The sequence below is a fragment of the Calonectris borealis genome, chromosome 19 (genome assembly GCF_964195595.1).
Source record: "Calonectris borealis chromosome 19, bCalBor7.hap1.2, whole genome shotgun sequence".
Lineage (NCBI taxonomy): Eukaryota > Metazoa > Chordata > Aves > Procellariiformes > Procellariidae > Calonectris > Calonectris borealis.
The window spans coordinates 2,308,848-2,560,000 of record NC_134330.1 but is presented as its reverse complement, the minus strand read 5'-3'; the positions used below and the strand labels follow the sequence as shown (position 1 = coordinate 2,560,000).

Genomic DNA, 251,153 nt, shown 5'->3' with positions numbered 1-251,153 from the left:
GCTCTGGAGAAAGCAGACCCTTTTAGCAAAAAAACTGTTTTTGCCCATAGAAAAACTTTTACCAGAAACATTTTGACTCCTCTTTCTGGTCTAACTTTGTTTAATACAACACAGAGCCACATTCCCCCCTTGTGCACACAGCCCCTTGCCGTTAGCTTGCACCTACGAGTACGTAGCTGTTGTAGTATGTAGCTGTGTTGTTTAAAGCCTCCCCAGATGGTGAAAATGCAAGGGAGTGTTTTGTTTGTTTGTTTGATTGCTTAAGAGCAAAACATTTTGAACCGTTTACAGCGCTCTCGTCACCGCTTCCCTCCCCATTCGGACCAGGAGAAGCGCCGAGCATGTCGATCTGTTGATGGCCAGGTGATGCTGCGGTGCTGGCGGGGAAGGATTTTCCATTCCAGCTGCTCCTGCCATCTGGGGAAATCAAAAGGAGGGGATTGGATCAGCTGGTCGAATTAAAAAATGTGAAACTTGTTTCAGATGAGTTGTCTAATAGATTCAGCGAAAGGTAGATCAGCCACTGTTTTTCCTTTGGAAAGGAAACATTTTTTAATCTGTTATACAATGGCAATGCCCCGCGGGGGCTGATAAGTCTTGTCATTTAATTATCCTTTAGGCTCCTCTGTGTTGGTTAAAAACTCTCTTCTTTGGTTCTTCAGCGCATTGTCCTTGCCTATCTAGTGTGGCAGGGCGATAAGTCCGAGGAAATAGAAATGTAGAGAGCAGGAAGGCTGCTCGGCGGTGGGTGGGTGGGTGGAAGGGGCTGCTTTCTGCCTCGGCTTCTCTGTCTGTGCAATGGGAGAGCAGGAGGCTTCACTCTCCCGTGGCTGGAAGAGTCTCCTGGGAGGAAGGGTGCTGCAGACGCTGGAGCAGGTCTGCATCACTGCTGGCCTCCAGATCGAGCGCTTTCGATATCTGCATCCGGATTCCTTGCCTTCTCTTAGAAGTAACGTGCAATGCCCTGTGCGAAGCACAGACTTGCACCAGGCTCTCCATGGAAAGCACGGACGCCCCAGGGAGGACAAGCTTTCATCTTTGCACAGAAAGACCCAAAAAATCTGACCAGGTCTTAAGCTTTATTTGTATTAGGAGGTTGCAAGTACCCCTAAAAGGTAGCTTTGGTGAAAACAGGTATTCAGCACCAAGAGAAATCAATTTTTATTAACTAATTTGAAGGAAAAGGGATTAATCTTGTTATTTAAATATTTTCTGAAGCAGCACCGAAGTTCCCCATTGTGGGTAGCGCTGTGTTTTCCTCATTCCCAGAGATAGGTTTGATTTCAAACATGTAATTTGTTCAGCAATTAGGGGTCTCCTCTGCTCTGCATACGGGCATGTCACTGCTATTAATGTCACCGGGAGAGGCAGAAGCCCGTGGGCAGGAGAACGGACCCCTTGATGTTTAATGTGGCCTAATCTCTGGCAGGGCTGGGGAAATGTAAATGGGAAGGCTGACGGAGTGAGCCTTGAAAAATGAGCTCGTGCCCTCAGGACCCGATCCGGAGCCGCTCTCAGCCCTTGGGACTCCCATGGGTGCAGGATTGGGCCTTTGCTCTCTTCAGTTAATGCCTGCGGAGGTTTACGGGAGCCCAGCATGCGCCCGGCCGGCAGTGAGACACCCGTGCAGCCCATTCACAAGCCCAGTGCTTTGGCCACCTGTCCAGCACCCTTGAGAAATCTCACCTTACTTCGACCCTTTCTGCTCATCGTCAGGAGCTGAATTAACAAGTGATAGCTACAGCAGAAGGAGGATGGCTCCCAGTGCCGCAGGGATGCTTTATTTAAGCCTCTGTTCTTAAATGCCCTGTGCAGAGATGGGCATCCCTTCTGCTGCTCGGGGCGAGGAGGGCAGCAGCAGCCTCTCCGGCAGGTTAATGGTGGTGGAGATGTCACCCCTGCGGTGGCAGTGCTGGCACAAGGATGAGCCGGGATGTGGGGATGTGCCAGCGGCCGGGCTGGGTGCTCTGGGTGGGACGGGGAGAGCCGGGGCAGGGAAGAGCCGGCACGGCCGTGACTCCTGCACACTCCTGCCTGTGCTGGGCTGGCTGCCAGCCTGCTCCCTGCCAGGGGCACCAAAGGGAGCAGGGCAGGGAGAGCGAGAAGAGGGCGGCTGCAGTCGGTGCCTTCCCTGTGTCGCTCCTCTGCTGCGTTTAGCACCCAGCAAAGTGCTTGTGCAGAAACCGGGGCTGCTCCTCATAGACCGTGGCCTGGTCCCTGCTGTGTGTTCGATGAGCAGGTTTGTAGGCTCCGGTCCCTCTCTCAGCGCCAAGCCCTGGAGCTGCGTCTCTTCGGCACCAGGGGAGGGGACAGGAGCGAGAACGCTGCTCCTGCTCAGACCCACCCGGCTGCGGGGAGGTAAAGGCCTTGGCCCCGCTACCTTTACAGCTACATCAGCACTTGGTGTTTTGATCAGACAAAGGCTGTTGCTAGATACGTGGCATCTGTTAACAGACTACTGCTGTCATTAGCTGCAACCAGGCATCTGCTGCTCCAACCCAACACCTAACAGATGCCAGTTTGGAAGGAGTGGGGGCAGGGAAACCCCGAAGCTCTAATATTTCACTTTTCTACCAACAGCCCTTCACAGTTGGCAGCGGGGCCGGTTGCATCTCGGCAACTGCGGCCTTCAGATGAAATCTGCCCCTCTTGCAAATGCCTCCCCACGTCCCTGCCCTGAGCACTCCCTCTTCGCTCCCCCCGGCTCCGTCTGCAGCACGAGCCGACTCCCCGCTCGCGTGGCTCCTTCGTATGGCCGCATGCAAACCCCCGAGGTGGTTTGGGCATGTGGTGCTCAGCGCTGGTGCTGGCACAGCTACCTGTACTCTGCAGCCGCGGAGCCAGCATCGCCCTGTGCCAGGCTGGGAGAAGCACGGCTCTGGCGAGTAAGAGCTGCCCCGGGGGCCGTGGCTGCCTATGGGCAGCATCCAGCCCCGCAGACACCCAGCTTTTAGGTGAGACATAAATCCGTATAATAATAATAATAATGATGATGTACAAGGAAGGGTACAGGGGCTTTGAATCTGCTCAACCTTCACTTTCAGGTTTTCCAAGCATGTTCTGGGATGGATGAGGAGAAAAGGGGGAAAGTGCTTGTCCTGTGGGGTTTTTCCCCTAATACCGTACAAATGGGAAGACGAGGACCCTGTGCTGCTGGGTAATGAGACAATATCAATGTGATGTGTTGTTAGTACCGTACCAAATAGGCTTTTAATTTTCTGGGGAGGTGTGGTGCGTCTCTGCAGTGCCAGCATCAATCATCGTCACGAGGTCCAGGTCCCGACTCTCCCGGGGGCCTTTCATTGTAAAGGATTCCCTCTCCCTCTGACTAGGGGCTGTTCTACCTCCGTGGCGATGCCTCTCACAGACTAATTGCTGATTTGTTCTTCTTACGATGATAGAGCTCATGTCACCGCAAAACAGAACATTAGGATAAAGTCTTTAAAGTGGCCGTGCAGCTGGGAAACTAATTTACAGTCCCTTCTGGTTAAAAGAAAAAAAAAAAATAGTGATATTGGTAGCAGGGACATTACTTGTGTCCATTAACAGCTGGAAATGAATACGGGTTTGGTCATAAGCTGCTCAATACCCAGTTAGCATGGCCGTTTCCTCGGATCTCTCTCCTCCTTTTCTCCCAAATCTTTGTAACCAACTTTTCTTTCGGTTTCCTTGGGGAATTGGCGGTGCTCAGGATGTTTCTTCTTGTGCCGGCAGGCAGGGGCTCTGCTCGCAGAGATGGGAAAAGCCTTTCCTGCCTTGTAATTCCTGATCCTGGGGTCCCTCCACCCCAGCCCGGCTTTCCTTCGCCCCTATCAGTCTCATTTACCAAGACGCATTTGCTCCGGCTCCTAAAGTGCAGGAGAGGGAAGTTGTCAGACTCGGAGGACTTTAAGGCGACCAGCTGTCGTTGGACATTAATGGGAATGGCCTCTTTCTTGCATGGGGACCAGTAGAAAATCTGGCCCTGGTGCCTTTGGAGCCAAGACCCATTTCCCAAAGTAATTTGGTACGTAAGAGCCAGTGCCACTGAAAAAGAGGGGGTTTGGGCTCCGTGGTCACACAGGGAGGGAGTTTGGGAAGTACTGAAGCACCCAAGGCAGGGTGGTGGGCAGGGTGACGTTGTACAGCATCACGTGTTTGTTCATGTCCTCTCAAAACCTGGGAACTCCCAGGTTATACTGATGTCACCTTGGCTGCTGCTCCCCCCTGAAATAAGGAACATTTGGGGGTGATTTCCAAGCGTGAGATTGCTCAGGAGGGTTAAACCCCTTTTCCTGCGAAGGGGCACGGGAGCGGCGCTGCGGTGGCTGCCAGCCCCGGCGTGGAGGGGAGCACCCAGCCTCCGGCACCCCGCACCCAGCTCTGCGTCCCCATCGCCTTCTCTGCTCTTTGCTGGCACAGGGGACAGAGCGATGCAGAGGGAGAAGGGAGAATAAGGGAGAAACGTTTGTTTGAGAAGCTACTTGGGGGGAAAAAAGTATCGTTAAAAAAAGAAGGCGGCAAAGCGGTGACTGCAGCCCCTTCCCCAGATGCAATCCCACTCCTGTAATTTCTGGGGGAATTGGTTCATCTTGGGTGCAGATATATTTGTGTCAAGGTGCAGCTGCACAGATAGCCTGACTCTATGCATAGTAAGAGGCTTTCAGAGAAAGAGGTTATGCCCAGAGCAAGGCCTTATCAGAGCAAGCTGCCTGCCATTTATCTGGTTCCCTATCAAATATGAAAACAGGCCTCAATCTGCTGCTTCTATTTTCCTTGTGAAGGCTATGGGTGGAATAATAATTTAGTCCAGTTTTTTTGTTTCCGACGCTAACCTTCTGCCAAACTCTGCTCTTCCCAACTTCCCCGGGCGCCTCGGCAGTGGCCACGCTCGGGCGCCCGCCGGGCTGGCTCCGGCGCGTTTGTGGGTGCCGGCGTGTGCGCGCAGCCGGCGTGCGAGATCAGCCGAGCCCAAACCTTCAGGGAAAGAGGTCTCTCTATTCGGGAGGGGTTTTACGTGTGTCGTGATGTGCAGGGCTCACGGAATATCTGTCATTTACCAGTTTAATATCATTGTAATTATTCATTATTTGTATTACAGTAGCCCCTAGAGGCCTCACCAGGTCCAGGGCTGGGTCCCCATGCGATGGCATGGGGATGGATGCAGCCCTCGCCCCACAGCCCTCCCGCACTGGCAGCAGGACGGGAACGTCCCGGGGGTGCAGGGGGACGCGTGCTGACCCCGGGCTGCACCCAGTCCCTCCGTGCACCCAGCCATTTGCAAAGCGGCCGCTTACTTCTGGCCAAAGCTGGGTATGTCCTTAGAGCCACCCTAAAGTGCGGGGTGTCACCCCTGGGCGCTGGAGCAGGAGGGACGGGGCTGTGTGGGACGTGCCTGGTGGCACCGGACCTGCAGGGCAGAGCCTGGGGCAGATTCCCCAGAGCCGTGGGGCTGTTCTGGGGCTCCCCGTCACCTCCGGCCGCACCGAGCCAGCACCCCGCCAGCGCGGCCATGCCCTGCACCCTCATCTTGCACACCCTCACCATAAGCTCCCGCCGCCCCAAGACGGCTTACGCTGCTTAATGCAAGCCCGGCTCGCCTGGCAGAGGACGAGAGGCTGAGCGGGGGGTGACCCTGGGGGCGTGAGGTGGGAGCAGCCCCCTGACCCTGGGGCTGCGGCAGCTCTGCTTAGCCCTGGGGGGACAGCAGTGGGAGAGGAAAGCCGTAGCGCGAAACCCCAGCCCCGCGTCGCTCTCCTCCCTCCCTCCCTCCGCCATCCGTCCTGCAGGGCCTCCCCGCTGCCGTAATAAGGCCTGAAAAGCCACTGCTTACATTTTTAATTCCATATCTGTGTCTAACTGCTGATGCTAAACTCCGATCCCACAGCTTCTGAGGGCAATGCGATCCACATGTTAATATTTTAAGCCAGCCACTAATATTTTTATGTGGGAAATTGAGATTTTCTACGGTTGCTGGATGAGCAGGCCATTTCTCCACACTGGAGTATGAAAACTGTAGCTGGAGAAAACATTATTTTACATATTTGTATTTCTCGGGGCTGCCGTCCTGCGCTGGGAGGGACGGCCGCTTTCCAGCTTGTCACCGCGCCAGCTCCGTCCCGCCGAGAGGCTCACCCGAAAGCCCCCCAATGCCTGCGCCGTTGGATGTGGGCAGGCGCCCGAGGCAGCCAAGCGATGGGGAAAATGTAATCGCGGCCCGAAAGTGGCGAGCAGGAGGCACCGGCCCTGCCGGGGTCCCCGCAGTGCCACGCCAGCGGCTGCCTCTCCCCCCGCCGGGCAGCGCGGCCCCTCTTGGCATGGCTGCAAGGTGGGACGGTGCCCGCGCGGCTGCGAAAGCCCCTCTGCCACGGCTGCTCCTGGCTGTCCTGCTGCCCCGGTGTCACTGGGACGGGATCAAAGCGGGCTTTTTATTTATTTATTCTCAGATAAAGTGGCTGTTTCTCCTCCGACCCTTCTTTCTCATGCAGCTGAATGCTTTGTATTTTTAAAAACCCAAGAGCAGAAACCTATTTATAAAACTCAAGCTCCTCTTTGACAGGTGGCAAACCCCGTCTAACCAGCTCGTTAGGAAGTCGAGGGAGGTGGGCAGTGCCCTGGTCACCCGACTGCCACCCGAGCCCGTCGCTGAAGTAGCAGACAGTCCATCTGGTGCAATGAGTTGATGTGAGAGGCAGTGTCTCTCCCTAACGGCTGCCTATAAATCACATTTATGGGCCGCAGTCATGGTCCGGGCAGCGCTGGCTGGACGGAGTGTTTGGCAGCACCGTGGCCGGGGTCACAGGCAGCTGTAAATCGTCACCCAAACGCGGGGAAGCCAAAGCTGCTCCGGAGTCAGCACCAGGATGCACGGCACGGACACGCACGGAGGTGTGCACGGACACGCACGGAGGTGTGCACGCTCATGCACGGAGGTGTGCACGCTCATGCACGGAGGTGTGCATGCTCACACACACGCTTGCCCCCTCACCATGGCCCTAAACCTCCGCTGACAAGCAGGCAGACAGTGGCAAAGCTTAAATGAAGTGCAGACAAGTGTCTGTGTCCCCAGCCTAATCACTCAATCTCCACGGCTGCTGACACACTGCATTATCAAAATCTGTGGAAGTGCACACTCGGGCTGGGCTTTGGAGCTTAGCGACGTCTTTGTCAGCTCAACGTTTAACCCAAAACCTTGCCTGTGTTTCCCTGCCGTGCTCTGTGCATCAGGAGTCAGGGGCTTTACAAGATGGGGCGGTGGTGCTGGCCTGGCACCGCAGAGCAAAAGCCTTTTTCCAACTCAGCGGTGGCTGGAGGTGGATCTGGGGGGTCTCTAAGTGGCCAAAACTGGGGACGTTCCCCCCCGGTCCCCCATGCCGTCCCACCATGGGGACTTGCAGGGCAGACCCCTCGGCCCTGGCACCCACCCCACGGCAGAGTGCAGCGGCAGCAAGGACGCTGTGTCCAGAGCTGCTCTTGCCAATAGCTACAAATCTGGGGAAAAATGCAAGTGGAAATAGGGGAAACTCCAAAGAGCTTTACCCAAAATACACTGAGATTTTTTTTTCTCAATTGCAAAATTTCAGCTTTAAAAGAAACAAAAGCTGCGGGTGTTCAGTAAGCTGGAACTTACAGTGCCGGAGGAGGCAGGAGACAGAGTTCAGTTCACTCCCTTCAGGCGGTTTCATCTCCTTACCGTCCACCTCCATTGACCTTTTCCTTGGGCATGAGATAGCATGACAAAATATTTTAGAATAAAAACTTGCGGAAATACTCTCCACTCCAGAAAGTGGCTTCTTTCTGCAGCTAAAAATTGAAAGCATTCTTGGAGTTTAAGCAGATTATAGATGAAGGTGGATAAATATTGAGACAGATGCATCTCAGTATCTTTCCAGTAGTTAAACGTACATTTCGTATGTATGGACTTTAACGAGTGCTCAGAGATTTTGACCCGCTGGTATAGATTACTGTGAGAGAACCTGCCAGGCCCACATCATTGTTTAAGACAAGTCCATGATGCAAATTGGCAGACAAAGCAGTGCGCAGTCAATACAGATTAGAATTAAGTCTCTCCTCTTGTCCACAACCAGGGGCCCTGCATTGATCGGATCGCAAACGCCAGAAACCTGGGCTTTGCCCAAAGTGGCGGGGAGGGAGCAGGAGCCTCTGCCCAGCTGGGGAGGTGCCATCGCTCGACTCCCCGTCCTGGTGCCTGGCCTCGGCATCTGCAGAAACCGGCCCCCAGCCAGGCAGGTACCGTTGATGCTGGTTTATCTAAAGAGGCACCTTAAGAAATCTGGGAAGGGGAGCACCGAGGGGGGCAAAGCTGTGGTTTAACACAGGTTGAAGATTAAACGCACATCTAAGCATGTCCTGCACTGGGGCCTCTTCCGCCTACATGGGAGCTGGCAGAAACACCCACCAATATTTTCCTCTCCTCTTCCACCATTTTCCAAGATGACCCCGCTCACCCTCTGCTTTGCCTTTGCCACCAGCGTTCACATCAGTGGGATTTTTGCCTTCACAGATGGGGGGAAGAGGGCTTGTTCGTGTAGACCCCCACCCGGGGGCATCCGCACATCGCTGTGGGCGCAGGAGGGGTTTGCCCTGCCCGCAGGCAGCTCCTGCCTGCCGGCGAGGGGGGACCGCACCTTCCCGAGGTACCAGCCCTGCCGTGAGTAATGGCCATTTCAGGGGTTCAATTAGCAGCTGGCCCACAGGGCAACATACACTCACAAAAAACTGCTTGAATGCTTAAGAATAATGAGTGCATTCATAAAAATCAAACTTTGTGCCTTCTAATTTGTCTCGGAGAATGAAAGGCTATTTTTGTTGGGTCGCTCGTTTCCTATGAGTACTTTGCCTGGCTATAATTTCAGCTACAGTTCAGCATCTACCTCTTATCGCATTGCCAGCTGAACAAACAGCAAATATATCCTGCATCGGGACACCCCGACTGCAGGCCTGGCTTTAGGTGCCACCGAAAATGAAACCAGTTGATGCTCGGTGTTTCTGGAAACACCAGCTAGGGATGTGACATCAGTCGTATTTGTTTTGCAGGGAGGCAAAGGGATTGGGCTTCATGATTTCTTGTTTTGCTTTTGTGGAGGATCTGTGGTGTCTTGTAATGCTGTGATAGCAGATTTCCTCGTGCTGCAGTGTTGCCCCAGAAATGCAAATATCTCTATCAGTCAGGATCCAGAGCAGCAAACCGCAGCCCTGGGTGAGCCCCGGCCCCCCTGCTCGCACTCTCGACCTCTGGTGAATTTTCTTCTCAAAATAATTTATTAGATAGAGGCTGCAAGAAATAATCTTTTTTTTTCCATTTGCGTTCTCATGCAAATGAGTTCCTACTAACTTTTATTTTCTTTATTTCCCAATTGTCATGCCAAACTCATCTCTCTGAACTGTATCTCCTCTCGACTTTTTTCTTCTCCCTGAGGAAATCCCCTTTATTACGGCCAAGGGCAAAGCTTGGGTGTGTTTCAGCAAAAGGCCACAAGCCTTTCTCACCCCAGCGGGGTTGGCAGAGAGGAGTGCTATCACCCCCTGCTTGCTGAGGGACGGGGGGCTGCAGAGGTTAAAAGACTTGCACTGATGTCTACAAGGGGGGGGATTACACAGGAGCCAGGTCAGGTCCAGCCTGAAAGCAACGTTAAGCTCCAGAGGTGGGCTCTGTGAAACATCTAGACTGAAAGCAGTGGAGATGCGGGGTTTTGGGGCGCCGGCACATCTGGGTTTAAGTTATAGACTCCGGTCCCGGGCACCCTGTATTGGGGCTTGGCCACTGGGCCATCCTTGTTCTTCACCGCTCAGCCTTGTCACTAATCCGGGACTCGATTTTCTCAGCCCAGATGCACAGCCGCGGCCGGCAGCGGTACCGGCCAGAGAGACCCATCCCTTGCACGGAGGTTTGCACGTGCAAAGGGTCTGAGTGGTGTTATAACACGCATGCATCACTGAAAGATTTGGGGATGAAAGTGGAAAATACTAAATTACTGTTCCTTTCCTATTTCATAAAAACAATCTGTATTGTGTCCTTTAGCTGTTTGCTTCCCCCCATGAGATATTGCCGTTGCTCGGGGCTGGGAGCTGGGGAAGCCCCTGGTTTCGCTGGGGGGTTGCTGCTGTGCTTGCCTCTGGCTGGGGCTGCTCCACGCAGCCCTGCGGCAGTCGGACTCTTCTGCATGCCAGGTTTTCCCCACGCACACCCTCTGGGAGAAAGCTACCTAGCCGGGGCAAAAAAAGGTGAAAAAAGATGACAACAGGCAATATTGTACATGTAGCGCTAAACCTTCGGCTGCCACTGAAGAGCCCGCGGGCAGCACGGTGGCCTTTGTTCGTGCTCCCTCGCCCCGCGGAGCCTGCCTGCCTCCCCTCTCCCAGGCAAGCCTTTGAATTTTTATGCCGGTGCCTTTCTTTGCATTGACCAGAGTTTATCACATATCTCTGGTTGGGATCCTGCCTAGCTTAGCATAAGACAAAAATGGGGGGGGGGAGGTTGGAAATCGGCTGAATAATAGGACGGATTTGTAGCAGCTGAGGATTTGCATTCAAATGTTCGCCAGCCTCCTCTGAGCTCGAGTTTTATCATGTCTTTACAGCCAACAGCTTGTTTATGAATAAAAAATGTGGCATGAAACCAGAGGAGTGAGTTGTCTTTGTTTTGTCAAGTGTGCGGAGACAAAATGCTCGCTTCTCACAAGTCTTCACTTCATACAAGTCTTCTGGGACGGGGGCAGCTGGCCGCGGGCTGCTACCTGCGCGTTGCCATGGCCAGCGGCACCTCCGTGCACCCTCCATATGCATGAGCCCGGAGCCGGGACCCGCCGGGCGCCTATGCAAAGCAGCCCCTGCTTTGACAGGCAGCCACTTTATTAACTCATTAAGCTCATCTTGTTCCTTTAAATGCAGTATAATTACAAATAAAGCTGTCACACTTTGTTTGCAGTTATATAATTTAGCTAAGTGCCGCTGCGACCTGGGCTTCAAGGAGGAAAAGGAGGTTACGAGCCGGGGCCACCGCGGTGCACAGGGTGGAGGGAAGAGCCAGGGAAGTTTGAGGCCGTCCTCGGCGCGGCTCTGCCGGCGGGGCTGGGTCTGGCAAACCAAAGGGCGAATCTGCAATGACCCCATCAGCTCCGGTGCGTCGGCACAAGGGGCCTCCCTCCTCCCTTCACCACGGCTCCTGGAAAGGGAGAGAAGGACGGGGAGAGCCCCCGGGTCTGCCGTGCGCCGGTCGGGCCGTGGCCGTGCAGCGTGCCTGTGGGTTCGTTCATTTGCAATTAGGAAAGCCCTGGCGCCATGTTCGGATAAAATGGGAAAGCCGTTCGTTTCTCTTCTCGCAGCGTTTTGCGGCCCTGGGCGGGAGGCGAAGGGCTGGCGAGCGGAGCGGGCTGGCGTGCCCCCACCTCTGCCTCCAGGAATACAGAGCAGGGCTGAAAGCATCATTGGTAGTCAGGGCACAGAGCCGGGAGGGACGCGGGCTGGAAGCCGGAGCGGGAGAGGGGAGGAGAAGCAAAGAAGGCGACGGCATTCAGAGAGCAGGGGGAAACGGAGGGATAGGGAAGAGACGGGGAGGAAAACTTGGAAGGAAAATGCTGCGAGCTCTCCGCTTCATCTGCCTTCAGGGGGGAGCACGTGAAAGGCGTCTGCCACGAACTGCCGACGGGCGGTGGGAAACGGTTGCTTGTAACGGGGACGGGGGCTTAATGCCGGGGAGGGGGTGACGCGCAGTGAGGAGCTGGAGTAGCTGGCAGGGCTGACGGAGGATATATCCCACTGGAAAGCATATTGGGTTGTTGAAGAAAAGACTTTTTTTTTCTCATTTCTCTCCTTTTTGGAGTGACAGGAAGAAAGGATAAATATTTATACAGGTGAGAATAAACTATGCAAGGAGGCTTTTTCAACACCTGATTCAGGTGCAATCGCCTTCCTTGTTGGAGAGGGAGAAGGTCTGGTTCAGTAATAGTCCTGGCACAGGCCTCTGCCGCTGGCTTGGCTTTTGTCCTCCGTCTCTGTTCACCCAAGTGCGCTTCGAAAGTGAGACAGTATTATATTGGGGGAGGGAAAAATAGGGGGATCAGGTTTGTGAGAGATTTCAGCCACAAACACTTAAGGAAAATTGATAGAAGATGCACGCATATGAAAGCATCCCTGACTTGTCTACGCAGAACGGACTTTCCCGGGCACTGGGGAAGGAGCAGAAAGCCGGTGTCTGCTCTGGAGGTGGCGGGGAGCCCTCCTGTGCTCTGCTCGGGCAGGGAAGGTCTGGCCCAGCACTGCGGTGTCCCTGGGAGCTTTGCTTTGCCTTCCCGAGAGCTTGCAGGCTAAGGCCCTGCATCAGCAAAAATTAAGGCTGGTATCTTCACAAGGGCTGAACAAATTAGCACCTGATTAAGGTCCCAAATGCTTTTGGGCCTGCTGGATAACCCCACTCTGATGACATTAAAAGGTGATGGATTGATGGTAGCTGATACGTTCCCAGCAGACCCCCTTTGGAGCTGGAGGGGGACCTACAGCCCCACGGCATCCACACAGGACCAAGCACCGCTGCAGCACTGCCCCTGCCCAGGGACACGCAGACCCCGACGGGGAGCGTGGCACAGCCCCGGCACGTCCCGCTCACCTCCTCATGGCACAGCAGCCCTTGCTGCCCTTCCTTACACGTGGTCGGGGCAAAACCTGACCTCATCCGAACGGGAGCAGCGGGGTCCTGCTCCGGCTTGCGCACACGCGTCCTGGGAGGACGAGGACCGGGCTTGTCACACGCAGTGCACTGTAATAAAGAACAGCTCGTTTAAAAGTCCTAGCAAGGGAAACAATGGGCTGCGATTCATTTTCCTGGTTTTGCAGAAACTCCTCTAAGGCCGTGTCCTAGATTTAGCACAGGTTCTGATAAGGCTGAAAGAGATAAGTCCCAGATTGTACTGCTGTGCCCAACAGACTGGTTACACCGTGCTTGATGACACTTCAGACCCGTTGTCATGACCCCATATAATCCAGCATCCTGGACCATCTGACACACATTTACACTTAACATTTTGTTAGAGACTCTATAAATGAGATCTCTTTGACCTTCAGTCCTTGGCTAATTGCTAGTTTCATGTACAAGACTAGCCTAATTTTACGTGATAATTACCTGAAAGTGGCAATACATATGGCATTGCATGTTTGAAATGTCAGAACTGGAAAAATACCAAGTGGCTGGAGTCTTAGGCAAATGGAGGGAGTGGAAGGGTCAGAACAATATACTTTACTGCTCAAATGATGAAGAGAGACTATATATCACTATAAACCCTAGTAAATAGTATACATCTGTAATAAATCCTGTGCATAATGTTTGTTGAAGGGGGTTGCATCTATGTGCAGCTGGATGCTAAGGCAGTCATAAAACAGAAAGAGATCTTGAATTTGCAAGCAGTTAAGTCATTCCTTCAACTTGTTTCTTTTCACCAAGGAATCCGCACTTGTGCGTTGTCAAGTAATTCTGAATTTCTCATTCCATGTTGGTACAAATTTCACGACCTCCCGCCGTGGGCAGTGCACGGGTAAGGGGTGAGGAGCAGCAGCGAGCCGGGGAGCCGTCAGGGGGGCGTTTGAATGAAGCTTTTAATGTTTGGGGGAGCCCCAAGGGGAAAAAAATACCCTCTTGCTGCATCTGAGTGGGTGCCGGGTGGGTTTGCCTGGCCGTGCAGTGCCTGGCGAGGAAGCGGGAGTGGGATGGGGTGGCGGGAAGCAGCAGGTGGGCAGCACCCCAAAAACATCCACCTGGAGCAGCGCTGGTGTCCCGGGTCCTCCCTAATTGCTGGTTTGCTTTGCTGGACGTATGATTATGCTGCTTGTTTGCTTACCAGGGTGTAACCACCAAACAATGTCGCCTCCTGTATTTGGATTTAATTAATTGGTTAATAAGATTATAATTAATGAAAATAAATTAAAATCACTTCAGTAATTAATTCACTGTAAACATTATTGACAACGCTTCCTAAATACTGTAAACTCAGATTTAAAGCCCTGGTTAGGAATACTGGGTCGTGGGATCACTGTAATTAGAGGTGGAACAGACCTATTGGATTATTGAGCATACATACCCTCATGGAGGGGCAGGTTGTGTGTCCATATATAAATATATCTGTATGTTGTTGGGGCTTTTAGCTTATCAGCTTTCTGATACTGCTTTAAATGTGTCAGTAATGCTCCTCTCCAACAGATGTTTTTATTAAACTCATGAAAAATACATTTTCAGGTTCTCCGACATCCCCTCTGATTGCGATTGTCTGAAATTTTACAGCCCATTTTTAGACACGCAATCCTGTTTTTTCCCTGAGGCTTTGTGTCGGCTTGTGTCGGTCTGTGTCCAGGCTGAGAACAGGGTTTTTAACATTCCCAAAAATGATGCTCAGCGAATGCAGAGTTTCAGCGCAGGGTGTAGTGGGAGGTTTCTCCCAGAAAGGGTGAAGCGGACTGCGGCTCCATCGGCGCTTGCCTCTCTGTGTCTGTCTGGAGGCTTGAAAAAAATACAACCATAAAACCCTGCTATCTCTTCAGCGGCGTTGTTCTGCGGCGGCCTTTGGGGACGAGAGGAGGTCTTTGAGCGATAACACTGCACCCGCGGCTCCATTGCTCCCGCGCCAGGCGTTGGACTCCCTCGGGGCTTTGGGTCCGGACTGGAGCAGCGGGATTTGGGCTGCAGCATCTTTCCCCATCCCTTTTCCATCCTTTACCCTGTCTGGTGGCAGTCTGCAATGTAAATAGTGAAAATGCTCATTGGAAAGAGGCCTCAAACAATATGTTTTAATTACAGTCCGCAAATTATAGGGTCGGTTTGCAATTAGCGGCAGAGCTAATTGTGTGCTCCCATCATATGCAATCAACGTTTGTAGGAGCTGGGAAAGGAAAGCACATGGACACGCTGCCGCACACCCCCTTCCGCCGGCTCCTCGTGCTTCCCGCTCTGCTAACAAACCACATTTTGTAGCCAAACAACAAAATTCAAGGCATTTGCAGTGCATCTTCTCCCTGCGATTCTCAACCCCAGCCCCTGTTTTCTCAGTGTAAAAAGCTAATCCTTTTAGAAACATGTAAATTGGGAAACAGACCCAGTGTCAGGAACCATGTCTCCTCCCAGGCGTTCATTAAGATTAAGCGCTTTTCTTCTCTGTCCTTCTACGCAAACTGGTAAGCAGTTGTTTTATCAGATAATAAAATGGTAAACAGCAGGGTAAACAGGTTGGTAATAATTTTAGTGCAAAAGCTTTAGGGGAACAAGAGGTATTTGAACTTCAGCCTCCTGTGACCGACTCGGCCATGTCTGGACACCCCCCAGGTTGCTCATCTCCACTAATTTGTAAGAGCAGATGGCTGAATCCAGTATTTCCACCGTTCTCTGGGATACGTGGGCTTGGGTGCGGGCACTGCAGCCCATTGGTGATCTCTGGGTGGCAAAGGTAGGGCCAAAAAGGACCTACTCTTTAGGAAAATGCCATTATCAGGTATACTGTCTTATTTTTGTTTGCTCGTTAATTAGCTCGCCCCGCGCACCAGCACTTCCCGGCACCGACGTCCCAGGGGATCTGTGGGGTGGGTTTGGGGCATGTGCTGGCTCCAACACCCTCGCCGGGCACTGGGGCTCGGCGGGTGCCGTGGTATGGAGTGTGTTTGCCCGTGCGGTGCTGCACGCTGGCACCGTTGGTGCTCCTGGTGTCTGGGCTGGCTTATTCGGAGCTAGCGCGGAGCTTCATCCCTGGCTGCAGGCTGCAATGTATCCATACCCAAAAATGCAGCTGACATGGGAGCAGCAGGATTTTGCCCTGTGTGGGAGCTTTGCCATGTTATTGTACGCCTTCCAGGTTTTGTTGGGTAAATACGTTTGGCAGAGAGCAGGGCTGAGCTCTGTGCAGAGCAGCCCCGGGCTCTTTGCAGACCCCCGGAATGCGGTGACCCGTATTCGCTGGATCAAACAGCTGTGCTCAGCAGAAGTCCTGGTATAAGGTACAGTGGCTTGAAGCTATCCTCACACCTGCCTGCCCCTAGGACTGTGCAAAGCAGGCATCCAGCTCAGTGGCTGTACAAACATTTGGGCTGAACTTTCCGTAACGGGGAGTTTTGCCAAGCCCAGGCATGCAGAAGCATCCCTTGGGAGCCCACTCGGGGCTCTCCGCAGCGAGGAGGTGGTTTTCCATGGGGACAGCACTGCCTTGGTTCTCCTGCAGGCCCACGGAGACGGGGCACGGCACCCACCAACGGCGGGTGCTGCACAGGACCAGACCCTTTTCCTTCAGCTGGCAAAGTCACTGCTTTGCCCCGTGCGCCCAGGCCCATGGCTCCATCTGGGCCAGCGTGGTGGGACCTGTTGTGCTTGAATCCCACAAGAAACGTGTGGGTACCCGATGGACACAGGCAGAAGGGCTGGTTTAACTTTTGTTCTAAAGGCCAGAGATCCCCTTTAACAGACCTGCTTGCAAGGAGATGCTGAGCTTCCGTGGAGCTCCAGATGTTGGTTTTTGCACGCTTTGGGCAGCAACAACTTGGTTTGGAGATGCATTTTCTCTTCTACCACACCTGTGGGTGCCAGGTACGGAACATGGTGGGTAGCACGTTGTTCCTCTTGCTGTGTTTTGGCCGCAGGAGATTGCACGGTGCTAGGGTTGCGGTGTGAAAGCTCAACGAGCCCCGCGTGCGGCACACGTCCAGCCAGCCAGCAAACAAGCACATGGCCCAGATGCTGCCTTATGTTAGCGTGCCTCTTCTTTTATACTTAAAGCATGCATCATATTTTGTGCTGACTTAATACAACATGGATAGTTGTACTTTCCAAGTAGCTGGCAACCCTTAATCAATGTTAATTGGCTCTAATTAGCATATGTTAATTAATGATATTTACTACAAATTAAAGGTATGAGTGCTCCCAGAGGGTTTCCTGTTCATCCAATTAGTGCCAATTAGTTGCAATTAACACGTGTAAATGAGATGCCATTGAACCCAAAACAAACAGCACATAGTCTGCTGTACTCGCTTGCAGTTGAACTTGAGCACGCGGTGGCAAGGGGAGGGGAGAGGGACTGCAGAGGGCTTTTAAATAACGGGAAGGTCTCTAACATCTATTTAAGCTGGCTCAGTATTTTGTCTCTCGCTCTGTGCAAGCAAGTTGAAGGAAAGTTGATCTGAATAAAAGCCCTTGGCAGAGTAAAGGGGACGTGTTTTCTTGTCTTGTTAGACTGCAAAAAGGACACAGCGCTGTTTTAAGAAAACTGCCATGTTCATATTTGCGCCTAGTCCTGGTTTTGCATTTGGCGGGGGGATACGCAGCCCCAAAATCGAGCTCCTTCTGCGCCTGTCAGGAGGGCGGAGGGGACCCAGCCTAATGCTCTGGTGCAGGCGAGGCACAAGAGGAGCCCACAGCTGTTTCGGAGGACACTGATCATCTCAACTAGTTCCCCAGTCTCCTCTTCTTGTTATTTTTTCCCAGCCAATCTGCAGCACCATCATCAAAAGGTGCGCTTTCGGTACTTTTCTGCTCGTTTTTTTGGCCTGGAGGTAAACGCGTCCACAAAAGTTTCTTGCCCTCGGCTTCGATTGCACATGCAGTCTGGCAGGCAGCAGAACAAATTGTCATAATTGTGTTTAATTAAAAAGCGTAAATGGATTATCTTCAGGTAAGGATGATTTATTTAACTAATCAGTCTGATCACAGAGAATGTATAGTCTGGAGATGGAAATCATTTGGGGAAATGGGTAATTCCTTTTCCCATCAGCCCCAGAGTCAGTCATGATTTTAGCACAAAATCCAGCCCCGAGAGAGGGGCTAAGCCAAGTGCACGACCCTTCATCCCAAGGGATGTTTTTGAACATCCTCTCGCCCCACGTCTCTTGCACTGGAGTTATTCTTTTCCTTTTACTTCCTGTTTTCAGATGAAAACAGCTGCTTAAGTCCCATTTTTGATGGTTTGTGCCATACACCGTGGGCTCAGTCCTGGGATCCACGGACACACAACTCCTTGCTCCGTAAATTCAGCAGGGTGGGGACGGAGCCGGCAGTGCCACTGCAACCGTTCCTGCGACCAGGGGGTACACGGTTCGGACGCTGAGCCCAGGGCCAGGCTCTATAAATGCCGAACGAGCATAATTAATTGACCATCTGCTTGAAAAGCCAAGTACTGGGTGGCACTGAAGTATGACTGCTGTGTCATGAGCCTCTGAAATATCTCTGGAAGTTGGATGCTTTGGATATTGATGTCTAGCTCAGATGTCCTGAGGCTTCCTTTGTGTTTATGTGAGTGCTCTTCCGTTTTGGAAGGTGGAGGTGCTTAATGGCATGATGCAAAATCTGCAGCTGGGGGGTTTGTCACCTCCAGGGGCTGGCAAGGAGAAAAACCCAAGGGAAGGTGCCAGCCAGCACCCGCGCATGGAGAAGGGTCTTTGCAGACCTCAGTCCTCACCTAACCACATAACAATTCCCTTGTTGTGGTTACGTGTTTGGGGAATTACTTGAAACCATTACAACATAAGCTGGGAAATAAGGCACCTGTGGTGTTTTCTGTTATTCCTAAGAAAATTTTCCTTGTGTTTAATAGGTGATGTTTAATAAAAATGAAAATGAGCTTATCCTGAGCAGGCATGCACGCCAAAAGCTGGCATTTAAATTAGAAATTATGATTTAATAACTTGTCAAGAAACTCACCAATGTAACAGTGTGATAATTATTGAAAGGAGGCTTCATAAATACTGGAATACCGTGATCTGTTGGGAGAACCGAGCTCATAAACACCCAGTGATCTCTGCGTGGGACTGGGCTGCAAACCTCTGGCCCTCTCCAGGAGAAGGCTCTCAGAGAAGTCCTGCCCAGAGGTCCTGAGGGCATCCCCGTCCCAGGGGTGATGTACCTGGAGTTTTGCTCACTTCGCTATAGGGTTGCACTGTTGCACAAACAGTAATGGCAGTTGTATCCAAGAGGTCCTCTGTGGGTGCGAAGGGCAGGCAGGGAACCGCGGGTACCTGGGCAGGGCTGGGCAGGGAGGGCTCCTGCTCCGGGCAGAGGGGCTCCGGGTCTCCAGGGCTGGGGGATGTGTGCACGGTGCAATTTGGCAAAGTGGTAGTGGGGAGCTGGGTACCTCGCCACGGGTTTAGCAGCAGCAGCGGCACAGCTCGAGAGCACGACAGCACGCTGCAGCAGGACAGGGCTGGGTTTGCAATCGCAAGCGGGCTGACGTAGCGGGGAGCTCGGCTGCGGGGAGTCGAAACGGAGCCGCCCAGTGCTGGAGGCAGAGCAGACGGCGCGTGTCGGGGCGCTGGGGCCGGGGAAGGATGTGACAGACGGGGCTGGAGAGCGCGAGCGAGCCCGCGTGGAGGGCAGCACGGCTTTGCCCGGGGGAGGTTGGCCATGGCCCAAGGATGCCGTTTGGTGTCCAGCTCTGCCGCTGCCGCGCTGAGCCGGCCCCGCCGGGCGGGCAAACACGGCTCCGCCGCTGAAACCTCCGAGGTGCTGCTCAGGGACAGACCACGCTGGCTGGGCAGAGTCTTCTGGTCAAATAATCTGACAACAGAGAATATTTATAGACTTGGGAGGTCAAGATTGCTCCTTTGCACCCCCTGAGCCTCCTCTTGACTGATTTGCTGGGAAAAATTATCTTTGGTGGGGCCTTACTGTTTGAATCATGTCCCATCTCTTAATTTAAACAAAACGTTCACATAAGGACTTCTTAATATATACTTTAAATTACAATCTTGACTTTCTGTTGGTTGATTATGGCATATGACTCTCAGTTGGAAGGCCATTATTTCTGCTATGATTTACAAAGCAGTTAAAATGAAATCTATGTAATAAATATTGAAGCATTGTAATAGATAATTCCATGTATTTAAATGCGACAGATCCCTTGGCACAATGTTTGGTTGGCAGGAGGGCATGAAAAACGCGGACAAAAGCAACTGGCAGGCTCAGGTTTTGGTTTCTGGCTCAGCCATGTGCCTCAGTGGGGACCGGCGTCCCGGCAGGAGCTGGGCGCTGGATGTCTCGGTGGAGAGTGGTGTCCCCATGGGAGCTGGGTGCTGGTTCCCACGGGCTGAGAGCAAGTTCGGCTCAAAGTTCTCCCATTAAATGGTAAGCCGTTCACATTATGTTGCTTATAGTATGGTGCCTCAGCATGAGCCGTGCCATAGTGAAAATGGGCCTTAAAAGACCACCAAAACATGAGCGTGAGAGCCCTGTGTTTCTGGCAGATTCCTGCCGTAAATTCAGGGAGTGGAAGCGGACACCCAATCCAGACTAACTGCAAGGAGGAGCAAGGAAAAGAAGGAAAGCAAAAGAAAACTATACAGGGAAGCCAGAGATTTACTGCAACATCCCCGCACCACTATCCTGCGCCATTCAGCAGAGCGCCGCTATCTCCAGGTAAATGAAAGCAGCCGAGGAGAGCACGTGGCAATAACTGGGGCTTCGGTGCCTTGCCCTGTGGCTCCGTACCTCCTGCTGCCCCTGCCCTGTGGGTGCCTGCCCGAGGCACGGGGCTTGCACGTCTCTCCCGCTGCAGATCCTCAGCCGGACGTGCAGACGCGTGCGGTGTTAGCAGCTGCATGAGGAAAAACAGTAATTGAGGTGGCAGCTTCAGCATCTGAGGGTTTGTTCCCTTTGTCGATGGTTTTTCAAGCTCACCTTGTAATTCTGCAGCGGCGCGGGGTTGGGCTGCGGTGTAACGTGGGGTGGCACCGTCGCAGGACGGGGTTTGTGGCTGCGGAGCTACAACAGGATTGAGGAGCTGTAGCAGCTGTCTCCGGCGCTGCCAGCACGTCGTGGCAGTAGCTGTGCAGATGGGTTGTCAGAGCTCTCTGCCAAGTCCGGCAGCCAGACCCTTTCCATCTTTAGTCCCCCGTGCCTCAGTTTCCTACTAGGAAATGGGGGGGATCACACCTCCGCCCTCTTCTTCTTCTCTGTTGGGTTGACTAACGCTGTAGTTGTGAAAACAATTATGCACCAACTTTGTGTTTCAAATGTAAGTGGTGTTACAGAAATCAGTGTAACTGCACAGAGCTTGTGACTAAGAACTGGGGCTGGTTTGGGGACCATCTCTTGTTGTACACATACAGAGCTCCTGTCCTGATGTGACCCCATCCCAGATGATGCCGCTGTAATGCAAATACTCTTACTAATAATAAATAAATGGCACTCCGGAATGGCCGGTGGCTTCCAAAATCTTATGAATCGGGGCTTTTCTGGCCAGGAGAGCTTTAGGAGAGAGTCTTCCTCCTTGCTGATTTAGCCGGTCGGGAAAGGATGCTTTGAAGAGCTGCCGTGGTTTGTGCTGATCCCTGGGCTGGCCGCCCGGCTCTCCTCTGCGTGGCAGCAGGACGTGCGCGCCTCGCCGCTCAGGGATGAACCAGCACCCTCAGCTCAGCCCGACCCTTCTTCCTCTAGCCTAAGTTCAGCTGCGAAGTCAAGTCAGTGAACAGCTACTCCTGTTCCCATTTGCACCCCCAGAAATCCAGATTAACTCTCTGCCTTCACCCCATAGCCCTGGGTTTATGGCACCCTGACCATGACGAGGTCCTGGTGCTGTGGCCGGCTCCCGACAGCGCTGCCTGCTCGCTGCTGAGTTTGGTGCAGGTACGTCTCCCTCGCGCTCTTGGCAAAGTGCTTTTTCCTCCATTCATCCAGCTGTGTTGCACATGCAGACAGCTGGAACCACCGTGAAGTTCTTGATACAGGAAGTTCAACAGGGAAGACACAACGGGACCTCATCCAGATCGACGCTGGGGAGAAGAAAGGTTCCCATTGACTTCAGTAGCTCTTGGGTCAGGACTTCAAAATAACCAAATGGCTCGTGAATTTTATTTTAAATCAAATTCCTACCATCGATTCTGATTCCAACGATGAAATTGCGTGCACAATTCACTTTGCACGCAGCGCGGGGCAGGCGGAGGGGACTCCGTTCGGCAGCTCTCGCCTGGCAGTGTCAGCTGCAAACTACTGTTGAGTGCAGCAGGCACACTCCAGTGATGCACAGAAGGTGGCTTGGAAGAAGGGATGCCCGGTTTGTAACCACTTCCATCTGAGGATCTCAAAACATTTTATAAAGGATTATGCTTTAAAATCTCAAAACCCATATGAAGCAGATCGTTTATTTCCATTCTGCAATGGGCTGATAGGGTCATGAGGAGGGATCATGACGTTCGTGGGATAATACAGGCAAATATTGGCTGAGCCAGGTACAAAATGCAGCAAGTCCCCTCTCAGGCTGCTCTCACTTGCCCAATCTCGGCAGCTCCGGGCTATCTGGTCAGCTCTTAAGGATTATAAACTTAAATGTTGCTGAAAAAACAAGTCTCGTAAAAGCTGAGAAACTTTATCTTTGCAAGGAAAACATTAAAAACTGGCTTATCTTGGTCAACTTGTAGAATTAAAACATTTTTATATTTATTTGGAAAGCACCAGAAACAAAAGAACTTTGGTTATTTCTCCTCGTTGAGGTGTGTCCCTGCTTCTCGGTGGTTCCCAATGCCTTGTTCATCCCACTCCTTTTTTTCTTACTGGGTGACTGGCCATCCTGGAGGAAACTCTTGGGGATGAGTAGAGAGAGGGAAGAAAAAATAACAAACTATGAAAGTGATGGGGAAAAATTGCTCTCCTGTTTCCTCTAAACCAAGAAAATGTCAAGGAAAAACTTTCATACAGATTTTTCCAGTATTTTTCAGTGAAAAATATGTTTCCTCAGAGAAATTTCAGGTCATTCTATGACTAAATAGTGACTCTGCTTATTATTCTGTCTGGTGCTCCAGGACTTTTTTTTTTTTTTTTAGTGAAAACAACTTGAGAGAGAGAGAAAATCTCTTTGACACTAAAATCAAATAGGTGTGTTTGAAAGTAATTGGACTGGCCTGGAAAAAAATGCTTAGTCGATAATTTTGAATTATAAAATGACCGTTGTGCCACACCAGGGTGACCGGGGAGGCTCAGTGGCGACCGCAGGTCGTGGCCATGCCGGCGCAGTGCAGGGGCCAGTGCGAGGTGCAGGCAGGGAGGAGCTGCTGCCCGCGCGGGCAGGCAGGCGTGGGGCAGGGACCCCCACGCCCGTCCCTCCCGCACCTCGCGACAGCGGCGCAAACCCCCTTCCTCGTCCTCCCCGTCACTTCCATCCACTTTGGCACTTAATTAGATGGGGAGACGGTGGAGCGCTGCCGGCACCTCGAGAGCGCAATTATCTGGGCAGCATCCTCGGGGGCCACAGCGCCGTGTGCCTGGACTGCAAACGACGACGGTTTCCACCGGCTGAGATCCCTGCCTAAACCTCGCTGGCGGAGCCGTTCCCTCGCTTAGCTGGGTCTGGCAAGATTAAAATTCATGACTTGTGGGGTTGTAGGGCCAGATTGGCCGGGAGTTTAGACCAAAAATCCATCTTTTTTTCTTTTTAGAAAAAAGCAAGGAAAAAAGCTTTTTGTTTCGTTTTTGCTTATTTTTGCTTTCTTCGTCCTTCCCTTTTTCCCTAAAGAGAAACGAGGTACCGCACCTTCGTTATTAAAAAGCGATGGTGTGGTCCGAAGCCGCACCGAGCCGTGGGGCAGCTCTGCCCGGCGGGTCCTGCCGGGATGGGCTTGTGGTCCTTCCCCACCCCGTGTCATCTCCTTCGGCGCAGGGAACGCCGGCAGTTTGTCCCCAGCTCTGGCCAGGCTGCCGTACCTCCCGCCTCCCCTCCCCATCAAACGTGGGGCACGGAGAAAGGTTAAATCCAGGTCAGCTCTCCCCGGTCACACATTTCTGAGAGCATCCCGTGGAAAGCCACAGGGATCCCCACGCCGGCGGTGCCCGCCGACTCCGGCAGCTTGGAGTCGAGGTGAGAACGGCGGTGGGCGCGGGGGCCGCTGCCCCGGGGACGGGTTCGCAGCCCCATGCGTCCTGCACCGCGTCCCCCTCCAAGCGAACAGAGCTTACAGCGATCTGGGGGCGAGAGATGGATGGTAAACAAATGCGCCTTTGAAGAGCGACAATGAAATAAATCACGGGGTTACGTCGTTGGCACGCTTGATAATGCCGTTATCATAAAGAAAGGACTTCAGGAATGCCTGTGATCGTGCCACGGTGGGGGCTGGGGTGGGGGGCTGCACACAGGACCGTCCCCTTCCGCAGGGCAGGGGGTGTCCTCTGCCCGCCTGGCTGGGGCAGAGCAGGATCAGACTCGCAGAGCACCGATGAGCCTCACCTTAACCGGGGTGCCCGTGGCTTAAAATGCAAACTGCTGGTGTTCCTGCTGGTGCAGCCGTCTGCCCCGTGCGCTGGGTGAGCAGAGTTTCATCAGGTGTCAGAGCCTAACGCTGATGTTTGTCTTTAGCCAGTGGCCAGCGGTGTGTGGCATCCGTTCAGCTCCACCAGACATGTCCTTGGCTCCAGTAACCCGGAGCGCCTGGTGCAGAGACACCCGTGTTCAGTTTTCCCTGGAATTCAACAGATTTGGGATCAGGGTTGCAGCCTCGTCTGGGGGTTTATCACGGGGCGGGAGGGATTTCCCCTCCTGGGTTTGCCTCTCTCCACCGAGCCGCGTGGTCCTTCACCAGCTGAGGGCCGTATGGGTCCGTGCCTCAAAGGTGCTTCAGCACCCCAGTCCTACCAGTTTCAGGCTCATATTTGCTGAAAACCGGTGGGGTTGTTGAATTTGCTCCTGTAAATTCCCTGACTAAAGCTGGCCCGATATCAGCTGGGTGTCAGCGTGTCTCTGAAAGTGGGTGCAACCCTTTGTTTTCACTAAATCTGCGTAAAATTGTGCTTTTACATGATGGGGCTCTGTGTAAATCCTGCTCCTGACTCAATACAAATCTGAAGTAATCCTCGTTTTAGCTGAATTACGTCTATCTGGACACTTCTTTTCCTGCTGGGCTCAACCAGGGCTGCGCAGGCTGCCCGTGCCCCTCCTGCCCTCCCCTGTGCTCCAGGTAAGGAATTCCCGACTTTCCATTGGACCTGGATGGGGACAGGAGGAGGGAGAAGGAAATGAGGAGGAGGCTCCTTCCTCTAATGAGAGCTTCAGCCCTCGTCGTGGTGCACCGGTTTCACTGTGGCTTCATGGGACTTCTCAGCCCCCGGGCATGAAGTTAAACAGGTGCTTAAAAGCTTGATCCTGAGCCGTACAAGTTGGACGTTTTTCTATTGACTTGACAAGGAGCAGGATCTGGCCTCAGGTCCCTGTGGGTTTAGGGCAAGAGGGCTCCATGCCTCGTGCCGTCCTGCCCATAACAAAGGAGAAGGCAGAGACAAGCAAAGGAAGGGGGGAAAAATATGGAAAAAAATGAGGAATGCTGAAATGAAGTTGTGCTTGTTCAGCTCCCTCAGATGCCGGGGTCTCCATCATCAATATCAAGCAATCCCTGACAATACCACTCTGCATTTTCCAAAAGAATAACTATCAGCCTGGTAAACAAACCTGGAAACGTACAAAATTCAGCAGAATGTCTCATCTATAGAGGCTTTATGATAAATGTAACAAGGCAACAGCTATGCAAAAAAAAATTAAAATGTAGAAAATTGACATTTGGAATTGAGCTGGGATGTGCGCTGGAAACGCCGTCGTCTTATCGACAAGGGGGGGGACCTGCAGCCCTTTCTTAAACCCCAATGATACAGGCTAATTTATATGCAGTTATTCACGTGTGCAGTAAATTCCAATTATGTTTACAGATGTCTGCTTAACATTTATGGAAAAGGAACCTCAGCATGTCTGAAATATCCTTATAAGGGATTGGACTGGGCTATCTTTTTTTCTTTTCTTTTTTTTTTTTACCAACACCAATTTAATTATATTTTGCAGATTTAAAAAAAAAAATCCAGCTGAGCTCTCTGATAGAAGGTTTAACATCTAATGCATATATTTTGGTTGACCATTTCATAGATGTTTTAACTATATTTTTTTGTTTTCATATAAAACTCAGGAGTTTAGTTGATTTTTTTAGACACAAAAAAAAAAGCAGCAACAAATAAGTGCAGTAAAAGATGCACAGGTTTTCAAATGGTTTCCTGTTGTAGATTATTTTCATTCTTTGTCTTGGAAATTCTTTATTTAAAAGAAACGTTTCATCGTTCCTGTGTTGCGTGTGCTGCACTGTCAGACCGGGGGTGCCACAGTCTTACCCGTCACATGGTGACATTTTGCCTTGCACCGTGTGACAAAGCCTCGCGTCCATCCTTGTTTTTCCCCGTAAAGGTGTTTCTCGCCCTTCTCCTCGCTGGACCTGCACGTTTCCTTCTCCTCCTGTTTGCATGTTTAGCTGCAGTTTTATATCATGTTGCATGTTGTCGCTGCTGATGACTCTAGTGTTAGTGGGGCTGAATAATTTGTCCCCGAGCCCCGGTGAGCAGGGGGTCCCTGCCCGGAGACCCCGAAGCCTGGACGGACCCAGCAGGCGGCTGGGCACACACCTGCAAAGATGGATTTTCTGACAGTAATAGTCATAAGAAAAATGTGTATTTTCAGGATGCATGGGGCAAGAAGCAGCAATTTTCACACTCTCCTACCCTGGGTCTGGGCTCTAAAGGCAGCTGCAGCCCCGGGAGGTGACGTCCCCGCAGGGGGACCTGCCTGGCCCAGCCTCGTGCCCTTCCCTGGCACAAGCTGGACCTCGGCGGGGGGATTTACCCCAAGGAAAAGGGTGGTTTCTGCTAATTCTCAAACTGCTGTTTTCAAACATTTTACCTCCTCTTTCTCTCTAAATTTGAAACACTCGTAGTTTATTACAGCACGTTGTGTGAGCAGCATCACAGTGAGCAGCGGCCTGGCTCCGCAGACGTGTCCGTCTGGGGACAGCGCGGGTCCGGCCAGGCACCAAGCACCGAGCACAGCCCCGGCACGACCCCAGGGTGACCGAGACAGGGATTTCCACACAAAACTGAAGGGTCAGGATGCTTTCTTGGTGCCTACCTCCACTCGCTTTTCCTCTGGAGAGTGAAGGCGATGCATGCTCGCCTCCCGGGGCTCTGCAGCGACGCAGGAGTTACCCCAGTCCCACCCCGGTGTCCTGCAGCGTGCCGGGACAGCATCAGGTCCCTGAACACGACTGTCCCCGTCCGTGTCTGGTGACTCGTTTTAAGTATTGCCACCCTGCCCGCTGGCACAGCTGCTCGTGGTGGTGGTGTGTACGCTGGAGGTATGCAGAAGCTTTTCCATCATAATTTTTAGAGCTAAACAAATCAGCATCTTACGTATGAAAGTACTTGAATTCAAATAGGGGAACAAAGACCGCGTCGGTGTTTGGAAATGGCATTTCCCCTCCTGCGTGAAGCACCAGCCCTGTAGAATATTAATCTGGGGTTTTAAAAGCTACAGTAGGAAATCATCTTTCCAGAGCACACACAGCCCTAAGCCACTCCTCAAACACTGGAGCAACCAGAGGACTCCGCTCTGCGTGTTTGCTTGTCCAGCCTGCGGACGGAGGTGGGGAGGGGACCCTTCTATGTGCTTCCTTGTGCAGGGGACATAATCTCCTGCAGGTATGCAGAAAAGATTTGTTTTGAATTAACACCTTATTGATTTTGTGTAAAGACATCCGAGGGAACAGCAGCGAGCAGAGATTATGCGCAGCGCACGGCAGGCGCCCGCAGAGCTCCGTCGGCGTGCAGCCCGGCTCTGCTCTCCCGCTGCATTTTACCTTGTGCACAGGCGCCACGGTGATGGAGCTGCGAATGCTGCGGGCTGACCCTGCGAAGTGAGAGGAAACACTTTCCTTCACGAGCTTTGGGGCAGCTTCTCTGGTTTTACAAGAGAAATGATAACAGCCTACGAACGTAAAATTTGGTGTGGGTTTAGGTTGGTTTGAGAGTATGCAGTTGATCCGGGACTCAGAGATCCATCCAGGGACTCCCTGCAAAGCTCAGGTCGGGGTGAGGACAAACGCCCAAGCTCCTTCGCAGAGGTTAAGCGACCTTTGGCTGGCAGCAGGCAGGCTGTCAGGCAGGACCAAGGGCAACACGTTTTAATATCGAGGGTGCTGGGTGGAAAGAAGCACTTGCCCTTGTAAGCAGCAGCCCAGCATGGCAAGCGTTAATGAGAAATGTCAGAGAGGGGAGAAGAGGAAGACTATGCTGTGGTTAGAGTAGCTTATTTGATCTGAGAGGATATGTGGAATAAATGTGCCAGATTTTAAAAATGAGTTTTGTTTATTAGCACGCCCTTAAGGAAATAAATCGTACATCATTAGGAGTGATGTCTTCTCACCAGCCATCTTCGTTAGTATTAACACATTTATCTAAAAGCCATGCGAATTTCTTTCAGACATTTATTCTGGAATCTTATAGGCTTTACAAATATTAACTAATTACAGCAGTGAAGACTTTATTTCAACAACTGAAAAAACACATTGGTAGGGAATTCTGCAGACTCAGAGTTTCCGAGTCTGAACATCTCAGGAAGTTTACATTTTCACACGCACACGACATCGCCCTGCTCCCGGCACGAGGCAGATCAGCACGGAACAGCTCCTTCAGATAATTGTTGTCAGTGAAAACAGCGTACTTTCACAGGCAGGAGAAACATACTTTGTAAAACTGTGCTCTAGGGTTTGGGGTTGCTCCCGAAGGAAGCATAGATAAATAAGGGACTCTCCGTTTGAAACAAGGTTTACTTGTTTGTAAGCAAAACAAGCTCCCGTGCCTTCGCGGCTGTGCTGGTTCGGGGTTGGATGCATCGTCCTCTGCTCTCCGGAGCCACCTTCACCTGTGGATATAGAGAGATGAGAAGAGCACACAGGCTGATATAAAGTTCTCAGTGCCCGGTAACTCCTGAGTGACAAACTCAGTAACAAGTTATGAAAGGCCCTCAGTAAGGAGAGGAGCGGGGTACTATCTCCCCAGCCGGCTGATTAGCTATTCTGGTTCTGTAGCACCGTGCGTGCGTGTGTGTTTCTGGGAGCAGCTGACGTGAGAAGCGGTAACGTGCAATGTTAACAGCCTGCTGCCAGGAGTTCAACAAACAGCCGCGCATTGAAAGAACCGAGCAGAAAAAGACCAGTTCAGACCGTGGCATAACACAGCCGGGGGTGAGCAGCCTTTCGCATGACAGTTTTGCCACTTTGGAATGATAATGCCGTCGTGGGGCTGCGTTTCCAGTGCAGGTGATGCCCTGTGGAGCAAGACGGCCCCTCCGGTGCTGCCCGACTCCGGAGCCTCGTCTAGCCCTGAGGAGATGGGGTCTGGAGGGGGCAGGGGGTCCCCAGCCACAGGGCAGCACAATAAGGAAGGGAGCTGAGTGGTGATGGAGTCTGAAGGGTGCAGTGCATCCGTGTGGGAGTTGGGAGATTTGGGTTGTGTCCATGTCTGGGTGACCCTCGAGAAGCTGCTCCCCACCCTGTGCCCTCCCACGCTGCCTCACCAACACAGCCGTTCTGGCGAGGATCTCCAGGCCCAGCTGGAATATGAGTGACAATGACATTGAGGAATGATTTTTTTAGAACTATATGGGTTTTTTAAAGTGAGCTTCTGAGCATGGAGAATTGGCCCTTGGTAATGCCGGTGTGCAGCTCTGCCCTGCACGAGGGTCTTGTCCTGGAGTGCAGCAGAGGACAGCAGAGCATCCTCAGGCAGGACCCTCATGGGGACTGAGCTCTACCCCTGGCTTCTCCTGGAAAAATTATTTGAAACTAGTGAAATTTCACATTCTAGAACAAAATGATCTGGGTTTTTTCATCTTGAAAATGGTATATGGATGCATTTCAGAGTAATGGCATTGTAGCTGTGTGTGCCATATCCTTGCTATAGCATTGAAATAAGCTGTATATGTGTACAGCCAAACTTAGAACATCACTTACTGCTGTAGAAAGAAAGGGAAGGTAACAGGGGTTTTAAACATGCATTTTTTATAAAATAATATGTTTGGCCACATCTCCTTACTGCAATGCTCCAGTTTCATGCCAGTGCAGTGGTGACCCTATAGAAACTGGATGCTCAATTAGTAGCTCAGGTGTCATGAGCAGCGCAGTGCTGTGCAGTGCTAACAAGCCCTGTCTGGCGCGTGCCAGTGACCTCTTTAATTGCCTCCACCAGTGCAGCGGCGTGCGAGCTCTGTGAGCCACGGGCTCCCACGCAGCGTCTGCCTTTTACCTGGCTCTTGCCCACCTGGCCTGGGCAGACAAAATGTGGTACTGAGCTGCAGACAAACGGCAGCCAGGAACTACATAAACCCAGCTGCCTCCATTTGTGGGCATATGATAAAGCGGGGAGAAAGAAGGGCATGCTGGCCAGAGCCTCCACGTCCTGTCAGAAGCCTTAAAATAGAAGCCTATATAAATAGGGTGTGACATAGGGTATTATATAGTAACGTGGTATCAAATTACAGAATCTATATATAGAAGAAGATTAATCAGAGGTCGGGACTAAGCAGACAGATATAAATACAGCCAGGAGCTCTGGATTCGTTTTCACAAGCGGCGAGGGAAGTTTGTGGTGCTGTGGTACCTGGTCCAGGTGATGCTGTTTTATCACCCCGAACCAAGATCTGCTCCTGCATCTGCAGCAGGTAGGCAGAGGGCAGTGCTGGTTCCCACCAGCATAGGCGTATTATCCACATATTTTATTGGGATAGTCCTATTTGTTTTGATTTCAATTATTTTTCTCAAACGCTCTGCATGACGGTGATGTCAGACGCCAAAAGCTGACATTCTGCTGATGACAAAAAACTTCTTACATTGGGAACCCTCTTCTCCAGCTGCTTGTAAAGGACAAACAATGCAGCAGCCCTTTTTCTGTACGCATATGGGAAGCCAGTGACAGTGTTCAGTAGAGGAAAATCTGTGCAGTTACTCCTTCCTAAGCAGGAAGATATGTTCTTGTTGGGTGGGAAGGCACTGTCCATCCTCAGAAAAGAGAAAAACAAAGAATTTGCCCAGAGTCACGCAGCAGGTCAGCGGCAGCAGCAGGGGGAAAGGTCTGGACACCCTCTTCCCTCTGACACTGCCGACAGACCCACTGCCTCCGCACAAAATCGCGTCTACACGTTAGATAGGTGGATGAGATTGACTCTCACTCCCAGGGAAGTTCAGTGACTGTGAAATTAGTAAATTACACAGGCCCACAGAACTTAGAAAAACAATATAATCCTGGGGGTACTGAAATAATTAATTTGCTAATCAACTACACCTTGCTTTTTTTAATTTGCAAATAGCACTCTGTTTTGTTTCCCCATTTCAGCCACCTGAAGAAGAGCAGTATTTTGGGCAGCAAAGCCGGAGGGGCCCGGGGGCTGCAGGGCACTGGGGTGAAGCTGCCCTCGCACCGCAGTAACTCCAGCCAGAGCTGGGCGCTGCTTTCTGGGGGGGCCCCGCTGTGCTCTGGATCCGGCCCCCGGATCCAGGCACCAACTTGCGAGGGAAGAGCCGGAGCTGCAGGGTTCCTGCAGATGTTTTGTAGCTGGTTTGTCTCCTGGTCTCGCTGCGCCGTTGTTTGCTTTAAATCATTTCAAATGCGGAGGTTGTCAGACAAGACAATTAACATGGGGAAGGGGGAAAGTATTACCATCCATTATTTGCCATAACATGAATTTAAGCCAGGAAGTCAAATGATAAAATATGTGGTGAAAAGTGTTGGTGGTGGGAGTGCCTAAATGAGTAATAGCCTTGGGCTTCTGAGCCTTGAACTTAACGTGCTAAGTAAATCCCCGAGGTCAAAAAGTATGAAAATTGTTGCAGCTTGGGGAGATATATTTTAACTTTGCAAAAGGTCCTTGCAAATCCGCTGCTGGGGTTCGGCGGAGAGGCAGATGCAGAGCAGCGTGCCGCGCCGGCGGCTGGCTGCAGCTGAGGGCGGCCGGGGGCTGCCGCTCCGGAACGAGCCGCGGGGCTTAGACCGACGCTCGGGGGCTGAGCTGCTTGTTTTTTCGGGGGGGGGGGAGGATATAAAATCAGGTGAGGAGTGCGCTGGAGCGGGGCGGTTTGGGGGCGGTGGGTGGGACGAGCCGGGAGCGCTTTGTGCCGGCGGGAGCGGCTCCGGCCGGTCCCCAGCGCCGCTGCTCCGCGGGGAGAAACGATCGAAACCGCCGCCGTGGCCCCCCGGGGCCGCACCGGGCCCCCCCGGCGAGCCGGGCCGGGGCCAGCGGGGCCGGGGGCGGGCGCGGGGTCCCCGCTCCGCCGCGCCTTCCCGCCGCGCTCCAACTCTTCCCCTTTAAAACTCTTTCTCCCTATCGAGCTGACCATGCGGCTAAATTTATGGAGAGAGATGTTTTAGCAGAAATCCCCCAGAGTCTCCCATCAGCCCTAAATCCCCAGCCTGCTCTCCCTGGGAGACCTCATGACACAGAGCATGCCAAAACAGCTTCGTTTTGCCTATGCATTAGCAATCTATTTTACCTTTTTGACATCTCTCACACATAAAACCGTAAGAGAGAAATAAAATATCTGTCTCTGGGCGAAAATAAAGCTTTGCCTCCCTCCTGATCTATAGGATATAAAATAAAGCCATGGCTTTGATAGTGGCTTTTCCTTATACTGGAGTTGCTTTTGCACACACGGAGACAATGAAGATGGATGAGCCGGGATCGGTGCATCCTCCTGGGGTTTGTTTCACCCTCTTTTTTTATAGTCTCCCCCCGCCCCCGCCACCTCTTTACTTTTCTTTCTTTTCTCTTTTATTCGTCTTTTATCTGCCCTTTCTCTCTTTAACAACGTGAAGAATCCCGTTCAGCTGTCACACACCCGGGCTCCCCCGCCGGGCTCCCCCGCCGGGCTCCCCCTGCCCTGCCCCGCTCGCCCCGGGCCCAGCCCGACCCCCGGCCCCCCGCTGCCCCGCCGGCACCCGCTCCCGGGCGGGCTCGGCTCCCCCCGGCCCCTTCCCGGGCGCTTTCCCGTCTCTGCCGGCAGCTCGCAGTCAAACGCAGGGACGCACACCTTGGATTTGTAATTATTTATTAACTATATTTCCCATAAACAATGCATGAGCCTTTGAGTGTAAGCGACAACATTTAGCGACGTGGAAGGAAACCCGGGAGGGCTAATCAAGGGGGAGGGGGGCAGAAAAATAAATAAGAAAAGGGGAAGGCGAGCGGAGCCGGGGGGGGACGGTGCGGGACCGCCCGGGCGTGTTTACCCTCAGCATCGACCCGAGTGTGGCAGAATAAACTGGGACCCTCTAATACATAATTTAAAGATCTTCTTTCAAGCTCCTTTAAAACAAACCTGGCGCGGGCGCGCAGCGATGGATCCCGTCCAGCAATGGGTTTATTGCGCGGGGATGTTCTACAGGCTTAATTACATCTTAACTTCAATATTTGGTTAGTGCATTAGCCGCATATATATTTAATCAGGCGGAGGCGCTCTTCCTGCGGGGGAAAGTTGCGGGGGGAAAGGTGTGACCCCCACCCTCTCCACGCACTGTCCCCCACGCAGCGCTGCCCGAGACGGCGTGGGCCGCTCCGACACGGGAGAGCCGCGGCATGTCGGAGCGGCCCACGCCGTCCAGGGCAGCGCTCCGCCGGGATGTGGGGGGGGCTCGTCGGGGATGCCCGTCGTCCGGCCACGGAGGGTCCGGGGATCGCGAGGGGGAAGCGGCTCCGCGACGGGTTTCTGGTGGCTTGAAGCCCGGCAGCATCAGCGATCCCGGGCGCGGTCGTTGTGAAAACGTTGAGAAGGAGGGAAAAATAAAATTAAACATAGGAAAAAAACACGGGGAAAGAGGGAAAGCTGAGTGAGGACGGACACGGTAGAGAAAGTGTCTGTGCCCGGGCGGGAGGGAAGTTTCTTCTTCGGCTTCGCTCGGGGGGATGGAGCGCACCGCACCGGCCGTGGTCCCCGGAGCTCTGCCAGCAGCCCCGGACTGCGCTGCGCGGCTCCCCGCGCCCGTCCGGGGTGAGCGGGCTCCGGTGTTTGTACAGCAGTAGTGCCCCGTAAAGGAGAGAGAAATCCCATTACCGAGCGCAGCGGTGTAGAAAGGCTGATGATAAACAGGGTGATGTTTAACTAAAAAGACGGGAACGACACCAATAAAATGCAAATTCAAACTCGCCTGAAAGGGAATTCTTTTTTTTCTTCTGCGTTAGATTTAAAATAAATTTGAGATTTTTAATTTTTTTTTTTACTCTTTTAATTTCCGTTTTTTCAGCACCGGGGCCGGGCGGGTTGCTCGGCTCTGAACCACCCCGGCCGGCTCTCCCCGGGGTACGGGTGGGTTCGGCCCCGCCGGGGCTGGGGGCCTGGGCGAATTGCAAAATACAGTGAAAAAACAAAAAACAACCCAACCTAGACGCATTGCTCTGGGAGGGGACAGCGGCGGGCCGGGTGCTCCCGTGCCGTCCATCCCCGCGGCCGGGGAGAATTTTTCCCTCCTCCTCTCAGGCTCCGCGGACTCCCCGGCCCGTGGGTGCCCCACGCCGGAACACGCCTGTCCCGCGGGGCAGAGGAGGCCCCGGGTTGGTGAGTTTTTGTTTTCGGAGCCTGCTGAAAACAGCACCGGCATTTTCACCTCTCAAACGCCTGCGCCGAGCCGGGGTCCCCGGAGGGGAGGGGGGGCGAGGCGGACCTAGGGCACCCCACGGTCCCACCGCCCGGAGGGAGCAGCCCCCCGCGGTCTGCGCTGCTGCCTCTCTGGAGCGGGGGTTCGGGGGATTTGCGTGTGCTGGGGCGGGAGGGCAGGGAGCCCCGCCGGTAAACCAGCGCTGCCCGCCCCACCGCAGCGCTGCGGCGGGTACCCCGCGCCGGCGGGCTCCGCTCCCCCCCCGCAGCCCGGGGATGGGGGTACACAGCGGTCTGTGCCCGCCTCGGCGTCCCCGGGCTCTGCGCCGAGCCGGCGGGGCGGGCGGGGGCAGGGGATAACCAGATGCTTTCGCTAACGCCTGGGAAAGAAGCAAAAAAAAAAATCGCTGTGAAAAACTGGTGCTTGATGGACATAAGATGCTCATCTCCTTCCCCTCATTCATCCCCACCAACACATGTCACTTGGGGGCCTGCAGTCAAAGGGAAGAGGTCCCCTGACGGCAGCCTACAGCTGTCGCCTTCCCGGGCGGCGGAGCGGGGCCGCCCGCGCCGCCCCGGCCCCTCCGCTCCGCATGAGAAGCGGCCCATATGCGGGGGGACCGGGCGGGCGGGGGTCGCCCAGGGCTCTATTGATCCCCGGCAAAGCAAACCAACAGCTGGGCAGGGACGCGGAGCGACCTGCGCGCCCCGGTGCGCGGCCCCGACGGGGCGGTGATGGCTCCGGCCCGGCGCGGGGGCACCGCGAGGGGGGGGGGGTGCAAATCGCGGACGCAGCCCCGGGGCTTTTAAACACCCGCAGGAGCACCGAAGCGATGCCTCGGCCCGGGGACAGCCACGAGGACGGCCCCGCTGGCTCTCCCAGCCCGGGCAGGCTGCGCACCGTCACCGGCCCCGTCCGCTCCCCCGGTCGGAGCGGCGGGCAGGGCGCGGAGCCGCCGTTTAGCGCCCCAGAGGGGGGTTTCCTGCCTCCGTTTTCCTTTCTATTTTCCTCTTTCTCCCTCCCCCGCTTCCCTCCCCTCCCCCCAAGGACGAGGAAAACAGACGTGAAAGAGAGCGCGGACTGCGGGGAAGGGCGCGGGGAGGCGGGGGATGCTCCGGGGCGGCCTTCCGCCAACCCCCGCGCCCGGGACAGCCGCGGAGGGTGCGCGCCCCGCCGCGCCCAGCCCCGGCTCGCAGCCGTGCGTGTAACCCTCGGGCACGCTCAGGCTATTTAATCCGCCGTTCCCCTCCTAATTCCCCGCCAGCAGATCAATCAGCCCGCGGGGAAGGTGAGAGCGGGGGCTGCTCCGGCCCGGGGCCCGGCCCGCGTCTGCCGGGCGGCGACGCCTCCCCGGAGCGGCAGCTCCCGCCGGGCAGCAAAGCGCGAAGGACAGAGAAATCACGTCCCTCCTAACCGCCCCGGCCACCGACCGAGGCCCTGGAAGGTAAAAGCAAATGCGTTTTTATTTGCCAAAAAAGAAAAAAAAAGTACATCAGCGGCGGCCGGTGCCGATCGGCCCCAGTCGGGCGCTGCGAGCGCCGGCAACGGAATCCCTGCCAAGTTACCGGGGCCTCCCCTCGGCCCGCGGCGGCCGGGCGGCAGCGGGACCCGCCGCCCCCTCCCCGCCGGCGCGGCCCCGCCCGGGCACGTCGGAGCGCACCGGGCCGCGATCCCAGCCTTTCCGCACCCTTCCTCCCGGGAAAGGCGAGCCGTCGCGGGTTTTTCCTCGGCGAGGCGCACCGCACCGCCCTGCGGGAGGCTCCGCGCCCCCCGCCCTCGGGGCCCGCCGTTTATGATGGGGGAAACCCACGCTAAACCGGGAACTCGTTTGACGCCGCTTCCCAACGAGCCGCTCCGCTGTTCGGCCGCGGAAACCGGCCGGTGGGTCCCTATAACGGATGCGTAACCCTATGGGGGTGCCAGACCCCATCCAGCGGCCCCGTTCCCCCCGCGCACCGACACACCTACCCGCTGCAGCGCGCTCCCGGGCCTCCGAGCAGGGCGCGCCTCGGCTGGGCCCGAGCGGCAGCGGGCCGCCCGCCCGCCCCTCCGCCGAGCGGCGCGGGCCGGGTGCGGGGGAGGCGGCCGCCGGCGCCCCGGCCGCTCTATAAAGGGGAGCGGACGCCCCGTCCGGCGGCGGCGCGACGGGTGCGCGCGGGGGGGGCGGTGGCGGCGACGGCGGCGATTGGCCGAGAGGAGCGGTGACGTCTGCGCGCGGTGCATAAGGCTGCGGCCGCGGGGCTGCCGGGAACATGCAGTGCGCCCTGCGCTGCCGGGACGGCGCGGGCCGCGCCGCTCTCCTGCCCTGCCCTGCCCTGCCCTCGGCTCCCGGCCTGGCCCGGCCCGGCCCGGCCCGCCGCCGCGGGAGGCGGAACAAAAGCCGGTTGCGCCGGGCGATGCCGCGCCGGCTCGGCGGGGACGCGGCCGGCCGCCGCGGGTAGCGCGCAGGGCGGTGCGCGGGGGTAGGTAGGAGCCGGGCGCGACGGTACCGCCGAGACGTCGAGGGAGAGAGAGAGAGGACGGAGCGAGGAGCTGTGGAGCGTCCCCCTTCCCCCCCCTCCCCGCGTAAGGACGGCGGCCCGCTCCGCGGCGCGTAGGGCCATGTCGCCGCGGCAGCAGGCAGAGCCCTTCTGACCGCTGTCGGGTCTCCATGTCTCGTTTTGCTATTTATTTTTATTTTTTTTTTATTCCTGCTTTGATTTCTCTTTGGGAAAAGCACTTTGACTCCTGACTGCTCTACCTCAGACCTGAGAAAAACTCATCACGCTCGCTTTTTGGCGTTGTTTTTTTTTTTAATTTTTTTTTTTTAATTTTTATGAGCGCCGATCTTTATAGTCGTTGTTGTTTTATTGTTACTACTATTATTATTATTATTATCGTTGCTGTCGTGGTTGGTAGCGGCCGGGATTCTGCGGTTGTGTCGAAGCGCTGGTCTCCTCGGGCAGTGGGTGGTTTCTCCTGTGTATCCCTCCTAGGACACTCGAACGAAGATTTTTCTTCCTCCCTTTCTTTTCCTCCTCCTTCACTTCTCCAAGGTTTTTAAAACAAACACAAAAAAAGCAAACCTACGCCGGTGTTGTCGTCTTTTAAATTTTTTTTTGTTGTTTTTATTTTTAATTTTTTTTTTTTTTGCTTGACATCTGGGAAACCAATACCCCCCACTCTCAGAAATAACCAAAGACAATGGTTCACTGTGCGGGCTGCAAAAGGCCAATCTTGGACCGGTTTTTGTTGAATGTACTGGACAGGGCTTGGCATGTGAAGTGTGTTCAGTGCTGTGAATGTAAATGCAATTTGACAGAGAAATGCTTTTCGCGAGAAGGCAAGCTTTACTGCAAAAACGACTTCTTTCGGTAAGTACCGGACCCCCCTGCCTGGAGCCGTAGCTCCTTTACATCCGTTTTTCATCTCCCTTTTTCCCTTGTGTTTTTTTGTTTTGTTTTGTTTTTTGTTTTCCCCCGTTGTTCAGTGTGACCCACAAACGCCTCTTCCCTCCCCGTGCACACGCAAACAGCCCCGAAAACGTTGTTATTCCTCCGGGTGATCCCCCGGGGCGGGCGAGAGTCAGGCCCGGGGAAGGGGCCCCCGGGCGCCCCGTCGGGGTCCGCAGGGCGAGTCCCGGCCGCTGTCCGCGGGCACCGGCCGAGCTCCAGTTCCCCAAAGTTGCCTCGAAACTATCGACCGGCGGAGCGGGAGCGGGGGCGGTGCGGGGGGGCGGGGGCCGTCCTGGGCCCGGTGCTGCGGAGCGGGGGCGACCCCGCTGCAGCGGCACTTGCTGGGCTTCCCGGCGGGGCTTTCCGCGGCCGTGAGCGCGGCGCTCCGCCGGCCGGAGCCCGGCGTTGTTCGCAGCACGCCCGGAGCCCGCTGCCGCTCCGGTGCGGGGCCGTGCGCGGGCCCAGCGCCGCCCGTCAAACCGGCCGAGGCCGCCCCGGGGGGCAATGACACCCCACCACCACCCTGGGCAGATTGATGAACAGGGGAGCGGGTACCGACACCGCTCGCCGCCGCTTCCCCCGCGCATCCTGGCGGGCGCCGGAATAAATCCCGGGCTCGGAGCCCGGCCGGGCCTCGCCGCCCCGGCCCGCACGCACTCCGGCAATAACGGCAAAGACCGGCGCGGGGCCGGGCTGGCCGCGGAGCCCTTCCCGCCCGCCGCACACAGGCACACCGCATCGCCCGGCGCGGCGGAGCGCTGCCCCCGCCCCGCCGCTCTGCTGCCGCTCCTCCCCGGGCAGAGGGGCCGGCGCTGCCCCGGGCCTGGCTGCCGAGAGCCCCGCGGTGCGGCTCCGGCCCGAGCAGAGCGCGGGAGGCACCGAGCCCCCGTGCGGGTCCGGCGCCGCCCGGCCCTCGGCTCCCCAGCGCCGTTACCGGCCGCTCCTCCGGCCAGTGTGCGGCCGCGACCGATTAATAACATATAAGAATTTCTGCTTAATGTTTATTAGAGTGTCGTTAATCAATGTGTCAGGGCGCAGAGGGGAAACCCTGGACAACGCAGCCCCGGTGTTTAATTAATCCCTCGGCACTTCGTCCTCTGCCCAGATCGGGTCTTTTTTTTTTTTTTTAAGATATAATTTCAGGCGTTTGCTCGTTAGGAAGAGGGTTTATTTTATTTCATTTCATTTTGCACGGCCAGGCGGGGCAGCTCGCCGGGGCGAGCGGAGGCCGCGGTGAAGGGCGCGGGGATGCGGTGGGTGCGCTCGCCCGTCGGGGCCGGGCTGGGGGCTGCTCTCGGCGGGGCCCCGCGGCTCGGGCGGGCGCTGCTGACCCCTGCCCGGCCTCTCTCCGCAGGTGTTTCGGGACCAAGTGCGCGGGCTGTGCCCAGGGCATCTCCCCCAGCGACCTGGTCCGCAGGGCGCGGAGCAAAGTGTTCCACTTGAACTGTTTTACGTGTATGATGTGTAACAAGCAACTCTCCACCGGCGAGGAGCTCTACATCATAGACGAAAACAAGTTTGTCTGCAAAGAAGATTACCTAAATAACAGCAATACTGCCAAAGAAAACAGCCTGCATTCAGGTGAGGGAGCGCGGCCGGGGATGCGCTCAAGCCCCGGTTTCTCCGCGGGGTAAGAGCCGGTTCTCTCCTTTCCCCTCTCCTTTCCCCTCTCCTTTCCCCTCTCCTTTCCCCTCTCCTTTCCCCTCTCCTTTCCCCTCTCCTTTCCCCTCTCCTTTCCCCTTTCCCTGCCCCTCTCCTCTCCCCCGGTCGTACCGCGGTCGGTATTTCCCTCCGGTCGCCCCCGGGCTGAACGTGACCCGGGTTGCTCTCGCCCAGCCACCACCGGCAGTGACCCCAGCCTGTCCCCCGACTCCCAAGACCCCTCCCAGGACGACGCCAAGGACTCGGAAAGCGCCAACGTGTCCGACAAGGAGACGGGCAGCAACGAAAACGACGACCAGAACCTGGGGGCCAAGCGGCGGGGACCCCGCACCACCATCAAAGCCAAACAGCTAGAGACTCTGAAAGCCGCCTTCGCGGCCACCCCCAAACCCACCCGGCACATCAGGGAGCAGCTGGCGCAGGAGACCGGCCTCAACATGCGGGTCATCCAGGTACCGCGGCCCCCCCGGGGCACCGGGCACGGCCCCGCCGCCGCCCCGCCCGCTCCGGCGGCGTGGAGGGACCGGCACCCGGCATCCCCCGCACGGCAGGGCCGGGGAAAGCCCCGCCGTCGTTTTAAATCGTTATTATCTCGGTGGCCCCCCCAAGCCCCGGCCGGTCGGCAGGGGCAGAGCTGCGGGTTGCTTTTAGAAAGTCCTAAAGAAGCTGTAAATTGTATCGAAATTAATAACCATAAATGTGAGGGGTTAATGGATAAATAAGAATGACAATGCGCTGGAATTATTAAAAGGTTTATAAACCCGCAGCGCTGGGGGTAATGGGGGGTTAAAGGACTATTAAAGACGAGGTTAGATTGGAGAGTCTCAGTGTGAGGGTAATTAGGAGTAATCTTGTCAGGGTAATAAGAATTAACGCAATCATTCTTGACCTGCAGCCGGCGAGCTGCGGGCGGCGGGGAGCGCCCGGCCGGCCGCGGGGCCGCCGTCACGCGTGGGTTCGACCCCGTTTGAAACGAGGAGGAGCGCGGCTCGGGGCCACCCGCCCTTCACACCCGAACAAAAGACACTGAGGGGGGCGAAGGGGGAGGGGGGGATCGTCCCTGGGGAGGCGCGGGGCGGCGGCGGGTCCCGGGCTCCCGTGAGCGGGACAGCCACGACCGCGGCTCCTGTGACCGGCGCCTCTCCCGCCGCCCGCCCAGGTCTGGTTCCAGAACCGGCGCTCCAAGGAGCGGCGCATGAAGCAGCTGAGCGCGCTGGGCGCCCGCCGGCACGCCTTCTTCCGCAGCCCACGCAGGATGCGGCCGCTGGTGGACCGGCTGGAGCCCGGGGAGCTCATCCCCAACGGGCCCTTCTCCTTCTACGGAGGTGGGTAACGCTCCCCCCCCGCCTCCCCTGCAGCCCCTCGCCTTCCTGCGCCCGCGGGCACCCCGTGGCGTGATGCCCGCACCCCCGCGGGGACACCCGGCAGCGCGGCCATGTCGCCGTGCCGCAGCCACCCGAGCCGGCGGGGCTGCAGTGGGGGTCCCCCCACTCCCCGCAGGTTTCCTCGCCCCTCGGAGCCCGGCGGGGGTGACCCCCCTGCACCCGGGGGCTGCTGTGGCCGCGCTGCCAGCGGGACCCGGGTGTTTTTGCAAACCTGGCCATTTCATTCCGGTGCCCCCGCTACTGGCCAGGGGCTCCGCTGGAAGGGGATCCCCAGGAACCGGCCTGAGCCCGGCCAAGCCGTTTGCACATTCCCCCTTGGGTTCAGCGAGCTCTGGGTGACATTTTGAGGCACCCAGATGCACCGCCGTTAAAGCGCGCTCTCGTGTCTTTCCCGCTCGGTTGCTTTGCCTGTGCGTTACCTTCCTTCTGTCTCTCCTTGTCCACCAGATTATCAGAGCGAGTATTACGGCCCTGGAAGCAATTACGATTTCTTCCCGCAAGGACCTCCTTCATCTCAAGCTCAGACACCCGTGGATCTCCCCTTCGTGCCCTCCTCGGGGCCGTCAGGCACTCCTCTGGGGGCCATGGATCACCCCCTGCCCGGACATCACCCCTCCAGTGAGGCTCAGCGCTTCACTGACATCATGTCGCACCCCCCCGGAGACTCGCCCAGCCCCGAACCCAACCTGCCCGGGTCCTTGCACTCCATGTCCGCAGAAGTTTTTGGCCCCAGTCCTCCATTTTCTTCGATATCCGTCAACGGTGGTGCTAACTATGGCAATCACTTGTCACATCCACCAGAAATGAATGAAGCAGCTGTGTGGTAGCTTTAAAACAAACTGGGTCTAAGTAAGTGATGATCATCTAGTCTGCTTATTGTTATGGTGTACAGAAATGAATAAATATAACATCTCTCCTGCCCTAAGACAATATTACCTTGGGAACGAACTGAATCCAAATCGCTCCAAGGCAAGCTTTGCTCTAGACCAGGACAATCTTCATGTTATGGTTGTATCAAACAAGCAAGGGGACTTTTTTGTACCATTGACAAAGAAACTGGTGAAGCTGTACAGTAAAGTGCTGCCATACCGTAGGATGGCGTAAGTTTGATTACCCTGTTGGATGTCATCCTAAGAGCCACAATCCTTAGAAACTTCTCATTTAAAAAATTAATAATTGAATGAAGGAAAGGTCAAAGAAAAGGGGGAAAAAAGCTTCAAGAACTCTAGCGTTCCCGGTTAAGGATGGTTCTGGCATTATGAATTTGTTTGTTAATTTTTGTCTCTCAGAAAGTTCAACAACAAGAAACTTTTTAGCTTCAGCCATTGCAGCCTGCTGACTATCAGGTGGGACAACTTTCTTTTTCCTTTGTTTTTGTTTTGTTTTCCAAAATAACAAATACTAAATGTTAAGCCCTCAGCACCAACTCTTCTACCTTCACAAAGCTACACGTACAAAACCTCCTCATCATAGCAAAGGTCACCACCCAGACCTCTAACGAAAATGACTTGAAAAAAACAAACAAACAAAAAGTATTCTACCTTCACAGAGAGAGAAAAGCTAAACAAAAAGACTCTATTGAACTAAAAACAGTCAACTGTTTACGTCTAATGTTAAATTCAGGAGTTCAATGTTTTACTAATAAATCCTGTTTTAGAACCTCTTGTTCAAAAGCAAAATATTTTGAGCAACCAACCAAAATAGTTCATTTTCTTTTCTGTAGATGTTATAACAGATTGCAGGGCTTGTGGTTCACTGTGCTAGTTTGTAAAAGGTGTTGTTTACAGAAGGCAAAGAAAAAAACCCACGAAACCCAGACAGTTGCCAAATAAAGTAAATATATAGCACAAATACTGTAAGGTGCTTTGCACCAGCAACCCGAGAAGGTGTTTAAAAAGTGTTACAAGGTTAAAGAAAAAAACAAACAAACATCTTTGCTAATTTTTAGTCCTGTTGAACATTCATGGAATTGTTAATATGACTTATATAGACCCACACAGGTTTTATTTTTGTGTCTTTAAAATAAAAGTCCAAAATATTTAAATTTTATGGTCAAATATGCAGTCAACAGCTGCTACTTTTTTCTTTATATATTAAATTTCTCATATGTCTTTTATTGTTCTAATAAACCTAAGCTTGTGTGACCTCCAGTGCATATTAGACCATTCACTGTATGAAAGAAAACATGTTGGATAAAATTTGTGCGTTTTTAATAAAATTAGAAAATCTGATGTTTAGATAACTTGTGTTTCATTTGATGTTTTAAGCAATTTTAAATGGATTCTCTTGAGTAAAATAGCCCTGAGAAAGAATGATCCACGCTACTGATAATCCTGTATAGCTCTTGCTGGGTAGAAGTCCAAACCCTGGTGTCGATGCAGATAGCAGTCAGTGGCAGCTCCAGCCTTTCTTTCCATCTGCAGCCTCAGTTGTTGAAGTGCAAATAATACGTTACGCTGTTCGTTAAATTTCAAAATGGGAAACCAATCAACTTGTTAAATATATTAACCTCTTCTTGGTCTATGCTAAGAGAAAGCATGCTTAAACCGCTTATTTTATGCAGAAACAAAAATGTATTGTAAATGTAGAAAACTTGCAAAGATACGGTTTTTAACTGATCCATTTTTAGTTAAATTAATTCTCCAAAGGTAATTTTTCTTTTTTCTCCTAATTGGATGGTTTTGAACACAGCATAACCTCAATGTCATGGAAGTAATTTTAATCCTTTTTTATAGCTGATACAAAGTCAATTGTTTAATACGTTTGGTGTATATGAAGTTCTCTGAGGGGCAGCGGGGGAGAATGTTTTGCTTTGCACTAGATACATACTAATTTTCTTGGAGAAAAATGAAACAAAACAAAAAATTCTGGAACCTTGTGAAATGACAGATTTAATGTTTTAATTATAAATGATTGCAGAATCCCAAATATTCAGTTCTTCAAAAGCAAAAAGCATACTGATTCCGAGAGGACTTTGACCTGTGTTAGAAGCAAAGAATTAGGTTCGGTTCTGAAAAGTCACTGGTTTAAATGTTTTCCACCTGCTGAGCTAATAGAATGGGATGAACTATAATTGCATATTTTCCTTCATCTCTCAACTAATCGTGTCTCTGGCTGGCTTTTTTATTTTACGTAGACACAGAATTTTATGCTAAAACACAGACTTCTACATTCCCAGCGATTCAATTATTTATTTCTTTGGACTGAGGGGAAAAAAAAAAATCAAAATGCTTTAAAGTTGTATGATTTGTAATTTTCAGTGGTGATTTTTTATTTTGTTCACAACCTAGTTCCTATGCCCAGCAGAGGGGCCACCTAGGTGAAGCAATAGTTCACTTTAAACACAAAATGTCTTACATAGTAATATGAAGATAAAAACTATCTGCAAGGGATCTGTTAGTGTTTCTAAAAAAATTCATGCTTTATTAAATACAGGGGAGACTTCTTAAACTCACGGACTCCGTGTCTAACTCATTTATTTGTCTTTTGTATTGTTGCTATGTTTTGTTGCTCTGTTTTGCATTTATATAAGCAAAGTAATGGGTGATCTATTTGTTAGAAACTTTTACTTATCTGGGCAAGTGCTGTTGATAAATACTGCTGTTTGCGCTTCTGGTCTACGCTGCTGTTTTATTGTTGAATCAATTATTTTAAATGAGAATTTCACCAAATAGGTTTATTTTGTAGAAAACATGTCTGCCAAGTGGTTTTTCTTTTTTTTTTTTTTCTTTCTTTTTTCCTTTTTCTTTCTTTTTTTTTCTTTTTCTTTCTTTTTTTTCTTTTTCTTTCTTTTTTTTCTTTTTCTTTTTTTTTTTTTGTGGTAACAAGGTACTTGTACAGTTTATTCTGTGTTAATTTAGGCAGCGATGTGATATGGTTCAGTTTAGGTCAGTGGCTTATAAAAGGGAGGGAGGAGAGCCTGTATTTTTTTCGAAGCTCCCATCCCTTCCGCAGGGGTTTTGCCCGTCTTCGGGGGGGAGCCCGGGAGCCGTTCCCATGCTTCAGGCTGAGCGTGTCCTTCAGTGCTTCCCGGGATCCGCTCTGGAGGCCCCAGTGCTTTGCAGATTTGAATTCTGTGCTCTTCAGAGCCAGCTCGGTGTTTCTGAAGATCCTAATCCAGCAACAATTGCACAGTCAAAACTCCTTTTGAAATCATTGTCAGGTTGGGTTCTTGTAAGTCCTTGTTTACAAGAGCATTTCCATTGACTTCAGTAGCATTACTGGGGTGAATAGAGGTCTGCAGGAGAAGGGCCTCGAAAATACGTGTCGCTGGGGTGGATTTTACATGTGTGTGTTAATTTTTTAACTGCAGGAACATGGACGTGACATGTATGCAACTAGACGTATGTGCAATGTAATTTCAAAAGCGTTTTTAGAAGTAATTACTCTCTTTTGATCTTTTCTTCCTTGACTGCTGCTGGTCTCGGTGACCTTCACCTTGTTGCTATGTCCCAGCAGAAGGTGCAGCCCGGTGACGTTAAACCCCGCGCGGGCCCACGTCTGCTCCCCCAATTTTGGATGGCATCCGTGGCGTTAGCCGGGGAGAGCGGGACGCGCCCTCCCGGCACGGCCGAGGGAGGCTGGGTGTTCAGATGTGCGAGACTGAAGAGCTGTGCGAAGCCCGTGCGTAAGAGCGTTCGCCGTTTGCTAGGGAACGGTGCAAGGCAAATACCGTAAGTATTATTCACATTGAGCTAATCTGTGTGGAGGAGATATTTTGAAGGCTAACCAAGTGTCTTTAAAATGCCGTGAGTTTCCAGCATCCCAACAACTCTGCTTCTGGCCCAAACTGATCGCGCACTGTGTCCCACCGCGCCGGCACTGTGTGGTGCTCCTCTCTGCCCTTCCCCTTCGTCCTCGGTCACTGCTGGTATCTCAGGGCTCTGCCTGGGGAACGGCAGGGGATCCGTGAAGATCTGTATCCCAGGAGTAAGAATGTACTTAAATTATAATTTGTAGACAAATGATGTATATTATTTTAATATGTGTATGTGTACCCAGATGCTGAGCGATGGGTACATGATACAAATCTATAAATAAATATAATTTAAAAATATCGGTGGTGACTTACGTACTTTCGCCATCCTAGGAAGTGGCAGATACGGCAGTGTCCTCTCAGGAATGATTCCTTTTGCCATAGTCTGGATTTTTTCCCTGAACAAGAGTGTTGTATTTAAGTTTTGCATGTTCTTACAATATCAAATATAAGCATTTGCAGTCTCCCTTTCTGTTACTACCCCTGGTAGATAAATTCACATATATTAAGATTAAACAATTGATACATATTCTTAAATGCTGCTGATGCTGTTGAGCTGGGAACAGGGAATTGTGATGCTGGAGCATGTTCTGGAAGGTCTTTTCTTTGTGTCTGCCATGGCACTGGGGCGCTCAGCGTTCCTCATGCCAACAAAATATCCATGAAGTTATAAATGAAATTATATATTTTGTTTATAAATCCTTCTGGGATATCTATCTTCTGTTTCTTTTTCAATAGTATTTGTGGTGCTTTTAGCTATAGAGCATGGGGTCATGCTTAGAAAGCAGTTTGTTGTTGTCTGGAGAGTTTTCTTCCATTCAATGCAGAACTGTAATGCAGAAATTGAAGAGTAAATGTGGCCTTACAGTTAGCTGACCTTCAAATTACTAAATCTCTGTGCTTGGGATTACTGGAATGGTAAGGGTACTCGTAGGGCGGCTGATTTTCCTGCAGCGTGTTCACCACTTGTGCGTGGAATCGCTGAATGTGATGCACGTAGCTGATTTTATTGTGCATGTCATGGTCGGGTTCTCGGCGAACCCCCTCGGCCCTCCACATAACGCTCCTGGGGACGAGGGGCACAACTGGTCTCTCTTAAGTCTTGTGTTACAGGCTGTCTTCAAATTCCGGAGCAGCTCTGCGTTGCTGACACGTGGTGCACTGTTTAGAGAGCATTTTTGGCCACTGAAAGAATTAGATTTTTTTTTCCTGATTGGTCTTAATACAAGCTTGCTTCCTGCAGAATCCGAACCTTTAAAGAGGCTGACGGTATCGCACGTGGTTTGGAATGAAATCCTTAGCTCTGCTAATCGAGGAAGCCCAAGTTTGCAGGCCAGGTCTAGTGTGATTTTGTTGAAAGGTCTCTACATGGCGTGAGGATCGTCATGCAGCACAGACCATGAACGTGAGCTGGAAAATACCCCCCGACTTCTATGGAGCTGGAGGGAGACGCGTGCCGAGGTGTTGCGGCGGATCGCTGGGAGTGATGCTTATGGCAAAGGCTGCCTCGCGTGACCGTGCTTCGCGTCTCGAGAATAGCGCTGGCGTTTCTGTGCGCAGGAGAGTGTGCGCGTGGGGTTTGCACGGGGAGATTTTTTTGTGGATGAAAAATAGATTTTTGCTCCGTCTAAAAAGGTTTTCTTCTAGTTTTTAAATTGTCTCTGGGTGGCCTTTAAAATTCTTATCTGCTGGAAGCATCTTTAGGCTGTGCATCTATTCAGACAGACGGTATTCATTGTATTTTTAGATGTAAGAACAATTAAGGGTTGATTAAATCTTTAAAACAATTGTGTTTTTTGAATGAGTGATGGGTTAGGAATATCAGAAATACTCAAGTAAATAAAAACACGGAAGAAAAATAGTAATAAATATTTATAAGGAGCGTGGGTTTTTATGTACATAATCTAAATTTCCTGTTATGTAATTTGTTTTAGTGGATAGGTTTTATGTGTGCTCTTTTCTGCTTCTCCCCATTTTTTTCTCTTCTTTTTTCTCTTTTTCACTGACAAATTGTGTTGCCGATTTAAAAAGAAAATCTTAAAATTAAATACTATGACTGAAATGAAAAAGGTTGGTTTGCAAAATTACATTTGCTAGCCAAAGTGTTGGAAAGATAAGCTCAGCTCCGGCTTGTAGCTATTTTTGGACAGCATGCAGTCCTCTGTATATGGGTCAAATTCCGCCGTTGATAATGCAATTCAATTAAATTCAGTAGACGCGACTGTGGCGTGTGCAATTCCCGTGGATCTCTCTGGGAATCCTGTCGCAGATGGGTGCCTGCAGCCCCCCTCGCTCCCACCACTCTGCTCACCGGGGTAGGGACCCAACGCTGGGTGCTGCTGAACGCAGAAGGGCACGCAGCCCAGCAGGGAATTGCTCGGTGGTGGAGTCTGAACGGCTTTACATTTCCAACACGTTTCTTTATTTATATATTTAAGGAAAGAAATGCTCTGAAAAATGGATTCGTGTTAATAACCTGCAATTATACAGACACACAAGGGTGATACGGTCTTTCACTGCCAAAGCTACCATCTAATCTGACAATTTCCTAAAAGACGACAAGCTCCACAAATACACGGGAGCGAACGAAGCTGAGTGTGAGAAATTAAAAGTGCTTTCTTACAGTACAGACTATTCAAAATTCACTTGTTTATCTGTTCTGTGTTTAGGGTGTTACTTCCATTTTAGCAAATAAGCATGTAAATAAAAAGTAAAATTAAGAGCAAAAATGCCAAAGAAATTATGTCAGTCAGTTTGATGGCTTCTGCTTATAGTTTATAAACAGGCAGAGGGTTTTACAGAACATACCGTGATGCATAAAAAGGCTTTCATGATCATCTTAAATTAAAACGTATTGATACAATTTTTGTACAGATATTCCCCCGCATGATTATGAGTCCAAACCACAGCAGCATGGTTTGAGGGCATGTGAACCAGAAATTAAAACCGAGCCTGAGAGTCTGATTTAATTACCCTGCTAAGTGAAAGGCAAAAGAGAGAGAATAAACAGCGAAGGAGGAGACACTGTTGGTGAAGTATTTTAACAAGCCATGACTTCCATGCACTGCCTTTTCTGTTTGATGTTGGTTTATATTGACTGAATCTCCTTATCAAAAATTTTGAATTAACAGCTCCTGCAGCTGTTTGAGGGCTGATCAGCGGAGCTGGGGTAACCTGAGCAAGTCCCAGCGCGTGGGGGTCCCCCCGCACACACCAGCGACGCAAACGTGGCTTTTCCTCCTTCACGTTTGTTTTGCACCGCTGTAAGTGACGGCTGCAGGACAGAAAAGAAACAGGCCTATAAGCTTTGGCAGAACCCCTCGAGTTTACGGTTGTAGATACGTGGATTTTAATGCGTTGCTGGATTGGGGATTTATACTGAACAACTGTCCCATTAGTCTCCGTGGGTGAAATCCTGATCTCACTGGTGTGAGCGGCAAAAATGCTGTTGACTTCAAGAAGCCCGGGTTTGACTCAAAAGGACTAATGCAACTCACTCTGTATTTTTGATGAGTTATATTGGGTATGTTTTATTTAACCATCACTAAGTGCCTCTCTCCCTTTATTAATAGGGCTATTTATTATTTGTTAGGTTAGGATAGGGAACACCCCTTTTTCACTCTGTAAGAGTGCAGAGGTTTGAAAATGCAATTATGCAGGGGGGTCTTGGCACTAGTTCTTTGGTTTGGTGCGTGAGGGGTTAGTTACTCCTCGGTAACTGTTCAGGTAAGCACCTGTTTCTGCTACTTAATTTTCTATAGATTTATTTCTCCAGGCTCCTCCCTTTGTTTATAATGGCATCTTTTACTCTGGAAACAAAATACCTACAAACTCGAAGGAGAAAAAACTAGAAACAAAGCCAGGGAAGACACACTGTGAACACCTCCTGTTTCATAAAACTATATCTTAGTAAAAAATATTATAGCAGTGCTTAATTTCACATTGCCGCAGCAATGGCAAACCCATATAACATATAATGCAGAGCATTATAGCTGTCAATCATACCATGATAAAATAAACACAAACTATAAAAAGTTGAAACAGGATTAAAAGACTCGACAGCATAAAATCCAAGGGGTTTGTCTGCAATGAAAATGTGCGTTTTTAGTAAACATTAGTTTTTATATAAATTGAACTGTGTATTGTCTTCGCAGTACCCGCTATCACGGTTTTATAGGGAGATCATAGGGTATCTGAGAAGGGGGTGAGATGTTTGGGTTTTTCCCGTCGCCCCCTCCCCTGGTGCCCCTCGGGACTCCAGGCCCCCTCTGCAGCTGGTGGGTAGCAGGGAACGGCCGAGGCTGCTGGAGGCAACGGTAATTAATGATATTCGTCTGCCCTCTCTAGGAGAACTGCCTGCACTGAACGCTGCTGCGGGGAAGCAGCACCGCTGCTGCTGCTGCCTGGCCCGCACCTTTCTGCATTCTAATTAGAAATCATGTCTGGGTTAATTTTTATAGCATTTAAAAACAGATAAGGAGTGGGGAAGAGTCTTGTGTTGGCGAGAAGACGACGAGCAAGCAGCCTGCGCAATTCGTCTCCGAGCTAGGGCGCGAGCTGGTACCCAGCTGAAGTTTGCAGCTTGCTGCTGGCACCTTCCCAGGCAAAATCTCAACGCCGGTTGTGGAAAGCCCAAATCCTGGAGTCCGGGCTGACCCCCTGAAGCTGTTCATTGTGGGGTATGAAGTTCAGACCTACACCTGCAACTCAGAGTTGAGATGCTGATTTGAATCATAGAATCACAGAATCATTTTGGTTGGAAAAGGCCTTTAAGATCATCAAGTCCAACCGTAAACTAACACTGCCAAATCAGTTCGATCAAGAATTAACAGATATGTTAATTGTAATGAAATGCTTTTTAGATGCTCTAGCAAAATCCGTGAGTCACTATGTACCTTTATAACTGCTATGCCTTAAAGCTAGGTGAGTCCACTTGGAACACAGGCATACAACAGAACGAAAACATCATCCAAGCTTCTGGGATCTGGGTCCCTTCTCCCTTGTAACAAAATATGTGCCAGCCTCTATCGCTGTACCCCAATTCCAGGTCTATCCTGGTGTTTTGGGGCCACCTCAGCCCAGAGAGCAGCCAGGAGACGCTGTCAGCGGGCAAACCCAAGAGAGCCGGTTCTTGTTAACGTTCTCAGCCGGTCACTTCTGCGTCGCTTTGCTGCTGTTTCTAGGCCAGAGTCCGGCAAAAGCAGCTCGGGAGCTTTGGTGCTGGTGGGGGCGCAGCGGGTTGGTGTAACTCGGGGAACCAAAGGACTCGCCTGGCTCCCGCTGCTCTAAGAGGGACCCTGGCTTCAACAGAGGCCACAAAATGTTTAACGTATGGGACAAGAAAAGCATTAACTCAGCTCTGCGCAGCTAGCGGTGCTAAAAAAAGTGCGATGTTGACTTAAAGAAATTCTTGTAATATTTGGCATTATAGAGCATTTTGCATTATAGAGCATTATACCCCCAACCGTTGTCCCGGTGCTGCTCAGCGCCAGAGCACGGGCAGACACCGCTCCTCACGGCCCCGATGCGTACAGCTGCACGCAATTATCATTATTCCCCCCTTAACGACGGAGGGCTGCATCCCTGCGGGTATTGCCATTTATCGCGACTATTCCCGGCTGCGCACCCCGCGCACCTCGGCCCGGACGCCCGCCAGGCAAAGGGCGGACCCTCGCGAAGCCCCGAGACCCGCCGGGCCGGCTCCTCCCGCCCCGCGGCGGCCGCTCTCCTCGGCTGCGGGCCCGGCCACCGGCACCGGGCCCGGCGGGACCCCGCGCTCCCAGCCGGCGGGCGGCAGGACCCGGCCCCGTCCGGCCGCTCCGCGGGGCCCCGTCCCGCGCCGCCGGCCCCGCCCCCGCCCGCCGGCCCCGCCCCCGCTGAGCTCCGCCCCTCCCTCCTTCTCTCCCGCCCTCCCGCGAGAAGATGGCGGCGCCCTTAGCGCAGCAGCTGGAGGAGCTGCTCAACCCCCGGCCCAGCTTACGCGACCCCGAGGACGACGCGGAGGAAGGTGAGGGAGGGCCGGGAGGAAGGTTCAATACCCGCGGCCGGCGGGGGCGGGCCGGGGCGGGCCGGACCGGGCGCCGCCGGACCGGCTGCACGTGGCGCCGCGGGGGGGCTCGGCAGGGCCCGGGCCCGGGGCCCCCTCAGCCCCACGAGGCGCCTCGGTCTCTCCCCAGGCTCTCCCCGCTGTGCCCCCAGCCCCGGGCGGCCCCTCAGTGCGCGGGGCTGGGCCCGCCGCCGCTCCGCGCCCGGACGGGTCAGCGCCGGGGCCGGGGTTCCCTCAGGGGCCGGGGCCTAACCTCCGCGATCGGGGTTCCCTCAGCGGCCGGGGCTGGAGTTACCTCAGCGCCGAGTTACCTCAGGGCTGCCCCGGTGCAGGCCCTGCCAGAGGCCGGGCTGCGCGGAACCAGGCTGGGGAGCGGATCCGGCTGGAAATCTCCAGGAAAAGAGCCATGAAAGCGCGGCGCCGGGGCAGGACTGCTTCCTCCTGCAGTGGTGACTCCCCTCGTCGGCACACCAAGCGCTCACAGCAGGCCGCAGCGCGCTGCACGTGTCTTGTTTGATGGCCGATAACCAACTTATCTTTTTAATGAAGCTCTTTTTGCCTTAGTGGTGATTTTTGAGACGTTCGTCCCTTTCCCCGTGACATGTAGGTGGCGGTGTCATCTCCTAAGTTTCCAGGCTGGTGCCTGCCATCTCCTTGACTTACCCTCTCCAGAGCAGGGTTTCCCCACCGGCCGGTAGACCAGCCAAGCCATGGGGCAGGGCTGGTCTCTAGGGCACGTCTGTCACACAGTGCCTGCTGCCACCTCTGGGGATAGCGAGTTAACCGTCACGCACCACTCATGGTAAACGTTGTGCTAGCTAGCCTCGTTCTTCTATACAAGTGTATGTGAGAGCAGTAGTATCTTGTGAGCAACATCTTAGTAACCATTGAGGAAATTAATGTAGTCAGCAGAGGCGTTTTTAGTTTCAGCCTTCGTACTTTAGCAGTGCCAAGACTGAGAATGCCAGAAGATCCGTGGAGTGCCAGAGGTCATTCTGCATCCGCCCCTCTTGCCCAGTCATTCCTTGGTGCCGAGCATCTTGCCATCCTCTTGTAGCTGGGGTGATTATATTTAGACCAGATCTTGTTGCTTTGATGATGAGCAGGAGATTTTTTTGCTTCCCCCCTGCCTCAAGTAAACACTATATGTGAGGCATTAACATCTCCAAACACACATTAAAAGAGCACTTAGCGATGTTCAGCCAGTTGGATCACTCAATTGGTTGAACAAAGCTAACCCTGTAATTTTGCACACAGGGTGTCTTGCACATGAATGAAAATAAGGAGGGGGTATGGTATGATGTGTTCTCTTTGCTGGACTGCTCCATTCCTGTGTCCTGGAGAAGATGGATATGAAAGAGGGTAATAACCACAGTGAAATTATTTTCTTCGTTTAGCCATTCTAAAATGTTTACGTATTTATGTGGCTCATACATATAGCTAGAGGCCAAAGAGCATCTGAATTGCAGTTTTCCTCATGTAATCTTTAAGCGTGAAGTGAGTGAAGGCATTCCAGCTCTGCTGAGTCCTCCACCCGGAGGACTACACTTCTCATGAGACCCTCATGAATCTGTGGAAGGGCTTGGATAGGCTTAGTTTGTCTAGCGCTTTGAGCAGGTTCTCTAAAATAAAGAAGAGGCAGGGAAGAAAGTGTGAATGTAGGCAATGTTCATTCAAAAAAAAAAAAAGGATTCAGCAGGATTTTTGGCATTTGTTAATAAACATTCATCTCTGTATTGCAGGTGAGCCCTGGGGTACCAAACCTGTATATGGAGAAGTCCAGAGTACTGAGAGGGGGGTTGGAATTGGTCAGTTCGTGTAACATCTCCCTTCCTTCTGCAGAGGAGGTGGGAGAACAGCTCTGGCCGCAGAGAAGTCACAGGCTGTTTTCTGAAAAATACCCTTGGAGCTGTCTTATCTCTTCTGCTAGATCTTAAGTGTTACTTTACTCAGTAGTTTCTAGGCAGGACTGGTGCTGATCTACACAAAACCCAGCTTTGAGACTTTTTCTCTGCCTTTGATTCCCCAGCAACCTTTCCCCCTTTGCAGAAAATTAATGTACTGGCATTCCTTCACCAGGCGGGGAAGAGCCTTGCTCCCTCTCAAAGCCTAAAAGCCAAACTCTTTGAGGCTGTGTTGCCATCAAGCTCACCTGGCGGTACATTCTTGTTTGTAGAGCACGAGGAGTTTTCCATGGAGGAGGATGGCTCCTTCCTGCAGCTAGGTCTTCTAGTCTGAAATTCAGTTCAGTTTAGACATCACTCCCCCCCTTTTTTTCCCACAGCTACAGTTGCTAAAGTGATTGACAAATTTGAGGATGAAACTGCAGATGACATTTTCCCTGTTGGTAATATACGGAAAAAAGCTTCAGCCGCTCTCTTGGAAGCTGATAAAAGGTACAGTGGAAAAGCTACATCTCGCAAAGCCTTGCAGGAAGAACTCTGGGGAGATGCTCTGTCTGAAGAAGGATCTGGTAAGAAACCTCATTTCTTTCCCCTTTTCACTAGACTACTCAAGATGTGATGTTAGCCTGTTAACTGAGCTAGTGCCATCTGAACTGAGATGACAAACTTTAGGTCCCTGTTACAGGGCAGTAAACAGGTACAATTAAGTTTGACATCTTCTTGAAATGCTTTCCTGAAATTCAGGCCATATTTTTTGGCCTGAGGGAAGGGGAAATCCCAAAGAGGTCGTCACTTCTACAGATTGAGGAAAGAGTGAGGCTAAGCGTAAGGTGATGGTCAGTGCACTGACAGACCATTGTGTGGAGGAAAAGAAACAGCTCCCATTTTATGCCAATATATCTCGGGGACTGCAATTGTGTACAGATTCTCGTTTAAAAAACGCATATAGCAAATTCTGACCACCTTGTTTGCTTATCATGTCATTGCTTCATGGGAAAGGTAAGCCACAGATCTACTAATCATTGCTGCAGAAAATGTGAGCTGAGATCTTTTTGTGGATATGGGGCTGTTTCTCCATTATTTATCCAAAACAAAGAGTAACATCATACACAGATAAAACAGAGTTTGGAGCTCAAATAGCCCCAACCTGTAGCTATTGATGATGCATACTGCAAAGTGGCACATTTTGCTGATAAGTAAATAACTTTTTTCTCTTTTAATTATTAGCTGAAGAAGCATTAGATGAATGGTACAGTGGCAGTGAAGATGCAGAAGAGAATGGCAGCTTAAGCACTAAAACAAAGGAGAAGCCTAGCAGTGCTGGCAGTGACCAGGAGGATGACTTGGAAGAGGGTGAAGAGACCGAGGCACCAAATTTCCATTTCCAGGATATTACAGACTTCGAGAAATTTACAGAGGGGATGGATGATGTAGGAAGCAGTGAGGGAGAAGATGAAGATGATGCCAGCATGGAAGAAGGAAGTGATGAGGAGGAATATGGGAGTGAAAACCACGACAATATAAAGGAAAGCAAAGACAGTGAAGGTGATGCAGGGATGATGACGTTCTCAAAAGGACAAGAGGCTGAAGAAGTAGAAAAAGGAAAAGCTGTGAAGAACCAGCTAGGTTTGTGCATGTTTGCCTTGTATTTTGACAAGACTTTCACCTTGCTGACACTATAGAAACTGCCCGTGTTAGGAACCACTTCAGCATGTTAACATGCTGTTGGCATACTGCATGTGCATGCTACAGCAGCCCTAGCGATTTGCAAATGTTCTGCCAAATCTGCTGTGCGAACTGGTGTCACTGCTGGTACAAAATCTCACGTCACGAAGGGTATTTATCCACTGGCTTAATTGAACCACTACTACAAGTATATTCAGTATTGGTGGGGATGGGGACTTCCTACACTGGTAGTGCTGTGCAGTGATGCTGATACCGCTTCTGTTTCTTTTCAAAATGTAATACCGAATGCAATTTCTTCCTATCTGTCTTATTAGGCTGTCAAACGTCCATTTGCAGAATGTCCTTTTAAACAGTAAAGCAAAGGGATGATTTTTTTTGTGGGTCACAGAATTGCAGTCAGGATCATAGGATGGGATGCGGTTTTGCCCGGAGACACCTTGTGGTACCAATTTTGTGCTGAGTCAGTGAATGCAAAGATTTGCCCTCACCAGGAGTAATATAGCCCAAAGGAGAGGGCCTGTGCTCTTAAATCAACAGCTCCCTCACAAGGAGCAAGTGCTTTGGCTTGCTGAAATTGTTTTATTTTTTCTTTGTTATGAAGCACTGTGGGATCAACTGTTGGAAGGAAGAATCAAGATGCAGAAGGCGCTCGTAACAGTCAACCGGCTTCCACAGCCAGATACTTACCCAATCTTCAGAAAGGAAGGTGGACAAGAATTTGACGATGCTGTCGAGAACTGTAAGAATTCTTCAATCTTTCTACTTTGGGTAGACTCTGCTGTAGCCAGTATGTTTTGCCTGCGCGGAGAAGTGTTAATGGGAAAGCGGGGGCTTTGAGTTGCATGTGTCTGTAGTATTAGCCGTTGGTTTGTATTGCCTTAATCGTTAATCAGGTACTGTGCAAACAGAAACCAAAAGAGTTTCCTACCCCAGACCAAGAAGATGTCTCCTGTCGCCCACGTCCGTATGTGCCTAGCTGATCTCTGCTGGTGGCCTGTCGTCACTTATGTGATGTTGGAAGGCCTCAGCTCAGGTCCCGCTGCTATTTCTAGTTCATGTGGGGGTTGAAGTTTGCTTATCAAATTTAAGTTGCATGCTGGATCTTAGGAAGAATTGGTTTGGTTATTGCTGTTCGGTGCAGAGTTGGGACGCTGCTTTGTCCAGAGACACCTGGGGGTACCAATTTTGTGCTGCATGAGTGAATGCAAAGATTTGCCCTAACCAGGAGTAATGTAGCCCAAAGGAGCGGGCCTGTGCTCTTAAATCAACAGCAAATACCTTCTCAACTTGGAGCTGCTTCATCTGTTTATTTCTGAGGATCGCTATTAATGATATTGATCTGATAAGATTTGTAGTAGATTCTCCAGTATGGCAAATATAATGTGCACACTCCCGCTGATAAGTGCAAAGTACTCAACTTCAGTGTGTTGTGGGTCTATTTAATTTTTAGAGTTGGACACCTTTTTTACTGGCCTTAAGGTAAATGCACAGGGAGATAAACGTCTGGTATGTTATCCTTAGGAATAAATACAAACTACTGCAGGTATCAGTTGGCGTCCATTTCTCCCTGACATGTTTGTTGTTTTCTGTCAAAAACCACACAGATGACAATGTTTATACACAGATTGTTTTTTTCTAATCCCGCTAATCAGAAATTAATGAACTTCATAGGATATTCTCCCAGTGATTTTGAATAATAAAGATAAGCCCAGTAGCATTTTAAAGCCTGCCAGGTTGGTTACCCCTTTCACTTCTATCTCTTCTTTCCCGATCTTGAGATTCTGCTCACTTTCCAGAATGTTTCAGCTCCATAGGTGAGCACCCCGTGGAGGATCCCGCGAAGCCCCCTTGTGTGATCCAGTCATAGGAAACACTGTAGTGGTGTCTGCAGCCTTTCGTGCTGAACATCGGAGGCGTCACCTGAACCGTCTGGTTTGCTGTGGTTGTGTATCTGTTCAGCCACGCCGTGTGCCAGTTTGTACCTGCTGTAGTGATACCTGCGCACTGAGACATTTTGGCCTGGGCTGGCCCAAGTCATCTTAAAACTGGATTAGGAACTTTCACCATCGTCAAACCTGACCCTGAATCTCGCCCCTACACCAAGTTTTGACTATCTTCTTAACGGCTTATAGCTGATCTGAACATGGTAGCTAATCAGCTTATCTGGAGTTACAGCAGGTGAGATACTTTATATTTTAAAGTTAGCTCTGCTGCTTTAAATGAAGTGATTAAGGAAAAAAAGGCGAACTCCCAACAATACTAAGCTGACCTTTCAGTGAAATGCATGTTATTAATGTATTTAATGAGATGCATTACAAACTGCACTGAGCACCATGTTTCATTACAGGTCTAAAATGCAATATCATTAAAGACCTTTAGTAGAAACAATGGTTGACATTTTGATATTTCCCATAAGCGAAATACATCCAGGAACATGGAGTACAATACTGTACACAGTACAGCAGGAGGTTAATCTTCCAGTTGTCCAGAACGCTGAAGGAAAATCCACTGTTAATAACTGCTCAGTGATTCCCTCCCCACCCCCTTTCCATAATCTGGGCAGGAAAGTTGCAGTAGTGTACTCTGATGTTCCTGATGACCTGCGTTTGTGTTCTGCATTTCGTCTGTGGAGACAGCAAGAAAATACAGCTGGAGTGCCCTGGGCAAAGTTAGCAGAGGAAACGCTCGGACTGACAGACGGAAAGTAATGAATTTAGGAACATTCTGCTACTACTACACTTGATTAGTGTTTTCCGGTGTTCTCTAAGGGACCAAAGTTATACTCCTTTTTTGATTTCTATTTTTTTAAAATAAAATCTCTAGTTGTACAATAAAGTAGGTTACAATAAATAGTAATTTTTGATGAGCTACGCTATTGTCCAGTGCAGCTATCTTTCACTGCCCTGCAAAGATGCTCTTTCCAGAAGCTACAAAGTGCCCCGCGTGAAATAAGAAGTAAATTTATATGTGAAGATCTTACGAAAAACTAGGGATGTAGTTGGTGTTACGTGGCAAAGACCCGTTTCTCTCTCACTTTGCTGTGTTGGGCCCTGTGAGCGGGATTCATGTCTAATCAACAGCTAGCACTTTACCCCATGGGCAGTCTGAGCTGTGTTACGTGTTCGCCCACGGAGCTTCTGCCTGGGCAACAGGGCTGTGACCTGTCCGTTCAGGAGGTGAAATGAAATCCTTTCTGAAAATATACATCATAAAATATATTAAGTTCTTTCATTAATTGATGCGCCTTGATTTATGAAGGGGAAAAAAATCTCACTTATTATAAATCAGCTTCCAATAAAAGTCCTAATTTTTAGCTGATCAAGTGGTTTAGTGCCTTCTATAAAAATAAACTTTTTTACTCGATTCTGAACGGTGATGTAATGGGCTGGATAAACATTTCTGGGCTCCTGAGTTCTCATCCCAGTTGTGTTACCAGCTTATGGGTAGGATTTCCCATTCCCCAGGCGGGAAAAATTAGAATAATTGTGCATGAGGAAGTTTAAAGATGAGTTGAAGACAGGGCTTTGTAAACACCGAATGTTGAGGCGGTTCCGTTGTACGGGATGTGCTCGCTCTTTGACGGGATTTGGGATAATCATGACATTGACGCTGTTGTGGACTGGATGGTACTCTGCTTTCAGGGAACCCTCAGCACTTCTTTCCAAATCCACAGAATAAATTTGGCACGCTTTCATCATCTTCATTGAATAGGAGGAAATGATGTGGTGTTCAAGTTGCACAAAGCAGTTAGTGCCAGAAACCCAGGCTCTTGGAGTACCCTGTAGCCTGCTGAAGGCAGGGGGGCCCAGAGAGGTCTTGGCACCCGGCTCCCTCTGAGGTCCCGGACAAGTCCCTCGCGTCTCTTTGAAAGCTGCCCAGAATGCTTTCAGTAATTTATCCCAAGTCCTTCCATTGCTCATGAAATTTCTGCTCTGTGCTCACAGGAGGGATGATTTTTTTGAAACGGAAAATGGTCCTTCATCCATTTGCCTCCGTGGTATCTCCCACTTGTGACAGCGCTCTGTGCAGCTCGTGGTGGTGGTGAAATTCCCTAGGGGTTTGAGTGTAATTGTGTTAAAGAGTAGACAGCAATGTTCTTTACGTTGGGAGTTTTAAAGCCAAATCTGAGCGAAAATGGTAAGGTCATACTTGTTTTCCAAATTTTGAGATTGCAGGTTACAAAACTTCAAGTGTTTAATTTATTATTTTTGTAATCTTTTATGAATTTTTTTTTTTTAATGATACAACGTGCCTTGGACAGTCTTGGATTCCTGAGATCTCAGGTTCTGGTGGATGATTTACTGCAAAATTGCTTATAAATTGAAGTAGAAAATGTTTTGCAGACCTGGCAGCTTTCAGGCTTCACACCCATTTGTCACCCAGCATTTCCCTTTGTGTATAGAACAAGAATTAATTAGGCTGCACTGCAGGAAAAGTTTATGGCCATAATTTATATAGGATGAATTTCTGTTTAAAGAGACAGCATTGCTTTGTTTGCACTGTCTTACTTTTTCTTTCCCTTTTTTTTTTTTTAATCTTTAATTATATTCCAGATTTTTTTTCCGTCACCCTTTTTACATACAAATTGGAGACCAAACTGTGGTCATGGAGCTCATGTTTATTCCTGTTTTGCATCCATGGAGAAAGTCTGAGTGGTTTTTAATACTGAAATCACAGTGGCTGCACTCTGAATGCAGTGCAAATGTTTAATGTTTAATGCACGGCACACGTGAGCTCCCACAGCTTACGTTTCTGAGGTGCTCTTGCCCGGAGTGCTCTGTTTCTCCAAGATACATTTGTATTCTCTTGCACCATATCTTCCAGTCTAGTCCAGGGCTTGAGATGTTGCCTCCGTTTGGGGTCTTGCACGTTCAATTAATGTTTTTCATAATCAATGCAAGTCAGAATTTGCAATCTGCTCCTGATTTGCACATTAAAGAGACCCATTAATTAAAAATTCCAATCCCTGGCATGTTCCCGCAGGATCCTTGCATTATTTACATAGAAAAAGAGTGCAAGGTGCAAGTTTCTGTGCTGTGCCTCTGCACAGATTGCATGCCTGCCATTCATATTTCTGTGTATGCTTTCAAGGGGGAGGAAGGTTAGAAGTGGATCTCATGAAAATGTCACGAAAAATTACCTCAAGGGCAAGGAAGAGCCAGAAGAGGTGGAAGCAACATTAGTGAAGCCACATCCAGTGTCAGGAATTAAACAGTTCCTAGGTTTGGGGCTTGTTGTGTTAAATCTTGATTCAGTGACAAAAACCCCACAGCTAATTGGGGGGCAGGGGGGCAACAAGAGCTTTAAGAAATTATATCTCTCGATCAACAGGGGCTGGAAGCTGTTGTTGTACGTGCCCGGGGTAGCTGGGCTTCCCGATATGGTCATGTAGCTCTGTTCTTGCTATTTTAATGACTTTCTCTTTACAATTTTTGTTAAAAGTACTAAGCTGGGAATGTTTCAGTGACTGGTAGTTAGACAGTGATACTTTATGCTTCACAAAGAGAGCTGGGAATTCTAACTTTTAAATAGTACAATGTGTTTTTTTTCAGGTTTTAGTTGGCAAGACGAGGAGTTAACATACAGAAACCCAGGCAATATATGTTGTGTATGTTTTCATAAGTATATGCGTTCACTTTCAGTAGGTCCCTGAAATGCAAACTACTGGCTGAATTTTTGTGGGTTTTTTTTTTGCTTTGATTCCATCTGTCAGTGGATTAGGAGAAAATACTGGAATCCCACATTTCTGTTCTTCAGCATAAGCTCCAGATAAGTTGTTTTGGAGAAATGGAGAGAATACTGGTTTTGGTAAAAGGTAGACGTGCAGGGTCTGTAAGAATGGATTTGGTCTCTGAAGGAACAAAAGTGGGGGCAACAAATGTTATTTACACTTTGTAGGGCTGTGGGGAAGTTACACAAAGGTTTGTGATCAATAAGAAAATAAACCTGAATAAAGTGAATCAGATAAAAAAAAATCAAATGAAGTCTCCATGTGCTTGCAAAGCCATTATCCCCAAACCTGCCTGGGTTATTAATGTATTAATGGAGCAGCAGCAGTGAGCTCTCCCTAGCAGCGACCTTAACTTTTCAGCACAGTGCCTTGTCTGCTGCTAATAGATGCAAAATTGTATACAGCTTTTTAAATTCTGCTGAAAATTGTGCATCTTTTCTCAACTCACAGTGGTGTTTGAACTTTCATTTGTATTCTCTATAGTCAACTCTATCTTACTTTCCTGATCACTGTGATGTTACTCTAGATGATTCAGCCATGGACATTCTCTGTGGCCATGAGCTAGTGGCACTGCATCCATGCACAGGACGCCATTCCTGTATTCCTTGTACTCAAGGAGGATGTATCATCCGGAAGAAACCTTGTTTCCCCCATCATTTAGCATTTCTGCAGTACCCCTTGGAAATCCCTGCAGAAGAATTGTTGCGTTGGGCTCATTCACAGAAAGAGATGAGTTTATACCGGAGGCAGGGCGTTGAAGAGTGCTGCAGTTAGCACAGCTGGCTGATAGGCAGTGCTGCAACGCGTGACCTTGTTCACCCTATGAGCACGCTGCAGCGGGGCCCGAGGACAGTAGAATAGTGTGTTTTGCCTCTTGGGAATAAGTTAAATGTAATGATGGAGACCGGTCCTTTTTTGTACCCTACAAGTAGTCCCCTAGTCCTCCCTGCAGCCGGCGCAGCGTTACGGATAGTTTCTTTGTGGCCACTCTAGGGGTGCAATTACACCTTGAAATGGGAAATGGCAGTTGCTGCCTCAACAGTGGTTCCCAGTCCTGCCTTTGGACTGCAGAATATTAGAGCATGTGCACCTTTTAAGTCCTTCAATATGTGTTTTAAATGGGGTGCTGTGAAGAAACTTTATTCAAAAGACAGACATGGAAAGATGAAACGGGAGACGAGTGTGAAGTACGCGTAGTGTTTGCAGGAAGCAACTCACTAGTCATAATCTTGCTGCAGCCAGCTTCTTCAACGCAGAGTCAGTTGCTGGATAACTTACGTTTCACATTGATTAGTTATTCCCTTAAGGTGTCATATGTCTCAGGTGCAGCTAGCCAACAGTTGCTATTTACCTATGTTTTATTGAAAAGTAGAGCTAAAAGGAGCACTTACAAAACTTTGCAGGACTTGCCTGGGACTGCACAAGGCCGGGTGTTCGGTGCCTTCTGGGAAATGAAGGAGATGTTGACTTTTTGTTCCTAAAATGCGCAGTCCAGTCCAAACACTTCGGCTGACCCAGAAATGTCTGTTTCTGGGGTGGAAATAGGTGCATTTGTAGTGGCGTGCGGGTAAAGGACTGTGCTTCCACCTGGAGCTACTGGACCTTTATAATAATTGCCGGAGTTGGGCTCGTGGTACGCCAGGTTGGTTAACTGCTTCTGTGACAGGTATCTGTGGCTGGTGACTAAACGGCACGTTTGTGGACCAGGCCTCGTAAGGGGGTGATTGAGAATCCCACTTACGTTCATTGCCAGCAGGAGACCTCCAAAGATGCCATGTGTTTTCTGGTTTTACATTCTTGCATATTAAACATTTCTGTATGAGTGCTTCACACTGAGTATCTTTATCTTCTTCTGGGTTAGTTCTGTAATATTTGCTGAAAAGGGACTCAAGACAGAGGGAAAGATTGTATTAGTACCTATTTAGTGTATGTTTGTTTGTATGTTCTCAGTGTCTTTTTAATAGAGGATTTTTGCTGGATTCTGTTACTCTGATTCCTGATCTTTAAAAAAAAAAAAAAATTACATCCTATGCAACATCCAGATAAGTCAGGTCGGAGAAGCTGATTAAGCTTTGGCTAACTTTGAGTAAGACCAGGCCTGCTGTAGGTAGCAGAGAACCTGTTCCGCTTCCTGTGGGAGGGGACGTGTCCGGCAGGACGTCCCCGCTCCGGCGTGCTCCACCTGAGGGGCTCACCCCCTGCCTCGCTCCTCGGCTGCACCGCGTTGTCATCTTATGCGTCTGGTTAGAGAAAAGCCGTCAGATGAAATGTGCTTTATTGACACAGGCTCGGGATTTTTCAGACAAGCCTGCAGGAATCAACTGCTGATAATTCCAGTCATAATTTCGTTATCTCTGTTCGTGGATCACTTTTAATACTCAAATGTATCCATACGTACATCTGGAGATGATAATGTATTAATACAGAGCAGGGGAGGTGTCACTGAGGCACAGGCAGATTACCCAGTTTCCAGAGGCATAGAGCAGTTACAGGATTAATTGGTGCTAGGCAGGATCATGGACTTAAATATATTCTTGCTTTGAAGATTTTACTGGGAGCCTGCACAAATGTGTGACAGCAGAACTGGGTTTCAAGCCTGAGCGTAAATCATTGTGATCAGATCTAGCCCACTAAAAACTGGTAGTTCATTGTAATTGAATTGTATTAGTCTAGACACTTTTTGAATACAAAAAACATCGTGCTTGTCAATTCATGCGGGGTTGAATTTGATTTAAATGGATGTGGATGCGGGTGTCCCCAAATTTCACCTTTCCTCTCTGATCTAATGAAGGATCTATTCAACTTTTTTTGGGACTGAGCCAGAGCCTGTTGACATTAATGAAGACTTTTCTCTCGACTGAAATAAATGCATGAATCAGACCCTTTTTCGTAAGTTTTGTTGTAATGATCCTATGCCTTGGAGAGTTTTGGTCAGAATTGGGGTCGGTAAGGATGATAAGCTCCTGGGCTCATGGGTGGCCGTTCTGCGTACGTGCCAGTGAGTGAGAGGGAAGAGGTAGGAAGTGAGAAGCTTTAGACAAAGGCGCAGGTCTCACTTTTGGAGCTCTGTTGTTTGTGTGCGTGTTTAGTTGGGTAATGGGGGGTGTGAGGTTTTGTGCATGTGCAGAATTTGGGCTGTGCGAGGTACCAGGGAAGTATTTTGTGGGCTGTCGTTGCTGGCTGTGAATTGTTCAGAAATCTTGTGTAGGAGGTAGTGGAGAAGAGCAGGATATTTATTTAACTTGCCGTTTGGGGCTTTTTTCAGAAAAAAATGCTCTTACCCTCTATCTCAAGCTAAACTAAGGCTTTTAGCTTGTGGTATTTAGTCTTTTTGAGCAGAATTTTTGTATGCTTCTCTTGTATAGATGTGGTAAAATTGAAATGCTCCCATTTTATAGGTTATCTCCATAGCCATATGTGTTGGACAGTATTGGTGTTTGAGGTTTATTTTAAATCTGTCTTAAATTCTAGTGCAAAAATGCTAGGAGAGTCTGTAATTGTTGACCTGATACACCCGAACTCCAGACCGTGGGATTACACCACACTTTAAGCACATCAAATAGGTTTGCCTACACTTGAGTTTCCCAAGATAATTAATAGCTAATTAAATTGAGTTTAGCTAAATACTTGTGCATGTTAGTCTGTATACTCCACAAACAAGATGCAGGGAAACAAAGGCTTGCAAAGCATCCAGACAAGCAAGTGCAAATGTCAGCTAACTTGGATTAATTGGCAATTGGTTACCTTGAGATGGAAACTCAGTGCTTGTCATGATAAATGTAATTAATGGCCTGGTATTATATGGGGAGGTCAGTCTAGATGGGCTAATGTTCCCTTCTGGCCTTAATATCTAGATAACTATGAAATTTCACATTTCCTCTTCCTTTCTCATTCTTGCATGTGTACTTGGGGATTCCTGCCTGGCAGAGACGGGAATGCATGCTGTCAGCTTCTTTACATTTACAGTAATGTAAAACATCAGTTTTTATAAATCTCATTTTTACAAGCCACGTCCCCTCCCTGGTTTGGGCTGATATCAAAAGATGACGGTTGAGGCGAATCAGTAGAGCATGAACTTCATGGAAGTGTTTCTCTTTCTCTCCCTTCTCCGCTTTCCCCCTCCCCCAGTCCCCACTAATAAAATCCGTGAATACCAAGCCCTTTATTCTGTTGTTGCACCTAGTTATTTTCTTTACTTTTAGCAAACTCATCTGTGTCTGATCCTGTTGTCCTTACTGTCAAATGCAGTAATATTAGAGTGAAAGTGCTAAATTGAGTCCGTTCTGTAACTCTTTGGGAGTCAGCTGAACTGCTTGTGTGAAAGGGGTTTGCAGCATTGGCTCCTTTGTGCTGAAGGAATACAATTTTCCCCTCTGCAAAGGCTTTTGCATCATTTGCATTCCAATGGAACCAGCAAATTGGGCCTTTGGTATGGAGCAGACCTTTTTATTGCAATCAGCAGAAAAGTCGGCCTTTTTCCTACCATCATTTGATAAAATTCCGCACAGTCAGTGTTGGGAAGCATGAAGGCAATGTTGTTCCCATCATTTCCTAAAATAACCTGGACAGATTTACAGGTGCTTTGTGCTAGGATTCAGCTGAAGTCCGTGAGAAACGTGTACGTAACTACACCACCTCTAAAAAAATCAGCTCACACTCTGCTGCCGAAGGGCTTGCAGCTAGCCTATAATTTAGTCTAGGCTGGCTCTTGTAGCTTCTGTCTTACGCTTATCAGTAGTCTTTTATTTCTGTGCCGTCTTGGTTTTGGGGCACCAGGACATACAGGGGTGCAAATCTGAAGATAGCGCAAGTCCTGCCTGCACCGTGTTGTTCCTCCGCAGTTAGTTACGCAGCAGGAATTACAGAAAAGCTGTTGTCCAAAGCCCCATGTTTAAGATGCGATACCTGGAGGAATTCCCTCCGCCTTTTCCTGGCTGGTAGCGTTACTCTGCTGTTGGGAATATAGAGCAAGCTCCAAAAGTAATACTGACAGACTTCAGAATTATGATACACTGGAGCTCTGGCGTAATTCTTTGTTGAAGAAGTTAGAGGCCTAAAATGTTAAGGCTTATTGTTATTCTGAGTTGATAATCTCTGCCTTGCTTTAATAATTTTTCCTCATGCCTGGATAGCCTGCGAGTTGCACAATAATCACTCACACAGCTTTGTAATCAATGCCCAAAGTAATAGGATTCCGCTGGCCAACGGCAATTAATAAATTTGTGTCTTTTTTAAAACACTAGCAAGTCGGGCCTGAAATACGACTGACTGGCTTTCCTCATTTGCATATTTATTGCAGTGGAAAAATTCTTGCCGAATGATTGATGTTGAGCCTGCCTCTTGAATTCCAAACAGCACATTATTATGAAATGAAAAATGCCGGCCATACAGTTGATTAAAGTTGAAGACAGTGGAATCGGTGTTTTTTAAGATTGTGGGAGAATTAAAGGCATATTTTAATAGATGTTGACAAGAAGTGAACTAACAAAAGCAAAGCAAAGGATTTGCTTGAAAAGATTTAATCAAACGTGTTTCTTGGGGGATTAATTGCTGGGGATGACTAGTGCAAGTGGCTGGCTTGTGGATTTGAATGAGAAGTATTGTTCTCAGGCCAGCGTATTGAGTGCCATTTTGACCTGTAGTTTAACTCCTGTCCCACAGTCCTTTGAAAGGAGTGAATGTGGGGATAAATGCGTGTACCTGATAGAGATACTTTTCATTACGTACAGCTATTAAAATAAAAGAGGTTTGATTCCTCTCCTTCTTTTTATTTGCATAATGTGACCAGTGCGCTGGTTCTGTGCAGGGGCGACACGGTGACTCTCCACGGTGGCAGGGGGAACTCTCCCGATATTTGGCAGCTTTTGCTCTGCATACCGTGGTTCAAACACCAGCGTTGTTCCAGCTTTTCTGTGTGAGCACTTCATACAGCCTGTGGAGGTGCATGGAAAATTAAAAGCTTGCACGCCAATGATATTCCTGTGATGCCAGATCCTCAGATTTAATTGAGGGGAAAAAGTAGTTAATTTCCAGCTTTGGCGTGGGCTCTGAATTTCAGGCGTCCCCTGTGTGCGCGGTGTTTCGTGCGGGTACATCACGGTAACGATGCTCCTGTTTGTGTTTGCCGACGGTGTGTACACAGTAACAGGCAGGCACCGCTCTGAAGGGGAGCAGTGCCACAGCAGTGCCCCATCGCGCCCTGTAAGGTGCCACGAACGTACAGCGATGGAGTGAAAATCCTAAGAATTTTGCCCCAATTTTTAGGATTCCGTCCCTGACCGTCGCACTCCGAATCTGCTGGATGGATGCAGCAGGGTCAGGCGGGGAGGAGCGTGCCTGGTGGAGCAGTTTTGGGAATCCCACTGGTTGGCTCTCTGTGAATACCTTTGAAAGCCTGGCCTTGAGGCACCGGCTTTTTTCCATCGACTTAAAGTGTCCCTGCGTGAGGCCGCTCCCTGCTGCTCCGCACCAGCTGCTGCTCTCCGCAGCTGCTTGGAAGATGAAATGAGACCCCGTTTTTAGAGGTCATGAAAAAGAGCGTAGATATTTTCTGCGCAGGAAGCTGCCTTGCTGTAGAAATGCTGAACTTACAGCGATGGGCGAGCACAGAAGCCATCAAGCCTGCAAGTCCCCAGCACGGCAGAGCTTGGGTTTCAGCGCAGCGGAGGCACAGCTGCCCTCTGCGTGTGGAGAGGGCTGCTGGGGGGAGCGCGTCGTGGGGCCGGTACCCCGCAGCCAGGAGCCACCCCACGCGGAGGGGGGACGCCAGCAGCACAGCCAGTTTGTCCGTAACCACTGGCATTGACAAAATTGATTTTTGTGGTTTGAGAGCAGTAGGACAGATTTCATCTCTGGTGGGTCTCCTGACACTTTGATACATGGCAGTGCTATCCCTGAATGGAGCTAAATACTCCAGGGCTACTTTCTGACTGGGTGAAGGGATGTATAAAATGAGAACGTATGAGAGAGTATTAACAGAAAGGCACACTTTGATTTACTGATACTGGCTCCCAGCTTTCTTGGTGGATTGATATGCTGTCTGCTGGATCTGGAACAACTTTTTCACTCCTGTACACAAAATGAAGGGGCTCCCATAGACTCTTAAAAGTGACTCTTACAAGTTAGCGTCTCACCGCAGACACTCTGAGTCCCATTTAAGCTGGAAGTTATATTCAAACCACGTTTGCTGTGTTCTTGGAGCAGCTGCAGATGAATCCCACTCAGCATCCTTTTTTCTTTCCCAAAGAGCAGCTTTGAAAAGGTTTGATGGGAGGGGTTGCGTGTTGTCCTAGAGGGGTTAGTTGGCCTCTCCTACACCCAGAGTGTGAGTTGTTGTATTGGGGATTTCAGTTGCTCATACTGAAATGCTGTGATGGGATCCAGCTTCTTCTGTTTTTCAGGCAGTTCTGAGCCACCAAAAACCACCACCAAAAAACACAGGTTGGACATGCAGAAGTAACTCCTGGAAAACAAGATCATTTTGAGATTTTTCTCACCAGTGATGTATGGCCCAATATTAAAGGTGTTGGTTGTGACACTGATGTCGATATAAGGTAGAATATTTACCCCAGCATATTGCAGTGCAGATTGTAAGAGAGATGCAGCAAAGCTGCCAGCAGAGACTGGGAGAGAAGGGGTGGGAGAGGCACAGACTGGGGTTAACTGGGGTGATAGGCTGTGCCTGCAAAGTCGGGTCAGGAGAGTTTTACATACCACAGCTTAACAGTTGCTTTTGCAGGGCTGTGCCTGCAGTCGCTGGCCGCTGCCTGGTGCGCTGGAGTGGGAAGGGGCAGCTGGGGATGTGTTAGCATCTGCAGTTGGCTGAACACAATAGAGCAACACCCAGAAGTGATACTGGTGGCAGAGATAGTGTAGTAGCTCTGGGAATAAGCTGTTGGCATCAGGATCTTCCCACTGGTGAATGATGGTGGGAGGGTAGTCGTAGAGCTTTAACAGCCTTGGCCGGGTTGTGGTGCTTGTGAAAACCATAGTGTCGATATCTTCTTGATCCCGAAAGCTTTAGGAACTGAAAACGGTCAGGGACTGCCTAGGACCTAATACAGCTCATGGCAGTGGGAGGCCCCTGCTACATGGTCAGGGCTGGCGTTGCCTGTGCTCTTAGAGGTATTGCTGGCTTTGTTCTGTGAACAGAGCAGGGAAGGGAGCAGGAGGTACAAATCTGGTGGTTATCACATGTGAAAGCTGCTAGTTGGTTGCCTTAATGTACTGGCGTGCTTGAAAGCTCCATGTTTGTGACTCTTTTCTGTTTGTCCGTTTCAGACAAGGAACAGCATTAAAAAAAAAAAAGTGCTGGGAGGGGGTAGGAGGGCAGGAGGGTTAGCGTCCGGCTTTCCTTCAGAATGACATAGTTAGCATCTGTGAAACAGTTTTGTTTTACACTGCCTTCATTCACAAATGGATTCAGTCTTTTCCCCAAAGCAGACGTGTAAAGGCAGATGAGGGCATTAGAGGGAAGAGAAGATGGCGAGAGAGAGGAGACTGGGAAGAAAACAGTCCCTTCTGGAATTAAACGTGAAATGGATAGGGCAGGGCTGGATGGGAAGAGGGCAGGGGAGGGTGACACTTGGCTTCTGAAGTTGAGTTTACAGCACACTTAAGCACCCAACAGTAACAATGAGAATGCCATCCAATAATGCTATTAAATACACAAGAACTGAAAGCATGGAAATTACCCAGCTGTAAGAGGCTCATGATGAAGCCACTGTCTGGAATAATTAGCCCTCCCACCTGGTTAGACGCACGGTCATTGTCTTCCCTGCCCTCTCCATCCCCTTCACTCCAAATAAAATTGCTCCCCATCCCCACTTCTGTTGGGGTCCCTATCTCATAGCCTGGGGGAGCTTGAGCCTGTCTTTATTCCTTGCCTGCTTGCCGTGGCCCTGATATACCCCAGAAGAGCTGGAGTGCTACTCCAGTTGTAATTGACAGGATCAAAGCCGCCTGGGGTGCATTAGCACTGCTGCTGGAGGATAGGCAGCGGGTAGAAAATAAACAGTTTCGGAAGCTCTGGGGACATTTGGCTGTGTTGCAGGCAGGGGGAAAGATTTTGCTGTTGTAAGCTGCGCACTCAGGCTAGGGTGGGGGCACTTTCCTTTTGCAAGCGATGCTTTAGCTGCAGACACAACAAATGCGTTTTTAAGGGCTTTTGTCTGTTAGTCTCTTGGAATTGTTTTGATGCTAACACACGGCTGTTTTACAAGTATGGCAAACCTAATCCGTTAATAGGTTTATATAGAACGTGTCTAAAATGAACCGCAGGCCAGGGGAGGATGAGTTCAACAGCTGATCTGCAACAAAAATCTTAAAGCATCTTCTCCTTGACATTCCTGTTCCTGAGGTCAGGCCGTAATTTATCTGAAGGTGGTGACAACTGAGCAATATCACAGTGGTAACATGCGGGAGATTGAGACCTCTGAACGTCTGGGCTGATTCCTGCTTGCACTGTCTCTGTCTGGCTGATGAAGATTTGCTGTTCACTCTACCCACGATCTCTGTGTCCTCCATTAAAAAAAAAGAAATAAAGAAAAAAATGAAGTGGTGAAAAGTTCTCTCCATTCTTTTACGCTAACTACAAAGAAAGAAACAGGTTTGGGAGTTAAGCAAAACAGCCCTACTGACTTCACCTCAGTGGAGGAACTGGCAGAGGGGGTACCAGGGGAAGCTCCGGAAAACGTCCCACGGCTGCAGTGCTGCTCCGGACAAATCCACGTGCTCTGGCAGCCAGGGTTACTGCTGCCCGCGAGGGTGCTTGTTCTGGGTGTGTGGGGAGGGAAGCCAAGCCTGCGTGAACATCTCCTGCAAGAAAACAGATCCTGAAGCGGTGTGCTACGTTCCTCCAGCGGTGCATTTTTCCCCCCTCATGTGGTGCCTCTTTGTAAAAGTAGAAGGCAATGCAGTGTCAGGTAAATATAAGTTAATGTGTGTAAAGTTCAGTTTAGGTTTTCTGATAGAAGCATCCTGAGTGTTTTACCTGTAAGAGCTGACCCTGTGATTGATGTGTAGCAACGTACAAAGGGAGAGTTTGTGTAGGCCTAGACAAACACTTGTTTTATATCACAGTGTTCTGCAGGGAGGCTTGTTGATTGCCACAAAAGAACTATTTTTAAAGAACAGATGCTGCAACAGTGTGCAGTTAACCCTTCTCACAGTCAGCTGCAACTGTGTGTCCTTGGAGAACATAAGATCATTGGAACAGAGACCGTTTTCTCTGCATTTGCATAGGTATAGGAAAATTGTCAGCTATGAAAGCTTTTGGATACACAGCATCAGATCTACATTCAGGATTTGTGTCTGCAAGTACCCTGGAAAACAACTACTCATCCCTGTAAAACTTCACACCGTGTATTGATCATTTTGTACGCCTCTCCACCCCAATCTTTTCTTCACTTTCTCTCTTTCTAAGGATCTCTGGGCCTGCAGTTCTGCTTTTCTGATCAGAATCCTCTCGTTAAACTTGCCAGGTCATTGTTTAAGTTTCCCCCATAGATCAGATCTTGCTACATTTAATTTTACTTACAGTCTAATTTCTTATACCTCCTGCGTGGTGAGCACAGCGGCATAGAAACCAGCAGTAGTCACAGCCCTGCAGGAGTTTGGTTTTTCTTCTTGCCTTCCCTCCTTCTGCTCCCTGTAACATGCACATTATGTCCAAGAAAGAAAAGTCAGAGGTCAAGTTTAGACGGGATGTACATATATACGTTTTCCCTTGTGTTGCTTCATATTATTCAACTGAAGCTGGCCTCTGCTGCCAAACTTAACAAAGGAGAGAAATGAGTTAGTCAGCAAAAAAGGTTGTTGTCGTATGCATGTGTCATCAGACACTTCTGCACAGAGTACTCGCTTCTTCAATATGTTAATCCTTTAGGCTCTGCAGTCTGAATGTTTGTCGATGAAACATTAGATCAGTATACTCCCGATGTGCAGCCAGGCAGATGTTTAGAAGGCAGTCCAGCCTCCCTTCCTCCCTTTTTAGAAAAGAAGTGTTCTTTCCCAGCGGTGGTGTTTGATATTAACAGCTATAAATCAGTTTGAAGATAAAACCACATCTCTAACTGGTGAGAGAAAAACAGTTAATGGGACATGCAGTAGCTGTGGCAGAAATTCAGATTCAAGATGAGAAACTAAGCACTGCAAGGCTAAGTCTTCACCAGAAGCGAGGATCAGTGGGGAATTGTCACTTGTGTCTCTCGTTCTGCAGGTTGTAAAGCCCTGGAGGCATTGCTGAAAGTATTAGTGGAACTTCAGGATGAGCTGCTTTATCAATACCCAGGCACGAGGCATCTGGTAGACGGAAAGCAGTCAAAAACTGAGAGGTAAATACAAAATAAGACAAGACCTTTGGTCTCCAACAAACAGGACAATGCACAGCCTTCCTGACCAAACTCAGTCTCTGCTGTTCTCTCAGTTGCTGCTGTATCTGGGTGACCGACACGCTGGACAAATGACCATTTGAATTCCTCCTGCCAGTGTGGGAAGTCTGTTTTGTAATCTTTCTGATAACAGAGGAGGGGCTAAACCATGGGTCTTTTGGCATAAATATATCACCATGGTGTGGAAAAGCACGGGTGGTAGTGGAGGGGCCATTAAGAATTCACACATGTTGCCTTAGAGAGGTATAGGGTGTTCAGTCTGCGTATTTTTGTTCTAGTGATGATGAAATCCCTAGCAGTAGCGATGAAGAGCAAGTGGATAAGGCTCAGAAGAAGAGGAGGAGCCTCCCCAAACGAAAGCTAAAGATGGAGGACTACCCAGAATTCATAGCCAAGCGGTATGCTGACTTCAGGACGTATCGGAACAACATCTTGCAGAAGTGGCATGACAAGACAAAGCTGGCATCTGGCAAAATGGGAAAGGCAAGTCTTTGTTTATGTGTGCTGATATGCTTATTGTTTAGCAGAGATTTGTGGAACAAGTTGATTTGAAAGTTTCGTATCACAGATGTTCCAAGTTATGCTGAGAGTTACAGCCCTAAGAATTAAATACACAGGTATACCCTCTTCCCCAACCTTAAATGAGTTTGGAGAGAAGCTCAGCCCCCAAATTTCAAAGGCATAAACTGCTCTCTTTTGTTTTGAGTAGATGGGCAGAAAAAAATTTTTCAGGGGCAAATGGTTTCCCAAGTTTTGTGAAAAACTCTTGGATAGTATTGGTGTTCTCCCAACCAGACATCTCATCATAGCCGGTCTCCAGCAGCAAGAAAGCTCTGTGGAAATGCCACTATTGCGGATCAACAAGCTGTTTGTGTTTTATAACAAAAGTAGAGGCTTCTGGGGCGCTCTTCCTCCATGAAGTGCACACTTTAATACAATGGGTAATCATTTCACCCGAAGATCCAGGGTCTCCTAACATCTGTGAGTTAGTATTAATCATTGAGAAGTTCATCTGAACCAGAACAGCAAAGGCATTTTATTAAGCCAGGCGTCAGGTTGCCTCAGGTTGGGAAGGGAGGGAGAGGGAGCAACAAATAAAAAATCCTAGCAAAAATCCCTGCACGAAACCCAAACCCCCTCCTCTTGGAATGCTGTCTGCTTATCCGCTGACATGGAAAGATAGAGGAACATTGCTGCCTTGAGGAAAAGCTTTCTGCATTATCTGACACTAGTTAATGTTGTTGCAGGGTTTTGGTGCCTTTGAGCGTTCAATCTTGACTCAGATTGATCATATTATGATGGACAAAGAGAGATTACTACGGCGGACACAGACCAAGAGATCAGTGTATACAGTGCTGGGAAAGCAGGAACAGGAATCTCATCCGGTCCCTGAATCTTTGCCTGAAAATTCGGTAAGGGTATTTTGTTTATATAACTCATCCTGTAGCAGCAGTGAAACTCTCTGCAAAACAATTAGCTTGAGCCTTTAGCAGGTAATATTCTTGTTTGTGAGAGATTTATGAAGGAGATATCTGAGTGTTGATTCCAGTAATGTAATGGCTAAGAAAAAGATGTAGACATTTCAATTCCGGTTTTATGGTATTTGCATTATCTCCTCTGCCAGTTCTTGACAGGGGAAAACAAGGTTTGGTCTGTGATTGTGCCCCTCCTGTGCTGTAGGAACTGATGCTCACTAAATCTGCTTTTTGAGGTAGCAGCTACAAAACTTTGTTTTTACTCTGGAGTTTAGAATCTTTAACCCAGAGTCCCTTCTAAAATCATACTGCATATAACCTATAGAATATGTTAGTAGTAAGTCTGTTATTAATTTAGTATTTAAGAATGAATAAATACTCAATTCTGAGAGATCATGTAGAATTACTGCACTTGCAAGATGTATTTTTGCCATTACATTAAAAATATCTGTAGTATTTTGCCAGAAAGACTTTGCACAGTCCTATTTGTTTCCCAGTAAAGGTATCATAAATCTATTTTGGCATTGGCAGCGTTTCTGCCTTGCCTTTAAATGTATTCATATTCCTAGTCCTTAAAAGCCTTATGTTGGGAGCCTTTCTCCATTCCTTCATATCTTCAAGTGTGTTTACAAGCTGCTGCACGTGATGTTATCAGAGTTAGGGACAGAAATACACCCATACGAGCTTTCCGTATTTCCTTTGTGTTTCTAGGAAGTCCTCCCTCAGTCAGATTCCAACAGGCACCTGAAGGACATAGATGAGGAGATATTTGATGATGATGACTTTTATCACCAGGTAGGTGATGGTAAATCTGTGTTGGAATTATGGCTCCAGTTGGTTTTTAATACTTAGAGAGCTAATGCAGTCGTTTCCATGCTCTGAATTTCTCTAAACCAGTGAAACTCGGTTACCTCTTTTAACATCCGAAATCTCTGTAGATACCTCAGAGGACTTCGCTCTCAACTTTTGATATAGGGCTACGTGAGCTTCAACTTGCATTGTGGATGTAAACTTACTGCCATTACTGGCACTGCTGTACTTGAGTGAGTCGGGCTGCAGGATAAGGTCTATGCCTGTAGTTCTCGCTGGTGAACATTGCTACACAAGAGAAAAATTACTGAATTCTCTGAAGGTGACTGTTCTCCGTGGGTAGAGTCCCATTATGAAAAACGATTCTAGTAGATCCTCAAAAGCACCCAGGTTACTCTCATCTCAACCTAAATCATCTCATCTACCTACAGAATGAAAGTTGCAGGGCTTCTCTAGCACTTTTCTTGGAGTTGTGCCAGCTTGGATTTAGGCCAGTTATTCTTTTTACTTGCAAAATTCTTAGAAACAAGAAATCTGCACCCAGTGCATGGAGGCTGCAGCAAAAACCTTGTGTTTGTAATTTATTTAATAAATGACAGTGCCAGCTTTATGAAATACTGAAATTGCCATATACTGAGGCGTACGATTCACTGTACGTCCTTCCCCAATGCATGAAAAACTAGTTTTGCTCTGCTGATCCGCAGAGAGCTTTAACTTCAGGACTAAACAAATATCATCGTATCATTAGAAAGGCAGAAATTTCTGATCTGAATAGTTATTAGAGTGGCTAGTAAAGGGTTAGGGCAGTCGAGAGCTGTTGCCATGTGACTGTGCTCTGATAACTGATTTAACCAGAAGCATCTGAATACTTTCAGAATTTGGGGTTTCATGTACAGAGCCAGGACTAAAGATTAATAAAAAGATACATTAAATTGGTAATTCTTACCTGTGTTTTACGGATAGGAAATACAGACAACTTTAATGCTGCCTTTTTGTTCCCCTCCAAGAAGGTTTTCAACACACTTCCAACCCTACCGCTATAGATGTCCCAGAACATTTTTGCAGTAGACCTCACCTACCGCAGAATTAGGACAATTTGAATATTTAATGTTTGTGAGGGATCTATTCAAGGCAGCATGCCTCAGAGCCAGGAATGTATTCCAAGCTAGCTCCTCTCCAGGCTGTGTATTTATTGTAAGAGCATCTCTGCTAGTATTGCTGTGAATTGAGCAGCATCTCTTGGGTAGGTGAAGATGCCAGGTTCATCCGTGTAGGCTCTAAAATGGAGATCAGAGAGTGCCTGTCTTATTGGCGGCGGTGGTTGAAGAGGCCAAATCTGTGACACAGTGAGATAATACTGAGGTGGAATTTGGGATCCAAGCAGACCAGAAGCCCAGCTTTGGGGGCCAAGTGGACCCTAAGAACACAGAACAAATTAAGTTAGTATAACAAAACAGTGAAGGGTTGAGGAGAAATAGCCGTGATTGACAATCTGTGGGCCTGTGCAGAGAAGGTGCTTATTGGCCATGAAATGTTAAATTTTTAAAAGAAAAATAGCAATAGATAAGTGGCCCGTCTTTCCTTCTAATAACTTCAACTTCGATAAATCGTGATTTCAGAAATATGACTAGTCACAGCTTAGCTTTTCCCCTCACTGGTTAATTGGGGTGCTGGGGTTAATCTAAATTAAAACTTAAACTAATAGAGGTCATTGAGGGAAGAGAATCACCTGAGTAAAACAAATGGGTCTGCCAGGCACAACTGTATCTTGGCCATTTCCCAAGAGGGAAGTGGCAGCAAATTGGAGTTGTTTCAGCATTCGGTAGAGGTGAAGGATGGGTGACACCGTTTTAATGTACGGCACCTCCGGAAACGTTCCAGATTGCATTCCTTGCTGTACCAACTGCTGCCTCCCGCGCACAGTGAATAGGAGCAGCACCAGCCAACAACATCTGGCAGCACAGCAAGGAATGGGTGCAACTTTCGAAACCCCATAGACTCTAAATATGGTGCTTAGCCTGGTGGAGGCTTTAATCACTTACCACTCTTTGGCAGCGGGCTACGACAGCTTATCCTAGCCTCGTACATCACGCACAGACATCTGCTGAGCCGCGAGGCAGCTACACATTCATTTTCCTTTCTTGCTTGTTTTTTTTTTTTATCCTTCCCTCCCTCCCTTCCTCCCTCCCTCCCTCCCTTCCACCCTTCTCCTCTCCTCCCATCCCCAATATGCTTCTTGGGAGAGATGATCTGTAAAGATTACTGCTTCATTGTGTGCAAGTAATTGTGGGGATGCCAGCCCCTTGCCAGACACCACGCAGCACCTGTTCCGCTGACCTGGTTAATGTCTTCTGTTGAGTGGGATTTGGCAGAGATTGGAGCTGAAGCCAATTCAGCGATAAGGCTGAAGAAAATGGCTGTATGTTTTCTGTCACCTCCCAATTAAATTGGTTTCATAAAGTGCTTTCCTTTATTTGTCAGGGGGGTAAGCTGAAGCTGAACGTTGCATTCAGAAAGGGTAGAGTGCATTACAATAGAGCGCTGACAATACAGTGAATGTGTTTTCTTTCAGATGGGTCACATGTGCAGCGCTTTTGTGTGCGTGTGCATGTGTGATTGCGTGTGCGGATGTACATATGTAAATAAAATGGAGAAAGGAAACTGGTTCTTCAGGAGTGATTGGCAGCAGCGTCTCGGTTGTTGGGCTGAGGTTGCTCAGAAACTCTGACCTCTGTGTACATTTCAATGGGTGCTTTTTTCTCTGTATTTAAATTCAGATCCAGACCTTTTTTAGTATCGCTTTCATTTTTCTAAATAACATTTTGTAATGATTAGTTTATTTTGATTACTGCTTATGGTTTATTAAAGGTAAACATTCAGATAAAGAAGGACATTGGAAACCAACTTCCTGTATATTTCAGTGCGAAATTAAGCAAGATCTGATGAATGTGCGCAAGTTAATGATAACAGAATAGTAGTTATACTCTTTTGTTATAGATTATAATACAAAGCTCTTTAATGAATCTGTTTTTCCTGTGGAAAAACAATTTTCTTGTCCAGGTCTTGGTAGTCAGTGGAATTCGCCATGTGGGGCTGGTGGAATTTTATGATGATTCAGGATTTAACTCTGTTTTGTCTGTTCATCCCACTTTGCCTTTTCTAATATTCTTCACTTGTTTTATAAGCCGTTATAATTTTTATTGTGGTGTCCCATGTTGAATGGTAATGTAAAGATGAGCTGAGTAATGCAAGAGAAATATTTTTATTTAGGTTGCACTGGGTGGGAATAGTTAAACTGTTTCAGAAGGATCCTCATTACTGACAGCAGAGAGAGGCTAGACCCCATTTCCTTTTCTTCTAATCTCTCATTCATACATGGTTTTAAGGAAAGAAAAAGGCTTTTATTTTTAGAAGTCATATTTACGTAGAATTCATTACAGCTGATATTGCTGCATTAAGACTTAAAATTCCAGCCTGCTACCAGAGAGCTGCTGGTCTGACATGCTACAGTGGAGATTTTATTATTAGGTTGAAATACTTCTCTAGTAAAGGAGAGAGTGGAAATTGGTTTATTTCCAACAGGAATTAGGTTAGTGTTCATATGCTAAGCGTTCCACTGGTAGCAGCTCTTCCCAGAACAAATGTTCATCATTGATGGCAGCAGGTATGCCTAAGGAGAATTAGGAATATACATAATCCCTTTTTTTCTCCGCTCTCCTGCTCCCTCCTCCCCCTGATTTTGGTTATGTTGTATGTCATCGCATTTTATAACAACCCGCAATCGTCAGTCTTGTCTGTGATCACCACAGCTTCAGAAGCTGAGCCGGGCCAAAGGGGATGGGGAACATGCAACGAAACGCTGAAGTCTTCAAAGAGGGATGGCAGCAGTTTGCCAGGCAGGACTGCCAGTAGGTTGGAGAGGACTGTCATCCCCCAACTTCTGCCTGGCGGAACTGGAAATGAACTCTTACTGTCTGGGATTTACTGCCCAGGTGAGCATGCTTGAATAGTGAGGAAGAGGCTTGCTCCCCTCCTTGTCTGTACCCTCATTACTTAGGAGAGGAGTTGATCCTGCAGAAAATGTTGTTTAATTTTTGGACTTGTAATGTTCTTATGGTTGTCCCTTGTGGAGTGGCAAGTGTCCCGTGTGCCTGCCCACTCTTGCACACTCTGTGGGAAAGATGCGGTTTTTACAAGTGAGCAAGAGACCTCACTAACTTCCTTCTTCCTAGCTTCGTGTTCAGAGTGCCTGCATTAATCTGAGTAACCACAGAATGAACTTCCAAGTCTGAATCTCTTGTTAAGAGACTTGTAGCTCAATTTGTTTCTCTGCTGGGCTGTACTTGTGTCTAAATCACCTTGTATGGCTTTTTAGGAAACTTTATCTCATGGGGTAGATTTCTCCTCGTGCCCCAAGCAGGAGTCGGCCTCGAGCAGTTTCCTGGGCACATACTGTGGTTTTCTCTCCCCGGTATTTGATAATGCCATAAACAAGTAATTACTAATCCAGTGAACTATTAAAAGTCGATAATGGTGAAGAATAGAGAGAAGACTGGCTTTCTGACAAGCTGGTTTACCTTAATTAAACTGGTGAGTGATTAATATGGACAGCTGATCTTGTGGCTTTAATTAGATGCATTTAGAGTTTTGTGTGAATAAGAGATGTCTCGAACCATCCCACAGGTTAATGGCAATACAATACTCTTATCACAGGCATGTATCTTTCAAACGGCTGGATAGATGGTTAATAACACGTTTTAAGCTTGATTTGAAACTTCTCTTAATGGATTATTAGAAAATACGCAAGTCAATGCCTATTTTATACAAAACTGGATTTTAATAAAATGCTTTTTAAAAAGAGACTGTCCAGTGATTTCATCTTGCAGTTTAAGTTTTTACATTATAAATAGATTGCAGAAAATTAAATTTTAAAAGGTGTTTCAAGGGGGTATTTGACCTGTAGTCTAGATTTTCTCTGGTGTTGCTAGAAATCCAAATGGTGTTACACTACTACTGTGTGGAAGCTTGAAAGAGGAGAAGAAACAACTTGCTTCCCCTTCCAGGAGAATGCAGTATCAAATGTGTGCTGAATGAGTCCGGGACTAGAAGCAACCTTTTTATAATTTATGCCGTTTTAAATAACTGTATGGTGTATAGATCTGAAAAAGAAGGAAAAATTAATGTGATTTACCATGTCTCTCCAAACACTAAAGGAGAAAAAGATTAAATTAGAAAGTGTTGAAATTACATTGATAAAATGCACCTCTGTCAACTTTCCGTCCAGGAGTGACTTTGCATTTTCAGCGGGAAAGGGGAAAAGCATTTGGTGTTTGTAGTCTTACTTCTTTACTTGGACTTGACAAGTTGTACTTAGCTTCTCTTTTTGTTTCCTACAGTTATTTTGTTAAAAAGTAACTGTTTTTTAAACTGTTAAAAGATAACTTAACAGTAACACATTTTTTCAATGTGACATGTCATGTTGCGGCTCTGTGGGGCAGGATAAAGGTAATTTGACTGAGCTTTTGAAAGGATTTTAAAGGATGTTAAAAAATAGCAGAGCACAGTTAGTAGACCTTCACACCACACTAATTGTTTGTTTACTGTCTCTAGTAACAAATACACATTTAGCTAGAAAAGTCCACATACGCAATCTGCAAATATTGTAGAGTTCCTGAGTATTTTTTTAGCCAAGGAGTGACAGAGTCTTCTAGTAAAGGTAAGCAGCTGCTGGTAAACCTGGAGTCTGGGTTTCTCACGTTTTTCTCATTGTTTCAGAATCCATGGGTGGTCGAATCTTTTTCTGTTTCTGTGGCTTTCAGCAAGCGACTAAGATGGCAGAAGCGGTATGAGGTTCTGCTTTTCCATTGTTCGACACGGTTGTTTTAAAATGAACGTTGTCAGCCCCTTGTTTGATAGCATTATTGGTGCAGGGAGCCCATTAGGACTGTTTTGACTTCCTCGCACAGCAGCCAGCGCAATGGCCGGGCTGAGACTGCGTCTCACCTCTTCGCTTACCTGCCTCGGTGAATTGAACGGCAGCAGTGCCACTTGCAAGACAGAGTAGGTGGCTTTGATGCACTGTAGCAGAAATGACCCGTGCCTTTACTGGCTTTTCTGAAGATTTTATTAACATCAGGGAAAAAGTGTTTCTTTTGTTCCAATTATATTCCTAAGCTTTGAAAACTAAACTGTTTCCTGTGATATACTACAGATCAACTTTCGTGAGGTATTAATTTGAATTGGTCTGTGAGGGCTAAGCAAAGTGAGCCTTTTGTCACGAGGCTTATTTCAGCTATACTTAGCTCTTTGTCTCAACTGGAAATTCTTAGGGGTCTGCAAATCAGAAAGGTCAGCAACTGTAGTATTAGAAACACTGATAGATAGTGCATGAAAATGAGACCTAACCTCTAAAATGAAAATTGACCTCTAAAATGAGAAATGAATCTCTATTACCCTTGAACAACACCCTGATGGCATTTCTAAATCCCTCTAATTTTGTACAATGTACTTTGTGTGCATCTCTCTAACTGGTGTGCAGAGGGAGTCCTTTTAAGGTGAGTTCTTTAGAAAGCACACATCATTGACTCCAGTGTAAATTTTAACAATGGCTTTGGTGTCAGCAAAGGTGGGTGAATGCTAACCGCTTTTGAAGCTCTTGCCTTTGGACGTGTTCTGCCTTGCTCTTTGTTAGCGGTTGCAGATTTTAAGCTCTCTTGCGTGCTCAGGACACAGGAGGGAGAGTCAGTTCCCATCTGCTCCCAGCCCTCCGTGAACACGGCTTGTGGGCCTTGGCAAACCACGCGACCTCTGCGTGCTTTCCTTGTGGTTGGTAGTCCCTGGTTTCGACTAGGGAGTCTGACGGGGTTGGTTTTAATAGCAAAGCTTTGTTGAGTTCGGAAACACACGTGCGCAGGAGCACTCATGGCACGCATCGCCACTTCGTTCCAAAGACAAATAAAACTGATGTTAGCAACTTTCTTCTGCTTACTATTGCCCGTTGTCTGCTTTGCACATAGTTTGTCCTCCTGCTTCCAGCTTTTGGTAGGAGCAGCTCGGAGCTGTAGTTGAGTTGCAGACTGCTGGACGTGGTTGCACTTCGTTGCAGGTAGAGAGTTGTGTTCATTTGCGTGGGAGACTGAGCTTAGGTTTTTGAAGTTCAGGGAAGATGTGAAGAGGTGAAGGAGGGAAAGCGAAAAAGGATATGTTTCAAATCAAAGCCTTTTGATGCTGAAATTGCCTGACTCAAACTCTGTCTTCACACATCAGGGCTTAATGCTGATAGTGATTTACTTACACTTCCTAGTTAATAATTAGACATTGGGAGACACCATATATCACTCCTAATGGAATATATGGGGTCTGATGAGAGTTTTCTGTTTTGACTAATAAATTTTAACCAGAATCGCCAAGCTTAATGAAATATTACAGTTTCGGAAGTGTTTTAAGTCTTGTGCTGTGAAAACAGTGTTGCTTTATTCAGTAAATGAATTTATCATTCATTCTGTATCCTGAGCCCTGGCTGGCTCTGGAGCATGGGCTGAATGCAAGACTCTGAACTAGAAAGCGGAAAAACTAATCAAATCCTTAAAGACCAAAGGCAGCGAGGCAGGTCTAGACTGACTTTTTCAGTGGTAGCCTCTGGCTACATCCACTTTTATTTTAGTAACCATTGTTAGCATGATTTATAACTTCAGCTTTAAGACGTACACTATTTAGATGTAATAAGATGCTTTGCAGCTTTTATTTCTATTCCCTAATTTCCCTCTTGTCCCTGCTTTTTTTTACTTCCCCCTCGTCTTTGGCTCCCTCTCCTCTCCCCGGGAGCGTCCCCCGTCCTGCAGTTGACGCTGCATTGAAAGAACATTTCACTGTCAGCCCCAAGGTCAACAAAACCGCCTCTGCCTCAACTAACGGCTGATCGGCTGGTGGCCTAGTTAGTGCAGAGGAGAGGACTGCGTGCAGGGTTTAGTCTCCTACTGCTGCACAACGCTTTTCCCTGCCAATGCTGGTGAGAGGATCCTCTACACGGAGGAGAAGACATGCCCCCCAGCAAACAGTGGGATCCCTGCTGTCGCCGTGCTAAGTGGCACGCAGTTCAACTCCTCGCCCTTCTCAGCTGGCACGGGAAACGCTGCCTTGCCAGAAGGAGAGTGATCCCGTCCAACAAGATCCTGCCCGCTTCCCAGGTACAGCATTAGGAACCTGCCCCAAAAATGCACCTCTTTCTAACCAGCGTGGACGTAGTTGTAAGACCTTGGCGGCGCTCCTTAGTCCACCCGTCTGTGGGTTTGGTGGGTCACCAGGAAGAGCAAGTCCTGCTGGAAATGTCTTGCTGCTTAGTTCTCTAAGAGTGTAGGACGTCTGTGCATTATTGTCTTCTTGTGCCCTAGCTCTGCCATTGCTACTCAGCAGTTTTTTCTGTGCATCGTGCCAAGGAAGCAAGATAAGAGGAGACAGTAAACATGCCTTACTGCTGGAACAGGAGGAAAGCACTAAAACCTTGCTGCACCATCCCTCGCTGCTGTTAAAACCCTCCCTCCCACCTTGCTTTTGACAGAATATTGACTAGAAACCAAGATCCCATTTCTCCTTAGCCTTAAGGGCAGCTGTTTACAGAGTAGCAGTGTTACACAGGTTTACTGTGTCGTATGTCTGTGTAACACTGGATTTGGATCTTGTATTTAGCTGCCAGAAGTGACTGTGATGAAGTGGGAGAGATAAACTGATAGATTGTGTGCCAGAAAGATGTTGGGAATCAATCAGATAAACAGGGCAGAGAAGTAGCTTGCTGTTTTCTAGTGATAATAAACCAGTGGCCTCCTTTCCTGGAATTTCTGACTGTAATTGCTGCAGTAATAATGTCCAAAAATAAGCAAATAGAAAAAAAATTGTGGCAGGTTTTTAATTATGCTTGAATCGCTCTTTTTTTTTGTAGTATGATGTATGCCTTGAAGGAGAGGAAAGATAGGACAGGTATAAATATTATCTCTGTTGCTTGAGTGTCTCTTATTTGAAAATAAAAAAGGGTCATAAAGTGATACTCATCTACCTTTATGGCATTTTTTTTTTGTGGGGTGCACGCCTTTTCCCTCTCTCACTTCGGTAGTGTACTTAAGTGATCAGAAGCTGTGGGAGTCAGCGCGTTCCTCACGTAGCACCGTGCCCGGGACAGCTTTTGGTGTCAGCTGGGCTCGGTGGGGCAGCGTCGGTGCCTGGGAAGCCGTCTGAGGGCAGGCTGCTCTGAGCGCAGTCGTAGTCAAGAGCTAAGCTGTGCTCAGAAATGCCGTCGTCTCGCTTGAGCTGGTATTTCCTTATACACCTTCCCGGCTGCCGGGGGCCTGTGGAGCTTCTTTCTTGTCCTCTTGCCTTCTCTGTGCGTGCCGTCTTGGGCCAGGTGAAGACTATAGCCAGGACCATGCTGCTCCCCAAGCCCTGCTTTCCGTGACTGTTGCTGTGCCTCGATTGCCTGTTGCAGTCCAGCTCTCCTACTTGAGCAGAAGTATAGGGTGGAGGAAAAGTGTCGTTCATCCTTTCTTCTCTAGCATCTTTGTGGAATTGCCTGCACTCTCTGGTTTCCAGGTGGGTCTGTTTCGGGTCCTTTCTGAGCTGAGGCAGTAACTTCACTAGAAAGCAGTCTGTGCCCCTCAGTTTTCGAGGCTTTATTTCTGTTCTTTGTGTTAATATGTTGGCTAATACCCAAGGCACAGCACGTATAATTTACAGTGAGTGGTGATAAACATACAGCACTGGTCCAGTATCCAAAAAGGCTGTTCACAATATTCTTTGGCTGCAGGAAGCAAAAAGGACAAAACCCAACCCTCAGGACATGAAAAGAAATAGAAAAGCCTGCTTGAGCATTCCTGCTCTAGCTATAAAAATTATTTTGCTGTGCCGTTCCTTAGAGCGAGCGTTACTGCCCAGCAAAGCTTTACTTCTCTTTGGTGAAGTGTTTCAGTTCCCCCCTGCCCTCCCCACTCGAAGTGGGGGGCGAGACCTGTGGGGCAAAGGCCTTCCTGCAGATCTGCCTGCGTTACATCTCTTGCCCATGGGATTGTGTACACCACAGCCTGTGAAGATTCAGGCCTTTTTTATCCTTCCAAAAGCCCAAGGAACAGTACCAGCCTCTGAAATACAGCTGAGTTCTTCATTCTGCCCCTCCAGGTGAGAAATGACCATCTCGTGTCAGGCTCAGCTGCTCTCATCCCCCCAAGCTTGTCACCTATTTGCCCTCTGTGGCAACTTTGCTCTAGGCTCCTGGGACGAGCAGGTACCGAAGGGTTGGCCCATCTGACAATCCCAGAGGGGGCTTTGCAGTGCCCCCAGGGATTCCAGTCCTTTGCTATTGCTTAGACTGAAGATCATCAGTTTGCCTTGCCCGTGTGGGGCTCCTTGTGCTTGGACCATGGTGCTGCCAAGTTGTGCCCCTCTGCCTCTGCATAACCTTTTAGATTCTCTTCAGATGAATGACGTGATGCTGCGTCACCTAAATAAACCGCGTTGTGTTGAAGGTAAAGTTATATTACTCCTAGATCCATCTGAAATTAACTTATATACAGAAGCTCTTTGTAGTGGCCTTCAGTGTTATGCCCCAGTCACATATTCTGTGGGGACCTTTTTGGAAGAGGGGGGTGATCTACAGTTACTTACACTTTTAGCATAGGGTTCTGCTTCCTTGCCTGAACCTTTTCAGAGACATCAGCTTTTTCCTTGGAAAACTCTTTTGTGCAGAGGAAATGTTAAAAAGCCTTGGTTCTTGGCTTGGGGTTTTCTGGGGAGTTTCAAGAAATGAGGCCCTTGGCAACTTGGCAGCTAATTTCTTAAGTCTTCTGAGAAACCTGTGAGCCTGTTTGCATTAACATGTCTTTACTGTGCTTTTAAATGGGATTGTTGTCTTTCTTCTAGCTCCTTCGAGAACTTATAGAACGTAAAACCACTTCATTGGACCCCAATGACCAGGTGGCAATGGGCAGGTAAGTAGGAAGTTGTCTGGTACATCACTAGCTTCACCCCAGCACTGCATTCCAGTCCAGAAGTGCAAAACTACTTGTGGGCTTCCACTCCAGTTCATTGTAGAGGGCAAAATTTTGACTGGCTCTGGAGAAAGCATCTGGGTATAAGAAATCGCGTAACAAATTATTAAAACAGTATGACATTAGTCAGGAAAGTCATCTTGTGTAACATATTCCTTAGTTATGGATCACACTGTCTGACTCCGAGTTTGCCAGCCTTTGAGCTGTGCCCTGGTTTGTCTGTGAGCCCCTGAAGATACTTTCCAGTTGTAAAAGGCTTGTTCCAGACTTCGGATATTTCTGTCTCTCAGTGGTTCAGGCAGCACAAAGGGAATCCATAGAGGGGTGTCCTAAGCGACCCTAGCAAGGGGGAGCTAGACAAAGTGACTGCCCGCTGCTGGCGTTTGGCCTTTTCTCATTATGAGCTCTGATTTGTCATTGTTTTAGAGGAGCAAACCTTCGGTCGTGATATCAGTTAAAGCAATTCCTGTGTATGCTCTCTCTCTGCTGTAAGAAAAGATACTATACGATTAAAACAGTATCAGGGAATGTTTCCTGCATGCAGAAGTAAAATATAATTCCATGCAGGGAAGCTCTTATTTCTCTGTTTAATTCTATAGTTAGAAAATAAAGAATCTTCCAAATACCACTTAATGAACAGCGTACATTTAAATAGCCCTGGGCTATAATTTAGGAAAGTGTAAAAGGAGAGGAAGGCTGAAAATGCTGGAGTAGGGCTCTCCACTGAAAAAGTGTATGAGGAGGGGGAGAAAATGCATTAGGAAATTTTGTGATGGTGAAATAACTTTTATCCTTGTAAAATATTACCCAAATTTTAGTGCAACGTGTCAAATTTATTTTGTGTATGTCTGGAATATTATGGAAAGCTATTCACTATAATTTAACATGATATAGACAAAATTACATTTAAGTGGTGATTACATTGTACATTTATCTGACTTTACAATAAAATAGATTACAGTAATTAAGATTATATTAAGATTGCAGTAATTGGATTTTGCTAGATTTTTTTCCCTGATGTCGAGTTTTCATTGTATAAATCAGGTAAGATGACGCTCGTTTTTGTAAAAAAATATTTATAACTAGCAGAAGTTCTCCCCTGCTGAAAACTTCTTTGACTTGATAAAGTTCTGTTTGAGGAGTTGAACTCTCCCTTCAAAATACAGTCAGGGATCAGACAGCACTTTCTGAAAGTGTTTATTGCTTTTCTTTCTTTTTTAGTTTTGTGTTGTAACAGTTGGAGCATTCTATAGGACTTCTTGCTAGATTTGCCAGGTTTAAGTCAGAGATGGTGAGGAGAAACACTTGCTTATAATTTTCCATGTACTTTACAAAACTGAGGGAGAAAATAAATTCAGAGCATCTATTGCATCATGGTAATTCTGTTCATGAAGTTAGCATAACCTATCTCACTTAAAGAATCGGTTTAGGATGTGGCAGACTGTCTATTCTGTTACGGGTTTTCAGGATGCAAAACAGCAGTCATTCTAGTAATCAAGGCTGAAACAAAAAAGCAGTACCTGTAAAGACTTTTTTTTACAGATTTTAGCATTTATATTTTGTAAAGATTTTATTTTTAATTCTAAAGATTCTTAAAAATATTCAGTAGTCAAGAAAGAATGAAAAATGGAGCCAAACTTGTGGCCTCCATGGGTTTCCCTGCAGGTGGAATATTCCCACTGAGTAGCGATTGTCTCATTGGGATCAGCAGGTCTGGTCTGCGTGTCCCACTGTGGCTGGAGTCAGGAGAAATGCTTATTGTTTAAATGCCATGTCCATGGAGTGAAGCAGTACCACGGGCACTTGAAGTTTCACACTTGTTCTCCTGAGGTTCTGATCTCCTTCACTTGTGTAAATGCAATAGGTAGAAGGGCTGGGAAGGGCCTCAGACCCCAGTGCACCTAATGCTCATTTTGCTAAAATGGCTCTAAAAGTTGTGTAACTGTTGTTTTGCATTCCTCAGGCAATGGCTGGCCATCCAGAAGTTACGCAGCAAAATAAAGAAGAAAGTGGACAGAAAAGCCAGTAAAGGAAGGAGAATCCGGTGAGTGACAGCTTCTGCAAGAAGTTCTGATTTTGCCAAATAAAGTCTGACTGCCCTAGGTTGGCTCTGGAGTGCATTGGTAGGCTTATTTATGCCTTTTAGGGCAAGATGTCTTGCTCTGGGGCATCCGCTGGTGAATCTTAATGTTCTTTGAGCCTAGAATAAGGGCTTGGTTGGATGCAGCCTGTGAGCATTGCCCAGATCAGTCCTGGCAAGAGTGTTCATTGGTCTCAGAAAACACTGGAGAGAGGTGTTCAAATGTCCATAAGTGATTTGGGGCCGTAATTTCCAGTAAAAGCCAATAAACACCTCTTGTGCAATATATATTTAGCTGACTGAAACGTGGATAGCAGCTCTAGGGGAAGATGTGCAGAAATGCCTCAGTGAGGTAGCTGCCTATTTCCCACTGACTGTCAATTGGAATTTGGTATCTAATCTCTCTTTATTTTTGTAAGTCCCATCGCAGCTTTCTTTAGCTTCAGAGCATTTCACATCCTGACTCCTGGATCACTAATTTGGGTTAGTCTCTCCCGTTGTGTTTCCAGTGGAAGACTCTTCCACACAGGAGGGTGGAAAGGGAAGCTGTCTGGAGAGGATAGGGTTTTTTCCCCTTTGCAAAGCAGATATATTAGTCTCCCTGAGTTTAGCGTGACTGCATGATTTGTAGTGGAGGAGGTGTTTGTGGCAGGGAGGCATGCTGAAAAGCTGCACCGCTTCCTGAAAAATCCGCAACATTAACCATCCTTTTGTGAGTAAACTATAAATCGTGACTTTAGATGGCATCTGATAGAAAGTCAGTGGAGTCAGTCTGGGTCAGGCCTGGCATAGCAATTTTTAAGATAGATGTCATAAGATAATTTATTAAAAGAGGGAAGAGCTACTTTGTTGGCCTGAAAAGCCTATAATTATTGACTATCAATATTCTTTTCTGTCAGCATCACACATAATTGGATATATTCATGATTCAGTCAAAACTACTGACAACATCACACAACTGAGTCAGACTCGTAAACCTCCAGGAATAATGGGGAAGTCTCTCATTGTGTGCAATCTGTGCGCTTCAGCATTCCTGAGAGATCAGCTATCTCGCCAAGTCAATTGCCTCTTAGATCTTAGGTGCCTTTTTTTTCTTCTTTAAATAAAAGTTGCACTGACCCTGCAGGGAAAATATCAATAAAAGAAGAAAGTGTCATTGTCTATGTTCAGGATTAACATGCAGTTAAGCTCCAGCATCTTTTCAGAATAGTCCGGTAGAGCCCAAATGGGTGTTTTTAAATCGTTGGTTCTTCCGCTGAGAGACTCAGTGTCACCCCAAGCAGATCATTTATCCTCTGTTCTTCTTTTTCCTTCTGTAAAATTGGGGCAGCAGTGCTTAGATTTGTTTTCGTGAAGGACTTTGAGATCCTGGAAAGCAAACTATCACATACTAAGTTTCATCTGTCTCCATAATTCTTCCTTTTTAGCGATCCTTTTGCAAACCTTCAATGTTACAGCATGTTTGGATGAAATGTGCTAGTTTATTGTAAGGTCTGAGGATCTTCAAGTGCTTTCAAAAGCAGTCGATCTTGGACTTGATATGAGTACCTGTCCACTTCATAGACAGGGAAATTGGGGCACTGAGAGGGGAAGTGAGCTCATCCTAAAACTCCACAGTCAAGCTTAAGAAACCTGGTGCCTAGATCTCTGCTATCCCTCGCTAGGACATGCCTTTTCTTGAGGTAGATATGGAGGAGTGATGGGTGCACATCTGTTTTTCATGTCAGTGATTTCTGGTCCTGTGCTGCATGAGATGTCTTTCTGTGAATGAAATTAAATATTTTATATCTGTTAGACTGGGATTTTTAAAGTCCTGATTTAAAAATGTGACAGTAATTAGTTCTGAACAAACAACTCATGTCGGAGAATTTACCAGAGTTGCTAAGTCTCCTTGCCACTACGCAGACTGTCCCTCTATAAACTTTGGTTTGTATGAATCCATCAGTTGTTAATGTCTCGTAAGCGAACTGTTTCGTAGTCCAGCCTGTTGGCCTGTTGTTTGTTGCAGTAGTAGCCCTGCACAGCTCTGTCTCTTCCTTGACCCGATCATTACGGCGTTAGACCAGGGCAGTTGCTTCCATTACGAGCGACAAAGACTTGATTGTGCAGAGAAGCCCTTGTGTAAGGGTGAGTGTGTGCTGTGCCTGAAGAGCCATTCTGAAACAGTCTTGTGAGCTAAAAATCCCCTCGAGGGAATGTTCCTGCATAAGCAAACAAAAGGGAGTGCAGAGGTGACAGAGTGGAAAGGTGATTCTGGGCAAATGCTTGTGAATCCTTTTGCCTGCTATTTGTCAAGCTCTAAAAATAGCAGCAGCTTGGATAAAACATTTCAGACTTGGGTAGGCAGCATGGTAGTGTACACCAAAAGCCATTGGTTTGGAATCCCCTGCCCTTAGACGCGGGGGTTTAAAGCCACCTTTTCATTCAGAGTTTTTCAGTACTCTGTTAACAATTTTGTATGTCAGGTCCTTGAATATAAGTCATGAGAAGCTACTGCAAGTTCCTAGCCCAGTGTGGAAAGTGGGAAGGGGATCCCATATCTGGAGGTGCAGTACAGCTTACAGAAATATTTTGGTGGATCAGAAGCTGAGACAGATGCAGCACTGTATCACCTTGGACATGCCCCATCTCTTCTTTGCACAGGTCTTTTTCCTGTCTCCTTCTTTGCCTGTTTTTACATGCTCCATTTCTAAGTTATTCAGGGTAAGACTTTCCAACTAGGGGTGTGGCTAGCAGAGTGGCATTTTGATATCCTTTAGGGCCCTAGATACCACAGAGCAAGGAAAAAGTGATAGCAGATGGATACTTGAGAAGGTCTGATGCTCTGACGCTTCTGCTGCCTGCAGTGGGCTCTTTGGGCACAAATTCCAGAAGGTGATTAAGACACCGGCTGAATGGGAGGCTGAAAATGAGTTCTTGTTTCTCTGTCTCTGACTTTTCTGAGTTGTCTGTCTGGGAGTCTGATTAGGTACTCACACACAATTAATGGATGCTGTACGTCCTCTTTCTAGCTGTGATAAAAAAGGATTTGTTTGCTATTCAGTTCATTGTATCATCTGATTATTCTTGTGTCCATGTTACAAGAAAGGAGGAGAAGGGAAGGGAGGGGGAATTGCCAGCTACGGCTAGTGACTTCTTGGGCATCAGCCGCCAGGAAAGCCGGTGTTTTGCATTTCAGGGGCTGCTATTCAAGCAGCAACATTTCCTTTTCATTAATAGTTACTAATGTGCTGCCTGCTTATTTCCTGCACTATTCAGGTATCATGTCCATAGCAAGCTGGTGAGCTTCATGGCACCTATTGACCACTGTACAATGAATGATGATGCCAGGTGAGTAATAGATTAATTATGTTTCTCAAATGGCTTCATGACAGCATGATATTGACCTGTTCTTCAGTCTGTCGTCCCCTCCATTTCTTCTTATCAGTTAACCATTTGTCACTGGCATCATCGCCTGGATGTCTTGGTCACATCTGTCCAGGCAGTCTGGCTGAGCTTTCACTCTGTAATTACTGTGACGCCAAACAAGAAATTTTCATAAATCTCAGTACCTACATTTTGGTTCCTGCTTTAAAACTCCTCTGATTTTGAAATCTTCTAGTTTTATGGAATTATTTTGGAAATAGACAACTAAGTTATCTGGTGTCTTCAGGTATAATCGAAACTTACAAAGAACTTGTCTTTTAACAGAAATGGCAACTGTTTTAAATTCTGTGTAGTATGCATTTTCTTAAATCAGTTAATAACTGGAATAGTTCAGTCAAGATTCACTCAAGGCCTAAATGTTGCTTGTGTTTATGTCTATTTAAAGAGTGAAGAATTTCATTGGAAGACTATAATGTTTTATTGTACTAATTAGTAAAGAAAATATCAATGAAGTTTTGTGCATACTTACTAGATAGTTTTTCTACACATACACCCATGTTTCTTAGTATTACATTTTTAAACTAAATCTCGAAATGCTGAGCTTTTTGTGGGAAGGAGGTGGAATAATTTTTCCAGTGAATGGATGTAGAAGGCTTGAGAAACATCTTTCCCCTGGGTTGTGGAACGTGTTTGTGCTTTGTGAGAGAGGGATGTCATTTGTCTGTTTGCGAAATGGAAACCAAATACCTGCTGTTCTTATACTGTTGCCTGTTGGGGTATTGCACAGACTTCTGGATGAGAGCTCTCCAGTAAGCTGGCACTAAGATGTTTTGTATCCATAATAAGACCTAGGCTGTTTCATCATGCATCTTTCTCATAGTTTCTTTACTCTGTGAGGAAACTGCTCTGATTTCTGAATATTGTCTGGATCCTCTCGCCACAAAAATAAGTGTGTTGGATGTGTAGGGTGAAAGCTATGCCTCCGGCCATATGAGGTGGTCAGTTCTTCCACCCCCTTACCTGGATCATAGGAAGAGAGGGACACAAGTGGCTTTGGCACTGTGAGGTTAGACATACACACTTTTGCCTATTTAGCAAATCATCAAGTGCATTTTTGTTTCTGCAGTGCAGGGCCTGAGCTAGCAGCTATCTGTGCCTCCCAGCTGGCAAGGACCTCCTTACCTGTATGGAATTGGGGTCTTTGCTGTTTTGGATAGCCCCAAATAAAACATGGGCAGGATAGACATACATGCCTAGCAGAGTCGTACCGTCCTGTAGAAATTGTTCTGGGATGTGCTCCTCATTCCCCACATCTTTTTGTCTGAGGGTAATTAGCAGGTGGCATATGTGTGTTTAGGAAGAACCAGTTCATACCATATGCATTAATAATACCCATGACTCCAGTATTTATCTTAGCATTATGTCCAGTTGACTGGTTATTAGTTATGCCTTGAGAATTTCGAATGAGGTTAGGGTGTCTGTCATTTTTTGCATATATTACGTACTGCACTGTCCTACAGGTTAGGCAGGCATACAGACTCCTGTTCTGTCCCCAGAATGAAGGCAAGCTCAGCGGGCATGGGGTGCGTGTGAGGGGGAGGGAGGTGAGAAAAAATAGTAAGACTGATCCTAATAATATAGGAGTTATACTGTGTTTGCTGTCCCCAGAGGTGACATTGCCTCCTCCTTCGCAGTCCACCGCCCTCACTTGTGTTCCAAAAGTTGCATGGAAAATGCATTCTGTAAGCCAAAATCCTCCAGCAAGTCAATGCGAACGTGAAGCGCATCGAAACAGCTGGGACAGTGGAGTCGTTCTGCACAATAGCCTTCTTGGGCCTCAGCTACACTTCGTCTGGCTGCCATCTTCATAACCCTTATTCCCCTCGCTTCTCGGGAGGCACCTTGAGTCCGCCACGAACTGCACGGGGTCTGGCTGACCCTCGGAAGCTATTACAGCTAATAGGATGCTATCTACGTTATGCTGTGTCGACATAGTTATCATTGTGGAAGGGACAGAGTGTTTGACATTTGGTTTACTGAAAATGTCTCCTGGGGGTTTTCTCCACATTGAGCGGGCTATTACCTCGCTTGCATGTTTTACTGATTCTGTGGTGGCAGCAGTGCGGCAGCAGCTGCTGCTGCTTATTGTCTGACTGCGGGAACTTATTTCTTACATTAAGTTTATTAGTCACTTTGGAGGCCCGCCATACTTTCTGTTAATGGCACTTTAGTCGCTTATCTCCTGATGTTGGTTTAGCCGTCTAGAGTGAGACTGTCCGTTGATGTGTTCGCGCACCAGCAAGCGTGCCTGAGGGTCGTATCCCGTGGGCAGCTGTATCCCGTTCTGCCAAGATCAGGCTTTCAAGCAAACCCTCGACATGGATGGGGCAATGCCGCAATCAGGCTGGGCAGGTTCTGTTCCTAGTTCTGCCGGTGGCTTCGTGGATGACCTTGAACAGGTCGCCCTGTGTTCTATGACTCTGATTCCCCTTCTGAGCAGCGGAGGTCTGCTTTTGAGAAATGCCTGTAAAAACCAGTGGTTTAGTAATAGTAGCAGTATTTCATTTTTTAACATGCATAGGAAAGCTTTTGTTTCAGACAAGAGACAGATACACAAATAGAAGCCTAAGCTTTCCTCACTGTTTGCCAAAATGCCTGCTGGTTACCTGTAACACAAAGAATGTGCCTTACCTTTGCCTATTGCAGGCATTAGAGCCTTCCTTAAGCAGTTTCTCTGCAGTTTCCTCCCCGCGGGATGTGCTTTGGCATTGTTTAGTCCTAATGCTGAGCTTAAATTTCCATCTGCTGTAATTTAGGCCCATTATTTCTTGTCCTGTTCAATGTGGGCTTTAAGAACAGATTCTTGTTTCCTCTTTGCAGCAGCCCTTCCACATTTGGGTGGGCATTCTTGCTTTGCACACTGAAAACCAGGGCATTATTTAGCTTAGCTTCCTTCCTTTCCTCCCTAGTTTACGCCGTTTATGTTTGCATCCAGACATAAAACATATTCAAAATACTGGAGTGGCCAATGTCTGAAAATTAGGCCTCTATAGGTGTTTTGGTTTGATTCTCCCAAAATGAAGATACCTGCTGCTGCTATCAGTCATTTTTTTTGAAAATCATAGCCACTCTCTAGGGGTCACTTCACATCTCTGTTTAAAATGCCCTGCACTTGCCATGGGCCATGATGCCTCTCTAGCAGCACGCAGCCATACCGGACAAGGCAAGAAGAACTCAACATCTGCTTCAAACTGCAGGTGAATTAAAAAGAAAGGACCAGGCCTGTACGCATGAGAGGGAAGCAGTAATGATAACAGCTTTCCTTTGTGACAGAAGAAGGTAATTTTATTGTTTGCAAGTGTGAATTACTAGATTGAAAATGCAAGTATACACTTCACAGTGATGTGATCGTGCTCTGAGCCATTTTTTTTTCTGGTCAGGCACTTAAAAGGCATGACCCCAAAATAAATACACATCTGAACAATGGGGCGTTCTGTGTTGTAGTGTGAGAAATTTTAAAGTGTCAGTGAGCTGTATATAAAAAAGGGTTGTAGAAACAGAGCTGGCAGAACATTCTCCTTAAGTTCTACCAGTGGCTACAGTGGCAGGTAGATACCTGGAAAATGCCAGTAAATAAATATGTATGTGCAGATGTGGATGGGCAGAATCTTGGGGGGATGGTGTAGAGTCTGGGGGGTGTGAGTGGTGGTGTGGTTCTGGTTCTTCTTCGGCTGTGCCGAGTCCTCGCTCCCCGTGATGAACTGCACAAGCCCTTTCTCATTGGGGCAAAAGCGGAGGGGAGTTGCCTGTGACTGTTTTCTTGCTTTGCTTGCTGTAAGTGCTTTTGAAGGCACGAGCCTGTGTAGCACTGTACTACCTTGCTATTTTCTGTCTATTTAAATAGCTAATGCAGCCTAGGAATACATTTGGGGCCTGATTCTCCTGTACATTTAAGCCATTTTACACTACTCTGGCTGTGCAGAGAGACCTTAAAATACTGCAAGGAACTGCTAGCACTCACCTGAAGGTCCCTGTGTGGTGTTGTCATGGCTGTGGGACACCCGGGACTTCTGGGGATCTGGCACGTCAAGTTTATCACTTGCCAGTGCCGCTAGCTGGGGAAACAAACAGCAAACGCATGTGAGAAGAAGCAGCCTGAGCGCTGCATGGAGAAGGGGATGAACGGTCACTCCAGAATTGTTTTACAGCCTGAATTTGAGAAAAGAAACGTACAAGTATAATAACTGCCTTTGTCAACATCACTGTCACGTTCTTTCTTATTCTTGCTGCTGCTTGGAATAATAGCATTCGTGCAGGCAATTAATCTTCCACTTGCCAGTTTTTCATGCACCCTACGCATGGGCATGGCTGTTTAACCTTGTGCTCACATATATTATGTTGTAACGTGTGGGACACTGGTGGCCTCGAGCCCTCCTCTGTTTTAACCCCTCTTTGGTAGTATTTTAAAACATACACTGGAAAGTGATTTTTATGGTTATCTTGGGGTATATGTTTATAGACTTAAATACATTTATGGTACTCTTGGGCCAAGGTTTTTCTAATCGGTCCAAGGTCATTGCTATGTAAATGGGCCTGCCCTAAAACAAGGAACCTGAGGGCAAAAACTTGAATGTAAGCGCGCTGTGGTGGTTGCCCAGAGCAAAGCGTCTGTCTCAGGCAGGAATTACCCAGGATTAGAACAGGGTTGATCTCTCTCTGGTTGTGATTTCACCTGGCTTTGAGGGTGGCATCATGTGGGTGCCGCTTCTTGGACTTCCCTTGACATACGCTTTTCCCATCTTCGTGACCTAGGGTACTTCACTGATCCCATTGCTCCAGTATCTAGCGTAGCGTAATGTTTAATATAATCACCCTTCAGTACCACCATGTGCAGCAGAGCTGGGAAGATGCCAGTCTTCTCTGTTTTACACTTTGGGAAAGGAGGCACAGAGAAACGATAGCCCATATCTCCACAGGCATTTGGGTCTAGAAATCCATGGGTCAGGAGCCTCAGTGACTTGCCAAAGGTGACACAGCAGGTCTGGGTCAGAGCCGTAGTTGAACCCAGATCTTCGATGCAATCGCCTTCAGCTGGCCTAGCTCTGAACAGTCTCACGTTTTAGGAGATCAGACATCTATGCACTCACAGAAAGCTCCTGTGCTAGGCAAATTTATTTCGTTATGGGCAAACTGAGGCTAGAGATTCCTGCTGAAGGTCTGCAGGTCCATAGACAAGTGAGCACATTTTCAGTACGTGCAGAGTTGCCGTATCTGCAGGAGTGGATCCTATAAACAGCCTAGTTGTGTCAAGGTCAGGTAAAGTCTGTGTTCCTGGGAAGAAGATCTGTGTGTGGATTTTGGTTTTGTTATATCTCTCTGTCAGCTTTGATATATAGATCTTCAGATCTCTGCACTGTACGTGTGTGTGTGGAACAGAGACTAAACACAGACACTTTAAAAAAAGGTATAATATCAAATTACTGCTAAGTTTGATGAACATCATTATTTCACCTCTGGAGGACGGTAACTTGCAGGAGGGACGTCCTTTAAGGACACAGATGTTTGGTCCAAACACCTTTATCTCCCAAGACGACTCAGGTTATTCTGACAGGTAAAACAAGATTGTGCAAATATGCAACAGTGATCTAATCAGCTGGAACAACAGCAATATTTTAACTGGCGCTACCTTTTAACAGCATCATTAAGGGCTCTCATTACTCTTTTATTAGAGGCTCACTCTATTTCTTATCAGATTACAGAATGAACATAACTCATGGCACTGATTTGATCTCTTGTTAAAGAGGATTACAGCTTTGCATTAACTTGGATTGACACGGTTTATAATTTGCTGTTGATACACATGCTGGCGGTGTCACATGTTTGACCCCCTCCCCACAGCACCGCTGAGGAAAAGGACACCCATACATCATCATTAAAGATGGCACCCAGTGCAGAAATGGGAGGCAAAAGGAGGCTTTTCTGCAGTAAAGTCAGGCAGGACAAAAGAGACGTGTTCTCAAGTGCAAGCTGGAATTCTAAATGGGGATTTCTAACTGGGTGAACGCGGGGGAGAATATATCGGCTTTTAGATAGGTTGCTTTTTACCTCGGCAAATGGTTCTTCATTACGGAGGAGGACTTTGCATCCGGTATGAGCCAAATTAGAGGGAAGAAGATGGCTGTAATGGAACTGTGTCAAACCATGCAGTTCCGCCCGCAACGTGAGGCACAGAAACCTTTCCAGGAGCTGGGGAAATTTCCCCTGCTCTTCTCAGACCTCTCAACATTGTGATTGTCACCAGTTAGTGAACTGGTCCCTGCCTTTGGACAGTATTGATCATACGCCACCAGCTGATGGTGTTAGTTTAGCCAGATAACCTATTTGCCTGTGGTGGAAGTTACCTTATTGTCATGCCCCTGGGTTGTAGGAACCCCAGGCAACTGGTGCTCCAAGCTAGGGATGCACGTCCCTGTTGTGGCTGCCTGCTTCCAGCTCCTGTGTACTGCCCATGCGTTGTAGGGCTGATCACAGTGTATTTCCTCTGCTTTTTCTTTTTTAGTATGTGGTCAAGGGCTGGCCAGGGATTTCCAGCGCACCATACCTAGCATTACTATATAGATACCTGTATGTATATACATACGTATACAAACAGTCTCTCCATACCTGTGGTGGTACGTTTTGTGTTTGGCTTTGGAAGTGCAGACTCGCAAGGCAGCAGAACTGGGCTCAGGGCAGGAATCACTGCCTGAAATCCCATGGCCAAGTGCAAGAAATTAAGCCCATGACTCCAGCAGTCCCACTGGCCTCAGGTCATGCTTGGTAGAAGAGCATCCAGCCCGCTCTTGTTCTTGCATGAGCAGACCAGTGCCTGCTGGGAAGCTGAATTAAGACGCAGATGATCCAGCTGCAGTGAGGTTCGGATTAGGGCATTTCCCTTGGATTCAGCCAGGACGTTGTGTGTTTTCCCGATCAGCATTCTCACTCTTGGAAGGCTTTAGAGTCGTAGAATCATAGAATCGTTTAGGTTGGAAAAGACCTTTAAGATCATCAAGTCCAACCATAAACGTAACACTGCCAAGTCCACAGCTAAACCACATCCCTAAGCGCCACGTCTACACGTGTTTAAAATCCCTCCAGGGATGGTGACTCCCTGGGCAGCCTGTTCCAATGCTTGACAACCCTTTTGGTGAAGAAATTGTTCCTAATATCCAGTCTAAACCTCCCTTGGTGCAACTTGAGGCCGTTTCCTCTCGTCCCATCGCTGTCACTTGGGAGAAGAGACCAACCCCCACCTCGCTACAACCTCCTGTCAGGTAGTTGTAGAGCGCGATGAGGTCTCCCCTCAGCCTCCTCTTCTCCAGGCTGAACACCCCCAGTTCCCTCAGCCGCTCCCCATCAGACTTGTGCTCCAGGCCCTTCACCAGCTTCGTTGCCCTCCTCTGGACACGCTCCAGCACCTCCATGTCCTTCTTGTGGTGAGGGGCCCAAAACTGAACACAGGATTCGAGGTGCGGCCTCTCCAGTGCCCAGTACAGGGGCACCTCCCTGCTCCTGCTGGCCGCACCAGTTCTGGTACAGCCCAGGATGCCGTTGGCCTCCCTTATCTAGGGAGGAGTTTTACTGAGAACAATGGAGACTTAAAGAGGAGTAAGTATTTGGCTTAATGAAGTTGCATTGTTTTTCATTTTTGTATTTCGATAGCATATCGGGCTGCAGTTACACTAAGGTGCATCTGACATAAGCAAAAATGACATCGTGTTTTCTCCAATATACTTTTTCGTTGCGGATGGTAAACATCCAAAACTAAAACAAGACAAATGTCACAGTGAGTCTTGCTGCAAGCAGAGGCGGGTACATAGTAGGAAATCCTGGTATTAAAAGATTAATTTACTTATATGACTTAAGAGTTTAATATTAAAAAAAATATTTTAAAAAGTTGGTGAGATACCAGCCTTTAACTTAGCTCACTTTGTACTTTGGGTATTAAAACACCATGAGACTAGATTAATGGAGGAATTTGGGCTCTGCGATTGTCAATCCGGTAAGTTCACTACAACAGAAGTCCCTGAAAGGAGGCAAAGCCCTTCTTTCCGGAAGAACTGTGCTGCACAGCACAAACCTCGGGTGACTGTGTTGGCGTGAGAAAAATTATTCTAAGTTTATATAGACACAGCCTGGAAGAAAGGTTGTGCTGCTTTGTATTGGCTTTGTTTTGGGAAACAAAGGGAGTAGCGCTAACGTGCGGGGCAGTCTCTCAGAGCGTGCGGTGCTCTGACATTTTGGAGAAAACTGGTGTTTCTGGCAGGAGGCTGTGGGTGGGAGGGCGAGCTGCCTGCCTGGGCTCTGTGGCTTCTGGAGGAGCCCCCTGCTATGGCAGGGACCCTCTCGGGTCCCTCGGGGGAGAGGCAGGGACCCTCCTGGGGAGGTGATGTGTACCCTGCACACCCTGAGCTGGCTTGTTCGGGAGCCCGGTGCGCAGTGGCGGGGAGACCTGAGCTGCACTGGGAACCGAGAAGAAAGCACATGTTGTGCTGCGACACTAAACCTCTTGGTCCCGGGGCACTGTGGGTTCGGTATCATTCTGCCCTTTGTGTATCGTTTTGTTTGGTGGATTTTATCCCCCTAACCTTTGACTTAGCCTTAGAAGTCAGCTCATGTAGATGCAGTTAAGTATCCCATATCGCTTTTAACCGTAGTTGTTAGAAGGGTTGGTATTTGAACAAGGAGTTTTTGTATGTTTTGAAGCTGGCAGTAGTGAAGTGGTGTACGTGACCCCGGTTAGTGCCAATGGGCTGAAATCATCGTGTCCCAACATTTGATGTTTGACATCCCTAGTAAGAAGACAGACGCCTCTGTTATGGAAATTTCCTTTTTAAAGGGAAAAAAAATAACCTGTTAAGAGCTGCAAGATGATTTGTCGTCCTTCCTTTGTGAGCCAATTTGTCTTCTCCTGCATCAAATCTGTTATAAAACAGGCAAGCTGTGAAAGAGGGAAATCATCCTAGGAATATGGGATGTTAAGGTACACAAAGAATGGTCCCCTCCGTGCGGCTGTGTGCACGTCTGCGCAGGGCACTTGCACGTGCATTACAGCGGCTGCTCTGCTCAAATACCCATCTGAAAACAGAGACTGAGAAAGCAACATTTTATGAATTTCATGAGGAAATTAAAGCTGCTGGAAAGCATGCCAGCGGAGCAAGCAGGAGGTTTCTGAACCTCCCTGTGTTTTGCTACTTCTCCAGCCACTTGTCCACATCTTTTATGCTTTGTGCTGTAAAAGCTCGTACGAAAATGTGAATGCTATTGGGACCAAAATCAGGATGAGAGAGGTGCCATCTCTGCTGCCATTAATGCTGTCCTGAGCTCAAGGCTGGTCAGTAGGCAATGGCTGTGTGCTGGTGTAAGGGGGAAATGTTCAGAATTGGTGACAGAGATGGGAGGTCTGAACCCCGGGTCTGGCTGAGTTTGGGGGCCAGCACCCTGCGCGGCAGCCCTTCCGTCTCTCTGCTGTCCTCCCGCTCCCCACCCCGTCCCCAGATCCAGCCTCACAAAATGTGCAGAGTCCCTTTGTTTAGGGCAAGAACCAGCTTTCTGAAATATTTATAAATCTTGTGCCTGGTCTCATGAGACAAACTAGAGGTCACATGTCACCTTTCATAATTTAAAGCCGTGGGGCTAAAAGCATTTGCAGAGACTTGAAGGACCCAATCCTGACCTGCCTGAGCAGGAGGGAATTGCGGCAGACCTTTCTGAATCTCCTTCAAGCGCCGGGCACGGTGATGAGAGCCGTCTGGCTGTGTAATTTATAGCCGGAGTCGCGCGCTCCGGTTTTGGGCCGTGACGGGGAAGCGAGTGAGAGAGTGCCATCTCGTGGGCCTGCTTCCCGGCCGGCGACACGCCACCGCACCGCGCCGCACCGCGCCGCACCGCACCGCACCGCGCGCCGGACGCCCAGCAGCGCTCTGCTCTGCGTTTCGGGCCCCTCGCTTTAAAAGACACGGGTATTTTAATTGGGCTTTGGTGATGGCTGCTGTTCGTTTTGCTCCGCGTCATGACCGTAGCATGGGTTTGTCGCTGCGGAAATACCGGAGTGGGGAATGCGTGTCGGAAGGTGTGCGAGTGGGGAGCCAAACCCCACACCCCACATGCCCTACATTTAGGGTAATGCCTTTGACTAGAAATGGAGAATTAAAAGGCTTCAGCTTGTTTTACCTTCCTGGGTACCTGCTCTGCTTGCTGGGCACCTAGTAATCTGAATTTCACACTGGTGGACAAAAGATTCCTTAGGATACAGACAGGAAGTTTCCCAAGAAAATGATCAGCCATCTGTTCCACCGCCAGCTTCAGTTTTTATCAGGAGGCGTGTGTTTTTCATCCTCCCTTTATTCGTGGGTGTTCATGCTGTGTCTTCTGCCAGTTTTTGTGAATTAAAAATTCATTGTTCCCAATGGAGGATGTAAGTAGGAATGGGGTAGGTATAGTTATTTCAGTACTGCTTGGGGCATATTCTAAATTATCTTTTTTTTTTTTTTTTTTTGGCCTGGAAGAAGAGAAGAAGTAAAAGGTACATGGGAAAAGGTAGAGAAATTTGTTGGAGGGTATTTTTACTAACAGAGCACAGCAGTGACTCATGCAGTATTGCTATATTAATAACACTCTGAAAAAAACCCACCAGAAACTGAATTTTCCCCCTTAATATTGTTCTTCTACTAGTTTACAGAACGGTATTTAAAAAAAGAAGTAACATGACTATAATTACACGAAATAGTACAGGATTAGCTGTTCTCCCCTCCCATGTGCAGGTATGTATTTGTCTTCCCCTTTGTATATTTGGTGGAATAGTGCTGCTGCAGATGCGCAAAGTAGATTTCTGGGGAACTGTTAACAGTTTTTATGATTTATATTTTGCTGATTCATATATTTATCAGATGTGCTATTGCTATTAATATTCACCCGGAGCACTTCTGCCCTCTGTGTGTGTTTCCTTGCTCTCTGTTGCAAGGATTTTGCCTATAAAATGCGCGTAGTAGCAAAACCTGGGATTTGGAGGGTGGTAAAGTCCACTGGTCAATTAGCACAACAAAGCTCACTGTCTGAAGTAGCTGTTCCTTTCATTTAATTTTTTTAAAGTGACGTTGTTGACATGAAACCGCCAGTTCGTATGGTGGGGAGCTGGTCGGCGTTTCTGCAGTGCCGTGGCGCGGGGGCTGCACGCGGGGCTGGGGCTGAGCCCGGCCTTGGCACCTCTTCTGCGCGCAGCCGGATCCTTTGTCTGCAAAGCTCACGTCGCAGCGCCGTGGTGGGGGCTCCCTGCAGCCGGCAGCGTTGCTGTGACCGTGCCAGGGCTGCGCGAGTGTTAAGCTGCGAATGGGAAGGCAGTCGAGCTGCTGGTTGGGGGCTTGCGCGGGGGAATGCCCTCCCTGGGGTCCGCAGCAGCGCAGGGCATCCCTTCCTCGCTCTTCCCACAAAACCGGCGTAGCCACAACCGAGTGGCAAATTGCTCCGAAAACAGGATTCTTCTAACGGCGCAGGGGCACAGAGGGCGGAATAGAACGCCTCCCTCGCGTATACCTTTTGTCTCAGGCTGCTGGCGCGTTGAAGGGAAGGGCTGTGCAAACTTTCGAGGTGGCTGTGAGGGCCTGCGGAGCGGCCCTGGAGCTGGGAAGGGGTGGGTGCCGGGGCGCAGCGCTCCCGCTGCATCCAGCGCCTGTGCCGTCCTCTGCCTTTGGAGCCAGCTCAGAGGAAATGCATAAATAATTAAGCCAAGGTACTTACACACACATGTTTTATGGCAAATGGCTGTGTGGTTCGTGATCATTTTTTCCAGAAACAGGTTTTATGATAATACAGTAAAAATATTAAATTAGAAAATGCCTCACTAAGGGTGATAAAACCTTACTACAGTGGAAATAGGTAATTATCCCCTCTACAGCCTAAATGACAGTTTAAAAGAAATAAAAATGTTAGTGCTCATTACTTGCTTTTGTAGGTTGCAATAAAGGGTAAGTTAAATTTTAATTCAAGGAAGACCCCTGTATTGACCTGCTTCTTCCACACTCTCTACCTGAGGTGTAAGTACTGTTAATTACTCGCATAGGTTATTCCTCAGCATATTGCTAAGCCCAGTACCTCTTTGTGCTAAAGTCACCTTTCCTTCATCCGGAGGTAGCAGACTTGCAGGGGTGGGTTGTTTCAACTCAGCGGCTCAAGTCTGATGTTTAATATATGTGGGTGGAGGAGAGAAATTTTATATTTTTTAACCAAAATCCAAATTCATTATGCGTAGCCTTAAGGGGGCTGAAAGTATTAAAATCCACACTTACCCTGGTGAATTGAAACAGAGACAAGGTTAAACCTGGAGGATTGATGAGTTTTACTCTCTGCATGGTTAAATCCTGCTGAGGGGAGATGCTGTAGAAGAAAGGTAGCCTAGATGATGAGAAGAGGGGAAAAAAGGTTGGGTTATTATTTTTTTTTTTTTTTGCAGCGTGAAATATTTGTTCTGGTTTGGGGGTGGTGGGGTTACCTGATTTCCCTCCTTCTCCTGTCACTCTCTGCCAGGGTGTCTACCCATGCGGTGTTATTAGCCAAACAGCTCCACTTGAATTTTTACTTCAGCAGAGGTTGCCAGCGTCGTGCCCGGGAGGATGGGGGCCCTGGGGGTGCTGGGCTCGGCGCTGCAGGGCCTGCCTGCCTGCGGCTGCGGGCGCAACCCCTCCTTGCACCCGTGAAACCTGGGGTGCGAATGCGGAGGCTGTCAGTGCTGGCGACATTTCTCTGCTGGGGAAGACAGACTCTTGCTCGAAGTCTCCCTGGGCCCTGCTTGCTTGAAAAATGACTGTTTATTTTAAATCTGTAGGATTGGAGCAAATTCAGCATTGATCCCTGAACTCTTGTACCCATCAGAAGACTATCAAAAAACAAAAATGAAGACAAAAACCTGAGGAGACTGGTTCTCCACCAGTGGGAAAGGCCAAGGCAGGCTGCAAAGAAACATTACTTTTGGCTTTTGCCTGCTCACCGGGAAAACACAGAAACTCTTGCTGTCTTTGGCTGGCTTCTGTGGGGTTTCCCAGAACGTCGACATTATGTTTAAGCTTCCTTACGTTACTGGGGACTGGGAAAAAACGAATGAATGTATAAGAGGAGAAGGGCATATGTAGAGAAACGGCAGACGGGACCTCCTCTATGCAGTGGAGGTGATGTTTGGGAGCAAGTCCCCTTTGAATTTTGCAAAATGCCTTTGAGGTATGTTTGGCAAGCAGCCAGAGGAGCCAGAAGCTTTGAAGCCTGTTACCTGTGAGTGAGGCTTGTGGACGAAATAAAGGCAGTTTCTGTTGCTCGCTGGCACCAGGGTGTGGAAGAGGAGCAGGAGAAGACCTGCATGCAGTTTGCTGCGAGTGTGTGCAGTGGTCAGGCTGAACGGGGTCCCCTGGGAGTGGATTTGGGCGCCTGGCAGCGCTTACACAGGTTCCAAAAGAGGATTTCTTCAGCCCAGTCTTTTGTGTTGCCCAAGCGACTCAGCAGTCCCAGTGTGGGTTTATGGCCAGGACAAAGAATATCCCCAACGCCGGGCAGTTTACGTCGGAGGAGGGCAGCGGAGCCGTCTGCAGTGGGAGCAGCGGATCCTCCCAAGCAACAGCCGTGTCTGCAGAGCCATGTGACGGATCAGGACTGAGATCTGAAACGGGCTTTAGGTCGGCTGTGCAAAATCTGTGGGAGAGCACACAGAGCGCAGGAAGCGTGCGGAGACCGTGTTGTTCCTTAGCAAACCACAAAGGGTCCGTCCGTGAGAGCTGTGTGTTATTTAACAGCTGAGAATCGAACTTGCCTGGTAGTCCTGTGCCACCCGTGCCCAGCACGGGCATTAAAACAAACAAACTGCAGGAGCTGCACAGACTGGAGGCTTCGAGCCCCGAGCCGGAGCAACAGCAGCATCCCTACGGTGGGAGAGAACATGGAAACAGTCCCGAGCAGAGGAGCCGCGAGAGCCTGCTGGGCGGTTCTTTGCAGAGATGCTTCCTCTGGCACAAGAGCGAGGAGGCTGCAGTCTGTCGCTGCCAGCTTCCAGAGGTCTTGTGTGGCTCCCACTGCTGCACTGCGGGCTGGAAACCAGCAATGTGGGCGCGTTTGGTGGTGTCCTTTAGCTTCCTTAGACTGCTTCCCTCCGTGCAATTAAGTCGCCGTATTTAAAACAAGGCATATACCAGGGAGAGGGGAGAAAGAATGAAATCGGTGGTGTTTCGTTGGAAGCACCCAAGCTGCTCAGCCTCTTCTGACAGGAGCAACCCGCGAGTGTTTGTCAGCTTTGCCCACCTGAGTGTGAAATGATCTTCTGTCAAAACACCAGTTTCAGCATTTCCCTCCCTGCTCCCGCCACGTGAACCCCGCCGCGGACAGGAACCGCTGGGCGCTGCCCAGGGATTTCACCGAGATTGCGGTACAAGTGGAAACGTTTGCTCGGCGTAAGGAGGGGGTCTGAGCCGAGCCAGCAAAGCAAGGCTGGAGGGCCGTGGTTGTCGGAGGACTAAATAGCATCGCTCTGCGTTTTCCTTCCGATCACTTGACGGAGCCTTAAAGTCGCAATGTCCTTGTTGGCGGTAGTGCCGCTTGCCGTCTGATTTCTCAGCTGAAACAGCAAAAGCGAGTTACGTTTATCTGTTAATAGTCAGGAAAGACGGAAAATGTTGTAGGCTTGGGTAAGGCGTTGCTCTCCCTTTTCCTTTTTTTTCTTTCAAGTGCCAAAGTTTTCAGCTTTTCGAGTATCAGTTCTGTTTTCTAGAAGTGTTTTGATTTTGCATTTGTGTTAAACTTGCCAAAACCTGCGTGCACGCCCCTGGTTTAACACAGAAACTCCAGCTGTGGTTTCATAGTCTCGGCTGAGCTTTGCACACAAAACACGGCGTCGACCATTTTGTTAGGTAAGGAGACGCATCCCTCACCACAGACTCATTTTCTGAGGGTAGAGCAGCTGATTGGTTAATTACCTTCTAAATTAAAATTAATTTAAGAGATGTGGCCCTGTGAATTAGAATGGTTTTTGTCTCGGTGGTCCGTGCACGTCTGTCCAGCCTCCTCCATTGCTGGCACAGATACTTTGTTCCTCGTCTTCCTCGGATTAATGGCTGGCGTTTTTCTGCCGTCACTGTTCAAAACTTCGAAGTTCCTTCTTTCACGAGGCTGACAGGTAACTTTCTCCACGGAATTGTCTGCAAGAAGCAGACAGTTTCAAACCGGTTGCCATCTTTTATTGATCTGTGAAGGAGCAAGGCGTCAAAGCAGCCCCTCGCGAGAGTGGTCCCTGTTGTGGTCTTAATTGAGGAGGCAGCCGAAAGCACAGTATCTCTGTCAGGTCTGAATTTCATCCTTTGAAGCCGTATTTTACTCATTCTTGAGCGGTGGAGAAGTCTCTTTTCTCTGCCTGTCCTGACAGTTTTCCTGGCCCGGCTTCTGCAGCGGCTGCTTTCCCAGGCGCTGGCCCTGATGAACCATCGAGACAATGGGATCGTTTGGTTGTTGCTCTAATGACCCTGGTGGTTGTTGGCGTGCTCTGAGGGAAAAATCCCGTCCTCCGTGCAGCCAGCACTCCGCTCGGGGTGTGCCGTCTTCTTCCAACAGGCTGTTGCCTTAGGAAGTGCATATGTGGAAAATAAGGCTCTCCCGATGTTTTTTCCTTGATTTTCAGAAACGCGTGATTTATAAAAATGCTCTCTCCTTTCCCCCATCTCTGTTCTCAGGTTACTTTGGTTTTAAAATTAAAAATAAATAACACCAGCCCACTTACTTTTTTTTAAAGGGAAACTTGCTCCTATTATTAGAATTGCTGCATATGTGATACTAATTGGAATCTTGTTGCTGGGTCGTTTTCATTGTTTTTCAAGTACCGTCAAGTCCAAGAAAATGTATGAAAACTAAATTATAGTCCCACGTAGACTGTCTGATTGAATCCTCCTTATAGCTCTCTGGTCTCATACATCCTATTAAAATATTCAATCTTGTTTTCTTACTTGAAGAGCCTGTCTGTAAAGGGCAAACTTATAGAAAACCTCATTCTCTAGAGATACGGTATCCAGCCACACTGGAATATTTACATATTTCTGTACTGCGTGTGATTGGCCTTATGCAAGTTCTCCCCTTTGCTTGTATTTATTAATAAAGATTGTTGAATGCATTTTTAATTATACAAGGCCTTTTCATTCTAAGGAGTGGATGGTTTTGCTGGCAGCCTCTTGCTTCCATTTTGACCTTGAAAAGTAACTTTTCCCCCTCCTCCTTCCTCTTTTCCCCAGGACGGAGCTTTATCGTTCGCTGTTTGGAAAAACCACGAGTCCCGACGACCCCGAGCAGAATTAGCATCGGGCCTTCGCGCCAGGATTGACCACACCGGCAGGCTCCGCGCCGCACGCCCCCGGGCTGGCCACCGCACCGGGGACCCCCTCCCCGCGCCGGGCCCTGCGCTGGGCGCTGCCCCGTCTGGTGCCATCTCCTCGGGCCGGGCGGCTGCTGGCCCGGCCTCGCGCGGTCGACGGCGCTGCCCAGGAGCACCCGGTTTGTTGCTAAAAACCTCGCTGAAGGAACAGCAAGTACGGCTACTGCTAAATCACACAGGCTCAGAGAGGAGAGTGGGGGGCAGACGTTTAGCTTGGCTAAACGCCCTCCTCTCTGGCTTTAAAATGAACTCTGCTTCCTCCCAAAGACAATCCATTTTTAACTATTCTCTTTAAATTCCTGACCTTGATTTTGCAATCTGCTCAGCACGGGCAGAGTGTTCTGCCGGGGGGAGGGACTCGTGATTCAGACCAGCAGGGACCACCAGCCCCCTGCAATCAGGTCACCGCGTTTGTATTAAATCCTTGGAGATTTTTGTTTGGGGGATTGGGGGGGGGAGTGTTTAAGCATGCTGTTCTGGTCGTTGGCTGCATATCTGGAATGTGTGACTTTATTTTTCACGGAGTCAAGAGGATTTAAATGTCATTTACATAATTAACATGGCCTTAAAACAGAGAAAAGGTGCTCTCCCTTGCAGACAGCCAGAGCTCCCAGTTCACACTCCCGGTTCTGAATGAGCGCTCACTGCACACAGGGACATTTGCCGACTGGTGATGAGCACAACACGGGGCTACGTCTGGGGATATTTCTGCAATTAGAACATATTGGTGAATTTTTCAGTCCAGCATTGATCCTGTACACTTAATTATTTCTGCTGATCGTGACTCGGAGCCGTCCTGTCTTCAGCATCACCATGACACACTGCTGAAGGGTGCCAGCACGGATGTAAAACTGGCCAGAGGAGATGACTCACTTGAGGGGTTTTGTGGGGTTTTTATATCCAAAGGTCAGAAGCCGGAAATTAAATCCCCGTAAGGGGAATTCGTTAGCCTGCTGTGATCAATCTGAAATGGAGGTTATCTTGCGTAAATAATATGTGCATATATATGTGTGTAAGGTGGCCATTGCTTGCGACCACATGAACTACGCTGCCTTTGTTTTGTGCGATCTAATTAAAACGCTTTGTAAAGTGATTGTCCAAGTGTGATCAGTGCAGAAGAGGTACCACCAGCCGCGGCCTCTCTTAGCCCCGCCAGCGCAGTGTCATTTACCTGGCATCATCGGTGGTGCTCTGGGCAGAGCCAGAGCTGCGCGAGCAGCCGTGGAGCGAGCAGCCAACAGCCAGAACGCGCAGGGAGTTTTAAAGGTGGAGAGGCAGGAGCGCTGTGGGACTGGGGCTGGAAACTTCTTGTGCAGCTGGAGCTCATCCCCGGCGGTCCCTGGGGTACCAGGGGCTGCAGACCCAGCCAGATGTGGTACGGCCGTTCCACAGGGGTCGGGGCGCTGGCGAGAGGAGCCCCTCTCCCCACGAGGGCCCACTCGTGACCTGGGGAAGCGTCTGCAGGGGCCTCGTGTCTCTGAGCGTCCGTACGGTGCTGGGGGCTCAGCACTGAGCTGAGCTGCTTCCCCGGCTCCCTACGGGCGCGGGGCGGCTGCTGCAGTGGGTGCTGTTTCAATGACACCAGCACGCTTCGCGAAAATGGAAAGGCTTGCGAAAGTATTTACATTTTTATTCACCAACTGAAAAGCCCCATTTCTGAACTTCTTAGTAAGACAAGGCGTTTTTTGGTTTTTTTCCCTGCATGAGTTACAGCCTACCAGCTTTTCAGTGGCCAACTTTACTTTTTAAATTATATTTTCTTATTAAGCTTAAATAAAAATACGTTCTGTTTTTAAGTATGTAACAGGAGGGAAGCCCGCTCCACGACCCGTGCTTCCCTGGCAGACGGAGCCCCGTGCGCAGGAGCAGACGATCCCACCTTGTGTCTCCTGGCGGCGATTACCCCTTTCCCTCTGCTCCCGCCGTGCTGCTCCCAGGCCCTGCCTCTGCTTGAAACGGTGTGTGCTGCAACACAGGTTGAGCTTTTTTTTCCCCCTTAGAAGACTCTGTAGCTGCATTGTTGCACTTCACTGTGTCCCTGGAGCTGTCTGCAGAGCTGATATTAATTAATCATTTTTGCACCTCATCATTACAGATTTAAGTCTCTCTTCTAGTCACCTGCTTCCAGTAAATAGCATCCCAGTACCTTCAACGTTGTATGGAGCAAAGAGTCCACCACAGCAAGGGAGAACCAGCTCAGCTGCAGAGATTTGGCTTGAGCAGTGGTTGGTGCGGGAAATCCTGGGTTTAAAAGCAGGGCACCTGTGCAGGGATGCAGTTCTGCCTGCATCCACCACCCCTGCAGGGAGCAGCCTGGGGCAGCCCCGCGCCGTGTGAGGTGCGGGGCCGGTTACCAGCTGCAGAAATACTTCTTTGGGCAGTGCGCTACCCCGGGTTTCTTTTGTGACTTTTTTTTTTTAAAGCAGGGAAGAAAAAGTGCGATAGTGTCGTTAAACCCAGCTCCTCCGACCCGCTGCACCACTGACCAGCGCGCCCGAGAGTACTACCTGGATTTTTGCCTGTTCTTCAGGCAGCCGCGGGCCCGGTGCCTCAGCGCTGGCTGTGCCAGGAGGAGCTGCCGGCCCCACGAAGCCGTCGGAGCTCTTCTTTCCCCGGTTCCTCACTGGTGCTGGGCCTTGGCCCGCTCGATCCATGCGGGGAGAGGCGGCAGCGGGGGCAGGCTCACTGCCCTGTGGAAGAATGTAGCATTTTTTTTCTTGGCTTTAGAAAATAAGTGCCAAGGTGAGTATTGACTTTGTGTGGAAAACATACGTATCATGGATGAACAAATCTTTATACTCACTTACAGCAAAGCAGTCGCTGCGGCTCTCAGGGAAGTGCATTGATTTCTCCCGTCCCCCTCCAGCTCCCAGCTCTCTGGTCAAAATTTGCCAGGCGGAAACACACTAAATGTCACCGTTGGCTCCTCTCCGCTGCCCTTTCTGTTTCAGGATCCCACTAATGACCTTCTGCACAGCAAAGAGCACCGCAGCGACGCTCCCCCTTCCTGTGCAGCTCACGCAAGCTGCGGGAGTCACGGGCAAAGCACGGCTGGGGAGCTGTGGGGAGAAGGGCCCAGAGGGTCCACGGCTACCGGGAAGGGCCGATTTGCAAGACACCTGTGGCAGCTGTGGTGAGTAATCCTGTGTTCATTAGCGAGCCAGTTCGTTTAGTTTAGTGTGGTGCCTGTGATGCTCCGGGGCAGGGGGCTACACCCACGAGCCTCCCCAGCTGTTACGGTCCTCTGGGTGCAACCATTTTCTGTGGCAAATCCCAGCAATGTCACGTCCTGTCCCTCCGTCCACCCCCCCGTCAAGTCCGATTCTCCAGCAAAGGACAGAAACCAGCGCGGCACGGCGGCACCTTCCACCGTACCGAATTGGCACAAACCGCACGCCGAGTCAAGACGTGTCCCCACCCCTTGGGCTGTACCTGCACTTCCTGAGCAGCAGCACAGCCGCGTCGTCCTCGAACATCATTAAAATCTCATGGTTTAATAACCTCAATTCTGAAAGGCATCAAGGGGAGTAAATTAGCTGCTTCCAGAGTTTGTGTCGGTGGAATGGTTTCATGCTGCTCGCACTGTCAGAGCAAGCATTAAGGATGTTTAACAGCAAGCACCATGTCCCTACTTTGGGGTTTGCTGTGCTGGCAAGGTCTCTGGCCTCCATTTGCGGCTGAGGCTCGGGGCGCTGGCGGTACACGCTGCAGCTGTACCAACCCCTTCCAGTTTGACTTCTGTGTCCTTTAAACTTGTAGCACCAGGGCGCTTCATTTTTTTTGAGAGCGCACTGGATGTAACGTTAAAAGGGTAATACGAAACACTTTAAATGTGATAACTTCTCGTTCGTATTGTTTGAAGAGATAAGAGTCAAAGCCCTACTAAGCATGCTTTTGAATTTACTTATCAGTGTTGAAGCAGGCTTTTCTCCCTGCCACCCCCCCACCTGGGCAGCGTGGGACGCGGGGAGAACCTGGGCTGGCAGCGTCGGCTTATGAGGCCGCTGTTCCATCCGCTGACCTTGCTGGCACGGGCAGCGCTTTAGTCCTGGCATGAAAGTGGTCCCTCGCCTGGATTTGAATGTGCTGCAGGAGGAAGTGCAGCCTGTGCCATCCCCGAGAAACAACTTGTCGCAGCCACTGCCCGGAGAGGCTCCAGTGCCCACGTGCCCGTGTCCAGCAGCCAGCGGCTCCGCAGCTCTGCCCTCACACGCAGCTGCGGTGGTGGGCACCTCGCACGGCCCCGGGGACAGCCCCGGACCCTCGCAGCCCCCGGCACGCACACAGGACGGTCGCTCGGCCAGGGAGGGGGTTACGCGTGTGCGGGAGGAGGCTGGACCGTGCGCCACCCACCAGCACCCCCAGCCTGGGTGAACTGGGGCAGGCTCTGCTCACCCGGCTCCTGCCCCGTCCCCCCGGGAGCGGGTGCCCCAGCGGCAGCACCAGCAGCTCGGGCAGGTTCAGAGCGATTGCGTCGGGTATTGCGGGGCTGTGGCGTGGTCAGATGCTTCTAGTGCTGTTTAATAAGGGCACCAATAACCAGGGTGATTTCCACTAAGTTTTCCTAATGCTGCCAATTAACAGCAAACGAGATATTCCCCCCCCAATAGAATATTAATTCTTTATTAATTCATGATACAGCTGCTAATTACTACCTACACAAATGGGCATGATACCTTTGCAAAACATTGCACAGCAACTAGAGGGTGTATTGGGGAATTACGTGTGCGATGGGGGGGGACAGAGGGGTTGTGTTAATCCTCTCCCCCCAACCCCACAATAGCAAAGAATTTCAACTTCCAGACAAACAACTTCATTTACAAGTGTGTCTCTAATTAGCTGCAGAATTAGTAAAGCAGAGTTTTCCCCCCATAGATCGGCCAAACCCCTGAGGGAGGCTGTGGAATAGAGAGAATCGCATTTCCAATTATTTTGTTGAATTGCTAATTTAGTTATTGTGCCTGGCGTAATTGTGATGGGTATTGGGTGTGCAATTCAATTTGTTTTAAATATTTGTGGGAAGGCTGATCAGTAATGGAGCTGACCTATTTCATGGCCCAAATTGAGAGAAGAGACTAAAACAAAAACCAGCTACAAAGCCACAGTTTGTCTCAGTTTTTATTTTGATGTCTCTCATCCCTCTTAAGACTGTTGATGCAACAAAAGGTTTACATTAAAAGATGATGGCACTTTGATCTTGGGCTTTTGAGAGCTTACAGCTTTGGTACTTCTTTTCTTGGCATTTTAATATGTAGATATTTTAGGCTAAAGAGTTTTAAAGGCGTTTCTGGAGTTCAGTAGGGTCCATCCCCTCAATCCCCCCCAGTTACATTATGTTGAAGTGATTTATGTTTTTAACTATCAGGATTCTGGTTTGAGAAATGCATGAAAAATAACTCCTGGAGTTGTGTGTGCTAATGTGGTCCTGTTTAACGTCACACCAGTACTCACCGTCTGAAAGGTGCCTGTGTTGCCGCGCTCCCGGCTCAGCAGGGGACACCCTCAGCCGAAGGGCCCGGCTGCTCGTTGCCAGCGGGCGCCCGCTGACCGGGTCCCTGCCCGCGCAACCGCTCGGGGGAGAGGGCTCATGGAAGTTCTCCCCCCACCCTCACAGGCGGGGTTTTTCCTGTTTGTTTCAGTCACTGAAATGTTAAGAAAATAAATCCGTGGAGGAGGAAGAGGGCTCACTGGGATGGCGGCTGTGGGCTGGGAGTTATGCCCAGAGCCTTGAGCAGAGAGCAGAGCCCGCGGTGGGACGAGGAGCTGGTCCTGCCCCGGCACCCGTGGCTCCAGCACAGCTCGGCGCCGACGGTCCAGCTCCTCCCGCTGCCGAGGATGCGAAGTGGAGACGATGAAGCTCCGGGAAAGGTAAATAAATACTTGTTCCTGATTCGTATGATGTGTACTGCTTTTCTCTGGCTGGCTGAGGTGTCAGGACGGGCTTTGCCCTGTGGGGTTACATCTCAGGAGGTTGTTTCAAACGCCCGCAGAGTCTGACCGCGGGTAGGAACAAGCGCAGCAACGGGCCTGGCGAGAGGCAGGTGATGAGCCCGCGCAGCGCAGGTGAGACCCACGGCACTTCGGCTCCATCCTCCCGGCATCGGCAGCCAACAGACCTCGTTTGAGAGGTGCCGCATAAACCGCCTTGCTCCTTCCTTAAGGAGAAGCAGAGCTCCCCGAGGGGTGCTCAGGACAAGGGGTGACAGATTTCCACTGCTGGCAACAGAGATGGAATTCATTCTTTTTATTAAAAGAAATTGAGGTAAGTGAAATACTTCAGCACCAGCGAGAACCGTACGTACCGAGGGTGGCTTCCCCGCCGCCCCTGCCCCGCTGGGTAACCGACCCGCACGCCTGCGGCACCGGCACTGTGGCCACAGCCGGGGCTGGCAGAACGGCCGGGACGTCGGGCGGTGACGCTGCCACGGGGCTCCTGCTGGCCCAGACCTCCACAGGGCTCCCAGGGCTAGTGCCGGGCTTTGACTTCAGCCCAGCTCCGATGTTACCTAATGACTGGGTTTTTTGGAGCTACTTTACCCCCAAATTAAGTGGAGCCCGACCCAGTGCCTGTAACACTGAAACAGCGGGGTCTGCGCTTGCCCAGCACACAAGAGACTTTGGCAGCAGCAGCTCCCACCCCAAGCAGAAGGAACTGAGCAGAGTGCGCTGGGACATTTTCTCTAACACCAGCAGACGTCCTGGATAAGGGACTGACTTGTGACACCAATCCTGGTGACAGCAAGGAGGAGCCCAACAAGTCGCCCACGCCACGATGCCCCCCGGGCGGTCCTGCCTGGCTGAGACATTCTGTCTGTCCTGCGTGTCCTGCTGCAGCCCACGTTGGCGTAAGTAAAAGCATCTCTGGGGGTTGTTCAGGGGGCTCTAGTGGAAAAAAAGTCTTTTAAATCAAATTAAGGTGCCAAATTAGCTATTAAGAAAAAGCTAGTCCTTCGGATGACACAGCTCCACTGGCCACGGGCAGGACACCGCTGCTGCTCGTCCCCCGGGGAGGAGAGCAGTGACCCCCGGTGCTGCACCTCGATTTTACAGGAGCTCTGGCACCACGCGCAGAAGGGCTGCGTTGCAGTTCAGAAGGAAACAGTACAGATGTGAGGCACTGGCATCATCATTAATTAATTCTCTCATAAAAACATCCCTCCAATTCATGCTATACTAAATGAGGAATTGTAAAATCTGAAATACTTTTAAGACAATCATTGGTGTAAGCTCTCCAACACTACTTAGACCAAGTTCCACAACAGTATCTATGTATTAGGGGAACTCCCTCCAGAGTTCCAGCTTCTCTGATCTTTTATTACTGTCAGGAGGCCCATGAAAATAAAAAAGGGCAGAAATAAGCCAGGGACCTGGGCTGGGGTCAGCCTGCGGTGATCCACGCTGCTGCCACACCTCCGACCTGGGCAGCCTGGCTCAGCGCCGGCGCTGCGCTTCCCTGCCAAACATCCACTGGAGACAATTATTCCTGACCGGCTGCAAAGAGTGACCGTTGGAACGGCTAAAAAAAGTCAGCTGGTGCTAAGGAAGGGGATTACCAAGAATAACTTTTCTTATATTTCTGTCTTCCCACGTGAATAACAGCGGTCCCTTCCCCCAGCCGCGCACCAGGGCCAGGCAAGCGCAGGCAGCTCCGCTCCAGCCAGCTCCGGGGCAGAGGTGGGCGATGGAGAAAAACTTTGCTCAGACTGAGATTTCCTTTAGCAGTTCTAACCCCATTAGTGTACGTGACTCCCTCCTTTCCCCTCCCTTACCCTGGCAGGCTGTATCTGCTTTCTGCTTCAGTTCATACGAAGGGGATTAGCACTTCCATGAAGCACACTCAACAGTGGGGCTGCCCCATGTCTGTTATCCCTCAAAATAAGTAGGGAAGGAGGAGCAGAAATGGCTGAGCAGCTGCGTTTTGGTCTCCTCTTTTACCTCCTCCTAGAAGGGCCTTTCACACAGTTTACTGACCTGTTCTAAAGGAACTGGGCACAAAGGCAGCGCAAGCGGGGATTTAGCCTCCAAAATCCTGCCCCCGGTGCCTTCTCAGAACTGGGAAGCCCAGGAGCCTTCCCCGCAGCCTGGCCGGGGCGTGGGGACAGCACCGGCCACCCCGACCTAAATGCGGTTTTTCCTCTACTAGTAAGTAACAAGACAGATGTTTGAGATACAAATCACCACTGGCTGACAGAGACGAGACGACTGACTCGGTGGGGGGCTCCACTCACCCACAGGACGCCAGGCGGGGGGATCTTGGGCTCCCACCCGCTCCTGGGAGGCAGAGCCGGTCCTCGGCTGCAGCAGCGCTCTCGCAGGGTGTGACATTGGCACTTGTCAGCACAAAGCTGCCGCTACCAGGCGGGGTGTGAAAAGAGAAGCAGGCAGGGGCACAGGGGCTTTAATTTAAACGCGCCCCTGCTTCGCTATGCCAAGGCCTCACGGTACCGGAGCACCCTTCATTGCCTGGCTGTAGCGCTTTCAGGTGGCAGCCTAACAGCGAACTGATGCATTGGTCCAGTCACGCTTTGTTAAATAAATAAGGTACAGTTAGACAGCTGTAACTCAATTCCGCAGGCGCTTGTGTTTATACATTTTCCTCGTGTCTCTGGCCAAAGAACATACTTCCTCTGGTCAGTCTGATTTGAAAAAATAAAAATGTCACTCTTCCAGCGTTTCCCTGAGCCTCCCCGTCTCGGTACAGTGGTCGCAGTCGAGCAGACAAAGGGCAATTCTGAGCTTTTTTTTTTTTTCCCCTCCACTGTACCGGGCAGGGGGGAGTGTGGGAAATCGATGCTCTTACGTTGAAGAAGGCGAGTCCATTGTGGAGAGGATCCGCACGATCTCGGCTCGCTGGGTGGGTGATATATGCTGGGTCATGTGCACTATCGAATCCATGGCAACCTCCGGATTGGCCTGGACCAGGCTGGAAAGAGGCGAGAGTTAAGTGACAGCAGCCCCGACACTCGCACCGGAGCGCGTCTGACAGCTCCCCGTCAGGCCCGGCGGGGAGGACTGAAATATGGGGTCTTTAAGAGAGACTGGAGGAGGCAGCGGGCACTTGTGTGACCGGACTGCGAGCAGCACAAGAGCTGTGCTCGCTTGGAGGCCCTTGTGCCACTCAGTTTGCTGGTGGCAGACCGGCTCAGACAGGCACGGAGGCTGAAATCCCGAGAGGCCGGACCATGTGGACCCAGGGCAGACACGGGGGGGCCAGGAGCTCCGGAGCGTGCCCCGATTCCACCAGCAGCACCTTCAGAGGCTGCCGAGAGCACCCACATCTCCCCCTCCCAGATGACGCAGAGCCCCGTCCGCTGTAGCACGGATGGAGACACTGGTGGAAGTGACGGGAAGAGATGCCCTACGAAGTCAGGCACGGGACACGGAAACCACAGGAGCTTTACTCCGCAGCTCAGTGCCCTCCCCCAGCTCTGTCAGAGGCCAAGCTGCTTTAAGAGACCTCCAGTCCAAGACATAAAAATTATCAAAATGCTCAAGTCTAGCAAAGCGTTTGGCTCACGAGACTTAACTGGCTCCGCTGGATGAATGTGCAAATGCGCCCAATAACTCTTACAAGCAGGAGGAATAGATACTCTACCGATGTTTTAGTATTTGGGGGGGGTTTATTTGGTGTAGTTCTAAACAGCAGTCGAAGGGAACTGGACATGTTATGACATTGAGCACACGAGAAACTAGGTAGCTTGCCTGGAAAGTCTAGGGCTAGAAGAAATAAAGGGAAGGAAGCAGTAAGGATATTCTGGCCGTGTGTGGTCAACACACTGCTTTGGTAGCAGTAGCACAGCTCAGAGATTTGCTTTCTCTCCTTGCTTCATGCAGTATGCGGCCCTCTAAAATAAGTGACCTCCTACAAAATAACATTTTTCCATTTTCTGTCTCAAATGGAGAGAAGACACATTAGCAGTGAAATCTCTGTGCCCTGGCTCTTCACGGCTCCTGTTTCGGTAAAGGGCAGGCATGGCCAGGGAGGTTTGGGTACTGCTGGATTAGATCTCTGCTCTGCCGCGTTGCGATTTTGCTCAAGGCACCTGCACGTACAGTAGCACTACAGCCTGCGCTGGAGGAACAGGAGACGCAGACTTTGAACAAAGCCCTCTGTTTCACAGCAGCTGCACATTTGCCCCTGTGTTTGCATTTCCAACGGAACTGCATTTCCACGTACTCCTTATGTGTTTGCCACATAAAAAGGCCCATGACTGTGAAATGCGTGTGGCACTGACGGATCCACTTTCCTCAGCTGGGGAAGCACACGCAGCCAAGATCAGAGCCTGAACTTTTTAAAATCCCTGTTCTGCAGGGGCAGAGCGTGTGTAGTTGGCTTACCTCCGTATCTGTTTGAGGATGTAGTCCCTCGAGATGTATTTGATGTTTTCATCCACAACCGAGCGAATGCCTTCTTCTTCCGTCAGCTGCTTTTCCAGCCACTCCACCAGGTCCTTATTACTGTCCCACAAGTACGCCTGCAAACAAACCGCAAGTGTCACCCGGCGGGTCCCAGTGCTGTGCACGCTCCCGCTCCCGCTCCCCACGTACCGTTCCTGAAATTTAACTCGCAATTATTGGCAGCCGCGGGTAAAACATGTGGCTGGCAGACCTCTGCAGTTTTCCCAGTGTGTGTCGCTTTTATAAACACAACTAACCATTACCAGAAGTCAAAAGATGATATATTTCTTTTGCATCTCCTTCCATAAATGTGACTAAAGGGGAACCACCGAGGCAGCTCACCCGGTGTTAATCTCCCCCAACAATCAGGGGATCCCTGATCCAGCCCCTTCAGCAGGGGTGCACACAGCAGAGGAGGTCGGGGTGTCCACAGCCCTGAAAAGCCTTGGCAACAAAACCCTTTTTTTCTTTTACAAGATCATTTCACCTGATATTTGCTAGGTAGTTGACTACATAATAATTCAGGAGTGTGTTAGACGCCTAATAGCCTTCTCGCTCCTCTCTTCTCCTCTCATTTTCTTTACAAATCATTTAAGAATCGTTTTGTTAATGGTTTCCGGAAAAGCAAGTACCGCCATTAGCACTCATTCATATTTATGTCATTTTATTTGGGTAATTAAACACAAAGCATTTAAAGGTGCACTATCCTTCTCTGTTATCACTAACGAAGTCAAAGTCAGAATGACAATGAGCTCGGTGCAGTAACGCACCGCGGGGCCGAGCGGGCACCCTCCCGGCGCGGGCAGCAGAGCAACCACTGCTCCAGCCGGGAACCTTAAAGACCTTCGATCCTGGCGGCTGCCTCTGTGGCCTGACTGGGAGCAGGGTGATGCTGGGGCTGGCCGGGGAGCGGGAGGCAGAAGCACGAGATGGATGTTCGCACCCGAAGGGGAAGCCTCGGGATGGGGGGCAGCGTGTTTGCAAAGACCTTGGGGCAGTAGCAGAGAAGCCAGCAGAACACCTCCCCTACCAGGACTCGACCTCACTGCGTGCAATGGGTTCCTCCGGCCGCCACGCCGTCCGAGGCAGCGTCTCCCCTCCCCTGCTCTCCCAACAGAGCGATCCTGGCCCTGCCAGCCCCCCTTGGCAAAGCTGAGTTTCCCCCGTCCTGGCCAATACCAGAGCGCAGCGTAAAGGCAGCACTCACACCGAGGAGCCTCCGCACTGCTCGCCCCTTATTTATATATTTAATTATCAGTTTCCAAAGTCCAAGGAATTGTTTCCCTCTTCCCTGGGACTCTCACAAGCAGCTCCTTCCCTGAGTTGACGAAGGTGTTGCTACACCCACGGGCGAGAGCCGGCACTGCTGTGAGGAAGCCTGAAGTGCAGACCCTATTCCAGCCCCCAGCGTTGGTCCTGCCTGACACACTTTAATAAGAAACTGTTTGGTTTTTTTCTTTAACATGATGTATATGATTGCCTTAAATCAGTGATGTCATTTCAACCTCAAGATTTCGCTTATTTCATTGTTTTTTATTATTATTATTTTAAACTGGTTAGGTTTTGCTCCTCGCCTCTGCCCCTAGACATGACAGAAATGCTCCCTGCATACAAAGTAGGGCACTTAGGGAAGGGAAAAAAAACCCCAAGAAGCTGCCTTACAGTTGCAGACCTGCGTAAAGCTAGATTTACCCAAGAATCCCAAAGCTTTTAGTTTAGGAGAATATTTAATACTCTTATTAATCATTTTTAATCCGTTTGCTTTTAATTAAGAAACAGCATGATGCTTTCCTATCAACATATGCCAGGGAGCAGATTAATTGTGGCTTAAGATAACTCTCCTTGATTGGTGTAATGTATTAGCTAACAAGATGCCCGCTTTTAAAGACGCTCAGACACTACCTTGAAAAGCCTGCTGCCCTCCAGAGAACACTTTCCCCCCTTTTCTGGAGCCCCTGAGTGTTTGTGACTTTAAAAATAGAATAGAATAGAATAAAATAGAACAGAACAGAATAAAATAAAATAAAATAAAATAAAATAAAATAAAGAACTCGGATTGGAGGACTGTGACAAAAACAACCTAAGAGCAGCTCCAGAGATTGCTCTTCAGAGATCGCCAGCTTCCAAGTTTGAGCGCAATTAAAACAGAAATCCTCAACACAGCTATCAGATGAGGACTGCGGACGGTGCCAAGGCAACCCCCCACCCCAAACCCTGGCAGTTAGATCTTACAGCTGATCTGTGTCCCTGCCTTTAAAGCCCTGTGCAACCCGGGGGACGCGGGACACTTGGTGGAAGAATGGCTGAGACGTGGCAGTGGTGACGGACTGCCAGGCAGGTGCGATCTGTCCCCGCCATCTCTAAGTTCATGGCCCGGGGAAAGGGAAGGAAGGCAAAGGCAGCCCAGGGGAAGAGGGGACAGCATGGCCATGGTCTGCTCTGCGAGCAGCAGGACAGGCAGGTAAGATAGGCTGGCTGTACGTCTGCCAGACGAAACATCTGGATACAAGCAGTGAATCCCCACACCCTTCTCGGTGTCAGTGGGATAGAGCAGGATTGAGGATATTATTCAGTAAGAAAGAATAATTAAAAATAAAATAAAAATCCTGCCTCCGCATCACAGAGGATCCCAAGGGTGTGCAAGGACTGGTCTGCACAGCTCGGACAGCTCCTGGCAACAGCCCCTGTAACCGCAAGCAGCTCCGCAGTACTGTTTCAGGCACGCTGTGCACAGAAACAAGGAGATGGAGATATTCAGGGCTGGTATATAGAGCATGTGTTGTGACTCCTGGGATTTCTGCTGCCAGTTCTGCCAGACAGCAGCACCTCTGTGCAGCCTTCTTCCCACACACTGCCCTGCCTCGCTCCACTGAGCAAGCTGTTCGTCTTTGTAAGATGCTCAGATTTTCATAACAATGGTGCTACATGCTTGGGGGAAAAAACTATTTTGCTCTTCTGGCCTGCTATAAAAAGTGTCCCCATAAAACAATTCGTGACCTGGAACATTACCCAGAAGTTCTCTTTCATCACCTAAAATGTTAGTGGACATTACAATTAAAAACCAGAGATCAAACTCCACCTGGGAGAACTTCACTGAGCCTAAGCCCAGGAAAAACTAATGCCTTGGTGAAACTGCTTTTTCGTTTACCTTCACTGTCCCTTCAACTTCCACAAACCAGCGTCTCAGCATAGCCTGGATCTGCCCGTCAGTCAGCTCAGGATTGGCATCATGGATCTTCTTTTTTACCACATCTTCTAGAAGAAGACGTCTTAATCTCCAGTAGAAGAAGGTACGGGAAGTTTTCCAGTCTAGAATGTCCTGCCCAAGAGATAAGTGGAGAAGAAGAAATGAGTGAGGGACAACATTTATGTGGAGAAATATATATGCCTTATTCCCAATGACAAAAAAAGGCTTGCACTCATTATATACTTAATTATACCGCTCACACAAGAGAAATACAAAGACTCCCACGTCTGAGTTTTCCACCCTGTCATACCATTCAGTCACCAGAAGCTACTTCCAGACTCCTTTGTCTCCCAGAAGTCTGCTCCCTTCTGCAAAAGGAGACGCAGCTCCCCAGATGAGCAGCACAGCCCAAGACACTCACATCCAAGGGGAGAGGGAACTAGGAAAATCTAATCGGCCAGGGTTCAAACCTGACGTGACAGCTGGCCTTCGGCTCTGCCATTACAGCCCTTCCCACCACTGAGGGTGCCCACGGGTACAGGCTCACCACCTTCCTGCCCTCCCCTTCTGCCTGGGCAGACCGCAATGTGCTCTGTGGGGTTTTTGATGTGGTCGCTAATGAGCAACCGGCAACGCCCAGAAAATCTGGGGTCTCAAATGGACACGGATCAGGTAAAAGTGCTAGAAGACATGATGTGCTTGTGTTCTGGGGCCAGAAGACAGCTGGCGGGTGGAGAGGGTTTGCTCCTGTGGCAAGAGTCACCGGGGCAGAGGTTTATTTGCAGCCCCGCGGGATGACAAGTTCCTCTGATCCTGCTGCCTCCAGCAGCAGCTTGCCCCACTGAGGGTAACCATTTCCCACGCGTGCCAAACCCTCCAACCATGTCCCCAAGGAAAGCTCCATGATACTCACCGTTATGGCACCCTTCTCCTGCATCCGGCCAGGTGTGTCGTGCAGGTCAGCAAACTGCATGGCTACCTGGTGGTAAATGGGAATCAGGAATTCCTCCCGCTCCTTTAGCTTGGTCTCCAGCTCTTTTCGGTCAGCAGGGCTCAGCTCAGGGGTACCTGCAAGCAGGCACCGCCACACATCAGAGACCTTTGACAGGTAAAGCAGCGGCATGTTCAAAGGACGGCTGCATGGAGGAAAGGCAAGCAGCTCTGGACAGTCCAGAGGGAGAATGGAGGTTTCCTCCTGCATACAGGCGAAACCCAGACTGCATTTGGCCAGGACAAACACCAGACTATCTGCAATGTCAAGCAGAGTCTTGAGTCAAATGTAAGTGTTCCAGCCCCGATTTCCTGCCACTGATATTCAGGCAAGAGCTTTGAAGGAGTTTTCACCATGGAAACTCTATTCCATTTAAATGCCAATGAGCTGAGCCATCAATTAAGTGACATTTACTGGACTTACTCCTAAAAAAGAATAATGTCCCAACACGCAGTTCATTTAGCAAGAAACATGGACAGTGTAAAACCACCTACACAATTTCAAGTTTTCCTGCAGGCTGGTTCCTGCCAGAAGCTGTTAGAGCCACTGCCTCATTAAGGAAAACACGCAAGTTAGGCTAGAGACGCCAAAACTGCTCACATTCAGTTTACCAGTGATCGGCACACACGTCTCAAACATGGACTACCATGATGGACAAGAATAAAACTGCGTCAAGAAGATAATGTCCTGTGGAGTTTATAATTTTTAATTTATTTTATAACATTCAGCTCAGATAAAATTAACTTTGATTAAAACAAAAACACGGATTAAACAGTTTCTGATTAATTTTGGAATTGCCTGACCCAGACTAAGCCAGGCAAGGGGAAACACGTTGTGCTGCAGAGGCACATCGCAGCTCCTGCCGCTTCCTGCAGCAGAACAAGGTGCTCCTTCCTCCAGCTGCCCCTTTATCAAACCAAGAATGTGAATCCCCTCTTCTCCCTGTAATAGGCCAGAGGGAGCGTAACCGTAAGTGCAACTCTGTGCCGAACCTACAGTAATTTACACCAGGTCAAAGTTGGCCCAGAAGTAGGTTGATGCTTCTCCTACAGTGCCTCACCAACACATGTGCAAGAGGTCCTTGCGCAGAGGCAGAGTATTTAGAGCAATCTTAGTTCAATTTAAGCAAAGATTGCAATCTGAGCCAAATTATACGGTATTGGATACTCTGTTGAATTGTGCCATTTTTTAACCTCCCACCCACACCAGAAGCTCTGGTTGCAAGTTCACGGCCTCAGAGACAGCTGCCTCCCATCCCGCCTCCCCTTTTAAAACCGAGGTCGCTGGCAATCTGAAGCCGGGTCATGGTCGACCCTTGCTCCAAGCACTGGTGGGTTGTAACGTTCAACTATCCTACAGCACCTTCCATTCAGATGTTAATATAACCGCCCGTGTGCCTGGGAGACATGCAAGCATGACTGCGTCTTCAGTGTAGGGAGGGGGGCTGAGGTATAAAACAAAGAGGTGTCCTACCCAGTAGCACAAGAAGTCAATGGGAGAACTTGGAACAAAAGCTGGCGCTGTGATTCAGCCGGAGGACAATGGTTCCTTCCTTGTTATCTTGTAGCCTGAGTATCACGACTGCATTTTGTGGTGTGTGAACACCACCGAGCTTTTTTTGGTTTTAATCTTTATCTTTTTTGGGTTTTAATCTTTATCCTTTGCAAAAGAATGTCAATGGGATTAAATGCAACATCTACCATTACATCAACACCTATTGTTAGATCCACAGCCACCATCCAGTTTGACAACAGCAGGCTCTGGAATCGCAGCAGGAAGCCAGAGCAATCCCAGTCCCTCCCAACAAACCCAGATGAAATTAGCAGGCAGAAGCTTTATGAAAACCCCAACAACAGGGAACATTTTCACACAGTGCAAAACCAAACGCAGGACTCGTTGCCACAGGTGGTCCTGAGTACCAAAAGTACAAACGGGCTCACAGAAAGTGATCAGATAAATTCATGCAAGAAAGTCCATCACAAGCTTCTAAGGGCGAAGACGCAGACACAAATCTGTTCTCGGGAAGCCTCTAAACCACAGGAGTGCTGGAAGCCGAGAGAGCATCCTGGGGAAAGTATCACACTGCATTTGCACCATGCTTCTACTCTTTCTTTCCCTGAGCATCCCTGGCTGACTCCCACAGACAGGATGATCCAGGGCTGATGGACCCCAGTGGCTCTCACCGGTGGGTGCAGCACCGCAGCAGCTCACGCAGAGCACTGTGACACCGGGGCTTTGGCTCAACCCACCTTCAGGGGCCCACTGCATGCCTTTTCTTTTCTGCTTTGCACTGCCTATGTTTTCATTTCCTTCCAGAGCTTCTCTTCCAAGTCAGAATAGGTGTGAACACACACACGCACGCACGCCCATTTCCAATCACCGGCCAGCCATACAATGATTCTTCCTAGGGAAGGGATGTTTTTATGTGCCTACCAATATAAATGTTACCTAACCTTTCAAATGCTCGTAAGAAGGTTTTAATTAAGAGAAGCTACTCTTATAACCTTCAGAATAAAAAATTATATGTATTTATCCATGTTAAATTCACAGGCTCCTACACCTCCCTGTTTTAAATGGCGACGCATGCACTTAAGCCAGTAACGCTCATGTATTCTGGCCTATCTGCCACACTCACGGTGTACAGTCAAACCAGCCAGGCCCAGTAATGATTTAGGTGAGATTAACAAATATGTCAATGTCTATTTTCTGCTTAATTTAAAAGCAGCGTCTATAAAGATTTTTGACTTCTGAACCCTGTTCTCCTGGAAGAAAGAAGGTAACAATGAGGAGGGGGGATAAAGAGTGATTATCCCATCATCGATCGTTTGTCAGGAGCATTTCTTATTCACTGGACTATTGTAAAAAGCTAAGCTCTCGATCAATCCTGTAAGCCCCCTGTACAATTAAATATCTTGGAATGGTTTTCTTTCTTTCCTAGTCAGATCTTGAGGCCTCAGGGTTTTTTCAGAAAGCTGGGGCTTTATTTATTTATTTCTCGGAAAAAGAAGTCTCCTTCCACAAATCTTATACTGGCAAGGAGAGGGAAGTTAAAATATGGGATTCCTTTGCTCTAAAGGTACTTGACAGTTAATGAAACTGTTAAAGTTTAAATCATAGGAACATTATAGACCTCTAGATATGGATCGGCTACTAATCAATAGAGAAACAAAAGAAGCAGCACTCTGAAACGGCCACATTACAATGCAAACACAAAGTGTAGAGTGCTTTGGCATGCAGGTGAGGCAGGCAGGTAAGACAAGACGACAATTCAAAGGCAGAAAGAACATGTGTGACCTTCCTAACTTGGCAGGCAGCACAGGACACTTTCTAAGGCAGCACTCTAAGTGCCATAAAATGTCGCATTTATCTTGGATTGCAGTTTGCTCTGCAGTCTCCGAGTATGCTTGTATCTATCTATATATAGTGCTGGTATGATCACAGCCATTGGCATGATCGGAAGAGGCCAACTAAATGTCTTAATCCGGCTCTCAACACCTTTAAAGCTACCCACAGCGGTAAATGCACCAAGACCTCTTTGTTCTATGGTGTCTTTTCTTTTTTTTTTTTTTTTTTTACCAGTAGCAAAACTGCCTTAAACAAGTTGAAAAAATGCCTTGGGGAAGCAATAACATTGGGGTACCAAAAAGATTAGAGAGTCTCTTCTGAGGTCAAAAGAGCAATGTCCAGGGTCTTGCCAAAATGTCCTTCACCGTACAAAAATTCCTCATGAACAACAGGCAAGGGATTTGTCCTCGCTAAAACACTCCGCTCAAACATACCCGGGTTAAACCAACAAAAACTAGCTTAAAACCACACATAAGGAGTATTTAACCCAAAATGTTCCCAAATACTTCCTGGAAGAAGCTGGTAGCTTGTGCCTCCCCCTTTCCCCCATCATCTCCGCCCCGGCCTGTGCCCACCTCTGCCGTCTCTCCGCAGGGTGACACCAGCCTCCCCATCCAGCTGCTACAGCCTGGTTTTCGTGTCCTACAGCCCGTAACAGGACCCCGAACCTCAGGTTGGGGCTCTCAGTACCCCGGTGGCACAGAACAATAAATGCCAACACAAGCCCTTTAACCGCGCTGCAGAGGAGCACTTCCCGGCCGCTGCAGCAGGGACGCGCAGGCGGGCTCTACAGCCCGCGACCATGGAGGAAGGCTTAGAGGAGTTGGCCTCCCCGCGCAGACAAATGGAAAAGCTGCCGCCGTAAATCCACGGAGAGACCTCTCCTGTAAAGCGCTCCGATACTGAATATCATTTATACTCCTCTCCAAAAGTTAAGGGAAAGCATCATGGGAGGGAAAGCAACATCTAAACTATTTTGATTTGTGCCCCATTAAACAAAAAATCTCCTCCGAAGCAAGGGGCATCTCCGAGCATCCCTCCGACGTACGGGCCTGGCAGAGGGAGCCGTCGCCAGCGCAGTGTCCTGCAGTGACCGCAGCCTGCTGCGGTGGCAGGGCGCGGGCTGCCTTTAATAAAGTTCCTGCCAGACGGAAATGGCTCAGCAGGACCATGAATCACGGCTTCCCATAACATTTAGTAGCAAAGTGCTTTTTTTAAATATGACCAGTTTAACAGGTTAGACAAAATGACTTCAAGAAATGTTATTGTAGGTTCCCTCTGATTGCAGAAAGCCAGGCAGCTTCTGAATCAATTTGATGGTTTATGGTTTCTAAGCTGTTAAAATGTGGGATTTTCTCCCTCACCCTCGGCACACAGCCTCAGCATGGCCAAGCGTTTACTTGTCCATATTCTTGCCTCTTCCTCAAACATGCACTCAAAGACCTGGGCAAAGCCCAGCATCAAGGCCTCTGACCCCACCGATTTGCGGAGACGGCGCTCACGCTTGCTCTCAGGCTCTGCACGCTGCGAGTCGGGCAAAGCAGACGGCTTCAGCCCGGGCGCCAGCCCATCACACCCAGCCAGCGACACAGCAGAGGCACGACCGGTTGGTGAGCTTGCAGGGCGCACACCCAAGACGCAGAGTCCCCCCCCGCCGCAGCAGCAAGCCTCCTCCTCTGAACAACAAGCCGAGGACGTGCCCATGCCCCACCGCTGCAGAGACCAGATGTGACCCTTCCCTGGGAGCCTCCATCCAGACCCCATCGCTCCATACACATTTGACTCTGGCAGATTACCCCACACCTATGATTTTCAAAGATGACTTTTACAACATAAATAGTAGTTGTCTTTCCAGACTACAAAGGAGCATTAATAACAAACAATTATCTCAAAATTACAATTACTGCAGGCAAATTTAGGTTTTTTTTTCCCCCAGGTAACACAAAAAACCCCATGTTAAGTTCAGTTTACCTTGGCATCTGCTTGTGGCCATTCTTTTCAGCAAAGCGGTTAACTCCCACTGCAGCATGTGCTGGAAGGGCCCTTAAGAAATAACTCTGGAGAAGTACAGCAGTTACTCTGCGTCCAATGACAGAATTAAATGTCGATTTTAACCCTGGTTATGACTGTCCGGTCTAATGTCCACACATGCAACAACAATCCTCCTATCTGAATCTCACCTTCTCTTCCTCTGCCTTTAACAAAGCTCTTGCCAGACAAAAATTCAGCAAAGGCAGCAAGAATGCCAACCGTGTCCGGGCTGCCCAGGCAACCCATCTCCCACTCCAGCTGGAGGGAGCCACTCCAGAGGGGAGAAGGAAGGTCACTCAGAGCCGCTCACCTCCCTGGAGAGACAGGCATTTTTGGATTGTCGCTTGTTTCTTTAAATGAGACTGCTTGTAATTGCTTCAGTAAATATTCAGTAGGATTTATGTTATAAAGGTGCAATATGAAACAGCACTGAAGGTCACACATGCTCATGACACGGGCTTGAAATATCCTTGTATATCCTAGTCCTTTCCAACTCCTTGCTCCTAAGGCCTCATACTGGCATCAGAGCAAACAGCAAAGTGTGGCAGGTACGCAATTCCAAAAAATTCCTATTTTGGGGGAAACATCTACAGCCCTCCTGGGAGGATATTCAAGATGCCAATTGTCATGAAGGAGCTGACAGAAATCAGTACTTGCTCTTCTAGACTCATGATTGTGAATTAACAACAATTTAAATGCAGCAGCACTTGTATATAGAAGCAGTTACTGGAAATCAGCATCGCCTAAAAAGACGAAGTTACAGCCGCACTGACTGCATTTGTCCAAGACTTCATGAGATATGGAATCACAACAGCAGCATTTTTCTTAGTTGTTGCTCAAGAAAACAACCGGCATTTTGATTAATTACAACACTGAACAAACAAAACCCCCCAGAAAAGAATTACTTGACTTTAGAGCTGTGATCTAACTTTCCAAGCTAAAGCGTGGAACGAGACAGGTCACAGGGCAGAAGTTTTCAGCCACTCAAGAAACAAGGCTGCGTCAGGGCTGTCCCCAGGTCACCGGCAGCAAAGTCGTCACCAGCTGGCACAGTCGGGGCCAAGAGGGACCTGCGAGTTCACTCCTGGTACTGCGCCCCGGCACGTTTATTTCCAGAGAGGAACTGCTATGCTAAAGTGGAGTTACGGGTTCAATGCTTGAGTGTTCACTCATTATTTGGAAATTTAAGAAAAGTTTTGCACACTCTTTAGCCAAACAAAGTGTGAAGCAAGTCAGAAGCCTGCATCGCACACTGACTGTAGTACTACCTGTGGAAAGTCAAAGGTTGTCAACAGCATCAGTGTTTGTGCAGAAAACAACCACTGCCTCCCACTTCCGAAAGTGCTGCTGTACCACGTGTGGAGCTGTACGCTCCCCCCTCCCGCACCTTGTACAATGTATACAGACGAACGCAAAATGGGCATATAATTTCAAATAAAATTAAAGATGCATACCAGCACACAGCCAACTATTTCATAGGATCAGCTGAAGAGGATATTCACACTATTACAAGATATATCAGCTGACGAACAGATGCTTCCCTTTTACTATGAGATAAATACCTGATAAGAGAAATGTGAAATCTCGCTCTAACTGGAGCCATTTTGCCATTCCTTTCATTCCCATTCCACAATGTGTGCAACTGACACATTACATGCCCAGAATCTGCATGACAAAGCTAATTTTTATTCCACTCTTAAATGTTTTACTCTAATTGTAATAAATAAATAAAATTAAATTGAGCCTCCAGATTTTTAACTACGGCCTGAGGCTTGCAATCTGAATCGTTCCTACATTTCTAGGCAATCACCGTTCCCCCTGCACACCTACTCAGCGTGGAAACGTGCTCTTGGGCAGGATAAGGGCTATCCTTTCTTTCCTTGCCCTTTGCTCCACACTGTTCGCTGGTTTGTAATAGCACAACTCTGAGTGACATTTTAATAAAACATGGGGCTAATAAACATTTCAGCAATAGTCCTGCAGAATTGATAATGAACAGATTTATGTCAAATTATTCATTATCTGCCAGCCTTCTCTGCTCTCACACTCCCCAATTGCACGTCCAGCCCCAGCGTCTCAAGACCCCTGGAATAAGACCACCGTCGCCCTGTTTCCCCACCCCTCTGCAACAGGCACACGTCTGAGCGCATCTCCCTTTTCCCCGCTATTCAGCAGCTCCAGGGAGGGATGACAGCCATTCAGGGGTTAAAGAGAGGCAGTGAACCCCCAGCTAATGAGTAAGAATTCAGCAGGCAGTGTAAGATAAATGGAGCTTTCTCTGCTTCTGCTGGAGTCAGCATGAACTGCGGCCCTGCGGCTTGTTTGTGGCAAATGGAGTGCGCGAAATATCAAAGGGCAGTGATCCAGAAGAAGACCGACTTTGACAAATTTTAAATTGGCCAGAAAGAAAACCAGCAAAAAAAAAATTATGCAATTCACTGTGTCCTGCAATCTTAGCTTTCCTGCTATGGTACGGAATTAGTGGCAAAACAACAGCAATGATCGCCCGATGCTGGGAGCAATTACGAGCCATCTAAGTGAGATGCTTATCAGTGACTGAAGCTTTTAGAGCTCTCTGTATGTACAGTTGTAAGTGACTTGCTCTTGTGTTGCAGTCATTTTAATTAAAGTGTATGGAGTTTGCTGGGAGTAATTACCCTGTAGAGGAAGAGGGGAAAAAAACCCTGAACAGGCTCCTGCCTCCTCACATAGCGTGGTGTTGGATTTTTGAGACTGTTGGCAGAAAACTGTATCCCCTCTTTCTCCCTGCATTTTTTTCTGGGAATGCTGGTGCAGGTCCCACCGGTGTGATTCAAGGGTGCTCTGCAGGCGTCCCGCACCCAGTCTGGGTGTCGGACCCTCTGGAGGGGCCACCCGACAGTGACTAAGCTTGCGTTGCTCTGCTCTCCTGCTTCCTCCACCGCTTCAGGATTTAAACACTCCAGCAGCCCTCTTTGTCCGCAGCCACTGGCTCTGCTCCTGGGAAAGGATTCATCCGGCAGCCGCCGCACAGAAGGCACCGTTTCTTTGCAGAGGCAGTAGGTTGGTTTGTTCGTCGGCAGAGCCAGTGCTTGTTACGGTGGGGCGAAAGTAAATACTCTCAGAAACAGTGCTCCTGCCGTAGTGCCATTTATCTGCATGGACCTGAGCTGACTGCTCAGCATATTGCCTTCTCTAACCACACATCTGATTTCTCCCTCCCCTGGAGACTCGCGCACCGGAGAGGCGGCTCTCCTGCCTCGGAGAGGTGCAGCTGCGAGCCCTGACAGCGTAAGGAACTCGACTGCAGCCTTTAAACTGTGAAGTGTGAAACACCTTAGGAGGGCATTTGTGGGACCCTGTCCTGGGTCTCCACGATTTGGTGTAGTCACGCTATCCGTTTGCGCCTCAAGGGACACTGTCAAGTCTAACATAGGTCAAAAGTGAGGTTTTATGAAAAGAATCTCCTTGCTGCAACTACAAACATTAAAACTGGTTTTTAATTCCAACAGACAGAGGCAGACAGAACAACACATCCATCCACCTGGGTATCTGCGTCCGCTCTCTCACGCAGTAACACATAATGTACGTGAGCAAGATCTGAACTCAGATACAACTGCTGCCTTGTGCTGGTCTGCAAAACTCAAACACCTGCTAACCTGCTTCTTGCCCAGAAAGCAATCGGCACAGTGAGAGAAAACAAAGAGAGTGTCAAAATACTATCATTAAAAAAGGAGAGAAAATGTCTTTGATGCTATCAAAGACATCAGTAAGAACCTGGGTTTCAGCAAGCAGTCTGATTCTTAACACTCCCCACACCCTTCACAATTATTATTCTCTTCCCAAGGCATATCAGAATGGTTGTTTTGTAAATAAATTGTTGCACTGCCATAAATTAAAAAAAGCCAAATAATAAAACGTAACTGCAGCAATAGCCACGATTTATCAGTCATTTGCAGAACACTTTTCCTCCTGAAGGATCCCAAAAGGCTTTATAAATTCAAACCATACCCATGTAGCATGCTTCTTCCACTACTGAAATGTAGTCAATTTTGGAGGTAAAAAGAGGCTCTGTAAGATTATACTCTTATGGTAAGAGCTAGTAAAGAACTATTTAAAGAGTCTATTCCCCTGAGAGAGTACATATCTGATATTAAGTGCATTTTGCTGAACACACTGTATTTTGGGTTGTTGGGTGTATATCAGGCGCTGGGATCATTTGGAGCGAAAGGCACAGTAATAATACAACACACGCAGTGACGTGCTCGCCACTGAGCACTGCAGATCACCCCATACTTTACTGAGGAGCTGAAGAATATTTTTTATTTTCTTGAAACTGAAGAGCAGACAGATATCATTACTCAAAACTACCTCAGACACACAGTGATAGTCCAGCAGCCCAAAATAGTTTTGACCAAATTCTTAGTTATGCCAAATGACACCAGCTGAAGATTTGGCCCACGAGTTTTCAGTGAGCTGAGCAATTGCTGAGATGGAAACCAGACTCAAGCATTTGTAGGAAGTGTCTGTTGTAAGACCCATTCAATAAAAAAAAAAAAAAAAAAGAAATAACTTCAAAAAGACACTCTATTACACACACCCTAGGTATGCTAAACGCACATGAGTATCATCTCTCTCACATGTACATACATGCAGCTTGTCTCATCTGGTTTTCTTCCCAAGTTAGATGACAGTAAATAAAAATTATCATGAATTTGATAAAATGCCTCAGTGCCCCTTTTTAAGGTCTATAAACACATTCATTAGCCACCAGCTAATGGATCACTGCTCCGCCAGCCCCCGCGCAGACGTACCTAGCCGCTCTGCCAGGCGGATGTAGACGGGGTCCACTCGCCTCATCGTCTTCACCAGATCCTTCCTGCGGAATTTGATTTCTACCGTCCCCTCTGGTTCCAGGATTCCTCCTCTGATCAGTGATGGGAAAAGAGAAAAGAAAGGCACTTTCAGGTCATCAGACAAGGGGAAACACAAAATGGAATGGTTCAATGTTATCTACAAAGTATGTAAAAGAAGAAGAGAAGAGAAGGGGGGGAGGGAGACAAAACAAAGAGAAAGAGAGAACAAGAAAGAAAGAATCTTAGCTATTATTTATCCAATGCCACAAATGCACACCAGGCTTCACAGAAACACGTCTATCCAACAGTATATAGTACAGCCTGGTACAAGCAATGCTCTTCAGCAGTCTCTTTTAAGCTGTGACCTGAAAGCTCTTTCAAAAGGTAGGTAAGCTTTATGAAACAAACCAATTAACCAGCCATTTTCAGAGATCCTGCCCACTTCCCAGGTCAAGACAGAGGAGCACGTGATTTCAAACTTGGGCTTGGTAAATAAAATCACTTCAGTCTTTAACTGTGAGGGTGGGAGTAATGACGAGGAGGAAGGTCAGCACTGAGGGTTACAGAACAGCAACAGCAATGAGAATTATTCCAAATGAGTAACGGTACTTAGGGACAGGACGACATAATTTGCAAAATAATCTCTTTCTTGGCTGCTGGAGCTCAAGACCTCTAGAGTCCAACTACAGCTCTGCAAACCACGCACTGTCCTTCCTGATGTCTTGCAAGGTAAGGAGCTGGCTTGAGATTTCCGAGAGGCGAGCTCACGCTGCCGGCATCCTAGAAAGGTACAGGGCAGGAGCAGCGGGAGGGAGCTGTTCCTGCATGCATCCCAAAAAACACTTGGTAGGGGAAGTAGTTTGTAGAAATCCTGCTCACACTGTGTCTGACTGTGAAGCAAACAGGCTCCACATTTCTAAGTAGGAAAAGAACAGCAAAAACTCCTGACTTCCAGGAGGCGAAGGTTAGACAACGTTTGCTCAAGACGCAGGAAATACCAAGGCCAACAGACCACAGGTCTCTGTGTCTTGCTTCTTTAGAGCAGAGAGAGGGGCAAGCGTCCCATCAGGAGCAAAATTCAGCTGGGAAAGGCAAGGGAAATGGGCCTCTGGAAAGGGTATCTTCTCAACTCTTCCCCACATACACTTTTTTTCCTCCCCCTGGAGCAGCTGCCCAGGAATTTTGCCCTGCTGAGATGGTAGGAGTTGAGAGGACGCCCTGATAGCACGTTTATGCTGTCCTTCTATATGCTTTCCTTCTATCTGCCACAGATAGCCCAGGTAGGGCTGGCTTTTTCCTCCAAATGATTCAGTATCTCTGTATTTTAGGGAACCTTTAAAATATTTTAAAAAACCTGCTTCCAAGAGTTTGCCTGTAGTTTTATATCCTGAACCACCAGTAACTAGAACTTCACTTGATTAAGTTGTATTTCATTAAAAAAGTGCAACTACCCAAGTGCCCATATGACAGATGGTACGACACTCAGGGATTTTAAAGTACACACTTATTTACACTTACTTAATTTGCAAAATTGTATACACAGGCACTTGTTTCAAAGCGTAAAGCAGTGTTTGGAAATATCAGAACGGTAAAAAAAAGTCCTAAGCACCAACATCTCCCTGTGCTTTGTGAATGTTAGTAATGAACCTTCACAGAGGCTGGCTCACACCAGCTACAGATTTTACCCCATCTAAGTCTGAGTCAGGAGATGATCCGAATTGTCCTAGGTGTGATCACTACACAGCAAACTCCCCCGAGACACGGGTTACAACTGGAAAGCGGTCAGTCCCTTTCAGTAACCAACTGCCACACTCTTAACTGAGAGCTTCTCGTTTGGCCAGGTAATTATGCCTCAAAGCAGGTGGTTGCGGAGGGAGGAGAAAGATGCCATACCTGCTTTCTCGGTCTGCATACATCTCCATATGACGAGGATTAATGGTAGGGTCAATCACAGCCCAGGATCCTCCTCTCAGCTCCGCTTGCGGTGGGATGTAAATAAGCACGGGGTGACGATACTCTCTCAGGCCGTCCACAATGTAGGCACCAAACTTGAGCACTTGGTCATACATGTCTGCAGAAAAAGAACAGAGCGCTTGAAGTCACAGCATGCCAGTGCTTCAGCCCTGCCACACTTGGTCAAACTGGGAAAAACCCACTATTATTCAGCTCCTCTAACCACCTCCTGCTACCATACTGCAAGCTCTGGCTGGCGTTACTTGGACCTGGGCAAGACAGACTGAGAAAGGAGATGTTCTCACATCAGTCCTGCTCCCAGACACTGGACCTCCACTCTGGAGATCTGGTCCAGTTACTTCCAGTGTGACCACATCTATTCACAAAATATGAACTGCAGGGTCCTCAGCCAGTCCTACACCGTGTGTCCTGGAGATAATCCATCGCCTACTTTCCAGTCAAGCCAATGAGTATTTCAGCAGTTCTGGAAGTCAGGTCAGCTATTTCTGTACTTAATACGAGCGCAGCTGCCCAATTTCAGACTTACTACCCTGGACCTGTATCATAATTCACGTCATGTGCACGGCACACCTAATGGCAGCAGACCTTTTGCCTATCTTTATAAAAATTAGTGTGTGGGAAGGGTTCAGATGTGAAATAGCATTCTTCTCTTCTTGGATTAAAATTTGTTTAGGGCATTTTGCTCAAAATTAATAAGAACAACTCCACTGTGTAAAGACAGTACATTGAAAATATCAGCCCCAAAGGTGATTTAAATAAAAGAGAAAAAAGGAAGGCAAAAGAATTTATTTGAGATGATATAGTTTGTAATGGATATAGTTCGTAATGGAAACAGGCACCCTCGAATATATATAAATTTTGTTACATATAATTATATATAGAAGTATCAAATCAAATATACAAGAAATGAAAAATACTTATTAGGATCATCTAGTCCTGTTCACACAGGACTGTATCCTACATTTCTTTCCCAGTGCTTTTTAAAGCTTTCATTTAGAAATCCCAAACAATAAATCTACTACTTCTTTAGGGGCATTTCCACTACCAAATAGATGAAATTTTCCTCAGTATTCAGCCAAATTTCCCCTCCTTCCCCATCCCCATTAATTCCATGTTACTACTCCTTGCATCACCCTACATAATCTCTCCACTCCTTCAGGCTTGCTATAAATAGCCGTACGCTTTCCAGTGGGTGGGTTTTTTTTTTCCTTAGACACACTATAGGTATTCATTTCTCATGTCTCCCAGGACAGTATTTTCAAGCCCCTTCATCATTTTTGTTCTTTGCTTAGCGCCTTCCAGTTTGCCTAATTTTTTCTGGCCATTAAAATACCAGTGCACAGAGCAGGAAAACTAAGTGGGTTGCGTATACGTACCACGCACACATGCTGGCCTTCAGTAATAGTCTTAAATGATTGAGACGCTTTCATTCATCTAAAATCCTTACAATCACTTGAGAAAGCCATTATTTCCAGGGAAGAAAGACACTCCAGCCAAGGTCCCTTTGTCATTTAACCCCAGTTTAATGTTAAGCATTAACATGAACATAATTAAGCGCTTAACTCTTTGGGAAATACAACACACACTTGCATACATATACACACACTCACATATACAGAGCAAGCAAGCGAGACAGGTGTATATAAAGTGTGTGTGTGTGTGTATATATATGTATATATTAGCACCATAGGCACTGATGTGATTGCTCCAGTTCATTTGCAAGGTCATTGTCCAAGTACCCAAGAAAAGGAGTTTCATGTTATTTAAGAAATGTCAAATGCTGATGAAGAGAAGAACAATTTATTTCCCTTAATTGCGAATAAACATAAATTCTGGCAGAGACAGTGGGGACTGAGAACCAAACAAAACTCTAACCTTTTCCTTTGTCCAGAGCAAAGAAAAAGACCTCAAAAGGGTTGACAAATTTATTACTAATTACACAATTATTTTATTATGTAGTGCTAGTAATAAACCACTTGAAGTACTTTCAGCTAATTCTAGTGTTAAGAAAATAATTGCTTGATTCAAATTATTTTAACTGAATTAATTCTTTACTAGACATTTTTTACTAGTGCTACATAATAAAATAATTGCGTAATTAGCAATACATTTTTCACTCCTGCCAAGGGTATATATTTTACTCAGGTTAAGTGTAGAAAAGAAAAGCGCTGCTTGTTTGAACAAGGCAGAGGGAGGAGGAGCAGAGAAATTGAGAGAAACTTGATGCTTTCTGTGCATAGCTCCAAATCTCTACCAGGTTTACCAGGTGGCATCAGCAAGGTCAGGGAAGTATTTCTGTGCCTACAGTACCTTCAGGATCAGACTGTCAAAGCTATCCAGAAGCATGAACTTTACCGCTAGGCGGTTCTGTACACAGTTACTCCTTTTGGGATCCCGCAATACAGCACTTCATTTTCCTGGAATGTCCCAGCAGCCTTAGCTTAATATTTTATATATGGATTTACACCAACTGCTGGCTTCTCTTGCACGCTCGAAACTTCCACTGAGGTCAAGGGACCTGCTGCTGCACTAGTTTCAGATCTAGCTGTAAACGCCTCTGTTGTAGAGGATTTCCCCTTTTTTTAAGGTAATGGCTTCCACTAACGGAGACCAAGTTTTGCCCAAATCAAGAAGAGACAATCAATCTGACTGCCACCAGCGAAGGGTCCCCATGGTGCCACGCACAGCTCCAGACCACAGAAGCTGCTGAGCTCCAGAGACGAGCCAAGGGGAACTGCAGTGTCCAGAGGCTACCGAAGGGTTCCTGAACTGTCGCTAGCATTAACAGCAGCCTGCACCCTGCAGGGTCTTCCCCTCCCACCAGACTGTTCAATTATATACATATTACATTTGTGGGCCAAATTTAATTCCTGTATTAATTTAAACCTCAGCATAATAAGCCACTTGCAAGACAGAGGACCTCTAGGAAGAGCAGTGTTGTTTGTTGTTCTTAGGGCAGACAGTGTTCGCAGCACACTTTCCCATTCTCCGCCTGCCTGCTCAGCTGCAGTGTGCATCAGCATCTACTACACATAGACACGAAATCTGCTGGAAGCTGTTATCATTACACTGTATGTGTAAATATTGGCACTCAGATGCATCAAGCATGCTAGAAAGGCTGCAGACAGCTTTTTGCATTTCGATAGTGTCGGGCAGCGTGCCCTGAACCTCCAAAGCTGGAACGGATCTCATCAGCTTGGCTGGATTATCAGATAGGACCTGAAGGTAAACACCAGGCATATATTGGCTGCAGACACATAATGTCCCTCATAAACCCATTACATACAAGCAATACCGTCATTCAACATCCAGGTAATCAGAGATTTAAAACAGCCTTTTCATTCTGCTGATTTTTTTTATTGTTATTTATAACCTGTCCCAGGAAAAAATAATAAGTAAAACATGAAAAACCAACTGCGAGTGACCCTGTAGCACAAGCAGCGCTGCAGTTTAATGTCGCGGGGATTTGCATGCTATCAAACTATTCATGCCGAGTCCAAGACCCTGGTGCTAATTTCCAGTAAATTTCACGCTTGATGTCTCCCCGTTGTGGGTCACTGCCGGTTCGCCTAAATAAACCACTTCCAAATGGCTCCTCCATCTAAATATTCAAGCCAGTTTTTATAATTTAATTTTGCATTATGCTGAATAGCCTTCCGGCCAGATAGAGCTCATTGGGGAAACCACCAATACCATTGTGATATGCTTTTATTTATGTTATTTATTTATTTATTTTACGGCTTGAATTAGACCTCCTAGGCCGACTAGTAAAGAGAGGGGTTTTTTTTTTCCTCTCTCTTTTTTTTCCCCCTCCGCTAATGTCAATTTTCAGCATAGCAAGAGCTGTCTCTAATCTTTTCCTACTCATTACACACAATTTTGGAGTCATTTTACCCACAGTGCAGTCGGCTCCTGGCAGTGTGTTTGTGTGCACTGAGGGGTGGCATAATTGTTTATTTTCCCTCCCTGCATAATCCCCAGCCAGCATTGAAACCAAAACTGCAAACAACTCCCCAAGGAACGCAGAGAGTGTCGGGAGAGACCAACGCTTGCTACGCAGGCCCCAACAGCTAACAATATGCAGGAAAATGCACGGACCAAGGTGCAAACTGCAATGGCTCTGTTCTTCCCTCCCCTGCAGCGGCTCTCTGCTCCTGCTACCAGCTGGGGATATGCAATACAAATATTAGCATCCTCGTAGTGCTTTTTCCACCTTGGGCTTCTGGTCCCAACTCCAAAGCTAAACTTGGTTCCTGAGGAACCCAGCAAAGGGCGCTGGCAAAGCCAACAGATCTCGCAACACAGTAAGGCAAAATAATATTGTAACTTTACCAAGCACTCATTAATCAACTACTTCCCCACAAGCTGTGCGGTAGGGAAGGCAAGTCATGAAGGGAGCGCAGTAGCAGCACACGGAGCAGAAACCATCCTGAAAGGTAACAGGTATTTTCCAGAGGAAAGAATTTTGCCGTATTTTGCCATCTTCCGTCTTTGCATCTGCAAACTCAATGGCATCGCTTTCTGCCCTGCTAATGAGACAGCAGAGCAAGACAGCCTTTGTCACCCTGCCAGTCTTTCCAGAGCAGGAACTTCTACCGTGTTAGAGCAACTGTAACTTTTCTTCTGTGTTTGTTAAGTGCCACGTGCAGGTAAGAGGCCATAATCTTTTACTTATTTAAATTTTATCATATCAATCTCACATTCTTGGCACTTCACAAAATTTGAAGTAGCAATATGTGGTGCAAAAATCTAACTGCTGGTACATTAACTGATGTGGAGAAGAATTGTGGAGTTGGGAGTTTCGGCCAAGATAAGACAGGAATTCGGCCGTGCGCTGAGAACTAGCAGAGGCACACATACGCCTGAGATAAGACCTGAACACCTGGCCTAGTTGTCTCCTCTGGAAGGAAACTGAAAACATCAAGAGAATTGTGTAACTGGTTAACCGTGAGAATAAGCGGATCTGAGAGCAGTCGTGTGGATCTTTGCCAAAAGGAAGAGAGACTGTTTTTCTTAGTTAATAAGGGATACGAATCGGGTGATGACTGGGGGAGACAGCGGGACCTCCCCGTTACGGTAAAGGATATATTCTCCTGTATCGTAACAATAAACGATTCTGCGCATGCTTATGTGAGAGTCATACAATCATACACCACAAACTGAGACAATGTTTGCACTTGACAGAATATGTCTATGCATTTTTGATATGCAATATCGCTGGCTTATCCATCCCCAATTTTAAGCTGAGGCGGAAGGATATAAAGTTTTCTGAGCAGAAGGGGTTTCTTGAGATTAGTGTTTAATTAGCCTAGGTTGGTAGCTGTAAATTTTGTTAGCAACTAGACCACTGTTAACATCTAATTACCTGTTCTCACTGCAGATGATCTGGCCAGTTCCTACAACCGTATATGAGGGTACATATGAAAATATAACTGCATTGCTTATTTTGAAAAGAACTTGCTATCAAATTGCACCTTGCGTATTCTATGTTATTCCTGCTACGTGCCTATTAAGACAAGACATACCTGGGAGAAGAGAAATGAAACCCTTCATCACCACAGCTACTGCAGCATAGAGCATCCCTTTCCTCTAGCTGGTTGTGCAACGATCACAACTGACTTTCAGCAGGGCTGGGCAGAGCATTGATGGGATTTCAGAAGGCTGACATGTCCAAACTCTCTGGTAGGCCTAGAAAAGTATCCCCTTATTATCATTTCTAAGGGAGGTCACATACTTGCCATGAAAGAGGGGGGCTGGATGCAGACTGCATCAAAGACGGGTGAAGCAGGTCCACTCTGCAAGTTTATGGGTGCAAGCTGTCACCACAGTTAAGCCAATCCAATAGTGAGCTGCTGCCCAGAGACATGACCTGCTTCTGTCCACTGCCACATCCTCTCACTGCTGGTCTGTCCCCAGAGAACCGCGTCAGGACACTAAACCAGTAGAGCTAGTGCTAGTGGGTATGCCGCAGCGGGAACAGCAGCGGTGCCCCGAGGAGTAAAAGACAAGCCACTCTACAGGACAACACTAAAAGCAGATCCAAATTGATGTTACCTTTCATTCCACCTGAGAAGCCTCTCCAGTTCGCAAAGACCATCAGAGGCAGCCCTTCTCTGTTAAAGTCATTGATAGCCTGCGCAGTTTTAAAGGCAGAGTCAGGGAACCACACCTGACCAGCCTGCTGGATTATCTGTTGGAACAAAAAAGATCGTTAAGCCTTGAAACACTTATAAGAGTTAGCATAAAAATATAGAAATGGATGCAACAAGAGCTGCGATGTGGAACCAACAACGAGGAACGCAGCACATGAAATGCTTAGGATCTGCTTGTCCACAGAAAAATTGGGACAATCCTTCTGTGACCAACATCAACAGGAGTGTTCCCACTGATTTAGCAAGAAAGAGGAATAGGGATGGTCTGGAAAGCCTGACACTATGACTGCTGTAAGAAGGCAAAGGAGAAGAAGAGAGAGAAAAGGATATGCAAAAGAGAAAACCCAGAAGAGATGATGTAGGGCCAGAGCTGTGAAATCAGGAAGGACAGAAGCAAAATGTCAGAGCAGAAAGGGCATGAAACACTATGGTCACAGCAAGAAAACAAAGAAATGATTTTTGCTTGCCAGATCTCCTGGGCCCTAGTCCCTGTATCTCAGCTAAGTCGCAAGAGAAGCAGGACCGCTGGGGAATGTGTCTCCTGTACGAATGGCCAACACAACTGTCCATTCACTCCTCCCAGCAGGTGCCATGCATTAGCACCCCATCAAGGAACGGCTATCCATTTTGTCCCACATTTGGCACAAAAAAAAAAAAATCCCATCAAAACAAATGCTCTTTCCACTAAGACATTTGCAGAGGACAAACAAGCAGCCGAGCATACATTCAACCTACCTTGGCCTCAGAGTCCAGGTTTGCAGGATCAGCAGGGATGCTGAGCTCCACTGTTCTCGTTTCTACGGCAACTACTCCTACAGGTATTCCTCCCAGCCTGGTAACATGCGAGACAAATCAAAATTCGTATTTCTATTGTTACACAACTAGAAATTTTTTCCAATTTGCATCAAAATACTCAAGAGAGACAAATAATGCAAGCAAACGGCGGAAGAAGCATTCTGGCCTTTTTGAAGAGTTTAGGGATATGGCTGGAGAATTTCAGAGTAGAATTTACAGTTCTCAAAGCAAAATCTAGTTCTAAAAATTAGCACATACTAAAAACGAAATAGAATAAGCCAAGGCCCAAATTTTGAATGATATAGCTACATCTCCGCCACCCCTCATCTGCCACCAGACAGATTTTGATCCTGATGGTCTTGACCACGAAAAATAAACACGAAGACCCAAGGCTTCCCAATCCCCGTTTTCACAAGCACTGTCAGATGATGAAATACATCCACAGGCTGAATCTTTAAGCAATGCTGATGACTCAGCCACCCTAAACCTCCACTGCTTACAAAAACTCCCACTCCAGGAGGTATGGGTGAATGATGGGTAAAGGTTTGGGTTTGTCCGTCTCCCTCCTCCCAAGACCCTCTGCTGCAGGATGACTGCAAGGGTGGGAAGGGTGCAGGGACGGAGGGAGGGGCAGGCAGCGTAGGCACCAGGGAGGATGCTCAGCTCCACTTTCCACAGCATCTAACCATTCCTCTACACAAAAGGCATCTGGCTGGCGATGACAACTGCTTGCTCCCAAGACGGGAGTCCCAGCAGAGCCTACACTCTCTCCTCAACCACCTCCAGCTGGATGACACGCGCTGCAGGCAGAAAAAGCGACAAGGCCTATGTGCACTAGGGGGTTGAAAATATTCCCATTCGCTATGATTAAGAGTCTGCCTAGAAACCCGTAATTGCAGAAGCCGTCTTAAATCGGTAACTTATAACTTCTATATTAGGGCCCATGTGACCTAATAAAGAACATCTTTATCCAAGTATTACAGTTATTTATTGAACTTGAAAACAGCTCAAAACAACTTCTGTTTTCCATTATACTTCATATAAATTTTATCAGGCTAGCACATGAAGATGCTACATCTTGTTTTATAGTGTGTCCCTGGACAAGTTGCCATAGAATAATAAAAGACAATTTACAGCCAACAGCACACATATTCCAAACATACATACAAAAGATGAGTTTTGGCAGCACTTACAGTAACAATCCCAGAAGAATACATTCATATTTGTTTTTTCAAAATGCCACTGCTTTTGAAAGAAGTCAGTTTATTTGTATTATATATACCTGTACGTGAGAGTCCAAAGCAACTTGGAATTTGTCCGAAGAAAGGAACTGGAAGTGAAGCCGAGCATGGGCCTGGACAGAGACCTTTTAGCTTTGCCAAATCGTTGACTGCCCCCCAGTATACTGCTTAAACCTAAACGCCTTTAAATAATTATAGGACGTTGTGAGATAAAACTTTAGAGTGTCATGGATGGCAGATAAAAATTCTGAAGTGTATCAAAAGGTCACAGGACATCCCAAGGTTACGTGCTACAATTCGGAGTGGAGTCAGCAGGTATTTTTGGCTCCTCTCAACAATGTATAAGGATCAGACGATATTCTGAGTGGAAAGGATCTTCAGGGGTAATAGCACGCAGACCCCTGGGACCAGCAGTGGTCAGAGACATGAAACTCCACGAGGGCAGAGCTGAGCTGCACAGGAATGCCCCTTTGGCTCAGCAGCAGCTCGTCTCTAGCTGTGCAGCCCAATCACTACCACCTTGCTCTGTCTCGAGCACAGACTCCTCCTGCCCTGATGCAGTATCTGAGGAAACGGGTATGTTTCTCCATATCACATTCTGCACGAGGATAGTCCTAAGGCCCTTCCAAACCCATTAAAGACCCTCAAAAGTCTTAAGAAAAGAGCAAGAGAGGGACATTTTGCTGAGCATGCTCTCGTATCTGGAAGCCTCCTTCAGTTATTATGCAGCATTTCATTAAAATATTAGCATAGCTCCTGATGGCTATTTTAGAGATGTCCAGAATGGACACAGGCCTCTGAGATGTCGCACATGAGTTCTAGTGAATGCCATAAGCTTTGCTATCCCACAGCATGACCTCTGGCTCTCTGACCCTCATCAGGAGGACTCTGTAGAGCTGTGGCTTTAAAGAGTCTAGAAGAGAAATGGGAGCTCCCAGTGCCAAATACTCTGGGCCCACGTGTGCTATCAACATAACGGAGATAAGAAACAGCACTGATTCATGGCTATACTGGCTGGGAGCCTAGCTGGCTACCCCAGTTGTGCTGCGTGCTTCAGAACAGTGGTGTCTCTCCCCGTCTCCCACTGAATGCTCTGGTCATCAAACACAGCATCACCAGGGATGTCCTGGTACTATGGTCAGTCCTTGAGTCACCAATCTGGCGAGGCTAGAGGCTGGAGTCAGACCCCAGGGGTGGCCACAGGATTCCCAGAAGATTGTAAGCATTATCAGGTGTTTTGGCTCTGGATTGTTGGCACTGCGATACTGACAGTACGGGAGGTGAAAGATCTGTAAATAAAAGATTTTTCTTTGATGCAGACTTCTGCTAGGAACTAAAGCACTCTGAACACTCGTCATGCACGGGCACGACTGTATCTCATTAAGTGTAACACCTGAAGCCTCCAGGATCCCATTCAGGCACTTAAGGTTTTTTTCTCCCCTCTCACTTGTTAACAAAAAAGAAGAAAAGGCTGACAATTAACCAAAAACACTGACATCAATTAGGAGCTGGGAGTCTGCTGGAGGCAGGAGTATGAAGCTCTGTCTTGAGAGGAGAGGTGGTGGTAGTCTGAGGAACGAAGAGTGACAAAGGATAAGCACGCTGCATTTGGACAGCTCAGGCACTTGTAGTGGAAACTCAAGGGAGATAAATGTACTCTTTCAAAATGACTTTATTCTGAGAGGAGGTAGACAATCAAATCAGGAAACTCACAGTGCCATTTTGGAGGGGGCAAAACACTAAAGAAACTAGAAAGAGGTGATTGAGGGGGTTTTGAGCCCAGCTGTGATTTGCATTCTGTCAAAATGCAGGATCCTATCTCCAGGCTTCTGCTTCCTGCAAGCTCCGAGAGTTCACAGACCCGCAACACCGAGAATGACCCAGGCTGCAAATATTTTCAAGGCAGGGATCTAAATCTCAACGCAACAGGGAACATTTTAGAATCCTGCACAGGTGCCACTTCGCAGCAAGGTACGGGGAAGTGACTCCCCTTGGGAGGAGGCGAGTGCCACAGGTCTCTGGAGCTACGCGTCTCTGCATCATGCAAAACAACTAAGATCAGCTGTGGCAGGTGCTGGTTTGGAAAATGCTGCAAGTTACTCCACGCAAACCTCAGGTTAAGCTCTTCTCTATGCAGAGTTTCTTGCAATTTGCTCTAGTTTTAGCTGAACTTTTCTTGCAAGTCAAATAAGATTGCAAAACAATAAACGGCGTAATGTACCTTCAACTAAGTCAGAGCTGCAAGAAGGCCTCACTATGCAACCATGTACCTAGGGAAGCATATATTGTCTGCCATGATTTTTAACAATCTCTCTCTTTTTGGCTTTTGTGCGTGTTAAAGCTGTCACCTCCAAGCAAAACAGGAGAAATGATCAGACCATGCTTCATTCATGTGGTAAAGAAGTATCCTATTCAAGTAATGACTTATTTTTACTTGTAGCCATCAACTTTCAAAGGAGGTTCTAGAAAAACGCAAAGCATAATGAAAACTTGATTTCTACAGATGTCTAAAATGCCTCGTAGAATTTACCTTGCTCTACCAACCACAACGGTCTGTGCCCAGGGTTGCATGATCTCCAGGAACGAGCCATTGTCAAAGAAACCACTTAGCCACTGTCCTTTTTGACCTAAAGGGAAGGGAAAAAAATGGAAATATCAGAGGAGGGAGGAGGGAGGGAAGAAAGAAGAGCGAATATAAAAGGAGCAACTGAAACTTGCTTAAAAATGCCAACTGGAGAACTTGGCACTGTCTTTTTATTTGTTTATTTTTAAATAGATTATAATACAAGGGAACATTAGACAGCTGAGCATTTGTCTGCCTTCAGCCATCATGTCTTATTTCATTTGCTAGTCTGCATAAAGACAGTCATTTATCAGCAAAAGCATCATTTATTGTTAAACGATGGGGTTCGGATAGCAGAGGGACTTTGCGTGCTTTTAAATAAATAACTTTTTTTCAAGACACTACAAACATTTGTCAAAAGGCAGTACAGTCATTAAAGATGTTTTTCAAAATGCCTATTTCTATTTTAAAACTTATCTAACATTTTTCCTTGATTCTGCCTAATCTTTCCTTTTAGGAAAGAATGCTGAAGAAATTCAGGAACTAAATATAAAAATTTCTATGACATTTTAAAACTAGACCACATCTCTGAGCATGTTTCACACACACTTTTAGAAAAACTGAAATGAAGTACTCTGATACCAAAAGCCTGCTTGCTCCATAGAAGATACCAGATGCACCTCTCCCAAACTAAAGCATGCTTTAAGAGTCACCATCCTGGATCAGCCCATATGCTCTCAGACCTATTCTCTTGCCCAAAGAAGGCAGCAACTTCCTAATGCTCGAGAGAAATCAAACTGTCCCGAAGAGCACATTACCAAGATGACTGTGCAGTTCTAAGAGAAATAAACTCCTCCTGGCCCTTGCAGACAATCAGCTTCTACCCCGAAGTACGAGGGCTTGATCACCCTGAGCACGCTAACTATGAACTAGTATTATTTACCCTTTATAAAGCCAGTGCAGTGTCAGACTTGGGGTTCCTCCTGCATCACAAACTCCAATATATTGACAGTATCTCTCCGCCCCCACGTGCAACAACAGATCTGTACACTAACAATCCACACATATTCCTTCAAATAAAATCCTCAGGATGACCATTACCCCTTCGGGAAGCGGGGTGGCAGTTTACAGTGTATTTGTCTACATTCCACGTGCATTTCTTAAGTGGACACAACAGACACTATGAATGAGTTAAGCTCCACGACGCCGACCTGTGCAGTGGCATGGCACTGTTTCCACTCTCCGGACAGGAAAACCTTGGCAGGAAGGCTTTCCAGTATTTCAGCTTGGACCCTACTCCAGTGAACAGATAAGGACAAGACGGAGAGCTTTCATTTGGGCTGACTGCTGATGCTGTATTGGGAAGTGCCAAGTAAGATTTGCAAACAGCTCGCTCTCTGCAGTCCTCCAGCCTGTATAAGCTGTATATCCCAAAGTCAAGGCATCAAGATACTCTACCCACCCAGACAAGTACAGAAATGACAACTCTCTGGGGACACCTGCTTTCCACTGGGGCTTCATGAAGCTTAAAAAAAAAAACAAAACAAAACCCCAAAATCCCTCCCAGCTTTACCCCTTGGCACACAGCTTCTGAGGAATGCTTTAATCTGAACAAGCACCTCTGCTTCTGCAAACCCAAGTCCAAAACCAATTAAAAGTGGAGATCCAAGCAAGCTAACCTCTGCTGACTTAAACAGGATGGAGAGTGTTTTATCAAGACCAAACTTGTAATTACTGTGTTCTACATTCCTTGCCTCTGTGGCCCCACTGTAAAATGTGACCATCCATTTCAAAATTATCTCTTTATCGTGAGCCCAAAGCTGATCGTTTAGATTCTGGCCTCGTGTCGGGCGTCAGTTTGAAGAATATCACGGCAATATCTCCTCTAATAAATGGCTTTAACTTTTCACCTAGAAGATATCTGCTTTAACTTATCACAGGGAATCATCTGCTTTCCTTAACGCTTCCACTAAATTAAAATCTGAAGTCACTCGATTTGGAAGCCAGCGTTAGCTGCGCTCAGACAGCTGGATGAATTACTTAAGAGATGATGAAAAAATATTATCCAAAACCAGAAAACTTAGTTTATCACAAATCTCATTTTAGTCCCCTAAACTCATTAATAACAGCAGGCATAATGGTCACCCGGTTTGCAGCTTGTACACAGGCTGCACAACCCCAAAAGCATGCATGGGGGTCCAGTGGTTTGCAGCATTTCCAATACAATTATTCTCCAAGATCTGCAGGAATTCCTTTAGCGTACAGACCCTTTGTATATGGACTTTCCTCTGAACCATAAAAAAAAGAAAATTTAGAGAAGTAACTAATAATGGTAAGTGTCCTCAGGCACTCAGAATTTACATGCTATTTTTATGTATTATATTAAAATTGTTTAGAACTAACTACTTTATAAACTCTGAAATATATTTGGATTGCAGACATAAAGCCTTGACAAACAATCTTGAAACAAGATGCATTATTGCGTATCCTGGCCACCAAAGATCTACGTACTTGGACTTGGGCGTCCAGCCAGCATCCAGCGAGGGTCATAGGGAGTCTTGGTAGGAACAAACTCTATGGTTCTGTCTATAGGATCCTTGACTTTGAGGATAGGAACAGGGCTGTATACACTCTACGGGAAAAAGAAACAGATTGAAGGAAGTAATTCTCCTGCATGGCTTTGCACCAAACACCAGCTCTAAAGGACCTGATCGGAGTCCTCTTTCCCCCACACTGCACAACCCTTTGACTGACGGGATCCCAGAGACTCACTGAGAGCCTGAAGAAACTTCCAGGGTGCTCCATACACTCTCTCAAACCCTCCTTTGGCATCATATGGCATACATTGTACTTCATTTGCTCTTGAACTTCAGGCATAGCCAGCATTAGCGAGGGTTGCAGTTTAATTTTTGAAAGGTGACCAGGCCACCTGACTCATTCTATGCACTCTTTCCTGAAGGAAGGTGACCTGCGTGTTCTTGTTGCTGCCTTCCTGGCTGCAGAGCAGCTTACACATATACATCAACTCCTACAAATTACTGCCTCGGAAGGGAACTTTTAGAGTCTTTTCAGTAAGAGACAATCCACTGCTTACATAAAATCCTGTTGCCCAGAGAACTGAGGGCAGCACGCCAGGGGAGTGATGTGAAAGTACCCAAGGCAGTGCCTGGCTGCCCCGGATCCCAGTTCCTGCAGCACTTTAAGACAAAAACTACTTTGTGTTCTTCGGTATGATAATGCTTAGCAGCCTTGATCATGGGCCTAAACCATTTTGCTAGGCACCGTACAAATACAGAAAAAACCCACAGATGCCGAGAGCCCCCCACCCACCCCCCAAAAGCCTGTGAACGAAGTGAATAGGTAATGGCACCTTGCACTCCTGCAGGGCCAGGAATTACCTTTGGCATGTAGGAAAGCCACTGCAGAATAGTGTAGACTCCTTCAAAGTCATCACACACAGTGCCGTGCGTCACTCCGTTGTTGTGCATTATCTGGATCCCGCCCAGCTGGTTGTTGGAGGTATAAACTTCCCGTCCAAGCACCTTTTGAAAGAAAAACGGTAAAACCGTCAGAGGATGGGATGTGACAAGGAGGTGTTGACTAAGCAGATGCATACAAGCCCATCCCTGCAGCAAGTCTTGATCGCTTCAACACCAAAGGATGGAGCAAACCACTCACAACAGACCTTCCCAAACCCTGTGTGCAGGTAAGATCTTACGAATAGCAATCCCCAAGGGGAATGATACAAGCAGGGAAACGGAGGCAGAGGGCAGTTATACGACTTGCCCTTCCCCAAGCAGCAATGGAGCTGATATGTGACCAAGTCTCCTGGGTGCTGACCTGAGCTCAGCTCACTAATTCAAAACTGCTCCGACTAAGACCACTGGTAGGGTGGACCCATTTAAACCTTTAACTGGGGGAAAAAACAACACCGAGCATAAAGATGGGTATAGCAAAGACAAAGCCCCACCAGCTCCTTAGAGAGACTGGAAAGAATAAGACTCTGACTGCTGGGCTTCCAATTCTCTTGCACGGCTCCATCTCTAATCTCAGCCCAGGCACCGCAAGCTCTTTTCTCATTCTCCTGCTGTCTCTTTCCATTTGCCCTCTCACTGACTGATACACTGATCTCTCGGTCACTCGGCTTTCTGCTCCACTGAGTCCATATTACTAATAACACCTCTGCCACGGCCAGTTTACCTCATGAAGGCAGGAGCACATCATTACAAAATAAACTCATAACTTTGACATTCTAGCAAATACATGCCGTTTGTTATTTTTATGGGTTGAGTCTTTCTAACAGACAGAGGGCATTACATACCTGCTTCATTTAGATCTTAAAAAATCCCTCAAACACACACAAACAACCTGCCCTCCCCCACCAAACAACCAGCACAGCTCGTTTTAGGAAGAAGGGCTGCCCCAAGAGAAGAGCAGCCCAGAGCCCAAGGCAATCTGCTCCCCACGGAAGGGATGTTTGGGTCTGACTTGATCCTCATCCTACAATGAGCGCTCAGGACATAACTCATCTCACCCACAGTACAGAGGAACTCCACATTTCTCAGGATTTGACCTTTTGGGCTGAAAGTAAGAAGGTGCTGAAGGGATATGAAAATAGAAAATTTTGATCTGGTTATAAAGCTACACTGGACCAATTAGCTTTCTTCCTGCACAACATCAGTTAATCACAGCTGGGGTCAGGGAGGCACTGTGCCCATCTAAAGCACTGCCTAACTGGTAAGGCACAATGCTATCATTTGCTAACTCCAAATTTATTTTCCTTCGGAGGAGAAAAGGCCCGGTGGCCTGGCATTTCCCAAAACTCAGCATTTTACAAGCACTGGACTATCCTCACAAAACTCTCCGTGAGTCCGATGTCAGTTGAGGTTTATGTACAGAAGAAACAGAGGCACAAAAGTTATGCAACTAGCCCAAAAATTTAGAAGCCAATGTAAGCATTGTGGTTTTGCACAGAGATGTTCCCGGGTCTCCCTTCTGAGCTCAAACACTTTCATCTTCCTCTAACAAAATCAGTGCCATGAAAAGGCATGGTAGAAAAGACAGCAGCATAGATTTAGGTTCAAGGAAAAGGAAAGCACAGGCCTCCAGATGCCAGGCACCAGCCTAGCTAAATGCTTTCCACAGAGGAAAATAAAAATAAAGAGGATTTAAACTCCCCGTCTATGAACTAATGCAAACGTATGTACATGCAAAATGGGCCTCTGCTGCTGCTTATCTAGAGACACTGTAGACAGCTCAGGTTTACCACTGCTGACAGGCAATGAAAACAGTCTAATATACCGCCTGCTCTCGCCCTTAAATCCCTTTTTGGAGATCAAGATAAATATGCAGTTCCTTTTCCCGAGTGCTCCAGACATTTCAGTGAAGTGGCAGAGCATTGTGAGGGCCTGTGCAAATGAAATCCCTCTGTAGTACTGAGCGAGCGTAGTATTTACTTGTCGGTGTTTGTCAGCAGAGGCAACGCAGTCCCAAGCTGCATTTAGAAGTTGTACCAATGAGCGCTCGCTGCCTTCATTGGTATGACATGTGTGTCCACACATGTGCACGTGCACCTGTGCTGAGTGCAGCAGGAGGGACATGTAATATGGGCACACGCAAGCTCTAAATCAGGCCCTGCCTGAAGCACAGTCCAAATGCAAAGCAAGCTGCTCCACTCCCTGGTGCAGAAACCGTGCAGCCAAGGGGTTAAAGAGGCTGTCTTCCAGGGATCCTGCTAGGCTGGGTCTTGGTCCCCTAACCTGCTTCTGCACGTGTGCTCTTCTGTCTTCTCAGGAACGATCAGAGATCCTGCCAACTCGTTTCACACACACAGCCGCAGACTGAATTGGGTGCCAGAGGTTAAAAGGCACTGAAGGGCTAGCCAGCTTATAGACAATGATCATTGGGCTTGAGAAAAAAATGAATGCAATAGCTCATCCATTCAGCTCTGCTAACCACCTCATCTCTGACCTCAGAGGACTACATTTTTAAAGGCTGACAAGTAATTCAATCTCCAATTAACAATCTTAAATGGTGCAATGCATATTGCTGTATAAATGTTTCTGCAAGAAAATATCCAAGGGTGAAAGAGAATACATCTGCTGGAGAAGTCCAAAACTGATGCTTCTGCAATTAAAGGACTCAGATATTCCTCAATAAGACACATGGTCACATAGGCATGAGTGCATTTAGAAATGCTGCTAAAACAGTTAGACAGGTAATGCTAGAAACAAACTCGTGGGAGAAAAGACTGCACAGGATTAAACCCTGTATCTGGTATGACCTGAGAGTTTGGGTCCGCCAGGGAGGTACGCTGAGTCACATAAAGTAGGAGGTTAAGAAGTGAAAGTAGCATTAGCCCAAGGCTTATAGAAAGCACCTCTCTAACGACCAAACACGTGCATGGAAGGGTTAAGTTTGCAATGCAGGCTCTTCCTAGCAGAAAGGTTACTAGCACTCAAGGGAACAGTCAAAAATGCAGCTACCAGAGTCAGCTGCCACAGACCAGAGACCAAGAAAGGTCCAGCAAGAGGGGTGGGAAAGAACAGGTTCCAATATTTTAAAGCTGAGATACACAATATGCATATACCTGAATATTGGCAGTATTTGACCTCTGATTTTGTGCTTAATCTGATGGCAAAAACAGACAAAAAAGAGCAACCATGAACAGCAAAGCACCAGACAGTAAGTTTCTGGCACCAGAAAACTTGCTTTAAATTAAAATTCTTTCCACCCCGTGAAAGCTCAGAAACCCAGAAACCATGTTTCTGTCCACCCAGAGTTTGACAAGCTACCAGTCGAAGGAAGCTGCTGTGGGTGACTGGCCCCACACAGAGATCCCAAACTTGCCTTTTCTGAAGTCTCTAGAGGGGACCCCTCACTTCTGTTACTTCTCCTTTCCTGCACATTATCCCAGTGCCTTTGCATTTTGGATATAATTTCCTTTTTCCAGTTCAGCAGCAGCTGGTCTGATGTTTCTGAGCGAGGTGCAGCAAGTGCTGCCTCCCTCGCTGGAAGGTGTCAGCAAACAGGTCTGCTTTCCCTTATACCAGCAGCCTTTCCCCTGCCGCCCCTTCAAGCACTAGCATTAACCGTAACCAGCAAAGCAGGACTGCCGTCACCTACTCCTCGCGTATTTGATGCCAAACAGCCTCCCGGTCCCTAGGGACCCAGGTCGGATTCGGATGAGCCACTCAGTCTCCCTTTCCTTTGCTCCTGAAGACAGACCTTTCAAGTGTGCAGAAAGCAATGCATTTAACAGGGTACACAGGACAAAATGCTTCCTCTGTGGACCCAGCTCAACGAAAGGATGAGGACATCGGTGAAGTGGTCAGAAGGCATGCTAGTTCTAGAACTGCATGTGTTAAAGCTCAGCCCATGACTGCAAGAACACACGCTATTTTCCAGATAATGCAACCTTTGATACCACATGCTTACAAAATACACAGCAGTATTGTCAACACTTATGTCATTTGGTCCTCCAAAAGCCACTCTCCCTATCATAATGAGAGACCGCATTTCTTTTTACTTCAGAGGATCTTTTGGAAAGTACAAAGGAGAGCCAGGATTCTAGCATCCTTTTCAGCCTTTAAAAGACCGTCCTCAACAGGTTTATAGGCATGTCATATGCATATTAATCATTTTCTAGCACTCAAACCCATGATGACCAGCTGCTTTCTCTGTGCTCCTTTTCAGAAACGGAGTTGCTAGTTAGTTGAGACATTCACGGCAAAGCTGGTTTGGCTGCAAACTTGATTGGCTCATATGTTTCATCAAAGATGAAAGATCTGAAAAAATGACAGCAGAGGGCTTGAATGGGAATCATTATGTAACATAAGTGCTGTTATTATTCAGAGCATATCATGTGTTTATATCAAATATAAGTGCCAGATTTTTATCCGAATAATTTCAATAATTGCAATTCCCATCCCACAGTTTATATTATCTGCCAGAAACCTGAAGCAGAAAAGGCACATGCACATACTATAAATAGCCTATTTTTCATAAACAGGCAGAAATGATCAGAATGAATGTCTCATCAGAAAACACAATGTAGGAACTTAAAACCTGACTGCTATTATGTGCAGTCAAGCCTCAACAGATCTTACAGTGTTCATTTCTATCACTCAGCTCTTCCCCCACACATATCATGTCATTAGAGGGTAAAATAGCAGCAACACCGAACGGGAGAGCCAAGCTGAGGTAGGATGCCAGCCAGAGCCGTGCTCCTGAACAGACCCGTTCCCGAGTCTTCCGCCTATTCGCATGGCGACGCGAGCGCAGACACCTCCTCTCTGCCTGGAGACGGACTGCACTTCTTGCATTTCTAATCTATGAATGTGTGCAGTTCCTGCACTTTTAATTTACGAGCGTTCGGTGGGGGACCCTTCTGACTTGGGAACATATTGGCTCGGTCTAATGCTTGGAGATTATTAAAGTCAGAGCTATACTCCACTATCAAGTCTACAGATCTTTTATTTAGAAGATATGGTGCTCTAAATGCACAAAGAGCTCCCTGTCACCTTCACATTAAAGCCCCTAGTGCCTGGTAAATGGAATTATATAGCTGTCATCTCCTTTCCCCAAAGTTTTAAGAGTACAATGGGCTCATTTTTTCACACTCCATCCCAGCTTCAGAACTAAGAGACCTACTTTGTATTGATTTAAAGTCTCAGAAATAAATAAACCTGCTTCACCAATGTGATTCACAAGAAATTCATGATACACTATTGCATGATATATTTCAAGCTGTGGCTCCAGCTCTTTTTTTCCTTTGGTGAGTGATGGGGGAGGTGGGAGGTAGGGGGAGGTGGGGGGGATGCTGACAGCCTGATGGTTATTGGAGATGGCTACTGACTGCAAATCCAGAAGCAGGTCTTGCTGGTGGAGTCTTTTTCTTGCTTTAATTTGGTGAGATCAGAGGGGGAAGGGGAAAAAGCAATTGCACTTCACCTCGGAGGCAGCAGGGGAAGACGCATCCAGATGGACACTGCAACTGGAGCTGGCCTTTCTTACAGCACCTTCTGCCTGAAGATCCCAAAGCACCTCACCAATACAACAGGAGCAGGGCTCCACAGCTGATCAGACACAGAAGAGGCATCCTCTCTGTTTGCAGATGGCAACGTGAAACGTTACTGGGAGGAAACAGTTTTACCATCTCGCAATAATCGATGAGGATTTTTGAAAACTTCTGGATTGCAACAGAAAATCAAATTTTGCCATCTTGAGATCTGAACAAATATCAGAGAGAGTCAAGAAGTTTGCTTTTGACTTCTGAAATATCTGTTGTAGGTATTTAGAAATAAAAATTAATTTGGAAAGAAAATTCAGCTGGGGACAAAAAAAAAAAAAAAAAACAAACCAAAAAACACCACTTTTCATTTGACCAAAAAAATTCCAAATGAGAAATTCATCAAAACTGATACTTTTTCCTGAAGAGTTCCAGTTTCACTGAACTGGCATTTTCAAATGAAAAATGTCTTGTCAAAAAATTCCTGCCTAGCTCTCCTTTCACAGTGTAGGGAGACTGCGTGTTTTGCTCAAGGTCACTCCATCAGTCAGTGGTAAATCAAAAGGACTCAATATACTTTGCAAACTAAAATTACAGCCCCCTATTCTACATGGTGCAAACACTCATAAATCCCATCTGCCTCAGTTAGGGGTTCCCTAATCTAGACACTAGCCCTATGAACAATGTTAATGATTGTCTCCATGATACTTGAAGAGCTTGTTTTGGTCATTCCCTTGGTCACCTTCTGGACCCCAACAGAACCCTCTTATTCAGAGACCATCCAAGGGGACAGGCTGCAGTGCAGGTAAGTGAGAGTTCTCCAATGCCATTTCTAGAGTTCCCATTCAAGAGTCCAGAATGGTAGCTAATTTCTCTGCAATTCACTGCAGAAAAGACCCACAGGCAGGTCACCCTGATATCCTCCTAGAGACACCCCAAAAGAGGGGAGGTCAGGACCAGTTATTATGGGACATGTTTGAAAAGTGCCTTCTTCTGTTCAACTCTGGTGCAACGTCAGGTACCAGAGTTAACGCTCCAGTAATAAGACACTCTGCAGGATCACCAGGAACTGGGATACAATCCTGGTTACGTGAAACATATATAGGGTTTAGAATACACAGGGGTTTCCCTGGAAGGTACGGGAAGAGATTTAGATAGGCAGAACATGGGCCACTATGCTAAACTCCTCTTTAGCGGGAATAAATACACACACAGCCCCCACAGCACAGGCACCATCCACATAGATAAACTGATCAAGATCCATATTAAAAATGATAGAAGGAGGGAGGGAAAAAAGTCAACAGAAATCTATTAGACTTTCTTCCCTAAGCAAACATAAAGGGACTGATAATGCAATGCCTGGAACGTAAATTGTCTCTAATGGGAACAATACACAAATATCACCACTTAAAGAAAGGCAATTAAAAATAAAATGCAGAAATGGAGGGTGGTGTTTGTTTATTTGCACTCATCTGAAGTCCAGGCATCCATCCTGCTTACATTAATTTCTCTACACAGAGCAAAGACCTTTGTGCTACCAAGACTGCCACCACCCAGACACTCCCAGCAGCTAATGCTTCTCACTGGCATTAAAAGAAATGAATTCTGCTCTCTTCCTGTTGCCAAATACTGCTAAACTGACACTGACTCCTACAAGAGCTCTACTCTGATCTTGGTTCTCAAACCAGACCGGCTTTGCTGGGGTGTGAGCGATGGTGACCTATGCCAGGAGACCTCCAACAGCACCGAGGTCCTGCATCGGTTCCGAGAGAGCTGAAGGAACCAACCTCCACCCATGAAACCACCCTTGCTCTCACCACATCATCTGCCGTAACTGCCCAAGGCACAGCAGAGTGGCCCCTCCTGCTTCCCCCACCGCTGGAGCCAAGAGCGGGGTAACCTTGGTGAGATCCACGAGAGGAACCGACTGACAGTTAATGCTGTTGAAGTGTCAATTTCTGTTTGACATTTCCTAGACCCTCTTTGATTAGCATTCTCAAACACCCTGCACCCATACGTATCTTCCTAATAGTCTTGCTGTGCCACTACAGAAAGATTCATATCATGCATTAATAATTATAATGCTTCTTTGAATGACAGGGATGGCACTTGCTGTTCTAACTCACATGATTGCTCTCACATGATTGCTTTGATCTAATCCCAAGACTGGAGTCATCTTGGGCAGATACTGAGCTACCCCTGCCTTGAATCTCAAAAAAAGAGCTTTCCATATTCTGTATTTTACAGTAAAACCTCCAAACAGCATCGGTCTCACAGGGCTTTTATTTATTTTTCCAGATTGTGAAATTGAAGGGTAAATATTACTGCTTGCAATACTGAAGACCATCACTCACACAAGACAGACTGACAGACTGCGTAAGCTTCTATTCCTCACACCAGAGCTCCTCCAGCGAGCCTCAGACCTGACCCAGCAGCCTCTCGCGTGGGTACAGCACCCCCGAGCAGCTCTGCCTCTGCCTCCCCAGCCCTCACCTGTGGTCTCACCCTGGTATTCCAGTCCCACGGCACCCCAACAAGTTCTGCAGCTTCCCTCGGCCAAGACCTGCAAACATCGGGTCAGCGCCAGGCTGCTTTAGCACAGAGGCCGAATGACATCCCCACAAGCAGGCAGGGTACGTCCACGTGTCAGTCGGAAGACACTGAAGAGCAACCAACATCAGAGAGCCATGTTGGCTGAAGTGCCTCAAAATAAACTTGTCTCACTGAGCAACTCAGGGCTGGGGGTAACCACCATCCCGGTGAGCTGGTTTCAAGCTGCTCCTCTGCTTGCCGGATGCTCCCGTGCGGATGCTCCCACAGTTCGGCTGCAATCCTACCCCAGATCTACACCAATGAAACCATAAATCTCCTCAAAAGCAGGCACGCTGATCTCTGTTCTGGCTGTGACAGTCAGTACAATTCAGGACTGAATTTAAAATACAAGGATATTCTCTTCTGGCCCCATGCAAAGGGGTTGTTGGGGTGTTGGGTTTTAAATGCAGATTGTCAAAACGATCCTTGCAGCAATTATGGTCTGTCGTATCAACAAGTCCCCAGGGACTCATCCACAGTCACGTGATTGACACATACACTACGCTATCTTGACACAGTATGGCACCTATCATGTTAACGTCTTTACCATGCACAAGCAGTGTCTGCATTAATGAAAGATGTACTCAGCAAAGGTCATTGGACATTTGCTGGTACTAGGCTGAGAAGTTTCTTAGATATTTACATATTGCATTAGCAAGCCATCAAGTTTCCACTAATCAGTTCATCTCAAAAACACCCCTCTTAAAGCTGTTCTTCAAAAATGTTTTCTCCCCCTAAAAACCACCAAACCACCAAACAGTGCCAGAAACAGTGCATTACTAATCTGGTATATTGGTTCCTGAGCTCCTTCAGGTCTAGAATAGGTTATACAACCAGACACATTGTTTAAATTAAGATCATTTTGAAGGCAAAAACTTCCACAGAAAGAAATTCGGAGGATGGGGTTATTACCTACTCTGCCAATGCACCACTGCTGGCAGGTACTTTCCATCTGATGAGCTCAAACACATTGCAAAAACAAAAGAACTAAGGTTTCAAGACCAAGCTGTCAGCAGGTACCTGCCATTGTACTCATTCTGATCAAAAATGTCAGACCACAAGCAGGCAGGCAGTTGGCTGCAGACTGGGAAATGAAGCCCAGAGTTCTGGTTTTGAACCATGAACATTTCATATTTTAGTGGTTTCTGACTCTTCATCTTCACTGCCTCTTTCCCCACACGGACACATACTTCTGGCAGGTGTTACGTGTCAAGCTCGCACTTGGCACACTTGGGTGTTCTCGATAAACCAGGCCAACAGCATGGTGCCATGGGGCCCCAGGGATGAGCACACCAGAGGACAGGTTGAGGGCCTGATGCATCATTCGGGCAGGCCAAGCCTGGAGAGTTTGGGGGGAAAGAAAGCTAAATAGGAGGGAGAGGAAACAGAACAGTCTGCTGCTTAGATTCTTCCCTTCACCTCCAGAAGTGATGACCACTTCAGATGTCCTACTGTGAAGTGCAGCGTGTGGGATAGTTCTTCATCATCACTCAGAAAAGGAACTATTTGAGATACCTCATCTATATAATGAACTGAGGTGTATCAAGTTAGTAGCGGTTCTCGAAAATCTCTGCTAAATCTGGCTTCCCTTAGAAAAAGCCTAGAACATGTACCTGTAGAAAAAATGTGATTGAAAGCCACTATTTATTTACATTAACAGAACAGTCTTAAAGACAGGATTTCTTTTAAACACAAAAGACAAGGAGGAGCAAACTCATTAAAAATAAGTCAGCAACAGACTTGGGAACATCCTTGTGAGGACTGAAATGAAATGTAGTCCTGGAAGCTTGAACCATATAAGCAATGCATAAATTGGGAGTGCTGGGCTCTTCAGTCTTACTTCTGTTAAAAAGAAAACCAATGGAAATTAACCCGTTAGTGCATGGCGGCAGCACGTCACCTATCTCATATGAAATCACACCATGTTTAGCTTATGACGAGGAAAGGGAGTTGAGGGAGGTGGAGGAAGGTATGGGGGTGGAAAAAAGGGGAGGCAGGGAAAGTTAAAAAAAAAAAAATCTCTGCCTCAGCAAAAGTTTTCATTAAAATTTTAGACAAATGATCTCTGTGTCCTTCTCCCATGCTGCCTGGGGCTCCATGCTATTTCTATGCAAATAACAACCTCGTGGTTTATATCTTATTATTTCCACCGGAGCTGCGGCGACATGACCCGAGACGTGTGTGAGGTAGACAGCGAAAGAGAGAGAGGGAGAGAAAGGCAGGGAGAGGGAGGGAGAGAGATGGAGTGGCTGCCCGCTGAAGTGTGAAAAAATATTGTCAGGAGTGAGCGGCAAGAACAAAAAAAAAATTGCAGGGATAACGTGTTTATTTCAGCCCCTCTCCCCATGTGAACCAGCACCTTTTAAAATTCATTGGGCATCAGGCGATCATGCACAATCCATCTGCTTTCACTTTATCATTTGCATTTCATGCCTCCTGGCTTTTGATGTGCTGATACTTTGATGCAGTCAGGAGACGCGCATTATCATTATTTCAATTTTCAGGGGGGTCAGCGGGCTCAGCACAGGCGCGCGCACACACTCACGGGAGAGGAATGAAATGTCATTTCCACCTCTCCACCCCCTGCTGAAATGCAATGGTGAAGACAAAAGGGGTACAGATGAAACGCAGCCCTGGTGCCCCACGTGCGGAGCACTGTCCCCACCACAGAGCACACCTTTTCCCCAGGTCTCTCCCTTGCCCGTTGGTCTGGACCATAAACAAAGACAGCTCAATCAGGAGCAGAGGGAAACCTTGTACAGCTCTTGTGCAGTTTCTTGTCACCCCTGACAGGCAATGGGGCTGAGAGAATCCTTAAACCTGCCTGATATCAGGTGTCTTACAGTGATATGCCTCTCTACTTACAAAGCAGTGACACGGAGGCAGTGAACAGCCAGCACGTGATTAGTCAACCTCCAGAACCAACCATTAGCTTCAGCTAAAAATGATATTGACCTTGAGCTCATCATCTAAGATATAGGTTACAGTCTGGTTTTGGCAGCTGGACCTTTCCCTCTACACCTAAACCCTCAGGCTGGTTTTACATAATGATAATGAACAAGACGAGCAACAGATCTGCTGGCATGTAATGTTTGTCACAGTCCCCCTCCGCTCCCCCTGTAAATTAAAAAGAATCCAGTATTTCACAGAGAAAAAAAAAATTTAAAAAAAAAAAAAATGAAACAACTTTCCAGAAAAAACCTCGCTGCTCTCTGAAAGCCTAATTATCTCCATTGCTGCAGAAACATTTTTGCACTGCACATTCTCTTCTTGCAGAGAGAAGACATTTTGAAGAACATGTGCATGCAGACACAAGACTACGTGTAAGGTTTGTGCAGCATCCTCTATGAAGACAGTATTTAAAAGTCGGCAATGGAAAAAATTGTCTCAAATCTCTGACACCTAATTGGGAAAAGCTAAAAGAATATTTGCATGCAACTGTGTTAGAAAACATTCAGTTCCAATCGTCATGCAAGGTAGCAGTGTCCATTTATTTATTTTTGTTTCAGTCATGATCTTCCCTCAAGACCCTGCCAGCTGGATTGGTGACCTTCTAACTCCCACAAAGTAAAGCACTGACTTGGCTGCACAGGGCTCTTCTCACCACCTACTCTAAGGGCACAAGAAGAAGCAAGGCTCACTCGCTCTACAGAGGAAAAACTACAGTAGGTTTCCACCATAAGACCCTTCCCGAGTCTTATTCGTACGAATGATCAAGCACACATCATGTATCATGCCCAAACAGCCTCTGTATTCCTACAAGGGAAGACTTTGCTTAATTGGCCCCTGGCTGAGAGTGACCTGACTTCTACCCAAAAGAAAATTCAAACTGTCCATCTAAATTCAAGGGACAAGTGTTTCACAGTTTACATGTAAGAACAGGGAGACAGAGAGTAAGTCTGAAGTAGATACTGTCTCCACGGCAGGGTGATGCAAATGCATCAGCATTCACCATTTGCTTTACACCCTCCTTAAGATCTCAGCTGGACTGAGCTTGGTCATTTCAGGGTAGCACTGGACGTCATTTCACTACTTCAGACATACTTCTGGGACACAGTTATAGCTGGCTTCAAGAAGCTCTGACCAGAACTGCAGGGACTGGCAAATGAAGATCGTATGAACTAGCAGGACACATCACACAACATCCAGGAGTGACTGGGGATTCCCAGTCTCCCTCCGTTCAAGGACAGGTAAACTTATTGTTGGGTCTGGGCTTAGCCATCTTACTGGGAAAGCTGGATAGGATGCAATAGATTCCTCCTTTGCCTGACCTTTAGGCAGGTAGAGATTCAGTGCCTACAGAAAAATACATGCCTTTCCAACAGAGCAGGGAGGGGAGAAAAGGACACGTGGGATTATTCAGCCCACTGAAATTCTTGTGATGGGATAAGTCACCCCCCCAGAAAGCATCTCCTTCTGCCTACGCCTGCTGACAGATGTCAGGTGCTTAATTTAGACTAAATCCTTAATTTTTAAGTGCCTAACATTTAGTGAGATTAATCTAGTCCTATAAAAACAAACATTCACTCCACGGGTAGAGAGTGCAGTTAAACCTGGAAAGAAGAGAGCAGAAAAGAAGGACTAAACAGACTGGCCCTGCCATCTGGGAAACTCTGCAGGGCCCCGATCCCCAACAAATGACAGCTGGAACCAGGCAACTTACTCCACTTCAGCAAGCACTAAACTGACTCAATTTCTTTTTAAAGGATGGATCTTCAAATGCCTCTTTTCCTTCCATTGATGCAGGTGTGTGTGATGTGTGTAAGAGATCTAACTGAGGGTGCTGCATCCTAGAGTTGATAGGATCAATGCTTCATTTTCTGCAGAGCCCCCTTTATTCAGGGGAATAATTCAACGAGAGACTATTTTCCTTTTATCTCCCATTGTCAGGCAGGCACTCCTTGAAACGCAGCTTGCGATGAAGCACAACCACCCCAGGTGCTGGAGAGTGCCTGAGAACAAAGCTGCACAATGGGGAAGGGCACTCGCGTCCGCACAATCCTAACTCCCACGTAAACAAAGCCCTCAGTGAGAGGGACAAGAGCGGAGTCGGCTGCGAGCCGTGTCTGCTACAGACAAGGAGCTGGAGGCTGTGATATTAATAGGCTTGGGGCAGCAAGGGAGAAAAACCGCCTCTGGCGGGGAAAAAAAAGAAGAGCCACTCTAGTAGTGAAAGCAATAAGTTTTCTTACAGCCCAAGTTACTCCTCCCTGCCCCCACAGCTGAGACTTCCAGCAGGTCTGACCCCTTGAAAATCACCATCCACTCTCTCAGGCTTCAGTGCTCCCCCAGCATTAATGCAATGCTGTGGATGGCTGAAAGTTCAGGGTGATTCTGGCCCACCTATTTTGAAATGCGGTCTTCCAGACACTGGAAACAGCCCTGTTTCCTCTATCACAGTACACAGTGGGTGGGAGAAGATGCTGCCCAGTCGGTGGGCTTCTCCCCTTCTGTCATTTAGTCATTGCACACAACCTATGTTAAAAGCTGCTTCTCCTTCTTCCCCTTCACCGGGTTCATGCTCAAGCCCTTAAATTTGCAGCTCTGCCCAGGTCCCCTGCCACTCTCCAACCAGGATGCCTGGAATAGTGCCTCTGGCTGTCAGTACGATGTTCTTGTCAAGAAAAACAGGACTGCTTTCTGACCAGAGAGAAAAGAAAAAAGACTGCAAAGGCGTGAAAGTTTCACAGCTGCTGCCCTGTATCAGTTCTCCTCCTTGATCGGGAGGAGCCCGAGGAGGGAGAAAGCAAAAGGGACCAAGCACAATGACAGGTACAGTGGTGGCAGCTCCTTGAGTCTCCAGCAGAACTCACAGAAACACCAGCTCAATTCACATAGCTCCGAAGACTGAAATGCAAAGACTTACTTTGTTGAGGGCTCCACAGCCAGTCAGGATTATATGAGAGTTCTCAACCTGGATAGTCCTCTGGCCTAGCCGAACAAGGTAAGCTCCAATTCCAATCGCCCGACATGTAACCTTAGAAAAAAGGAAAAAAAGAAAAAGAAAAAAAGAAATCACATTGATTTCTGTCTTACCACACAGCCAAAACCTATTGATTCAAACATCTAGATAAAACTAGGCATGTTTATATTACAAGGCTATAAAATCTCCTCTCACTGCAAAACTCCAGAATCTATTTTTTGTAAAACACAGTATCTGAACATATATGTATTTTATTTAACAAAAAGAGAAGCAGTAACTTACAGACTGAGCAAACATGAAACCAAATGACTGTTTTCTAAAAGCGTTTTAAATTTAGTCTGAAAGGGACCCAGCCCTGTAATGGTGCCAGTAGCGTTGCTCAAAGCCTACAGGAGCCAATTTACATCAACCAGAAGTCTGATCCCAGATGTATCTTCTGGATATCATTGCAGGCTTTTTAGCTGAAACAGACAATACAATTTGAAGAATAGAAAGCAGTGGGGGATTACCAAGTTGATGGTGATAATACTCTCATAGGCTAAAGATGATTCTCCAGCAATCATGCCAGATCCTCTGAGGTTCTCTATTCCAAGTCCGTCTTCCTTTCCGATAATATCTGTTATCTTATACCTGAGGGAGACACATACAGCCTTTGAGTCACAAGGTCCAGTGATTTGCTGAATCACTTTGCTACAAAGAAAATGAAAAGTGACTAAATATCATTAAGGCTCCAAAGAGTAATGTGCATAAAACCTGACCAGGACCTGTACATGGGCTCATTCTGCGGTCTTGCTGAACACCATGGAATAGTCCTACATGTGAGCAGCCAAAGCAGCACTGCAAAGAGGAAATGCCAAGGGAGAGGAATGCCCGTGAAAAGTGTTCTTCTGCCATTCCCACAGGACGTGATGAGAAGGCTGATTATAGGAAAAAGGGCAAGAAAGGAGAAGAATGCAGCCAAAAGGAAAAAGAAATAGAACAAGAGATTATAATGAGGCTCTTACCTTTTCTTAACTTTCTTCTTTCATGCCTTCCTTCCCCAGCATGGTCCCTTCTTACTCAGCACTCTCAGACTGGCTTCTATCTTTTCCACTAGGCCCTTGCTAAGCAAAGCACTTGAGCATGTGCTTAAGTGCTTCACTGAAGAGAGCCACTAGCTTCCCCACCACACACGCAGGCACGCACATGTCCCCGCACCCAGCACCATTCTTTTGTTCTTTCAGAGCCTGCCAGTCTGCAAACTAGGCTTTTTTTTTTTTCTTCCTAAGCACATCCTCCTTCTTCTGCTCAGGAGCACCATTACAGCTGCAGTCTAGCTCTGAAAGCTTCTTTGCACCTCATTTTCAGATGTGTTACCTTTGGGATGCAGCTGGGAAGATGTAGATACCTAGAGTAGATGTGTGTGTGGGAAACCATAGGCTATAAGGCAGTTTAGTGCAACCACTGCAGCCCAACCCTTCAAAATGCACGGAGGGCTTAGCCTTCACTCAGGAATTCTTTTATCCTTTTTAACAGAATCTAGCAGAAAAGTAATTTTCAAAATTTAAACTGCAAGTCTTTGGGCAAGAATCATTGTCCTGGTCATTCAGTGTTTACCGCTGCAGAGCCCTCAGTCATGACTTGGGTCCCCAGGCACTAGGAGCCAGCACGGCACTACCTCAAACAAGGCATGTCATGATACAACTTTTAACTCTCTTGTTCCGTGCTCTGACCACACACAGCTATGCTTTCTACGTACCTGGATCCTAAAGAATGTCCTGGCTGAAGACAAGGACATGACATGCATCACCTTGTACACCCAAGGATGAACAGGAAGTTTTTCATTCTGACCTGTCTGTGCTTACCTGGACTCTCCATTGTCCTCCACATGTTCACAGTGAACTGAGTTCAGGGCACTGACTTTCTTATAGTCTTGAGGAGTCAGGTACAAGTACTTGTATCCCTGCAGGGAAAAACAGTTCATTCATCTCATTCCCACCTGTAGTCCCTTCCCAATCCCCAATAACCCCTTCCAAAAAGAAAGTTTCAGGGGAGCAGAATCTAATTCCAGATAGCAATAAGAACATCCTCTTTTAACGTCAGAGCTGCAGCTGAGGTCAGGGAAAGCTAGGGATGGTTTCAACATTTAGCACTAATTCATGGATGCCAATCCTACTGCCCGAGGAGAACTTTGGACCTAACAGTCTGGCAAATATTTACCCCCACCTCTATTAAAAGAGGCAGTGTAAAAATAAGATTCTTTTGCGAGCTATTGCAGAGTTTCACCTCTGATTCCTGTGCCTCCTTACCTTGTATGGGTCATCTGGATCTTCCCAAGCTACGTGGAACATGTGCCGTATCTCCTCAGCCAAACCAATCCTGGCTCCACTGTTGGCAGCCACATAGATACGGGGAATGCCATGTGTTCGAGCAAGCTCTGAAGCCCTCAGGAACAGCACGTCCTCTTGAGGCCCAAAAGAACCTATTCGGTATGTAATATCATTGCCAATGACAATGATATCACGGCCTTCTGGATACTCGGGTGTCTTCAGAGTCATCTTCCAGGCCACCATCCCAATCTGCAACCAAAGAGCAGAAAACAACAAAAACTAAATGTGTATCTTCAAGATGTGAAAGAGGAGAATCACGCAGGGGCCATTTTTCTTACGGGTGTTGCACTTCATAGATTTTCTTTGGGAACTCCGGTAACAGCAGCTCTGATACGCACTGCCAGTGTAGAGCACAGCTGGCAGGACTTGATCCTTCCCACACTCACTGGAGCACATCCTCCATTGCTCTCTTCCCACCCCAGACACTAATACTGGCCCTCCCTCTCCCCATTCAAGGATTTGTCACAGGTTTAAAACACATTCTGCAAATGCCCCTCTCGCAGGGTGCTGCGTTTATTCCGTGTGCCAGAGCTCACGGGGTGAGGATGGATGTGCTGCTGTACAGGACTCCTGACCATCTGCTTAGGCTACCCAGATATCACCCCAGAACCTTGTCACCCTGGTTCTCTTTCACCCTGCCCTCATTTTAATAATCCTTTTATTTCATAACTACCTCCATTTTTTCGTCTGTCCTTCCTTTCATTTCTTTGGCTCTTCCCTTTTTCCTTCCCAAATATTGCAGCTGTTTCTTTCCAAACCTGCCTGGATAAGTAATGCTTTTTGCTGCATATTTTTCTTTTTAAAATCACCGGATGATCTCTTCTGGCCCATCTTATGGAGATCAGCAACATCTGTACCCTGCATCTCCCATCTCTCAGCTGCCACGTATCACTGCACTGGGGAGTTGGCCATCCTGGAATGCCATTAACAGATGGAAATAGCAGCGTCCCCTGAAAGCCACATGCATCACCCAGTCTCCGCTTGCCCAAGGATCATAAGCTCTGAGTACACATTCCTCAAGCCGATTGCACATCCTCTGCAATCAGGAGGGTTGAAACTCTCATTGTGGAGACTCTGAATTCTGAACATGATGAACTAAAGTGGGAGGGGGAGAGGGGAGAAGCAGCAGATAGATATGTGCCATTTAATCCAAATCAAAATGGCACAATACACAGTTGAGATCCAATCAGCATCTGCAATAAGATATGCCATAATAGGCTCATTAAAAAAAATAAAAAGGCAGAGGAATTAATCAAAGGGTCATTGGAAGTAAAGCAGGCAGCAATCCAAAAATATTACAACCGGCTACTGGCAGATCCTTCCCTTGCACCTCCCCTTTTGAGGGCTGAGATTGCAAGTGAACAGAATGACGGTATTTCAGTTCACCTTCTCCTTGGTCTCAGTTTCATCCACTGCTATTTTGACTGATACATCGTAAGGGATTAATTTGTTTGCCTCTGAATATTTGCAGATTTACAGTTACATCTTAGCATCCAACTGCAGTGTTTGGAAGAGAGAGATACTGCAGCAGTTTCAAAGACAGGAAAAAGGGAGAAGTTGTAATGCTGTAAAATGAGTGGATGCAGCTGTTGGTCAGGCACACAGACCAAAAGTGTGTGCAAGGAGACGAGGGGTCACACAGACAACCAGACCAGAGTCTGGAAGAGCAACCTAATTCATCCCTAACAAACCTGCACAGCCACAGGCGTTCCTTGGACTGCTGCTCTTCTACTGCTGGACTTTCATAGCAGAAAAAGGAAGAATAAAGGTGAAAAAAGGAGAAGAAAAGTAAGCTTTGTCCTTCTGACCTGACTGTTGCAGGAAAAGAGATGCCAGGGGTTGGATATTGTGTCTCTGTTCTAACTCTAAACTGTGGGCAAGCTTGCAATCAGAAACAGCAAGTTTAAAAAGTCTGCAAATCCAAAGTTAAAGGCTTCAAGATTAGCCTCTAAGAAATAAAGGATGCCCGTCTATGCCCCGTCACCTACTACAGCTCAGTTCTTTACCACATTTTACAGGCTTCTTTTTTTTTCCTGCCTTAACTAAAATCCTTAAGTGGGCACTTACCAAATCTTTCTGACACCACCTCAGAAACCAGTTTTAGTTATTGATAAAAACCCGCAGGGAAAATGGGGTAATACTGTCTTTAAAACTGCACTGTAAACTTCTTCCAAAATAGCACAGAAGTAACACTAATTCACAGGTTTTTGCCTAAGTAGTCGTTTCCTTACAGCCACACTGATCCCACCAGCCAGGACTACACCAAGAAGCTTCAAGCACCCTCAGGTGAACACAAGCCACAGGAGCAACAGGAGAAATGCTCAGGCTTTGTATTTGCTAAATACCTGCCACTGCAGTAAACTGTAAGATAGAAACACCTAAAGACACTGCCAGAAACCTACACAACAACCACAACATTCTGAAAGTAAAATCCTAGCACCCTCAGCTCACATGTGAGGCAGATGAATTAACACTTGCTCCAGGGACTAGTGACCAAGCTCAGTTAGTACCCAGGACTGGTCTCACAGTCTGTCTCACCTATCAAGATGTAAGAGATTTTCATCAGATTGATGATTTTTGACAGTACAGAAAACAGGCAAATTAAAAGCATTTCCTATTTACAAAATTCAGATTGTAACAAAAGTCTTGGAATTGTTCCCTTACCTAAGATCGTGTATCCTCAACATAAATAAAACCCCTTTTGTTAATGTTCACTAGTAGAATAGGAAAAACTATCTAGCCAGGGCACAGTAAACACAAACTCTTGAAATAGTTTATAGCTGATAAATATGGAGCAACCATATGCAGTTTAAGAAAAGAAAAATTAAATGCACCATGTTATTAACTTGTGTGTCTTTTTGCCTCCCCAATACATAGCGTGTTTTGTGCCATTTATCCAGTAATAAAAATCACAGGGCACAACTAAGGATTTTTTTGCTATGAACAATGTAGATTCCATTTAAATTTATGGGTAGTAAAGGATAGCTTTCTATTTCAGAAAAAAAAAGATGAGATTTTTAAGTTAACGGCAGCATGCCAAAAAAATGGAGAGTTCACAGGTTAATTAGACAGGCTAAGCTAATCACCTAAGAGCACTGTCAGAACAATAATGGGTGATGGTAAGCAGCAGTGGCTTCAAAACGGGCTCTTTTTAAGAGCCAGCACAGTTTGGAAGTGTTCCTCCTGCTACAGCTCTATTCCCAGCACACCCAAGAATGAAGAAGAGAGGGAGGAAAAAATAAAAGCAGGAACCGTCTTATTTAACTGTTTTTATGTTGGCAAAATGATTTGTGCCACAGTATTTCCATAAGAAGTGGGACCATTATTCTCCTGTAGGAACACATTTGGTTTGAAAAGTATCACTGGACAGAACGTGAAAATCAAACCAGATGAATTATTCACAACCTCCGATCAGAAGTGATCATTATTTCTGATGTTCCAAACTGTGATTAGGATTCAGTGCTCAGATGTCATTTGCTCCCTGAATAACACCAGCAATGCAGAATTGCGTGACACATATATATTACACACAAGTTATATATATATAATTTTACACACACCTTCTCCCACTAGATCTTTGGCTTAATGTAACCATTAACAGATAGTAAAAACATGATATTAACTAACATTCGTTTTCATGGTGCTCATAAATGCCATTAGTTTGACACACAGTGTCAACACTAATCATGGCCTAAAATTAACACCAAAATTGACTTCAACATTAATTGCGCTATCGATGTGAACAGTAATACACACACTGATGCAGTTACAAATTGACTGCTAGTGGCAGCCGGAGCTGTTGACAACAGGCACCGAGGGGAATGGGGAAGAAACCGATCCCAGTCTCCCTCCTGAAAGCACAACAGACTCCGAACGAAGGGAAGCCAATGCAAATGGTGGCTGGTGCTCAGGCAGAGAGAGCTTCTAAGCCTCTTTCTAGCAGGATCTGTAATTCCTGGAGAAGCGTAGCTGACAGAAAATCTGAGGTAAACGAGAACAGCTTATTATTTGACAGCATCTACGCTTGCGCCATGCCAATTGTCCTGGTTTATTCTATTTCTCTCACAACAAGGATGATGCTTGAGCCTAGGTACTTTATGCCATGCTTCATTTTATTTATTTATGTCCAAATTTAGAAACCTGAATGGGCGTCTCGAAATCTCTAAGTAGGACAACTGAACGTACAGAACCCTGACAACTATTTTGTCTTGTTCCCATTCTATTGCATCTGTACCGTATGTAAGTTTTATATGTAAAAAATATATATAAAACATGAATACATTTGTATGTCTGTACATCTATTACATACAAAAGTTATAATAAAAAAGGAAATGCAACAGTTGTAGCGGTCTAGCATGTGAGCACTGGAAATGCCAAAGCTGAACATTAATGAAAGCACGTTTCTCCCCTGCTGTGCACGCACGTTCTGACATTGTTAAATCAAGGAACATGTGCTTTATTCCCCCTTCACAACCTCTGGCTTTTCTGGAGATAAACCAGCGTCCACTGACCCCAGGATGCTGAATCACTCTGCTGCATAGCTGAGGACAAGGTATGTTTTATAAAGGGAACAAAGACACCCCCAGAAATTTTACTTGATGCAGACATAGCAATTTTGGTATTTCATCATTCGAATCTGATGCCCAGAACTTCCGATCTAAAAGAGAGACACTCTGCACTTATACTGTGACCAAAAGCTGTAAAATTTTTATCTTCAGCATGAACCAACTCCCAGAAAAAAGGCACGATGCACGTGGTTTGCTAGAGGCATTCAGACCGAATGCCTTGACAAGGGTGGAGTGCCAAAACCCAGGATTCCTTCATTCTCTTCTTGGCTCTGAAAAAGGTGTCATTTAGCAACCAAAGCAGTGGTCGCGGCGGCACAGCCAAGCACACGTTGGCATGGTTCTTCTGAACAGCACGCGGCCAAGTGGATGAGAGATGGGAAGAAACGGTTCCAGGATGAGACGTGGCAAAGGCTCGCTCAGTAAAAGGCGTCGTGCAGTCCAGCGGACTGAAGGAGACGTGAATTCGTACTGTCTTGGTTCCTTGTGCCAGACCAAAGGGCACTCGGATGGCAAGCCAGGAAGCAAACCAGCAAAAGGCTGGCTGATGTTCAGGGAAAGCGGATGGACACACAGAGCACCAAAAGGAAAGCTCAAAGAAACCCATTAAAGCCAACGTAAAAAGTAGTTTTTACTGCACACACATCTGTGTTGCAAGGTATGAAGCTTGCACAGTGTCTCTTGGGGATGGCAAAACGCATAATGCTGAACCCAAACCAAATTCTCTATCAAATTCAAGTTCCTGCTGCAAGCCCACAAAATCAACTGTGAGCAACACTGCCAGCTTTTTCACCAAAACAAAGGCATTTTTGATGAAGCTTTCCGAAATAATAACTAACTTCTCCCTAAGCAGAGTGTAAAGCTTGAAAACTTCAGCTGAAATAGTTTGCATCTGGTGAAGTGACAGAAGGATAAAGATATATTACAGACAGCAACAGATAACCTTCATTAGGAGCTTTCTTGTAGGCAGAACTTTCTTGTCTGCAGTATCCATATTATCCATATACACGTGTTCAAATATATATATCAAAATACAGAATAAAACTCTTTGTGCCACCACTTATATCTCTGATCTAGTAATGCTTGTATTTGAGGATTTTAACACCCTTCAAGAAATTTGGAGCTCTAGTTGCTCTTTGAATAAGACATGATTTGGGCGGTCACTGCTTTCAGCGTCCTCTGAGAGCCTCACCTGTGATGTGTGGGGTTATTTCCTGCCCAAGAATTTAATTTTTGTAAAGCGTTAAAAAATACCACAAACACTTATTAGAGGTGTGATTTAGATGTAAACATTTGATAAAAGTCAGAATTACAAGAAAGGTAACAAAATTAAAATTCTGTATTTGTTTGACAGCATTATGATATTCAACAGTCATATCTGATTGTATAAAATTTTTTAAAAAAAGGATTTACTTATAACCTTCCAAAAATTCATCTTTTAAATAATGATGATAAATTCTAACTCAAAGGTATATGTCAGAGGCTCATAACTGCTGGTTCTGTAAGGAAAGCCTTTTCAAATCTTGAATTTCTAGTATTGCTATAGCATACATGTACCTTTTCAAAAATCAGGCCAGGGAGATACTGTGAGAAACAGCACATTGAAGATACTGATCTGCATGAATATTAACCCTTCAAACAATTCAAGGTATTACAGAGTAGTCCTGCTTAACTGTACAACCACTGTTCAGCTAAGGAGATGCTCCCTATACACCGTGACATCCATCCATCCCAACCCAGAATTCAGAAGACCCCCCCCATCAGTCCCATCCTCCCACGCACACACCTGCTACTCTTAAAGTTACATTAAATGATCTAGGCATATAAGTGATAAAGAAAAAATCAGCTTTCAGTGATGCTAGGGGGACCCTCTTTTAATTTGTGCTACATTCCACTTGTCACAAGACATTCCACCTTTTACTAAAAATAACACACTCTAGTCCATGACAAAAACGTGCTCTGTCCTGATCCCTACCCCCATGTCTCATTGTGACCTCCGAGCACCTCATTGATAGGGGCTAAAATTATTCTGCCAAAGGAGGATCACCTTCTGAAATTGCATCACGAGTATTTCAGATGACGAAACACCACTTGCTGTCCGGCACAAATAGTTGCCCAGCTTCCCTGCTATTTAAACCCATTCCTACTGCCAGAAGAGCCTTCAGGTCAGGATTGTTCCCAAAACTCATCAAGAAGGAGTGTTGGGAAACCCAAAGAGAAACAGCTTTTTTACAGTAATCTCTGGGAAAAGCAGTGGTGGGGCTGGGACAGGGGGAGAAGATGCACGGGTGTTTTCCTTCACCTTCATGTCCATTCACTGACTTCGCCGTCGCCCATTCTCTGCTTTTTCTCAAGTACCTACCATCCGCCATAAGTAGCCCAGTGGATGTTTTAATACCCTGTGCCTGTCATAAAATGCAGGAACATGGGGTGACAAAGCAGAACATGCAGTTCAACTATTAAGCTTTGCTTGTATAAAATTCATTAGCTACACCTCTCAGCCCCAGGCAATCCAGGGAGCTGCTGAAGCAGAGTTTCAGCGGCCCTCTGCCCACTGCCGTCCTGAATTTCACCTGGCCAAACCTTCCCACATTCACAAGAAAGGGTGCCTGCCAAGGCTCCAGCTAACAGCTCCGATTACAGATTATTTCTGATCCTCATGCTACTGAGAAGGAAAAACTGTGACATCTAGTGCCAATAGGGAAAATGACACATTTTACATGGACACTGCACGAGACTGAGATGAAGGGTAATGTGGGGTGTTGCTGCAGGCACTCCTTACACTCACTTTTTCCGTGTCCTTGAAGATTAGTTGGGTCTTATCAGCAGATGGTGCAGTCCTAGTGCCAGAGGATCACATACAAAATACATAAAGCGCTATAGAAAAACATCAGAATGCCCAGCTCAAGAATGACAAGTAATATATTGAGTTCTCCAACAGGCTGAGGGAATTACCTTTTCACACTAAGATTTCAGCTAATATGCTAATCTTCGGAACAAAGCCATCTTCAATGGGCATTTGAAGAGGGTGTCACTACATTACAGGTCGTGTCTTCAGCAGAGCTACTGCAACCAACACATTTTCAAATACAGTGTGAGTTGCCATCCACTTCTGAACTCTAGCCCTCTTCACTGTCTGTGTTCACACAATTTCTGACTCTTTCAGAGATTTCCCCATTTTAGCACAGCCACCTAACTACAGAGCAACATCAGAGGCTCAGATGACAGGCAGGACAGAGGTGAGCTGCCAGGGCAAAAGGCTCCCAGAGGACAGCCATCAACTCCTCTCACACTGTCAAACAGGGTGAGGTGCTGCATCCTTTCAAACCCATCCCTCCCAATATTAGCGTAGAAAGTCCCAAGCATACACCTCTACCCCACATGACCAATGAAGATCTTAGCCAGAAACACCAAAAAAAAGGCTTCCACTTATTTAAAAAAAATTAAATTAGCAGAAATGTTAAAGGACTTGTGTTATAATCTAGATAAGCATCCAGGCTGTGGTATGAACTTAAAATTTTCTTCTTAAAGACATTTTAGAGTAAATTGCATAAGATGACAAACAACTACAAGTGGATTTTTTCCTCCCACCTATATAAACTCTGTACATTTCAATGGTCCATATCTATCTTAAGAGTCAGACTGCAGTCAGGCTGAGCATCGACTTCTGGTGCTTAGTTCTTGGTATGCTCACAGTTATACAATAAATTATACCCCATTTGTCCCGAAGTCTATTCGGTCTTTACCCAGGAGCATTAGAAGGGAGCTATCGACTAGTGTTTGATTCTGCTGATAAAATACTGTCTTCTTCAGCTCCCTTCTATACCTGCTGGCTCTGAGAATTATTTACCAACTGTTCTCAACTTTTTAGTGTGGCACACTCAGTCTTGTCAAGGGTGTTGGCTTACTGAAATCCTATGGCAGCAGACAAAGCTTATCAGAACAGTCTCACATGTGAGCAAAGGTGTCAAAGCAGCCAGACTAGTAATAAAGGACATAAAAAAAAAAACCACAACAAGAAAAGAGTAACTAGAGACCAGGACACAGTTCACAAGCTTAACATGAAGGATCCAGAACAGAAGTCATCTAGCAGAAAGCTCCAGGCAACATCCAGGATTCTGTCCGCAGTCCAAAGAAACAGCAGATGCGCTTCAGGAAGAACTCTGGCTGCACTGAGCGGACAAGAGGTTGGAAAAAGGCCCTGCATTAGTGATGTCTGCTGGGCCGCAAGAGTAGGCGGCAGGGCCAGCAGCCCTGCAAGCTCCCCCGCGTGGCCATGACAAGACACAGGATCCTCTGCTCAGAAGGAGCAAGCACTATCTAGGAATAAATAGCAAGTTGTATTTTCATGGTCCATTAAGTCCTTGGCTTCTTTGTTGAGACTACTAGCAAAGAGATAATTACTGCCAAATGAGGTGGTGGGCTACGTGAAGTGGTCACAAGCTAAGCGGAGAAAAACCTCTTGTATTGTGAAAGTTCTTGAGAATTCTCATTTCATAGATTTTCCTGAAAACATAGACAGGTTAGCCAGGTTAGCCCAGAACGCTGCTTGCAAACTCTGAGAGGACAGGAGAAACTCAGCTTCGAGCCCCTGCCCTGCCCTGTAGCAGAGCAGGGATTGCAACTTTGGTTGTTGACATCCAGCTGACCACAAATCTCCTGGATTTTATGCTGGTTTCTCAATTTCGCCTGCTAGCTAAAACAATTAGGGCACTCAGCTCAGCTGAATGCTTTAAGAGGAAGAGCGTCTTGACCCCTTTTCACATAGAGAAAATGTAATTGTTCATACTGTGTAGCACAGCTCCAACAGGAAAGACGAGCCCTACCTCAGAACAGCTGGTACGACGGTGGTAAGACACTCACTTGCAATGGGGGAATAGCTGTGTTTGAGTCTCTGATCCAAAACAACTAGAACAGTAATGGGAACCTAAATGCACTAAACAACAGCTATATTTACCACAGCCAGAAGTTTTCAACAGAAATTTCCTCTTTAGTAAAAAACACTTGATGTACAATCTCTCAAAAGACTTTGGATTCAGAAAATCAGCAACTTTCACTGGGAAGAAATTAAAAAAGAATTTTAAAACATCACATTTACTTGGGAAGTTCCTACCAAGCACTCCCGCCTGTCAGCTCATTGTGGTCTGAACTGGAAACAGCTCACGCCTCTGGATCTCTGAAGCACTGACTCCATTGGCACTGACCATCAAGGATTACTAACCAAAACTGGGGGAATGCTGTATACCATAATATCCAGCACTTATTTCGCAAGTACAAATTCAAAGACTCTTAAAACATCTTTGTCTAAATTACTCTCATAACACCCCAAAGCAGTCCCATCTTACCAGGACATGAACAAACTGAAGCAGTGAAAACTTTGACTAAGGGTACCGAGTAAGCCACTGCAAAGCTTGGGAACTTCGACTTCCCCGTTGTACTCATTTCTTTAGGAATCATCTCCCCTGTAACACGATTTTCAGTGTATATGGGCTTCTGGCATTTTGAAGTTAGATACATCTATCCGAGGACAAAACTATTCCTTAACAAATTCAGACAAGTTTAGAGAGCCAAGGAAATGTGCCATATTTTGAGAATGGTTCACCATTGTATCATATGGAAGAAGTGCAGAACCAATTAATATTTTCTCATATTTTCTGCTGCTCCTTGTGGCATGTCTTCTCTTCCTATGCAATACTACCAGCTACTGCCACATAGATGGATTACCCCAAGGATCTTTGCTTTCTGGCAGATAAGATGCTGTATTTCTCTGCCCAGATGCTATGCAGACTGATTCTCAAAAAAAGCAGAATGGATCCACTTACAGCCTTAACAAAGAAAAGGCTTATGCTCTGAATTTATCTAGCATCCTGTCTCTTTCTTCTCCAACTCTGCAGCCATCTTCTTTGGAAAGAGAAACTTGAGCGTGCGTTTGTGAAAATTTGTTTCCTCAGCTGAACGGAATTAAACCATAAAAGCCTAAAGTCAGCTCATCCAGATAAAGAAAGTGCAGCACGGAGGAATGAATCTGTTCGGCAGCGCGTCGCCTCCTGAATGTCACCTGTCCTTCAGACTGCTGCTGGAACCTCTTCCTCAGATTGTCCGCTCTCACCTGTGAATGAGCACTATTGTGTGCGCTGGCTATTGGTAACAGAATTCAATACCAAAGCCTCAAACCTCATTCCAGCTGCACGTGGTCCTACAGCTCGTCCAGCCGCAGGCAGGCCGGCTGACAGCTGAGCACTACCAGCTGCGAGCCGCGCGCCCCTCTGGGGAGGCGCAGAGCACGTCCTCGGTCTGACCACTCGCTAGGCTTCCCCCAGACACCGAACCCCGGGCTGCGATTTCATCTCTGCAGCCAGCACCCTCACCTTTCCTGGGAAGTCACTAAAAAGTGGGTTAGAGTCTGCCATACACCTCCACAAGAAGTAATCTTCACCAGCCAGACCGAAAAATGTGAAGGGGAACATCATATTTTCCCCTAGTTTATCTCACTTCCCAGTGACTCCATCCCTCAGCGTAACAACCACAGAGGCAGGGCCTGAACCTGTGCATTAGATAACAACACTATGCACACCACAACAGCCATGTGATTTCTTTTCAGATTGAGCACAATAAAGTCTACCAAGGGTTAAAAAGCCTCCTAATTTTTTTTGGTGGTCTTTGGGTACAGAATCTCTTATAATAAGACTATTTGTATTCATACTGGCAGAGTAAACACTACATGTTCATGCCCAGGCAGCTCTGTGCTTGTAATTTCAGCAAGAACAGAGCTACGTCCCTGAGGGACTTTGCTATTTCCCCAGCCACCATCCACTCAAACGCTGAATGAGAGCAGAGAGAGAAAGATGATGGCAGAAGTCTCCGCAGCACCGCAGCCTCAGCTTTCACTAAGAATGCAGGGAATAGCTCATTTCAGGTTTAATTATACTAGTTAAAACATTTCTCCTATAGGCCAGCAAAAGACAAGGACGTAGTGCTCCCATAGTCACCATTTACTGATTAGGTTCAATTTGAAAACATCATATTCAAAACCTTCCCCTGACAAGATACATGCAGTAAATAGTGACGAAACCCTCTATTTCCTCTCATCACTGTACTTGACGTTTTTGAACGGAGCTTTTGCACATCTTAAGCCCATATACCTAGTAAAAGGATGGTGCTAGTTCAATGACGCCAAGAAAAAATAAATGATACCACCACTTAGAACTGTTCAAATTTAAATTACTGTAGGAACGTTCACTTATTGAATCCCACCTAGCCTAGGCAAAAACAATAAACACATCTTCTACTAGTTAGCTTTATTCTCCAGTCATGTCAATGCTGCGATCTTTGGCTTGCTAATGTCACGACACGCCAGCAAAAGCCCACCACAACAGTACAGCCGCCTCCTGCTTGAGCTGAAGGAGTAACTCTATTATCCCAACAGCATTAGCAGGTTGTTAGTCTCAAGTAAATCATTCACTAGAGGGGGATGTTGCACACACCTTGCCAGTGTGCTATGCAAACACTGCATGGTGAGTATTTAAATGGAAAGCATAAAATTGTTTTTTTGTTTTTTAAGCAAATGAAAACATTTCTATTTAGTCTTGTAAAACATATTTTGCTCAAATACAAACCCCAGTTACCTGGAATAGCTGAATAAGCACTTTTTAATTATGAAGGAAAAACAGCATAGGCACAGGTTTGAAAGGGAATCATCATTTACTATAGAGGTTAAAATACCCATTGTATGGAAGGTATTAATTTTTAATGAAACAAAAATCTCATTTTCAAGAGAGAGATTTCATCTGTGAAAGACTGAATGAATAGATTTTGTGCCTGGCTGGTAAATTTTCATTACAATTGTCAAACCTAGTCCAAAACACAATGTACTGCAGGGTACGGAAAGAAAAGTAGCGTTAAAGAAAGTGCAACTTGCCTCATTTCCTCCCGGCAGCCTGTTCATGTGCACGAGCTGGCCCTGATCATCCAACACCAATTCAGTGTACGTTAGTATGTCAGAAGGCAGTGGCGGTGTTGGCAGGAATGCATGTTCATTCATAGACTCCCAGAGTTTAATCAAAGACTAGAGGATGAAAAGATAAATTCTTGTTAAGAACGTCATCGGCAAATATTTTTATTCAAGCCAGTGTTCAAGGCAGAACACTCTGAAATATCCCTCCTCCCAATGGGACTGACAATATCCAGTGGGTATCACTTTGGCATTTAAACTATGAAGCACAGTTTCACTCAAAGTAGCAAATTCAAATTTTGTGATTCAGAACAGAAACCAGCCAATCAGATACACAATCGATTCTGCAACTCATTAACACATTTAATGATGTATGAGTCCTAGTCTAGGAACTATCACCCCTGCACTGTCCAACCCTCCAGGGTGGGAAAACAAAGAAACATGAACAAGAAACGCAAGACGGTTTACATTTCAGCTTCTACTGCTTGACTTATTAATGGAACTATAGCAGCAGTGTATCAGGAGTCTCAATTTCTTTCCAAGTAGACTCAACCCATAGCTCTATAGACCCTGGGAGACCATTGTTAGCCACTCCAGGCCACTTGTTTCCCTTTCCGAGCAAGGATGGCAACCGATAGAAGTGCTTTGCAGGTTCAAAAGTTTAGAACAACCCACCGGGCCTTAACAACATTTACCTGCCGAAACATCTCAGGAATGTCATAGACATATGATGTCCCTAAAGACTGTGCCTGGAACCTCTTGGACTGAAGCAGGTCCTTGGTCACGTACGGGGTATTGATCAGCATCCCATGAAGTGGTCCCTGTTTATCCCCATATGCCTGGAACATAATCTGCAGCACAAAACATGACCAATTACAGTTTAATCCACCGGTTCCACACACCCACCTCACTCAAATTTTACCAAAAATCATCAGGACATTCTAGACTGATCAGGCTTGTTTCTGTTCTCTACAAATATGTTAATACTCGCATATCCTGTAACACCACGCTTCATCACGCGTTACTACCCTTTGGAGACAGTGCTGGACCATTACTGCATGGATCTGAGTATCACTGACTTATTACCATATCACAGCAGAAAGCAAAGTGAACAGAGCCACATCCCCACAGAAAAAAAGCCTGTGACTTAGATGACTTCACATTCACCAGTATTTCCCCTGACACCGTATCTATGCCGATGGATTGTGATAGCTGGGAGCAGAGAGGAGAACTCTTGTTATTTATGTAGTCGAACAGCACGGTATCCGTATCTCCACTGACTGATCATGGAAGCTAGGTCAAGACTTGCATATGTCATTTGGCTTGAAGTTTTGATATTATAAGTTTAAAAGATTTTCCCAGAGTAGCAACATGAATTATCAGCTGCCATGCTTCATGGCACTATATATTCCACGCAGCCAGGACTCAGAAGGAAATCTATTTCAACGAAGAAACAGGCAGAGCACTGCTTAACTGGGACAACACTGCACAATTGCTGCTTAATAGAAACACGCCTGACAGAAGCTTTTAACAGAATGGTGATCAGATCTGATGTTACAAGTGGCAGATCTTTCTCTAATTGAAGGTGAATTAATTGAAGAATTCCACTAAAGATAAAATTCAGTGAGTAAAGCCTATTTTAGTTTTTACATTAGTTCATGCTCTCTTCAGTCTTCACAAACATTGCTTTGTGAAGTAGCTTCTTCAATGGGAGAAATATTTATTCAGGGTAACAAGCATTTGTGACAGTGCCTGTGTTAGGATCTGTTACTGCACTTGGGGACCAATTCTCCTTAAATCTCTGGAAAGCTTTGAGCAGTTCTCTGGGAACTGGAGAAGTCTGTACTGAGCATCGCCACTCATTACCACAGAAACTGCACAACAAGGGATCAGGTTCATTCTCTCACGATGAATCTATTCTTCCATTCTTCAGAAGTCATGAAAGTGCCCAGCACCCAGTACATCAGTAATGTTTGCATTTTTTTTAAAAGAATTTTCTAAGTTCAAAATAACCCTCTGAAAACACAGGAAAAAATACATAGATCTGAACCTGTCCTACAAACCTCCGACATGAGGGGAAGATTTACCAAAGTTTCTTACAAAGTTTGAAGGTATTAGTTTTTTAAGAGAAACCTTCCTCCCAATACTCAAAGAGTTAACTGAAATAATTCTTATCAGTACAATTTTTTAATAGAACTAGTTAAATATCTGGGGGGTGGGGGGAATCAAATTAAAAAATCAAATATTGGAAAAGTTGCAAAGCTGTACACACACAAGCGCATTCTCCTAGCTTTAAAAACATACAGCTCATCAGAGACAGAGTTTAAGAGGAAAGGTGACCTTCACAAATGATTTAACAAAACTTAAGTGTTAAGCTCAGCTACTGGAGATTATTAAAATTTCTTTCCTCATCTCCACTCAAAGGCAGAAATGAAGTAAAACGTGCAGACATTATCTGTTCGAGGATCTCCAGAACCGCACGGGCTGTATGGCCAGGCAGCTTGCTGGAAAAATTTAAATGGAGAAGAGGGGGAGAAAAGGTGACTCAGCACTTCGAGTTCAACATTAACACTGCCCAAGTGATTTATTCTGCTGCTACTACTGCATGGCAGAGAGATTATTACAGAGCGAGATGTAAATATTTCTGTATTTAAATATTTTTCATGCATCCTATGCTCCATGTATTTTAGCATATGTAGGTATTTCAGTTAACCACACTATTCCTATGCCATGAAAAGAAGAAATACCAGAATAGCCACAACCGTTACATTATGCTTCATAAAAATGATATAAAAGCACCTTCAATAATTTTATATCATCCTACCCAGGTCACTCCCTGTATCTTTAGAATTTAAAAGACTAGTTCACAGATTTTTCTCTATCTACTTAGGGAAACATATAATTAATAATAATTTTTACTATGACCTACAAGATGAGCACCAAGAATGATTACTTTTCTATTACTTTTTCGAGCACTCTGCCACAGATGAAAACAGATGTACAAATGACTGAAGGTATGTACAAAACAATTAGAAGATATGCACTTTTACATAATTGATTATATTTTGCACACCTACAGGCCTACAGCAAGATTACCTTACAATGGTACATTCTTCTTCCTTTGGCAAAGCTGAACGGCAATTTTATATTACCTGAAAGCATGGCACGCCACAGAAGAGCTTCATCAGGTAGAATGTGTTCCCCCCAAATAATTTGCTCCTCAAACCATGGAGACATATGGAACCGTACCTGCCCTGTTCTGGAGTCCGTCACTTCTTTGTACAGGCTGATGTCCAAGTAGTAGCCCGACTCATTGGTCAAGAAGAGACGAATGGGAATTGCCTTCCCAGTCGGTGTCAAACGAATGTTGATCTTCAGCTCGGCTTGGAGGACGCGGAGTTTCCACAGACGACTCCCGTAGCGCATCACCATGCTCCGCACAGATTCTTCTATCTTAAAACACACGAGAAGAATTTCTCTCACCTTTCTGGACACATCCACTGCTTTGTCACCCCTCCACCCCGCTGCCGTACGGTCCTGCTCAAAGGGGCACCCCACCATGCAGGGGGAACATCACAGAAGAGGAGAGATGGAAGCACCAAACAGCAGCACGTGCCCAGTGCTGTTACGGGACCTCGGTGGCCTGCCCATTCTCATCCTAACGAGCCTCGAGACAGGCAGGAACTGAACTCCACCTGGGGACTACTGAGGCAGAGGGACAGCACTGGCTTCACGTCCCTTTTTCCCAACGGCACATCACAACCCAGCAAGGCACAGCATGCCCACTGCTTCCCCTTCACCTGCCTTTCTTCCTGCAGGCATAGCTCACAGCTAAGAACTACAAAATGCAGAAAAGTGAAATCCTTGACAAACAGTTATGTAGCACTTATATGCACAATAATCATGTTTCACCGCACATGTGGTGTGGTGCTTTAAATCAACAAAGCAATTACTACTTGGAGCTTGGCCTTCTGGTGTTCTATTAAACTTTATAATATACTACTGTTGGCAAATAGCGCATATTAAAAGAAGGTAATTTATAGGCTGTTTTTAACATTCTTTCAAAAAATAAAAAGTCTCTTTTCCACAGCAGCTCAGGGAAAAGTCACGGTACACATTTGAGGGCATGTTAACTTCCAGGTGCTGAATATCCCAGCGTCTTCTGAACTTCCTGGGAAGTAAAGATTTTGGATGCGCCGAGAGAGGATTTATTCAAAAGAGATTTAAGCCACCAATTTTTAATCATGATTTAGAAGTCAGCAAGCAAGAGATACTTATTTTGATAACCAATTCATCTTTTTAAACTTTCAGTTATTCTCATAAGGAAAGGTCAGCTCTCATCTTTCAGTAACCATGAACAGAATGTTGATTTCCAACTAAATGCAGCCTTCACAGTTTATTTGGGACTTTCTTTGTGGTGGTTCTGTAACCAGAGACATGCTTTATGCCTAAACACTTTCATTTATGCATCTACAAAGCTTAATGTTCATTTATTTATAATGTTGATCTCTGTGGTTTTGTATCAGAGAATGAAAATGAGGCACTTCTTTTTGTAGCTGAATTCACAAACTCTTTTTAAGGACATGATTTATCTCATGTTTTATTTGGGTAAAATCTGGAGTTTTGTAACAAACAGGAGAGCATTTAAAGCTATTTCCTTATTAAAATTGTTTATCTCAAACACACAATGAAAAAATAAGTTTAGTTGCAAATACAAAAATATTTTTAATAAACTGTTCCTCAGTTTACACAGAGGAAGTGAGCTGCATTGCCTGAAAGACAGCATTACTCCACTAAAAATATGAGCTCTGCTAGTTCTGAAATCTTCCATTTAATATTTATTCATAGACTGGAAGAAAAAACAAAGCTTTCTTCCTTTCTCACTGCCAAACAGGTTCCTAACATGAAACAAACTAATTGCTTGTGTAACTAGCTAAAAGAAAAAGTATTCTCTCTGCTTTTGAAAAGAAGTTGGTTTAGCAGCTCAACAAGCAACCTTTAGTTAGAGACATCCATTAGTTATGTGACTCCACTTTCTTTACTGAAAAGCAAAACTCCAGTATTTGTAGAGTGACTAAACTTAGCCTCATGTTACCACCTTTAATACTGGTCCCCAATTTCTTATGCTTTCTGTTATAAAGTGGCTAGTAGAAGCTGCATGTCATTCACCAAACAGTATTAAAATGTAATCAATCAATAGGTGCACTTACATAGCATAAAAAGGCAATAAAAGATCATTTAATTCTGATGAGTCAAGCCCAGAAAAACCAAACAGTTCAGAACTAGGGAAGAGATCATACCTTAGATGGGTCCATGATGACAGTAGGCACGAAATTTAAGAAGATGTGATTGCAGTCAGTGCGCACGTTGGTATTATTAAATGCCACCTCCAACTCATCCATGGCTTCCAAAAGCAATCGCTCTCCCTCATTTTGCAGATACTCAAAGGAGGCTTCCTGCCAGATATTGTCAACAAATAATTTACTTTCTACTCAAAAATCACAGCCCAAGAATACAGCGTTTGAAAAACTGCAGAAGGACTTGACTGAGAAAATAGGTTACATTAATTTCAGCAGAATGTGCAACCCTGAAACAGATCCATCACAATCACAGAGCCAGTACTCCCACTGCCTGGATTCACATACCTGGCTGACTTGTGCCCTCGTTTAGGTCAGCATAAATCCAAAACTAGACAGGGCAAACCATTATTGCAGTAGTGCAGGAGAAACACAGAGAAACAACTGTTGCCTCAAAATGCAAGGATTTCTGACTATCCACTTGGGCTACAGAAAAATCTCCTTGAAGCACAGGAATACTAGGTCTTCGAAATCATGCTTCCGCAGAGCCAACGTTAGCAAAGAGAGGGCACACATCCACGGTACTCTATACAGGTAATATGTTTGTATGCAGGTTCCTAGAATGACTTACAGCGTCTCATACACTGTCTTGGAAAAAGACCTTGCATGGGTGACAAAACTCACCTTGGTAACCAGATCTGAATGCCTTATAATAGCCCTCACGAAGAACCTGTAGTCTGTCACTTCTGTTCCCACTTCAACTTTAGCTGCTCCCAGGTAGAGATGCATTTTGTGATTGGCACATGGAATGGCAGTGAGATCAAAGTTTCGCATTCGGTTCAGCTCTAGCTGAAAAGCCAGAGCTGGCTCCAGATGACGGTAAATCCTATCTTCCTCAAACTGGAGGCACCCGGCATCATACAGGTAGAAAAGGGTGTAAAAGAGGAAGGTAGGTTAAGAAGCTGAAACACTGAGGATGGGAAGAATTAGACAACACCTCTTATGAAATTTCATACTTAATTAAAAACCTAAAAATTCAAATGAATCCAACCCAGAATTTTCTATCTCATGCAGAGGTATTAGCACTAAGAGCTGCATTGAAATTGTTGAAATACTGAGAGTAGAAGACAAAATGCACGACAGCAAGTTCTCAAGCTCACCCCTCCCAAAACCCTCTTTTTCACAGAAGCCAGAAAGTTTGGTATTGAATCATTGTACTGCTTCCAACTGCTTCCTTGTTACGCTGCGATTAAAAACTGCATAAACAGAAGCTTCAGGTCAGGCTTCCAAATGCACGAATTTTTATCCCCAAATATCAGAGGCTCATCATTGTTATTGACATCAATGGCAGCGTGTGTGGATGACTGGCCTAGCGAGGGAGGAGAAAATGCCGCACGAGGCAGTGAAGTTGGGCTGAAGTAGCTCCCACCTTCTTAGACTGGCAAGGAACAGCTACACGAAAGAAGGATAAAGCCAACACTTAGAGAAAAGTATTAAGAATACACGACTTACCTTATCCCGGGCACGGAACGTGAAGAACTTTGGAAATTCCCTCTGTTTGAAAATAAAAACAACTATGTTAGCCCTCCAAAAGTAAGCCGTTTGATCTACTCAGAGAGTGCTCACAGGCCAGACCTGGGGTAGCACCACAGCAGAGGAGATGACAGAAGTTGTTACAAGCTACTTTTTCAACATCACAAAGGGTGATGGAAAATCAAGTTACCCTCAAGAAGGCAGCAGAGGTAGTTTAAACCTGACTTCACTGCTAACGCAACAGAGGCTTCTTGGCTTTTGATTATTATTGCCAATTATTAAGAGACAATAACATGGAACTGTCGAGACAGCAGTGGGAAACTTCTTCTAGTTCTATTTTGATTATGATTACTGTGGAAATGTTTGGGAGCCATACAATGATATTAACACTCCATTATGTAAGCAGAGATACACAAAAACAATGATCTGTATTCTATAGCTCTCTTCATACTATTACTGCTAGAAATACTCTCTTCCCAAGGAAAACTATTAATTATAATCAACTAACTTTATCCTCATGTATTAAATGGTACTCTACAAAAATCCCCCAAATATGATTAAGTTTCTCTGTTATTCTATTGCACAGATAAAATCCTAGCAAATGGTAAGGCCCACGTTTTTGTGGCATATTGCTCGTGCCTTAGAAGAAGAGAGACTCCTTCTATCTATCCCTCCAGTTTCATCCAAACCAAGCCATCCATTTCTGTGGAATTACAGTTTTGCTGGGTGGAGGAACTTTTGTGAATGCTTCGCACCAACATGAGAATACCAGCCATTTATGCTAAAGGTGACCTGAGAGAGCATACGCAACTTGCCAGAACTGTCTTACTAAGAAAAAAAAAAGAAGGTATCGGACCTGGAGTCACTGAATTTCTGAATCACATTTCACTATCAACCAAAGACTTGCAACCATAGCTTGATTCAGTGCAACAACCAGTGCATGGTGACAGAGTATAAGGCTCCACTGAGCAACAAAGCTTTTAAGGCTAGAAGTAATCTTCTAGTTAGTCATCTTCCTTACCTCCTATAAAAAACAGTCCCCAGAACTTCACCTGATGACTCTCAGTTGAGCAAAATAACTTGTGTTTGCCTGGAGTGCGTCTTCCAGACTAGCCAGTGGTACAAGAAATCCTGCCTGAAAATTCAGGCAATGGGCATATTAGGTGAGCCTATGAGCATCAACCATACTCTAAGAAAACAACCACTTCCATGTTTCCTCACTTCTCTTCCAAATCCCTCCTACCTGTCCTCCTCTGCACGCTGCCAATTTCTCCTAACACCATCCACGCTCATTCTATCACTAATGTAATTGCTTTCAAGGCATTTGACTAGTGTTGTGGGCAAATATAATAATTAGATGTGCACACACACAAAAATTCTCAGTGCTCTGGTACCAAAATCCAAAAGAGTGCTCCATTTCCTAGGCAGAAGAATTATACCCCTGCTGTGTTCTAATCAACCAACCATCATCAAGACAATCAAAATAATTTGCCTAAATTAGCCAATCAAGACACCCTGCAAACCGCAGAATGTGAAAAGCTACAACAGAAATCATCATAGTTGATTATTATACTAATAATCACGTTAAAAACCTAATGAGATGAGGAAATTGGAAGCTTGCTGGAGCAACTCTCTATTACCTCAACATGCTGGGAATTAATTATATAGACTGTAATTAAAACAAAAACAAACCCAAGCCCAGGCCCTGGCTAAGCTAATAGTTGGCCCGGTAATAAACAGAATAGAATAGGAGATAGTAATAAAGACTGACACTCACAAAAGATCCCAGAGGTACTCTACAAACTTTGCAAACAGATGACATACCATGCTGCCTCCTCTGGCTTAGGAACTAGGAGCATCCTAACAGTCCATCGCTCTAAATGGCAGCTCAGGGAAAACTTTTTGCGATGACTCCTTTTATTTTTTGTCTCCTTTCTGACCACTGACACATGCTACAGTGCTTATTCATAGACTCTTAGTTTTCATTCCCCAAATATCAATTCAGTTCTCTAAAACTTCCTTTTTTTAAATCCAAAGCCTGGACTTTCTTAAGGTCCCAACACCTCTCCAAAGAGTCCAGTTTCCTACATAAGCCATTGATTGATACATATCTGTACCTGTTCTGTGGACAGCGACTCCCATGTGGTGATACCCACGTTTGTTCAAACACTATTTTTGGTGATTTGTAAACTAGTTTTCGTTTTGTAAAGCTTGCTAAACCAGGTGTGTTGGGCACAGGATGAATTTCTTGCACTTTCAAGGCTCCTAGTAACTTCCAGAGTTGTAAAGTAGATACACAAGGGATAAAAATCTGGTTTATGCCTTACATCGCCACCTTGAAAACAGGGCCAAACTAGCCCTCACTGATGCCCAAGCCCTGGGGAAAGACATAATTCTTAGCAGTAAGAGCATCAAACATTTTCCACATCACTAAGCCATTATGTGAAATTTAGCAAGTCACTTCAATTACTCCTCTAAGTTATTTTAAAATCAGTAAGAAGCCTGAAGAAATCACCACACTACATAAGAAATACAAAAATTTAATTGTATAATTACAGTTTAGAATACAAAACAATACTGAAACAAACAAGGTCTTTATTAACGTGGCAGTCATGAGCTCAGCCAGGTAACAAGAGAGACTTTAGCGTGTGAATGGCCCCACTGAATGCAAAAGGCCCACTCCTGTACTTGAAGGTAGATGTTTGTCTAAATGCTTCACTTAACTCTGACACCAATGGCGGCATTAAATGCCTGACTAAGAACCAAATGAAAAGCCTAGAGTCACTTACGTGTCTCCTGGCCTCAGGTCAAGAATACCACCGTGTTCTAGGCCCTTTTTACTTACATGAAATCTCTGATCCACCTCATAGTTGACCTGTTTCCTGAAGTCCTTACAAACGAAACATACAAACACAGGAAGACAAGAAAAAAAAAGCAGAAGAAAGCTAGCAATTAGGATGAAAATCAACAATTAATTAATTCAAGAATACAAGAGGTGCCAAGATTGTTTACAATTGTAAATTAATTTTCTTAAGCGAATGCATCAAAACCATCTCAAATTTTAGAGAACAAAAATAGTGAATAGAGAACTAAATATAGTTAATACAGCATTTAATCTGGAAAAAAAACACATCAAATGTCAATGCTATTATGAGCTAGAAACCAAAGAATTCTGAGCAGCCTGAGAAATATCAAAATACCTTTTGTGCTACCAGGAAAGTCAGTCTCCGAATCCCATGTTCAATCAGGACTGATTTCTGTAAAAAGGCAAGGATGGAATCAGGTGACTGGATTAACAGAAAAAGAACACTTCAGAAGTGTGTCAAAATCTTCTATGAACTGAAAAAGCTCTACTTCAGTCTATACTCATAGCTAAGGTTTCTCATCTGATGATCATCTAATGGCACACATAAGCAAATACATTAAATGTGAAGAGGTAAGTAACCAAACCACAAGAACATAGTATTCCAGCTGAGCCTTGCTAACAAGTAAAGCAGGAGAGTCATATACAAATCTTGCAGGAAAGATTCTTGTTCATTTGCCAAAGTAAGTTGGTCTTTGTTGCAAAGATTACTTTTTGAAGGGAGCACAGCATAGACATGGTAAGGCCATGGAAAATGATGGAAAATGAGTTTTAAAGGAACTAACCCAAGGAAGCATGTAGCACATACTTGACTTTGGCACAATAAGCACACAGACAACCCAGACCAAAGGACAGATGTGTCAATATTGCAAAGGTGATAAATGACAGATTTTACTTAGTTTTTTCAAATACATGAAAGAATATCCATTTTGCTTCCTTCTTTATCAAATTCCACTAAGCCACATTTCAAATGAGTGCTGCCATCAGTATTTGCCACACCTTTTGAAGTGTTAATCTCTCATAATTCTGCTCCTCTTTCTAAAACTTTTTCCTTTCTCCTCCTTTTTCCAATTTAAAAGCAAAGAAAAAAAAAAGAACAAAAAAGAAACAAGAACTCAGCTAGACCAGGAACAAAACAACCTCTTTCAGCACAGACTGAAATGTTTTACTAAGGTTAAGCCCTTTGAAAATGAGCATCAGTGACTATATTCATGGCAAGAGGAAGAAAATAACTTTAATAATGCCGTGATTTAAAAAGCAAAAATTGTTATTGCTTTTAAAATTCCACAAGTGGCAGACAATAACAGCATAGCAACAGGATTCTGATTACATTGTAATAATGTGGGTCTCACAGCAAGTCCACAGCTATTACGGAGCGATTAGCCATCAGCACCTGGAGAAACTCCATTTACACTGACTGCCTCAATCTCCTCCACAAGTCATTTACAAGTATATGATCCTAATTTCTATTAAAAAAAACACACACAACATGCTGGGACTAGAAGATTATTTGGACAATTTGGATCAACCTATTTGATAGTTTAATGTGGTTTGGAATTTTTTTTTTTATTTCTTTCCTTTTATCCCCTCCCATAAAACGCCTGGAGCATGATCAAGCAGATGAAAAGCAGAACTAGTTTTAATTTTTATATTTGATTATTTTCTTTGCTTAAAGAGACAGGAAGCTGCTGAAGTCGCGTGGATACCAGCCCCATTTTGGAACCCCTCATTTCTGCAGAATGTATTACGACCTCCCACTCTGGGAAGTGAAGTTAGAAAGTACTCGCTCAGTCCTCCCACAGTCGTTGCAGGTAGTGCCACAGATGCAGCAGTGCCTGATGGGCTGTTCACATCCACAAGCCAGTTGAGGAGCTCTTCACACCAGAAAAGCAAGTGCAGGCAGACACCAGAGGGCAGAGTGGACACGAGGAGGTTATCCCCAGCCCATGCTGTCTCACAACTGACCACGGGACTAACATTTGGTACTGTAAAGTGTATCCCATACTTATGAAGGAGCAACAGAACATACCACAGCATTCCACCTTGTGCCAGAAATATCATACGAGGTGGATGCTCCAGTATGTCAACAACAAGGAGAACAAATCTTAATTGCATTAAGACTGTCGTGATACAGGGAATATAGGCCATTTTAATGTCACTTTCCATGCCTCTGTAACTCATATAACAACTTTACCACGAGGGAGAGGGATACAGCACATTTTTTCAGAGCATCTGGAGATAGATAATGAAGATTCACCTGATGCGTTTAAAACCTTAAAGGTCTTTTGCCCTATCAAAAATTAAAGGGAAGTAGTCCTGACCTGGTGGATTAGAATGCACTGCAAAGAGAAACAATGACCTGGAGGCTTCAGAAAGGTGCAGCTACATCCAGTCAAAGAAGTGGTAAGGTTTTAGGTGGGATAAATTAAGGATGTAACTGTTGCATTTACTTGTTTTGAAACAAAGAATCAAACAAAAAACTGAGGCACATACCGACTTTTCGCAAAGCAGACAGAACTTCGTGCACAATCACACAGTTCCACAGTGAGAATCAAGGCAACTTACCTTGCTTTGCGTGAACTCTCTGAACATGGCTGCCAGCCCATCATCATCAACGTCACTGTCTGTTTTAATAGCAACATTAAGAATGTGAATGGGCTCCTCGCGGGCAGTCTGCAATTTAAAGGAGACATTCCCCATAAATAAATAGTTAGCAATTTAACACCTGTGAGTTCTCAAAAGAGGCTCCCTAAATATAACTCTGAAATACAGATGCCCTAGGGAAAAATGACCTCAACAGAGCATGCTGTAAACCAAGGAAAACTATGAGGGAAATCCTTGACCAAGCAGCCTCACAAATTTGCAATTTGAAGTAAGAGTTAATGTCCACAAACAGCAAACAGGAGCTTCATTTGGAGAATCCAATTCTGACGGTCACATCTGACTTGGCTAACTCAAGTGTGCTTCATTTGGATGCAGAAAGAATGCAGGGTCAGGTCCTCTCTTTACAAGATGCAGTACAGGCAGGACACGAGAGGACTTTGCCGTCAAGAAAGGTAATGAAATTAAGCAAATTCAAAGTGTAGGAGCAAAACAATGTGTGTTTTCACATCTACAACAAAATGAAATAATGTGGAAGCATCAGTAACATAAGAACTCGGAGAAATGACAAATTTAGCATTTAAGAGCCTGCGGTTAACTCTGAAAAACTGAGTATGAACAGGAAATTATCCTTGGTGAGGTGAGGGGGAGGTAAAGAGAGAGATCTGAGGACATTAAGGTTGACAGCAATATTCTGGAACAAGGCTACAGTACTTGCACACATCAAGATCAATGGATCAGTTTAAAACCAAGTCCTATTCTGGACACAGACTGTATTCCAACAGAGCTTCCCGCTGTTGCGGGGGGCAGGACAGCGCACTGGAGGAGCTACCTGTGTCTCTAAGGGAAACTGGTCTTCTGTCACTAAGGATTATAAACCATCTGCTTCCTCTGCACCAATGCAAAAATTGAGGGGTTCCTCTCATCTTTTTCTCCTAAAAACAGTTCTAAGAGGTAGAAGAGAGGGAAGAATCAGAATGTAATGTGACTAGGAAGGGTGTAAGACAGAAAACAAGGCAAGTCAGACTTAAGGTAAAGGCAGTTGAATATGCAGATGAACACCCCAATGCACAGAGAAGGTCTGGAAACTTAATTGTGGGTCTAAACCCTCAGTTACACTGCTGTGGATCCAGTAATTCTGTTGATGTTAAAAGCTACAAACTAAATTTACATGGAGAGTAAGAGACTTAGACATAGTTTTAGAACAGAGTCAGAAAATGGCCACCTACTTTGAATCACCTGCTGTGAAACAAGCAACAAATCACATACATAAATACATAAAGCTCTTAACTTCTGCTTCCAGCACTCCAACTAGTGAAAAGTATCTAGCCTGCAGTCACTGCGGCATTCGGCACGCCTTCTATTTCCAACCTGAGAGCAACCTCAAGAGAAAAAACTACTGTACCTTGTCTTCATCATACAAGGAAGCATGGCCAGCTTCGGGGAAGGTTGGGCTCTGGGGAGGAGAGTCGCAGAAGCAACCCATCACTTCATCAAAGATTCTGAAATACACCAGAGAAGTATTAGTCATCAACACACTGCTGTTAGCCCACTGAAAGCATATAGCACTAAAATCCAAAAATCATGTTGCTAAGGAGGGGAGGGAGAGAAAAGGGCTCCTTCCCTTTGCAGGACTGAAACTCAAAAGGCGAGGAGGCAATACCTCCTCCACCCCTCAAACCAAAGCAGAGCCTGGATCTTCTAACATCTGTCAGAGATCTTATGGTTGCAGGCCCTCACGACTGCTGTGGGCTCTGCTGGGGTTTTTTTGCCTACCCCCAGACGGTTGAAAGCATAAAGAACACATCCTCCCACATATATACGCATGAACAAGAGCATTAGAAGAAATCAGCACATTTGCAAATGATCTTCAATCAGCAGAAATTCAAGATGCTGATCCTTCTGGCTGCAAACTGCTCTTACAGCAGTCTAAAACTTAAAGTTATTTCAAGGAGACAGACAAGGGGATCCAAACAAACTTCCACCTGAAACTCCAGAAACTTAGCAAACAAGCTCAGGACCAGTTTAAACCTGACTCTAGACAAGGCAAAGATTTTGTCCAGTTCCATTTGGGCCCACCTAGGAAGCTGGCAACACAAACAATCGTCACCCTTCCCCACATACCTGACAAAATCTTCAAATGTGCGGAAGGAGACCATTCCACCCATCCGCTGGCACGGTGGAGTGAATGAATTGTCTAGCAGTACATCACTCACACTAGCTACATGGACCATTCCGTAGTGATTGAGGTTGGAAGAGAAGGACATTCTAAATGGCAATTCAATAAGATCACAGTTAGTAGGGACAAGGGAGAAAAGAATATCACTGGAAAAAGATTTGTGCATGTGCGTATATTTTGACCATTTGAAGCGTGGCATCCAATATAACTGTTGCATGATTTGTTAGATTCTTCAGCACACCAGACCTGCTGTGCTGTCTTCTCCAAAGTCCCTGTGATGTTGGCACGCCTCTGGTGCCATTAACGCCCTTACCTGGATGTTGTCCCAATATACAGGAATAGTTTAAGAAGTTAGGAAATAATGTTATAACCCTTTAAAACAAGTATTTCTTAAGGAGCTTCTTGAGATGACAGGTGAATAATGACTATGAAAAGCTGAACGTATTTTTCCTCCTGTATGTATGTTTTGCTTTACAGGTGGAATACTGAGATAAACAATAATAATTCTAAGCTTTGACGCTTTAAAGATTTAGTAAATTTTTTACAAATTAAGTCGAAGTGTACCAAGCTGTATTATCTTATTGCTTCCACAATTTTTCTGGTCATACTATAATTTACACTCCTCAAATCCAGTGGGGTACAGTGACCTCTCTAAAATCCTATACTAGAAACGGGGTTTTCTATAGTCTTACACTAGTATTCCTACCCTAAATAAAGTCCTGTTGCAGTGCCTTCCACTTTAACTGCTGACCAAATTAACATGCTTCTCCATCTAATTTAATCCATACTTTAAAAACATTGCAACTCCCCCTACTCATTTATTTTGCTCAATTTTGACTGCTAAAAGGTAGCAGCTGCTAAATACAAGCAGTTGGCCCCAGATCACATCTATCTTAAGGAGCAAGGAAGGCAGAGCTCCAGACCCTTACTACTGTCATACTCATGCCTGATGTCTGCTGTTCAAGCACTGAGCTTCACTGCAGTACACACATCACTCATACAGGACCAATTCCTTATTTAAGTGAGAAGGACTGGAACAGATTTACACAAGCTCAGAGGAAGGCACTGAGTAAGAGACTTCTATTTAAAGCAGGAGCACCGTTCACTAAAGGTCAGCATTCCTTCCTGGCAGAGGGCAAGATCCTGAATATATTAAAATATCACTGAGTTCTCGTACAGTTCAACTGCTATGGCAGCACACACCAGCTGTGAAATAGTTTGTGTTATTTTGGGGTTTGGGCTGTGATTTTTATGGTTTTTTTAAAGATCCACAATGTTACGGTCAAGACTAGCAGAGGAAGTCTCTCACACAGTGAACAAAAAGCATACAACTAACTAGACGTCTTTCCCTAGCTACTAGAATTGGGTTTTGCCCTCTCTGCAATAATTATTTCTGATTTCTGAACTGTGTTACAGCGTCATCTTAATTCATTGAGGGACCTACTTCAAAAGCTTCCTGCAACATGGTGAGAGCTTCAAGCTTGCTCTGAAGAGACAGAAATGCCGAGCTGGCACACGGCAGTGCTCTGCGACACAGCAACACACTCTCACTTGCTTCGCTCTCCCCGGGGCTCAGGAAGACATTAACGAAGTTAAGTTTCCGTCCTCCCCAACTGGTGCCACGACAGGAGGCAGAAGGCAATGGGAAAAAAAATCAGGGCGCTGATTCAGCACAGCACATGCTTGACTTACAACTTGTAAAGTCAAAAAGATGCTCAACTGCCGAGCTGGATCAGACGCCAGTGGCACAGCAGGCAAACCAGGGGCCCAGCCACGCTGCCTACGGCACTGCTGCCAGCCACACAGACTCAGGACCAAACTGTGGACTGCTGACACTGCTACTTACCAGCTTTACTACGATTTCTTTCCTTCCAGGTACAGAAAACCATTGTGATATGGTCCTACGTACACTGTTAACAAGTCTAAAGTATCATCAGTTTGATTAATAGCTCTCCATGTTTAAAGTCTCTCTATGTTTCTGTAATTTATCTCTGATTAAGAGGCATGGGACTTTCAAGCCCATTTTTACTATTTTTCCCTAAATAGGCTTGTAAGCAGTAATAAATAATAGGTATTCACATTTTGAAAGAGAAAAATTTTTCAGGACATGCCTTGGTGTACATTTCTTACAACTAATACAAAAAATACCACAGAACAGTAACTAAACAAAAAGACAGCAGACATTTTTCATGTATTATTTAAAACAAGAAATACTTTTCAACTGAGACATGGGAGGAAAAATTAGTGTCCAAAACACAACAAAACATGCTGTCAGCTATTTGAGATGTAGATTCATCTATGGTGTGAGGGAGGTGAAACAGCCTCGACAAATTCTAAGCTAGTTGCAAGAAACCAGAGTAGCAACAGGTATGCTATCGGCTAGGAGTAACTGCCTGTTTCACTGTGACACCCTACCAGAGGGTCAACAGCTGGGAACCCAGTTCCAAAAAAGAGACCCTAGAAACAGCATGCTGCTAGAAGTTTGCTGTGTACCAAACTGCAGATGAGCTGAGTCATCTGGCAAATTTAATTTTAAAGATTGCTGCATGCAAAGCTTTTTTAAAGTGTAAAGAAAAGCTGAAAACATGTTTTAGACAAAGGGAGAGGAAAAGCGAAGGAAAAAGAAGAGTTACGTTTGAGAGCTTCCCAAGTAAAGATAAGGGCACTAAAACAAAACATGTTAAAACATTACGTATTAGGCTACTTCTTTCTAGTCTGTCTTTTCAAATTTTAAAAGAGGTACCATACCTGTTTAGCGTGGGGATGTTCCCTCTGTAATCAAACAACCACAGTTAGTTAGAGATTGGTTAGTGAAAGCCATAATAAAGAACTATTATCGAGCTGATACACAGACCAGCAACAAGTTTACAAATTACTAAACCAAAATTTGTCAACCATCCGGTATCAGGCAGAATTCAATTTCATTGACCCTGAGAAGGCACCCACCACCTGACTTCGCTTGCCACGGCTGCCATGGGAATGAGCACAGACCATGCACATAACATGCAAATAATACACCCCAGGAAAACATGTTGTATGGGAAGGTACCCTCCATTTCTATACATCTTTTACCGTACCCACTTCAAGCCCTTTGCATACACCAAGTGAGCTTCACAAGCAAGATCAGAGCAGGGAGTTTGCACTCCCTGACAGAACGGCAAACAGCACAGATGCAAAAAATGACCATATCACAGGGAAGATTGCAACAGGTTCAGGAAAACAAGCCAAATCCTCATCGCCAAACCTCTACGCTAAGCAGCAGCCCACGCACTGGCTCCCACAACAATGTAGTAATAAAGCAAACAGACACATAAACACCACGTAATACTTTGCATTTTCAGCATTCAAGGCCTTGAATACCAAAAAGAACAAGCAGAACTTAAGGCTAATTTTAGGAAAATTTTACAGTTCCTTTTGTAACATCAGTCCAACTCTTCACATTTTTGCATGCAGACTGGGGCTTAGTGATGCACATAAGACAGAAAGAAGGCAAGGGGCACATTTTCATAGCAGCATAAGAACAGCACAGTCTAGCCCATCCTAGCTACATTCATGAAAGCATAAGGCAGCACATTGCTCCATGCAAGATGTAGAAATTGCTGTGACCTGACATTCAAAATAGTAAAGATTAAATTGAAAAAAAACCCACGCACACAGGAGGCTTGTGCAAAGAGATTAGCAAACATTAAAAGATTGAAAGCAAAGCTTCAGGGAGCATGTAACTGGACATTCACTCTCCCCTTCCCTGCAGAAACCTGTAGGAGATCAAACCACAGACTTTCTTAACATCCTTGACCATAGGTAAGACCCCAAGTTACTGGGCATAAAGTGTCGGTACTTATTGATCAGTGTGTTTCCATGGTCACACTGCTAAATACACTGACTGCACCTGGTCCTGTTCTCAAACTGGTTTTACCACAGCAGAGTCATATTCCCTACAAGGTTGTATGTTTGGTGCATTACTGGTAGAGGCACGAAAAGTTCCCATGATCTCCTTAAGACACACAGGAGAAAGCACAAAATGGCCTAAAGACGTATCTGTTCAATGGTAAATAATACAAGTATTTAATTTCATTTGGAGGCAGTAGGGAGAGACATTGTGCTGTAGAGCCTGTGGTTAGGACCGAAAGGGCCATGAGGCCTCAGGGGGTTGAGACTTTTTTTTTTTGCTTGGCAAATGGTGGGAAGCTGCATGTGATCTACTTCAGGTGGAAAAAATAGTCTGGAGAGGACTGGCAGTTCCTACACCTGGTACACTCGTATAGCCGTCCCTGGAAGGCTTTCGGAAAACAGATAGAAAAAAAAACAGCGTAACAAATCTTCCTCCCCGTCTCAAAAAAGGCACCCTGTCGCCTTGCCCCAGGAGCTGTTCTCAAGCCACTCAGTACGGAGCTGAAGAGATTATGGTAAGAATCACAATGAGGAAAACAGAAGACCCAGTGGCTGGAGATCTCAGAAAAGAACGGAGGAATGGTCTTCAAGCTGCACACTATGGGGCTGGCTTTGTACCTACAGGTCATCATAGCTGTGGAGAGCTTTTTTGCATCAGGAGCTGGATTGTCACTTGCCACGGAAATGCACTAAGAGGTAAAGGTTTGATATTTGCAGCACAATCAGGCTTGTGAAAATGCATTCCACTCACTGAGCTACACCTCTGCAGCTCTGACAAATAAAACATCAGCCGCAAGCCAGCCTGCTCGGCCTTATGGCAACATCAGTGCAACGAGCAGCACCACGGTTCTGGGAGCTGAATAAAGGCACAGCTGATGGAGCACGCGCCGGCAGTGTTCACCACAGCCAACTCCGCGTAGCTGATCACAGGATCAGAAACCTTCTCACCACACCAGCCCCAGCCCTTCTCCCTGTCTCTTTTGACCTTTTAAAAAGGCCCTTCTTGACCGGGGAAGCTGATCTCACTAGGAATCTGCTCTATACCGATGCAAGCTCTACTGCTACAATTACTCCTTCTGCGCAAGCAAACAAAAATCCCCTTAGCTCCCCCCTGCACCTCCTGGTTGAATCTGGATTTGTTTCCCATTGCCCCTCCCTTTCCTTTTTTTAAACAAGAGCACTCCCCTATGAAAATGATGGCAATGCATGCAAAGCACCACTGGTTATATCAAGCAGTGATTGAGTGCCAGCGCAGGGTAAAGCTTTTGAAATCAGGCAGCAAAGCGGAATCAGCAGAGGTCGGCTGAATAACCCACTTGTAGTTATTAACAGCAGTACCACAGGAGAAAGAGCAATTCCACTGGCTGTGACCAGTGGCATTCCTCTTATGTTTCTTCATTTCTGTAGAAGAATCTAAACAGAAGGCTGTGAAACATGCCTCAAACCATACATTTTGATTGGGTTTTTCCTCTCCCTCTTTCTTTCCTTATTCTTCTGCTCCCTCTGTGATTCAGCCAAGCTGAATCTGCTACTGAAGTCCAATTTGCATAAAATTATCGTCGTTCCATTCAGTTTGCTGCCCCTTCAACAGCCCCTTCTTTGCTCTGTTGGAAGATTTTGCCCTTTCTGAAACAGGCAAGCCAAGGGAACTGCAACACATTACTGCTGCCTGCTGTCTAATTAACATCAAACCCTCAGCACGAAACTGCAGGGATTTACAGGTGTCCTGGAATCATTTTCCCCTCCTCCCTCCTGATATCAGCCAGTCTCCCGCAACAAGGAGGGGACCTCGGGCTACCTAATGATACACTACGAGTTATACCCTCAGGTCTCCAGGCTCATACGGTTAGAGTCCAAGGCAGCACAGCTGATTCAATACTAGCAATCTAAAGACTGATGCAAGAGGCTGTTTTAGCAACTACTTTAGCCCACAGAAAACGCTTCCATTTTGTCAGAAATTCAAATCTTATGAGTATATCATTGTAAAATGATAGTAGGAAGGAATCTATAAACACTGCTGTAAGTGTAAGCGAGTTTTGGTTTCTTATTCTTCTGTAAAAAGCACTGTTTGGAAACAGAAATATTTAATTTGGCTTTCAGCCTTCAAAATGGTTTCTACCTAAGGAAGCTAAGGAAGAGGCTGACAAAAAAGAACAACCAAAATACTCCATAGATGATAAAACATCAAGAGACAGCAAAGGAGAAATCATGCACTCTTAAGCCTTGAAATCAGCAACATCAAAGTCCAAGTAAGGTGTCAACAAACATCCACAAGCACAGAAAGAGGAGATACTGGACAAAACCAAGCACAAGACAGTTGAGACATTTATATTGATACCCTTGGAAATACAAAGCAACTAATGACTAGACTTGAATTCCATCCTTGGAAGCATCACAGACAGCAGGATGCAGTCCCAAGAATGAATTCAACAGAGACAAGTCTAAAAAAGGCATTTGCCTGTATGTCCATGTTTGCTGAGTTGTATGCATTCCCAACTCCAAGTGCAACCAGGGTTAGCTGGTATCAGACATCTTGTCTATCAGGTTTCAAAAGTAAAACTTGCTTTAAAGCTAACTAAGCCAATTATCAAAACTTAAAGTCTTAATCTGCAGTGCTAAAACCTTCCTTCGCTTCCACCTTCCAATGGTATATCCTGACTCAAGATTCCCCAGGACATCTCAAGGCCAAGTGTGGCAGTTAGGGGTGGCACATGGGACAAAAGGAAGGCTCAATGCACAGATGGATTGGGAAGGCATGGCTAAGGCATCAGAGTGAGCAAAACAGGCTGGGTTATACTTCAATTTCCCTTGAGGCTCAACGTATTCAGAAGGCAGAGCTCTGTGGTATCATTGCCATACCCCCCAAAAAAGATATATATAGCATCTCTAAGTCACCCTTGTCAGCAATTGTCTTAGCATCTGACAGAGGGAACACATTTACCTCTGAGTTCTTCCCTTCTGATCCTCCAGCACATCTGCTACTGGGGAAGGAAAGATCAAGAGAGCAGCTGAACAACCTGGCTGGGGGAATGCAGTGAGCTGGAGAAAAGGGGATGCTTTAGGAGGAGCAGTGCAGCAGCACAATTCTGCAGCAGGCTCCAAAAGCTGGCTACAGCAGACAATGTCCCAGTTTAATTTAAACCTTACAGCTTCAGACATAAGAAAGGCTGTTCAAAAGCAGGAGAGGAGAGGGGGATTATTAGAAAAAAAACTTTTCCTGTTGAAAAAGCACTATAATTCCCTCTCCCTCTCCCTATACTAGACACACAATGTTTCTTTGAACAGAAGATTTTAAGCTAAGATTAGGCAAGCACTGTTTCATGTGCTGAACACCTAAGAAAGGCCTTTCAGTGTCTGTCACCTGGCTTGCCATTCTCACAAAGGAAGCTGAACTCTCTAAACACCAGTCAATATTCCACCAGCTTCCCATCTCAGCAGGGCAGTCTGAACAAGAGGGAAGCAAAGAACAGCTCAGAACAGGGTTCATTTCTTTCTCACATCTTTTCTCACCAGGACTCTAGATGACTGAAAGAGGCAGGTTATCCAAATGCAAGGGGCTCTGCACATAAGCATTTGTTTGCAGTACCCTGCTGCAGCATGTAGCGATCAGCATCCCGTAGATACCCTTGTATCGCTTCCTCCAGATTGGATTACTGCAACGCCCTCTGCTTGGAGAGGGCTTGCAAACTCCATTTACTGCAAAAGGCACCAGATGGTTACGCTGTACTCCTCATCTGCCTTGCACCGGACAATAAGGAATGCTGGTTTTGATCTGTAAACCCCTCTATGGTTTCAATTATAAGCAGTTTTTCTCCCTATGTCTTACCCTTGCAATCGGGATCAGTGGGGATTCTTACAACAGGGTGTTTTCTATTAAATTAAACAAATAATTCCCAAAACAGTTTCTGCCCACAAAACCCATCAGGAGCAGGTTGCATTTCTATGACTCTGTTAGCAGATTTAACGGTTTTTCCTTCCTCTCTGCTTCCATGCAAAGCTTTCCTGTGGGTAGTTGATGGCAATCATTCAACGGCCAAAAATACAAAGTCTGAGTGCCTAGCTGTGACTAGTCAGATCAGAAGTAGTGACTGTGATTGTTTCTGTTACAATTAAGTAAAGGCATAGTGGGGTTAAACAACAATAACAAAGAATTTAAATACAGCAACCATTATCAGTTTGCAATTTTCTCTACATTAACACTTGCTCCAGTAAAATTCAGGCCCTTAAATGTTCACAGAAATCAGACACAAAAGGGACCAGGGCTTAAAAATATCTGATAAAGTGCTGAAAAATGTGTGGCATCATACACCACCAGGTCCAAAAGAGAATGCTCTCTTAAGGGCTCTCTGGTATCTACTTCTGGTTCACCAGGACCGAACCCTGCAGAGCCCTCAAGGGACATTTTGCTTGGTCAGCTGGGATATTTTGGCTTTGGGGTTTACCCTTGGAATGCATTTTTAGCTTTTCAGTCTAAAAGTTCATGCTACAGAAGATACGATGCTACAGAAAAACATACGATGGACATAGAACATGGTCAAAAACAACAAAGAAGACTTAAGAAAGACAATGTCAGAGTTTTGAGATTTCTGTGTCTTGGGCTTAACATAAGGTCTGTCTTTACAGCTAGCTTAAATCTATGCACTCAGTGCTAACTTAAGACCCTCAGTATCCTGCTACCGGCTGTGCTTCAGCACCCAGCCACACAATAGCCGCACAAGTAGGCATACACTGCAAGAAGCTGCATCAAGCAACAGGAGCCAAATTCATCACTAACAGACGGAGATGCAACTCAAAGGAACTGAACCTGCCTATGCAAGCAGTGAATTTGTCCCCAAGCCTGCTTGCCTCTGCACAAGGACTGCGATGCATTTTCAGTCAACCATCAGCAGTGCCAATGGTTGAGAAGCAGAACTGAGCTTCAGAACATTGCCCCAGCGAATTCAGCGTAAAGGGGAGAGGAGATTTCAGGACAAAGAAGCTGTTCCCCAAGCAGGTAACAGTTCTCCTCTCCCAGCTAACCTTGTCCAATTAAGCTCGCGCACAGTAATAGAGTAGTGGTCAGCATGGGCAGGCCAAACAACCCCAAGCAACAGAGGTAACTGAGACCAGCAAAGAGACGAAATGGAGAAAGAATGGCAAGGGGGGAGAGTATTATAAAGAGGTACTAAAAATAGTATGCAATTATTTACAAATATTCTAGAAATGTAGGAAACAGATGAGACCAAATGCATGTCCCATTTGTATCATGAGTGTTTTGTGCTGCTTGTTGAGGACAGTCATTCATTTCTAGCAAACCAGATTCTGAAAACCATTTCATAAAATGTACTGATGGATTCTCAATGAAGCGAGACTGGACCCCGTTGCCCAGCCCCACCAAAAAATAAAATAAGGAAAAAGATGTTTGGAAACAAAGGAGAAAAACAGCACTGGTACCATACTGCCAAACCAGCACAGATCAACAGTGGCACCCGGTGGCAACGGAGACTCACTGCGCCTCTTGGCTCCAGCACGCTCTCCGCTGCCTGGGACAAAAATAAAACATTGTCTAAAGTACCTTCCTGAGTTCCTGTTGCAAATGAAAAAACACGGGAACTGACTAACCTGACAGATGGTGAAGAAGTTCTGATAATCAAGTTTGTTTGGTTGGTTTTTTTTTTAAATGATCTTAGCACACACTAGGAGATGCGACCCTTCTCCTATAAGATAGGGCAGCGAATAGTTGATGCTTTTGGTTGCAGTCACGAGAAATACATTCTGAAAAATACTGACTGAAAACCAAAGTATGTCAACTCTAGCATTTCTATTTAAAATACATTCATACATGCATCTTGGTCTTCTCAGTCAAAAAAGCACATGCTAGAACAGATTTCACCTTCTCCAGTAAAGCCAGGTTTGAAAGTAGAGCCAATCACAAACAGTTACAAAGGGCTGGCAGGGGAGTGCTGCAGGAAGGGGACAGAGACTGTTTGACTGTTCTTTATTAAAATTCCCAATAACTGATTATTCTGTCTGGAATTGTGTCTTTTGGAAGGCTCGGGATTCAGCTAGAACTGAGTTCTAGAGGAAAGTTACTACACAATCTGAACTTAAAAATCAGAAAATACATGAAAACTGTGTCATATTTAAATGAACCCAAACTGCAGAAACTACTACCCACAGCCCCTGAGGTTTTAAATAACTTAGGAGAAGGAACTGGGTAACGTAGGGTTTTGTCTTAATTAATTTGTGCTTATTTGAGGCACTGGGACTCTCCCTTTCTCCACCAATTCTATTGCAAGTTTTCTTTGCCAAGATAGGATGTAGCCCCTCATAAACCGCCGATTCCAAAGGCAGCTGAACACGCAATCTGACCTGTTCGGATGGGAGGTAGGTAGCATGAACTGGAACTCCACCACACAAGTGTTATCCTTCAGCTGGCGATGCTGGACACTGTTTAACTCATAGGCAATATATGCCCTTCGAACGTACACCTGGTTAGAGAGAAACTCGATCAGTTTAACTGTGCTAAGGAAGCAGAGAGAAAGAAAGAAGACAAATAATACACCAGAGACTTCAAAAATATTAAAACCCAAACAGATACCTCCGAATGAATATCTAAATAGAACTCTATTTCAACCAGAATTTAAAGTTATTCTTTGAGGAAGGCCAGTCTGGCAGGATACAACCATCAGCACAAGGCACACAGGGTAGGCTGACCACATTCTCTGACAGGAGCTTCACTTTCAATCTTTCAACCACCTAAGTCTTCTTCAAACAAAGAAGATAACTTGAATCTGAAATTTCAGTCAATTATGAATATTAATGCTGTTAAATGCCAGACTCCAAGTACGCCAGATTCCACACAACCTACAGCTCTCTTTATCTTGCAGGGTAACAGTGCTCAAAACAACAAAAAAAACCCAACACAAACAAAAAAATGTAGAAAACTTAAAAATATTTTTTCAATGGGAATAAACTTACCTCCAAAGCTGCCATTCTTACCACCTGGTTACTGTGGTAGAAAAAGTTGGGTAGCACATCAAAGATGGATGTCTCAGACAAAATGAGTTTCTAGAAGAGATCACATTAAGCAGAATTTTAAAAGAGAACTGCCTGTCTTGCAAACAGGGTCAGGCAAAAAAGCAACAACCCCAAATCAAGCCTGACTAGTTCTGATTTCCATGCTTTTCCTGTTGTTCACCAAGGAGTATCACCTTTTTATATTAAATCATAGAATATCTCAAGTTGGAAGGGACTCATAAGGATCATCAAGTCCAACTCCCTGCTCCTCGCAGGACTACCTAAAACTAAACCATATGACTAAGAGCATCATCCAGACGCTCCTTGAACTCTGAAGGCTTGGTGCCCTGATCACTCCCCTGGGGAGCCTGTTCCAGTGACCGACCACCCTCTCAGTGAAAAGCCTTTTCCTAAGGTCCAATCTGAACTTCCCCTGACGCAGCTTCTTCCCATTTCCTCACGTCCTATCGCTGGTCACCAGAGAGAGGAGATCAGCACCTCCCCCTCCACTGCCCCCCTTGAGGAAGGTGTAGACTGCGATGAGGTCACTCTGATATCATGTAGGAATGAAAACAAAAATAAGGGGGAAGCTAGAAACCAGAACAATACAATTTAAAGCCACACGGACCTTGGGACTACAGGTGACATTTAATACAGAAACATTAAGATCAGTAAGAAGAAAGCAGGGGAACAAGGAGAGAAGTTTGGTAGATACCTGCAAGTTCTCAATGCAGAACTGGTGTCCATACATGTCAATGGCGGACAGGAAGATGGACTCCACCTGGTTGTGACGCAGCTCGTAGGATGGCAAATGGGAAGCAATGAGAACCTGGTAAACAGCAAACACGCGGAGTGTCACTGAAAGGAGCTACACTTGGCCATCGGCAGGAGGCTGTTACCTCCAAGGCAGCAATAGTCTGCTCCATCCCAGAACAGGCGACTGGTTTCTCCTGTGAATTCTGTGGCACCTGGGTGATGCTGCAAACTCTCTCCCCTCCCTAGCCTCATTTGTGTATCTGCTCAGTTTGTATTATTGGCAATTCCCCATGGAGAAAAGGAACAGCTTCAATCAAGTTCCATCAGTGCATGTGATTTAGCACTGCAGAGCTGCTAGTCCTGGGGATTGCCTGACCGGCTGTTAATTGGAAAGCAGATCTGGCAGGCAGCAGCTGTGGGGAGGCCAGCAACGGAGTCCGCCTTTCACAGCTTCCGAGCAGAGGAAGCAAGAGACACTGGTGCCAGGTATTAAATGCCCAACATGAAGGATACGGAGATAGGAAGGGGAAGCAGCTTGCAGGGGAAAATGAAGTGAAAGAGCAACATAAAGACATGCACAAGGACTGCAGCACCATCCCCAGCATGCTGCTGAGAGGTTCAATAACTGAATGGTTCAAGGACACAAATACAATCCTGAAGGAAACATAAGGTCACTGAGCAGCTTCAAACGCCCCATTCATTTTCACCAGTCAAGCTCTGAAATAAAAGGAGAGATCCCCAAAGTGTCAGCTTTCCTGCTGAAGACTTTTAGAATGGAGATAGGGACTGTGGAGTGAGAGGAGTGATCAGACTACAGGGTTAGCATTACCGTGAAACGATTATGCCCTCTCACTCCTTCCTGGCTACAGAATAACTGCTAAAGAGGAAGCTCACAATAATATCCAGGTGGATATCTGACATTCAAATTATTATCTGTACTAGACTCTTGGAATTGACGGTATCAAGAGTTTTTCCAATTATTTTCAGGTTAAAAAGAAATTGACAAAACGCAACTGAAAAGCTAGAAGGAACCCTGCAAAAGACCAACATAATTCTTTGCAATAATTCCTTAGCAATTGCAAAGAACATCTGGTTCTTGTGAAAATTTCTCTCCCTGTTCTCTGAACACACTGATTCGCAATTGTAAGGTAGCTGATGAACCCAGATAGCATGTCCTGCATGTTTACTGTACAGCTGCCTGCATGTTCCAGGCAGCCTGTGCTTGCCGGCTTCACAGATTATAAAGCCGGAAGGAACCACAGTGACCATGTATTTCAATTTCCTCTATCACACAAACCATAGGCTACTCTCAATTAACTCCTATTTGAGCCAGACAAAATGTTTTGGAGGAGCAGGGACAAAGGAATGTAATCTTAACTTCAAATTTTACATTGACTGGGAATCCTCCACAATCTTTGTTAGATTGTCACAATGGTTAATCATTGGTTAATTAGCTTCACTGTTAAAGCGGTGCTCACAGTAATCTCCTCTTCACATTTGCATAGTAATCAAATTAAACATCAAGAGATATAGACTTTCCAAAAGAGCGAGCTCCAAGTGGGAGCAGTCCGTATTGATCTGATCCGCAATGGCACAGTCTCTCTCTAGCAGGGATCAGCTTGGATTGCTAAACACGCTCCCTTACCTGCCGTGCTCGCAGGGCCACTTTAGCGTTGGTTGTCTTGCTGAGCTGGGTCAGCTCTGTCAGAATATTAATCAGCTCATCTGTCAAGGTGGGGTCACGGCCACATAGCTGGTCCTAAAAATAAAGAGAACTGAAAATGTTTAGAACAGAGGAAAACCATCTTCTGCCCTCTTATAAAGGAGTTTAAACCTGAAATACATACACACGTGCACTCAGGTGCTGGACCACATCACCTCTAGAGGTCCCTATCTAAATTATTCTGTAATTCTGTGCTGACAAGGGTACAAGTATTAGGTTTTCAACAATTTTACGCATATAAATAAAGCTACAGAGGAAAGAAGGGACTGGCACCATCACCCATTTTCTTAATTGTAGCATGCGTTTTGGCATGCAAACACATGAGAAATACTGACTTGTCAAAGAGACTCAAGTAAAACATTTTCCCATTACGCAGTTTCAGCTTTTTATCAGAAGTCTCCCCTAGCAGCAATGCAAAATTCAAAGAGCATTTAATTGTAGTGAAATGCCTTGTGTCGCATGCAAAGATTAGCAAACTTTCACCATGAAAGGTGACCAAACAGAAAGAATTTAACTGCCAGGAGAACCTCCTGAAGTCCACTTAAAAAAACACCTCAAAACCAAAAAAACCCCACAACTCCAACCACAAACCAACCACATGCTTTGTACAGCTTCAGCAACATCAGAAAAAAAAGATCCTGTCATTCCTCTAACAAGGAGGAGGCTTGCAAGGCTAAGCAAAGCTAACTAAAACCATAAATGATATAATGCGTTTCCTGCCACAGTACAGGACTGGCTCCATAATATTCCTTCTGATCAAAGAATCCTGGTTCTGAGGAAGTTCACTAGCTTACCTTACTGTCTAAATTGGTTGGATAAAACAAACTGAACAGCATAATTTTCAGTGTAATGCTGTTTCAAAACTCTTTTGGATTCAGCCATTCAAAAAAATGCAAACAGTAAAGACTTCAATCTGTTTTGTTTTCTGAACAGAGGAGGTGCACTCTCATGCACATTTCTCCAAAAATAGTTTCAATTCCCATGAATAATCCCACAGTCTTCAACTACTCACACGAGCTTGTGAGCCTCTTCCCTCCCACTCCCAAAGATGGAAACCCTCTAGGAGCCTCTGATGTGTTTCTTCTATACAGCACTTAACAGCTTTTCTCTTGGTAAATGAATCATAGGTGGAAAATGCGAGATGAAACAGGGATTTGCAACAGCAAAGAGAGCCGATGCCTGAAAGTTTTAAGAGATTTTAAACACATACAGTCCAGAAAAGGCCCTTTGAAGATCCAAGAAATAGAAAAGAAAAAAGGGAAACCTCTGCACAGCAGGTTAGATTGATAAGCCTGCCAGGGAAAATAAAGTAAAAAACAAAAAACAACTAATACAAGTCCCATAGACTGACTAACAAATAACAGCTCATACTACATGCAATTCCAAAGCGAAATAGCTTTTCCCCCACATTGGTCTTGACCCCTTTCTCTCCGACCCCACTCAAGCATGATGCCATCTCCAGGAATGACGGTGCCCACCTCTCAGGGAGGGAGACCACAGTCAAATTACTCTTATTAAAAAAATCTAAGCTACTAACTCTTATTAGATTATTGTCCCCTACTAACCAGTCTTGGGCCAGCAAACATGACAATGATTGTTCCCAAAGAAAGTTCTGTAAATTTATCCACTCCAGGTCACTGTGTGAATTCACAGTGAATAATTCAAGAACTGCCTTCGTCATATTTGAAATACAAGTTCCTGGGTGTTGTAATGTTACTGCTCAAGGTAACAAAAATCCAATAGGACACAGGACATCTGCCAGGCCACATGCGATTATGTCCAGTTAAGGCTAGGATGTGCATACAACAGTCAGTTAAGTACATAAAATGAACATACAACTTCAAATGACGCTATATTTCAACAAATATATGAAGGATGAAGTAGTTCCCATCCTGCCTTAAACACCTGCTAGCTAAAAAAGGTGAATGATGGCAGCATAACACTATTACTAAAACCATCCTCAGAGCCCCTTGTTAATAATGGATTCCTAGGGATACATCAATAACAGCAACATAAGCATCAAGGCATTTTGACATGACGTTTGCCCTTGGAGGAACCATCCCACATAAATAGCCTGGCAACCCATAAATGCCACAGCCTTCACCATGATTACACCAAATGTGCCACGGGGTCCCTCAGACACGAAGAGTAATGTGAGTCAGAAGAAAGAGGAATGACGGTCTTTTGGTCAACGGCGTGACCCGTAACTCAGCAGAGCAATCCCTCGCTGCGCCATAGACGACAGCGTGACCAAAGGCACGTCACCCTCCCGAGCCCCGCTGCCACTCGATCTGAGAAGTCCCTGCGACACAGCGAGGGCAGACGCCCCGCTGCAAGGCCTCGGGCACCGTGCCGGCAGAGGCCGCACAAATGGCGCTCCATCACCGGCTAGCTCCCCGGCTGTTCTTCCACCACGTGCAGCACCGTGTCTCCAGCATGCTTTAAGTTCTAGCAAACTGGGATGTCGGCCTTTACGTGAGTGGAAATAACTGACAGTGCCGGGAAGAATGGCTACACAGGAAGGAAAAAGGAATCTTTGACGCTTCTCTGCGTTCCCTACCTCCCAGCACGCCCCTCGCTCCCTCAGACGGACATTGTGCCGGCCAACGTGAAGACACAGCAAGGCTCTGCCTCCAAGGCACGGCTTGCACAGAGGTGAAAAACTAGACAAAAAGTTGCAGTCCCATTTTAGCAAGAAATAATCAGGATGACAACAACAAAATAAAGCAGGTAGCTGGTGCTGCGCCGGCTTTTGCCTGCACTGATTGGCAAAGGCAGCGAGCAAAGCCTCAAACCAGCTCTTTGACAAGGCCTAACGCCTCCCCGGCACCCCCGTGTAATTACACACTTGAGTGACTGGACTCTGAAGAAAATTGAAGGCCTGAGCTGCGAACAGCTGCCATTTTCTCTCTCCATCACGCCAGCATGATTACTTGAGAAATGAACAGCCCCGGCTCAAAGCTACTCCAGAATTCTCAGAGGAAATATGGCTCCGTGTTCGAATAATGAGATTCTTAAGGCAAGCGTTACTTACAATCACACCGCACACCAAAAAGGGAAAGATAAAAAAAAAAGGGAAGAAAGGAGAGCCAGAAAGAAAGAATGCCAGGGTCCTTATATCTTACAAATTAGAATTTAAGAAACCCAGCCCCAGCCTAGGACAATTATGACTCTTTTTCTGCTTTGGAGAGTTATTTTGTGGATGGCTACTTGGACATATTTCTGGCAGTAACAGACCACATTGTTTGTTTAAAAAAAAAAAAAAAGGGGTGGGGTGGGGGCAGAGAGAGATAGTATTGTAATTAGCCTATTAAAAAGCCGGTTAACTCTAGTCTGTTGAAAATCATGTCGTAGCTAAATTCATCCTGCATTGAGAAAGGTGGGCATTCATTCTGCTTAAAAGCATTATGTGGGACAAGGATTTTTGAGGCTTTTTAGGGAAGAGGAAAAAAGAGACAGGACTCAATTGTTGCTTTTTATTCATTTTTCCTGGGAATGTAATTTACTGGGAGTTTTACCTATTAGAGTGGGACTGAAGTTAATGAGAACTGAGATTTTTCATCGACAACAAGCCAGAAGAACATGAGAAGGTGATGGCACGTCCTGGCATGAGGATTCATTCGTGTTTCTAGGGTGGAATCTATGTCTGACCCCAGAGGAATTCTGACCCCAGGAGATTCCCCATCCCTTTGCAAGCCCTCTGGACAGCCGCACACCATCCCAAGGGTCAGAGGCCTGACCTGGAGTGACCAGCTTTGTGCTGAGATATTGAGTCCTAGTCAGATTCCACCATGCAGCCCAGAGTACAGCCAGTCCAAAAGCACCACTGCAGAGCTGAGGTAAGACTTTCTGAGACTATAACCAGGAAGAAGCTAAGAGAGCCACTGCCAAACCTGTAAGACCAAACTATGGCTCATCAAGGAAGAGCACGTGAAACCCCTCAAGGGCCTCCATATGGGCTGGCTAATGCCATTCGCTACCAGGAAGTCACCCTCATTAGTAATGAAGGACCATAAAAATGCTGCTATCACAGAATTATTACCACAAAAAAATCACCTGCTTTTTGTGCTGGTAGCCTATTGCTTTTCTTTCCAAGCAACTCCAGTTTGAATACCATGAGCTATATAAAGACAGGACCTCTTTGAGACCCCTGAGGATGAGGAAGCAAACTAAACCAAGTGTATAGACACAGACCAGTGTCTGAAAGTTAGCCTCTAGCATCCTCCCTGTGTAAGAGTTAAGTCTGCATTCTTATCTCCCAACAGATGCTCACAAATCACTTGCATAATTAGCCTTCATTGCACTCTGACAGGCAATCAATGCAGGACAGTCATGAACCAGAAGGTGCACAGACACTGAGCTGAACAGTATGTTCTAGGTCTCCTCTAATGCATGGCTTGCATGCCCTAAGAACACATGAAGAAACTCCACACTGCTGCCACTGCTTCTGTAGCTAGAAGCCTTGCATCTTTAAGGATGAGAGCTGTCAATTCAGTGCCTTTCAAAGCATCAAACATATAACTACAAGAAGCAGCAAATTTCTAGAGCATCAATAGACAACTTACAATGAGCATTGTAACAAGCAGGTTCTTCTTGGTGACCTGAGCATGTGAGAAGATGTAGTTCAATACAGCATTCATATCACTTTTATTCTCTTCCCGAAGGGTAAAGACACATTTGTCATAGTGACCTGCAATCAGAAATGCATATTTTTTCCAGTCTCCAAACCTGTGTGTCAAGGAATACAAGTTACTAGATGTGTCTTTATTTTTCTACATACATGTTTTGAGAATCTACTTTGCATGGTCCACACAATCAATTCTGGGAAGGAAACATTCCTACCACCACCACCCCCTCAACTGCAAACTTTAATTTAAACATCTTACTCTTATTAAAACAGTTCCAATACCAAATACCTTCTTTGTGAGCAATACGAAGAGAGGAATGATGAGCTCAGTCTTTCATTCAAATAACAACCAAAATATAATAATAGCATCCTCTACCACCAGCAAATTGAAGTGGAAATGAATCTGCAGTACCATTAGGCTGCTGTGGGTATTGGAGCAGGACAAAAGAAAAGTGGAGCGGAATCTGAACTACCTGTAAGAGCTAGAGCCTCAAAATTAGCTAGTGCTTCATTGCCATCTTGTGCCTGGATACAGCAGTGCAATGCATTTATTTCAATTCCCAGTTTCAGGCTGAGGTTTGAGGTTTGTTCTTATGAACAGCACACAGCTTCCTGGTATTTTACAGCAGGGGCAAATAACTCGGTGACTTACTTTTTTTTACTGCACTTGATTTTCTTACTATAGAATTTAATAAACGGGCAATATAGAACTAAATAGCGTGGTGAATTTAAACAGTTTTTCTGATTCTAATTTTTCTGCAGGTGCTCAGAAATCAGGAAATAAAAAAAATCAAACTTCTAATATGAAGCTTCTACATGCAGAATACCCAAGTGGGGGAACCCTCCAGTGGTGGGCCACTGCTGACAGAGTCAGTGAGGGAATGCAAAGGACAACTGCTTCATCTCTGATCTAGAACAAGCAGAGACTACACAGACTGGCTGAGCCTTATCAAGCTCAATAACAGACTAGAAATGGCAACACAAAGAAACTCGTAATTCAGTGAGTCTGTCTTTTTACTCCAGGTCATACAAAAGCCCTCATTCAGAGGATCATAAACTCATATAGGAGCTATTCTTTTGAAGATTTGCAGGGAAAAGGAGCATTCCTACACTGAAAAGGGACCAGAGTCATATTATGACATGTAAACTGTGGGTGAGATGACACAGGATGTAAAAGATGATGGATATTCCAACAGTGGAAAATCAGCAGAACAGACAGCTTTGGGGTGGAGTTTGTGATTTGCTTGCCATAAGCATTATGAGCACTCTTACCACAAAAACTCAAACTGGACATAAGTTCCTCTACAAAAAACAGGATCTGACTGGCAGACTTTTAAAAGAACACCTGTGTAGCTTAGCCTTACCGTAAAGTTAGAGTAATCTTTCTTGAAGGGGGTCCATGTGGACCTTCTGGGACCAAATGTGGTTCTTTCAGAAATCAAATCCTTGATGTGCTTAGAGACTCACCATGCTGAAACTGAGTCTCCACCTTCAGATACTGACGGAGCAGATCCATCACCACTGCTTTCATGTGACCCCGAATACCACTCCGGTACCTGCAGAAGCAAGGAAGTCAAACCTAGCGCTGAGTTAAGACCGGCACAGCCCTGCTTCTCAACACCTGCAAGTGAGTAACACTCAACAGGAGCGGCAGAATAAGCCTGTTTGCTTACGAAAAGAAGCATACCTCGTTCTGAAAACCCCAATTGTTCTGTGAATAGAAAACCCCTGCCATTACTGTTGTGGGGTAGCACGGCTCATGTTTTGCATCAAAATGTCCTTTTTCTTCTAAAAATACTCAAAACTCTAGACACTGAAAGGCATAACACACACCAGCAGCTTGATGAAATGGCCAAGATGTGACCAGTGTCAGGTCAGAAGTTCAATCTTTCTTTCATATGGCAAAGGGAAAAAGAGGAAGGACCTGTACTTCTGCTTCATACAGGCAGCCAGGAGGCACACACACGGCCCCCTCACTGTTGACCTCCCTGGGGGAAGTATGCACGCTTATTCCTAGTGATTTAGACTCTGAGTGTGGTAAAAACCAGTTGAATAAAGACAAGCAGGCTCAGGTCTTTCAAGCAGCAGCAGGAAAAAAAAAAAAAATAGTTAGGGGGCATTCCTGAAAATGGCTCACCTCTGTACAAGCTGCACAATGCTCTGAGTGTTCATGAAGAAGACCTCACGCTCTGATTTGCGGTTCAAGGTGGCTGCATGGCTATCCAAGATATTGGCAATCTGAAAGAGAGCAATCACATGACAGTCCCAGTCCTGGATGGGACAATCTGGCTGAACAACCAGCAGAGAAGCTGAGAACTTCCAGACAGACCAGACTAGAGCTCCAGAAGATTCCAGCAAAGGCCAAAGCTTTAAACTGCTAAGGAAGTTAATGACCTGACAATGATCCAAAAATCAATGCACAATATCGTATATTGGAGAAATCATCTTCCAACATCTCATTACCTGAGCAGGCCTCCCTTAGTTGCAATCACTCTTTTTTAAGGCTACGTTGACCTACAAATAGCACTGCAGCATATGTATCAGGCAAAAAGCAAATAAATAAATGCCCACAAGGCCACTGATATGATTAAACTGCTTCCAAACTGCCTGTTTAAAGCAATACTGAGCGGGGAACACATACCCTTCAGCACAGATAAAGGAGGCAAGCCTTTAAGCTCAGGTGGTACAGGTAAGCATCTTTCATCATGAAGATCTCATGTTCAAACGCACCTTTCAGGTCCAACTAACCTCCAGATAATTTCAAGGAATTTTCTCTCTCTGCCCCAACACAAACCAATTTTTATTCCTCTATATAAGTGTGGTTGATCACCTGTTGGCTGGGAAACTGGCAAAGGACTGATGTGATGTTGCTGGCATATTGGGCCATCTCCTTCTTGATGGACTTCTCTACATTGGGTGGGATCCGTCCAGAAACACTGGTCATGATGTCCTGAAGTTCCAGCAGAGGCAAAGATGGATCTCTCAGTGTCTTCATTAGTCGCTCAACCCAGCCTTTCACCTAGAGAGAGACAAGTCAGTGTAAAGACAAGCATGAAGAAAAGAATAAGCAGCAAGAAGGGAGAAAAGGAAAGGCTTTTCATTGAGGTCTTCTTCAATACTGTTTTATCACACAGCTACTCCAGGGACTAAAAGAGAGAACCGAGGTAGATGACAAAGCTGCTGTGCTACCTTACGCCAACAGCTGACTCAGATTTGTCCACCTTCTTTCCTCCTCCCTCTAGAACTTCTACCACAGCTGGCTATGCACGCAGCTCCCATGTACAAGTCTGCAGGCACAAGCAGTAAAGATCAAGCTCAACTCCTTTTCTTTGTCTTTGTTTTGGGTGCCACAGATTGGACTCTCCCATCTTACTCTCTGGTGAGACTGACTATAAGGAAGTCTAAGAAAGAAAAGCGAATCGAGCTGGCACGAGCAGGGTAGTACTGCCATGACTCTTGGTCCTCTGGCTGTGACATGCAAATTGGCGAGCCTTACCTTGAACTGAAAGAGTATTTGCGCTCTCGCTCTGAAACAAGAAGTAACCAGTACCTTGCTGCTGAAGTAGGGCTCCGGCAGGCAGTATCCATTCATCACATTGACCAGGTTATCTAGGACGTAATGGAAGATGCGATGGAGTTTCTCGCCTCGAAGTGCTGTGCTTTGGATCTGCGGCAAGGTACCCGTGTGCAGTTCAGCCTGGAAACACAATGAACAGCACAGTGTCACTAGCCCTCCTGCATGGCATCAGCCATGGCAGTAACATCCAGTTATCCTCAACTGGAGGCTCAGATTTAACTTGGAAGAATTCCCAGAGTGGAAAATGCACTTGGTTGAGAGACAGAAAAGTTATGAGCTGGATCTCCCACCGTTCTATGTTGTGTACACCCACAAAATAAGCTTCTAGCCTCTCTCCCAAATACATTACAGTTGATCTCATTGTTTACATCCAGGATGACCAAAAATCTCAAAGAAAAGTACAGGAAAAGCCAAAAGTTTGGTGCTGATAATCACTTTCCACCCCCTGCACGACAACAATTTTCAACTACCTATTGCTAAAGAACAATAGATTCTCTTCCACCGCCACCAGCTACATCCCAGCCTACCATCCCTAAATGAATATACCTCTTTGCCTTTCACCTTAAAAAAGATCCATGCCCTACGCTCTTTTTTTGTATTTCCAGATTTGCTCTAATTGCTTTCGCAGGGCCCGACGCTCTTGGAGTTGGGATCTCAACTCCCATCCTCCCAAAGAAGGTCCCTTAGAGAAGAATACATGATAAAAAGGAGTTAAATAAACTTGCATAGGAATAAAGCAGATAGAAAAATCTGGCCAACCTCTAACATCCTAGACAGCCATGTACCCACAATAGTACGGAGGTAAGAAGAGAACAAGAATGGTACATAAGCTTAGCCTGAATCAGAGAAAGAGACAATAATCTGAGTCCTAGTCCTCATCTGAGACAAATAAATGGTAAAGTGACAATTCCAGTACAATGCACAAATCTGAAATTGGTTCAGTACACTGAACCGTCTCGTACCACTCTCAACATCAGTCCCCTATTAAAAACACAACAAATATCTGCGCTTCCTGCAACTTCTCACCTGCTGAACCCTGCTGGGATCATCCAGCTGGAGCTTGGCAATCACACAGCCTGGATCCAAGACTGCCCCTGGGCGTTTGACATAATGGATGCAGCCTGATTCTCCTGCTGTAAGCGTCATCACCATTTTCATCACCTGTAGCAAGGAAAACAGGTTACACACTCAACTTCCATGTTCCCCAAATCATTCTAGTTTTGTGAGCCAGTTTGTCCTACCACAGACAAACTAACTGCACAAGCACCTTTTGCATTCAGGCTTTCTCAAAGGCTTAAAAGCACACACATTGGGAACGAAACCCCAGACACTAAAGTGAAGGGTAGAACAAAATAATTGGCCACAAATCAGCGCAGCAGGAAGCCATCCTCAGGAACATCACCTGTTCCACACTGCTTGGACCAACAGGTGCTCAAGGTCCCACATTCAACACCATGAACAAAGCAGATACAATTTATTGCTGCAGCTGCTGCACTCTAAAGGCTAGAAGTGGGAGAGCCACTCTCAAAAGCTACAGCAACATATTCACTTTTAGCAGAAGGAACTAGGATTACTTTCTAGAGGTCACAGGTCTCAGACCGCTCTTCACAAACAGAGATGCTTCCTTAGATCAACGATGGAAGCTCTTGCCCTTGGAGCAGGAGGGTTGGGTATGGGGAGAGACAGTCTAGTTTTATCATTTTTATACTATACACCACAACTGGGAACAGAGGAATTGAGTAGCTGGTTCCTTCTTAGCCATGGCTCTGTTGAGTGTAAAAGCACTTACCTAAAATATCTGGACCTCTGGCTTGATATTTTTCTCCTACACATTGTCCCCAACTGGTTTAATTGCCCCTCTAACAACACACACCCTCCCCTCACTCAAATCTGATTTGAGCCATGCACTCCTACACCTCTCGAGCTTTCCTCACAGTGATGCAGAAATTGTTCATCATCCTCCTCCTCTCTAAGAGTTAAGTAACTTCCAAGGGAGAAGGGAGGAGTGACACTTATTAACTCATCTGATCAACCTCATAAATGATCAGGTAATCACATAAGTCTTAATTTGTTACTTAATCCTGGCACGTAACTCTGCTTCTGAGTCTGTTAGTACTAAGTAGTGGTCTGTAAGTAGAAGGCCTTCTTCACCACAGCTAGAAAACACAGTACACATGGATCCCACTCTTCCTTGGTACCGCAGCAAGATGATAACCACGGTCTCACTGGTGAAAAATTTTGCTTATCACTTGGTATAGAGTCATTAATACTCAAATTTCAGCTGTTAAGTAATTTCTTCCCCACCCCTTCACTCTCACTGCTGATTCCTGCATTAGTCCAGGTTAAAACACAGACAAAATTCGGAAAGGAAACACTGTGAAACCTTTTATCCCCCCAGCTTTTGCCTGGGCAGATTCAGCATCTGCAGCCAAGTTGGTTCTTTAAGACTCTTTTACCTCTATTTCTGCAAAGCACTGGCCTGCAAACACGTGTCCCCCATCCTCCACCACATACTGGATAAGCTTCCCAGCCGAAGGTGAGCGCAGAATGGAGGGATCATTCTCCTTTTCAAACACGCAGGTCTTGTTGCCTATAGTGATGCGATACCTAGGAAAGAAGGGGACAAATCACTGCAACAGAGTTTCTTGTGGAAAGCATGGGAAGGGGAAAATCCATTCTCTCCTTCCCTATTCTACCTCAAAACAAAACTAAAGAAAAAAACACTTCAACTAGCTCTTCTGAGCTGAACGGAATGGCCCTGCATATTAAAGTTCAGATTAATCATGTCAAAACAGGACTATGGAAGCCAGGGATCAGAAACCAGATAGAACAGCTCTTAGCAAGGTTGTCTGTGTGTCACTTTTGTGCTTCTTCTCTACCAACAGGTATCACTCACTATCAGAACCAGAACCAATGAAGTTCAAGATTTCATATAAACAAAAAGTGATGTTAGTGGAGATTATACTTGCCATACATAATACACAATATATTCACCAAACTGCCCACCTCATGCAAAATGCTCTTGTATACGGAGCAAAGCTGAAAAGGGCAGGATGCACCCATGTAGCAGACTGAGAGGTTGAGATTTTATACAGTTTTCCAACCCAGAAAGTTACCCAAACTATCTTTGTACTCCTGACCAGATTCATTACATTTGTCACCGAAAAGAAACCGGCAGAGGGGGCAGCAGTTCACATTCCAGAAGCTGGAGATTTACTGACCTTATGGCTATGATTCCTGCAGGGAATTTTGAGGGAATGCACTGAAATAGTAAATTTTGTATCTATTTCTAAGTCAGCTGTGGAGTTTCAAGGATTTTAAAGATTTCCATGTTCTGTTTTTTGTTTTTATAAGCCAAAACGGCACTTTTAAAGAACTAGCAGGAGAATACGGACTCCACAATTGGTACACGTTCAGATCTTCTTACAGTAGCCAAGATCTGTTCTTCAGGTGAAGGCATCTACTCCCTTTAAACTCATCCGTAATACACCTAGTAACCTCCTCCTAGGAGAGAATTCCATTCCCAGCTGATCTTTGGGAAGCATAAAGTTACAAGTACACCTAATTTTGGCTTGTATGTAAATGTTAAACATTAATCTTTACAGGTTGCTACCTGTCCACTTCTTCTTTCATGTAGGTAGTATAGCTGCTACCATCATAAGATAGGAGCAGTCCTCCATCACTCAGTCGGTGCACATCAACTTCCACACACGAGCTGTTCATGATGACCACATAGGAATTGGGAGACTGTCGCGTCACCTGCAGATCAACAAGAATGGTACATATCACAGGAAATAAACACAGCATTGACAGTGCCTTGGTTGCCGCAACATACACAGTTTTCCAAGCACTGCAACAGTGGGAATTAAAGACGGGGAACAGAGCCATTTGTTCTCATGTTAGATGGGATCACAAAGCCAAGAATTTAGCAGTCAAGAGATGCCAGAACTAATGCTGCCCATGAATCTTGATTTAATCCTCTCACACTTATGCATTAATTGTACAGGTTTGATTACGCAATCATATACCGTTTCTTCTTCAAATTATCTCATAATGAATGAGATGATTTGAAAAAAAAAACCAAAAAAAGATTGTCTCACAGAGAAAGCAGCTAAAGCTCTCCCTGGAAGAAGGGATCCTATCACAGTCTCTGCCACAGAGTTTCTATTTGAAGCTGGGTAAATCACTTAAAGCATACTTTAGCTGCTGTTCAGTGCCTCTCTATTTCTCATCAAAGGGGTGCCAAGATAAAACCATGGAGGTGCAGGGGTGCAGAATACTTACAGCTGCAAAAAACAGTATATGGTCATGTCATTAATAACTTCACCATAATAAATTTGCCTGAGGAAGCTAATTAAGATTGCACAGGCAATCTTAAGTCTAGTATTTCCTAACTTCTCTATGCTTGGTTTCGCAACCTTTAAACAGTATTTCTAACATTGTTTTTTGTGCACAGCAAAAAAAAAGCAACACTAAGGGGAAAAATTGCTACAAGTTCTCTCATGCTGATGAAACTGGGCTCAAACACCCAACAGAGTAGATCTATATATTCAGAAACATCAACTGAAAGTTTTGTTCAACCAACAGGCAGTAGTCTTTGTCTACAACAAAGGATTCTTCACCCTATGCAGAGCATTTCTTGACCCCGAAAGGTTAAAATGTTTACTGAGAAACACAGAGATATTGCAATGGAAAGATGTGATGGGGTGTTATCATAAGGGAGATTGTACTGATTTCTTACCCCCACTAAAGCAGAGAAAATAAACTCTGCACAGATTTAATTCCGATAATTACACATATTACAAAGATTAAGCCAGAGCAGCACACAAACAGACGTTTCCAACTAGAAGTGGCAAGAGGATGGGTTTCCACACTGTGGAGCGTACCTTCAGCACATACTTCCGTCCTTCATAGATGAGTTCCACATCCACAGTGTTTAGCAGAGTATGAGCAGGCAGCACTTGGCCCCTTGAAAGAGAAGTACAAAACAAAACTGGTCTTCCAGAAGCAATCAAATGGCTATCAGGGACCCAAGCAGGTTCAAAGATGCATGCAAGAATTTGGAAAACACTAGCTGAGAGATGGGAGCAGGCTTTTAAACCGTCTCTTCTTAGGAGAGACACATATCAGCTTGACAAAGCCAGCCCATCTCTCTCCAGCCACACAGACCAGCTTTACTCTCCTTTCCATTCACCCACTTTTGCGTCAGAGAAGAGTCTGCAAAAGGAACATCACAGCCTGAATTACAGAACATGTAGCATGACTTAACACAGGGATAAGGCAGCTTTTCCCCCTGCAGCTCTGTTTACATATGGACTAACCAACAGGACACCAAGGGGAAGAACTCTGTTAAGAGCGCCTGCCTGTATACCTGCCTGTATCACACCAGGTTTAGCCTGACAGAGTGTTATGACTAGTTTCCCTACAGTGCCTGCTCTACTTTAAAGCCAGCAGGAGCAGAGAGGGTTTTCTAAGTACTAGTGGGAAACATTCAACTTGGAAAATTATGTCAAATCTGGAAAATTAAATCAATCCTCAAAACAGGAGGAAGACAATATCTGGTGATTCAAGACTCCCTAATGTTGCCCTAGCAGCACACAGAGAAAGAACTCCACATTTCTGAGCCATTTCTTGGAGATTCTGCCAAAACTGCCAGAAACCAAACCAATCTGTGCAAATAGCAGGGGATATTGTGGGGAGATGCATAGATATCTGCCAGTTTTCTTAGGCCAGTAGATAAAGAGCTTCCTGGGGCCAGAGAACAGTCAGCAGATAACAAGCTCTGTGCACTTCTGGACTGTATTGTACTTGAACAAAACTTGTAAATCAAAACTAATTACGATGTGCTTATCAGCTATCTACCAGCCCAGCTTGCAATTTTACCTTTCTAGAGAGTGCAGGAAGTTTGAGACACTGTTTCGGAAGCTCACATCAGCCACATGCAGAGCTCCACACACCACTCCCAGCATGGTATCAGGCCTTTCAGCCTAGAAAGAAAGGGTATATAACACAGTTACATCTCCTTTAGCTGCAGTCCATTCTGGACACCCCCTTGAAGAATCAACGGTCTCAGTTCTATTTTTGGTTCATGGCCATCCTCTCTTTAAAATTAAGTTGGTGTAGCATCCATGCAAACACTATATAGAAGCAATTACGTCTAATTCCTTAAAAGAAAACCACATTTTTTTCTTCCTGGATCAAATCTTGAGGCTTCACCTACATTTCCACTATCATCTGTCCCAAACTGCAAACCAGAATACTAGCCTTAATTCACACGTACACTAAGATGCTTTTCTGGCCAACTTTAAGACCGTCTTTCCCTGACAGGGATGACCTGGGATATTGATAGAAATAAGAATTAAGGCCAGGGAAAATGTTTATTCATAAAATAGTAAGTGGAAATTAACCCTCCTAAATCCTTGTCCTCTTGCAACCAGCATGCACCAAGCCTGCCCACCAACCCCCTTCCCCTCCTCACTCCAATTTGTAGTCCTGTAAAGCAAGCAGCTGCACCTGAACTTTCTCAGCAATAAGCCGATCCAACCAGCCAGTGTCAATGCGGTTCTGCTGGAAGCTTTCTGTTTCCAACAGTTTAATCAAGTACTCAACAGTGGTTCGGAAATCCCCTCGGATGGACAGCTCCTTCAAAGCCACTACCATGTTTCTGAAAGAGAAAAGAATACCTATTATCTATCCCATACTAACGGTAATGTGCAAGCTGGTAACTCTAGATAGTTCCCCATGAGCTGTTGGGAAAAAACAGTCTGAAGGTAATAGCAGAAGCGTGTGCACTGGAGCAAGATCCTATATGACATGCTTGGGAATGAAAGAATATTGACTCTCTTCAATCTGCTGCTGGTGTGAACAAGAGCAGCTCAGCCAGGCCCGGCTATGAGATCAGGAGTTCCCACTGTTATCACCATCTAGGCACCTCCCACATGTCAGTAGTATACTTAAGACAGACAGACGGGGTCTCCATCCCATCCAGAATGGAACAGAGGAAAGGCTCTGGATGAAACACAGCATGGATGACAGGTCAGACAGTCCTGTCTTATGACCGGATGCTTTAGCATTCCACACCATGTAAGGACACTCAATGGTTTATAAACCATTATAAGGCATCGGCATAACAAGTTATCAATGTGTTTCCTGTTAGAAGCCTTCCACCTGAATGCTTTCAAAGAGGGACTTCAACACAATGGTAGCTATATCATACCCCAGCAGCAGGTATATACAAGGCAGGAATGAAACAGAAAGGAAAAAAATACAGGGAAGTAAGCAAGAAGTGTAGAAATGTAGGTACAACACAGTGGAATTGCAAAGCAAGACAGGATGAAAAGCCTGACCATGATGTGGAAAACAAGGTAAAGAGAGGGAAACTTCTCTTAAAACTCCTAGAAGTAAGGAGTCTTGTTTTATCCATGGCACTTCAGATCGAAGAGGACAAAACCAAGCAATTTCCAAGGTTCTACCACTTTTCTGACTACTTACGAGATGGCTTCTTCACGATTTTCTCCCCAAGAGAAGCAGTGACCAAACTGAGAATCAGCGAATTCATGAAGCCCTCCTGCAGCAGCAACACTGAAATAGCCCCAGACATTCTTATTGCTGCGGAAATTCAGTTCCTGAACTGTACCAGAACTGGGCTTAAATCCCTGTAAAGATAGACAGACATTGCTATACATCCTAAAGAAAAAGTAAATAATCCAGAATTAGGGAAGTAATTAGAGTTCTGAAGGCTAGAGCATCTCTTTGCGCTGCAATATGATATATACACAAATAAGTTCAGGCTATGTCTAACCAGAGTCTGCAGAACCGTCAGCTAAGTGAGATTAGGGGAGAATCTTTTAAATTTGCTGCCAGAGTGTGATCAATAACTATAGAATTTAAAACACTCACCTCATCAGGATTCTCACTGGTGATACGTGCAGCGATGACATGGCCACGTGGACAGGGGACATGGGCTGAATTCTCAAAATCAATAGATGCATCTCCCCATGGAGAAACACCATACATCACTCGGATATCCTTGATCCTGTGGAGGGGAATCCCCATGGCAATCTAAGGAAAAATAATAATAAAAATAAAAATAATGAAAGAATAAAAGAATAAAAGAAATTACTATCAAGTAAGTTTCTCTCCTCACAGAGAATACCTATTCCTTGAAGAATTAATTCCACCAATTCTCTGTAGAAGCTGACACTTCAGTTCCAGTATAGCAAATATGCCTGCCTATTTCCTGACGTGAGCCTTCTCCGTTGACACATCTTGGAACGTTCATATTTCTCAGGACAGCTGAGTTCAGTGTAATATCCACCTTAAGCCCTTCAGCCAGTATTTTCCATTGACTGATTAAAAGGCTCCAGAGAAAGCTGGCCAGTGCTAAGTCAGCTGATGGCATTCGGCCTGTTAAAAATATACTAAGGTCCCAGTGAACAGAAGGCCCCTCATTGGTTGTAGGAAACTGTGGAATTTTGCAACTATAAACTGCAGAGAGAGTAACCTGCAGAACTGGCTGCTGGCAGTATCCTTTGGGGGTAAAGTCCCACTTGTTCTGTTCATTAGCTGGGATTTATTTTTACAGCTATAGTTCAAAAAGGCTGAACTTTAGGTTAATCATTTATTTCAGCTGCCTATTAGCCAGACAAAAGACCAGCCTGGTTACAATATCAATGTGCCATTCTATGAAATTGTATCTAGCATCAGCAATATGAAGAACGGTGCCCCAACAATGAGGAAAGCATCTGACCAGTTACAAAACTCAGTGCCTAGCAAATACAGACATAGAGCTACTGGAATCACCTGCTGAGAGAAGGCTCAGGCCAAAGCCAAATAGCCTCCTGACAAAATGAAGATGATCCTGCTCCTGAGCAGCCTACAAGACATTACAGTTCAACTGCTTGTTTTCTCTACCATCTATCCAATAAACTTCAAAATGCAAACAGCAGGGAGAAGAAAGAAACTAGAAAGAAAGCAAGAGAGTAAGAATGGCAAGGCTGAGAATATGGAAGTAGAAAAGCACCTAGAGCCCCTAATGTGGTCTAAGACGAAGAGGGAAAGAGGACTGCGGCATTCATCCACCGGTGGAAAAGATGGGAGCTGAGAAGAGGGAGATAGCATGGCAGCACACAGGGAGTTCGGCGGGGATGCACAAGGGACAGATGAGCCACAGCATATGCAACAAATGCTTTCTACAGGATCTGTGAAGGATTCCCTCTTAACTTTGGGGATCAGAACAACAAAAAGCCTACTCGTTCATGTAAGCCATAACTGTCACCCACTGTCATGACTTCCCCTTGAAAAGGCAATAAATCAAGACAAATTCTTGGTCACTTTGCCACATCTATTCAAGTATGTAATTATTAGGCACAAATCCTGTTTTGCGAAGGGCTGAAGAGCAGGGACCTCAGCCAGGAGGAGGAATCATCTGCAATAAGTGAGGGGCTTAGAGAGGTGGAAACAATTGCTCTGGAAGTCAGGAACTGCTCATCAAAATTAAAAAGACCCAAGTCACTTTCCTGAACTTCAAACAACTGCTGAACTTGCTGAAGGATGAAAAATCCAATTGTCTGTTCTTTTTCCCTTTGTCATTAGAAACTCTGGGAAGAGGCTGTTGTCCCTTGGAGGCAGAGTGGGCGATGCACTGCTCAAAACTGGCACAGCATTTGATCGCACTGCTAGTCTCAGAACCCAACTCATTTCACAAAATAACTTCAGACCTTAAAGTTGAACTATTCACAGCTAAAGCTTGTTGAGACAGGCTTTTTTACACACAACCTTTCCTTAAATCAGTTTTCCTACCTCGATGTTTTATTCCTCTATTGCTTCTCTTCACACTCCATTTAACTGAAGGTCTACCTGAGCAGTCCAGGAGAAACAAGTAGAAAATAACCTCTCCTTGCTTTCCAAATCAGAAAGAGCCAAATGGTAGAGCTATAACTTAGGGAAACAGTCATAACAGAAGGGATGCCTGTATATTTTGGAATACTGAATGAAGCTTTGCTCCAGCCACAGAAGATAAATCCCAAGCTGAGAAAGTACCAAAATGGGCCTTTGGGTTTTTGGGTATTTTTGTTGAGGAGGAAACGTGGAGGAGTCATATATCACCTACCCGCACACGAGGATATAGGCCATATTTAGTAGAGCGCTCTAATACTTTCTATATTCTCTCCTCTATCAGTACCAAGATCTAGTCATCTGCATAATGTCAGTATGTGATCCAGTTTTAACACAGAACTCTGGCTCTGACTCAGACAAGAGTCCGCCCCCCTATTTTAAGGCTTCAGGAGAACAGGTTTTTCATGCTCAGGCCTCTTCGACATACCACAGCTCGAGTACTTCTGAAAGCCTCCAGGAGCACGGGGCCTGGGCACTTGACTCACCTGGAGCTGTGCTGCTGGCAGATTAACATCAGCTACCATCTCTGTGCAGGGGTGCTCCACTTGCAGGCGGGGATTCAACTCCAGAAAGTAGAAACTGCCATCCTGGCTGTACAGGTATTCCACAGTGCCCGCACTCACATATCCCACCATTTTGGCAAGCTTCACCGCACACTAGGATACAGAAAAAAAGAGTATTTGATTTCCAGGCCCTATGCTTAGTGCTCTGTTCATCCATCCTACCCACTTCAGACTCTTTTGCTGGCATTCTGAAACATCCAAAAGCTTCTAACAGGCCCAAGAACTGCTCAAAGAAAAGCATGTGACACAGGAGTTTTGATTTCCAGGTTATTTCATTTACAATTTATAGAAGGCAGAGTTTGAAGCAAATATTTATAATACTCAGCATTAGACAATTCATACAACTCCTGCAGCTTGCTTTTGATATGACGATATACATTTAAAACACACTTCCCTCCTATTTTTGGGGTGCACGCATTTTTGAACGGAGCTCTACAGCTGCTTGTCAGCACATGGTGGACTCAGTTTTGGAAACGTGAGTGGTTGCCCACACTAAGCGGTTTAAGACACTCAATCCTATATTGCTCCTTTAAAAGATTCAACAATGCAAAACTCTTGGCGACATCAAAAAGGAGTCCTGCCTGTTCCGGGAGTCTCACAAGGAAAAGAGAACTTGCAGAGCCACTCTCACCTGTTCCATGTGCTCAAACACCACCGAAGTCGCAATAGAAGCAGGTGCTTCCTCAATAATCTTCTGGTGCCTGCGCTGCACGGAGCAATCCCGGCCAAAGAGAGAGATGGCATTGCCGTACTGATCTGCCAGGATCTGCACCTCCAAGTGGCGGGACTGTTTGGCTAGCCTCATTACAAAGATTGGAGAGCCTGGGACTTCAGCTTGAACCTATAGCAGAGACAGCATATAAATAGGCAGATGGTTTTTTGTAAACACCTGTCTTGGTCATAATCATCCCAAGTTCATTTTTAAGCAAGGAACATCCATAATATTTCCCCTGGGCTACTTAAGGCTGAAAATATCCTGTGTTCGCTTGTATATAATTACAGTGCCGCTTCTATTCCTCTCAGCTTTCCTAAATAACTGATAAACTAAAGAAGGCCTCGTGTCCCTCAACATTTTTGAGTTACACTGCAGATGCCCTTCATCACTTGGATTTATTCAGCATCTCCTATGATGCTGGGCATTTGACAACTGGGCATTTGACAATTGTATTGAATATGCAGATATATTGAAATCCTACCAACATACAGAGCAAAGAAAGCATGAACTCATGATTCAAAGTAGCTAAACAGGCTCTGATACATAATGCAGACTTTTTCAGTTCTTTAACATTTCTGATTCACTGCTCTCAGAATCACCCAACCTGAACATTTAGTACAAGACAGTACAAATCAATGGGAAAAGTTACCTGTCTAAATAGGTTGGGGAAGTCATCTGCATTGTTAACTTTCCTGATTCCTTTCCTCCTCCTCCTTCAGAAGCCTTGATCATGACAGGGTAGCCAACCTCCTCAGCAGCCTGATCAAGATGGGCAGAAAAACATGGCTAAGTACAAAAAGTTAGCAGAATCAAGTTGAAAAGATCATTATTTCCTGTTGATTTGTGTCCAAGCTTCCATGTATGACTCTGTTTAGCAACCAAGACATGAATGAGATAGAAACCAAATATTCCAGTTTGAAAGGGTGCCTGTATTTGGAAAAATCAGCAGTGATTTTGTGACTACAGAGAACTCTAGCCTCTCAAAGCGATCACAAAATCTTTTGTCAGTGCTTCACACCATTAAATTTACAAACTCACAAAAAAGCTTTTTTGTAATACAGAAAATCATTAAGCTGGGTAACATGGAAAAATCATACACTCCACCCCCTCTCTTCACAAAGGAAAATTCCCAAACTCTATATTGTGCCAGGAATATTTCTTATTCTAGCAATCTTCCTCAAAGGAAAACTTAAAAAAAGGTGAAACCAAGTGTGAGGTCATAAGTCTTTATTAAAAACACTTTCTTCTTGCATTAAAGAAAAATCAGAAGAGAGCCCTTAATGAAATACAACTTTGTTCCCATATTTTACCTCCTTCTCCTAATTCTCACCTAATTCTGCCGGCTGGGCCCAAAGATGATATGTGAAAGATCACTTTTCAATTTCCAAGACTCAGTTCTGTGAGGCTGACAATCTAGTTCTAGTTTGTACTCCCATTAAAAATAAATTAAACCTCTAGCTCTCTCCAGGTGTGCATGCAGCAAGACCTCAAATACTTTCAAAATACTAGCCACCTACCCGCAGTCCATCGTCTGCATCTTTCACGTAGCCTTTTTCATACAGTTCTTGAGGAACGTTCAAGATACGCTTCTGAAGATCATTTTCCTGCCAGTCCACTCGAAGACCTGAAATATAAGCATTATCTTCTTAGCTCATTCTGCTGCAAGGCTGAGTGAGAACTCACACGTCAGACATTGGTGAAACAAACAGCAGTTCCAGAAGTAACTAGTCTGGAAGCATTTACAAAAGAGAATGCAGGAAACAGACATTTCTGTTTTCTGGGGAGCAGATCTTTTCATCCAACAAATTATATCCTCCTTCATTTACCTTGTGCAATTCTGAGAAACAGGTTGTTATTTACAGTCTTTTGAAACTGTATAGAGCTTCCATGGAAGCAGAGTATTGGCTGCGTGCTCCAAAACTACACGCTAGAAAAGCAGAGACTGCAGAAATACCAGAAATACCAGCTATTACAGCTGTACTGTTAGACTAACAGCACGTTACACAACATGTAAATTTTGCCTGACATCCATATATATCGTAGTCACTATGTCTAAGCCTCGGATAATACAAATTTGAAACCCTAAACAGATGGAACATCTCTTCAAATGCCTTTTTGTGTGCAGACACTTCTTGAAGATTAGATGTGTTGAAGGAAAAAAGATTAGAATTATCTTGACAAACACAGCAATTTCCTTCTTACCACTGCCACTCCAAGGAAGAGTTGGAATGCCGGCAGTCTGAGCCACTATTGAAGAAGCAATTTTATCTCCCAAGGCCCACATTGCTTGGCTTGGAGGACCTGCAAAGAGCAAAACAAGATATATCAGACACTAGGGAAATGGCCAGAAGTCGGATTTGGGTTCCATGTAAGAGGGATAAATAAACACTCTTAGCAGGGTTGCTGCATGCCACAACTCAACTGGTATAAATCAACATTTCTGAACCGAAACAGAGCGCATTAACTGTATCAGCCAGGAAATTAGAAACAAATAGACTAGAGTACTTTTGACCAAGAAGGAGGAAAAGGAAGTTGAAATTAGAGCAATGCAATCACAGACACATCACAATAGCTTGTTAAGTGCCCATCCTGTTAAAGAAGTCCTGGCATACTCAGCTTGCAGTCACCACTCTCTGTCCATGTGTCCTCAAGCTGGGCCTGCTCTCAAAGGGATGGCAGGTTCTAGTAACTGGTATTAGGTGTGCACATCACATGCTACTGGAATAAGAATTCAGTGCCCTGATTTTACATGAAATGTGGTTTGCATGGGACTGTAGTGTATGATTGGTAAGAGATTTAAACTGGAATTAAAATACAGCTTTTAAATCCACTCCTTTTCAAAAGTCCAGAGTATTTCTGTGGTTATGGCTCAAGACATTACAGATAAAAGATCTGCTAGAAGTCAGAACATGATACAACTATCCCCAGGCTATGTTCAGACCATGACTTTTATCACAAGTCCATCTTTAGTTTTAAGCACAGCACATGTACAAAACCTTATCCAATACTCAGATCCATGTGGCTCAGGAGATGAGGCTTACTGCAACAAAGTACTCCAGCAGCTGGTTAACTACACTGCTAACTAGACCACAGACTTCATGTATTGTCCACGTAGAACTCTTTCCACAAAACCGAACTACAAACACCCTCTTTAAAATGACAACAGGGACATCAGCTTTAGAAACAATCTGCTTTAATAGGAATATTTTCTAATTTTGTATCTCACAATATTCAACAATATGTTGGAGAACTTGCCACTTCTCCCATACAAGAACTATTTCCCAGCATATGTCCAAACCTTATCTTGTTTTGTTAGCCTCGACGATTGGAAACAGACTACGCTGTTAGAGAGCATATTCTGTTGCTCTGACTACTGTAAAGAATGTATCATCAATCTCACACTTGTAAACCATACCTCACGGCTCTCTTTCAGACTCAAGATTTTCTGTCTCACTAGAATCACCCATCTTAAAATAAGGACTAGACATTAGATCAGAAATATATATCCTCACCCATGAAAGCAATCCCATTTTTGTGGAGAAGTTCTGGTAGTTTAGGGTTCTCAGATGCATGGCCCCAGCCAGCCCATACAGCCTGCAGAAGAAAATAACATAATTCACTCTTTGTTTTAGTAAAACAAGCAAGTGAGCAGAAATAGAAAGCATGCAGATACTTGAAGTCTTCCTTTTCCTCATTGAAAACAGCCTCATAACATTCATAAGCCAGACCGGCCTCCTGAACTACATGGTATGCTTAGTTTAAAGGGCTAGCGTCTTGCATCTTGTAGACAAGTCAAAGAAGGCTGCTGAAGCAAGCTGTTGAGGAGGAACTAAGTGTAGGCAAGTGAAAAGGTGAAGGGAACCTTCTATATCTCCTGCAGATATTCATACTGGGAAATCCACTGCATTGTAACATTCATTGCCTTTTGGTACTAGTATAGGTTTGTAATTTCAATTTCTTTGATCTGTCTTTTTCCCCAAATACAACTCGTTATTTAAGGAGAACAGATTGTTCAGCGCTACCTCCTGTTTTGAAAACTATCTTTGACACTTCTTACCTGCACTGGAATCCGCTTAGCAATATCAACAATGAGTTCCACATTTGCATAGTTATTGTTGTTCGGTCCTCCTGGAACTGGGACGTAGTGATCTGCCATTTTAATATACTCTACAAACACAAAGAAGGTCTCATTTAGATTGCAAATCTAATAAACGGTACTTGGTCTAAAACTCCCTAAATCTGCAGTACTGGAAGTTCTTACTCTCCTCTCAGAAAAATCTGTTACTTGACAGAGTGGTACGTGATGCAGTGGACATACATTCTACTTCTTGCATCCTTGTGGGCACACGGGTCTGTGCAAGGAGAAAGTTGTGCACCTTCAGACCCTTACAACTCACCTGCATTTGCTTTCAGATCCTCAGGAGTCACCATGACAACAAATCTGATTGCCCGCTCATTTCGAAACATCTCATAGGACCAGCGTCGGATGGATCTCATGCATTTCACTGCTGCAATGCCATTATTGGCTATCAGGACCTGAGTATATTAGAAGCAGGGATGAGATAAAGTCTAAATAGCACAAAACACTAAACGATAATGAAATAGTTTTTTCTCTGCAGACTCTTCGTCCAATTTTGGGGCTGCGCAGTTTCGTTAGCCAGCATTCAATTCAGCAAGAACATTTAATGGCCCATCAGTCAATTCAGAAATCGGCTCCTGCTTGACCATAGAGATTTTAATGTATTATGCTGTGTTTAGATTAAAGAGCAGAAGGACACATGAGAACAGGCATAACGAGTGGCTAAAACATTCGACACTTGAAAGGAAGAGATCTCATCCATTAAATGATTATGATGTGTTTTCAAATACATTTCTTAGTATTTTTTCCAGTTTTATCTGGAAAATAAATCTGTCTATAAATCCTTCTGTATCAGCAGAAGTGCTCTAGCTCACTCAATTTTTTTTCCTGTCACACTAAGTTAAAGCAATGGGATGTTTATTTATCACATATAAAATAAAATGGAAACACAATGATTACAGGCAGAAGTACAACTTTCAAGTTCAGGAATATTAATATTTTGATATCTGCAATGTACAGCCTTATATAGAAAGAAGTCGTAGCTCAAGAGAAGGGAACAAAATGCAATACACTGAAGTCAAAAAGGTCAGCAACTAACCTTTTCAATAACTTTATTCCCTCCAAAACGAGTAACAAATTCTGCTGGAGAAGCCACAGTGAAATCCCGCTGCACATCAACTTTCTTCCTGTCCCGGCCTTGCTTTACAAGGTGTAAACCAGACATACTGGGCCTAAGGAAATTTGTGGAAGACAGAAAAAAGCAACTTGGCATTGCAGATGTACACAAATAGAAGAGGGTATGTGAATAATTTGTAAAGTTCCCCTTGAACGTCTTCCCCAAGCAGACAAGCAGAATCACTCCTTGCCTCCAGACCACTGTGGCGCCTGGTCCCTGTAAAAACAGGGATGACTTTGTTTTTTAAATACCTTCCAGTTATGTTTCTGCAAAAGCCAGGTTATCTGGAGAAATTCTGGTTATGCTAATATATAAATAGGTAAAAATACATTCACTGTATATTGCTCCCCAACAAAGAAAATCGCCCTTTGCTTTTGCTAGCCCTACAGGATTTGATTTGCTAAAATTTACAAAGCTGAAACTGCGAGAAGAAACTCGACAGAAAAGCAAAGACCTGCTCTTCACACCACGCATCTACCGTAGTGCAGCACAACTGCGGCAGTAACAAGATACTTCTTATTTTAAAGCCCCTGAAGCTTTATCTCTCGGGTCACCCCACAGTTTAGCCATTTTTCTTACAGTATTCAGTGTGCTTTTCTTAACAGGTTCCTTTCCCACGAACACACTGAAGTCCTTACCCCTGCCACCACACAGGATTACAGAACCTTTCTGTAGGAAGGAGAGATGAATATTGGGAAGGTATTTAAGAACTACTCAATGCTTTGGAAAGACCCAACTGCAACCAAGGGGGTCGGTGCCACTGGAGCAGCTGTGTAACTGGCAGCATCGGTCCCCAGGAGCCACGTGGGCCCTGCTGGCTGCCCTTCGGCCATGGGGAACCCATCAGGAACCTCTGGCCTAATCAGCTGCTCAAGCGCTGATACCATTGAGCAACTCCACTGGGAAATGGGATGGGATGTGGCAGAAAGTGACTGGAATTGCTGGGGAGGCCACGAAGGGAAAACCAACCCAAGGACAAGCCAAGTCATGTACAACATGTAGAGGTCTCCTTTTAAACACAGCCACCAAGGGCAGGTAGCCCAACAGCTGTACCTGAGGTTCACTGCCCCATGCGAGGTTTGGAGCATCCTGGCTTGAATGAGCTGCTATTAGGGGTGCTTGGTGACAGCCTGAGAGAAAACACAGATTCCTCCTCACGTTCCCTCATAAATATGCTATGGCTTATGAAGATTTACCCATCTGGAACGCAGACCCTCCTTAACTCTTCATCAGGAGTACAGTAACACCACAGACCAGTATTTTGATTAAAAAATTTGCTGATGAAAGAAGCCCTGAACGAATTGTAGCTAGTATCTGCTTTAAATCCAGATTCTTCTCTTACTCATCTTTCCTACGAACCATCATGGTACTAACACAGACTACGCTGTGCTTTGCAGTTGTCCTGGTTTCAGCTAGGATAGAGTTAAATTTCTTCCTAGTGCTGTGTTTTGGATTTAGTATGAGAAGAATGTTGATAACGCACTGATGTTTTCAGTTGTTGCTAAGTACCCTGCCAGTCAAGGACACTCAGCTTCCATGCTCTGGAAGAGGCTGGGAGGGAGCATAGCCAGGACAGCTGGCCCAGCTGGCCAACAGGGTATTCCATACCATGTGACGTCACGCTCAGTATATGAATGATAGGCGTGTTCCAGGAAGTACCAATCGCTTCTTGGTTATCGGTTGGTGCGCGTGGTGAGCAATTGCATTGTGCATCACGCATTTTGTATATTCTATCATTATCATTATTATTTTCCCTTTTCTGTTCTGTTAAACTGTCTTTATCTCAACCCACGAGTTTTCTCACTCTTACCCTTCCAATTCTCTCCCCATCCCATTTGCAGGGGGCGGGGAGTGAGCGAGCGGCTGCGAGGTATTGGCTGCCTGCTGGGTTAAACCACAACAGCAGTACACATTAACAAAAAGGATCTTGACCCATATCATCACAACCTATTCAAAAAGGTATATGCCAAATCCGGGTATAACCAACCAAGAACCGTACTAGAATGAAAGGCAATCTTTCAGGCAAGGCAAGATCAGCGCCCAGCTCTGACCATAAAGACGTGTTTATCTACCGCACGCAGGATGGAGTGGATCCTTCCCTGCTTCTCCGCCTTCGCACACACCACCTACTTTGGCTGTGACGTTCTACTGCGGCACAACCCTGACTTTGTGAGGATTTGCAGAACAGCAAGAAAGCATATTTACAGCACTTGAAATTCAGATCCTGTGCTCTGCGTTCACACATCCATCCTTCTCTCCCACACGCGAGATATTCCCATGACAAATGGCCATGCTGGTGGAGAACTTCAAGTTATAGTCCTGCAAATGTTGAGCTTAACTGGAAGTGAAAACCCGTTCTAAGCAGAGTGAAAGAGACTTTGAAGTAATCCATGAAGCCAAGAGTGGGAGAAGTAAAGGTAACAGGAAAAACAAGAGGGTGATTTTAAAGCATATTAAAAAAACAGATGCCTATCTCCCAGTGATATTCTGGGACATATAAATGGCTGTACTAGGTCAGACCAAAGTACATCTACTCTAGCAACTTGTCTCAAAGAAGAGCTGCTAGCTGGTAACTTGTTCTTGTGCTCTTCTCTGGATAAGTGTGCGGAGGTTCTTCCCTTGCGTACTTTCCCTTTTTCCAGCAAGCTGCACTTTCAGAGATAGACATCGTCACGCAACTTAGAATTCATCCCTATCAGCAAGAGTTCACAAACTGCTCTGTGATAATCTCAGCCAAGGAATTCAAAGATAGGAGTCAATGGGCAAGAAAAAGAGGAAAAGTGTAGTTAAGGTTAAATTTCTACTAAATTTGTGTATTTAAAAGAGGGTCAGAATCTATGGCACAGCAAGGAAGGCGCACAGTCCAACAAGTGAGACAGGTTTATTCATTGCAGGTTTATTGAGAGCAATCTCAACAAAAACAGAAAAAAGATAAAAATCTTGGGGTCAAAATCTGTGAACATGTATGAACATGAACTATCCTGCCAAGTTGAAATTACTACACACAAAGATACTGCTACAGATAAAATGTCAACAAAACCAGAGGTTCATCATCCAGAATAATGCACAAACACTTGCTTAAACGGAACTATACTTGCTTATAATTTGTGACAGTAAACATACCAAGAACATTAAGTTTATTTACTAATAATTACAGGCTGCACATTATAATCAAAACAGGAGAGATTTTTTCTGTTTGCAGGGTAAGATGAGGTAGAAGTTGGGCAGCAAGGAAGAAAGAACACCGAGCTCTAAACAAAACAGAATAAATGCTGAGTTAGTAACAGTCATCCCTATTAATCACCAGCTCACAACTGCAGTGTTTTGTTACGCAGGAACTTTCAAAATGCTCATCTATCCTTCAGTTTATAGAGGTTAGAAGTTGTGCAGAATCTCAGACTTTAACACTGATTCCCCAACTCAGATGTATTCTAGCACTTGTCTTACAGACTGCACGCACAGATACCTCACAGTCACTGGTGAGGTTTCAGAGGACAAAATTAACACGGAAAAATATCACTATGCATTTGCAGTACAGAGTGTCCAACTGCCTCAGTCCAAGACTGCTGCTGCTATGAGGAGACAATCATATCTGTAATTCTTACCTTTGCAGCATGTGGTATCTCATTTCCTGACTCTGCTCTGCAGAATCCTCCATGCTGTCTCAGTGAAGGAATTAACAGATTTCGGGCTTGCTTATGACTCGTCTAGTGTAGCTGCTGCTATTTTATTTTTTTCAATACTGCAGCTCAAAACCCAGCAGGAGAAAGCTGCAGAGAGCCTCTTGCACTCAAGCAGTTCTCCTTGAAGCAGTGGCAATTCCCAGATTGTTTCAATCTTTTAACCTTTGTCCCTTGCTTTCCACCACCCCTCTCACTCAGTCACTCTTCCTGTGACGCAGCATGCACAGAGGGTAGCAGCTTGCCTTTTCTGCATTCAGAGGAAAGCAGCTGATCAGGAAAGAGAGAAAATGATCTACAGGTTACGTAATCAGGCTTAACACACAGCACCGCTGCTGCAGCCCACACGATGCACGGTGGCTGTTCGCGGCAATGGTCAGCCCCAGTTCACGCTGCCCACAACGCACACAAGGAAGCAGAGACTGCACAGCTTCCCCACGCGCTCCATCAGTGCCCACAGGAACCCTGCTCTGCTGGCCGCACAACTGCGCCGGGAGCAGGCGAGCATCTCCTCAGCAGCCGGCTTTGCGAGAGCAAAGAAGCAACTACGGGGACCAGTTAGCCCGAAGAATTCAATCAACATGTAGGATTTAACATCAGACTTTCACGCTGGGTGAGGAGATGACAAGGAAAGCATTTCCAGGGCTGCAGAGAAGAAAGTCAGATGCACAGTTTGTACAGGCACACAGAGCACAGCAGTGATCCAGACAGCAGACAACAGATCACACTGGACACCAGCTTGGAAGCTGGGAGACCCCGGACAAATCACTTATGTTTTCTGTGCCTCTCTTTCTCCACCTATAGAATGGAGATGAGATCACTCCAAGTGCTATAAGAATAAATATCCTCACAAGCAAAGTACTACAGTACTGCAGGGTCCAAAAACATCACTGGAGAAAGGAAGAATGTTTACTCAGTATCGAGCACATGCAAAAACATAAATTGCAAATTTGGGGGTAGGGAAAGGATAAGCAAGGGCAATGACTGCAGCAATACAGTGATGATCAAACCTGGACTGGAACTAGACACAGCAACTGGATTACATTTTTAAATTTCACGACATTTGGGTCCGTCCTGGTGTAGGGCCATATCCAGCTGGCACAGCTTGTCTTTGATGCACACATATTCCAAGAGCCTGAGCAAAAGCCATGCAATCACCCAGGAGGGGATCACTCGAAAAAAGGAACAAGCACCCGGAGGAAAAGTGTCACATTAACATGATGACAGTATGCAACCTTGAGCCCTGAAGGGCAAGGTGAGGTCACTGCAGGAGACAGGGAACTAAGAATAGTACAGGCAACATGAGCGATTATATGAGCTATGACCAACAGCAAGTGCCATGTGTCTGATAAAGTGCAGGCAAACAATTCCGTGCGGATCCAATTTCCTCAAGCATTGTCAGCAGAAGGGTAAAGGGGACAGCGACACATTGTGGCAGTGAAGAAGGCAGTCACAGTGGAAATAAATCTCTTCACCAGACAGCAGAGACAAGAGATACCAGGGAAAGAACACAGTTTAAACAAACAAAAATCCCCAACATGATGTATCTACTTACTTAATAACTAAATGCCTCTCTCGCCTGTCAGCCTTTGTTTCCTCTTTGAAGAGCTACTCAAACTACCCAACTATGAAGTACACCAGAAATTTCCCATTTACTTCATTTTAAAACAGACATGTAAGAAATGCAACTTGTCTTGAAATATTTTCCAGCACTAGCTCCATCTTGAGAGGCCTCCCGCCACACCACTTACCCAGGTGTGTTACAGATCCCCGCTCCCCAGCAAACTCGGGGTCCCAGCCTCCCACACCCCAGCACGCATGACTCTGGCCATGGAAGTCTGCTGTCCCAGGTTCTCCAGGCTCCTACTTCCCTTCATCTCTGCAGGGAGGCTACCACAAACCCACCATTTCACCAGTTCCAAACAAGCTATCAAAAGGGTAGAGAACCTACAGACTCTGCTTGATAAAACCTGTGTCACTTTCTTTTCTGGCCATCACGACGTAAGACCAGCAAAACCCAACAGGCATTCAGTGATATGAATGATACTCTACAGGATATCTATTTCATGTAGAAAATGGTATATTCCATCATTTTTAAAATAAAATACTTGCATGATCTATGGTTCCATTAGATTTCCTCAGTTTTTGATTCTGATTCAAAATTAAAATTTGTACACAGTATAACTGAAATTTTATTTTTCAGGTTTTAGTTTCCCAAATATTTGCCTGTGCTCCAAAAAACCCCACCCACAGCCCCCAATCCAAACAGTCTCTGACCGTTGTAGCTGCAAGGAAACAAATCCTACAGCTACATTCAGCTTGATGTCAAGAGGAGCAGCTTCAGCATTACTTGAAAATATTCATCGTGCCTTCTACCAGCTGAATTCACTGCTATGAAATCAATGAACACGATTTGCTGCAACATCCCTACAAAAATATGCCACACAAGGATGTGTCATTCTGATACAATACTTACCATTAAACACACGCACACACACTACAAAGCTCGTTTCCTAAACATACTACTGCTCAGAACCCAAACGGCAAATATCATACAAAAACCATCCCCCTCTTCAGATTCTAGGCCTGCTGTTAGACAAAAGGAAAGCCTGCGCGGTTCTCCTCTGTTCTAGCCTCCAAGAAAAAAAGCATTCATTACAGACACATACCTGACGCACATCGCAGCTAGGAGCCTGCATTGATCCCAGCACTGTAACATGCCAAGTGCTATCAGTGACGTGGCAGTTTATTCCAAAGGCAGTGATGCATTAGCTGGCTTGTTTGAAAGGCAGTCTTAAGGAGACTGCAGCACACACACACACGCACACACGCACCCCCTGAGAAAGGATTTTTTTTCTTCCCCCTCCGGATGAGGCCTGTAAAGGGTGTGGAGAGAGGGCAGCTCTCATCATCAATTTGGGCTTTATGTTTTGTAAATATATAAGTGCTGATGTAAACATGTATCTGATCTGGGTGGTAAGACTCAAGCCAGTTGAAGCATCCGTAAGATCTGCTCCGGTTTTAGATCTGCCCCTGCAACCTATTTCACAAAAAGGCAGAGAGAAAGAGCAAGCACATATGTAGTCCAGCAAGCAATGCAGAATTCTGCAGCTGGAGTAAATGGTTCACTGGTCTCAGGTAATAGGCACTGGGAGGCAGCAATCTGGACTTACTCAAAGACAGTTTTTGCCTGTAATTTTAAAGAGACAGAACAGTTGGCTTGAATGCAGACACTGCCGGAAATCAGTGCTTCAACCTATAAATCAAAAAAAAAAAACAAAACAGAAAACTCGACTCAGCTCTGACAAAGGATTGAGCATAAGGATTTCAGGAAATTAAAAAAAGGATGCAGCACAAAAAACAAAACCAGCCCTCTCCCTACTCCCTGGCTAAATAACTTCACTTCCATGCTAGCGCAGATTTTGAACAGGCATCAAGGCAGGTCTTTAGTCTAAAGCAGTAACTTTGGTTCTCAAACTACAGAGCCCAAACTGGCACAAGCTGCTAGGATTCCTCTCAAATAACCAAGTACCGACAGCTGCAATGGATGCAGATTTTAAATGCCGAGACGCTTGTTTTTCAGATAGTTTCTTTTCCTAAACCACATATCTGGTTTTTTATCTGCCATGCCGTATGCATTTTAAACTGGACCATACCCACAGATGCACACACCAAATCACTGGTGTTCCTTGCAAGTTCCAAAGCAACATCACAGCTGTTATTACGGGAGGGAATGTGATGATTTAAAGCTCACTCAGCTCCTCTGGATCACACACGCTCATGTACTATGATCAAAACCACTTCACTCTTGAGGCTTTTCAACATACCCTGTGACCCATTTCCTCTGGCTCTTCCTTCCAAGGTATTCTGCACTCAACTTTATGAGTCTTATGCTGGACAAGCCTCTAGCCTCCTGCATGCTCCAAGTCCCTTCCTTCTCTTTCAGAACCCATTTCTTCATCTTCCCGCTTAGACCCATGGCACCAAATTTTCACCCCTCAAAAATACCCAGTAAATCCAAATGTCAATCCAAATAAATAGCCAAATTTAAATTGAATTGATATCCGTACTCCAGTTCCTAAAACCACAAAGTACTGAAAGATCTTTACTTTTACATCCTCATGAAGTACAAAATTCCACATGTTCCTGGAGCAATGGCCTAACACTCTCCAGGTCAAGCTCTGCCACCAAGATAAAAGTTAATACCAACAACAGTAAAAGACAGTTCTGCAACTCAGAAGAGAGCAGAACTGAAGTCTTTGGCAAGGAGCCTTCCCAGTGCTCTTTGATAAAGTTCAAGTGTTGAACAGGTCTGATCTGCATGAACAAGAGAATGTCTCTTTTTTAACAACCAGAATTAAGGGGGTAGGTGGAGGAGTTTTGCATAAAATTTATCACTGAAAGAAGTTTTGCTTAGCGTAAGAAAATCCTACACAGAAAGCACGATGCAGCCCACTTCAGCTACTAGTCTTACAGAGAGAGTTACGATATGGAGTCAAGAGATCCAAGTTATTCCATAGCTTGGAGATTTTTTGTTTTCCCTACCTAAATTAGGTTTAATGACACTTCCTCTTTTCCCAGATTTGTTGCAAGCCTACATTCATTGACAGCTTCTCCTGCAGCCACTGAAGATACAAGCACTGTGACAGGACTCTGCAAAAGCACTTGTCTTTGAATGCCTTTGCTACATGTCCCAATCTGGGTGAAAAGCGAGTGCATTCAGCAAAATACAGGAGGGGGCCCTAAAGTATTCTGATAGGGACAAAGTATACTTCATTATCTTTGCAATTAGAAATATCAGATAAGTAAGCAAGTAGGAGACAGTGTCACCACTGTGGTATCTCAGCCAGCTAATCTGTGCAAAATCTCCCTACAAATTACTAAATTTAGAGATGACATTTCCCATGTTAACTGAGGTCAAAGGGAGTAAAATATACGTTACACCAAAATAAGAAGCATGCTACTTTTGAGAGGTATGCAAATGAAAAGTCCTTTAAAATGTATTTGTTCGCTAAACAGAGTAGCTTTCAGAGAAGAAAAAGAAGTTATAATTCACAGTTTATCAGTATAACCAGAAACACCTAGGAATCCAAAACACCTCACAAGCTTCCTCTTTTTCAACAGATACAGGAGGAAATTCAGCTTTTCACTCCAGGTGGATGAAGTTCAAAATATAAATCACAACGTCACTCACTGGCAGTGGTAACAAAAGGGAACAAAATCCTTTGTTTTGGCAAGGGTTCCTTGAAGATGCACAGCTTTATTTCAGTAACTTGCAAAAACATGCAACAGTATCACTCTCCCCTATCTGCTGAGCCAACAGCAATTGATCATATGCAAAGGAAAACGTCTCAGCAAGCAGCATGCAATTCCAGTTTCATTAACGGCCTTCCGGTCTGCGAGATGCAAACCCATGCAAGTCACCCTACACAAAAACCTCAGCAGCACCATGGCAACTGATAACACAGACAGCAGAGCAAGAGGAGGAGCCTTCAACTCCAGCCAGGAGTATGCAGAAAGCCTGGAACAGGAAGGACTCAGTTCAGCAACGGAAAAATCCTTTCTGATGCAGCTGGGCCAGTCTTGGACACGGCAGTGAAAGCATCAGCCTTGCAGACACTAAAGCATATTTGTACTTCCGTGCACGCATTTGTGCATAAAATTACAGCGGCACTTATAATTTTACAAGATCAATGCTCTATAGTGTAACCTCCTAATCGCAAACAGTTGAACTGGAAAGGAATTTTTTTAAATTCCAAACAAGCTCAAAAGGATCTTTTATTTCTCTTAGCACGCTGTGCAATCACTCTATGACTAGTTTCTAAGCAGGCATCCTGTCGCAGTGCCAAGCTGGGCGTACTCAACACACTCCTGTCCAGGTTAAAATTGAGGCGTTCTTCCAAAATTACTTTAATAGGTGATTAGTTCTTCTTAAGCATCTCAATAATTTATTGAGACTATTTATTGAGAAGTCCAAATACTGTTAGGTGCTAAAGGCTAAAGTCTCTGTGGGCTTAGTATCAGAAGTAACAGCTGAGCTACTTCCAAAACTTTGGCTTTCAGTTGATCCAAGTGGATTGTCAGGTGACTTCGTTCACCCATTATGAAACCAGAGTCCTGATGTATAAATACCATAAGACATGCAGGATTTATTTTATTTCAAACAAGAATTTGGTACAAGATACCATTTTTGAAGCTAGGAATTAAATTTAGCAATAGTCAAGAACAATTCATTAAACAAACCAAACAGACCCAAAGTACTTTCCAAGTGGCATTTATAGAGAAGTTACTCAATGTACCACTAAAACTTCAGAAAGGAGCATAGCAACTGTCTAACAGCTCACTACACAACAAGCAAAAAGTGTATCACAACAGGACTGCTGCCTTCAGTTGGACGTGCTGATGGGAAATTTCTGCACTCAAAGACAACACCATTATGCATGGAAGCAAAAAGATTAAGAAAAAACGGTATGCTTGGTTTTGTTATCTAAAAGTGCAAAATGCAACAAAGAGTAAATTTTGTTGATGTGAACTGCACACAAGTAGAATATTTTCTTTAAGAACACTTGTTTTTAACGTTAGATGCTATAACTAACAGAGTGAGGAGGGCATTTACATTATTTTTATTACTGGTATTCTTTAAATAAAGCACAACTACAAGCAAGAAAAGCACCAGAACATTTTAATCTGCACGGTTACTCTTCCAACACAAAATTTCTGTTAAGCGCTGATGTGCCACACACCAATTTAAAGTTCATTATCAGTGTGGCTTTCTCAATCCTATAAAGTAGTAGCCAACTGGCACAACCAAAGGTCTTCATAGATCTCTAGTGGTACGGAACCCTATATTGTACAACCTGTCCCAGCAAGACTGTCTTTAGCAACAGCATAAACACCTGACAGGATCAATAAGGTGACAGATGAACAGCACAGCACACACACACTCTGCATGCTCACATGAAGAAACATGAGTTAGCATACAGACTGCCCACAGCTGGGTCAGGGTGTATCGATTAGACATCACAGCTCTGTCAGACGATAAGGCTCTCGGCAATGTTTTCCAGCTCAGACAGGAGACCTGCAAATCTCAGGTACTGAACATATGCCAAACAGCCTACTGAAACATCTACGCCTCGTGAACTGGCAATGTGATGTCGCTTTTTACGGGGGTCTAAGAGCAAGAGGGAAGCAGCAATGCCTGTTACTAAGAGGCTCTCAGATGACCAGATTTGATGCAAGGCATGACTGCCATGAGACTCCCATCATGGCATCAGAGGCTCGAGTATCTTTCACAAAGATAGTTCATTTGGCCTCTACTAGAATGAGTTTGTTTGCTATAAAGTAGCACGAACAGAACAGTCCATGAGAGCTGATGACCTAGGAAGAGCATTTCTAATTATCAAAGTCATTTTAATATTGACATAGTGCTCCTCAGAGGGGTGAAAATCTGCTTGGGATGTCAAGATAAGCGCTGGAACAGCTGTTGCACAAAAGGTGCAAACAGGCACTGGCACTGAATATTATAGGATGGATTAGACAGTCGTACAGTCAACCTCCACAAAGCAACGAAATGGAGTTTAGAGGAGAAAGGAAGTTTTACTGTCTAAACTTCAGTGATTTAGAGTATGAGAGGAAAAAACAACTTGATCAGACGGCTGACAACCCTACTTTCCACCTCTCCTGTGCTGTAAGAAGAAATCTCTTTCCTCTTGCTATCAGAGCAACAGACTTACTACCTGACATGCTCTATGAAGAGGTAAAAGGATAGTACAGGCACACTCACAAACCCTTTTTCAGCTGACTAAATTCTGGATTTTAGACATAATTGTTCCCTGAGAAGGACTTCTCTGCAGCAAAGCCCCTCACCTCAAATACAAGGTATCTCTATCTTTAGCTGACCAAAATTTCCTGTGTGAAACTAACCAGCAAATGGAAGGATTTTTGGCAACTTCTTCAAAAAGATACGCTCCCTTGGACCTGCACCTTGTTTGACCCATCAGTCAAACTGTACAGAACTCCCCATGAATTTATCTTTGTCACTTCAGAAAGTGTTGTACCTTTGTGATTACCAAAAGGAAGCTGGAAGCAAGAATACCCGTGTTCCATTAACTCACTGTCACAGAGTGACTTCAGGCAAGCTGTTGAACTTGTCTTTGTCTCAGTTTCTCCATGTGTAAACATTATTGAGAAATCTTTTGATGAAAGGGACTACCATCCTGGAAAACTCTTTCAATTCACCTTACTTTATCTTAGAAAAACAGCCTGTAATGCTGTAACTTTTTTTATTTGAATTGGCATTTCTCTCCAATTTAACTGAAAGTCAAGCACCCTCAAAAGAGAGCGCCAAAGTAAGCAAGTTACAACAGAGGTGCTCAAGGTTGCACGCCTATTGCATTATAGCCCTCTGATGCCAGGCAGTGTCCTAGAAGTTGCTTGATTTTCTTGCTTTCCTATTGTCTATTTCCACACTAGTGGTTATGTGTTCATCCAACAGTTTCTTCTGTTCCTAAAATATATATAGTTACAGGGCTAGATCTTTTCCTGCTTCAAAATTACCTTTTGTGCTGCCAAATTATTATAACTGGCAGTCATTGGAAAGGTAGTCCCCTTTAAATTTCCGTTAGATTTTCTATCTATTACTGCCAGCTGGCTAAACATGTCCATCAGTATAACCATAACAATTCTGTAAAGTATGGACTACTATCCCTCTTCTGCCCCAACCCACAGAGTCTGCTACTATTTGTTTTCAAAGGCTGTCTCCCTAAAGAGGGAAGGGAACCACCAATGAAAGGACAGATTAAAATTCCTTAATCTGCACAAGCGAAGAAACCAGTAAAAGAGAAGAACAAGATGAAAGGATTAGGTGGTTGTATAAATATCTACTACTGGTCAGTAAAAGCCAGAAGCCTTTTTGGAACCAACCATTTCTTCAAAAGCAACAAAGTAAAGGTAGTGAGGGATTGTCCGGTAAAAACTGTACTGGGATTCAGACCGTCCTGTATGTTCCTGGAATGAGATGACTCCTTTTAAAAAAGCAGACAGAAAGAGCAAATCAAGAGGAAGTTCTAGATTTGGTTCTGACTACTGGGAGGATCCGCTGGGAGAACCTGAGGCTGAAAGGCACCAGAACAAACACCAGTCACAAACGTATTTGTAAGGAACTAGCAGACAAAAAGGTAGTAAGTTATATCCAGCTGGAAGGTCAAGGACAAATCTTTCCTAAACAAAAATGCATTTCCTTCCTTACATGCTAAAAAAGCTTCCAAACAGGGGACTGTCAATTGCTGCAGTAAATTCGGATGCTAGGAAGGCTTTTGACACTGTCCAAAACTACATTTTCATAAATCGAACAAGTATACATGAAACAACTGCAGGGTAGTTGGAAATTCAGATGATGGTGAGCAACTGTTCTGTTAAACTGGAAGGATGTAAGAAGCGGGGCTTTGGTAAGGATCCATTCTGCCACCAACACTGTTTAACATTTTCTGTTTAAATTTATCAGTTATGAGATTACCATCAAACTGGAAATGACTGAAGATGCTTTGGAATCAAGAATCTAATTCTAAAGGAATTTGACAAGGTGGCAAAGTAACCTGAAATGAGCTGCTGCAATTCACAAGTGCAAATATTACACCTAGTATAATTTTATCAATATTCAACGTGGTGATTGCTCACTGACTGCTGCTCCCCATGTACAATATCTCCTCACTCTACCTAGCACTGACAAGGCCTCAAGTACAGTACTGCGTACAGGTCTGGGCACCAGACCTCCCGGAACATGGGAAACAAATTAAGGGGACATGAAGCGTGAAGCAAGACTGACCAGACACCGAGAAACTGTGATCTGTACACACGCTGAAAAGTACAAGATACCTAGCCTGTAACAGAGAAAATCCCAATGGGTACATCTTACCAGTGGTATGCAAATCAATAACAGCGTAAAAATAAAGGGGCATTTTGACAAGCAAATATTAACACCATGATCTCAAAATCCCAACTTCATAGTTCATTTGAGCCACAAAGAATTAGGAATAGGAGTGAAACAGCCCTTCTCCCAGTGGTGAGGCCAACATCTCCCTGAGCTGCAAGCAGCAGCTATCATATTAAGCCTTGGCTTATCACCACTTTGCCGGATACCAATCTTTTCTTTAACTATCAACAACATTTTCTCTATCCAAAACAAAAAACATTCCAAGGGACATGAAGTCCTTGACCTTACCCAGGGGTCCTGCCAATTCTTTGGCTACATATAAAGCAGCAAATCCCATACAAAGATAAAATAAGCAAATAATGTCCTTGTTCTCAACAAACACGGCCCATCTAAAACACATACACAAGTGAGAACTTTGAAGACCTCAGTCAGCACATTTCAATTTTCTGAAAGCCGGGACAAGAGACAGGCAGTGTAAGCAAGCCCACCATAACACTCAACAGCTGAGATGCCTGAAAGGTGCTTAAGGAATTTAGGCACAGACACTTCATTAAAACCAATGGAAAACAGAAGGTTTTGATACAGATAAACATACAAGAGGTCATTTTGAAACAGAATGCCTAAAGATGTCTTGGCACAACAAAAACATCTGAGGCCAAACCCCGGAATCTTGGGATTATCTTTGGATGGGGTAAAGAGACTGAAGACTGAATCTGAGTACTATTTTATCCATACCTCATATGGCTTGCCAGGCCATCTTGGGTGTTAGAAAGTCCTAGATCTGAAAGGGAATCCGAGCAGACAGATACAGGTGACAAAGACCTCTCTTTCTCCTCTAGCAGATCAAGTTTCACCAAGGAGCTCGTCTCATCTTCTGAGTTATCCTCTGACACAGAGCCAATAATAAAGCGAGAGTGAGGGTTCATCTCCAGGGGCTTAGTGGGTTGGGAAGACTCTTCCATGGCTCCTACGAATTGGGCTCTCAGCACTGTAAGGGGCAAAAGAAAGAAAAAAACCAAAACTTGAGGTTAATACCTGCTACTGCAGAACAAAGAAAAGGACAAAGCAAGGTTCACTTCAGATTGGAAATGCAATGTTAAAACACCATGGCTGAACCCAGATAGGAGTCCAGGATCCAGAATAGTTACTTCTGCTATAATCATTGACTTTTCTGCTTGCGCAAGGACTATGAGATCAAAGCAGCTGGTCATTCTGATCTGTTGCAGAACCTTCTAGTTTAGACAAAGCTGCAGTAGTCACTTAAAAGAAAAAAAAAATCACATACTTGAAATCCAAAGTTTTTGTTTTACTATTATTCTTTGGTCAGTTAGTTATTGGTGACATTTAAAATCGGACTGGTTGTCCTGGGCACCTGCTCTAGCTGACCCTGCTTAAGCAGGGGGTTGGACTAGATGATCTCCAGAGGCTCTTCCAACCTCAGCCATTCTGTGATTAAAAATTTGTATTTCAACAGCATCTGAAGACTGGGACTCATTGTGCTAGGTACTGCACATAGCATTATTTACTGCTATTCAAATGATGGATTTGATTGGTCAAAAACACCCTTTTCCCAGGCCTTGCCAGGTGCAAGACACATTATCTCTTACATTTTTTTCAGAAGACCTCATGTTTCTTAGAATTCTTTTAGGAATCTGAGCTGATCTACCAACCACTGGGGAGCAGATACAGCGTACTGGCCAGCAGCCTGCCAGCCAGGTGGGGCTAGGCAAGACCTAAGATCTGTTCAGCACACGAGCCCACCTCCAATTGTGGTCAACAGCAGACACTTGGGCAAGAGAAAAAGAACGAGCTGAACGTACTGTTTGTCTCCTTAAAATATGATCTCAGCTTCCCATGCCAAGAGCTCAAGAGCATCTCAAGCCAGAATTGCTACCTTTGGGCTTAATGGCATGAAAAGTTTCAACTGAGGCAAAGTGAGTAATTTTGAAATTTTCACTTAGAGAAGCATCCACAGACTCTGGAACAATTACAGGATTAACTGAATATCTTATAAAAAACAATTCTCTAAGAGTTCTCTATACACATAACAGGTATAACATAAGCAGCAATCAATTTCAAGCTTCTTCCACATACTGTTGTGCCATCTGCTTTATCCTTAACCTGAAAAGATCAAGCTTTAGGAAGACTTCAGTCTTCAAAGCTCGTTCAAGTCTGAGGATAAGTCACCACCAGGATGACTTTAACAAATCTAACAACCCACCGGTGTCAAAGGGAAAGGTCTCACTCCATTCGTACCTACCTCTTCCCTTCTCCACCCTAGCTATGTGCTCACACTGCCTACTCCTCACCAGCTCTGGTGCTTTCCAGACCACCCTCTGATCTGATTCAACAAAATCAAGAACTGTAACCAACAAAAAAAGATAATTTCCTGCGAGGTTAGCAAATGGAATCAGAGCAGCAAAGGGAGGGGATGGGAAGATACTGGTAAGGAATGATGGGGACAGAAGGAAAACCTCCCCTTTTTGGCAGCAGTGAGCTGTCAGACTGGCTCAGTCATCTTCTGTAACTTCACCCTGACTTTAACCTCTTGGTCCCAGATCACCCATGTCAACTAGGGGACAGTATCTACTTTATGGTAATATACTGAACTTAGTGACATGATTTACAATTATCAGAGAAAATACAAAAGTACAGGTCTCCATTTTCCATTTAAAAAATCATTACATAGACAGAGAAGAATCTCTTAATACAGGGAACTCTGAGTATCAAAAATTCAGTGTTGTTCCAACAGGGAATGAATGCATTTTCTTCAAAATTAAAAAAATAAATAATTACAACTGAGAAGGAATGTGACAGATGGAGAAAACAAAGGAGGACCTCACAGCACAAAGACAGGTGGGATGGGGAATAAATATTTGATATGCCCTGCTCTGCCTGACTTTGATGCACTTATATAATAACTACACACAGCTGGAAATCACATCACGATAAAATTAGGAATGCACTAACCTCTTGTTACTCTTGCAATCTGAGCAGTTAACCACTTCCAAAACGAACTGGAAAAGAAAAGAATTAACAAGTAAATATTATTATTATGCAGAACACTCTGTGTGTGTCTTCTGACTATACGAATCTTTGAACACAAAACTGTTGTGAAAAAAACACTGGTACAAAACAGACTAGATCAACTTGCTCTGGGTCACAGAGTAAACCGGGCACTGAACCTGCAATGTCCAAGTCAAGCCGTGGCACCTCCTGCTAGTCCATCGTTCTGGCAACTTCTGAGCAATGTGTCAGCACACACCTGATCATCCCACATATATTTTAGTTTTGTTTCTAAAAGAAACTACGCTTTGTGCCAGTGCAATCTACTTATGTCAAACTTTTTTTCTCTGCTGGCCAATTTCAGCTGAATTTGATGGTCAGGAGTAAATCCCAATGATAATTAGAAATCTCGTGAAAAACTGGTGGCTAGAAGACACAGTTGACATAACATATTTTTACATTAAAAAAACCAATATTTTACCTGTAAAACAAACTGTGATACAGCAATACAGACAAGGACAAGATGAGGGGACATCTATCTCAGGGCCCCATTCTCCCAAGAGGTACTTCACTATGTAGAAAGGGCTGTTTTGATACCCTTAACTCTCATGCCACATTGACATCCTAAACCGGTGGGAAAACCTTGTCAGTCCTGCTAATTATAGCCGTATTATGCCAACTACAGGGATGCAGCATAATTTATTTGATATGAACATGACAGCTCTCATCCGGTACACAAGCAAAACTGGACCATGTTATAACACAAATAGGACATGATCGTAGTTTTAATTAGAGCACAGGCAAGGAATTTATAGACAGTGCAATCCTTAAACAACATGCTCTTTCTTTGCATCAGTAACTGAGAATTAAAAACTGATCCAACTGGCTTATGCACTTTTACCATGAATGTACTTGACTGAACTATTTAGATCAAACCCTGTGTTGACATCACTACTCCCACAAACTCCAGTTTCACTGGGGCCACAGGCAGTTCATTTTACAGAGACGTACTCAACCATTTTATGACTGAAAAGCCACAAATAGCTGTCCACCATAGGTGTTAAAAGGGGGGGATCGACCTGCCTTTTTTGAGGGTAGAGATGGAGAAGAAGGGGAAGCATGACTGTAAAGTCTGTATACCTATCTGTGACATGCAGAAACTAAACCATACAGGAAGATTTCTTTGACTGAGGTGCTTGGGCAGGACTTACAGCTCAGATAGCACAAAGTTTAATTAAATTTTGTTTGCGCATATAAACATAAAGACAAAATTTATGTGTATATTTATCCTGGCATCAGATCACTCCTCGAGAATTTCATACAGAGGGATTTACTGTTGGCACAATTATCAGCGCTGAAGAATCTGGGATACAGCCAAACTAACTTCAACCATTTCTTAATGAAGAAAAACTTTTTCTAATTTCAAGAACTTCCACATTAATAAGCGAGTTTCAAGGCTTTTTTTTTTTTCCTAAGCAAAGAAGGAAACAGAGTAACAGGCAGCGAAGCATTTCGCTCAAATACTCCATGAGAAAGCATCAAATCAATGCCAAGGCTCCTGATCCCCAACGCCACGCTCAAACAACTTGACTCAAACATCTTGTTTGTACAACTCGGTTCAAAAGCAGTTAGTTATCCGTGAAGCCCCATTCAAGTCCCTTTACCAATGCACTTCCAACCCCTTGTAGCCCAGTCCCAAAGTCATGAGTTCCGCTAATGTTTTGCAATCAGCTGATAACTCAACATTGCACTGAATTAGACATAAGCTCAGCTTGTTCCTAGCATGCTGAAATTCGTTATTCATATTTAAATTAATTTCAGCATTGTCTGGGACCAAATGAAATGCAGACTTTCTCAGAGATCTCCTCACAGAAGCTTTTTGCTTTCAATGCCGCGAACAGAATGCGCAAGTCTCACCAAACCCCTGCATACTGTATTCGCTGTCTGAAACGTAACTGCCATAGTTTCTAACAAGCATCTTGAATTCAGCTGACCGCCAAGACGTTTGTGTACCACTAACCTTAGCAGATGTACTGTTTGTTTTAATAATGTTGAACTAGACCCTAAAAAACAAAATTATCTGGATCCTCAACTATATAGAGCCCCTACGCTTATTTTTGCAGCTGTCAATAGCCTGTCAAACAGGCTAACTTTTGCAGAGAGACTGAAAAAACCCTGTAATTTACGGAAAGATACAGATTGAGAATTCAATCCTGCAAAGATTTAAGAACGGGTAACATCATGCACTCCGAGCCTGCTCAGTTACATAAATATGTCTAATCACAGTTGAATCTTTACAGAAGCCAAGCCACGCTGTCCTCCCTCCTCCTGCAGAAATCAGCTCACATTAGAGGTCTGAAGATACACCGCACTTTCATAACTCCCCAGCTCTGCAGATATCAAGGTATTTAAGACCCCAAATCGTGTTCACGCTACAAGCAATGAAAACTCTGCAATCTGTATTCAAACAGTAACGCATCTGGTTTTGCCTGAGGTGAAACAAAACGCAATTCGCTTCTCCACAGCTCTACTACTATCATTAGTAAAATTTTTGGCTTGACAGTGAAATGCACATGTAAATTAGAAGTTTTTATAACAGTTTCACTTTAAGATCATTTTAGGCATGAAACTTACATAATGTCAGCTGGAAATTAAGTTTCTAGTTTTTTCAAACCACCCCATTCTGAAGACAATTACACTACTGAAAAGAACATTATTATTTCAGTGAAAATGAATTCTTTCGAAGACTCAGAATAGCGCCTCTACAATATTGATAAGTCATATGAAAAGGAAATTAACAAAACTAGTTTTATTTAAAGATCTCCTCTTTAAAGCCCAGGGATCTGTGGTATCGCTAATCAACATAAATAATTTTAAAACAATGAAATGGATGTGTACTTTCACCACCTTAACTGAATGAACATAGGTAACAGAAAACAAAAGAACAAAAAAGGTAAAAACAAAGTAAAACTAGATGGTATCTGTGTAACAAGTTAACTACTTAATTGCTTTTACTGAACACAAAAAATCAGCAACATGCTCACCTATACCAGGGCTGGAAGCGAGTTTCCAGATCAGGAGAGAGCAAAGAGATGATTTTTGCACCAAGATAGGCCACAAGCATCAAACCATTTACCTGCAGAGCTCCTTGCCTGCCTTCTGTTAGGCGAGCTGCCGCTGCATTTTAAGACTCACTCAGACTCAAAACTTCGCCAGCCTCTATCTCTACGCAATCGGTGGGCCGCTATTCAAACTCTGCTCCACCTGAGCCATGCCTCCTGGTTAATAACTGTGCATTGCTTCACTTCCTATCCTAAAATGTTCTCAGCAAATATCAAATACCCTGCGAAGTTCTTTTGCTTCTAACGCATCGAAAGGTACTTCACAAACTATATATCCACAGGCTAGAAGTTCTAGTTAGTTAGTTTTCAGATTTAATGTATTAACATTAGACACATAAAGCTAAATATACAAGTGGAATATATGCTTCCTAGGTCTCCTCAGGTAAAATATGTCTGTATCCCTTCCAAAAAGAATATAAAGACAAAAGAGCCTATATTTAGCTATCCTAGTTTGCTAAAACACTCAAGACTTTGTAAATCCCATTGTCTTTGAGAGAATTGGGCATAATTTAAATGGTTTGCTAAGTATTTACAGCCTGCGAAATTGGCAGAGACTACAATTTTACTGTTGTTTTTTTTTTAAACATGGTATATTTAATTTTAAAACTTTCTCAAGAAGATTTAAGAGACACCACAGAAGGAGAGGCGAGAATAATAATTGCGTTTGTTCTGCAAATCTTTTAGCACTTTGTTATTTTCAAGCACCCCGCAGCACCTTCCAGAAGGCACTCCCAGGGCTCCTTCCAGCCCCTCTGAAAAACCAGGCCCCAAACTCTTCCCTTAAGGTCTCGGAATCCCGTCAGAGACGGAAGAAGGATGACAACGAAGAGGAGGGATGCCTAAGCTGGCAAAGCAAGCGCCTCGTGCTCGAGTCCTACGCTGACTTGGCGGCTCCAATACACGCGATTTTATTTTTTGTGAATTAACTCACTGGCACGAGGCAGAGCCACAACCAACCGGTTGTTCTGTGCTGGAGCGGCAGCCAGCGCAGCCCCTGCGGTGCCGGGGTTGGGGGGGAACCGGCGGCCGCACGAGGGACCAGACCAGCAGCGCACGGGAACCACACGCCCCCGGTGCGGCACGACCCGACCCGCTGCACGGCGGATCTCCGGCGGCCTTCCCGCCGCGGCTGGGCTGGCCGGACCAGACCGCGCTCCGGCGCGGGCAGCGGGGAGGAAACCGGCCGGCTCTTCCGGTCGGCAGCAGCGGCTCCACGCCGGGCGGCTGCCCGCGCCGCATCTCCGCGGCTGGAAACCCCCTTCCCGCCCTCCGCACGCGGAGCGGGACCGCGCCCGAGCCGAAGGCGGGCCCGGGTTGCCAGCAGCCCCCGAGCACCGCGCCCGCCGCCGACAAAGCCGGCGGCACGGCGCGGCACGGCGCGGCACGGCGCGGCACGGCGCGGCACGGCGCGGCACGGCGCGGCACGGCGCGGCCCGCGCTCCCCCGCG

The 251,153-nt window shown here is 46.1% G+C and overlaps 3 protein-coding genes and 1 long non-coding RNA gene across 8 annotated transcripts; 3 read left to right on the top strand and 1 right to left on the bottom strand.

The window, feature by feature from the left end:
• Positions 1 to 36,772: 36,772 nt before the first annotated feature.
• Positions 36,773 to 42,400, top strand: LHX1 (LIM homeobox 1). The gene is made up of 5 exons (XM_075168378.1): positions 36,773 to 37,737; positions 39,173 to 39,399; positions 39,655 to 39,932; positions 40,640 to 40,805; positions 41,313 to 42,400. The coding sequence occupies exons 1-5, from the start codon at positions 37,568 to 37,570 to the stop codon at positions 41,690 to 41,692; spliced, it is 1,221 nt and encodes a 406-aa protein (XP_075024479.1). The 5' UTR covers positions 36,773 to 37,567; the 3' UTR covers positions 41,693 to 42,400.
• Positions 42,401 to 51,528: 9,128 nt separating this feature from the next.
• AATF (apoptosis antagonizing transcription factor) lies at positions 51,529 to 109,524 on the top strand. Of its 5 annotated transcripts, XR_012676546.1 has the most exons (13): positions 51,529 to 51,628; positions 53,952 to 54,140; positions 54,799 to 55,197; positions 55,859 to 55,996; positions 72,207 to 72,321; positions 72,657 to 72,861; positions 73,626 to 73,790; positions 74,565 to 74,648; positions 85,566 to 85,633; positions 87,657 to 87,737; positions 91,032 to 91,103; positions 107,429 to 107,722; positions 109,366 to 109,524. XR_012676546.1 is itself a non-coding variant. In XM_075168368.1 (12 exons), exons 1-12 carry the CDS (start codon positions 51,544 to 51,546, stop codon positions 107,490 to 107,492), a joined length of 1,665 nt encoding a protein of 554 aa, XP_075024469.1. In that variant the 5' UTR covers positions 51,529 to 51,543; the 3' UTR covers positions 107,493 to 109,185. The 5 variants fall into 5 exon arrangements, 4 of the variants coding, with proteins under 4 accessions (XP_075024469.1, XP_075024470.1, XP_075024471.1 ...); XM_075168368.1 differs by lacking the exon at positions 109,366 to 109,524 and having other exon boundaries at positions 107,429 to 109,185; XM_075168369.1 differs by lacking the exons at positions 91,032 to 91,103; positions 109,366 to 109,524 and having other exon boundaries at positions 107,429 to 109,188.
• Positions 109,525 to 109,558: 34 nt separating this feature from the next.
• Positions 109,559 to 113,660, top strand: LOC142090459 (uncharacterized). The gene is made up of 3 exons (XR_012676548.1): positions 109,559 to 110,701; positions 113,208 to 113,436; positions 113,559 to 113,660. It is a non-coding gene; the product is annotated as an uncharacterized LOC142090459 (long non-coding RNA).
• Positions 113,661 to 113,797: 137 nt separating this feature from the next.
• Positions 113,798 to 249,978, bottom strand: ACACA (acetyl-CoA carboxylase alpha). Its single transcript, XM_075168367.1, is given in 57 exon segments — positions 113,798 to 116,491; positions 117,907 to 118,043; positions 121,115 to 121,285; positions 122,067 to 122,221; positions 132,314 to 132,426; positions 134,249 to 134,426; positions 140,384 to 140,519; positions 141,217 to 141,313; positions 145,048 to 145,144; positions 147,592 to 147,712; positions 148,479 to 148,622; positions 162,549 to 162,659; positions 163,115 to 163,235; positions 164,450 to 164,547; positions 164,894 to 165,163; positions 177,458 to 177,604; positions 178,186 to 178,341; positions 180,740 to 180,943; positions 182,791 to 182,946; positions 183,472 to 183,687; positions 184,300 to 184,341; positions 187,166 to 187,210; positions 187,521 to 187,577; positions 189,749 to 189,856; positions 191,190 to 191,286; positions 191,909 to 192,052; positions 194,712 to 194,735; positions 202,206 to 202,324; positions 202,815 to 202,904; positions 203,569 to 203,682; positions 205,255 to 205,368; positions 209,898 to 210,022; positions 211,427 to 211,515; positions 212,097 to 212,197; positions 212,790 to 212,978; positions 213,510 to 213,656; positions 214,563 to 214,697; positions 215,993 to 216,143; positions 217,150 to 217,295; positions 218,423 to 218,504; positions 219,420 to 219,523; positions 220,050 to 220,200; positions 221,028 to 221,191; positions 221,436 to 221,597; positions 223,919 to 224,089; positions 224,628 to 224,837; positions 225,361 to 225,413; positions 225,416 to 225,470; positions 226,229 to 226,335; positions 226,914 to 227,012; positions 228,224 to 228,305; positions 228,769 to 228,878; positions 229,109 to 229,247; positions 229,889 to 230,021; positions 244,313 to 244,565; positions 246,548 to 246,594; positions 249,628 to 249,978. Coding segments are annotated over 57 exon segments (7,194 nt in total). The 5' UTR covers positions 249,708 to 249,978; the 3' UTR covers positions 113,798 to 116,364.
• Positions 249,979 to 251,153: the final 1,175 nt, after the last annotated feature.

Excerpts from the sequence above, each read along its gene's own strand:
- LHX1 (XM_075168378.1), top strand. The coding sequence starts at position 37,568 with ATGGTTCACTGTGCGGGCTGCAAAAGGCCAATCTTGGACCGGTTTTTG. Across the intron at positions 37,738-39,172 it reads TGCAAAAACGACTTCTTTCG|GTGTTTCGGGACCAAGTGCG; the intron begins GTAAGTACCGGA and ends CTCTCTCCGCAG. Across the intron at positions 39,933-40,639 it reads TCAACATGCGGGTCATCCAG|GTCTGGTTCCAGAACCGGCG; the intron begins GTACCGCGGCCC and ends CCGCCCGCCCAG.
- AATF (XM_075168368.1), top strand. The coding sequence starts at position 51,544 with ATGGCGGCGCCCTTAGCGCAGCAGCTGGAGGAGCTGCTCAACCCCCGG. Across the intron at positions 55,198-55,858 it reads AGCTGTGAAGAACCAGCTAG|CACTGTGGGATCAACTGTTG; the intron begins GTTTGTGCATGT and ends TTTGTTATGAAG. Across the intron at positions 72,862-73,625 it reads CATCTGGCAAAATGGGAAAG|GGTTTTGGTGCCTTTGAGCG; the intron begins GCAAGTCTTTGT and ends ATGTTGTTGCAG.